Source organism: Notamacropus eugenii, chromosome 3 (assembly GCF_028372415.1).
Source record: "Notamacropus eugenii isolate mMacEug1 chromosome 3, mMacEug1.pri_v2, whole genome shotgun sequence".
NCBI classification, from domain to species: Eukaryota; Metazoa; Chordata; class Mammalia; order Diprotodontia; family Macropodidae; genus Notamacropus; species Notamacropus eugenii.
In genome coordinates this window covers 65,662,761-65,909,511 of record NC_092874.1, presented here as the reverse complement: position 1 = coordinate 65,909,511, position 246,751 = coordinate 65,662,761, and the positions used below count along the sequence as shown (strand labels likewise).

The following is a 246,751-nucleotide window of genomic DNA, read 5'->3' as shown; positions in this document are numbered from 1 at the left end:
TGGCTTTTTCTTTCATAATGATTATCTCTTGAAAAAAACTATTTCTATTTTAAGTTGTAACTCAGCATTTGTACCTATGAAAAGAGATAAGGAATTCAGACATTTTTTTTCTGGCTTAGCTGCTCACATTTTACGGCAATGGAAAAGGCTCCTCTGAAGGTCATTTAAATCTCAATGATTTAACATGATGTGGCCCCTATGGAGAATTCAGCTACAGAAGGACTTGATATGACCTCTAGCAATCCCAGGCACCCCAAATTCTATTTATTTCTTTATCAAGAGAAAATCTTAGATTGTCCCAGGAACTGTTTAGCATAAGAACAGTTAGATAGAGGGGATAGAGGTTTGGATATGGGGTAGGCAAGACCCAAGATCAACTCTTGCCTCAGACACTTACTGGCAGTGAGAGTTTTGTCAAATCACTTTATATCTAGGGTCTACCTCCAGGGTTGTTGTAAAGATCAAATGAAATAAAATAAAGCTCTTTGTAAACCTGAAAACACTACAGAAACCTTACTGTTTATTGTCATCACTGTCATCATTATTATTTAAATCTACACACTGCTAAATGAGATATTTGTAAAGTGCTCAGTACAGTGCCTGGAACATAGTAGGTGTTTAATAAATGCTTCGTCCCTATATTCCCTCCCTAAATTGGTCAGAATGGATATTACCATGATAAAGAAAAAAAAGCAACATCTGTAGTATATCCCTAGTTAAGAACATTGTAAACCAGATATCCCCTTAGCAGTTCCTGAATGCATGCCATTAAGAAAAGATAATGACTTGCTGTTGCGAGCTGGACACCCTCATTAGATTAATTCTACTATCCATCTGTCAGACTGCTGAATGTCATTTCATTCACTCTCTTTTGACAAGGTGTATTAAAAGAAGAAAAGTTTTTTGTTGGTTTTTTTTGGAGGGGGGTGGGGAGGAAGGGGAGTTAACGCCTTTCCTTCCTGCACTAGGGTTCACTATCTTACTGGTTTTCTGCTATGCTTTCCAGGCAACCTAACAAGATCTATCATAAATTTACCATGACTGTGCACCATATGTGCCTATTTTCAAATGATGACATATCTGCTAGATGACACAATGGCATTGTTTAACTCTATGGCTCTGAAGCTTTTCTGTGGTTTAGAGGCTTGGGCTGACCTCTCCAATTTCCCTAAAGGTAGCCCCCCAAGGTGTAATCAACAATTCCATGAACTTAAGACCAAGTTCCATTTCCTCTTGGGTCTTACAGATGTTAATTTCTAGTGTCAAAGACAAGGAAATGACAATTATATCTATGAAGCCACAAATAGAATGGAGGTATGTCACACTCATTGTTCAATTCAGCAAGAATTTATTAAGCCATTATTACTATGTTCTAGTCAAGGTACTGTGCTAAGGATACAAAGGGGAAAAAAATCCCTGGTCTCAAGGAGCTTCCATTCTCTTATTCATTTCCCTAGGATAGAGAATCAAGTTCTCCATAGTCCCTTAAATCCATTTTCCTTAAGATAGGAAACACTAATTTTGCCTCTTACTAGTTACTACCTGTGTGATCTGAGCATGTGGCTTACTGCGTCTGTGAGTGTTCCCTTATGAGAGGGTTGGACTAAGTGAACTGGGTCCTACAGCAACCCTGTATAGGTCAAATTAACCCAATATCGAACACACTTCCACTTCACTTGAGGCCATATAGATACAGCTATGACCTGAAGGCCTAGTTTTATTTGTCACTGATGTATTAGATACAGGAAAGACATTATGATACAAAACATACACTGCACCAAAAAACAGACTTGAAAAGATTTACCATTTCCAGTGTCCTATAAAGAGGATGGAGGTATTTTAGCTCTTTTCTAAATGTTTAAAAAAACAACAATAACTCTAACTAAATTTGGCTAATGGAGTATCTTGTGGCTAAGAGGCAACATGACACAATAGAAAGATCACTCTCCCTGAAGCCAAAGGACCTGGGTTCAAATCCTGCCTCTTCCACTTACTCTATCTATGACCCTGGACAACTTACTTCACTCTCCTGGGAGTCAGTTTCCCCATCTGTAAAATAAGAGGGTTGGACTACATGGCTAAAGGCCCCTTCCTACTCTACCTCTATGATCCTTTAACTTTGTATTCTTGTCTCTGGAAAATAAAGCAGCTAATTTAGTGAGCTTGTTCAATGAGTCCTTCTTAGTGAAAATAGTAGATAACGCTTTTTCTAGGTAGTTTCTCTGTCTTCTTCTACTATTTTGGTTATTAATTTGTTCACAAACTAAATGACTTCTTTGGCTGAATAGAAAGCCAGCCCCTGAGTTTCTCAGCGAGCAGTCTGCTGTTGCAGAGGCAAACATGAATAATTACCTGATTATGTTAAGTGTCCCACCCAGTTCTGTCAGGAGGATATTCCCCTTACAGTGATTAATTAGCCAATGGAAGAGGCAGCTTGGACCTTACCCTTTATTTTGGTTTGGTTATTCAGATTTAGCTCCCTAAGGGAAGGTCTAAATTTCCATACATTCCCTCTTCTACAAAACATGTTTCAAGGCCCACAGAATCACTTAGTGGGAAGATTAACCAGTCCTAGTTTGATGACAGATACCATTTTTCTAGTGCTGGAGCCCAAGTCAATATAACAGCTAAGGTCCATACAAGTATGGACCAATCCCATTATGACTCTATATGCTAGTAAGGCAGAATGAGCATCTCACAGAAATTTAGTTATTTCATCAAGGAGGTTGGATCCATACACAGGGAGGGAGCAGAAAACCAATGGTGGTAGCTTGGAAAATCATCCAATAAGTACCAGAGCTAAATAATTAAAATACAAAAATGCTTCACTTGCCCAGTACAATGGGAAGTAAGAATTTTTTTTTCCTGTGGTTGAGTTTTCCATGGAATCATGGAATTACAGAATGCTAAAATTGGAAGGGACCTTGGAGTTCAGCTGATCCTCTAGTGCTAAAACATTATTTTTATTTTGAGCATGATGAGGAAAAGTCTTTCTAAAAGACTTTGCTTTTTTACTTTGAGGTTATTTGATGTGTTTTTATTAAAGTAATTATTTGAACCCTCAGGCTTTGCGCAGTCATTGCATTAGACATAGACATCGCCCCATGATCAGAGCAAGAGCCTAGGTAGGAATCCTACAGAGGATGCTCCAAGAGCAAATGTGAATGTCACATGGCATCAACTGTACAAATTTTTGCAATGAATGGAGGCGTGAGCATCTTCAGGATGAAAGTTCACAAGAAATGATCCAGATCAGGAGAAGGTAACAGGACCTCACAAACTCAAGTTGAGTTCCCAAAATGGTACCTTCTGTTGAGGGAGTGGTAGAAGTTGAAACATGACCTTGGGCCATAAGAAGCCACTAGTTTGTAGTACCCAAGGACTACTACTGCTCCAGGACAATGAAAGCATCCCATGACGGTCTTATGTACTTGGATCAAGAGAGTACACAGATTCCAAGAGAGCAAAGGTACATTTAAAATATATGAGATCAGTGTGCTCAAATGCCTAGTATTACTTACTTGGAAAGCAAAAGTACTCAGAAAGTCTCTGGGATTAGTACATAGACTTATCTCAAGAAAAGGAGAGCAAGAATTTAAGTGGGGATAGACCCCTTCACTCAGGCCTGTCTAACCAAGAACCAGCAGGAAATTGAGGCCTACACAGGTTAATTTACCTGCACAAGTTCACATGGGCAGAGAGCATTAGAGGTTGCATTGGAACCCAGGTCTTCCAAGTCCAAATCCAACATTTTCCCCATAATACAACATAGGATCTCAGGGTCACAATAGTAAGAGCAAATGGCTCTACAAGTTATTCTCCTAAAACTTTTATCTTCTCATCTTCAAGGAGTTCCACAACCAGACCTTTCTAACTGCACAATGCTAAGAGTGCTGGATACCTAGACCCCGAGGCAGACAGCTCAGTGGAGTCAGCTTGAGCCTTCATAGCAGGGTTAGATGAGGGGCCCAGAATAGACGGAGAACAAAAGTTGTACTTTGCAGCCTCTGAATCTCTTAAAAGTTTCAATGACTGATTAGTCCAGGGACAGTACAATTTAAGATACTAGAGCAGTGTCATTGAAAGATGAAAGGACTGCCATACTTGACCATTGCCTAAAGCTGGGAGCAAAAAAAGTTGGGTGGTCTCAAGACCCATGTGGCTGCCCCTGCCACAGGGGCCAGGAAGCCCTAGCTTCTTGGAGAGGATATAAAGGCTGCCTTCTCCTTCCCCTAGCTTCACTTGCAGCACATATGATGACAGAATTACCAGAAAGTACCTTCCAAATCATCTAGTCCGATCCCTTCATTAAAGAAAAGGAAAACTGAAGTCTAGGAATTAAATAACATGTCCAAAATCACATCAGTAGTAATGGAGCCAGCATTTGAAAAGGAATCTTCTCAGTCCAAGTCAAGAACTGTTTTTACACCTTTCATTTTACTCTGTTCCTCCATGAGGTCCTAACTCTGGTTTCTGGGTTTGCCCCTTAAGTCTCCTGCAAGGGGCTTATTGATGTGTTCACTCCCAGACTACTTTCTTCTCTAAAATGGAATAATACTCTCACCTTCTCAGGGTGTCATTGGGAAGAAAGTGCTATACTAATTAATGCAAGTTATTATTTCATTCCATAATTAGATATGAAGTTTAAAATGCAAATGCCCTGGGAAAAGGGTCACATAGACTTAAATTTACACAAAGATTACTACTAGATTTTTTCCTGTGAACGGAATTGGATAGAAGATTAAAGGAGAGCAGTTGAGGGCATAGAGGCCTTAAGTAGAGAAAAGGTTGTCACAGAGGAGGAAGAGGGCACAGAATGCAGCCTAAAGACCATCCTTACCAATTTTATAATTTTGCCATGGATAACCTTTGCCTATAAGTCAAAGCAGAAAGCTTGCCTGTAAAACAAAATATAGACTCATCAAATCATATAAAGTTACAATTGGAAGAAATCTTAGAGATTATAGAATCCAAAGCCCGAATTTTACAAATGAGGAAGTTGAAATTCCCAAAAAATGAATCTTGATAAGGATTACATCCTTGTGACCTTGGTGACAGGGCCAAGACTAGAATCCCATTTTCTTAAATTCTAGTGCAACTCATCCCACTGCCTCCCTTATCCTCCTACATACCTAAAGCTGGAGAATTCTGAAAAACAATTCAAAACTTGGTTTAAAACGTTAATCTATGCACACATATAACCTATATCAAATTGCTTACCATCTCATGGAGAGGGAAAGGAAGGAGACAGGGGGAGAATTTGGCCTTCAAAATTAAAAAAAAAAAACAAAAGAATGCTAAAAGTTGTTTTTACATATAATTGGAAAAAATAAATTATTCAACAACCCTTCCTCTATATAAGTAAAATTATTAATCACGTAGTTAGAATTCTGTATCTCTCTCAGATAACTCAATGAAACCATTTTCCAAGACTTGCACTGGAGTCAAACTACTTACTACATGAGAGATCAGATTCCATAGGTTATTAAAGCATTTGCAGAAGCCTGGAATGCCCAGCATCCCAAACTAGAGAGTGACTACCTTGTCTCTAGATTTCTTTCAGGCTCTGCTTACTAGTTATGATACCTTAGAATGCCATGTAACCTCCAAGAGCCTCATTTTTCATCACTGTTTGATTAGGTACTACAAGTATGTGAAATCAGCTTACAACTTTAAACAAAATATAAATGTAAGCTATTATTATCATATTTAAAATTAATCTTTCTATAAGAAATTCAGAGCAGCACAGCTCAGTGGTTAGGGAGCTGGCCTCTAAGTCAGGAAGGCCTCTGGCACATATACTCACTCTGGTCACGTCACTTAATTTTTCAGTGCTCTAGCCAATATGCACTTCAGAGACAATGCTAACCTCTATTGATAGAGAAGCAGTTTCCTTTTCTAGGTGTTCCCAATACTAATGAAATCACAAATCTAGTCCCTACCCCAAAAAGAAATGCAGAGAATTCTGGTGCCTCAATTTCTCACTTGAACTCTTGTGCTTTAAAGAGGGTTAAGTTTTTTTAGTGTTTTGTTTTGGGGGAGAGAGGCAGTTAATCTTTCTTTGAGACTTGTTGGGGCACTTTCAGAACTTTTCAGAGGGATGCTACCTCAGTCATATCCTTTCCAAGAAAGACACTTAGATAATGAGTGAATAATAGGGAAGACCATGCACATTTTCACCCCAAATCTCTCATAACAGATTTACGTTCCATCAACCTGTTACTCCTCTGAATGTTTCTTTAATGGTGATGCAGTGACATCAAGAAGGCAGAGCCCAGACAGTCCGACGTGCGTGAGAAATGAGACCAGTTTATAGAACAAAGGCCCCAGATGGCATCATGTTCCACATGGCTGGCACTGAGATGGATTACCCCTCCAATGGTTCTGCTTGGAGGAGAATGACAATTTCTGGGCAGACACAAAAAGCACAGGCATCGCCTGGTTGAGGGGCCAAAGTATACTCTGGACAGAACACACCCAGGTTCCTAGAACCCAGAGCGCTGAAAAACTCTTCTGAGTTCCAGAACGTTAGGAGACATTTGTAAGAACACAGTCCACTTCCTTTTCCCAGTCCCCCTTAACATTAGTGCCTTCCCCGAGTTTATCTCCCATTTATCCTGTACATATCTTGTTTGTATTTAGTTGTTAGCATGTCCTCTTCTCCATTAGACCTTGAACTCTCTGAGAGTAGGAATTGTTGCCTTTCTTTGTATCCCCAGCACATGGTAGGTATTTAATAAATGCTTGTTGTTGATGATGTGGGCAATTATTATATTGTGGCAGTGCTGGGAGAGGAATAAATACAGTGCTTCCTTGATTGAAAGATGGTTTAGGTTTGGGACAAAGTGATGGGAAGAAGGGCCTATAGATGGAGCCCTGCTACTCTAAAGTATGTGACAAAGGCATTTTTGGCAACGGTGGAGTCATTGAAAAACTTAACTCAGAAACAGCATGTAAATTCATTGCCCGGCCTCTGGACTCTAAGAATTACTAATTTCTCTCTTCCTACCATCATATCTTTTAAATGAATTTCAGCAGCGTTCCAAAACAGAATTTCATAAGCATTAAATTCTTGACTTTTTACATAACATTATGTCCAATAAATCTTAATTGTCTTTGTAAATGAATATATACACATTTCACATGCATATTTTCAGTGGGGACACACCTTGCATTCTGCTTTTTTCACTTACACACACACACACACACACACACACACACACACACACACACACACTCCTCCATATACTGACATAATGATATATGGAGGCCATGGAAAGAAGTAAAGGTCAGTGGAAAGAAAACTGAATTTGGAGTCAGGGGACCTGACTCTGCTACTTGACCAAGCTGCCACACTTGTACAGGCCTTACGTTCTTCATCTGTTAAATAAGAATTTATAGATTTAGAGCGGAAAAAGATAATAAAAGTCATCAAGTCCTATCCCCTTGTTTTACAGATGCAGAAACAGAGAGAGAAATAAGATGATTTGGCCAAGATCATACAGCTAAAAGCTCTCTGAGGAGGTTTCAAACCATGGTGTTCCTGGCTCTCAATATGGTACCCTTGCCGCAATGCCAATTAAAGTCCCTTCCTAAATTTAAAATCAGAATTTAACTATCTCATATTCTTTGAGTATTCAAAGAATGTCATTTCAACAGCACTATGTTGTTCCATTTTGTTACTATACTACACCATACTATTGCTTGTTCTGCAGTTTTCCCGTCGTTGGGCATTCGGATTGCTTTGGATTGTTCCCATTATGAGCAACACTATCACGACCGTTTCGGTAACAAGCTACTCTCTTTTCCTTCGGGAATAATGTTGTAGGTGATGTGCCCACTCCTCCCACTCCTTCCTCCCACCACCCACTCTGAACAAAGTGGCAGGAGCAGAATGAAGGCTAACCACGTTTGGTGTCATCAGATTTCTCCCAGAGCCATGGCTAGGGCCACTAGCAATGTGTGATGTGCCTGCCTTTCCATTACACCACTGACAATGGGTTTTGTCATTGTTATCTATTTTTACTAGTTCAATCTGCATTTAATGCCACTCAGGATTGTCTTAATTTCCATTTTTATAGTTACCAAAGTTCTGTATTTTCCCCACCAAACCATCAATTATCTTATTTCTTCATATGCGAACTGCCCATATGTTTTGACTGCTTAACATAAGCTGGGTCCTGATTTTATAACATCTGTGTCCATTATTTATATATTTCAATGGGAGGCTTTTACCAGTTGCATTTGTCATATAGATATCTCCTGTCTTATTGCTTTCTTTTGAAAAATCTAATGACATTTTGATATGTAAACATATATGTTTGTATATATACATACATATTTAAACATACCCACCTTATCTCTAATAATGTCCAACATGTCTTCAATTGTCAGAAACATATATTCCCTCCGCAGGTAGCATAAGCATGGCTTCTTTTTTCCCCCTAAGGTTATTGTTTAACCCTTTGACCCATATGAAATTTGCTATTGTATGTGGTTTGGGGTGAGGTTACCTCTTCTCCATATTGATATCCAATAAATAGATGTTAAAAAAAAGCCAGAAAATAAAAATAAATCTATAACTTGAGTAGAAAAGAGTTATATGATGAACATGAAGGACAAATAACCCAGGCACCATGGGAAAATTAATACAGTGTCCTATGTAGATGCCTGCAAGAAAGACCTCAGTGTGAATCGTACCTCAGATACCTATCAGTTGTGTGACCCTGGGTGAGTCACTTAATTCTCAATTAAGCATCAGTTTTCTCATTTGCAAAACAAGAATCATAGTATCATTGACTTAAAGCTAGAAGGAACCATTAGAAGTGGGGTTTGACTCATTCATTTTATAAATGAGAAAATGGAACTTGAGAGAGGCAGAGTGAATTGCCCAGAGTATAGCTAGTCATAGCATCTGAGGTTGGATTTAACCTCAGATTATTCTGACTCCAAGCCCAATGATGGACTACACCATGCCACCCCATGATGCTGATCTCTAGTAGAAATTATTCCTGTGGACTGCATATTGACTTAGAAAACCACAATTAACATTATCTGTGTGTATTATATTTTTTCTTTCTTTTATTAAGCAGTTCCCAATGACATCATGCTGAAGCACTGCTGGAGTCTGACACTTCTGTACCAACATGCTGCCTATCAAAAGCCAATTGTCACAGTCACATTTATTAACTGGGTAGACAATATGGTATAGCACTCATAATGGTTGTGGAATTAGAGATTTATAGAATGAAAAGTTCAAATTCTGTTCTGCCATTTGCCACTTTACCATTCCTTTTACCTGAAGTTTCTTCCTCTGTAAGATGTAATGGAATGCAAGGCCTCTAAGGTCTTTCACAGCTCCAAATCCTTTGATTGATTTTCCCTCCACCATTGTCATACGTTAAGCTCTTGTAATGAGATTCCTATAGAGCATGAATGTATAATCTCTTCCTGGTAAACACATGTGTGACTCACCTTTTGGGTGCATCAGAGATGATGGCTGCTTCTAGCCATGTCATGATCTATCACTGGAAATTCTTGGCATTTTGGCATAGTGTAGCAAACTCTGAGTGGTCCTTTGGTCCTCTCCATCCCAGCTCCCATGACAGCAGCAGGTAGGGACATATCAGTGAAAAGAAGAGAGTTTCCAGCTCACTCTCTTGCTTTGATTCCATCATGTGGCAACTAGCACCCAGTCTCTAATCTCCCCCAAGAGAGAAGGAGGTGGACTATGTTCTTCCCCTACCCTGGAGCCTCTTCCAAGAAAAGAATGGATGCATTTAGGCAAGCTTGCACTTTCATTCCTAGTGGTCATTACTCTCTGTGAGTAAATGACTGCACATCATTCTCAAGGTAGACATATCCAGGACTGGAGGAGAATTTATAAGTGCAAGATGTCAAGAGGTCCTAGATCTGAGTAGAGCAAACCATCAGCAAAGGAAGTTTTTGCATCAGAGAGGTAAGCCACTGACAAGAGGAGAAATCCCAGCTCTTAGTCTGGCTTCAAGGGAAATACTGCAGAGCTAAGATGTAATGTGACACCTCATCACAGGTCTGCAAACTGCTACCCATTGACTGGCCAGGTAGAACAAGAGTTAGCACTGTTGATTTTTTAAATTTCAGTGTCATTGTCAGTGTATGTTTGTGAGTCTTTTGTGATTTAGAATTTCTTTTGGGTATAGGGAAAAATGACCATCACATGATCATAGTCTACATTGAGTACCTTTCTCTACCCTCTTTAGGGAAATCCTAAACATGACTGTAAGCATTAAACAATTTGTCACTAGGAGAGTAGGGTGAAGGCCTAAAGAGTCAAAGAGTGTGTGGAAAAGGAATCTGACTTGATCAATTATGACTTAGCTATTCTGACCAATGTAAGCCAAGACAATTCTAAAGGACTCATGCTATCCAGTTCCAGAGAGAGAAATGATAAACTCTGAGTGCAAATTTAAGTTTTTATATAAAGTTTATAAAGAAAGTTTTATATGTTTTTAAAATAAAGAATTTTTTTTCTTTTTCTTGCTTTTTTGCTGCATGGATAAAATGGAAATATGCTTTTCATGATTTCACATGTATAACTGGTATATTATTTGCTTTCTCAATGAGTATGGGAAGGGTTAGGAGGGATCAAAAAATTTTTAAAGAATGTTAAAAATAAAAAATACATTTTTTAAAACAAGTAAAAGAAAAGCTATTTCACCTTTCTCATTAGAGGACAGGCTCTCTCAGGATTAGACCCAGACTGGACTTATTCCTGGATCCAGAGAAGAGAGGTACCTTAGGGAGCCCCCTGGCTCCAGGAACAGCCTTTAATGGTACACTAATAGGAGCTGGACTTTGTTTTCCCATCTCTACTCCTGGTAGAGCCCTTTCCAATGTGCCTCCCTCCAAGAACAGCTGGACTAGCTGCTGTTTTTAACTATTATGCGATTCTCTACTTTGCTTCTCTGTCCTAAGAGTGGCCATGATCAAGGTGCGTGCTGTAACTAATACACTTCTCTGTACACAAGTCATCAACAATTAGTAACAGACTGAACCAGACCAGCTGTGTTACCAGCTGCCAGAAAGTCAGTTCCAGAGGCTCCATTAGCCCTCTAAGTATTTTAACAGAGTTCTCTCCCCTCCTTCACATCCCCCAGTCCTGTCTAGAGACAGTCTCCTGCTTTAGGAGAGAGACTAGTATATTCAGTAAGTACACAGTAAGAGCTGGGAAAAGGAGGAAAAAATGTTCTGCCTGAAAACCTGTTGACAGACTGACCTGAGATTTCTCAGACCAAGAATGTTTATAGGACACCCAAGGTTTTTCTCAAACATTCCAGATCAGTCCATAAAAAAAAAGTCTTTGTTTCTTCTTTAAAGGGCATCTTACGGTGGCCTTTACCATCGTGAGAGCCTCAGGGAAGAATAAAAAGAATCACTTATAAAAAAGATAATGGTCACATAAAGAACTGTGCTTCTTCGGAAGGTACACAAAATGATCATATATGGGGGTGATTTGCTAGGTGTCAAAAGTCCCTCTACCCATCCCACAACCAAAAACATAGCTCACACTGGACTATTATAATATCTGTACTATAATCTAGCATTAGAGATTAATTACTTTGGATTATAAAGTAACTTTTTAAAAAATATAAATAATCCTAGGAAAGTTAACACAAGACTCATCTGTTAGTCTTGAATGCCTCCATGTAAATGATTTAAATAATATCTTCAGAGGTGATATCCTTTTTATTGAAATAATAGATGTTTTAATAAGTACAAAATTAAAAAGTCAAAGCCTAGGGGCAAGAAGGTACTGAGGGGAAAACAAAAGTCAGTTTGGCTGTTAGAAGTCACTGAGCACCTTGGTGATTGGGGTAGGGGAAGAGATTTCAGAGTGCAAAAGAAAAGGGGAGAAGCAGAAAGATTAAAAAAAAAAAAGCTTCTTTTACTAAATGGTCCTCCCTCACTCATAGCTCTGATCACTTGCAGGGCTAGAAAAACAGGCTTTAATGATCTAGTCTCTTCTTCCTGAACACCAGATGTCTAGGCTTGGAAGATCATCTCCCAATCTACTCTGTACTACTTCCACCTTTTCTCTAACAATCCCTAAAAACATGCAGGTTGCCCAATAGACCAGGCAATGCCTAATTACCATATGGGATGGGCCACTTCTGCCTTGGAAAGATTTTACTATTTCCATTGTGGATACTGTCCCTAGTGCTTCCAGGGTCTATGGGTGCAGGAAGACACCTGGAGAGACAGAAGGAGCATTGGCTGGTACTACCACCAACACCACACCCCCATCACATGGGAAGCATGCATGAGAGTGGCATAAAAGCCACTCACCCAGGTGCGGTCTGAATGCTGTTAGGTGATTCTAGAGTTGAGTTTGTTGACCTCACCCAGTCATATGGGCAACTGCCAATCTACTGAGCAGGCAGACTTCAAACAAGGACTAATGGCCTTGGCCTCTGTGGAGCTTAGGGTTAAACCTCACATTTCTGTAGCCAGTGCATTTCCCATGAAGAACCATAGCCTTGGAAAATGAAGCTAGAGACAGGGAGCTAGAACCTTTCCAAATTACTATTCCCTAAATCACCCACAGATCACTTTGTGATGCTAACTTAACACAGGGGACTTAAAAGAACTTCTTCTTTAATGTAATAATAATAGCTTCTATCTGAAAGGCATTTTTATTGCACACAATGCTTTCCTATATGTCATATAATTTAATCCTCACAATTAACTTGTGAGGTAGGCAGGAGCAATGAAATAACCGTCCAAAAATCTGGATTTACATCACAGCTCTGTCACTTACTGTGTGAATTTGGGCAAGTCACTCAATACTGATAATAGTTCACGTTTGGATAATAACTTCACTGGGCCTCAGTTTCTTAATTTGTAAAATGAAGGAGTAGTACTAGGTGACATCCGAGATCCTCTCCAACTTTAAATCCATTAAAACCTACTTTAAAGTTTCATGTAGTAGATAAGGAAACTGAGACTCAGAGAGGTTAAGACTTGAACTATTAGAATTGGAAGTGACTTTACTGGTCATTAATCAACAAATCAGTCAACAAGCATTTATTAAGCATCTATTACATATCAGAAACTATGATAAAGTCTGAGCATACAACGATGCAAAAATGGTCTCTACTCTTAAAGTGCTCACCATCCCATGGGGAAGATAACATACAAATAACATGCACCAACAAGATGTATAGAGGAAAGTCTGGAGATGATCTCAGATAGAAAGTGTTAACATCAAAGAGACCTGGCAAAGACTTCTGGCAGAAAGTCGGATTTTAACCAAGACTTGAAGGAAGTCAGGGATAGAAGCAGGCAGAGAGAAAGAGGAAGAGTATTCCAGGGCTGGAGTACAGACAGTGAAAATGCCTGGAGTTGGCAGACGGAGAATCTTGTGTGAAGAACAGCAATTATGCCAATGTTACTGAGTCGTAGTTTTAGAAGACTAGAAAGGGAGGAAGTGGACAAATCAGAAAGGGCTTTAGAAGCCAAAAAGAGGATTTTATATTTTATCCTGGAGGCAACAGGGAGTCAAGGCTGTTTTGTTTTGTTTTGTTTTGTTTTCTGAGGAGGGGAGTGCCATGGTTAGACCTGCATTTTAGGAAGATCAGTTTGACAGCTGAGTGAAGGATGGACTGGAATGGAGAAAAGACTTGAGGAGGGAGACCAGCCATCAGGCTATCACAATACAAACATGAGGCAGTAAGGGCTTGCACCAGGGTGGAGTCGTATCAAAGAAGAGAACTGGACAAATACAAGAGATGTTATGAAGGTAGAAATGTCAAGAGTTGATGAGTGAATATGGGGAATAAGAATGAGGAGTCAAGGAAAACACCTGGTAGTGAGCCCAGTGGTGCACTCAATAGTAACAGGACGAATCAGGATGAGTGAAAGTGTTGGGGAAAAAGTAGGTAATGAATTCAGTTTCAGACATTTGAATTTAAAATGTCTACAGGAAATCCAATTCAAGATGTTCAATAGGCAGTTAGAGAGGCAAGACCAGAGGTCAAAGAAAGGTTAGGACTGCATAAATAGGTCTGAGAATCACCTGCACAGAGATAAAACATTGATTCCACAGGAACTGATGAGATCACCAAGTGAAATACTATAGAGGGAGAAGAGGGTTCAACACAGAGCTTTGGGGGACACCCCTGCTTACTGGCCATTATCTGGATGAAGATTCAGAAAAGGAACTCGAAAGGGTACAGTCAGACAGGAGAACCAGGAAGGAGCAGCAGCATTAAATAGAGAGGAGAGAGGATCAAGGAGATGAGGGTGATTGATAGGGTCAAATGCATTACAGAGCAGTGAGCTTTCTCAACAAGGTTAGTCTCAAAAGGGAGGAAAGATAGAGGAAAATAGCTGGGGCCGGGGGAGGGGCTGGTGGAGAGGTCAAGTGAGAATTTTTTGAGGATGAGACAGACATAGGCTTGTCTCTAATTTCATAGATAAGGACAATGAGGCCCAAGGAGGTTAGGTAACCTGCCAAAAATTACACAACTAGCCAGCGGTAGACTGAGGATCCAAGTCTTTCACTTCCAAATCTGGTGTTCTTTCCACTACATCACATTATAGTGCCTCCCCAATCTAGAAACTTAAGGATGAATGATATCATTTTTCCTTCCAGTTTCCTCTCCTGGCCCTGTTCCTGGCTTCTGTACTTTGAGATCCTGGAACTTTCCTCAGCACTTAGGGCCTCCTCTTCCTGAAACATCTAACCATCTCTGTCACCTCCTCAACCTGGAAAATCCCTCACTTAAAAACCCTTCTCCCAGGTGAGTTTCTTCTGGGGGCTGGCCTTCATTCCCACCCTCACCCCACCCAGTTCCTAACACCAGGATGTCCACACCATGCACCTCATACCAGGCACCTTCCTATGAATCCCATCCCTGTTTTCAGCTCCTTTTTATGGGATCTTCCCATTAGGATGCAGCACCTTGAGGGCAGAGGTTGGCTTTCTTTTTACTTATATTTGTATCCCCAGCCTTTAGCACAGTTATTCCTATTGAATAAGCATTCTATAAATGTTTGTTTCCTTCCTCCCCCTTTTTTTTCTTTTTTTCAAAAAAGCAGAAAACTTGGGGGCTGGGGGAGTGGCTACTTGCTTTTTTCTTGTTAGAATTATCACTAATGTTGTTTTGAAACTGTACAAAACATTAAAAAGAACACTGGATTGGAAGTCCAAAGGGCTTCACATCCAATCTTAGCCCTGCCACTTAACATTGGTATAATCTGGGGCAAGTCACTTAACCTCTATGTGCATCAGACTCCTCATCAGTAAAAGTGACCTCTATCATCCCTTCCAGCTCTTAAAACTATGCCATGATTTTGGACTCAGTTATGTTTCTAAATTGTTGCACGACACCAGAGCAGCTTACAAGATGACCACAGTAATGTAAAGGCAAACAACACTGAAAGACTTCAGAACTCTGATCAATGCCATGTCCAATTGTGACTTCAGAGATGGTGAAATATGCCTCCTGCCTATTGGCAGGGTGTAGAAAAAGGTACACCTTTTTAACTGTAGTGAAAATTAATTTGTTTTGCTCAAATGTATTTTTTGTGACAAGACAGTTCTCATGGTGAGGAGGAGGAGGTTAATAGGAAATGATGTTGACATTTTTAAAAAGAGGAGGAAAATGCCAATTGCTATAAATTAGATTTAATATTTGCCACATAGACTCGTGTGTGTGTGTGTGTGTGTGTGTGTGTGTGTGTGAGAGAGAGAGAGAGAGAGAGAGAGAGAGAGAGAGAGAGAGAGAGAGAGAGAGAGAGAGAGAGAGGGAGATTTCAGTTGATTGTGATTTGGCTTGCCTCAAACTTCTGATATCCTTTTCCTCCACTGGACAGCAAACCTCTGAGGATATAGGTTGCCCTTCTGCTGATGATCTATCTGATTGAGGAAACTAGAGCAGTCAGCCTGGACCAATTTCTAGTTGGGGGCGGATGGGACTCCCTGCTGGAAAACTTTGTATTATGAGAACAAAAACCAAAATTCCTCATCTGAGGCCTATTCCAGTCCAAGCAAATTACCGGGAGATGATCAAGTCCCTGGCACCCAGTCTGTTTGCACAATACATTTTTAGACTCTGAGTCACCATCTAGAGACTCTCCTCACTGGTATCCCTCCTGATTAACTCAGTTTACTATTACCTTGGCTGCCCCACCCTTCTAGATGAGCATTGTTGCCCTTTGTTGCCCAGGCCCTAAGCACTGGAAGTTTAAGCCTCAGGGAACACTAAAAAAAAAGAAATAGTTGCAAAAGAGTGAGAAGTTCACTCCTATAGGGAGACAGTTTCGAGCAGCTATTACCCTAGAATTCTCATAAATCCCCAGATGTGCTTAGACAGGGATGAGTCTAAGCAAAATAAAGAAGTAGGTCAAGTCTGTTTTGATGTCTCCAGTGTCTTTCTCCTTTTTCTTCTCTCTCCTGACCACCCCCCTCCTTTACCTTCTTGTTCTGCATCCTATAAAAATCTCCCAGATTGTTTGTTCACGTTCAGATATAAATGGCTGATGGATTCAGGAAGACCTGAGTGTTTGAGTCTCACCTCTAACACATACTGGCTGTGTGACCTTGGGCAAGTCATTAAACCTCTTGGGGCACTCAACAACTACAACAACAGAGATGCACAGGGGTTGTTGGTTGGCTTCCAAGTAGCCTTATTTAGAGTTCCCTAAAGTAATAGCATCACAGGTATAGACTTCTTTTCCACCAAGAAAAAAAATAATAGGACCTATTTTTTATTATAAAAAATAATACCAACAATCGTAGGATTATTGTGAGGATCAAATGAGAACAAAGACAAAGTATTTTGCAAATATATTATATATGTGTACATATACACATATGCACATATACATATGTGTGTATATATATGACATTTATGTTAGCCATTATTATGATTCTCCTCCATGACACCATCATTAAGGTACCATGGACTATACTCAAAAATAAGAGCCAGCAAGCATCTGAGTTTCTGTACTCTAGGGATGGTGTTGGGCTTCTCAAGGAGATTTGTGTTTTAATATAAGGATACATGAGTATAGGGAGAGTCTGGGAGGATGGAACTAAAGGCAGATGGAGTTTTGCTAGTCATCTGAAACCCTATTTCTGCTCCCTCTGCCTCTACGTAAGGCAGGGATAGTAATAACCCAGCTACAGGCCATGAGCTTAACAGCAAGAGCACTAAGTGGAGTGAAGTAATTTTTCACCCTCACTAGGTTATTAGCTTGCTATGTCATTTTGAATAATTTCACACCCTCTCAATCCTAGTTCCTCTATCTACAAAGTTAGGGGGTTAGATTGGAAGATAAAAATGGTGCCCTCCAACTCTGTTCATTTTTTTTCTTCTATTCCATGACACTAAATCCAGGTTTAGACCCTTTCAAGGTTTACACACACACACACAGAGCATACTACCCCATGGTACATGTGACAATCTGTCATTGTGTTTTCCTAAATTTAATAGCATCATTTCATCAATCAGTCAATAAGCATGAAGCTGCTATGTGCCCAACACCATATTAATTACTGGGGATACAATGCCCCCCCCCAAAAAAGCCAGTTCTTCCTTGACTTCAAGAAGTTTACATTCTATTGAGAGAAATAGCATGTACCCACATATAAGTAAGTGCAATGGGTTTACATGAAGGATTATGATGCTCTGGATAGAAATAAAGAGGTTTAGAAGAAGTTAGGGTTTTGGAAGGAAGATAATGAGTTCTGTTTTGGACATGTTGAGGTAGAACTGCCAAAGAATATCCAGCTCAAAATGATCAATAATTGGCTGTTGGTCACATAGTACTCCAGTGCTACATGAGGAGACAAACTCGGGCTGGTTATAGAGATCTGGGAGTCATTTGCACAGATGATAACTGAAGTCATTCTGTACAGTGATGGATTTTTTGGCCATAGCAGTTCTCAATGTCTGTTTGACAAATCACAAAGAGGCAGTGATCTGCATTCATTCATTTAATAAGCATTTCTTACGTACCTCCCAAATGTCAGGGGCTGTGATATGTGCTGGGGACACAAACAAAACTCCTTCTGACCTCCCAACATATACTATTGTGAGAAAATATAAATATACTAAGCAAATTCAAAATAACTGAGGCAGGGGTCAGGAGAATGCAAGCATCAAGGAAGAGAGTCTATTGACATCAGCAAAATCACAGAATCTGGAACTATCAAAGTAAGTGTTGTGTATGTGTGTGTGTATGTGTGTATATGTATGTGTGTAAGTGTATATGTGCATGTGTGTTGTATAGATGTGTGCCTATGTGTACACATGTGTGTATGTGTGCATGGATATGTGTACATGTGTGTGCATGTGTGCATGTGTGTGCACATGTGTTTGTGTGTATGTGTGTGTGTTTGTGTGTCCCTGGAGAAGTCTGGCATATTCAGCTGTGTTGTGAGTCTCTCAAGGTCTTGGATAAAGAACAGAGAAGAGCTGGGTAATTATGACCCTCTGTCACAAAGTCATTAATAGCTGTGGCCTTTGCATCATCTTCTGAACCCTTCTCTATTGTGTTGGGTTTGTCTTTATGAGAGGTGGCAGGACCCTGACACACTCCCAGCTGCCCTAATTGGCCACTTCTCTGGACTGGCAAACAAGCACTCAGGAGCCAGACAAGAAGAGGCATTATGACAGTTCATACCTTTGTCTTCATGTTCCTCTTTAGGATCAGTTTCACAACGTTGGACAGTAAATGGAGAAGCACACCATGCTCTCCTTGGAGAATAGCCTCTTGGCAGAAAGTTTGTTCACAGTGGATGACTAGGATTCCTGGAGGAGGTGTGCCTATTTAACTTTGGAAGACAGGTGTACTGTATTCACTGATGCAGACAGTTTCCAAGTACATTTACATAATGGTCACTCTGGATAACCTTATCAGTCCCAGGCGACTGTCTCATTAATGCTAGGCCCTGATGGCGCTTTCTGAGCCAAGAGAAGAAAGCATTATATCATGAGCATACAGCAATTATGACACCTGGGTACCTCAACTCAGACACCACAGGCACTAACCTCAATTAGAACACAGAGAGAATAATCCTTATGCCTCCTCAGTCACTTCCTGCTAGGAAGTCAGACATAAAGGGCAGTTCATTAACCTTTTTTTTCTTTTTTGTTATGAACATTCATTAATGAACACAAAGATTTCAATAAAGAACCAAAAAAGAAGACTGCATATGAAACTGACATTCTGTTACGTTTGTTTTTAATAAAAACACATTAAATTTAGCAGTGAGAACAAAATTACCTTATTTGTATCTGCTTCAGAATTTATTTGTATTTTCTTCTGAGTATTCTTGTCATGTTTCATTGTGGATATTTTCTTTTCTTTTCTTTTCTTTTTTATATCTATCCTTACCCACTAACTCATCGAAACCATCACCCCACCTTCCACAGAAATTCTTCCTTGTAACAAATATCAAACAAACCACATCAACATATTGGTCATGTTTGAAAATGTATATCTCTCTGGTGGCTCTAGTCCATCATCTGTGCCAAGAAGCAAGAGGCAGACATTATCATAATATTAATAAGTAAAATGGATACAGTACCAGACATGATACCAAGCGCTTTACAAGGATTGCCTCCTTTGATCCTCATAACAACCCTGGGACATAGGACCATGATTATTCCCAGTTTATAGGTAGAGAAACAGAGGCAGACTGTCACTTCAGTGACCTGCCTGGAGTCACACAGCTAACAAGTATAAGAGGTCACATTTGAATTCAGTCCCCAGTGCTGCCCATAACTTTATTATCAGTCTTCTGAAGCTCAGGTAGTTCATGAATTATTTCAGTCCCTTAAGTATAATATCTTTCAGAGTAAATCATGAATGCCCGAGGGAATTTGACTGCATACTCTGTTTCTAGTTCTTATCTACTCCAGATACAGAGTTTCCCACCCTCCTCATCCCCCTTCTCACTAGAAGCAATCTGATGCCAACTGGCTTTCTCAGGGTAAGACTTCCATAGCCAGCCCCCAGGGACCTGCAGATAAAAGACTAGAGCTTCTTCATTTGGTGACTAGGATTGCTATAAAGCAGATGAGCTGCAGCAGCAGTAGACATATGGGCCAGTGTTTGGAGATCTATTTATTCAATGATGCAAAATAAACCCTATAACATAAGAAAATTTGGAGTTTAGTTTGGAGTCAGGGGAAATGAGTTTTAATTCTGACTGTGCCATGCATTAACCATGTGACTCTGAGCAAATAATTTCAGCTCTCTTGGACCTCAGTTTCTTTGCAATCAAGTAAGAGAACTGGGTTGGATGACGTCTAAGACTCCAAATTTCCTTCCAACTACAAATCTACAACTCTACAAAAAATAAGTTTCTTAAACCACATAATGGCATTTGGATTCACTTGATTGGTCCAATGATTACTTAAGTCACTTTGGCCAACGTGAAATAGCTCTAGTTCGTACTAGAAAACTACTGTCAAATAACAGCTTATAAATCCAAACTACACAGAATAAATCCCCTTAATAAAAGATTTGTTCTGTAAAACTTGGACTCAGTCCAACAGCTGCACCCAAGAGACCACATGTGGCCTCAAGAAGGCAGGTTCCCCACCCTTGGCCTAGACCTTGAGGAAAGGAAAGAGAAAAATGAGAATCTTCAACATAGTCTACACAAAGGCTGCTAAAATAAACAGTGAACTTACTGTGCCATCCCCTGTACATGGCTACAGCCATGACATATCAGCCTGCCTTCACAAAGCGGCTATGTGCACTTCCAGGACCATCCTAGTATACTGACACATTCAAGCACTATGAAACCTCTACCACCAGAAAATAGAAAAAAAAAAAAAAAGATCTTCAGTGGATCCCTGCAGGACCCAAGGAAAAGCCATCCAAGATTAAAGGGTAGAGGCCCAAATGAGGTCACCTCCTTTTGTGAGCTGCAAAGCCAGCCATCTAGGAGGCTCCGCTAATGGCTCAGCAGTTGCCAGATGGTAATTGTCTTTTATAGTTAACTTTTGTTATTCCACTACGTGGTCTAGAATGCAGTATAAACCTAGCCAAGTGTTTTTTTAAAAATCCATTTCATTTTTGTACACCAGAGCGGTTGTGGCTTGTGAATTCCAATAAATTAACAAGTATTATAACCTTCCATTCAATTAAAAAGGTAACAGGGGCTTCTCACCAGGCCTTATCTGCTTTGCTGTCTGATACAAACTTGTACCTTTTACCTTTCAGCTTAAAGCAACACCCCATACACACCCCCCTACCTCCATCTTTTCTCTATTCTGAAAGGCAGCCCTCTCAGGTGACTTCCTACTGTTGTAGTGATAGCTAAAAAACCACCAGGTGTCACAAGGGGATGAAACACCAAAAAGTCCTTTAAACTAGGGCTCAAGGTTTCAAGGGGCAGCTCTAGGTCCAAGCCTAAGAAGAATGAAAGGATCGTGGATTTAGAGTTGGAAGGAATCTTAAGAGGTCATCTTGCCCAATCCCCTTATTATAGAGACGAGGATGCTGAGGCCCAGAACAGTATACGGATTTGCTAACAGTGGCACAGACAAGAAGTCAAATTAGAATCCAGGTCTTCTACCTTTCAACCTAGTGTTATTTCTAGTACATCAAGGTTTTGTTCATTTAAAAAAGGTTAGCAGACAAAGAAGAAAATAGGAGGGAAATGAATAAATATCACCTAGGATGACAATTACAAAGATGCAGTATTTATTATAGGAGAAGACCTCAAAGAGTAGTACATGGGAGTGCCCCGTTCATCTGAGGGATCCAAAGAGGATAATACTCCAAATAACTTAAGCTTATCTCTTCATGTGGCAAAACTTTGAATTCTGATTATTTTGAATGAAAATCTTCATAAAATATATGGATAAAGTATCATAAACCTAAGTGTCTTCTTGATGACAACATTTGTCTTCTGCTACAATGAAATTACATCCTCAAACCTATTGAGATGCTTAATAATCTCAATAGTTACCTGCCCATATGCTAAATAGCTCTTTACTGCTGTTCATTTTGAGTTATATCTACTTTTGATAAATTTTCTCTTTTCTCCCTCATTGTCACATTCCTTCTACTCCATTAATATATTATAGTTGAAAGGCGTTATACAGTCAAACAGGAGACTTTTATTCCTAGACCAATGTGTATAGATAGGGGAGGAGCGAAAATGCCATCCTGTTTTTTGCTATTAGTGTGTCTGCCTTGAACAAACACCCCCCATGACCAATCTTCTGTTTCTAATGGGATGGGAAATAAATAACCCATCTTGTTAAAATTGTGAGCAAAGTAAGAGTAAATAGGCTTTGGATGAGGGCCTCAGGGTATCTCCTAAGTGTATGAACTTTAGTATATGAATTTTGTGATCTCCATTTTTGCTATTTGATGGACTTTTTGGCTTACCTCCAGGTTCTCAGCTGGTTTAAGCTGCTGGATATTGTTGGTATTCAGTCGTATCTGACTCTTGGTGATCCCATCTAGGCTTTTCTTGGTAGAGATACAGGAGTGGTTTGCCATTTCCTTCTCCAGCTCATTTTATAGATGAAGAAACTCAGGCGAACAGGGTTAAGTGACTTGTCCAGGGTCACACAGCTAGTACATTTCTGAGGTCAGATTTGAACTTAGGAAGATGAGTCTTCTTGACTTCAGGCTGGGCAGTCTATTCACTTTGCCACTTAGTTGCCCAAATTGCTGGATAACTGTCTTTCAAATAAGTGACATTACTGTACTATAGGTGGGAATAAAGGAGTTAAGTTCTATAACATTGGTCATATTCCACTGTTTCCTGGCAGAAGATGTATAAACTGGAAAAGGAGAAGAAAAGCAGAACCAGAGGAAAAGCAGCAAAATGGAAAAAGCAAAAAGTGGAAAGGACAAATGGGAAGAATAATGAATTTGATGAGTGGTTTCCAGATTTTTTTTTTCCATGTTCCTCAAATCTAGCCACTTTCTCAAGCCCTCAGTGAATGGTAAGAATTCAGTAAGCAAGAAAATATTTCATCTTTTAACTTGTCCCCAAGAGTCTATATAATTCTTGTAAAAGAATTAATTTTTTTTTGCACAAGGATATTTAGGAAAGGATCATAGATTTAAAGGCACCTTAGAAGTCATTTAGCCAACCCCCTCATTTTACAGATGAAGAAACTGAGGCCAGTCACATTTTTTTCGTTGTTGGAGGAAAAGATTTTACTCAGGACAAAAATTCTTTCTTCCTTCCTTAGGAAGGAATATGGTAAAGATCTAGTTTCAGTGTTTGGACGGGACCGGAAGGGAAGTGTTGGAGATAATACCACATCTCAGAGACACAGTATATGTCACTTAATTTTCATTATCCCAGGGTTAGGCTCAGCAGTATCAAGAATAGATTTAAAAAAAAGAAGGAAATCGACAAGACAAGAAAAGTACTCCTGGGCCTCTTTCAGAAGGGAAGAACAAAGCCAGCGCCCAGCCATGAGATCAGTGGATCTGAAGACAGAAATCATCTGAGAGCACATCTGGCTCAACTCCTTCACTTTACAAATAAGGAAGAAGATGCAGAAGGTTAAATGATTTGCTACTCCTATATTTCTCCCCATTCAAGACATGAGGCATAACACATCAGACTAGTGGACAGTCCTGGGCCTAGAGTCAGGATGACCTGAATTCTAATCTGGCTTCAGACACTTAGCTAGCTGTATGACCCTGGGCAAGTCACTTAATCTCTGTTGTGAGGATCAAATGAGAAACTAGTTCTCAGCATCTGGTAAAGTGCTTGGCATACAGTAGGTGCTATATAAATGTTTATTCCTTTTCCTTTTCTTCCCTAATCCATCAGGGTAATTTTGCAGATATTGGCATGTTTTTTGGCCACAAGGCCAACAGCAACAAGAAGGCCTGCCACCCTCCTCCTCATAGCCCACTCCAGAGGCTCTAGGTTGTAGCAGAAATTATTCATTCACTCATTCATTCATTCATTCATTCATTCACTCATTCATTCATTCATTCATGCCTTTCCCTGACTTGTAGCAAACATCTGCTAATACTTGATTGACATATATGCTCAGCCAGGATACAACAGCAAAGTGGAAGATCGCCAGGCTGTCTTCTGATCATCCCCACACCCTGTGGTGCTCCCAGTATGTCTGTTTGCTTGTACAAAACTCCACTCCCAGTATTTAGTGTGAGTTACATGAATGTCTGCTTCTTGTCTGCTCCTCCCCCACCCTTTCTGAATCCCTGGGGATTTACCTGCTCCCCTGAACTTGGTTTCTTTGTCATTGGATTTGGTCTCCGATGCTAACCTGGGCCTTAAAAAAATTAATTCCCTATTTTTTCCATTCTGGATGCCACTTCAACTCAAAATGTGGCATCTTCCTCCTTATCCTCCCCCTCTCCATCTCCCTTCTAACTCATAATAGGAGGAAGGACATGGTCCCCCTTTGCTGCCATTAACATTGTTATGTTTTCTTTCTTAGAACATTGCCCTCCCTAGCTATACCCTTGCAACTATGGCTCTGAAGAGGTGCCTGTCCCTCCCTTCTGTTTAAGGTGTGACTGTTCCAGGACTGTGGTTTTATCTTTTAAAGTAATGTTGAGATGAGAACCCTCCACCCATTTAAAACAAAACAAAACAAAAAAAACCTTTGGCCTCAAACTCATGCTAATTCAATCCACCAAATATTGTTTATGAGTTTTGTTTCTTTGTTTTGGAAGAACCTGGATTTTTTTTTCTGTTTTCTTTTTAATTTTTTTCAGTTTATAAAAACTGATTTACACTCTTTCCCATCTTCCTCCCTCCACTGAGAAAAGGAAAAAAAAACCCTTTGTAACAAGAGTACATAGTCAAACAAAACACCCTAAAAATCATATCTCATTCTGCTCCCCGAGTTCATCTCTTCTCTGTCAGGAAGTGGGTAGCTGCATCATTCGTCTTCTGAAATCATGATTGGTCACTGAATTAATTAGAATTCTTAAATCTTTCAATCTTTTGTTTTTATATTGTATATAAATTGTTCTCAGGGTTCTGCTCACTTCATTCTGCACCAGTTCATGCAAGTTTTCCCAGCTTTTTCTAAAACCATTCTTTTCATCATTTCTCTCAGCACAATAGTATTCTATTACATCTACAAGTATAATTTGTTCAGCCACTCCCCAGCTGAAGGACTCCTCCTTAGTTTTCACCAAAAATCACTCAGTAGGCAGCTTGTAAGCCACAAGACATCATGAGCCATGTGGGATAATGGATTACGTATGGTCATGGGAGTAAAAAAAGATAGAGATTCAAGTCTTTCCTCTGGCAAATTCTGCCTTTGGCACCCTAGGAAAGTCACTTAACACCTTTGTGCCTCAGGCAACTCTGTAAGCCTACAAACTATGCATGGGTAAGTGGGTTCCTCATTCCCCACACTGGTGATATCACAGGTCTTAAAATGTGGCAGACAGTAGGGAGGCAAAGATAAAACCAAAATCAATCCCTGATCTCAAGAAGCATCAGTGATCTTTCTGGTCTTCACCTAGTGTTTGTTGGACATGTGTTGTCAGAAAAGGTCCCTCTAACTATTTATACTCTCAGTTCTGGCCCCTATTCTGCTAGGCCTAGAAACCTCCCTGGGCCCTGAACTGAGACCCTAACTGCCTCTCCACTTCTCACTGAATGTTTCCTACTTTTTAACCAGTTTCCCCACTCTCTCTCTTTCATCTACTCATCAGTTTAAAGGCCTCCATTTACTCTTTCAATATTTAGCCTTTCAATATTTCATCTGCCTTTGGATTGACTCACCATCAATACTGCTTATTGATATTTTTGACATCCCATGACCTTGGTGATTCCATGAACGTAAAGCCAACTGCCGAATTAGGAAACTTCCCTCAAAGAAAACCAAAGCTATTCTTTCTCTAGTACCACGGAGGAGGAGTCATAGCCAAGTCTTTAATGCTTGCCCAATGATGTACCTTCTTCAGTGTGTCATGAGTCACCATGGTGAAGAGCTGGGAAAGAAGAGAATTACTTCTCTTTGACCTTGAAAAGTGCTACAGAAGCTTGGAGCCCTAGATTACTGTCAGAATAAAGAAGCCATGGAGATCAAAAAACAAACAAACATGTATAATTAGTAACCCTTACTATAGGACATGGAAGAAATAGGAAGAAAAAAGCAAGATTTAGTAATATGACATATGTCATCCTTGATTTTTTTTGTAAGTAGTTCTTTTGAAGAACTATCTGAAACTGTGACTGTTTCCATAATTCACTTGTGCTGCTGCTCTTAGCTCAGAATAAGATGGTTGTAAGTGCCAAGAAATGCTCTTAGTTGGAAAGAATGAAAAGGCTGTCCTTAAAGACTAAGGGTCAAGGGTCAAGCTGAAGGACTGCCAAACATTCAAAGCTCCAATTTTGGGAAGGTTGTTCCTTCTTCTCTCTTCAGGACACTCCTTCCAAGAGCATTTCCTGACTTGTGAGCCCTTAAGATAGAGAATGGGTGGGGCAGTAGAGGAAGTGAAATTCAAGACCATCTACTTTACTTGCTCTGGAGTATCAACCAAAATAAAATCGTCACATAGGACTGTTTGTGCTTCAATTATCCACACTTTCCAGACACCCCCACCCCCATTCCCCTTGAATACTCAAAAACTGACTATCCCACAAGGACTGAAAGACAATGAGACCCTTCTCTGGGGATCTGACATGACCCTGGTTCCAAGAATGGTTTCATTGTGGAGGAATTCCAGAAGGAAGTAATTAGTATCCCCTGAACAAACTTGGAAAGGTGGTGTTCATCCTGGGTAAGATCTATAAAAATGATCAATTCTACTTCTCCAAGTTGTTTTTCCCTGAACCATGAGAATTTGGACAGATATCCCTTACCTGTCAGGAATGTTAGATCCAATCACACAAACACTGATACCAAGAGTATATTTTGTTTGGTGATGAGCACAAGGGATGTTGCACATGTTCTGGCCAAACTTCAAGAAAGCTGCCAGATGACCAACCCCCTTTCTTATGCCAATGTGAAATGCATTCCATCTGGTGCCCTTGTGTCAAGTGGTATGAGAAGAGGCTGTCACCTCACTATAACACCGCCCTTGGGCTCCATACCAAAGCACTGATTTTTAAGTGAAGAGGAACCTAATCATAAAATACTTCAGGGCACACTTGGTTGGAAACCAAGATAGACTCTCCTTCCGCCAACTTTTGTAACAAAGAGCATTAATGTTAGATTATACTGTGTTCTTAAGAATTATTAAGACATACTTTCGTTTAAGAGTCTATAACTGGGATTCAAGATGGTGAAAGAAAAATCAGAGCTTAATCTATGTATGAAATAAATGATTCATTTCTAAGAGATTCTAAGATTCTTTGTCTAATCATATAAATAGTTCATTTCTAATTCTAATTGATTCATTTCTGTGGAGATTTTGAAAGGTAAGAAATGATATAGAATTGCAGCTATCTACAAATGAGTGAAATTGTTATCATCTATTTCCATGATGATCTTCATTAAAATAAGAGAACAGAAGAGAGTTTAGAAGGAAAAACACACAAGAGGGACAGCATTAAGCTGACGTTGCATTTTTACTAAAGCAAGCTATATATGACATAAATTTGATATTTCACATTTGATACTCTTTCTATTCTACATTGCATATGGACTTTTTTGGTATTCATTAAATTTAAAATAAAATTTATTTTTAAAGTATGTATCATTATGTTCTTATGTCAACAAATTTGATCATCATGATAATTTCCTTGTATGTTTTTATCAAAGAGAAGCAGGGTGGAAAAATGTATAGAAAGCTGATCTCAGAGCCCATGAGACCTGAGTTCAAGTCTTCCTCTCATCTATACAGACTGAGTAACCACTGGCAAGTTATTTAACCTCTCTGTGCCCATAGCACTGTGAAAGAGCTGATCTGTATTGGTAGAGCGAATTTCATCATTTGGGAGTTCCCTCTACAAATGAAACAAGTGAAGTTCTAATTCCTATTTGTAAGGCGTAGCAAACTCTGTTCAATTCATGCCTATGTCCTCCCATAAATCCTCCATAAAAGATCTACCCATTATGCTGGAGACCTTCTTCAAGCCTTGTGAAATTCTGTAACTGCAAACAAAAAGGATATAGGAAAAAAGAACTGAAAATAATGAAGAATTTAGGGGATATGTTTAATCCACTGAGTCAATAGCTAAGCCAGTCCTGTCTCAACCTCTCTGCTGACCTCCAATCTTGTACCTCTAACCACCATTCAGACACCTTAAGCTGCATGTCCAGTAGACAACTTAAGCTCAATGTGTCCAAAACGGAACTTTCCCCCTAAAGCCTGCCCTTACCTTTCCTATCTTCCCTATTACTATAGAAGTGTAATGGTGATTTAAATGGGAAGATCTTTCCCATCCATTAATAGGCCCATGTGACCTGCCTGGGACACATGGGAGCCTGAGTCACATGGAACCTGTGGTGGGAGGAGTTTGCTGATCAGGTACAGCAGGAAGGGAGAGAGCAGTTAGAGCTGGGAGAGAGAGAGCAGGCAGCAACAAGCGTGAGTAAGAGAGCTTGTTTGTGATTTGTTTAAGGGAGCCAGTTTGTGGGAAGCCTAACAGAAGGAAAGCTTGGGGCTGGTGGTGCCCTCTGCAGATTTCTTTGTTGCTGTGATGGCTTTAGTTTTCTGGTGTTGGGGTTCAGCTTTCTGGTGTCTGAATAAATGTTTTGGTTCTGTCTTACATTCACAATCCTTCATAACCTATCTCCTTCCTACCTTCCCAGTATTTTTATACCTGACTTCCTGACATATACTCTTCAATACACTGACACTGGCCTTTTTTCTGTTCCATGAACAAGACACTCCATCTCTCAGCTCCTGGAACTGTCTCCCATGACTGAAATGCTCTCCCTCGCCATCTCCACCTACTGACTCCCCTGGCTTACTTTAAGTCCCAACTAAAAGCCCATCTTCTATAGAAGCCTTTCCCAACCCCTCTTAATTCTAGTGCCTTTCCTCCATTAATTGTTTCTTATTCACCCACTATAGAGTTTGTTTGTACATATGTGTCTGTTTGTTCTCTCCTCCTTGAGGGAAGGGATTGTCTTTTGGCTCTTTTTGTATCCCCATCACTTAGCAATGTCTATAAATATTTATTCAGGGCTTTGTTTTTTAAGTTAAAGCTTTATGAAAATCAAACTAAACTCTCTTTTACAATTATGGAATAATTTTCTTATCAAAGAATATCAGATTTGGAAGAGACCTGTAAGACCTTCTAGTCCAGGGTTTCTTAAATTTTTTTTTAATGACCTGGACCCCTTTAAGCAGCCTGGTGAAGCTTATTGACCCCTTCTCAGAATCATGTTTTTAAATGCAAAAATAAAATACATAGGGTTACAAAGGAAACATTATATCAAAATATGGCTATCACAATTTTTTTTAAAAAAAATCAAATTTACGGTCCTCAGATTAATAATTTCTGTTCTAGTCCAACTGTTGACTGACCAAGAATCCCTTCTACTATGTATAGGTCAAGTGGTCATCTGGCCTCTGCTTGAAGACTTCTAGAACTCACTGTCTCCCCAAGGCGGCTCATCCTATTTTCACATAGCTCTAAAAACATTCTTCCTTAGACAAACCTGAATTCATCTATCATTTCTATCCATTGCTACTAGTTCTAACCACTGGGGGGTAGGGGGAATGGTAGGGGGAAAGACACAAACAAAAGAAATCGAAAGCTTAAAGCTTAAAAGTTTTTAGAGCTTAAAAATGCTCTAAGACTTTTGGGATACCCTGTACTTGAAGACAGTTCTCATGTCCTTTCTAGGTCTTTCTTTTTTCTGGCTAAAGGTCACCAGTTCTCACCAACTGCTTCTCCTCTGGTGTCATTTGTAGGCCTTCTGACAATCTTGCTACTCAAGCCTTGGATGCTGTCCCATTGATCAATATCCTTCCTCAAATGTGACACCCAGAACTAAAAACAATACTCTAAATGTGGTCTGCTCTAAAAAGAGCAGAGTATAGTGGGACTATGAGCTCCCTAGTCCCTGAACTTTACCCTTCTTAATAGCCTACAGTAACATTAGCTTTTGGAACTGCCACTGTTCATTTGGATACCTACTGAGCTTGAAGTCTGCTCCAAGACCCAGATGTTTTTCGGTTAAAACTTGCTCTGGTCAGGACTTCCCCTCCTGTTCTTGGGAAGTTAAATTTTTTTATCACAAGCATAACCCTTTACATTTTTTCCTTCTTAAAAAGCATACTGTTGATTTATCCATATTCCATTACTGACAAATGCTTACATTTCTTTCCCACAAATGTCTGCTCAATTTTACCTAGTTGGCATTTCTACATAACAATCAGTATTCCTTTTCTGGAAAGTTACAATTTCTTATTTGTTGCCTTCATTCAACATTTTTAAACATTATTAAACATTATAAAAAAGGTTGTTTGTATGTGTATGTGTATGTGTGTGTGTTTTTATTCTCTTAAATGTTATATACATCTATATCATCAATTTTCCAATGAAGCTAACAAATACCTGGGGCTACAAAGGGAGAAAAGTGGAAACCCTTGGAGGTATGAGCAGAGACCAGGGTGTCTAGTGATCTAGGTTGTATCAGTCATGACTGTCACTACTGAAAACAAATGAATTTACTCATCTGTGCCTCACTCCTCAACTACAAAAAGGAGGGGGTGAGAATTGAACTAGATAATTCTAGAGCATTTCTCATCCTTAAAAAGCCACAATTTCAAGTCTGCAAGGGATGAGAAGTATGGTGAAGAAGCATTTCTTTAGATCATCTGAGCCCACTGAGCTATCTCTAATTTGAATGAAAAAGATATTCCCACCTCTGCTAAAAAAGAAAGAAAATGGTCTGAAGGTCAAACCACTTATAGTTACCGAAAACACAGAACATCACTCCCTAGCAATGACAATTTTTAAACAGTAATTATTATAGCATTTAGCAGTGTAAGAGCCTTTAGAAATCATCTTTAATTCAATCCTCCCATTTTACAGAAATGGAAAGAAAAGGTCATGGAGCAGAAATAATTTAGCCCAGACCACACAGTTAATAAGTAGCCTTTAAATTCATTTCAGTTTATCATAGATTTATAGCACTACTATGTGCTAGAAACTGAGGATACAAGACAAAAAATTAAATAGCCCCTACCCTCAAAGGAGTTTACTTTCTTATTGGAAACCAGTCAAAAAGCCCTACGTCTGTAAAACACAACTCTGTGGATCTATGAAGAATTGGGTTATTTCACCTTGAGAAGCTTTTAACAATGGTTAAAAATTCTGGGGCTGATCTTTAGAGTAATCACAAGTAGTCAGATAACAAGCAAATTAATGCCAGATAATTAAAGCATTTGCTAACCAAACTATGTTGGTGAGATTTATTTGAAAACCTTCAGCAGCAGGTAATGAATTTTTTAAAGTGCTCTACTAAAATGACTTTATAATGTATGACAGTGAAGAATTTCTGTGCATTGTACAGACATCTGCTGTGCAAACAGAAGGGATCAAGGTGGTCTCAATGACATTTGGCACACTCATTCAAGAAGTAACTCAAATGAGTTTTTCTGACAAGTATTTAATCTTTCTCTTCTCAAAGTCCAAGTAAACAACAAAGCTTTGTGAAAAGAACCCGGATTATACCCATGACAGGAAAAGTTGATACTGTAAGAGAGAAATTTCATTATGCCCCAATTACAAAACACATATGAAGCAAAAATTTGCTTTAAAAATACTTTATTGTTGCATTATGGATTTTCTCATAATTAGTTCCTGATTAAACCAGAGCCCTAACTGAGGCAGGGCAAATGAAGTTTTGGCACAGGACACCAATATCCAAGGAAACATTCATTTTCAAATTCAATTTAACATAGAGAATGCTGGACTTGGAATCAGAAGGTCTGGGTTCAAATTCTTCCTTAAATAATGATTGGCTATGTGATACCAGAAAAAAACTTCCCTGCACTCCAGTATCCTCATCTATAAAATGAGAGGGTTGGATTCAGTGTCTTCCAAGGTCCTTCCCATGACCCCATTTTTAAAGTCTATAAATAGGGTTACCAACCAGCATATATTTAACAAACATTTTACCACACAAACTGTTTCTTACCATTGAATCACATTAGGGCTATTTATTTGTTTAGTTCTGATTTTTATAACCCTAACTACTAGGGTTCCACAACCTCTTTCTATGGCCTGTTCCATTTTAGGACAAACATAATAACACCTTACATTTGTCTAGTACTTGGTATAATTTAAACAGTGCTGGGTTGGGAGCCAAAAGACATGGGTCTAAATACATGGTACAATGGAAGATGTACCAGCTTTAATGTCAGAAGACCTGGGTTCAAATCCTACATCTTATACCATCTGGGTGACCTTGATCAAAGTCATTGAATCTGCCCTCTGAAGGCCTTAGTTTCCTCATCTTTAAAATGAGGGGGTTAAATGAAATGACCTGTTACGTCACTTCTAGCTCCAGATCCATGATCTCCCTGCCCTAATGCTACAGGTCACTCTGTGACTTTGGTTAAGTCATTTAACCTTATAGATCTCATTCTTCTCATTTAGAACATGTTGAACTAGATAATCCTGAAGGTCACTGTCAGGTCTAAATCAATGACTCTATGATAGAGCTAGCTTACTGCATTTGAGCCCCACAATGTCCCTGCAGGTAGGAAATGCCTCCATTATCATCTCTCCTGTCTTTCCCCTCCTCCACTCACATGGCCATCACCCTAGTTCAGATCCCCTCATTTCTCATCTGAACTAGTGCAATAGCCTCCTAATTAGACTCTCAGCTTCCAGCCTCTTCTCTCTCCAAGTCCAATCCATTCTCCAAACAGCAGTCAAAATTACCTTCCTTAAGCATAAGGCCCCTATTTAAGAAGCTTCTGGGGGTCCCTATTGCTTCCAAGAAAAAAATACAAATTCCTGCCCTTCATATTTACCTTCCTTCTCAACGTGGCTATGGTGTACCTTTCCAGGTTTATTAGCCTCCTTTGTATACTCTAAATCCCAGCCAAACTAGCCTTCTTATGGGCCTCTAAGCTCAGCCTTCAATCACCTGACCCTATACCTTTGCACAGCCTGAGCATACACATACACGTGTGCATATACATACGTACATACATACATGTATATACACACATCTACATGTATATGTGTGTACCTACTGTAGTCTCTTTCCCAACAGAATACAGGCAGGGATTTGTTAATACTTACATTCCCTAAGGTCTTATACATAGCAGACAATAAACGTGGATTGGATTAGAAGCTAATGGAGGATTCCCCAAGGCTCTTCAATAGTCAGTGCCCTGGAATCTTTGTCTCCCCACCCAACCACTGAGGGCACCTTACTTCTCAAGTCGCAGAGGCCAACATGCCCAGGTGCAATTCCAACAGTTCAGAAGGGAAGGTTAATCCATGCTCAAATGGGCTTATCAAAGATAATCAAAAACCCAGACAGTCAAGACAGTCGAAAAGAACTATCTGCCACCAACAAAAATGAGGGAAGAGACGGAGGGATGAGCCAGAGATCCTAAGTCTGCAGAAGTACACTTTGGAAACACAGCTAAATAGCTAAAACCAGTAAAGCTGATGAAATCACTTATTCTCCACTCATACCATAAATCTAACCAATTAATTTCTCACTTTTGCCTTCCTTAAAATCTGATAATGGAGAAGAAAAATCCTAATTACTTCTATTACCAGTAGACATCATTTTAATCATGTGAACTGCTTCATATCTGGTAGACTGAATTCTCATCATCAAAGACAGAAGGGAATGGCTCTGAGTATGGCTCTAGACACTTTGCTTTGAGGCCTTGGCACTGCCTTTAGAGACCAGTTCAAGTGCCCCATCTGTAATGGATTTATAACTCTAGGCAATTCATTTAACCTTTCTGTTCCCTAGGCAACTTTCTAAGAAGGGGCCAACATGCATCCATAAAGAGAGTTTCTTCACCTGGGAGTTCTCCATCTCTAGCTTTCATCATACATGGATTCTCTATGATGTGCCACAATTAAATACTCTAAAATAATATTTTCCAACTGGAGTCTATGTACAGTTACTTTTTCGTAGGTTGATCTTTGATTCTCAGGTGATCTTTCATCTCAACAGGTGACTAGGTCATTCAGTAGAGAGAGCATTAGGTCGGTAATCAGGAAGACCTGAGGTCAAATCCATTTATTAGTTGTGTGACCCTTAGCAGGCAACTTCTACTTCGGTTTTGTTGTTCAGCCATTTTCAGTTGTGTCTAACTCTGTGACCCCATTTGGGGTTTTCTTGGCAAGGACACTAGGTGGTTTGCCATGTCCTTCTCCAGTTCATTTTACAAATGAGGAAACTGAGGCAAACAGGGTTTAGTGACTTGGCTAGGGTCACACAGCTAGTGAGTGTCTTAGACTGGATTTGAGTTCAAGTCTTTGTGACTTTAGGTCTGGTGCTCTATCTACTGTGCCACCTAGCTTCCCCCCTACTTTAGTTTATCCATCTGTAAAATGGGGAGCATAATAACCCTTACCTCCCAAAGTTGTGAAGATCAAAGGAGACAACTGAAGAGCACTTAGTGGAATGACTGGCATATATCAGGTGCTCAATAAATGTTTGCTTCTTTCTTTACTTCAACACATTCAGATGGAATGGTGCAGTAAACAGAACATCGAATTCAGATCAGCAAGACCTAGGTTCAAATTCTATCTCAGGTACTTTATAGCTGTGTGACTTGAAATAAATCATTTCATTTCTGCCTGCATTGACTAACCTATAAAATCAGGGGGCTGAAATTCATGTTCTTTCCAGCCCTAAATCTATGATCCTAATGATTCCATGTGGACACATTTTAGCCAGTGAATGTGTTTGCTGTTGACCTGAATTCAACTTTTATTTTCCTTCTTTCTAATGCTAGCATAATATTATTATACTCTACTTTTTTCAAGAGCTTAAAAGCAGGCCTGCATTTCTTCATAAAAGATTGGATCCTTAGAATATGATTGAAGAGAGGTGGGGAGAATAGAATTTTCATGAATCTTCTGTAAAAAGTTTAGTATCTCTTTGAAAATATGTCATTAGGCCTGTAATTTTTTTGGATTGAATTATACATCTCTGATGGATCTGGAACCTACACAAGATGTAGAACTTACCAGAAGTGGGGCATTTTTCTGGTAATGATCCACACTAAGTTGGCAGTTGTTTAAATATTATGTCAACCAATTACTACTTAAAATCACAAGCAATTAGGGAAACTGATCCAGAAACAAAAGAAAAATTGACATAATTCTGTCAACTCCTGCAACTTGACTTCAGCCTTGTGAAATTCAAATAAATATAAGCAATATTAAGTTTTGCTAAGAACTCCTTTTAATCAGACCACATAGCTCACATGCTATTCTTTCATACATTTTCTTTTGAATTAGAAAAAAGGGGCTATGCTAAAATTAGTTTAGTTTATGCTGAAGTTTACAAAATGTGTAAGTGTTCCTTCATTAAGCTCATGTTGGAAAATATCAAAGTTGGGAAATTTGATTCACTGGTAATTATTTGTTGAACCTCCACTGGGAACAAGTGTGTATACGCGCGCACGCACACACACACACACACACACACACACACACACACACACCCATTTTCCTTTTTTATTTTCCCCGGTGGGAAAGAGTAAGAAGAACAAGCTGTGCAGGCATGGATGGGTTATGACTATACAACTTTTCCTGCCCAATCATTTCTCCTCCAACCTTCTTTTTTTCTGTTAAGCATACCACTATCCTTTCAAATACCTATATTTGCAACCTATGGTTTCCACAGGTTTATCCTGGATTCCTCATTTTCCCTCACCTCATATCTAATCACTTGCCAAACCACATCCTTTCAACCTCTACAACATATCAGCCATCCCCTTCTTACTACTAAGACACTGACCACCCTTTGTGGTCAACATAAATAAGAACATCAACCTTGACCATTAATGTTACCTCCTTACCAGTTTCCCTATATCAAAGACTTTCCCTTCTCCAAACTATCCCCAATCCACCCCTCATATGACTGCCAAAGTTATTTTCCTAAAATGAAGGTCTGTCCATATTACTCCATTACTCAGTAAACTTCAGTGTCTCCCTATGGCCTATAGAATCAAATATTATTTCTTCTTTGTTTCATCTTTTTAACATCAATAATGACACACATAATCACTTGGGAATAAATATATATTGAATTTATAAATAAATATATACTAATGGGGATGAGGTCTTCACAGTCTTTTTAGTGAGAGGGATGGGAAATCAAAAAAAGTTTGGAAGTCACTGGTTTTGTCTAATGTACAGGATCTCAAACACAGTGAGTAAATAAGGGGAGTACAAAGATAGTCCATGTCATCAAAGTTATAGTCTAGAAGTGAAGATGATGCATACACAAATAATTATAATAAAAAGCAAAATGTATGTCTATTAGAGGTAAAAATTCATCAGAATTCAGAGGAAAGGACCAGTTCTAGATGGGAAAATCAAAGAAGGCTTCATGGAAGAAAATGTCATTTGAGTTAGTCTTAAAGAATGGACAAGATTTCAATAAGCAAAGATTTGAAGGGGAGGAGATAGGAGTATTTCAAGCATCAGGAAAGGCATAAAAAAAGGTAGAGAGGCAGGAACATGGATGTGGATTTGGACTTTTAGAGGTGGATAAGATCGTAGAGATCATCTTGTTTTTCAGATCTTTCAGGTGTGTTCAACTCTTTGTGAGCCCATTTGGGTTTTTTTGGCACATATACTGGAGTGGTTTGCCATTTCCTTCTCCAGCTCATTTTACAGATAAAGTAACTGAGGCAGAGTTAAATGATTTGCCCAGGGTCACAGAGCTAGTGAGCATCTGAGGCCAAATTTGAACTCAGGTCTTCCTTGCTCCAGACCTGGTGCCCTATCCATTGAGCCACCTAGCTGCCTAGAGGTCAGCTAAGACATGTCAAACTTTTCAAAGGAAATGGGACCCAGATAGGGTGATATATCCAAAGTCACACAACTGCTAAGCAGCACAAACAAGAACTGAACTCAGTTCTTATGACACCATTAGGGTTCTTTGTGCCACTCCATGCTTTCATTAACTGATGGTGGTGCCCTGGATAGAAATAAGTTTAGAAGAGTAGGGAGAAGATGATTTCTCTTTTCTGACATGTTGACTTCAGGTGTGTATGGAACATACAGCTCAAAATGTCCAACAGGCAGATCAGGGACTGAATCAAGGAAGAGAATGAAAGTAGATATTTAGATCTGGGAGTATTCTACAGAGAAATGACAATTAAACCCTTAGGAAATAATGAGGTCACCAAGGAAGAAAGTATGTAGAGAGAAGAGGATCTAAGACAAAGCCCTTGGGTATACCCTCAATTAAGAGGGTAGGATATAGATGATGATCCAGCAGAGGTAGCTGAGGAGGTGAGGTCAAATGAGTAGAAGAAAGAAGAGAACATGAAGAGAGAAGGAAAGGAAACAAGCATTTATGCAGTTCCTATAAATGTGCCAGAGGGCAGCTAGTGGATAGAGCTCTGGGCCTGGAATAAGAAAGACTTGAGTTCAAATTCAATGTTAGACACTTACTAGCTGTATGATCCTTAATCCTGTTTGCCTGCATTTCCTCATCTCTAAAATGAGCTAGAGAAGGAAATGGCAAACCATTCTAGTGCCTTTACCAAGAAAACCCCAAAAATGGTCATGGGGAGTCAAATAAGACTGAAAAATTACTGTCCAACAAATATGTGTGCCAGGCACTATGATAAGTGCTTTTTACAAATATCTTATTTGGAGGGGTGGAGCCAAGATGGCGGAGTAGAAGGATGGACCTGCTCTTAGCTCTACCCCCAAAGCCCATAAAATACCTGTAAAAATGACTCTAAACAAATTCTAGAGCAGCAGAAGCCACACAACGACAGAGTGAAAGAGATTTCCAGTCCAAGAAAACCTGGAAGCCCAACAGGAAAGGTCTATTGCACCAGGCTCAGAGTGGAGCACAGCCCAGGGAGCACAGCCCAGCCTTGGCCACGTGGTACAGCAGGGACAGGTCTGGAGCAGGAGCTTCAGGGCTTGGAATCACAAGGAGCAGCTGTTGTTCCGAGATCTCTCAACTTACAAATGCCAAATACAGCTTCAAAGGTCAGTGAGAAAGCTCTTTCACATGGGTGAGGAGGGAGCAGGGTCCTGCCCTGGCCTCAGGAGGCTGCAGCATCCATTTTTGGAGCCCTTGCCCTAAAGACCCTGGGGGAATTAAGCAGCTGATCTGAATCTCAGCACTTAGTGGTGGCCCTGGGGTGAGAAGGGGCACTGACGTGGTAGAGCTTGGAGGTGGTTGAGGAGAGGGAACCCTACTCGAAGATCCTAGGCAGAAAAGCTTGTGGTTGTTCCCAGATCAGAGCACAGGCCAAGAGAGGAGTAAACTCCTCTCCCTTGACTGTACCACCTTGGAGAACTGAGAACTTACAGGTCCCTAGAGTATACCCTCCTCTTGTCAAAAGACTCAAAAGTCAAGTAACTGGCAGGGAAAATGCCAAAAAAAAAAGTGGAAAAAAAGTAAGACTATAGAAGGTTACTTTCTTGGTAAATAGGTATTTTCCTCCTTCCTTTCAGATAAGGAAGAACAAAGCATACCATTAAAAGAGGACATCAAAGTCAAGGCTTCTTCGTCCAAAACCTCCAAAATAAATTTGCAGTGGTTTCAGGCCATAGAAGAGCTCAAAAAAGATTTTGAAAATCAAGTAAGAGAGGTGGAGGAAAAACTGGGAAGAGAAATGAAAGTGATGCAAGAAAATCATGAAAAACGAGTCAACAGCTTGCTAAAGGAGACCCAAAAAAATGCTGAAGAAAATAACACCTTTAAAAATACACTAACTCAAATGGCAAAGGACATCCAAAAAGTCAATGAGGAGAAAAGAGCCGTGAAATATCTCACTGGAAAAACAACTGACCTGGAAAATAGATCCAGGAGAGACAATTTAAAAATTATGGGGCTACCTGAAAGTCATGATGAAAAAAAGAGCCTAGACATCATCTTTAATGAAATTATCAAGGAAAATTGCTCTGCTATTCCAGAACCAGAGGGTAAAATAAATATTGAAAGAATTCACCAATCACCTCCTGAAAGAGATCCAAAAAGAAAAACTCCTAGGAATATTGTAACCATATTCCAGAGTTCCCAGGTCAAGGAGAAAATACTGCAAGCAGAAAGAAACAATTTGAGTATTATGGAAATACAATCAAGATAACACAAGATCTAGCACCTCTTACATTAAGGGATTGCTAGGCTTGGAATATGATATTTCAGAAGTCACAGGAACTAGGATTAAAACCAAGAATCACCTACCCAACGAAACTGAGTATAATACTTCAGGGGAAAAAAATGGTTATTCAATGAAATAGATGACTTTCAAGCATTCTTGATGAAAAGACCAGACCTGAATAGAAAATTTGACTTTCAAACACAAGAATCAAGAGAAGCATGAAAAGGTAAACAGGAAAGAGAAATCATAAAGGACTTACTAAAGTTAAACTGTCTACATTCCTACATGGAAAGATAATATTTGTAACTCTTGAGACTTTTCTCAGTATTTGAGTAGTTGGAGGGATTATATACATATAGACAGAGGGCACAGGGTGAGTTGAATAGGAAGGGATGATATCTAAAAAAATAAAATTAAGAGGTGAGAGAGGAATACATTGGGAAGAGAAAGGGAGAAATGGAATAGGGCAAATTATCTCTCATAAAAGAGGCAAGAAAAAGCTTTTCCAATGGAGGGGAAAACAGAGAGATGAGAGGGGAAAAGTGAAGCTTACTCTCATCACATTTGGCTTAAGGAGGGAATAACATGTACACTCAATTTAGTATGAAAAATCTATCCTACACTATAGGAAACTAGGGGAGAAGGGGATAAGTGGGGTGTAGGGGGGATGATAGAAGGGAGGGCAAGTAGAATGAAGGAGTAATTAGAAGTAAACACTTTTGGGGAGGGGCAAGATCAAAAGAGAACACAGAATAAATGGGGGACAGGATAGGATGGAGGGAAATATAGTTAGTCTTTCACAACAGGGCTCTTATGGAAGTCATTTGCATAACTATACAAGTATAGCCTACATTCAATTGCTTGCCTTCACAGTGGGGATGTGTGGGGAGGGAGGAAAGGAGAGAAGTTTTAGGAACAAATGTTGAGAATTGTTTTTACATGCAACTGGGAAACAAGAAATACAGGTAATGGAATATAGAAATCTATCTTGCCCTACAAGAAAAGAGAAGATGGGGATAAGGGAAGGAAGGGGTATGAAAGAAGGCAGGGCAGATTGGGGGAAGGGGTATTCAGAATGCACGGTGTCTTGGAGTGGGGGGAGGGGAGAGATTGGGAGAAAATTTTGAACTCAAAATTTTGTGGAAATGAATGTTGAAAGGTAAAATAAATAAATTTAAAAAGAAAAAACCCAAACATCTTATTTGATCCTCACAAGAACCCTGTGAGGTAAGTGCTATTATTATCCCCATTTTAACACTGAGGAAATTGAGGCAAAGGCTAAGTCACTTGCCAGGGATCACACAATTAGTAAGTGTCTGGGGTCAAATTGGGAAGACCTGATTTGAACTCAAGTCTTCCTAATTCTAAGCCCAGCATTCTGCCACTAACTGCAGAGACAATTATAACCAAGAGATAATTATGGATCCAAGAAGATATTATAGTCAACAGTATTGAATACGTTAGAGAGTTCAAGAAGGACAAGGATTGAGAAAAGACCATCCATTTTGAAAATTAAGATGTTATAGTAGTAATTTTTGTAGTACCAAAAGAAACAAAGTAGATATGCAATGATTAGGGAATGGTTTCACAAACATGCTACGGGAATGTAATGGATAGTGGTGTGCAGAATACAGAAAAGCATGAGAAGACTCTTATGAACTGATGCAAAGTGAAGTGTAAAGAACTAGGAAAACAATATAGACAGCTACAGCACTGGAAATGGAAATAGATAGAAAATGAAGGCAATGACATCATAATGATCTAGCTTGTCCCCAAAGAAGAGATATGAGGAGGCTCCTCCCTGACACTTCCCAGAGATGAGGGGGTGGGGTGGGGTGCCTATGGGCATTTTTCAGATTTCCTGTTTGTTGACCTATATGTAAGGAAAAAACCAAAAGGTGGCTGGGGGCTGTTTCACCCAGGCAAGCACATGTTCTAGCTGCTATGTGTTTATAAGGCAGAGTGGACATCTTCTCCTGACTCACTTGCCAATCATTTTTTAAACAACCCCCAAATCACAAGGACAGAAGTGGACCAATCAGGTTTTGCTGTATCATCCCAAAAATCCTCCAGCTAAGAACCACAGCATGTGTCCTATACAAAGGGCCCTAAGCACATGTCCAGGTTGATGAGTAGAGCCCCAGTCCAGCAAACCTGCTTATCAATCACCTTTGTAATATAAACTGGGCCAAAGATTAGAGAGTGGAAGGATTTCAAAGACAATATACTGAAGAAGGCAAGATGGGATGGAATCAAAGGTAGGGAAAGAAGGGTTGGCTTTGGTGATAAAAGCCCATGAGAGAGGATAGAACAAAGGATGATTAGCAGTATAGCAGTGTTGCAAGATGTACAGGAGGGGAAAAGAGGGAGATTATGCCAAATGGCCTCCATTTTCCTATAAGGTAGGTAGTGAAGTCTTACACTGGGAAGGTATAAGGAAGGAGTGATGGGGAAATTTGGAAGGGAGGTAAAAATAGGGTCATTTGCCCTTTTCTGATCCTACAGCACCCTATCATTTCCACAACCTTTGAAAAAGTAGCCCAATGATCACATATGCAAGTTGCTCTTTGTCTAAGAGGTACAGCAATAGCAGCATTCCTGCACAGCCATCCTGCACAGCCATCAGTCCTGCTTCTAGCCTACACTAAAGCCATCATTCACACAAGCAGTCTTTGTGGAGAACGGGCCTAACTACCCTGCCAGCACCAGCACTGATTGTCAATCAAGTGGTCAAAGGGCAGGTAAGGCTAAGAGTTCTGGAAATAGTAATGCTACCCCTACCCCAAGCCCTGCTTCTAGACTGACCCATGTATCCACCATCACTCAAGGAACACTTACAGAGCTGTAACTGGGCAAGTGGCTCTGTCAGTGCTACAACTCCCACCTCCTCACCAGCCACAGCTAAGACCCCCAAAAGAAAGTTATCACCAAAGTCCTTGTCACCATTAAATGGTTCAACTTCAGAATAGTTTTACTGATGGAAGTGACACTTAAATACTAGGTACTATACTTTAAGAACCATGACTTTTCCATCTGACTTGAGAGCAGGAACTCCCTAGCAATAAGAATAGTGCCCCTAATACATTTTCATTCATTCTTACAGTATCATGAGGTATGGTTTGTCTCAGTCTGATGATTTAAATTCTTTAGGAGCTACATCACCTAATCCCAAGCACCTCATTTTAAAGACAACAGAATTAAGGACCAGAAACATTTTGAGTTGCCTGAAATCATTACTGAATACATTCCAAAGCCAAACAAAAATGACTCATGGATTATCCACTGTATTAAATTATCCATACTGCTGCTTGCTCCTCTTCAATTGGCATAGATAATTTAGAGTTCACTATACACTCAGGGTTGTATTTATTTTCCAGATCAAATTCTATATATCTGTTTTTTAAGTTCAGTCTCCTCATTAAGATAGGAAATGGAGAGAAATTAAGTCTAAGCTAATTCTTTGTGTTTAGTTCAATGCCATGCCATATATGAAAGTTCTTTAAATTTTGATATATTTTTAATTATGAGCATTTATTATAGCTTTCTCATTGCCTCCACTGAAACACACACACACACACACACACACACACGAACAAACCCTCACAACAAATATGCTTTGTTCAGCAAAACAAATTCCCAGATTGGCTATGTCTAAAAGTATATGTTTCATTCTGCATTTTAAGTTCATCGAGCAAGAATTAAATGGCATGTTTCATCTTCAGTCCTTTGGACTCATAGTTTATCATTGCATTTGATAAGTTTTAAAAGCTTTTAAGGTTGTTTTTCTCTATATTGTTTTCCTTAAATAAAGTGTTCTCCTAGTTCTGCTTACTTTTCTTTGTAACAGTTCATAAAAATCTTTCCAGTTTCCTCTGAAATCATCCATTTCATCATTTTTGTGACACAATACTCTATTATGACTTGTTTAACCATTCCCAAAGAGGGAATTCCAGTTTGGGACTACTATGAAAAGAGTTACTATTTTTGCACATATAGATCTTTTTCCCTCTCTTTGATCTTTTTTGGGTATGGATCTACTACTGGTAACTGAGTCAAAGGACATGCACAGTTTAGTTATTTTTTGGGTAAAGTTCCAACTGCTTTCCAGAATGATGACAAGTTGTCTTATAAAATGGAGCAAAAGAGAAGAAGGAAAAGACATTTCAATTTTGTGACTTAGAAAAATTGCATTAACTTGCTCCTTTTTCAGAAACAAAAATCAAACCAAGATCTCATTTTGTTTACCATTACATAAAAAACAAAAACACATCTCGCTTGCAAATTTTGTCATAGGTGGTCACAATTCACGTGGAAATTGGAGGATGCAGCCAAACAATCCTTAACTTCTTTCCTTAAGTCATGAACAAAGTTATTTTGAAAGCATTTTACAGGACAGAAAGTCTTATAAAAAATACTACTTGCTAGCAATGGGAAAGATGCATGCTACAAATAAAACCAAAGGGAAATACGAATCCACATATTTATAAAAAGAGGAATTCATGATGTTTGTAAGGATGATACAACAGGCTACAAAAAAATCCAAGGATAGATAAAACACTGCTTCTTTATGTAAGTTGCACTGAAGAAATTCTATTTGTAGAAGTATAATTGTTACATACAACTCAACAGGAAATCCAAGTTAATTCCTTTTAGTCTTAAAATGTATTTATTGAGTAGAATGAACATTTATTGATATTAACATTTAAGAAGTCCAGGAAGAAATATTTTTTGTTGTTGTTTAGAAAAAAGTTTTGTTCTTATTCAAAATAACTCCTAGAAGCTTCTCTTTTATCAGAACACTTTCATCAACCAGGATACTTAAATATTCCTGTTAAAGAATGGCATTGCAGTGTTTGTTTCAAAACACACAGCAAAGTGTTAAATGTGCTAGTAGACAATTTCAACTGAACTCCTTTGCTTAAGCTGGAGAATTTTTCTATGAAAAGGAGAACACTCTAAGTCACCATTTTCTCTTCTATGAAATGATGAGAGTCACTACGGTCTCTCAGGCAACTCTCAGGTCCAGAGTTTTATGAATCTCTACACTGACTTGGAAAATATTTTAATTGTAAAAATTCCCCTAACATTTGCAAATAAAAATTATCTACCAATAATTCTGTACTTTATGGATCACTTGACCCCAAATAGAGTGTGAATTATGCCAAGCCTAAATTATAATGTAACTATAAGTTGTAGTATAACTAAGAAGGCCAGTTGTTAGAGAAGGAAAAAAAAACTGAGTTGGTTTACCATGGGGCATCTTACCAAACCAATTCCTTTGTTTGATTTAAAGCTTCAGAGCAACTGAGTTCAGCAAGTGCCAGGCACGGATACATATCTTTACTGTCTTTCTTGGCATCAGCTTTTCGAGGCAGAGGTGTTTATTTTCTTGTGGTTTGTTTTTGAAGCAGTCTATTTCAAACCAAGCTAGTTTTTAAAGCTACAGTTTTAAAAGATAGGATTTGGTACCCTCAATTTTGCATCTGTTTTCTAAAAATATTCATTTGTATAGGAAAATGACAAGAAATAAGATTCATTTAATAATAGTGGTCACGGTATTGTCATTGCCTTAGAAACTAACTACTTGGACAATTATTTACTACTTGGACAATCAAGAAGCCTGAGTTAGGATTAGCACCAAAAGGGGCTCATCTACTCCCTCATTTTACATGTGAACAAACTAAAGTTCACAATAGGTCTTGATTTGTTGAAATTAATTAGTAGCAAGGCTGAGATTTGAGCTCAGGTACTGCAACTTCAAATCTGGCACATTACAATGCCAAATATTTGGAAATAACTGATTTAAAGGATTTGGGGAACCTACCATGTCTTCCATCAATGACTGTACAGGAAGACTAACATTCTATTAAGTCTATCAGAGATTATATGCATAAAACATATTACTCCTCAGAACTGACATTGGATCAACTTTACTATGATTTATGTGCTAAAATTTATTTTCTTCAAAAAGTGTGATCTCTGAATGTAATGGAAAACTTGTATTGCTAGAAATGAGAAAAAGATGATTTTAAAGAAACATGGATACACAAATAAAGTCAAATTTAAATATTTGGGGAAATATTGTTCATGGGTGGGCTGAACCAATACAATAAAAATGACAATTATAACTAAATTAATCTACTCATTCAGTGTCATCCCAATTAAGTTAGCAACAATTATTTTATTGAGCTAGAAAAAAATAACAAAATTAATTTAGAGTAACAAAAAAGTCAAGAATATCAAAGGAATTAATGAAAAATGTAAAGGAAGGAGGTCTAACAGTGCCAGATCTTAAACTGTATTATATATCACAGCAATTATCAAAAATGTGGTACTGACCAAGATATAGGATGGTGGATCAGCAAAACAGATATACAATACACACTAGTAAATGATTATAATAAAACTGTGTTTGATAAATGTAAAAGCTTTAAGCTTTTGGGTTAAGTATTCACTGTTTGGTAAAAAAAAAAAAAAATTAGGAAAACTAGAAAGCAGCTTGGTACAAACTAGATATAGACCAATTATCTTATACCATTTACCAAGACAAAGTCAAAATGGACACATGACCCAACATAAAGATATTTATCATAAACAAATTAGAACATGAAACATATTACCTATCAGATTGAAGAGAAGAGCAAGAACATGAGATGTAAAATCAATAATTTTTATCAAATTTTAAAAGATTTTGCACAAATAAAACCAAAGTAACCAAGATTAGAAGGAAAGCAGAAAATTGGAGAAAAAATTTTATAGATAGTTTCTCAGACATAGGCCACATATCCTAAATGCATGGAGAGCTTTATCAAATTTATGAGAACATGAATCATTCCCCAATTGAAAAATGGTCAAAGGGTCTTAATAGGCCCTTTTTTTCTTGGAGGAAGAAATCAAAATTGTCTATAAACATAGGAAAAAATTCTCCAAATCATTATTGATTAGAAAAATGCAAATTAAAACAACTTTGAGATAACATCTCACACCTATCAAGACTGGCAAAAATGAAGGGGAAAATAAAGGGGAAATAACAAATGTAAGGAATGTGAAAAAAATTGGGACACTAATATACTATAGATGGAACTGTGGACTAATCAATCTATTTGAGAGAATAATCTGGAATTATGCCCAAAGAGTTATACCTTTCACCCAACAAAACTACTATTAGATCAAAAGGGGATCGGGGAAAAGGGAAAAGAAACAATATATTCTAAAATACTTATAGCAGCTCTCTTTGTAATGGCAAAGAATTGGAAATTGAGGGGATGCCCATTAATTGGGGAATGGCATGATTGTGATGGAACACTACTGTGCTATGAAAATGATGAGCAGGTTGATTCTAGAAAAACATGGAAAGATCTACATGAAATAATGAAGAGTGAAATGGGCAAAACCAAGAGAACGCTGTATGCAGCAACAACACTGTTCAAAGAGTAAACAGGAATGACTAAGCTATTCTGCATTATAGGAATATTCCAGTTAACTACAAGGGATCTATGAAGGAAGGTGCTATCCACCTCCAGAGAAAGAACCGACATATGGAACTATGTCTTGTACAGCTTCACATAGATATGCATCAAATGTTAGCCTTCTGGAGGCTAGGGATGAAAGGGAGGAAGGTAAAGGACTTGGAACTTAAACACAACAAAATAAAATAAAAATAAAGAGACACGGAAAGACCTGGGTGAACTAATGCAGAGTGAAGTGAGCAGACCAGGAGAACAATTTGTACCATAATATCATTATGATACAAGTGTGAAGTGAGCAGAACTACAACTAGAACACTATATAAACACCCAACTTTAAAAGTTGTAAGAACTCTAGTGTAATGATTATCCATGATTCCTGAGATCCAGTGATGGAAGAATGCTACCTACCTCCTGACAGGGAAGTGATTTCTGGGTGCAAAATGAGACATTTTTGGATCATGGACAATGAGGGAATTTGTTTAACTTGGCTATGCATATTGTTATAAGGAATTTGTTTCTTTCCACTACCCCCCACCCCACACGTCCCCTTTAACTTATATAACAGGATGAAGGTAGGTGATTAAAAAAAAGATTTCTATTAAAAAGTTAATTAAAAATAGATTTGACATAAGCATCTGTAGTGGTAAAATGTTCCCTAAAAGGTAATAAAACATATTACTAAAAGTATATTATTTACTTCAACACCCTATTATAATACCAGAATTAAATTAATGTTAAAAACCAATGTTATAAATCATTGTGAGGCAAAAGATCTAGAATCTATAAGAATTAGTCATGGTCAAATTGTGAAGCTAAAAATTATTTCTAAATATACATAAAGCTAAGGATGTTCTTTGCCTCAACAGAACATTTAAGGGGTTTAAGACTTTAGTCTATACTTACTGGATGCTTCCCTGCTGTCCACAAACACACTCAAGTCTTTTATGCTTTTAAAAAAATAACACCTCACTTGATCTGGTAATCCCCAGAGGATGCGCTTTTCCCACCTTTCTCCTCTCTCTTAGCTAAATTGCTTGAGAAAGCCACTGACAATGCCTTCATTTCCTTTCTACTCATTCTCTTCTCAACCCTCTGTAGTCTGCCTCCTACCCCATTATTCAACTAAATCCAATGGCCTTTTTCTCAGCCCTCATCCTTTACCTCTCTGAAGGTTTTGACACTATTGATCACTTTCTTTTCCTAGATACTCTCTCTTCTCAAATTTTTATGACACTGATGTCTTCTAGTTCCCCTCTTTCTCTGACTTTTGTATTGGATCCTCCCCCAGGTCAATCATTAAATAGGGGTGTCCCACAAAACTCCATCCTGGGGTCTCTTTTCTCTGTATATCGTCTACTTGCTCTCATAACCCCCAAGGGTTGTCTTTTTACCATTCTCACGTCTTTTTAACCAGCCCTAATCTCTTACTTGACTTCCAGTCTTACATCAACAGCACAAATCCAATGTCCAAAACATAACTCGTTATTTTTTCTTCCAAGCACTCTTGTTCACAAACTTCCCTGTTATTATTGAGGACACCACTATCTTTCCTCTCTCCAAGGCTTATAATCTCAGTGCCATCCTCAACTCCTCACTTACCTTCACCCCACACAGCCAATCTGTTGCTAAGTCTCACCATTTCTACCTTCACACTTATTTCCCTTTCTCCCCACACACATAGCCACTATCCTTTTACACTTTATGCCTGGACTTCTGGTTGGTTTCCCTGCCACAAGTCTCTCTCCACTCCAGATCATCTTCCACTCAGCTATCAAATAATCTTCACAAAGCATAGGTCTGACCATATCATTCCTCCACTCAATAAACTTTTGTGGTTTCCTTTTAACCTTCAGGAGCAAATATAAAATTATCTTGGCTTTCAAAGTTCTTCACAACCTGGTTTCTTCCTTTCATCTTTTCTATATACTCCTACAATCCAATGACATTAGCGTACTTTCTGTTCCTTACATGGAACATTCCATCTCCCGTCTACATAACTTCACTGCTGTCCTCCATGCCTGGAATGTTCTCCCTTTTCGCCTATGTATCCTGGCTTCCTTCAAGACAAAGTTCAGGACACATCTACAAGAATCTTTCCTGGTCCCTCCTACTGACTATGTTTCCTCTGAGATGACTTCCCATTTGCACTCTATCTTTCATGTACGTAGTTGTTTTTATGTTGTCTTCATTAGAATGTGAGCTCCTTGAGGGCAGGGATCTTGTTTCTGCCTTTGTAACCCCCAGCATTTACCTGGTTTAATAAATGTTTGACAAGTGTCCTTACTGGGCCAACAGTGGCATAACAAAACAAGTGGTGATGAGTTTCTAAGTCACTCTCAAGGTAGGAGAGAATGTAGAACACCTTCTTATTCCCAAATTGACCTATTTCAGGGTCAAATTCCACTCTGACACTCCATAGATCTGAATGACCAATAACAATACCAATTCAAGTGATAAGCTATCTTGAAGTAATATAATGAAACACCAGAAGTCAGGACTTTCTGGCTTCCTAGTTTCTTAGGTAACTCCATTCCCAAAAGAACATGCTTGATGCAATATAGCCCTTTACCCACATTCACCAAAGAGCTGGTAAATATGAATGCTGATCATTTTAAGAGAACTGAAAATTGCCTCATTTTTTTAAAGTTGTTTAAATTGGATAAAAATATTTATAATTGAATCCTTTGAAATGAAAGAGGATAACCCCCATATCTAAGAATTACATATACTTATAGGGGACAGAGGAACTGGTTTTATGAGTTCACTAGTATATGGAACTGCCAAATGAGGAAACATCCTCTTCCAGGACAGATTGTTACCTTCTCTGCAACTCTAATCTCAGAGTGTTGTCAAGAACACTGAGTGGTTAAGTGACTTCCTCAAGATCACACAGATAGGTGACAAAGGTGAGACTTGAACCCACATATTTCTGGTCCTCAGAATCATTCTCTATCCACTCTGCCATAATGCCTCTCTATCTCTATAAATGCAACACCGACAACACCTGAGAAAACGTCTTATTTTTATTATCTACAGTCGTATTTGCCCCAGAACTTGTTTTGATTGGCAATTAAAACAGCTAGGCAGATTTCTGCACTATTTAAAAATTGTAAAGAGGGTTAGACAATTACTTCACAAATGTAAGATGCTCCACTTCCAGGAAGATCACCTCAGTTAAAAGAACACTAGCAAGGAGGAGGATCAAGACAAAAGAGGGGTTGTGAATACTCAAGCCTCATTATTTTTGTTGGGGTTTTTCAGTCCTGAAGATGTCTTCCCTTTATCCTACTTCACTCTTGCTGTTCAAGTCCTGCCCATTCTTCAAGGCCCTTTGTTTTATAAATCACTTTGTCTGCTTCAGCTTGCACTGATCTTGAGGACCACAGATCTAGATTCTAGACTAGGGATAATGTGACCCTTTAAATGAATCCAAACTTCACAGAACAAATCCTTTTATTAAGGGTCAACTAATTAAGGGTTAATGAAAGGATTTGTTCTGTCAAGTTTGGATTCAAAGGGCCTCACTTGAGGACTCAGAAGGTCACAGTTCCCTACCTGAATAGACAAAGGTCACCTAGTCCAACCCCTTCACTTTAAAGCTGAGGAAACTGAGCCCAAAGGAGGTTAAGTGATTTGTCCAACGTCACAGGAGCCTTCACCTAATTTTACACTTGTGACATTTTTATAACATTCTCAATTCATTTAACTTTAACACCTTTAAAAATAAAATGGAAATTTCTCAATGGAATAAATTGTTTTATACTTTGTAGCTCTTATCCCCAACCTTCACTGAGTAAGACAAAGTCAGCAAGGTGGAATGGACTAGGATACAGAAAACCTGTTTTCCAGTCTTGGTTCCCTTATCTTGGACAAGTCAATTCATTGAACCCATTTCCTCAGCTGTAAAAATGGGGATTTATATCTGCCCTACCTACCTCCTATAGGCTTATAACAAACAAAATTGAAAACCTAAGTTTGAAAGGAGTGAAACACTGGGCAAGTGAAAGGCATCAGTGATAATTGCTAAACAAATTCATATTCAATTATTTTTCTCAATGACATTCTATATGGGGAAGAGTATTAGACATGGATTTAGAAGAGACCTGGGTTGAATCCTGCTTCTGACACTTGGTTTTTATGTGACCATGGACAAATCACTACTTTAACCTACTTTTCTCATCTACAAAAGGGAAAGAAAAAAAAAAACTTGTCGCCTTTACCTTAACAAAGTTGTCATAAAGTTCAAACAAGATAAGACAGGCCAAGTGGTTTTCAAATCACAAAATGTCATGTCAGTTGTTAAGTGCATCAGTATGAAAATTATTTATACCTTTGAGGCATTTAAAGTCATGATAACAAGAAAATTATAGATGAACCTTTTTCTTCAGTATAAATTTACCAAGATAAGCACCAGTCTATATTTTCACACAATTGTCTTAACTTCCAAATGTGTTTCTGCTCATTAATTTTTTTAAAAATCCCACACCATTATGAATTTGTAATGTATTTTTTCCACGTATAAAGGCTATCAGGAAAATGAACCTCATATTAGGAATGCCATCTTGTGGTTGGGACCAGTCTATTACACAAAATGAAAGGCAAATTTTCATTTAGAAAAATCCATTAATTCCATAATAATTCACAAATCCTATTACAAAAACTTCATGAACATCTGCATTTTATTTATACCACAAAAAATGTTGAAGGAAAAAAGGAACAGAAGATAAATTTTCAACAAGTTTATTGGGATATACAAAGTTTCTGGTTTCAAACAGTTTTTTTCTGAAACGGTAAAAAATTATACTGCTGTATCTATTCAAATATCATTAACTTTGAAAAACACTCTCCTACATTAAGATGAGAAATTTCACTTACTTATCCACTATTACCAAATGTAATTTTGTAATGCTCACCATTTATTAACACTAAATTACAACAAAAGAAATAATGCCTATAATAAACTTGGCTTTCAAGGTCTATCATCCCAAAAGATCCCAATGGATCTACACTGCTAAAGCAAGTTGGAGAGCTAAACAACCCTCTAATTAGACTGCCAATTCAGGTAATTCTAGCCAAGTATGATTCCTTCAAGACAAAAAATGCTGGCCTAATCCTGTTGGATGAGTTCATCATTCCCTGGGGTCAAGTTAGGCATTTTTTGAGGTGCATTAACTTTCTAGTCACTAGAATACCAATAAATGCTAACAGATGTGGCATTCAACAGCAGGACTTGAATATTCTAGTTGCCAAATCACTAATGGAAACCAGAAATCTTAGCTCAGTTAACAGGGGCAAAGAATCATCTTTCATAAGCATGGCTTTGATTTATGATGACTACCACAACTACAGCCTGGCAGTCTAAGCATTTGTATATTGTTTCCAGTCAGCTGTGTACTTAAGATCCTGAAGAGTATCTGCAGACACAATACTTAATTCTAGAAAATATGCATGAATTACTGAAAAAAGAAAACATGGCAATTCCACATGTAATAAAACTTTTGTAATAAAACATTTATTAGCTATAATGACAAATATTCAATATTTTTGCTTAGAAAACTTTCATGAAGTGATTTCGTATGAGTGTTTCTACATGATCCTTCAGGTTATTCACATCAGGGGCACAGACATGATATTTTGGCTCTCGTTGTTTTATACTCTCTAACAAGGCTTCATGTGGTGGAGGCAAAGCATTGTATGAACTCAGTAAACAAAGTTGACTTGATGAAGTCTGGTTTATATCTTGAATCTTTAAAGCCTGCATGATAGCAGGAGCAAACTTAGAATAATGAGCTGTGGAAGCCAGGATCACTGGGCAAGTTTTATCTTGTATTCTGTCTGCAACTACTTTAGCAACAGCAGTGTGAGGGTCTAAGATGTATCCTAATGTATGATATGTAGAATTAATAGCAGCCAGGCAGTTCTCTTCAGAACACCAATCAGCTATGAAATCCTGCTGAAGCTTTTCAACTAGGATCTTTTCTAACTGAAAGTGCTGCTGACTTTCTAACTGTTGAAATAATTTTGTCATCAATTTTCCATCTCTATCAGTCACAAAGTGTAAGTGTCGTTCCAGGTTGGAAGATTTCAGAATATCTATCGATGGAGAAAAAGTCTGTACCAGTTTCCTTTTCCTTAGATCATAGTGTCCTGTTTTTATAAAATCAGTCAAAACATGGTTTTGATTAGAAGCACAAATAAATTTTCGAATAGGGATTCCCATCATTTTGGCATATACTGCTGCTAATATGTTTCCAAAGTTTCCTGTGGGAATACAGACATCTACTGGGTTTCCAAAAGAAATAAATCCCTGATTAACAAGATCAAGATATGCAGAAGCATGATAAATTACCTGAGGAAGCAGTCGGCCCCAGTTTATAGAATTAGCTGAACTCAAGGTTGTTCCATATTCTATTGTAAGAAATCCAGTAAAATCAGAATCATTAAACATTTTTTTTATAGCTGTCTGGCAAAAATCAAAATCTGATCTGACACCTACTGCCCATCCATTTTCTCTCTGACTTCCAATTATTTGTTCTTTCTGAAAATCACTTAATCCATTTTCAGGAAAGAATGTGACTGCAGCTACTCTTTGCTTATCACTGCTAGTAAGACGACTAAAACCATTTAATACAGCACTCCCTGTGTCTCCCGAAGTAGCTACAAGGATCAAATAATTACAAGTTCGAGGGATACAGTGTGCAAACAGATGTGGCATTAGTTGTAATGATAAATCTTTAAATGATCCTGTTGGTCCATGAAATAATTCCAAAACAAACTGATTGCCTGAAAGGTGCCTTACGGGGGCAATTTTAGAACAGGTGAAGTTTTCTCCATAGGCAGTTTCAATCATTTCTCCCAACCTGAAAGCAGGTATATCAACAGGATGTATACATCTCTCCAATATCACCTGTGCTCTTTCTATGTAAGTTGCTCCTATTAAGCTTTTCCATTCTACACAGCTTAATTTTGGAAATTCCTTCTGAGGAACAAAGAGCCCACCATCAGAAGCTAATCCCTCAATAACCGCATCACTAAAGTATTTTGCGGAAATTTTTTCTCCAGGATGTTTGGATTTATATCTGGTTGAAACAAATGTTTCTGAATCTACATCTTGATACCTCTTAATTGCATCAAATACTTTATCAGCAATTACCTCTATAGATGCTCCATCTTCACAAAATATACGAACATCATACCATTTTTTATAGAATTTTCTCCTATATTGAAGTATTTCTTTTAGAGGCATTCCAGAGTTCTGGCCCACAATTCGATCGATCTTCATTAAATTCAGACGATCTAGGATATCTGTTACAGGTACATCCAGATACACAACTATTCCATTCTTCTTCAGATGGTGCATGGTAGCATCATGCATTGGATTTGACCCAGAAAGGGAAATTATAGTTCCAGATGTAGAAAAATTTAAAAGCACTTTTCCTTCCTCTTCTAAAAATCGCTCATTACCAACATCCTTCAATTTTTCTGCCACAGTCATATTCCACGTTGTTTCAAGAATATCATTGTCCACATCTATAACACTACAACCTAGTTTCTGACTTATGATTTTGCCCACTGTTGTTTTTCCAGCACCAGGAGGTCCCATCAATATAATATTTTTATCTCCAAGAAGAGAATGGGTTGAGAACAATGACTTCCTTAATTCTCTAAATGCAAAGGTCCTTGGAAGAATCAACTTTAGGTGTCTGTTTGCTTTACAATGTATAAGAGAAACAAAGGTCTTGGTTATTAGTTTCAAATGCTGACACCGTCTAATTTGAAGCATTCTCTTTGTACTTTTCTGTCCAGGCCAACCTGCAAATGGGCTTACACCCTTATCAAAAACAAAATTTTTTTAAAGAACCATTAGTTACTAATAGCAACAGGTACAAAATCACATCAGATAGAAGAAAATCATGAATGTAAATCAAACCAAAATATATAAGCCTTTCAAACTTAGGATTCCAAGTATTCCTAACAGGTTTAATGGTAAATGGTAAATCTTTATAAAATACATTTTACTTCCTACGATGCACAACTGAAAATATTTTATATACAATATTTCATAGTTCATGAACAGTTGTTAAAAATTATGCTAGCATAGGATTAGTATTTCTTTTGCTTCCTTACTTGCATATTCCTGAATTATCTGGAATTAGGACACATATAACACAAAATAGTGATAACATCCTAATTACTTACAAAACACAAAAACTGAAGTGTAATCTCTAAACCTACATACAAATATATTCCTTTTGTTACATTAGCTGCAAGCTAATTTTATTGTCAAAGCATAGCCAACACTCAATTTGCTCTGATCAAAGAAAAAGCAAGAGCCTACTGTACCAAAAGTATTTCTTTAAATTATTTCAGTGGTAAATTGAGTTTTTTAAAAGGAAAAAATACTGTAAACTTTTACTATCAGGTCCAAATAATTTAATAACTTTATTTTTTAATCAAGGTCTAATGCTTATTCCACTTTTTGCTCCATTTTTTCTTGAAGTCATGAGCAGGTATTATTTCTCCAACTAAATGGTGACAGATTTGACAGGAACTCTGCATTTCTATGTGTGAACAGAAATTTACTATGAAGAGAGAACAGTCACTCTAATTTGGAAACAGTGCTGATGTATAGGAAAATAATTAACATATTTCATAACATTCCTATCCTTGTTCTTAACAAATGTAGTAAGAAAGACCCAGATTCAAATACTGTTTCTCTAACTGTATGATCTTGGGCAAGTCAAGACCTCTTTAGACCTCAATTTTTTCACATGTAAAAAAGGGGGCTAAGTTAGATGATTTCTAACATTTCTTCCAATTCTAAGCCTATGATCAATTAAATATAAAAGCAAAAAAATAAATTCATCACACAAATTTTACTCAGAAATAAAATTCTTTTAGTACCTTATTTCTAGTAAAATAAAAAATAAGGCAAATATTTATTTTAAAATATCTCTTTCAAAGTATATAATAACAACATAAAAAAAATAATCAGGTGAAAATGTCTGTAATAATCTTATCTCTGCTGTGACCACCATCTTTTATTTAGGTTGCTCCAAATAATCATTGGAGGAAACATGGGACCAAGTCAAATCCCAAACTTTCTCCAAAGTGACTGCCAAAAATGTCTGAATGTAATTCTGATGACAGAGGGCAAAGTTTCCCAGGCAAAGGTTGTTCTGGGATCCAGATGGATCCCGTAATTCCCCATTCTTTTTAGAAGACTGATTACCTTTGGAAATAGTCCCATCAACAATGCAATAGTGTTCTGTCAGCGTTTCAGAAACTGTATTTCAACTTACAGCAGTAGTTAGAGGTACTTACGCTGTCAGGCAAAAGTAGCTTCACACAACTGTATGACTGCTTTTTTTCTTTATAACACAAACTAGAATTCAACTAAAGTATATTAAGATGCTACATTATAGTTTTAACATGTCCTAAAAACAACTTAAAAGTTTTCTCTTCTATTTCCCATTTACTAGATGTAGCCAAAATATTACTAAAGTAAGGACTTCAATAATACAACAATCCAAGATTTCACTGCTATGACTACTTATTCCACTAACTCACATCATGGCCCTTTACAATAGTCTTTAAGAATTGTGACCAAAAGATTCACCACCCTGCAGACAACCTGGTGATGAATTTCTTCAAACTTAGTGAGACTGGTCCCTAGATAACAAGTAGTCCATCACAGGGCTTTATTTGAAGCCCTTTCAAATTAGTGGGGGCAAATTCACACAAGCTCTGGCAAGTATGACCTTTAAGAACTCCCTCCATGCCACAATAATGTATCTTAACGACGAATTTAATAGAGGACTCATTAATTAACATAAATTAAAATAACTACAAGCTGACTTTTGATTTAACAAATTAGTTAAATAAGATAAGAAGGAATTCATTCCTCTTTGACTTTTCTTCAAGTAGTACATGTTTCATTTCCACCAAGCAATCTCTTTACATAAGAAGGCCAGGAATAGATCTTAAATGAACTGTGTATCTTTCAAAGTCAAGGCAATCTTTCTGATAAGCCTGAGTGTTTAAAACAGAAATATACATTAAAATTAATCAAAGTTAGCAGTATGTAGGGCTATAAAATTTTCAAGTTATTCTAGGGACATCTACTTTAAAATGTAAAAACTGAGACAAAAAATCCGTTGAATTTATCTGTTTCTATCTCTACTTAACTCTATCCTGTTAAAAATCAAGACATTATTTTCTATTATGTTCAAATGAATACAAAATATGTCATAATGTGATCCGGATTTGCCACATAAAAATGAGAATGGCACAAAATTGTTACTACATAGAAGAAATCTCTACTTCAATAAATGATGAAACTCAACACTATCAATATGAGATAAGAAATATGAGAACTCCCATGTGTACCAAAACATTTTAAAATTTGGCCTTTCCTGACTGATGGAGAAAGTAGTATAAAGTATTTGGTATTAATCTAAGGAACCCTGAGTAAACTGCATTTTATTTCTAGGCCTTAGTTTCCTTACTGGTGAAAAGTAATTTTACTACATGATGTCCATGGTCCCTTCCAAATTAAAGACCTGATGAAAATCTGATTCATACTTTTAAACTACCTCATCACAACTTCACGAAAGCAATCTACCACAGAGACAATCTAAATGAATATTTCAACAAACACACATATGTGTTTAGCCTAGGAATCGCCAAATATCTGGCTATTAAACTACTTTTATAAATTTCTGTGATTTTATGAATTCACATAAGATTTATAAATCTTACATGACTTCTAAATTCTAAAAGTTAATAAGAAAAAGATAAGAAACTTGCTTACGATTATGCTTGTTATTGGAACAATATATTAATTCTTTGGTATTACTTTACAAACCATTATAACAATATTATTATGAGCACCATTCATTTTGATAAGAAAATAAAATTGTCTCGCAAATTTTCCTTTGCTAACATTAGTTGTAAGCAGATTGTGTTGTCAATACAGTCTGTATTCAATTTGCTTTAATTGAGTCAAAAGCAAGAAGAGGGAACATCAAAAGTATTTTAAGCAGTTTTAATTATACACTAAGTTTCTATTTTAAAAGAAGAAATACTAAGATTACATTAAGTCTGAGAAATGTGATAACACCACTTACTAATCAGAGCCTAGTCTATGTCACTCTGCCTTTCTCTTGGTGTCATGATGGTCATGAACAAGTTATATTACTTCAGTTAATATATCTGACAACAGGAATCCCATAGTAGATGCTTAATAAGTGATAGATGAATGTCATATGAATGAAAAACATTTACTACGAAATGAATGTTACCTTTATTTAGAAACAGTACTAAAACTTAAGTTTAAAAAGTCTAGTTCTCCTCTATTTTTAATGTTCTTACACTATTCTTTTGCTTCTCCTGCCTGACATAAACAAATGAACCTGAGGATTAATTTTATCGCTACTTCTTACTATATGACCGTAGGCAAATCAACTACTTGTTTTTTCCACATATAAAATGAAGGGGTTAAATTACATGTCACCTCAAGATCCTTCTAATTTTATAGCTATATAGCCAACAAAATGAGTCCTTAGACATTTTATGCTCATCAATTTCTCCACGTTAATGGAACCATTTCCTCAGCGTGGGGCCCTCTTTACATAATATAAATCACCAAGTACGTCTTCTCGTCCTTTGAGATCCTCCTTCGTTCCCTCCCATAATTCCTCAAATACAACTCTTCAAGATGCTTGAAGTCTGCTTTTATCTTTCATCATTTTGTGGTTACAAGCACCATGCTCCATATGTTATCCTGCACTCAGTATGTGACCAGCCTCCTTCCTTTTCTGATTATATGTTTCCTACATAATTTTTATCCTACTTCTTGTATACAAGTCATCACTGGCAATATGAACATCCATCACATGCTTTCTTTGGAAATTATGACATCTTGTGATTCACAGTCATACAGACCACATGAAAAATATTGGTGTTCAAGAAATTCATGGTTTTCTACATAATGGTTTTTTGTTCTTTGTATACTGAAATGTTTTATTTTTGTTGATTATTAATTTTATAGTAAAAATGGAAATTCTGAAAAGAATATTGCTGTTTAAAAATGAATATCAACAAAAAATGATCCCTGAAAATAAAACATAATTTTCCAAATGTCATTTATCCTGTTCTCCTTTTCCTATTTCAACATCCAGTTCATAATTCATTTGCAACATCAATCCAACTAATCAAGAATTTTACCTACTACATTGTCAGGTGCCATGCTAAAAGGCAGGAATAACAAAAAAAACTGAAAACAGTCCTTACTCTAGGGAGGGGAAGGGAGGGGAGGAGAGAACAGGAATTTTGGGAGGAAAAGCAAACACTAAACAAGGTGAACCAAGAAATGCTTTGCATCAGTGATATCTGAGCAAACCCATCTTGAAGCCAAGAATCCTAAGCAGCAGCAGTGAGGAAGCACCTTCTCTGCAGCCAAGGCAAAGTCTCCTTTCTCCAAGACAGGAGATATGACATGGCATATGACCAGTATGGCTGGACTATATACAGAGTTTACGAAGGGTAGTAAAGTCCAAGGAGACTGCAAAGGTGGAAAGGAAGTAGGTTATGAAGAATTTTAAATGTCAAAGAGGAATTTACATTTGGTCCTATAGGTAAGTCAGTGGAGTTTATTGGTGTGATATGGTTAAGCTGTGCTTTGTAAAGACCACTTTGGCAGCCATGGGGAGGACAGTTAGAGTAGGGCAGGGGTGGGGAACCAGCAGCTTCGAGGGCACATTTCACAGAACAAATCCCTTTAATATTAGGATTTGTTCTGTCAAGTTTGGATTCAGTCAAAGGGCCACAGCTGAGGACCTAGAGGGCCACATGTGGCCTCAAGGCCACAGGTTCCCCACTCCTGGAATAGAGGAAGTCTTGAGGCAGAGAGACCAATTAGAGGCCATTGTAATAACCATACTTATGAACCAACTCAGTGGGCTGCCTTCTCATCCCAACTAAATGTCATAGCTTGGACAACGGATGTTCCATTTAGTTTTTCCTTTGTTAAATTGATCCTTTTGGACAGTTTTTGGATCTCCCCAGACACTCTGTATTATTAATGGACTGGACCATGCCATGTGGCAACAGGGGAACCTGGAAAATTTCACCATCTATAGGAAACTTCATCAAAAAAGTATTGAATAAGGTGACACCTGGGGTTGCAACTATGAAGTAATCTTACAAAACAGAGACACAGCTTTCAGGCTTACAAAGTAACTTATGTGCATTATTCAGTCTAAGACAACAACCCTGGGAGGTTGGTCCTATGAGTTAGGATTGACCTTATTTTAAGATGAGGGAAATAAATGACATACTTAGAGGTGCTCAGCTAGACAGTGGTAGAGGAGTCTCATTCAAATCTAAGTTTCTCCTCCATCCAAGTCCAGAACATCTACTAGATCATGTAAGTCTCATGGTGTATAAGCAAAATATATGCAAGAGACACATTTTCTGGTCAAGCTTTTAAGATTAGATTTTTGTCTCTTGGCATTTTTTTTTTAAATAATCAAGAAACAAAGGTCAATTCTGACTGTGAAGATGGGATCTGCCATAGAAAACTATTTGCAAAAGACTGTCCTTTCTCTTACTATGTTTTTATCAAGGGTAGGTCTCCCCTACAACAATTTCAATGGGTAAGAGCACGAGACAAGCATTACTAATGCCCTCACGACTGCATTCTTTGGATAAAAACAGCATTCTTATTTTTCTCAATCAGTGTCTTCTCTGCTTTATATATTTTAAAAATCAATCCTTCAACACTTTCAGCACCGTACCACCTCAAGCATGGTATAAAGGAAGGCATTAGGAGCTGAAGATGTGAATCCTGCTTCTGACGTCCTATGACCTCGAACGAGTCCCTTAATCTTTAATGCCTGACCAGAGTCCTTGGAAGGCTCAAATAAAGGACTACATGGAAAGCAGTTTGCAGATTCGAAGAGCTGCACCAGGTCAGTTCTTAGTTGCTTCCTCTAATCCTCCTGTTCTTCCTAACTTCACCTTCCTCAGTACCATGGTCACCAGCTTCAGATGGGGTGGTTTGGCTTTGCTGCAAGACCAGTCCTTGGGGCAGACCCTTATGCTGCCCATCTGAATTCAGCATGCATTGAGATCTAGAGGCAGTGCGGTACTGAGGAAAGAACCATGAGATTTAGAATTGATAGGAACCATAGACATTATCGAGTCCTTTCACTGAGTAGGCTGATGCTAGGAGTCAAGAGATGAGGGTATGAATCCTGATCCATTCAGATTTAATTTTTTACCACCTTTCCCCAAATTCAATCCTTTCATAACATCTGCCAAACCAAGAACAAGAGAAATTTTAATGCCCTTTCCCAGTTCATGTTCCCCAAGGCTCTCTCTTGGGTCCTCTTCTGTTCTCTATATTATCTCATTTGGTGATTTTACCATCTCCCAATGGTTCAATTATCATTTCGATGGAGTTGTTATCCAGACCTTTATATCCAGCCCTGAGCTCTTTCTTGAGACTGTTTCACAAGTGAGACAGAAATATAATGTCTCCTCCATACTTATCTGAGAAGATGATGAGGTCCATCAAGATCATTCTAGGTCACTACCAAAAGTCAGCAAACTGGAACGCTAAGGTTTACAGAAAAAAAAGTTGTAGGTCTACACTGAATGTGTACATGTATTTATGATGGCTGATGGCATAATTATCTACATGGTAGCTTGGTAGCTCTCAAGCTAAAATTAGACAAGGATCATAAAAAGACCCTTGAACACAAAGCCAAATCTCACAGAACAGGAAATGAAAAGAGGAAATATAAGGAAGAAACTAGTAAGAACATGTAAGAGATAGGTCCATTGTTATTAAGGATGCAAATAGATTTAGAAGATCTTTTCTATCTTTATCTGTTGTCCTACTTTCATCCATGAACAATCTCAGAATCAAAGGATCATATATTTAGAGTTGAAAGGAATCCTTGGAGGCCATCTACTCTAACTAATACGTCTTACAGATGAGGAAAATGAGACTGAGAGGTTGGATGATTTGTCCAGGATCACAGAAGTGGGGCTTGCCTCCAGGTATACTTTGTTTCAATTCCAGTACTCTATCCACCACACCACATTACCAGTATAACGTCCTCTTTTAGGGATACCGCCAAAACTTGAACTTAAACATCAGGTTCCTATATGCATCTCAAATTCAATATGTTCAAAACAGAACTGTTAACCATTTCTCCAAACTCCCACCCCCTTCTTCAGAACTTTTCCTATTGAGGGCTCCACATCATCCTTATTCATTCCATATATCCAAACTTGATTATGCGCTTTTTATCACATGATAATCTTATTTCTTGCCTTTTACTTTGCTATCACTTGTAACTGGAATGCTCTTCTTCCTGAACCCCACTTCCTGGCTTCCTTCCCAATTCTACCTCCTAGGACTTCTTTTCCTGTCTCCCTTTCTCAGCCCATACCTTGCCTCTCAGGTCACCCTCTGTTTAATAACTACTATCTAGTATTTATTCATATTGTTTATGTCCTGTATGTAGTTATTTTGTGTGATTCCATTAGAATGTGAGCTCCTTGAGGGCAGAGGCAGTATTCACATTCTTTATGTCCCTCTGCATTTTGTTTCATCCTCCAAAAGGGAAAAGGGAAAAGAGTGAGTTCCCAACATCTGAGTCTTTTCCTCCAGAGCTAGTTTTCTTCTCAACTTCACTCCACAACTCAATGACCAGATTTTAGCTGAGCTTTCTCTACAAATTTTCCACTCCACTATGGCATTATTCTCTGAAGTGATACTGCTTATAATTTTGCATTATCTACCTTTAGTCATAGATAAATAATTCATCATTCCATACCCAACCTACTGATGATAAATCTGACTCCTCTAAAAACTGAAAATATACTCGACTTATTTCATGTGATTTTTTCATTAATCTTTTCTTTAATTACAGCGTAATATTACAGAGCTCAAATTTATGTATATCCCACTTTAAGGACTGAGGAAAAAACACAAGACTGGAATAAGAGAAAATGTAAGCAAAGGGATATTAAAACTGATCTAGTCCAATTCTCTTATTTTACAGAAACACTGGCAGTCTGTGAGAAAAGCTGAGACTTCCTTAAGGGCACAAACTAATAGCAAAGTCAGGCTTAGAAAATGTCTCCCCACTTGCTGACCAGGGTCTTTTACAATTTATCTCAATAATAAAGTAGTAATCATAGTGAATAACAGATAACTCTGTATTATTTCCACATATGTACACAAATTCTATTAGACCTGCATGTTCTTGATATACAATATGAAACTATGTTTTATTTTACTAGAAAGCAATCAAAATCAAAGAACTCCAAACAAAAAAAATTCAAGCACAATATTAAAGTATCTATTAAGTTACATATTTATCTTCTTTCCTAGGCATATAAGCTTAAAGTTTATCAAAAAGCATATTAATTTCAATGATCATTACAAACTCTTCCCAAAAGGCATATATCAATCAAAAAATTATTTTAAATGGATTGGAATGAACTTTATCTATTATAATTAAATGAATTACCTAATTTTAAATATCTCAGGGATCCTTCACAATCCCTATTAGTCAAAATACTTTCAGATCTATCAATATAAAACCTCTGCTTCAAATAAAAGCATTCTTCTAAAACAGGGGTTCTTAAATCTTTTTCTGGTATGGACTCTTCTGGAAGTTCAGTGAAGCTTATGGACCTCTTCTCTGAAAAAAATGTTTTCTTTTAAAAAAATAAAAATATCAAAATTGAAGCAAATGCTAAATTTCACTTAAAGAAAAATAGAGATCTTTCCACATCCAAGTTCAGAGATCCCATGAAACCTATCCACAGACCTCTATACAGGCCCATGAACGTCAGGTTAATAACTTCTATTCTAAATCATTAACAAAAACCACTAGTCAGAACACTGACTTCAGGGACTTGTCACCACTAAAATCATTCTACAGTGAAAACTAGCTTCTCAATTTAGAAGCTTTTTTAAATGAAAGAGATGCCTACTTTTCATCTTAAGTACTCTCCTATGCTTTCCAGTGAGCAATTACAAAACAAAACATGAAGCTCCACTGCCACTGACTCTCCCAACCCGAGATCCCCTCTGCAAGCCCCATGGTTGTTCCTCAAGCCCAAGAGACGCAGCAGCTCCCAGACATGAAAGGATGAGCACAGAGGCAAAGAGTGCAGGCCATGGCTGCCGCTGCACCAGCACATGGGAATCTGAGATACCGGCAATATCCACAGCTTCTGCCACTTTCCTTCACTGGAGCATCAATAAGTGACTAAGGCTCCTCTGGTGCTCTTATTTGGGGGTCTCCTGTTAACAGTATTAACAATGAAATTGAAGAGATTTGGTGACAATGTTAATCAATTTTAAAGTTCCAGTTTTTTAGACAATACCACATCAGGCTACTATCATTACCTGAGGGAGGCCAGAGGGTAGTATATATGTCTGTGCCAGTGTAGGTATGTGTCAGCTGTATGGCTGGGGGGGATATGCATATGAGGTATGGGTATGCTGTGGGGAGCATGCAAGCAGAAGCTAAAAAAAAATTTCCTAACACCCAAAAAAAACTTGCCCAAAATATGTTCCAAGAGTAACTAAGGGGAAGGTTGGAAGGAAGGAAGGAAGGAAGGAAGGAAGGAAGGAAGGAAGGAAGGAAGGAAGGAAGGAAGGAAGGAAGGTAGGTTGGTTGGTTTTCTCAATCGCTATTTTTAGGGGTGGTACTTACTGTCACCCATCTTTGGCTCCTTAATCAGTTCTCTGCCTTTCCCTTCCGCACTCACAATACTACTAGCCTAATTCAGGCCCTTATAACCTCTTACCTGTATTATTTTAACAGCTCCCAAACTGTTCTCCTTTTTCCTCAAGTCTTTCCCCTTTCCAATTCTAACCTTCACACAACTGCCAAAACAAAGAACCCCCAAACTTTCCAGTGCACAGTAGGATCACATAATTCCCCCTACTCAAAAATAGTGACTCACACAGAACTAAACACAAACTTCATAGCCTAGACTTTTTAAGGATCTGCACAATCTAGATCCAACCAACCTGCCAAATTTTATTTCATAATGGCTCCTGCCCCTTTCAGGTCCACTATGTTCCAACAAAGTTGAACTTACTACTTACGTGACTATTGTTTATTTATTTCTCCTCTCTGCAACTGTTTCCTCATTTGTAAAATGAAGGAGGTGGCCTAGATGATTTATGAGCCTATCGACTCTGTTTCTCAATATCTCTAAGTCTTATCCTCTCCCACCTTAATACATTTTTGCAAACTGTCCCCTATCCCTTTCTTTCACACCTGCAACTGCAGGAATCCTTCTCATCCCTAAAGATCTGGTACTCCCTCCAAACTTCTCCCTAGTCATTAAGAAACTTGCTGGAAGGAATCTTTACCTCTTCAAGTTCTCCTAAAGAAACTTAGTAGCAGTCTAGAAATTCTCACATTCCAATGAAATACACACCACCTAATATAGCAAGATAGAAGAGAAAATGTTTTGAGCATGTCAAAAAATTTTTTTAATTTATTATCTGGTTTTACAGGCAATAACAGTTGTTTGGTGGGGTCAACACCACAACTCCCTCCAGCTGTACACGAGTGCTATCTTTCAAAGAGGATATCACTAATCTATAATTACTAGGACATGGACATTTCAATTGTCGTAAAAGTAGTGAGAGGTTCTTATGGAGCAACCTTTATTTAGTCATTCAACTCGCTTATGAGAAAGCATAGGACCTGATCACATGATGGAAAGGATTAAATGATTTTGTAACAATTCCACCCTCCTTGCAAAGGCTGTATTAAGCCTCATTATCACTTCAATATGGCATAAATTCTTGTTTCTTCCATTTGTACCTGTGTCCTCAAAATCTAATACAATGTTTTACCCATAGTTGCTTAAAAATGTTCAATCAATCCACAATCATTTATGAAGTGCCTAGTTTATAAATGGCACCTTGTTAAGTGCTAGGGGTACAAAGACAAAAACATTAAAGGCCCCACCTTTAAGGAGTTTACATTCTGACAGGGTGACATGTACATAATTTTTTTAAGTGTATTTTTTAGATGGTAGCTTTGAGAGGGAGGGATCAAAAAAGGCTATACACAGAAACAGTGACCCTGAAGCAGAGTTGATTCCAAAAGGCAGAGGTGAAAAGGAAGAGCATTCCAAGCATGGGAGACAATTGCTGCAAAAGTGGAGCATTATATGCAAGAAACAGAAAAAGGTCAGTATGGATAGCCTGAAGACCACTTGAGGGGAGTAATGTATATGACAACTGAAAAGCTAAAAAAGGAATAGGTTGTCAAGAGCTTTAAATGCCACACAGGGGAGTTTATAGGCACTCGTGTGGGGCATATATTGGAGCAGGAAGAGACTTCAGTCTAGGAAACCAATGAGGAAGCTAACTGCAACTGTGTAGATGAGAAGTCATTAAGGGCTTGAGCTAGTGCAGTGGCAGTGTGACAAGAAAGAGGAGGAACAAATACAACAGATGCTGGAGAGGCAGAAATGGCAAGACTTGACCACCAATGGGATACAGCCAGTTAAGTTTCATCTCCCATCCTTAGAAGGTTCTTTTTTCTCACATTTGACTTTTGGAATCAACTCTGCTTCTGGGTCACTTTTTCTATTTGAAGCCCTTTTTGATCTCTCCCTCTCAAAACTGCCCTTTTTAAAATACACTTTTTAAAAACTATGTCCAAGTCACCCTGTCAGAATGTAAGCTCCTTGAGGACAGAGAAAAAGAGAATAATGGAGATGCTGTGAACTTTGGTGAGTTAAAGGTGGTGCTGCCACTGACAGCAATAAGAGAGAACAGAAGGAGGGACGGGTGAGCATGGGGGAAGATAAAGCTTTCAGTCAGCCACGCTGAGTTTCAGATGCTCTTAAAAGAGAGGTGTCAAATGTAACTGGGAAAGCTCCCAAGTGCACTCTGAACAAGATTAAAATGTAGTTGGGAAATGTTTAACAAAACAAATAAAATGCCATCAAGTATCAGTAATATTAATTTGTGGTTTTCTAAGTCAGTATGAAGCCTATTTCCATTTGCATTTGACACCAAGGCCTTAGAAAGAACATTCAGTTCAAAAGGTCCAACATGGGGCAGCTATGGGATGCAGTGGACATGGCACTGGCCCTAGAGTCAGGAGAACCTGAGTTCAAATCCAACCTCAGAGACTTACTAGCTGTATGAGCCTAGGCAAGTCATTTAACCCCAACTGTCTCCCCGACCCTTCAAAAAAAAAAAAAAGGTCCAACAGATAGTTGCTAATGTGGGATTAGAGCACAGAGGACAAACTTCAACTGGCTAGTACAAATTACTGGGGGTAATTTGCCTAAAGATAGTAACTGAACCCACAGGGACTGATGAAGGAACCAAACAAAAACACTGAGAGAAAATCAGGTCCAGGATAGTACCCTGGGTCATAGCCACAGTTTGTGGGCATGTAAATGATAATCTAGTAAATGAGGATGAGGAGACATTGAACAGGTAGGAGAAATGGGAGAGAGCTGTATCAGGAAAACAGAGACAGTAGGAAATAGTAAGTAGTCGAAAGAGTCAACAGCTGCAGAAAAGTCGAGAAGTGAGAGAATTGAAAGAAGTTCATTAGCTTTAACAACCAGATCATAATTGCTGAACTTCTGTAACAGTGGTTCTCAATTATGGTCTGAAGACCACGGAGAGTAAAGAAGGGTCCTCAAAATAGTAAAATGTAATGTAACATGTAATTCCAAGCTATTAAGGAGAAAAAAATAAAAATAGTATTATTAGCCTGACTTTATAACTGTAAACCAACTAACTATAGCTATAAAGCTCTGAACAGAGTTACTAAAGTAACTGAAATAATGGTCAAGAGTCCAGAGCTTCTTAACCTTTTCTGTGTCATGACCTCTTCTGGGAAGTTTGGTGAAGCCTATGGGCATCTTTTCAGAATAATGCTTTCAAACACATAAAATAGACAGGAAACCAATGATAATGAAATACTTATAAAAGTATTTTTAAAAACAAGTTCATAGACCTCAGACACAAAAGAAAGCTTTTCTTACATTATCCTACAACCCTCATTCCTCTGCTGTGATATAAAATGTTGAATAACAGAGCCAACATCAAGAACTGTACACTAATATTAGACATTCACTGTATTGCTAGGTCGATCAAATCAATCATAAAGATACATATATGCAAATAGAATATATGGAAACTGAGAGGAAGAGGGGATGAAAACCTTAATTACCACAGATAATTATTCAGTGGACTCCACGTTTCTGGTCTCTCCCCTATCCAAACCACCCTTCACACATCTCTCAAACTAATATTCTAAAGCACCACCACCTCACTCTCCAGCAGAGGTATATCTAGTGGCTCTCAAAGGCTGACATTGAAAGCCCTTCCTAATCTGGCTCCAGATGATTTCACATTCCTCCCTGTTACAGATCACATTTCACTCCATCCAGTACACTGTCTCCCCTTTACAAGGTGCCTCTTTGCCTTTGCCCAGCATGTCCCCTTGTCCCTTCCATGCACTCCTCACCTGTGTCTGTAGAATCCCTTTGAGATCAAGCTAAGGTGTCATCTCCTTTCATTAATTAGTGCTCTCCAACTACTTGTACCACTGAAAATCACCTTGTATTTTTCTCAGGGGGGATACAAAGTTAAATCCTTGTTGAACAGAATTTCTAGTTTTTGCTTAAAATAATTTTCATTTAAAAGTCCACAGAAAGATGAACTTAAAGTGTTAAACAAAAGATACTGGCAAGGAATAGAGGTAATTGAAAGCCACTGGCATGATATAATCACAATCTTTTAAATTTTTTGTAAATAAAGACCATGTATTATATAAACTTGCTGATATCTTCAACACTTTAGCTGATCTTTGATAAAGATACTGAGTAACAATTTTTCCATAATCCTTACTGTAATAAATTTCAAGATAAAGTTATTAAAAATGTATATTTAATGCTTAGATTTTTAACACTAATGACTAGTAAACTGAAATATTAAACTGAAAGGAATTGCTTAAGCATTAGGACTATCAGAAATTAAATCAGGGCTGCAGTGTGGCTTCATGAATGGAGTCCTATCTTTGATACTTCCTGGCTGTGTGACCCCAAGCAAGTCACTTATCCTCTCCATGCACCAGACACTAAAACTAGATCTACAGTACAGTTGATAATCTGCTTAGAGGGACCTTCCTCACCAACAGTTTTCTACATCAATGAAATGAAAACTCCATGGCACTCCTTTCCCTTCAAAATTAATTCAATTAGTGACCCAATTAATTCAACCTGAATTATGAAATATAGAGAAAACATTTTCTTCATGAGGTCTAATTCATTCTAATTAAGAAATACTTGGCAATATTCTAAAAATCAGGAAAGTTCATTTACTGATTCTGTTCTATAACTAAATAATAGCTGACTTTCACCTATTACTTTAAACTACTTGATGCACATTATTTCATTTGTACCTCACAACAACCCAAGTACTACAGGTATGAATATTCCCATTTTACAGATGGAGAAACTCAGGAACTCAGTTCAGAGAGGTTATATGACTTGTCCATGTTCACACAACTATTAAGTATTAGGAGCAGGATTTGAACCCAGTTCTCTTTTGACTCCAAGTCCAGAAGTCTTTCCACTACACCATTCTGTATCTCAGGAGAGAAAAAAAAAATAATTGCTTAACACAATATAGTGTTCTTTATAACATTTAAAACACATGCTTATTTTCCTAAAATATTAGGTTTGCAGTTAGAAAAACATTCAAAATAATAATAGCAGCTAGCATTTACATAGGGCTTTAAGGTTTGCAAAGTGTTTTACAAATACTGTCCCATTTTATCTCATAACAACCCTGGGAGGCAGGTGCTATTCTTATCACCATTTTACAGATAAGGAAACTGAGACAAGTAGAAGTTAAGTGACCTGCCCAGGGTCACATAACTAGTAAATGTCTGAGATTAGACATTTGTTATTTTAAAGAGAACCTTCAAAACGTTTGTTTTGGGTTGATGATGATGCAATAGCAAAAACATATTCCCAAATACCCAAGGACAGTCTGTTAAGGTGAAACTATTTACTTCCCAAAGTATCTTCTTTGTAAATAAAGACAACATATCCACTATGTGCCTTCTAAAAGAAAATACACATTCATCTGAGTTATGAACACAGTGAGCATCACTCTTTAGGAAAAAAACAATAAAAACCCTTGAATACAAGAAAACTAAATTAAGTCCATCCTTGTCATCATCCTTACTCTCCAAATGAGATAGCAAATTTCTTAATCTTTTGATGCACCAAAGAAGTCTCCCCTGGGGGAAGGGAGGAATTTGGGAAAATACTGTTCCATTGCAACTTTCCATTACATTCTAGCCCCAAAAGAACCTAAGTCCCTTGAGGACAGGGGCTCACAATTCACATTTCGTCTTTAAGTTCTCTGGCACTCAAGAGTTCTTGTGGCATACAGGAGGCATTTTTAAAAGTCTGATTATCCCATTTACTCAAATCAGTACCATAAGTACTTAAATTCAGTTACTGTTTTTGTTTCTCCTTCATAATGCTCTTCTCCAGGATTAAAAAAATTAAATAAGACATAGAGACTAGAACTTCAAGTACTTCAAGTACTAGAACTTCAAGTCAAGAGTGACATCAGTTTAAAATATAAAAAGCTCACAGAGTAAGGTAAAAATAAAATTTAAAAAAACCCCACTACCTCCATTCCAATTTACAAATAAATTAAGTGACTTACCTAAGGTCAACTCCAAAGTCAGTAGTGAATAAAAAATAGAAACTGAGCCACAACTTCAGTCCACTGATGTAAGGAATTATTTCCCAGCTTCTTCCCGATGGTGACCAAACTGATTAAACTAGTGAAGAGATGTGAAAGTCAAGTCTAAGTTCATATACTATTTAAACATAATAAATCAACATCAGAGTTAGAAGTCTAGCAAGAAGTCAAATATTGAGACTGTAAAGAGTTGTGTCAATGATTCAAGTTGGAAAAAAGTTGACTAGCTTTATAGAAAATGATACTAAATAAAGTGGTTCTCCTCTTTTCCAAATCGTCCCTATTTACAAAGCCAGTAAAGGCTATCCACTTGAGCTAGTGGCAATTATAGTATGATTAAATCCCAAGAGCTTGGATTCCACTTTCTCAATTCCAATACTTAATAATCCTTTGCCACTCTCTACTAAGTTGAAAATCCGGTCCAGCGGGGGCTCATCTTTAGACCCTAAACTTAACTGTCAGCAGCACTAAACCAAACAAGGAAACGTCACGTGCCAGGAGTCTGATACTGTAGCACAACAGTCTGATACTGTAGCACAATAGTCCTAGCTTTCTTAGGGACACAGAACAATTTCCAAATAACGCGTCCTACCTGTAGCTGGGACCATCACTTGTGTCTCTCTCTCCAAGTGGTTTTTCAGTTACCTGGCATGAAATCTGCTCCAGGTCTGGGGCTGAATGACAAGCCGGATCAGTACTAGTCAGGGATTGACCAACTCTCCCCAGTCCAATTGGACAGGGCCCTGAATTCTGCAGCCCTGTCCACGCCCACCCACAAGGTTCCTTGTCCACGAAGCCATTTAAAAATGTATCCACATGGAGGGATTTCACAGATAACACTACGGAGCCAAACAGTCTTCTCTCCTACTCCCGTGGTACCTTACTCACCTTGGAGAAACCACCATAACACCGGCATGACTTACTTGGCGCCTTAAATTTATCTCATCTGACTATTCAAACGTTCAGCTTACCTCCAACATCTAGTTACCTGGGAGATTTTAAAGGGATGGCTGCTATGGGGGCGTCGCTCTACAAACGGGCGCTGCAGCACGGCGTTCCGCCGGGCTCGGCTTCCGCCTTATTATTAAAATGAGGACAGGTGAAACTGGACAAGGCCCCCCGCGATGGGAGGGCGGGTCGGACAAGGGGGGAGGGGGCTCCCGAGGCAGCCAAGGAGGGAGACCCTGCCAGGTAACCGCAGAGGGCTGCGGGGCTGTGCGTTTTCCGTCTGGCTTCCTCCTCAAATGACTCACCCAGAGCAGAATGGGGAAGGAAAGGGAAAAGGGAAAAGGGACATCCAGCGGTCCTTCCGACGCTCGAGGAACCACGACGCTTCTCTACGTGGCCACGAGCTCGGACCCAGCCCCCACGACCGCGGCGCGCGCCCGGGTAACGGCTCCGCCCCCTGCGCGCGGCGCACGCCCCCTTCGGCCCTAGCTCCGCCCCGCCCCACCCAGCCCTCAACGGTCTTGCGCTCCCGGATGCGGCCTACTGTGTTCCGGCCGCCCTGCGCGCCTGCGCAGAGTCGAAACCCCCGTGGGTGCACCTGCGCTCCTCTGCCAAGTTCACCCTTCCCCACAACCCTTAGAGTCTGGGCCCTTAGGCTCTTCCTGGGCAACGCCTCTCGCTCTCTCCCATCTGCCTCGCTTCCATCACCCCCCCACTCTACACTGCGCCTGCGCCAAGGAGTAATTAAGAAGCACTCGTTACGCCTGCGTGCAGGCTTCCCTTCTACGAATAGGTCTGACAGCTCCTACCTCCGAAGAGCCGGAAAGAAACAAATGTATCCGTATAATTTGGGAAAAGAGGGCTGCGGTTACGTTTTCCCCTCCAGAGCCCTGGAGGGCCTCGGCGCTCCGGCCGGAGAGCAGAGAACCCCCCGCTTTCTTCGCTCCCCCTTCCCCTCTGTGTTACCGGGTAACGGTTCCCATGGCAACCGCCGGGACAACAACATCGAGCCCTCCTGGAGAGGGTGGCCACCGCTAGAACCAGAGGACCGAGGCGAGGGAGGCAGCCGAGGCCGGGGGCGTCTGGAGGGGAGCAGGGTGCCGGAGAGGACCCGAGGGAAGGCGGAGGGGGCGCGGAGGGGGCGAGGAGCGGGACGGGGCAGAACCCGTCGGGCGTCCAGAGGCGTTCGGAAAGGAACGGGGGCAGCAGAGGGCAGGGGGTGAGGGGCCATCGGTGGCCATGGACTCCCTGTGCCCTCCCGAGAGCATTTACAACCTCATCCCCTCCGACGCCAAGAGCCCGCCCAAGCCCTCTAGGTACGTGGGTAAGCCGAGGTCCGCGGGGCACGGGAGAGGGGAGAGCCGCCGGATCGAGGCCCGGCCCTGAGCGGCCCTTGTACCTCAGAGAGGTGTATATAGTGTTTATATGTGTGTGTGTGTGTATATGGATACATGCGTATGTGCGTGAATATGTGTGGGTATCGTGTGTATATATGTTCATATATGTGCATATGTCCTTAAAATGAGAGGCCCTTGTACCTCAGAGAGGTGTATATAGTGTTTATATGTGTGTGTGTGTGTATATGGATACATATGTAAGTGCGTGAATATGTGTGGGTATCGTGTGTATATATGTTCATATATGTGCATATGTCCTTAAAATGAGAGGCCCTTGTACCTCAGAGAGGTGTGTATAGTGTTTATATGTGTGTGTGTGTATATGGATACATGCGTATGTGCGTGAATATGTGTGGGTATCGTGTATATATATGTACATATATGTACAAGTGTATATACCTATAGAGAGACTTGTCTCTGTGATACTATAGTCTGTGGAGGCTCACAGGTAGCAGCCCCTATACTACGGAAGAAAGTGTGTATGTGTATATATATATATATATACGCACACATACATATACATATATACACACATATACATACACACATACATATATACACACATTTGTGTGTATGTATGTGCACATATATACATATATACACATTCATACACACACATATATATTGTGTGCACCTGTATATATATATGTATACATGTAATATATACGTATGTATGTCTCAGTGATGTTACATTCGTTTGACAGGTAGCAGCATTTAGACCACTTAACATAGTGCGGTTTTACAGAGTAAACCGTTCCCAATGCTGAAATGCCCATTTTCAGGGGCATAAGCTTCAGCCTTCAAGTTAGTATGGTGGGGTAAGCTGCTTTTTTAACTTTATCATCATTAACTATGCTACATACATAGAATCATTTACATCCTTTTTGTAGGAGTATATTCAGGAAGAGGTTGAAAAATCAAATTTTGACTTTCCCTGGTAAAAAAGAAACTTGAAATTGAATTTCGGGACTCATTCGTCGGTGCATAACTGGCTCACTGTATAAGGGGATGATGAATAATGCTTGACTTTTTCCAAAAATATTGCAAAAGGGAAAGTTCTTCATCCGTAATTTGAGTTGAAATGCTTGAAGTAGATGATATGTAATCAGTAGCTGAGGTTTTTGCTAAACTTGAGTGCTTGTTCTTTGTAAATGGCAAAATAGATGTCTTCAGCTTCTCTTCTACTGTAGGGGCTGCCTAACAGTTATTCACTTCACTGGGAAGAGAAAAAAGATGGCAATCAGAGGAGTCTTTTGCTTTGTTCCAGTTTTTTCTGAAGTTTGGTCTTTTTCACCCTAAATGGGGGCCTTAAAGACTAAGCTGAATAACTAATCTTTAGTCATTGTGTAATTCTGGAAAGATTTAACTGAAATGTGTGTGGCTTTCCAGACTCCTTGTCTTTTTTAAAAAATAACTCTTAATCATGCCTTTTGTATGTACCTATCATTTCACACTCCCCTTCTTGATTGAAACTTCCCTTGTGACTAAGCAAAAATACACAATACAGGGACTACATCTAACTATGTATAATAACTGTGCTATATAAGCTTTAAGTCTCTCTGCCATTGAAGGGGAAGGGAGGAGAAGGCATATTTCATCCTGATAACTTTTTAAATTTTAATTTATTAAATTGAGCAGAACCAGAAAGTTGGACTACTATGCCCCAGCCTACAATATGGTCTATTGTAAGTTCTTTGTTGGTATCTTCTAGTAACTTCCATTCTAGGCTTCAAAGCCCTGGAGATAGTTTCAGTGGCAGCTCTAATTATGAATATCCTAAAAAGCATAATCACTATGACATAGCATCATTTCTTTGATGGCATGGTCTTCTTTGGCAATGAAGGACACACACATACACACACATACACACACACACACACACACACACACACACTTCTACAGAATGGTTGAGAAATGTAGAGTATTCTGGTTAGAATCGGATTTTTTTATCTGGTCATTTAGGTCACTTCCTCTCCCATTACAGATAAAGAAACTTAGACAAAGTCCATGAATTTTCCCAAGGTCATATAGTTAGTGGCAGAGCCAGGATTAGAACTCAAATCTCTTAATTCTAGTATTTTTACTATGTTACATTGCCAGAATAATGGATTACTAGAGGTTAGCATTACCATAAAAATAAGTTAATCTTTGACTCAGAAGAGACTTGAGTCTAGAATCTTAGTGTATTGTACATATGGGAGATTAAGATGAATGTGTTCTGGTTTCAAGACAGTCTAGAAATTGAGTTTTAAAAAAATAAGTCTCTCTGTATACAGCATTATTATTTTTCATAAAAAGAAAGCCTAGCAAATGAGTGCTTAGTTAACTTTTCAATATGTTTGAAGTCTGGATAAATTGAATTTTATAATACTTTAATTTTTTTTTTAATTCTCATTTTCTTTCTTCCAGTGGTCATCAAGTCATAGGATAAGATTAACCTCTTTAATTCAACTTAAGTACTTATTAGGCACCTACTACTTAATTAACTAATATAGAGTACTTATAATAAGGAAGATAATATACTGGATGCTATTCAGCACTTAAAGAAGTATAAATATGGTCATTGCCATCTATGACTTTAAAATCTATGTTAGAGGACATATGCATGAACACTATAGTATAAAATGACGTAGAGACCATAATTCCAATAATTGGGGAAGAAGAGGGTAGAAATTTTCCTGAGATGGGATGAACTAATATAAGGGCAGTTCCTGTGAGTGTCTCTCATGATATCCTTCCCTAGTTGAAAATGTGGGCTAAATAATAATACGGTTGTGTGGATTCAACAGAGAATGTTGAGTAATTAATTAAAACCAACGTGGAGGAAACTCTCTAGGGAGTTGAATGTTAATGGGTTCTGTTCTTAACCCTTCCCTGATGAATTTTCTTATCAGTTCCTTGGAAGAAGTCATGGATGACATTTATCATACCTCCATCCCTGATGTCAGAAATACATTTCAGAACTGGGAGTAAGAGCCAGTGCTGGCAGCCAGACTCTTTAAAAACCAGCATTCCATTTGCCATTCATGATTTAGGCACTTCTTTATTAACAGAGAATCATAGATTAAGAGCTGAAAGGGATCACATCTAATCCAACTTCATTTTATACTGGAAACTGAGGCCCAGAGAGGTCAGGTTACTTGCCTAAGGCCACAGAGATAGTAAGTGACAGAGCTACAATTTAATCTACTTGGTTTTTCACTAAGTACTATGCTTCCTGTGGTTAATTTTATAAGCTCTTGCTGCTAATGTGTCACTCCATATGATTTCTCATAATAGTGATTTATCCAGTCTCAGGTACCTAGTCTCACTCATTACCTTGGATTCAAGATGTTTTCCCTCTGCAACTCAGTTCCACATTGTCTTTGAGACACTTTGTTCTTTGGGACCTCAATTCAATTTTCAACAGACTTGCCCTATAGTCTTAGATTTTTCCTGCTTCTTGATCTTTAATGAAAAATGTATTTCCCATAAGGACACCCAAAACTGATATAAGTAAGATGTCAGGTACCAACTCATCATTCCTTTGGCACCCTGTGATATCACACCTCCCACTCTTCTCCACTGGTGGCTATTCCTATCACAAGGACAGAAGTAGGGATACTTGCTTCCCTCCTTCACTTCTAGTTCATCCCTCTGTCAATATCCCCCAATAACATTTCCTCATTCGAAATCCTTTTTTTCCCGTGTTTATTTCTATCATCTGTGGACTTGTTCTGGAATTTAGCACTTTTTGGTCACTGATTTGTGCTCCTCTGGGCTTCCCTTATAAAGATTATGAGAAGAGAGTCTACAGTTGATGCTGGGCCAAGAGAAGCTGTGACTCATGGGCATGGTGCTGAGCAGACCAGGTTTGGTAAGATGCTTCCACATGCCCCTTAGAGACAATATCCAAACTCTATGAACAATTGCCTTGACTTCTCTCTGAGAGAGGAAAGAAAGTGACCAGTTCTGTGCTGCAATATGCAATGTCCTGAACCACCTGTTTGCTCCCTTCTTCCCCACTTTTTCCCTTGATAACTATTGTGTAGTTGCTGCCTAGATACAGCTACTTCACTCATTGACCTAAGAGGAGGAAATAATAAACATCAGATATAGAGATGTGCCCACACCTGACATAGGTGCATGAGATAAAGTGGTCCTGCTTCACTTTCAACCTCTAAGAAGGAAAAACATGAAGAAATGGGTGGATTGAAAGTTTTGGATGCTCATTCAGTTCAGAGCAGCAGCTCCTCAGTCTGGTTCTTCCAGTTCCAGGACCAACTGGAAGCCTTATCATCATCACACAGTATGAATTCCTGAGTTGCCATGACTGGAAACTAGGTCTCCAAAGTTTCTATATGGCCACTTGGACTCAAAATAATTGGTGGAATATATATACAAGCTCACAGGACTCCTCCACCCCACCTCCCACCATTGGCCAGTTCACTGTATTACATAAAGTCTTTCTCGTGGGTACAAGAAAAAAATCACCTTCACGAATATAAGATTTGTGGCTGGCATAATAAGATAGCAGAAAAAGAACTGAGAGTTTTAGTGGACTAAAAGTTCACTATAACATTTAACATTGTGAGATGGCAGCAAAAAAATTAAAGCAACCTCAGTCTGTACTAAAAGGGGCATAACTTCCAGGCATAGGGAGGTGATAGTCCCACTGTAAGTTCTGCTCTCATCAGACCTCTTCTGAAGTATTGCGTCCAGTTCTGGGCATCATAGTCTAAAAAAGTCATGGATAAGCTGGAGAGTATGCAAAGAAAAGAAGACTTGGGGAGAACATGATAGCTGTCTTCAGGTATTTGAAGATGTCAACTTGTTGAGTTTGGCCTTAGAAAGCGGAGCACTGGGTGGAAATTGAAAAAAAAAAACCCAATTTGGACGTGATATTAGGAAAGTTTTCCCAACAATTAGAAATATCCAAAAGTAGAACGATCTGTCTGTGGAGGCGATGGGTTCCCCCTACTTGAGGGTTCTCAAGTGGAGGCCAGATAACCACTTGTCAGGTGCATTATCATGGGGATTCCTTTGGTATATGGGTCAGACCAGATAGCTACTGCATTCCTTTCCAGCTCTCCAATTCTGTGATTCCTACATGCATTGCTCTGGACGCTGCCTCTAACATTAACTTTTTAGGTTTCCCTATCACATTGTTGACTCACATCGAGCTTGAAGGCCACTGAAATCACCAGGTGTTTTCCAGGTGACCTTGATGTTGAACAAACTTGCCCTAAGTATAAGATTTTATAAACATTTATCCCTCTTATATTTCATCTTATTTAATTCAGCCCACCATGTGAGGTTCAAGGTCTTTTTGTATCAACATTTTATGTTTTTTTTTTCATGTTACTTGAGCCTCCTAGCCCTGTGTCACCTGCAAATTCAATAAGTAATCCATTTAATACCTTCATCCAAGTCTCATGAGAATGTCGAACAGCATAGGGCCAAAGATCTCTAGGTTGCTCCACCAGAAACCTGCTTTTTAAATTATTTCATTCTCCAGACTGTCAGTTTCACACCTTTTTGAAAGGTTTGAAGGGGCAAGTACTATGTGATGGTGAGCAAGTCACTTAACTCCTTGGAGTTTTGGTTTCTTTTGTGAGATGGAAGTATGACCCACTCAGAGCTGTTGTATAGAAAATTCTTTGTAAGATTTGAATTGACATTATTTTCTAACTCCCCAACTCTATACCCAGGCCCTACACTTAGAGCAGTTTACCCAGCTACTTATCTAAATAGAGCACCCACCCTGAATTCAGGAAGACTCATCTTCCTGAGTTCAAATCTGGCCTCAGACACTTACTAGCTCTGTGACCCTGGGCAAGTCACCTCACCCTATTTGCCTCAGTTTCCTCCTCTGTAAAACAAACTGGAGAAGGAAAATGGGAAACCACTAGAGTATTTTTGCCAAGAAAACCCCCAATGGGGTCATGAAGAGCTGAACATGACTGAAACAACTGGACAACAAGAAGTCCTCTTCCCTCATCCCTAACATTTCTCATTATAGTTATTTTTGAGTCATTCCTTCCTGTCTCAAAAGAAGAGATATTCTTACTCCTTGCTAGACCTAATCCCTACCTGTATCCTTAAGTATTTTCCCTTCTACTTCATCCAGGACCATGCTCAAGGAGTCATCTTTTCAGTCATTCATCTTTAGTCTTACCTACTTCACTGACTCCTTCCCAATTTCCTGAAAACCCACTCAGCATTCCTTACTAATAAAAAAACCTTGCTTTGGCTCTTCTACCCCCATCCAGTTGCCATCCTATCCCACAACACTCTAGGTGATGTAGTAGAGTGATTCCTACACCTGAAGTGAGGAAATTCTGAATTCAACCTCAAACACTCACTAGCTTTGGGCAAATCATTTAATTTCTGTCTACCTTGGTTTCCTTTATCTGTTTAAAGAAGCCCCATGTCTGCTCTAAATTCTCTTTCTCATGAACATCTCCTGTGATATCAACTGCCAGTTTTTATGCAGTGCACCACAGCAGCATCTAGGTGGCAGGGTGGATAGAGTGCTGAGAAGACCTGAGTTCAAATCCAACCTCAAACACTAGCTATGCTACTGGACAAATCACCTAACCTCTATTTGCTTCAGTTTTGTAGAACAGAGGTAATACTAGCACCCCTTGCTTCCAGAGCATATAATAGGTGCTGTATAAATATTGACTTATTATTTTTGTCACCAATCTAGATCTTTTCTCTAGGCTCTGGACCCATGTTTCCAGCTTCTTACATGTATGTCCATTTAGATATTTCTCTTTTTCCTATAACTCATCATGTCCAAACCAGATCCGTGATCTTCCCTGTAAATCTCCTCGTTCTGCTCTCTTTGGCATCATTATTCACCTGTTTCTCCCACATTTGTCATCATGGGGTGGTGTTTGATCCTTCTCTCTCCCTCATTTCCTTGGTCCAGTCAGTTAAATCCTATGTGTTCCACAGTCTGTCTACCATCCCATTGCCATTGTCACCATGCTAGTCTGAACCTTTGAAGGTTACTGCCCACACGGACACATGCAATAGACTCCTTTCAGATCTCCTTACCTCTGCCCTCTTCCCCTGATCATTTAGTCACTCGAGCTTTTTTTAAATCTTGCTATGTGCAGGGCACTATGCTAAGTGCTAGAGATACAAAGAAAGGCAAAACCAGCCCTGCCCTCCTAATAGGGGGGACGCCATGTAGAGAGAGTCAGAGGGGAGTTGTACTTAGAAACCGTGTAAATAAAAGACATGGAGTAGATGGAAGGCAATCTGAGGGCCACTGGTTACCAGAAAGGGCAAGAGAGGAAGGTGGACCTCTATGGAGTTTTGAAGCAAGTGAGAGACTGAGGTGAGAGGACAAAGCATTGCAGGTACAGACAGCCCAGAGAAGGGAGGAAGAAGAGTACATGTTGAACTGCAGGAGGTCAGCAGTGCTGAATCAGACTTAATAGGGGGAGTAGACCAGAAGGCTGGGAGGGTAGAAAGGGGCCAGAGTAGAAAGCTCTTTAATTGCTTAACAGAGGGTTAATATTTGATTCTAGAGGTAATAATAGGGATCTGAGAAGCAACATGGTCACATCCACACTTCAGAAAAACATCCTTGGCAGCCTAGTAGTAGGTGGAAGTAGGACGAAACTTGGGGCAGAACCACTAACCAGACTTGTCAGTGGCTAATAGGTATCTTTTTTTTTTTTTTTAACTATTTTACTATCTCCCTGTTTACCTTGAATTTTAACTCCTTATTAGTCGTGTTTGTCCTTTCAAGTCTAAAAATAATTCTCCTTGGCAGCAAAAAAAAAAAGAAAAAAAATTTTAAATTAAAAAAGCCTAGTAATTCTTCCTTTTCTCCGGTATCAGCATTATCCCAACACTAATCCCAAATAGCAGTCTCTTTTTCAAGCCTCTTCTTTTCCCCAAAATAGCTGTTTTAAAATTACCATGATTTTTGTAATTCTTAGCATTCTTTACTAGCTTTAGCTCATTCTAAGGCTTAGTACTCCTGGTGCTATCAGGATCATTCCAAACTTGGTCATTCATTCTTTTTACCTGTCCTCCCTTGCTTATGAGTCAAGAGAAGTATGTGTCTTTCTAAAGCAAAGGTGATCAATAAAATACTTGTACATTCACATTATTCCCTTTAGACAACTAGGCTTTTTTCCTTCTAGTAACATTATTTGTCTTTGTAACTTCAAAATGTCATTTCTGAGAGCCATCCATCTCTCCTAGATTGACTTTCCCTGTAGAATTTTAGGCTATGAAATCCTACCTCCCTTTTCCTTGCATCCTTTGAAGTTTACCTTCCAAAAATCTAGGACACAAGTTAGACTTGTCCCTGGCTTTCCTCTTTCGTCTTGTATTAATTCTCAGTGGAGTGGTAGTCATTTACCCCCAAGATTTCCATCATTTTTACTTCAGCAACAAGTGCTGGTGAGAATCAGAAAATGATCTTATCCTCCCATATTTTAAATTATATTTACAAAATATTACAAAATTATAATCACAAAAATTTATCAACAAAACACTCTGCAATTGAGCAAAAAGCAGAGAAATAGATCAATGGAATTGAGTCATAGACACAAGACATCTAACCAAATGTAAACAAAAGATTAATTTTTGACCAACCTATAAAAACAAAACCTGGGGAAAGAATTCGTTATCTGACAAATTTTGCCATAGATTTAGATCCACTTTTTACATGGTACGTGTTCCAACAAATTCCAGTTGTATAATAGACTTAAACACTTTTTTAAAACTATAAAAAAGATGGTATAATATTTAGCTCAGTTACAGATAAGAAATGACTTTTCCCTAGAAGAAATATTTAGAAGGAATTGTTAGGACCTAACTATATGAAAATATGTTCCAAAATAATGTAATTAAAAATAAAATAAGAGATTGGGGAAAATTATAACAAATTTTACAAAAACCTTATATCCAAAATATATAAGGAACTATTTAAAGTTTTAAAAGGAATCTCCCAAAATTTGTGATATATAAATGATCAAATGACATGAACGGTTTTCACAAGAGGCAACATATTGTCAATAATCACTTGAAAAAATATTCAACCTCAATAATCACAGAAATATAAATTTAAATTGTGTTCAGCCTCATTCTTATCAAATTGGCACACACAGAATATTTTAAAGAAAAGAAACTCAATATTGGTTTGTTGTAGAGAGCAATCTAACAGTATTCAGTAAAAATTACAAAATAATCGTACTCTCTGAGGAATTTGAAAATGTTTTGCCATAAAATATTTTTTTTATAAAGTCTGTCTTTTCAAATGTTTTCATAATAGCAATATTTGTAATTGCAGATAATTGGAAGCAACCTAAGTGTACAAAAATAAGGAGATGGTTAAATTGTGGTACATTAATGTAACAAAACTAATGCAATTAAGAACAGGCATCATGAATATTTAAAGATCTGTAAAGCCCTTTAGGAAATACTGCCAGGAGAAAAGAAATGAGAGAGCAGAGCCCATGCTTATTTCAACCGTAGGTGAGGGAAAGTAATAATGAATGAACAAAAAAAAATCTTAATAGAGATTTAAGAGTGACTAAAAGAGTTATGACATTTTATGCATTGGAATTAGTTACATGTAAATAATTACAGTTGAAATTAAGTTGTATTGATTCAATATTAAATTTATAATTTTTTTAAAATTGTCAGCTGCTCTTTTTTCATTAGGGATAACATTCCAATTATCTAGTTATCTAGATATCCAATTCCAGTGATCTAGATGTCTAGATAACTCAAGATCTCTCATCACTATTTTATCATTTTTCTCTTCCAGACTTGTAATCTGTTTCCAAAACACATCATTTATTTTGTCTTTCTGTCTGAGTGTTATGTAATAAACTCCAGGGGCGATATTGCTTCAGTTTCTGTATCTAAATCTTCACCCAAATGCCTGTTACCGTTCTTCCCCTGTCTGGCTCCTGAATTTCATCTCAGGAGTATATCTTCTTAGCAGTTTGCTGCTCTGTTTATTTATCTCCTCCACCCCTTCCATCTCCAACACACACACACACACACACACACACACACACACACATCTTTATTCCAGTGAAAGGTTGCAGTTTACTGAATCTCGATGAGATCTATGAAGTGAAATTTTCTTTCTTGAGTTAAATAACTTGTTAGCTTTGTTTTCAGTCATCTCATCACTTCTATGATGGCATGATCTTCTTCAGCGTGAAGGACAAACACAATCCTGTGAGTAGATGCAGCTGGCTGAATGGGGACCCAGCTAGCTGGGTAACTCAACTCCTCCTCTCCTGTCTGCCTCCCCCTCCCCTTCCTTCTCCTCTCCAAAGGAAGATAAATTTGGATGGCCAAAAGATACCCAGTTGACTTCGGTTTTACTGTCTCCCTTCCCTCTCCTGTCCTGTCCTCTGCCAAATCTGAAGGGCCCAAAGTCTCCCAGTGCATCCTGGGTCATCTCCAGTCATCCTGATGAATATCTGGTCACTGGATCCAGATGGCTGTGGAGGAGAAGTGAGGCTGGTGACCTGCACAGCCATCCCTCACTCAAAACAAAGTCAAGTGCAAGTCATGTCATCATTTCTCTGATGGCATGGTCTTCTTCGGCAGCAAAGGACAAAAACAACTCTAGTTAATCTAATTTGTTAGCAGTTGTGGGTAAGCCTCCAAAGCTGTGGATATCATCACTAGTTCCTTTCTTAGATGTCTCCTGAAAATTCTAGGTACCCTCTACTGCTTTTTTCCTACATTTTAGCTACTCTCTGTGGTATCTAGTTTAATGTGTGTGTGTGTGTGTGTGTGTGTGTGTGTGTGTGTGTGTGTGTAGGCAGTTATCTCTTTCAAGTCTTTCCCTTTCAGTTTAAAACACTTTTTATTAGATTTTCATCACTTAGAAGGATACATTTTTACTTACCTTTGTTGAGTTTAAGAGTTATAACACTCCTATATTATAAGCCATGGTCCAGGTCATCGCCGATTGGAAAAATCCGAGGAACCATCATAAAGAAAACGCCATATGAATATTTCCATAGCTACTTATTTGTCTGTCGTTGTTTTTTAATAATACACTTTGAATCATATGCTTCAGACCTGAGGTGACAAGACAGGCCATTTCTTGCGATTGTACTGTTTCTAACTTTTTATTCCCTGCTGAATCCACAAATTGTTTAGAATTTGAAATATTTTGTTTCTTTCCATGTTAAAAATTTGGTTATTTTATCAGAATAATTCATTTGAAAATATTTGACCATTTCAGTAATACTGTATATTTGTAAAGTTAATAATACTAAAATCCCATGAACATTGATGCACAGCATTTAAACCAAATATGAATAGCCAGATTTAAAAATCTTTTACAAAGACTAATTGTAGAAGGGCAAATGAGGCTTTTAAGATTTACAAAAAAATTGACCTCAGTATAACTTTCAGGAATAATACATATTGTAAATCCTAAGATATAGTTTTCAGGGCAGTAGTATAACTAGGAAAAGGAAATGTAGCCCAGTCCTAATGGAGGAGTAGAGTAGTGGTTCGATAGGAGTCTCTTTCCTGCTAAAGAGGTTCCCAAATTGCACTTTTGTAGAATAGTGTCCAGGTATCACTGTGTCCAAGGCATGGTTGTGTTAAAGTACCTTAATGCCTAGCTTATTAAGTTCACTAGTGTATATACCCAATTCTGACCTGAACTCTGACCTGAACTATTAGCAGATTTCTCTACCCTTGAAACAGGTGGCTGCCCTGGACACTAAAACCTCATTGTGTTTTGGTGATTGGGTAAAGTTTGATGGCAACTCCTTTACATAAACACAGAACATTTAATTTGCTGAAAATCAGTGCATTTTCACCGTTAGAAATTATTTAAATAAAGAATGCTGAATAATTAGACTTCTTTTTAATTCAAGGTACGTATCAATATTTAAGGAAACTGTGAAAAATGAGTTTCAAAAAGGTAAAGCTGCATGGAAAACTATGGGGCCAGCAAAAGTTGATGTGCCTACCCCAAAAGACTTTATGCAGAAACGTCTAAAGCCACCCAAGCCGCCACCACCACCACCACCACCACCACCACTCAGTAAGTATGACACCCTTTTCATGTATTAAATGTTAAAAGTGTAAAGCAAATATTGTTTAATATATTAAAATGTTGATGACTATTATGTATGTGTTAGATGTGTAAGAGGTTGACTTTTCACTTAAAAATTAAACATAAAATTGAAAACTTACTTTGGTAGGTGAAGGAAGATAGTAGGTAAAGGAGAATGTGTGATTAGCAGAAGAAACCACAGTAGATGTTATATGTGTGTTTTTTTCAGTATTACCTGTTTAATAGTCATTAATAAATACTTGTTTTAAACCACTTTATTGCTTAAAAAAAAAGACATGGGCAGAGAGATTGTTTCACAGGTCCTGGGGATTAGTGATGGGATTTGAACCCAGTACTCTCACTACTGACCCCTACTGCACCTAACAGTGCGCACTAATACATGTTTGTGAAATTAAATCACCTGGAGGCTAAGTTTATCAGGGCTGACTGCTAAAGGAAGTACCAAGTAAAAATAAGATATAAAACATGAGTAATGGAACTTTCAAGGAATGGCTCGAGAATTGGTGTGTGAAGGGATCAATCAGCCAGAAGGTGCTTGGGAAGGTCACTGAGATATACCAAATTACAACCTTGCAAATCTGCTTGGAGACAGCCTTTAGAATACGTATCAATTATATGGAAAGTATATGTTTATGTGTATGTGTGTTTATATGAGGACATTTTTAAAGAATATCTGTCATTTTAAAAATTAATAAAGTGGTTTGGGCTTATTAAAGGTTTAACAACAATTTAATTTATTTGTGGACTTTTATGACCCTTTACCTCTGACATAGCAAATATTAAATTAAAAAAAACCACATTCTATCCATAATCCTGAAAAAAATTTATTTTCTTAAGGAGCTTAAACAGGGGAATGTGAAGTTTTATATATCTCAGTTTATATAGCTAATGATTATATAGCACTTAAAAGTTTGCCTGCCACTTTGTATGTATCTCATTTGATCCTCGTAACATCCTTAAGTTAGGTGCTGTTATTATCCTCATCTTACAGATCAGGAAGCTAAGCCCAAGAGAGATTCAATGATATGTCCAAGATCACAAGGCTAATAAGTGTTTGAGGCAGCCTTCACATTTAAGTCTTTCTGAGTCCACTGCTCTCTCTACTAGAACTTAGTTACCAGTTATTAGACATATGACAAAAACCTTTTTTGCTTTATCTGAAGATAATACCGCATATGATTTATATTTAAATTTGATTCATGGATTTATTATGGTATATTTAATTTTATTATATATCATAAAAATTTTCATTTCTAGTTTGTTGCCCTTAAAATACTTGAAAATCTTTTTATTAATAGTTTTCTATCTGTAATACCGACAAGGAATTTTATGTTTAGGTGACAAAAAACCCGATAAGACTGGAGCAAAAAAGCCTCCTGTGCCACTGAGAACTGATCATCCAATTATGGGAATTCAGAGTGGAAAAAACTTTATAAACACAAATGCAGCCGATGTCATCATGGGGGTGGCCAAGAAGCCTAAACCCATTTATGTTGATACAAGGACTGGAGAGAGACATGGCCTGGAACTTTCAGGACTTGTTCCAAAATACATCAACAAAAAGGTAGTCTTGTGACAAATGGTGTTAAAGGCTTAAGACCCATGAACATTTTAAATTAGCGTTAATAATTATTTCGTGTATTAACACATATTATACTTTGAGGGTTATAGCAGAGAAAGAGCTGGACATGGGAGTTGGGAAAACATAGGTTCAGCTACTCCCTGACCCATACTGGCCTCAAGCAGTAGTCCCAAAGACAAGCGAGTAGCAGGATAGCTGCTGATTTTCATTGATTGAAGGAATTGATTCACTAAGATTTCTTTATAACAATGAAATCCCAATGCAAAAGAAAAAGTTCTATCAAAGGACCTTCTGCCTAGTCACTGCCTGCCTTCCATTGTAGCTGAATTTAGCCCAAATGTATGATGAATCGATTTATCATTGGGAACTATAATTGAATTTCCAGATTTACTTGAGTAAATGAAAGTCATAATTGTTTGGTATCTTTCCAATTATACGAATTATTAAATAGTTCTAATTAGCCTTCTCTTAGACTATGGCTATTATAAATATTCAAAGACAAACCTATGAGAAAAATTTTTTAAACTAATTTATTAATCATTTTGCAAGAATTTAGGAACAAAATAATGGAAATATGTGGTATGCAACTCTAGAACCACTTGACCTATAAGTGTGAAAGTCATGCAAGGGGGAATAAAGAATTAACATTATTTAATAGGACAATTTGTTTGTTTTTGCAGAGAAAGGGGACAAAAACTCTGAGAATATCTGATAAAATTTCTATTGTCTCTAGACACTGAAAAATAGTGTGCCTTTATCCCAAAAATAATTTTCATGACCGAGTTTTGTAAGAGAAGAATTAAAATGCATAGGTGGACAGATTTTAAGGTTATATGGCCTGCTTTCCTTAGGAAAAAAAAAAATTAAACCATCTGTGCTTTTGTCACTGGTCCCATCCATCTATACTTTCGAAATTCACAAGTAATTTTTCAAGTTTATGTTGTTAAATATAAGAACACACTACAGAAGTATAGTTTAGAGCATTGTAACAATAACATGCAAAATTAAAGTAGCAACGCAAGTAAACAGGAAGGCCAGAAGTTATTGTCAGAATTTATTTCTAACTCTCAAAGGTCTTTCTACCTAATGATTTTATCAGAAGTTTCTAGATAGTAACACAGAATGTATATTGAAGACTTTACTCTTAAAGTGCATACATGAATACATAAGGACATGCAAGTGATTATGGACCTTTTTACAAAGTCATAGTGTCCAAGAATAATAGTCCGAAAGCTCAAAGCTGTATTCTAAGGATACCAAATACTATGTTTATCTAAAGTTTGTACTTAAAAAGCAAACTGCATATTCTGCAGGTAGCCAAAATATACAAAATCATTAGCATGCATGTTGAAAGTTACCCCTTCAGTCTGATAACTTGACAAGATGGAGTCCAGTAATATACCAACAGAGTCAAGAACAACATGTCTTTGGGAGACAGAAAAAACAGAACGGAGCATCAAGATGGAATGCACCATAGACACCACAGTCAGTGTCTCGATGGGGAGGCAGGGAGGATCATCTATTATATTAAACATGAATTGACAAGGTTGACCTTTTGATAATTATAAAAAAGCATTTCGCTTAGTTCAGCAAAATGTTGCCCTAAAGGACTTTCTTTCAACAGGGTATTTTTATTAAGCTAAGATACCTTACAAAGTATAACTGTAGAAATAATTAACTTGGTTTGAAATAAAGTTAGTCATCTTTTTTATTGTTATGTGAGACATGAAATGGAGAAATATGGTTACTAAAAGTGCTTATCTTTTTAGTTGAGGAAATAATATAAAAATTCCAAATAGAAGAACAGTGCCATATACATATAAGTAGTGTATGTCTGTGTTTATAGTATGTGTGCACACATAGATACATATACAGATAAGTAGGTGAGTGACACAGTGTGTGTCTGTGTGTGGTATATGTGTGTATATATGTATACATATACAAGTAAGTAGGTAAGGGGCACAGTGTGTGTCTGCATGTAGTTTATGTGTGTATATATACAGATACAAGTAAGTAGGTAAGGGGCACTGTGTGTGTCTGTGTGTAGTGTATGTGTGTGTATATATATATACACACAGAGAGAAAAGAAAGAAGGAAAGGAAAGAACAAAGAAGAGAGGCAGCAAGGTAGCTGTAGCATCAATGTGATATGCATAGCAACGTCTGTGGATATACATGCATATTTCCAGAGTAAATTCTCAGAATAAAAACTTTCTCTCAAAAATGAAAATAAAACATTTATTCATATACTAGAAAGCCAATTCCACCATGCTGATAAGGAGGTTCGTACAAATTACCAGTAGATGGAGGACTACCATCCCCAAGCCTTCCCTCTGTTAGGCCTGCCCACAAACAAGCTCCCCTAGGCAAAATTCCACCCTCTCTCATTCAAGCTAGCTGCTCTACCTCAGCTCTGCCTGTCTTTCTCCCAACTCCGCCTCAGTCTCAGCTCCCCTTGTTCTACCTGTTCCAAAAGCTTCTCCCACCATGTGACTCTAGCTGTGGGCTGGGCCAAAGCTCAGAGCGGGTCACATGGGTCTATTAAAGCAGGAAGACCTTCAAATTCCCTTACCATTACAGTAGCACAGCAGCTAGACCACTAAGCCTAGGGTTGGGAAGACCTGAGTTCATATCTGGCCTTAAACATTTACTATCTGTGACCCTGGGCAAGTCACTTAATCTCTGACTCAGTTTTCTCAGCTGTCAAATGAAATAATAATAGCACCTATCTCCAAGAGTTATTATGAAGATCAAATGGGATAAATTTTCGTAAATAGCTTACTTGGCACATAGCACAGTAGGCACTTAATAAATGCTCATGTATATATATCAGGCTGACTAATTAATATCAACTGATAGTCATGGAAGACGCATACTGTTAGGGACTCACGAATTATAGCAGTAGAGAGATAGCCCAACGGTCCTCTGGGTCCCCTAGCATTCAGAGAGAAGTAGTAACAGCCTTCCCCCACTGCAGTGCAAGTTGAAGGGTGAGGTGGGAGAGTAGTTCCAGAGCATGTACTATATTTGATCAGCAAATGAGATTGGTCAGTCATGTAGCCAGAGCAAGATATAATAATAGATGGCGATTCTGAGGGCTGCTTTGATATCCACAGAATATTAAAATGCCTAGGAAAAGATATTAGATTATTATTATAGTATTACAGACTTTTGGGAAAGCATGGAGAAGAGCTGCACAGGATGAGAATTCATATATTGTTTGTAATCTGTACTATTGGACAAAGAGTGCCCACATGGGTGATATCAAGGGTAATTGGCATATTGATTTTTTGATCAAGTTCTAGGATTCATTCAGTCCATCAGCACTGAAACATTGTTAAATGCAAAACAACTTCATTTGGGTAGAACTTGTGTGAAGAAGCAGTCAGTTAATAAACTTTGATTAAGTGCCTTCTGTGCACCAGGCTGTGTGGGCTAAGTGCTAGGGATGGAAAGATAGGAAAAAGACAACTTTGTGCAAACTCTCATTAATAGGAAGTTTTTGCTTACATCAAGCCTAAGATTGTGTCTTTCTAACTTCCACCTATTACTCTTAAGGTTGCCTAATGAGGCCAAACAGAATAAATCTGATTCCTCTAAAAGATGACATCCTCTCAGATATTTGAGGATAGCTATCAGCCACCTCCAGTCAAGTCTTTTTGACTTGAAGCTAACGATCCCTGATTCCTTCTCAGTTTCCTATGCCTTTCAAATCAAAGATTCTGTCCTGGACCCTCTCTGAATGAGTAAGTTAATCAGTAAATAAATCCCTACTATGTGCCAGCACCGTGTTAAGCAGTGGGGATACAAAAAGGGACAAATGACAGTCTCTGCCCTCCCAGGACTTACAATCTCCTGGAGGGGAAAACACATAAGTCAATGTGTACAGATATAGCAGGGGGAGCTGTGGGAGTATACGTATAGCAGGATTGTCTAGAAGCAGAGAGGTCCCATCTTTGTTCAGCAGCACGTCTAGCAGGAGTGAAGACATAGAATGTGGGAGTGATCCAAGGCTGAAACTTGGCTGCGTATGATCAGTAACATAAGGGAGCTAAGGACAGTGTAGAGTTGAATTAGTTCACCAAGGAGTCAAGATGGGGAAAAGAGAAGAAAAGCAAGGGGTCAGAATATCAGAGGTATGGATGAAGGGTAGAGTTTTGTAAGGGAAGGGAAGGGGAGAGGTGAAAAAGTCAATAGGTTATGATGGGATAAGGGGATTTCAGAATTCTTGAACATAAAAGTGGTGCATTTGTGGGTGATGGCATGATCAAAAGAAAGCTCAGCCTATTAGGTAAGCTAAATGTCCATGCATAATCCAGGCCTTGGCCAATCAGGTAATAGTAAGGAAGAGCTGGGAACAGAGAATGATCAGAGTAGTCATTTCTGCACTTAAAGACTGGAATCCAAGGGTGCCAGGGAGGGGAAATGATTTCATCAAGAGAGAACATTTGAACAACAGCTCAAACCAGACGGGAACAATTAAGTCTTTAAGATATTCCATGGCAAACAAATTCAACAATGTCTTCATTTTCTTCTCAGTCATTTGTAGAGTCATAGGACTTAGAAATAGAACACCTTCCTTTTGCAGATGACAAGACCAAGGATCTTGATAGCGTACTGACAAAGGGGAAACAAACTGAAATATGCATATAGTGATCATCTCAAATATTTTTCTCAAAATCCTTTCAGGATTATGGCACTATTCCTGAATACATATGTAAGCGAAATGAGGAAGTTAAAAAAGTACAAGAAGAATATGATAACTATGTGAAGGCGAACCTGAGGAAAGCAGCCATGAAACGTCTCTCTGATGAGGAGAGGGATGCAGTCCTTCAAGTGAGTACTGGGAAGCACAGATTCATTCCACACTCCAAAAACATTCCTGAAACATTCTGGTCCTCCCAATTTCATTTTTGAAAGCAGGAAAATATGCATTGGAAACAGTGACAACTCTAGAAAACCCTTTTAGAGGAAGCCCCTCTAAACCCCTTTTTAGAGGGGATAAGAATAGATATTTGTTTATTGAGTCAAGTTCTCAGCTTCAATTTATTCCTTCTAGGTGTGTCCTGAAGAATTATAGTAAGCATATGTTGCCCTACAAATTTATCTTTTTGCTTTCACTCTTTTATTTTTGCAAAGGATACCATCCTAGGGTTTGCAATTTCTCACTAGATGGAGCTCTATAATAGATGTACAGTATCATGATAGCTGCACCTAAACAAAACTGTAATATGGAAATGAACTTCAAGCTTTTCAAACAACCTAATCCTTAGTTTCACATTATTCCTCTTGTCATGGAATCCCACAGATTTAAAGATTTATCTATAAGAGAACTTTTCAAAAGAAAGACTTATATGAGGCAAATTTAAGTTAAGCATTTGGACCTAGAATTATATAGCATCTTTAGAGAGCCTAATGGCATATTTTTTGTGTTTTTTTTTTAAACTTGTGGGTAGCCCCTTTATTTATTCCTAATTTATTTTACAAGTGCATTAAAATATACTGGTGTAAGCCTATACATGTATATCATGATCATACATCAACAATGATTTTTTTATTTGGATGCATATAATCTGTAGCACCTGGTCCTTTATACTGAGTATGTAAAGAGATACAATCCCTTTCTGCAGAGGCTATTAGATGGTAACAAGCCATATAAATAACAAGATTAATAATATCACAAAGTAACACATGCTCATCATAAATGAGTAATACAGTCAGTAGGTAGTACAGTGGTTCAATGGTGTGTATAAGCATGAGGGCTAGCATAGGGAAAGCCTTCATGGACCATGCGGGACTTAGTTGTTCCTTGAAACAAGGTAAGAGCTTAGATAAGAGGAAGAGGGTATTCTAAATGGATGGAATGGAATGAGGAAAAACAAAAACACAGGCCAGAATATCCCTGGCATATTCAGAGAACAGTAAATAGACCAATTTGGATGGAGGGGAATATCAGGGAAGCTCTGGGATGTAATGGGAAGGACTCAGTGGAATCAGTGGACCTGGCTTCAGTTTTCCGTTTTACCAGCTGTATGATATTTGGCAGGTTACTTCAGTCCAGCAAGTCTAGTTTCTTCATTGGTAAAATGGGGTTAATAATAATATATGACTTTGTCGAGGGGGATTTTGTGAGGACCAAGTGAGGTCATGCACATAAAGCATTTTGCAAATCTTAAAACAAAGCATGAGCATTGACTGTAGCCATATTGGAGACTGATGGAAGGTGAGGTTAATAGGGGCAAGCAACCCTGTGAAGGAGCTTGAATCCTGTTTGGAGTTTGTACTTGATTGACATAGGGCATAGACAATGACAGCCTCAGACGAATCCCCATAAAGCCTTATTTTAAGCAATAAATTGTTTAACAGGGAATGAAATGCAAGGAGGAGGTTTTAAAGTCCAGATAGACTTCACATTCTGATGGGGGAGAAGACACATATAGAAGGTTTCAGTTGTAAGTCAAATGGAGAAATCCCAAAGTCCTTAGTGTGCAGCAACAAAGTCATTTCCACTGATAAAGATGGTATCGGTTTCTGATGTTGAACCACTTGACAATGCCAAAGACTCTGGGGGTCACAACCTTCCTTTCTGGGTCTTTAGTACCAGTAACTGGAGTAGTAGCCAGGCTGCATCTGCACAGTTTCCTCCCCAGGATAATGGCTGAGGGCCCTGGGCTGGAAACAATGCTTCTCCCAAGGTTCTTGGACTCAGGATCCTGGGTTAAATCTGTCAGGGTCTGAGGGGGGAAATGGTAGTCATGGTGATAGTGGTGGTTTGACTTGTCTGAGCCATGCTGTCTCCTGTCTTTCTCTCAGAGTTCCTTGATACTCCAACTAGGCTAGCTTGGGGGAGGGAGGTTGATTGGCCATTCCTCCACAGGAGCTGCCTTCCTGAATGATGGGCTGGGCTGGAAGTAGAATCCATGGTTAAAGTGGTGGGGGAACAAGCCAAGGTTGCCAATCCCATGGCTCTTGTACCTACCTGTCTGATGGTGGTGGAACTTGTTTCTGGTGGTAATAAGAAAAGTGGGCCCACCTTCTACAGAAATTTCTCCCATCAATAACAACTGCGAGGGCTAGGCTGGAAATAGCTCTGGTGGTTTGTGGGGCACTGCTTTTCCCCAGGCTCTTAGTCTCAGGATTCTGGGCTGTCAGGGTCTGAGGAGAGATGATGGTCAAGGTGATGGTGTGTTTTGACTTGCTTGGCCCATAATGCCTCCTGTCTCTCTCTCAGGATTCCTTGCTGCTCCAGCAAGACTGGTGTGCCTACCCTGTGTGTGGCAGTTAATTACAAAACATGAATAATGCATACTTATAGGCCAATTGTCTAAGTGTTTTGCTTAGGATTAATTTTACCACGTTTTTCCTGTGGCATTTTATGTTATTACCAGTCATAACTTTTTAGATCTTTGTTCCAGTGTTGACAAGGTATCATTCAGTCAAAAACATTTTAAGTGCTTGCTCTGTGCCAGATGATGTAATAAGCAATGTAATATGCAAAGATGACATAATAACGCAAAAAAAGGAAAAAGCAGTCCTTACTCCCAAGGAGCAAAGATTCTAATGGAGGAGGCGATATGTAAATTTCTTGATATATATAAGGTACATATGCAAGTATGTAAAGGTAATATGAAACAGTCCTGGAGAGACTGGGAAAAGCCTCCTTTGAGCTGAGCCTTGAAGAAAGACAGAGGAAATAAGAGACTATGACAATGAGGGAAGGGCCAGGAGATGGGGGTGATGTCATGTTCTAGGAACCACAAGTAGGCCAAGGTAGCTGGATGATAGCGTATGTGGATGGGAATGAGGTATTAAAAAGGATAAGAAAGGATGGGAAGGGGCCAAGTGGTGAAGAGCATCAAAGACCAAACACAACAGTTTATGTTTGATCTTGAAAGTAACAGCCAATCACTGGAGCTCATTGAGCAGGGGTGACATGGACAGACCCATGCTTTAGAAAAGTCACCATGGCAGTTGATTGGAGGGTGGATTGAAGTGGGGGAAGAGGAGAACAATCAGAAAGTCACTTAGTGGTTCATGCTAGAGAGAGTGAGGGCCTGATCTAGTATCTTGGCTGTATGTATGAAAATAGATAGATAGATAGATAGATAGATAGATAGATAGATAGATAGATAGATAGATATAGATGTACTTGAGAAATGCTGCGAAGGTAGAAATAACACAATTTGATAATAGGTTAAATATTTTGGATTAGTGAGAATGAGAAGTTGGGGATGACACCAATGCTGTAGACCCAGGTATTCTGAGAATGGTGGTTCCCTTAACAATGATAGGAAAGTTCTGAAGAGACAAAGGTTTGGGGGAGATAGTGAGCTCTGGTTTGGATGTGTTGAGTTTGAGATGCCTTTGGGACGTCAGTTTGAGACATCCATGAATCATTTGGAGATGCTTTACTGTAGCTCAGCAGAGAGGGTAGTGCTACGTATACAGATCTGGGAGTCATCTGCATACAAATGATCATGGAAGCATGGAAACTAATGAGACCAGCAAGAGAAACAGTATAGAGCAAAAAGAGAAGTGGGTCCAGGACACAGCCTTGGAGAAGACCCACAGTTAGAAGGTGAAATGGACAAAGGACCAGCAAAGGAGACTGAGAAATGTTTGGACAGATAAGGGGAAAGCCAGGAGAGAACAATGTCGCTGAAATCTAGAGAGGAAGCAGGGGATCTATGTGACACATGCTGCAGAGGGGCCAAAAGGATCAGAATGAAGAAAAAAGCATTGGTAATTTTGGAGTGAGCAGTTTCAGTTGAATGGTGAGGTGGGAAGCCATGTGAGAGGCGGTGGAAGAGATTGAGAAGAGAGGAACACCAAATGCACATGACTTTTTCAAGGGGTTTCACTGGAAAAGTAGGGAGAGACAGAGGGAGATGGCCAGAGGACAAGGTAAGAGAAAGTGAAGTTTGGGGGGGTTTTATTTTTTTTTTAATTTCAAGTATGGGACATGAACAATAGGGAAAGATATGAGTAGGTGATAGTAGAATCACTGGATTCTAAGATGACCAGAGAATTTGGAACAGGATGGGATCAAGGACAAGTATAGTGGGTTGGCCTTGGTAAGCAGTTAGGACGTCTCATCATCTGGGACCAGACTGAAGGAGGAGATAGGCAAGGAGGAGTAGTGCAGGGGGAACGCTTGGTCAATAGTTTCAATTTCAGGGGATAAAGTGTGAGGCAAGGTCTTCAGCAGAAAGGGTAGAGGAAGGGTGCACCTTTGGTGGAGACGTGAGAAGGTTTGAAGCAGCCCCTGTGAAAAATGAGATATTGAATCCAGAAGGAATTGAATTTTTTCTTTGTGGCAGTGAGGGCCCAGTTGAGATTGGATAATATAAATTTGTAATGGTCTTAGTCAGCAACAGTTTCGTGATTTCCTCCAGCTGCTCTAGGAGCAAAAGAAGTAGATTAAATTATAATTATGACCAAAAAAAATTCTTTTGAGTGTGTTTTTCATATACAGAAATTTACTCTCTATAATGCTTAAGTCCCATCTGCACTAAATGGTAATAGAGGGAGGCTGATAATGTTACTGTAGTTTCCTAAAATGTAAATCCAAGAAATTACTTGGAAATTAGGGAATATGGTTCATTTTTAGCTATCTTCTGCATTTTTCTGGTGAGAGAATATTTCAGAGAGAATCTCTCTTTCTCCCTCCCTCCCTCCCTCCCTCTCTCTGTCTCTCTCTGTCTCTCTGTCTCTCTCTCTCTCTCTCACACACACACACACGCACACGCACACGCACACACACACACACACACACACAAACACACACACACACCCCCTCTGAATGCTCCACAATATGCTATTAGGTCTCTTTTGCAAGTGAATTATGGGTGCACAACCTGATGTGACTGCTGACAAAGGAGCTTTGTTACATCTGTTACATCTTGTAATTTCACCTGGGGAGTGTCCTGATGCCCATCCTAAGTAAAAGTGAAGGAGTCATCATAGCAGTATAGCCACTAACCTTGTAGGCTCCTAAAAACCCCTGAATTATTCTCCCTCTGGGGAGTATATAGTCCCTCAAATATATCATTTGATGCCTGACAGAGGTCTGCCCATTTATAGCATCTGTCTCTATGGCAAGATATGTCACTCACTGAAATATTTTTGTAAAAAAAAGCAGATAATGCCCTTATATAGTAAATTTATGTGTTTATGTGTGTGTAAACTTCATTTGAAAAAGCCCTCCAATATTTAGGTTAATTCCTATCCATCCTATGCAACTGTCATCATCTGGGTCCTCCCAAGGGTTTGCCACAGGTGATTCCACCCAGTATGCTGGAGGAACTTCTTGCCTTCTCTTGACCCTAAGCCTGTTCTCCCTAAAGGTACCAGTGGAGCGCTCTGGCCATGTGACTAGCCCATCTTCTCTTTTTGTCTTACAGTCGTTTGATCACATCCTTTACTCCTGTTCCTTGTAGCTTCTTATTGGTTATGTATTGCATCCTTCCCAACATCCAACATTCATCTTTCCATTGCCATCTTTGTGAAGCCCATTTTTACTTCTTCAGAGGCAGTAATGTTCTAGGTCTTGCTACCATACATCAATAAAAGTATGACAGAAGTTTGGGAGTCAGTAAAAATGCTTTGCATTCTCCCAGAAGTAAGCCTACTCGCCTTCCTCCTCCTTTTCAACTCTGGACCCAATTTCTTGTCCATCTATATTGTCTGTTCCAGATATAGCAACTTAATCTTTTTTTTGTTTCATGGGCCCCTTTGAAAATCTGGTGAGATATATGCACTCCTCATTAAAATGTTCTAAATGGATAAAATAGGATACAAAGAAAACCAATCATATTGAAATGCAATTATCAAGATATTCAAAATTGAAAGCTCATAGATCCCAGATTAAGAACTCCTTGCATTCAGATGCCTATTGAAATTTGAGGAATGAGGATTTTTTTCACTTATTTGGTCGACCTTTTGAAGATGGACAAGTCATACTCCTTAGAGAGATTACAGATTTCTTTCAGGAGGATCCGAAATGTTAGCATCTGATGAAATTAAACAGTGGTATCACCAAACTGCAACATCTTAAAGACCTCACCACCCACAAGGAAGCCTTCCTTAGCCTGTACCGTGTTCTAGATCTCCTTCATCAGAGGGGCAAATACTTTTGCAGAGTGTACATTTCCCTGTTTTCCTCCTTGCCTGATTTTTATTATCAGATTCATTCTGTCTGCTTTTCCTGTCTCTGTTCTTTTTAAAATAACGAATACAGGTAAGGAAAAAGAAAAATGCTTCCATCTGAGATAGGAAAAAAAAAACTTGTATGGAAGAGATTGAGAAAGTTTTTTCTGGTTTTTTTTTTTTTTCAAATGGCAATATTTAAACTTAGGGTCAAGGCCCTAATTTAATACTATGGACTTTCAGAGAAAAATTTTTTTGTTATAATTTAGTTGTATCTTCTGACTTTGATATCAAATTAAATTCAGCAAATTTTTATTAAGGCTCTATTAGGTGTGTTGTCTTGGGTACTGGGGATACAAAGATGAAATAAGCAGTAATCCCTGGTCTCAGAGTTTGCACTCTTTGTAGTGAAGACATATACACAAATAGCTTTAATGCAAACTAGAATATGAGTATTCACATAAGAAAAGTCCCAAAAGATTGGTATGAGAACTAGGAAAAAGGAAAGGTCACTTATAATGTAGGCATCAAACCAGGCTTCATGGAAAAATTGCTAGCTGAGCTAAATCTTGAAGAGAGATTTCGATAGCTGAGGGAAAGAGAATGGATTGATTGCTCCTGCCAGGTGTGAGTGAAAGAATTCACAATGGCAAGCTTGTAAGAGATTGGGAAGTGAGAAGTACCCAAGATGGATCAGAACAGGAGTCTGTGAAGGAAGGGCAACGTCAGATGGGTGGAAAGGGAGATGGAAACCAAGCTACAGAGGGCCTCACTGCCAGGATAACGAATGTGGATTTCAGTTTATGTTGGGGAGAGAGTGAGGAGCTCCTGGGCTCTCTTTCTGGTTCTGTCTTTCATTTGTTCATGCTATTTTTAAGCAGGGAGATGATATAATCCAATCTGTGTAGAAGGAAGTTTATTCTATGAATAGTGTCAGGGATGAAATGAAGACAGGAGAAACTGGAGGCAGGAAGAGCAGAGAAGCAACCTCAGAGAAGGTGAGAAAGGTCTGAAATAGGGTAGCAGCAGATAGACAGTGCTCGTGAAGAGGGGAGACGGAATGTGAGGGTTATTTAAGAAGTCACATGTACCAGAATGGAGGATGATGGCAAGAAAAGAGTCCGAGATGTTCTGATGTTCAAGTCTACATGACAGGGAAGATGGTGGTATCAGAAATAAAAAGAGGAGATAGGAAAGAGAGATTGTTGTTGAAGAAGTTTTTGAATTTGACATATTCATTGAATATCCAAGTGTAAGCAGAGAGCTAGAAAGGAGGGAAATGATTGAGGCTTGAAATATAGATGGAAATTATCACTGAAGCTTTGCTAGTACATGGGATATCCAAGTGGATACAGTGTAGAAGGTATGGAGGACAGGGACAGAATTTTGGGTGCTGCTCACATCTGGGAATGGAAAGAAGGGTAAGCTAGTAAAGGCTTCAGAGGAGGAACAGTTGAAGAGATGGGAGAACAGTATAGTTGAGGGTCATTCCTAAGTAAAGGGAGTCAGAAAGAGGTAGTGAGTATCAGTGTTATTGCCTGAGCAGTAACATGGGGAAGCCATAGGAAATGCTGTGGAGACACCTCATTTTATATTGAAAGGCAAATTAATACGACTTCCTTATTATTCAGATGAGGAAATGAAGACCCATAAAGGTTAAGTGAATTAATTTCCCATGATCACACAGGTAAGTAGAAGAGCTGAGATTGGAACCCAGGCCTTCTGACTTCAGATTCATTGCCCTTTCTGCCATCGCCTGCTGCTTCCCTCCATCCACAGATTCCTTCACAGACAGCTTGTTGAAACATACCTTGAATGTTGTTAGGCATGAGCTGTTTACATCATTCTTCTCACCTTAGAATTCTTCCCATTTTAGTTTAGTTCCCTCATACCCTCATCGATTTAATTGAACAAACTCCATTGTCTAAGGAATTATCAGTTCCATTCCTCTTTCCTTGACTAATCACAATCTTCTCCAGTCTTTTCTATCTTAATATTATATTAATTTAAGCTTGGAACTAAATCATTGAGATTTTATGGCATTCCTCAATCAGGTTGAAATTTATAATTCAAGAACCCATTTGGAAAGCTACTAAATCTGTTGAACCTTTTGATGCTATCTTAAAACTTTAATAAATCACCACTCCATTTTCCAAGCAATATTCAAAATGCTATGGTTCCTTATTTATTTATGCTTTTACACAAATAAATATATATATTGATCTATGGTGAACTGTAAAAGGTTTTATGCATTAAAATAAGTTCAGACAGTAGTTGGAAACCATTTTTTTAAAATAAGGAACCACTAATGTTCTGTAACAAAATTATATGTGTGAATGTATATATGTGTACATATTCACATACATGAACATCTACATGCTGTGTATTTGTTTTCACACACATACATACCCAGAAAGAAAAACAAGCTATAGCTCCCAAGAGATCCATAGCTTTGAAGTTATTGCTTTGTGAATGTAAAACATTAATTAGAATATTAAATTAGTATGTTTATTACCTTTAATAATATTTAAAGGGAATTTAAATCTCTTAGTATGGTAGAAGAGTCCTATCTTTGGTCAAAATATATTATATCCCAGAAAACTGAATTTTGACATTAGAAAATTTATTTTGTCAGATGGGTAAAAAAATAAGTGTTTTTTTTATGAACTAGTGAAAGTTTTTAAAGAAATGAAGCCCAATTTGGAAATATAGTATTTTCAATTCAGAGATCTATTTGCAGATATCAGTTATAAGTAGTTTGAAATGTTTTTGCTTTGTTTTAAAATAATAACCATAAGTTACATACTATTGTTCTGAACTCATTACTACTCTGTTTTATGCTATTTCTAACTTTAGATATATGCATTTGACTGGTAGGTTTTTTAAGTAGTTACATTAAAAAGATAGCAAATAAATATTCCCAGTGGGAGTTGAACACACATCCAAGGACAGAAATTGGCCCTCAAGCAGTATTTTTGTTACTGTTGCCAAGGACTTGATATAAAGCCTACAAAGTGGTTTCTTTTTAGTGTTCTTATCAGTTTCCTTTGCATTTCATAAATTTACAGGGCCTAAAAAAGAACTGGGAAGAGGTACATAAGGAATTCCAGTCCCTTTCTGTATTTATTGACTCCTTACCAAAGAAGATCCGCAAGGAAAGACTAGAAGCGGAGATGAAACAACTGGAACATGATATTGGTGTAATTGAAAAGCATAAAGTCATCTATATTGCTAATAAGTAATGAAGAATTAGTAGAATATATTCATTTAAAGTCAGAAAAATACAGGATGGAAAAATAAAATGAAATGGTAATATGCTTTCACGAAAGAAAAATCTTATCTAAGAGAACAAAGCAGTAGGCTTAAAATAATACATGCTTAAGTAATGTATAAAGAATAATGTGAATTGTTCACTTTTATGAGATTTTTTTTGCCAGTGTGAGGATTTCCAAGTATGAACAAATTAAATTTTGATGTTCTTTGTATCTGCTCTAGAGTTTTTCATCATTGATATTCCTCTATTTTAAGCAAGTTTCTTATGTATGTATTTGATTAGTAATTTCCTTATACTGAGAAAGTCTTAGCTCAGTACCTCAGTACCTTCATATAGATTTCATACCAAAGTTATTTTTAATAGACTTAATATGACTTTATTAATAGTGTTACATCTTCCTTTTTGCATATATTCTCCACCCTACCAAGATTGTGCAAGGAACACACCTATTTTAAAAATTAAGTGATTTGAGTTAAGAACAAAGATATATACTCTCTTACCCCTTTAAACCAATTTCCAATTTTAAATTCAAACAGTTGTCTGTGTCCCACTATCCACATGAAAAAGCAAATGGTGTAGTGGAAAGGCACTGGACTAAATAAATAGTAAAAGATTTGTTTCCTAAGCCTAACTCTATGACTGACTAGCCAGATAGCCGTCAGCAAATCAATTCACCACTCTTGATTCTCATTTTTTTCATAGAATAAAAATAATAATAATTACCTTACCCATGCCACAGGGTAGTTGTGGTTGTGAGGATAAAATAAGAAAATGTATTTTAAATGTCTGATACATCATTCACAAACTGCCTTTGTTATCTGTGACTTTTCTGACTCCTGAAGTAAATCTCCTTACTCTAGTGGACTGAAAATTCTTATATTTGAGAGTGGGGGGAGGAAAAGAAGTGAGAGAAGAGAATGGCTTTCCAAAGATCAGTTATTCAGTAAGTGTGTCATTGAGGAGACTGAAAAGGAATGCTGGGGGATCAAGGAGGAGCCTTAAATAAAGAAAATATCTGACTTCTCATTGTGCTTTGTAAAATATTGTGCTTTTTTTGGATTTTATTCTATTATTCACATTATGTATTCACATAGAAACTGAATGTTAATTTATTAGTCAATTTTCTGTCCCTCCATTTTCAAGCTATTAACAAATGGAAATTCATTTCCTGTCAGCTGACTAGAGCAGGTTCTTCAGGTCCAGTATGTTCAGAATTAGAAAGAACCTCAGCACCATCTTACTCTACCTGTACCTGAAACCAGAATCTTCTCTTGAAGAGCTGCAGTGGGAGCTGGAGGTGGGGGCAGTAAGACGAGAGGGAGGTTCTGTACCATCTGAAACAGGCCATTCCACTTTTGAATACCTAGTTATTAGGCTTCTTATTCCAAAGGTTTTTAATGGATTACATCCCTGTTAAAAGAGAAAAGGAGGTGGGGATACCAATTTTCCTAGCCAAAAGGAGAATGAACCCCTTTGGAGGGTTTTAACCATCAATGTACTGCTTGTTTCAATTTCAGTTATGAGAGTCCATCCTCTCAGTCCATCCTCAGACATAAACTTGGCCTCATTGCCTTTAGGATTTTCTTGGCTGTTAGTGAAAGGGGTCTTAAGTTTAAGGTATCATGTCCAGCTATTGGCGATCTAGTACACTTTTTTTATGCTCCCAAATAAAAGCCTTGTATCTGGTGAAGCAGAAAGGGAGAATTTCAGACAGCCAATGGCCTTATGATAGCTATAGTTACAAACTGAAAGACATTTATATGGAAAGGAGGTCAAACACAGGTTTATCTTTTAAACTACAACCACACACACATCAACACCATCTATAAGTACTGAGAATACTATCTGCATGGAGTAACTACAATGAAATCCCTTTTTTAAAACATACATACACACTCCAGAGTTCACCCTGCTGAATTAACTTTCTTTAAAGTAGTCACTTTGTCAGGCTCCTCATTCCAGTGATACTGTCATTGTTCAAAACATTTTTGGATTCTTTTCCTCTTTTGGAACTACATTCTTTGGAAAGTCCAATGCTTAGCACAGTGTCTGGCGAGTAAGAGGCGCTCGGTAAATGTTCATCGATTGACTGACTGGCTTCCATGAAGACCAATCATTGCCCACTGAGAGTGGATTTGATTTTTGTAGGCAGCCAGAAATCACCCAAAGTGAAATCACCATTCAATTAATATTTACTAACCTACTTTGTGTAAGACATTATGTTAAATGTTGGTGACATAAAGATAAAAATGAGGCCTGATGATCAAGCCAAGCAAAAAAGTCTTATCACATTCACTTGCTTGAATGGCTTGCAGAATGATATTGAAAGCAACTCTAGGAGAATTCATAATGTTTTGAGCAGTGTGTCATTGAAATGTGCACAGTCCCCTAAAGTGATCTTTGAAAAGGGATAGCATGGAAAATCTGAGGCACAAAGTTCTGGTTTGAAATGCTTGCTTTGAATCTTGTTCCCCGCATAGCAATTGGCAAATGGCTCAACCTAAATCCATCTAATTTATCTGCAAAATCAGGCACTCGGTAGTTTCTAAGTTCCCATTTAGCTCCAAATCCCATGATTTTACTGAGATCAGCTCTACAATTATGTGAATTTTAGTTGCCATGACAGGCTGATAGGAGAAGGTTGTCCAGATGTGTAAGTTCTGATGTGTTTTTTTAATCACATCTCTTCATAGTCACACCCTGTAGATGACCTTCTTTATATCCAAAGATGCTACTAATTAATGGTGGTTTCTCTGTGCGCGTAGTTTAAAAATGATTAAATAACAACTGACTTTCTGATATCAACGTTGAGAAAAACTACATTTCAATTTTCACAATCATATTGCATATATTCTTTTGATGACTACTTTGACTTTTATTTCTTCCTTTAATTTCATTTTTTCAGTTAATAAGAACTTAATTTCTCTCCTCTCATTCCTCTCCCTCATTGAAAAGAAAAAAAAAAGAGTTCTTAAGTCTTCCAAAGATGTTTGTCTTTATAATGGCACTGTTATCATATAAAATTGTTCTCCTGGCTTCATTCATTTCACATTACATCAGTTTGTACAAATCTTTCCAGTTTTTCTATGAAACCATCCATTTTTATCATTTCTTAAAACATAATAGTATTCTATTACATTCATGTAATTTGTTCAGTTATTCCCCAGTTGATGGATACTCCCTTAGTTCCCAGAAGAAGAGCTGCTATGAATGTATTTGTGCACATATAGGTCCTTTTCCACTTTCCTTAATCTCTTTGGGATATAGATCTAGTAGTGAGAGTTTGTGTTGAACACCATGCATAGGATAATAACTTTGAGGGCATAGTTCCAAATTGAGTTTCAGAATACCTATCCAAGGTTGGGAAACCTGCATCCTTGAGGTCACATGTTGTCCTCTAGGTCCTCAAGTGCAGCCCTTTGACTGAATCCAAACTTCACAGAACAAATCCCCTTGATCAAAGTTTGGATCCTTGACGTCTATCTGATATCTACATTGATCAAAGGAGGTTGTCTAAACAATTGCATATCTTAATCTTTTTCATCTGCTTGATATTTTTAGTGTGAATAGGCTAGGATTCTTTTAACTAATTAGAGAACTCATTCAAGATATTCCCAAAACATTTTGAGACTTGATAAAATAAACACAATGTCACCTGCATACACGAACATCTGGGGAACCTCACCAGTTATAGGAAATCCCTCTTCCATTTGGACTCTGAGTGGGATATTCTCTGTGACAGTGGAAAATGCCTTTCATAAACACACTTGTTTCATTCCTCGTTTAATGTCAATAAGCAGGCACCAATAAAAGTTCTCTCCACTATACCTCTTAAAGAAACTTAAATAATTCTGTTATTTCTATGCTCCTAAAGGATCACCATTTATAGGGATGATTAATCTTTGGGAGGGGGGGGTCATGTACTCCTTTGGCAGTAAAGCTGGTGAAGTCTATGTACCCCTTCCCAGAATAATGTTTTTAAATGCATAAAATTTTACTATATAGGATTACAAAGGAAATCATATGATAAAATTATATAATATATTCATTATATTGATAAAGATGTAATTTTTTTCTCATTTAAGTTCATGGACTTACTGAAATCTTTACATGGACCACATGGGTGAATAGCCTTTGTTTGAAGGGAACATTTTTCTCTACTCAATCAAATGCTTTTTTTTATAATTAGAAAAAAGCAAATACAGTGAAATTTTTGTATTCTCTACATCTTTTTCATTCAGTTGTGTGACTATACAGATGTAGTCTGCACCATTTGCAAAAGACTACCCATCCTGCTTTTATAACCTGATCAAGGATGCCCTTACTACATGTGTAGAATTATTCTCTTGAAGATTTTATAGAGATTGGAAAGTAGGTGTATATGGGTTGATAGTTATTGGTATCTTCTAGACTGCCTCTATTTCAGTAATACTGAGGTTTGTAGTCTTTTTTTCCAAGCATTTTATATCCTCCTCTGTTTCAGATAGAACTATCCTTTAGTGCCCTCAAAATTATTTTGCTTCCAGCATGCCCCTCCCCTATGATTGGACAAGCTTCTTTTCCTATCTTTGTTTTCTTTTGGGCCATCTCTACTTCTTCATACAATATATCTACGCTATCATTACTGAAGATCATTTTAGAAACGTTGATCTTTTCCAGTCTTTAGCCCTTTGTTGACCTTCCAGTTTCATCCTTCAATGCTCTCAAGATGATCTGGCTTAGTTGAGTCTTTTGATTAACTTTCTGTAAGCTTGATTTTCACTCCTATACTTGTTACTGTTTGAAGCAGCGATTCTCCTCCTTAAGGTTTTAAACAAGCTGACACTCTTAAAACAGTGTTGCCCTTGGCTGCCACATCTCTCTGTCTGGCAAAGCCACTGCTTGTGTTTGGGCTGATGCACTTTCTAGTCTTTTTTGGTTTCCTCATGCTAATTGATTTACATAAGTTAAACTTCCTTCAGAAATGATGCTGCCAATGTCTACTCTTTTACCCATTTCCCCATCTTTCATCATCAATATCTTGTTTAAATATATCTGTTTGGAGTTACCTCATTTGAGCACTTCTAATTTAAGTTATATAGCATATCATACATTTATTATATTATATCATATTCTAATTTATATTCTAATGTACTGTTAGTATCTGCCATAAAAAGCTAAGGGTATAACTGTACAGGCAGCTGATTTGGGAATGAGTTCCATATCATTTAACAGTTCCTCTGTATTTGGATGCAACCAGTTTCATTTTTGTGATTCTGTTTGAGTGCTCAGTATATTTAATAACTCTCCATTCTCTTTTTCAAAAATGTTTTCATCCTCTCATTCCTTACTCTTAAATCGCATTTTTCAACATGTTCTTCACCATTTTCCCCTATGCTTACCTTTTTTTCACTGAAGTTACTGAGTATTAAAGTATAAAAGTATGTATTGATTTAATTTGAAGAGTCTTATTGAGTTCTTTGTAGAATTTTTCTTCTTACTCTTCTGTAATAGATAGTGTAGCATAGGCTCAAATTATCTTCCCAGTAATTTTTTTGCAAATGCATATTTTGAGCATGGCAATCCTGAATCCAAATGTCTCACAAAATGACATTTCTTATTGTCTTTGGACATATCATAAACCAATTCAATGAATTCCATAATTCGCCTCTCCTAGGAGAACCTATGAACCAAACTTCTTTTGGAAGCAACGTTCTTTGCCTGCTAACATCTTCCTAGTGAGGTCAAGGTTAATTTGACTCAGTTCCTCCAAAAGTAATTCAACTTCTTGGTCATTGGTTATCAGTTATTTGGGTGTGTGTGTGTGTGTGTGTGTGTGTGTGTGTGTGTGTGTGTGTGTGTGTGTGTGTGTGTGTGTGTTTTGGATAAGACTTGTGATTTAATTGGTATTTTGAACCTCTAGTGAGGAAACATCTAATGCAGATTAGCACACATTCTAACACTTATTCTGGGAGACTGGAGGTTAAATGATTTGTCCAGGATTACACAGAAAATACATGTCTGAGGAAGAACTTGAATTGACATCGTCTTGGTTTTGAAGTCTGCTTTCTATCTACTGTGCAATGCTACCACTCAAGATTATAGTGACTAAAAAATCGGTAGCTCTAAATATCATCTGCTCTTTTTTCACAGTGCCACTGGCACTGCAGAAAAGGCGAGACAGGACTGAAGACTGGTTGACATTTTCATTTCATGGACTGCCACAACCAAAGAATTTATAACCAAGTGGCCAGCCCACTGGAGATGAGTATTTCAGTACTTACCTAGGCTAGCCCTCAGAAAGCAGACACAGTGTGTTGGCCAGAGAGTACTTGAAGCCTTTCCACCACAAGGGAAGCCGCCAAAGCTTTAATTCAGCTGGCATTCATCCATTGCACAAGGAGACATCAGAGTAAGACTTTGTAGAGGGTCTGACTGGTGCTACTCTGTAGTGGCTGGGCCACTCCTTTACCCAAAGGAATCTCTTAAAAAGCACCTAAAAGAGGAAAGGGAATTGTCTTACTTCGATCTATTTCCCTACTAAGGCACTAAGAGAGTGGTTATTTTCAGTCTTGTATAAGTTCCCCACCCCTAAGCAGCTCCATTATGGAGCAACTCAGAGTTTCTTTTTCTTGTCCTTTTTTTTAAAATTCTTCTGTTTTTGGCTTTAGAAGGCAGTTGACTTTTCTTCTGGACAAGTCTCTTGTTTTATTCAGCCAACAGGCACAAACTTTGGACCTCAACCTGAAAGGTCACATATGGTTTCAGCTGTACAGCCCCTGAAAAAACAAACACACTCTCTCCTTTCTCCCTCCCTTTCTTCCCCCTCTTTCTCCCTCTCTCCTTTCATTTCTTCTTCCTTTCCTCCCTCCTTTTCTCTCTCTCCCCCTCCCCTGATTTCCTTAACACCGATACAGTAGAAGGCAGCTGCAACCTACTGACATACTTCCTGGCACTAACATTAGTGTCATATAGGCATGGTTGGGTACAGACTGCAAAAGAGTAAATCTTGGCTCCATATTGTAACGATTGTAGAACTTGGATCATGAAACTAATTACATCATCCAACTACTTCAGCAATTGTGTAGTTCTGTAACACACCCAAAGTTAATGCATTACCCTAACATACCCATTGGGGGATCTAAATACAGTAGTGAATCCTGAGATATTTTCTTCATTTTAAGTATATTTGATGACATTTAGAAAATAATTATCATTTTAAAAATTTCCAGCATTAGAATTAGATTCTGACTTTTAAAAAATCTTTGATCTAGTATCAAAAAAAAAATAAGGTGCTGATGACCTACTTCATAGCCTTTTTCAAGGATGTGATGGAACTTTAAAGTGATCTAAAAATAAAAATACAAGCAAATTGACTTATAACTTTGATATATTTCTCTTATCAACATGTATAGGTATACATCATTTTATTGTGTTTCAGTTTATTGTACTTCACAGATATTGCATTTTTCACAAATTCGCAAATTGAAGATTTGTGGCAATCCTGTGTCGAGAAAGTCTATTGGTGCCATTTTTCCAACAGGACATGCTCATATCGTATCTCTGTGTCACATTTTGGTAATTTTTGCTATATTTCAAACTTTTTCACTATTGTTATATCCATTATGGTGATCTGTGATCAGTGATAATTCATGTTACAATTGTAATTGTTTTAGGGAGCAATAAACTTGACCCATAGAAGACAGAGAACTTAATTGATAAATGTTGTATGTGTTCTGACTGTTCCACCAACCTGCCATTCCCTGTCTCCCCCTTCTCAGGCCTCCCTGTTCCCCGAGACAAAACTATAGATATTAGGTCAGTCAATAACCCCTAAATGGCTGCTAAGTGTTCAAGTGAAGGGAAGAGTCAAAGTGACAAACTTCATTGTTATTTTACTTTAAGAAATTGCCACTACAGTCTTTAGCAACCACTAGGCAAGACCCTCCACCAGCAAAAAGAAAATGATTTATTGAAGGCTCACATGATGGTCAGTATTTTTAATTAAGGTATGTGCATTTTTTGGACACAATACTATTGTACATTTAATAGATGACATTATAATGTAAACATAACTTTTATATGCACTGGGAAACAAAAAAAAAATTACATGACTCTATTGCCAAATTCACTTTATTGCACTTGTCTACAACCAAACCCACAATATCTCTAAGGTAGGCCTGTACTATCCCACAGGGTCCAGGGATGGGGAACCGGTAGCCCTGAGGCCATATGTGGTTTTCTAGGTTCTTGGGTGCAGTCTTTTGTCTGAGTCCAAGTTTTACAGAACAAATCCTTTTATTAAGGGAATTTGTTTTGTGAAGTTTAGATTCAGTCAAAGGGCCACACTTGAGGACCTAGAGGGCCACATGTGGCTTCAAAGTCATAGGTTCCCCACCCTTGCTATAGACCTCTCTTGCAGCTTTGGTATTATTACTCAAACATATGAAATGGAAGCAAGAAAAAAAAATATTCCTAGTATTGATTCATTGTGTATGGCATTTCAATGTGTTTTTAAAGCTTCAGACAGACTTTCATAAAAATGAAATAATTCACAATTAATGAATAGGCTGATAAAGGGTATTTTGGTTATCACCATCTTATTTATACAAGTATGGGGACAGGATCAGGGGATGGATGCCATATTTACTTTGGGGAACTACATCCCTTCCTTCACCTTTGTGTAATTCAGCAGGTTTCAGTTTGAAGAGTTTAACAATAGCAATGAAAATTCTACTGTGAAAGATGAAAGTCAAGATCATAGCCACCTAGAAAAAGACCAGACAAGGAGCAAGCAGATGGATGCCGGGAATGGTGCAGGTGGAGACTAGGCAGGAACACAATCAGCTTGGAGAGAGGGAGAGAGCCAAATGCTGAGCTGGAGAGCAGGCAGACAGTCAAGCAGAGCCAGGAATACCAAGGCTGCCATGAGTGACTGATGCATCTTCCTCCTCTTGAGTCTAGGGGACTAAGGAATTGAGATAAAAGCTAGTGCTCCATGCAAAACATGTACAGGAAATAATGGAGAATTAATGCCTGAAGAAGTTAATACCTGATTTATTCTACATTTTTTCCATAAAAAAATAGTTATTCTGTTTCAGTGAATGTTTTTGCTTTGAAATTCAAGATTCTTTTAAAAAATTAATTTCTTCAGGAACCTATGTGCCATTGGTGTGATGAGAACTCAAACTACTGAAATGGCAACCTAACACATTGAATTACCATCTTAAAGTGACACCTGAGACTCAGAAAGGTGAAACGACTTACCATCTGGTCACATAGCAATAAGTGTCAGGTGCAGGACAGAACCAAGGCCTTTCTGAATCCAGCTTCTGTGCTCCATCTTGCTCTGCTGCCTCTCCTAAAATCCAGATCACAATTTGAAATGATTAGTGTTCTGGATAATAAAATCATCGTTATTCAAACCCATGATAATGCAATTAAGACTAGATGAGCTTTATTTGCAAAGTAACATTTTCCAGGGCATCCTCTGTATTTTAACAAAATGAAATTTGAATTTATCATTCTCTGTCCCCTACAAATAATTTACTAATTCTCTTGTTTGGACAATATTATCCCTTCCTCTGCCCTTTCTCCCTGCCCCCTACCACCACCACTATATGCGCGCACACACCCACACACACACTTTTCCTTCTCTTTGGCAATTCATCTTCTTTGTGGCTTTTAAAACCTGGCTCCAAATCCAGTTTACGGTGGAAGAGTTCCACTAACCCATCAGACTGTTAACACTTCAGTCCATAATCCCCTCAGTACAGATGTCCTGCCCTAGGGCCATTTCCAGTGTCAGGCCAAGGCCCCACCCCACACAGGTCATATCTCCATGCTTTCTTAGACCCTACCCTAGAGCTTTCACCAGTCTTTTAGAACCCAGGCAGCTTACCACCCACTTTTTGACTTTTGTGACCTCATAAAACTTCTCCATTGCTGGCCTGCCTTGAAATATGACCACTGCATCTTATGCCCACCCTCTCCCCCAAAAAAGAACCTTCTTTAGCAAACAAGGAATCAGCACATCCTAACCAGACTCCTGTACAACTCTGCTCCTGCCTGCTGTCCACTGTGAGGTGGCCTCCTGGGACCTCAGTGGACACATATATCACCCCTTGGTTGGACTTCATGAGAATATATCGAATAATCACATACCCAAAAGACCTTTCTCCAACCAGTGATACTCTCTGTCTGAACTCCCTTCCCAACTGTTAGCATACTTCTACCCCCTTATTCTCTCCTTACCCTAGTGATTCAGAACCTTCTACCCTATGTTAATGTACAAACTCCGTTCTGCATCCCTGGTTGCCCATTCTCTGTCATCCCTACCCTACTAATGCCTGCTTCCAGATCTCCCCATCCCTTCCACCAAGCCCTCTGGAATGCCTGCGCCATAATTAACTTTTCTATTCTCAGACCTCTTGTTTTATCACTATTTTCATCTTCTGGCAATTGCTGAGGCCTAGCTCCCTCCATCCTTTTCAGAACCAGGTACACTTTCTGTCATAGTGTGAAGTGCTTCAACATCTAGACGCTTCTTACCTTTCTTGGCTTTCATCTACTCAGTTTATGTCCTGAATGTATCTAGTTATTCATATACTATCTCCATCATTTGAATGTGAGCTCCTTAAGGAGAGGGGCTGTTTTTGCCTTCCTTTGAATTCACACCACTTAGTACAATATCCGGTACATAGTAAGTGAGCACTTAATAAATCCTTGTTAAACGGCTGATCTCCAGCTTATGTTACAGCTTATTAAATTTATTTTTTCTCAACCATATATTCCTAATATGGAAGAACCCTTCCTGACAGTGTCTGTTAGATTGTAAGAGCAAAGGCAAGGATGATGCCATCCTGAAAAATCAGATCCATGTGGTAAAGCAGTGGGTATTACCCTGCCTGTGCATCTTTTTAATTAATCATTCTGCGAAAATACCCTCCAGTTTTTGATACAGGGAGAATTTCCCCAAGTGAAATTTAAACTCTCTTTTTTATATTACATATATATGTCCCCAAATTGCTTATGATTTGAAGGAGTTCTGAGCATGGTGGGGAGAGGGAGTGCTAGCTTGAGACATGCACATGAGACAAAATGATGAGTCTACTGAAGCTAGTAGAACTTTCAAAAGAGAAATCTTTGAATTGAATAATTTAATTTAGTTTATATATTAAGTGTAAGGAATATGAACGACTATTTCCTCGATTGGTAGAACATGGGTGTACTTGTACACACATAGTGATCCATGTGACTAGTCAAAAAACAAGATCTAATGTCTTCATATTCCTTCCTCTCCTCTGCTATTATGGCTTCTCTAAATAATGAAATGAGTCCACTGGGAGTTTTAATGGAAAATTACTGCATTATAAATTATCGAAATAAAAATTAATTTAAAAAAATTCAACCAAGAACTTCAACCAAGGTTAATATAATAACAGCTTTCACAGCTGAAAAAGATATTTGACCATTCAGTTAACACATGTTTGCTGATACTACAGCCATTATTAGAATTTTATTTTCATCCAGGTCAAAACCAGTTAAGTAAATTGGGAAGATGAAGCTTATGGTATAGAGCATATTCTAAATGCAGATATCATCATGTCAGAATCTGGGGTGGTGATAGAGGCCTGGCCTTTAACCTTGAAAGGGGAGGTGAGTCTGGGAGAGGGCAACATGACCACAGGATATGACACATGGTGGCATGGCCTAGTGATGGACCCAAAGGCAGGGCTCAGGAATGGGACTTCCACAAAGAGTCTGTGCTCCTCTATTTCAGTGCTCTAGGGCAAAGCTCCATTGGCTCCATGCTAGGTACAACTCTGACTATCAGTAACAATTGTATGTCCTTATCCCTGTGTCACAAGCAATGTGTTTATGGTAGTTGGTGAGTGAAAGATTATGTAAGAAATAAAATGCAAAGTATAATAAATTCCTTTGAGAAATTTACAATTTTGTTAGAGAAACAAGACAAATAAAAAAGTGAGACAAATATATGACTGTAATAGGAATATTAGTGTTCCATGAGAAATTATAAATATGAAGAACTATAAATATAAAGAATTCAGAAACTTGTGGAAAGACATATGAATGAATGGAGAGTGAAGTAAGCAGAACCAGGAAAAAATACCAAAAAATACAATGTTCAACAGAATAAAAAAAAAAATCAAATGCTACATAATTATAACGACCAGGTTTGGCCCTAAAGAAGAATTGAATGCATATGTGTATATATACATATATATATATATATATGTATATATACACATATGCAGGCATACACTTCCTGCACAGCAGAAGTGATGGGCTATGGATGGGAAATATTAGATATACTCTCAGTTATAGACTATGTGTTAGTTTTGCTGAACTGCTTTTTTTCTCTTTATTGCAAGGGATGACTCATTAGGTTGGGCATGCTAAGGGATATATTCAGAAATGAATGTGATATAAAAGCAAAAGATATCAAAAAATAAGACAGGTTTTTTAAATAATTCCTTTAAATAAAAATCAGAGTGAGACTAGATTGTTTCTAAGGTTATTTCGATTCTGAGTCATTTACAAGAAAAGAAGAAAACATATCAGGAAGAGAAAAAAAAGAAGCCAAGATGCAAAGGTGGAAATGAACATGGATGGGATTTAACCTTACTGGTGTCAAGATAAGGTGGTACAGAAAAATTACCACACTTGGCATTGGCCAGTGGCACCACAATTTGAAGACAACCACTATTTCCAAGTCGCACCATAGACTTTCATTGTCCCAGGTAGAAATAAGGATTGAGAAACATGGTTTACAAGATTTATGAAGATGTTATAAAGGCCAAAGTGATAGATCTGTGATTAGTGAACTAATCAGTTTCCTACATGGCTATTTGCAAGTTTTCCAAATTTAAATAAAAGAGCTAGAGAACAGTGTGGCATGATAGACAAAAAAACTGATCATATCAAAAAGAATGGTGTTCAAGTGCCACCTCTGACACATTCTGGTTCTGTTAACCAGGGCAAATCAGTCAGTTCAGGGAGTATCATGGGTAACTCAACAATTCTCTAAGACTCTAAATTGTAAAGATAAAGCTGATCTTCATTGGAAGGGTATGTATTCTCAGCAGCAGCTACCTACACTGATCAAATCAAAGGCCTATTTTTTTAATCAACCTATTTCACAAATATTTATAAACATTTTCAAATAATGGAAAATACTACTTTATGAGATTATTTTATATAAAAGTTGTTTTTATATTCAAAGATCAATTCAATTCAACAGTCAGGTTGTTCTCTGACTAAAGTTCATTTGACCATGGTGGTGTCTGGCTTGTAGCTTCCATGTCTGTGTGGAAATTTATTTGCATTTAATAAAGAGGGATTGTTACTAAGGCAACTACTGTGTAACACTTCATAGTTGCTTTACTTATAAAATATGCCTTCCTTTCTTAAGGGAATATACAACTTTTTTTTTTTTTGTCATTTAACAAATGCTTACTTTTCCCCTTTCACCTGATTTACAAATGTCATAAAACTTTGTTTAGAGACAATTGCTAAGGAAAAGCTTCAGGAAATGAGGAATGTTAGTAAGGCTGGCCCTTCACAGCTGCCATGGGCTAGAAACAGAGGAACACTCAAATGACTTCTGGAAATATATGATCAATTCCCCTCTAGCAGCATTTCCCCAGATTCTACTTTTCCCCACCCTCTACCCCCATGCATCTTCATGTTTATCCTGTTTTCATGTTGCTATGCAAAGACACAGAGAAGGCTTGGCTTCTTGTTTTGTTTTAATGACTATTGTAGTCATCAAATGTACTCTTCTAATGGTACAAAAGTTCCAAAGAAGAATTCTAAAATCCTTTGGGGGAGACTATTCTAAGAATATCCAAAGCAAGAGATGTACGTTTAGAAACTGACTAAGCCTTCACTGGCACATTACCACATGTATCATCAGCTCAAGAGGTATATAGAAGACTCAATCTATATTTTGGAAGAATACTGTTAATTTTGCTTATGTGACCAAAAGTGTGTTATATTGGTTTTAATGTCTCTCACTCCCATGGATTGTCCCCCCTTCCCTTTTATTTGCTAAAATAAAGAGATATTAATGGGTAAAATAATCAAATGATCATACACCCTGAGGAAGTCATATAACCTTTCTGAACCTCAGATAAAGATAATAATAAGACTTGCCTCCTAGGGTTATTGGGAAGACCAAGTGAGATAATATATATAAAGTCCTTTACAAATAGTAAGCATTATATAAATTTCTTTTTATATTATTCTTCTTACCTGGGCTTCTGCTAGAAACAGTCCCAGAGAAAGTCACTATACTGCTATTATTTTATGTTATTATTTTCTATTATATAATCATATGTCTATTATGTAATATGTTATATATAATTATATATTATTCATTTCCTATTTAATGCATAAGGTTAAATACTTATCATTTAATAAATAAGTGCATTAAATTCACATGTACTTAATGACCTATTACATAGGTTAATTAAAATTAAAGCTTTTTGTAACTGAATAAAAATATTAGTATAGAAATACTACTAGATCTCCTGAAATTATATGATATATGAAATATATACAATATATATGAAATGAAATAGACACTCACTGAAAGCAACTTTGGTACAGACCTTCAGTAGCAGACAAGAAAAGAGTAATAATGTATCCTCCATCCCGTTCCCACAAGATTTTGATTTCTTCTGCTAGGTCTCTATAATTTTAAAAACTTTTGTTCCCACATAACTTGGTGGTTAAAACGGATTAGTTTTATGTCTGGGTAATTATAAGTCTAGTACAGTACATGGGTTAAGTTCAACAGGATATTTTGAGGTCTGTGTTTCTGGTACGATAATTTGTCTTTTGCCATGCCAAGTCAGGAAAGATTCTGATGTATAATTCAAGTCATAAGGTTATATTCCCTAGTTATTCTGTAGGTGCTAAATTTTTACAGCCGGAAGTCATGTATTTTACCATTTCCTTGTATCAATGGAGTGATCATTGTATGCTGGGTTCCTTAAGGATAATCCTTCTGCAATTTCTGGAGATAATAAATGACCTAGTCCTGAACTGTCATCAGAAACCCCTCCATTTTGACAAACAACACCACATGATCCAGTCATTTCTTCAATACCAATATTTTTTTTTCTTCTTTGGTAAACAGATTGTTGGCCAAGTCCATGTGTAGGGCACCCATGCCTTTTCATTCTACTCAAGGTTTAGCTATATCATAAGCTCCACCCGGAGGTACCTCCTTTAGGGGCTACATTTAGCAAATCCAAGGGTGTACACCTGTTATTAGACTTAACTCTGCACAGTGAAATGATTGCATGTTTCAAATATATTTCTATCAGCTTTTCCTTGTTTGTCATATGCTTTAAGAATGTCTATCATTCTTCCTCCTTCTTGGCAAATAAGTGTTCGTCTTTCTCTACCTGCCTTAGGGTAATGGGCCCTGCATTTGGTTAATATTGCAAGGATTTTTGTTCAGATACTTTCCAACTTATTATAGTACATTTTATGGTCCCAAAAGTGTATATTAAGACCGATATTGAATGGGTGTTAATTGCTTTAAATTCATTCCTCCCATTCAAGTTTGATCTCAGCATGCCAGTAAATCCCTTAATGTATTCAGTGACTGCCTTTGATATTTTTATGTTGGATGTGTCTTGCCTGGAGAAATCCATGCTATTTGTGGTTATTACCCCCATCTTATGGAGTCATGTGATCTCAAGAATCAAACTGAAAGTTTTCAACCTGTTTATTTTCTTGGCATGTGTTGGATTTTATACTTATTGAGTACAAATAACATTTTTATATCATTAGAGAAAGAATCCATGAGTCAAAGTTGTTGTTTAATATGTTTTTCAGTGGAACCATATAGCTTGGTGTCGTCCATATACATCAAGTGATTAATAAGATGTGTTGGTTCAATACCCTCTTTATTCTAGAGCCATACATACTTCTATTGAGGAGATATGATCATGGATTGACAGTTAGGTGGAACCACAGTAGGCTTAAATAGTCTTCCTGAAAAATGTCACGCTTCATATCAATTTTTCTTGACATTGTTATGTTGATGGCCTGTTTTAAATTAGAGAACAGCTCTCCACATGAACATTAAGTATTCTAGCATTCTCACTAACGTGGGTCTAATTTACACATTTGTAGTGTATGAACAAGCCATGATTAGAAAACTGAATCAAAAGCTTCACAGTAATCGACAAAGGCAGTATAAATGTTATAGCACTTTCAGGCAACTTGTTCCATTGTTACCAAGTCACTAATAAGTTAATCTTTACACCTCTGGAACTTTTTGGTAGACCCCTTTTGCTCCTCAACCAATTTACTGTTTTCTTATAAGTATTTTTATAGACTGTGAATACTTGGTATAAAATATTCAAATATGTAATTGGATTATTTTTGAAGGGTTTATTGGTACTCTCATATTATCATCATTACCATTACTATTGTTAACAAAGCAAAAAAGTCAATGTTTCTATAAGGGTCAGAATCATAATTTCCTTTTTACTTTATCCTTTTTAAATAGAGAAATTAAATTTTAATTAATTGCTTTTTATTAATTTTTGTTTGAGTTGGTGATTTTAGCAGTATGTGGGACTATGTGGTGTGGAAATTCCCACCACCCATGTAGACTGACAAATTATCTATAACTTAAAGTCTTTGTTGCACCTTAGAATGACTTGTCCATGGGGTCACAAAGTTAGTATATGTCAGAGGAAGAACTTGGACCCAGGTCTTCCTGACTACAATGTGGGCCTTCTATCCACTATGACAGGCAAGTGAAATTTTAGAAAGGTTTTAAAATAGAAGAGGTCTCACAGACTCACTCTCTCAGATGATGGTTTATTTTAATAGACCCATAGAAAAGGAATTAGAAAACATATTTTCAATATCTTATGTTTATAAAAAGGCTTATAGTTAAAACCTAAGCCAAACATAAAGCAGTTTGTGGTATTTTTGATTAGACGTTTTATATCTCACCTTAGCATTGCAATGTACAAACAACTTCCAGTATAAGTCTGCTAGTAAAATGGCCAGGCTGGTCATCTTGCCCTTGATAATTTTATCTGATGTAGAAGCCTCCCTTGCTGCTGGCCAGTATCACTCATTGGACCTCTGAACCTTTTAGACTCATATGGTAGCCCCCAACCCTGGAGAGATATGCATTCAACCTAGATCAAGAAAGGACAAATATGAAAAAGATAGTCCAATCCCAGGCTCAGACTTACTTCTACAGAGCTTATGCTGTAGATGCTGTGTGCTAATTAATGGCTTCATAACAGCTGGGGAGGGGAGAGGGAAGAGGGCCAACCAACTCATTTCGCCATTTTCTTCTCAAGACACAGCTCAAAACGTTCCAGCTATGATTCAAAGCCATAAAGGAAAAGGAAAAGGGAGATGAGGGTGAGGTCCTTCCCTTTTAAATATCCACCTAGTAAGTATTTCACATCTATTAGCTTTTCTGTCTCCATAGCAAATAAGGAGGCTCCCCATCATTTCAAAGTTTAGTTCCTTCAGGGATGAGTCAGTCACATCTGGCAGGAAGCAGGTCCCAAAGCTCTTTTGTGGTTTTCTGGAAGGAGGATTGGATACTAACCATGTATCATGGGTTAGCCATTGTTACATATAGATGAAGAAAATGAGTACTAGAGAAGCTAAGTAACTTATCCAAAGTCATACATGTATAATAAGTGGCAAAGCTGGGGTACAAACCTAAGTCCTTTGACTCTTTTCACTGGACTTTGTTGTCTCCTGGGGTGACATTATAGTTTATGGGGAGCCCCTTGGCAAAATATTCATAGGACCATAAATTTAGAGCTGCAAAGGAACTGAGAGGTCATCTAATTCACTGTCCTTCATTATATGATAAAGAAACCAAGGCCTAGAAATGAGATGAGCAGCTGAGGCAGGATATGAACCCAGATCTTCTTCCTCCAAATCCATCAATCTTCCCACTACATCACTTAGCCTAAATCTGAGGGTACCTAAATCTGCATCTATGTGAAGCAATCAATATATTTTAAAATGCATTTTATTTTTTCAAGTTTTACCCACACTACAGACATTCAACTAAATTGTGTGCTGTACCAGTTTTATATCAAGGACCAAAGCCTTTTTTTTTTCATTTTTGCTCCTGGCATCCTTTAAAGTTATGTCTCTAGAGGTTGGTACCAGCTGCATGTGATGAAAGAGTTTATAGAATATTTCAGGATGTTGAGAAATTCAGCAGCATAAACCAGTTCATTCATACATTATAGCCTTTCTAAGTATATTCAGAATGAGAAGAGAGGAGGAGAATTGTCGGGGGTGGGAGAAGGTGAAGGGAAAGGAAAGTCAAGAGTCCTACAGTAAAGAGGAAAAACAAAGAAAAACATGGAATCCTAATTTCTCATGATCATGGTGCCCTGCAATAAATACTCCTGGGGAGTGGAGAGAGACAGAGAGAGACATTTAACTCTCTCAAAAAGATAAACCAATATGCATTCAACAAGATGAGAAAAAGACATTTTCCCCCTCTAACGTAAACCACTGTACTGAAGATAAAACTTTCTGGAGTCAGAGGATAGATATGGGCACCAACATGAATGGAACAAAAACAGGGCAATTCTGCTTTTAAGCCCCAGTGGAACATCACTGAATATACTCTACACCACCCCAAATTTCCTACCTATCTTTTATTCAAACCACAATAACCATTCTACTCCTTCCTTATTTTCCATCCTGAAGCTTCTTTGTATCCATTCAGTTCTGCCCATTTTTCCCATTGCTTCCAACCAACTCCATCCTCCTCTGTCCAGAACAGCACTGAAAGTATTTACTACTAAGTGAATTTGATATTTAGGTAGGATGATAAAATCATAGACATAAAGCCAGAAGGAACCTCAAGGCCATTTAGGCCAAATCTCTCATTTTACAATGAGTAACTGAGCCCAGAGAAGTTGTGACTTGCCCACAGTCAGACAAGGAGTAAGTGGCAAAGCTGACATTTGAACCAAGGTTGAGTGTCTCCAAATACAGCCTTCCCTTCACTTAATACCAGAGAGATTTCTCAGCAAACTCACTTCACCAAGGACATTGCCCTAAAAAAGTAGATTATAGATGATCAAAAAAGGTTGATCATGTTCTTAAAATGTTGGCAGGATAGATAATAAACTGAATACAAGAGGTACAAAACCTTGCCCAAACAACAAACTCCCTGAAAGTTAGAGTGGACCAAATAGAAGTCAATGAATCCATGAGGCAACAGAAAATTTTAAAACAAAGTCAAAAGATTGAAAAAAAAATAGAAGAAAATGTAAGGAAGAGTGAAAGAATTGTAGGCATAGTTGTTGCTGTTTGCGCTTTGTTCTCAAAGAGGACCATAACATCAGGAAGGTGATGTCATAACTTGTAAGCAAATTGAATTTATGAGGAGGAAGGCTATGCAAAGTTACCAGCCTCACTTTCTCCTCTGGAGCCATCTGAGTCCAGTAACCAGGTATAGATCAGGATGATTAAAGATGGTCCTGGATGCAGTGGGAGACCTTGGCCTTTTTAAGTTAAGGTCATTTCTAGATGTCAGTTTGTCTGAGGCAATGTCCATTCAGTGGTTAAGACTAGGTAAGAAATGAGGCAAAGAACGACTTCTTTTATCTAGTTAAAAAAATCAACCTAGGAGGGGAAGACCATCAGGGTTTCTGGTCAAAACAGAAACAATTGCTATTTACATTCACTCTGAGCCATCAGAGCCCAAACAATGACCGCATAAGGCTCAGACTGGGACCTATTTTGGCCAATCAGTGAGAGCCATAGTGATTTTGTTTTAAGGCATGCTCTTTAAAAGAAATCTAGCCCATAAAGTCCAAGGTATTTTGCGAGGTTTCAGCTATCAAAATTAATATTTCTTTGAGCAGAGCACCCAAAGGTAGCATCCAAAGAGAGCCGATGAAAATGTCTAAAGTCAGGAGCTGGAGGACCTAGGAACAGCAAGGAAGCAAGTATAACTGGATCACAGAATACATAAGGGCAAGATGCAAGAAGACTGGAAAAGTGGGGGTAGGGCAGGTTAAGTTATGACGGGGTCTGAGTGCCAAATTGAGGACTTTTATTATTTGATCCCAGAGGTGACAGGAAATCACTGGAGTCTGCTGAGTGGGAGGAGTAATATGGCCAGATCCGCCTTTAGGAAGATCAGTTTGGCAGTTGAGGGGAAGACTGGAATGGAGAGTGATTTGAGGTAGGGAGACTAACCAGTAGGCTATTACAATAATGCAGGTGTGAAAGGATAAAGGCCTACACTTGGGTGACTGCAATGTTAGAGAGAGTAAGAGCAACAGAATTTGGCAACAGATTGGATATGGAGAAATGGGAGAGGAAGTTGAGGATGATAACCAAGGTTATTAACCCTCAACAGTAATAAGGAAGTTAGGAATAAGGGAGGGTTTGGGAAGAAAGATAATGAGTTCAGGCATGGATATGCTGGGTTTAAGGTAGAGTTATGGGACATCAAATTCAAGATGTCAGCTGGAGATGCAACCCTGGAAGTTAGAAGAGAGGTAAAGGCTAGATAGATTTGAGAATCACCAGCATAGAATGATAATTGAATACACGGAAACTGATTGCCAAGTTATAGTATATAGAGGGAAAAGAGACCTGGATAAGATCCATTGTACTCTAAGGAACTAGCACTAAAACAAGCTGAAAAAGCACCAACCTACTTTGGTAGAGTTTCCTCATCTGGGAATTCTCTATGCCAATGAAATCACAGGTCTCATCCCTATTCCCATCTATAAGGACAAGTCCTAGCATGACAAAACAAAATAACTCTTTCCCTCAGGTGGAAAAGGTGACTCCCTAAGAGACGGAAGCTGAAAGAGCCAGTCAAAAGGAATATATGACCCTAGGGGAGGGCAGGGATAGTAGAAATATTTTAAGCTTCCCAGAGAACATTGTTTACTGGTTATGTGGATTATACTTCTATATTTGTATCTTATGCCCCTAATAGATAGTAGAAAAACTCTCAAAGATCAGGAACCCTGCCTTAGCTAAACTTTTAAATCTTTCCAACACCCAACACACCTCTGCTACACAACAGAGGCTTAATAAATACTTGCTTAATGACTGAATGAATGAGAAGGTATTTCTTTCTTGTCCAGAAAGAAACTTGCCCCTCCCAGGGAAGGGATAAAGGGAAGGAATGTGAGGAACATAGCCTGAAAGGCCTACCCAGTGATCTCAACCTTGAGTTTATGGAACAACAGTGCCTCCATATGCCTCCTGAACAGTACCCTCTTTACAAAGTCAGTGGGAAATCATCTGCATCCTGCACAGTTATGGACTTTCCTTTCTTAAGCTCTTTCTATGATGAAAACCTTTGGGCACATTTTGATTTTGTCATGTAAATCTTAATGGAGCACAGATGTAAAATGAGCAGGTGACTGGAACGCCATTTTCCCATTTCTGTTAGTAGAGTGCTGAGGCTACAATTGGCTCCCATTCTTCTGCTTCTTGGGGAATATAGTTGACAGGCATTCTTTGTTCCTGGGTCAGCCTGTGTGGTTGGGTACATTCTTAGCAGGTTGGTCATGCAGGGATGCTTCGTGAGGTCATCATCTTAATATGAGTTCTGGCATAAAGATAATAGTGATTTCTTATTACTTTCCTCTAATTGTTATCTCTTCCTCTGACACAAAGTTCCCTTTTTCTGGAACCCAAATGTCGAAATCCAGTCTAAAACATTTATCCAAAGACACCAATCCTCAGGTCACCCAAAGGCCATCTTTTTATTTTGGCCTGGATATTTCGTTCTTTCCACACAAATTCTTTGGGAGGGTAGTTCAGCCAAATACATGTGTAATCTTCCAAGCTGTACCTCCCGTTCTAGACAGAGGCCTCAGCACAGCAGAAAGAGCATTAGATTTGGAGGTGGAAGGCTGGGTTGAATGGAGGCTCTGACATTTGCTAGTTCTGTGACCCTCCTGGGCCAGACACTTAACTTGTCTGGGCCTTCATTTCCTCATCACCTGTAAACTAGGATCAATGATTCTTGCCTGGCACAGCCTACCTTACAAGGTTATTTTGAAGATTAAAGGGGATGACTAATATAAAAAAAGAGTCAGCGAGTTAGTGTAGCAGATAGAGTGTGGGCCTGGAGTCAGAAAGACTTATCTTCCTGACTTCAAAGGCCCTCAGACACATACTAGCAGTGTGACCCTGGGTAAGTCATTTAACCCTGTTTGCCTCAGTTTCCTCATCGGTAAAATAAGCTGAATAAGAAAATGGCAAACTACTCCAGTATCTTTGCCAAGTAAACCCCAAATGGAGTCATGAGGAGCTGGACATGACTGAAACAACTGAACAACAACGTAAAAACCTTTGGAAACTGAAAAAGGCTACATAAACCTCCATGAATGATACTGGTAATAATAAGCATAAGTTGTAAAACAGTGAGGCTAATTACTTTGTGGCACGTAGAATGTATTTCATTATTTCACTATAAATCTCATACTTTCTATTCATAATCATGCAACCCTTTTTTTATAAGCAGATGACATACTGACTTATCATCAGTATGGCATAGGCTTATTCATACTATCTCATCTAGCACTTTCTCCCTGTTTCTTTCATGAGAGGAAACTGTAAGAGCATAAATTTGGAACTGGGAGAAATCTTAGAGGTCATCTATACCAACCCCCTCATTTTAATAATCAAGAAACTGAGACCCAAAGACGTTAGATGGCTTGCCTATAATCATACGACTAGTAGTTTATGAGGCAGGATTTGAACGTAGTTCCCTTGGCTCCAGATGCAATGCCCCATTGGCTAGATCATGCCACCTTTCTTAAGGGCAGAAACCATCTTATTTTTTTATCCCAATACACAGTTCCTAAAATATATTAGACACTTTAAGAAAAATCTGTTGGTTGTTTATTTTAACATAGAACAAATTTAATTGACCCATGAGGATGGAACTAAAGAAAAACCAACACAAAATCTTTAAGTGGTAGCATCCTTCCCTCTCACCCCAGGGCTAATTCCCCAGCTCCATCTTGAAATGTCTCCTTTCCTCCCCAAGGATAACCCTGGGGGCTGGTGTTTCTAATACTATAGCTCACAAACTTCTACCAATGTAATCCTCATTAATTATCAACTAGAGTTGATTAACTTTTTAAAAGTTTATTTATCAAGGATGGTTGTTGCAGAAATACCCACATTCACCACATAATCATCATACCCCACTTTTTCAGTCCAAATATTGGTTTATAACCTTTCATCAAGTCATTGTCATGTGGTATAATTCTGTTAATTGTGCTGCTTAAAAGTTAAACAGAGCAGCAATGTATTCACCAGTGGCATATGGAAGTGCATCTATCTCTTGAGCATTAAGAGCCCCAAGCCTAGAACTCCAGTGCAGGAGCATTGTCAGTATATTTCCTAAAGCTGACTTGCGTGGTTTGCTTAGAGCTTTGCAGTACTAATGGTATTGTCACTCAAACCAATGGTGCAAGAGGAATGGCAAGGCAGGTGAAACTACCATGAGTAAGTCCCATGTTATGGTAAGACTTGCATCTTCCCTCATTAGTTAAACCCAACTACCAACAATACAGTTTAGTAACAAATTACTTTTAAGTATTACTGGCACAATTTTTTAAAAAAGTTTCACATAATGGTTATACCCCAATTTTTGCAAAAAAGTTTGGCATAAAATCTGTGAAGATTATGCAGTGAAATACAGTAGCTCCCCAAACCAGAGGTACATTCTACCCTTGCACACATAAAATCCCAGAGGAAAGTGGACTCATAGTTAATAGTGTACATGTAGCCAACTGGTCGACTTACAACTCTTAGTTCTTGGACTCCTCTTATCCATTCGTGGAAGGCACATGTAATTACCCTTATGTGGAGCTCTGTGCTGGGTTCACACACACCTCTAGGACTAGGTATAGTATAGTAAGCTAATGTACAATTGCAAATTCCAGGGGCAGACCAATTGAGTAATGGTCATATTCAGAAGTGAAGGACTCCAGAGAAGGAACTGCCCTTGGGGGTATGGAGGGGAACATTTGGTTTCTTTCTTACCTCCCTCTAAGCACCACTGCCCTCCAGCCCTTGCAGAGATGATGACTGTCTTCAGTTCCCATTGGCATTTTTAGCAGTGTTAGCATCAATGTTAGCACACTGCCTGGCACCTAATCGATGCTTAATAAAGGTGTGTCAAGTGACTAAAATGTAGGATTTCAATAAACTGGGAGCCATTTGGCTCAGAGTGCATTTCATGGAGTATTGAAAAAAGCATAAAAGGAGGAAAATGTAGGACATAAATAAGATATGAAAGCATTTTTGATTGCTGTGGAGATTGCTATATCCCTGTGGAGGGAACAGTACAAAACAAAGCCAGAAGGTAGAGTGATAAAAGGTAATGGAGAGTCTTGAAAGCCAAAGTGAGTTCTGTCTGTATTAAAGAGCCTGAACATTAAAAACAAGGACAAAACATTCCCAGAGTATAGGACACTGTTTCTTGACTAAATTTTTCTGGTCTCCATGTCTTTTGGACTACTTTCGGTTACTATGCACAATCTTCTCTGGCTCATGATATGAGCTCTTGATATTTGGATACCTTTGGTATCCCTTATCTTTGACAGAATCTGCTATATACCTACAGACAAACTCAAAAATACGTATGGCCAAGAAAGAGAAATTGTTCATGACAATAGCCTGGACTTCAGGTTGAGAAGGCTTAGCCCTGTGACACTTAGAAATTGTAGAACCAACCCAACGGGAATACTCAGACAAGGACAATTTAATGGCCCAGTTAGTTTACAGGAAGAGAGAATGAGAGAAGGACTTGCATTTGTAATAGCCCCATTGCAATCTATAGGCACCTGCAGCTATCTATGGGGCAAATCAAACATTACATACCATGAATCACTGTCATGTAGAGGGACACTCCTTTCTAATTCTCTCTACAGAGACCTGAGAAAAGAAATAGCATGTTAAATGACTTCTCTGTGGATATGCTTTTACTCCATCCTCCACAAAGTTAAATAATAAATACTAAAGACTAAGAGATAAGCATTTTATATTTGCATTGTGCTGTCACTTTGTTATGAATAAACCGAATGCTTTAGAAAAGTTGCATTTTACAGTGATGCAAATGAAAATCCTTTGTCCTCTCAACGTACAATTGTAACGTATGAGTTTTGTTTTTATTTAAGGAGACTAAGGAATTGCTGTGCAGTTGTTTCAGTAATGTCCAGCTCTTCCTAAGCCCATCTGGGTTTGTTTTTTTTTGGCAAAGATACCCCTCCAATACTTGCCATTTCCTTCTCCAATTCATCTGATAGATGAGGAAACAGTGTTAAGTGACTTGCCCAAGGTCACACAGCTAGTGAGGGTCTGAGGCCAGATCTGAACTCATGAATATGAGTCTTCCTGACTCTGGGTCCATTGTACCACCTAGGTATCCCCAACATAAGGGAATTTGATAAGAAACAGGAAGATATCATTAATTCAATCTCTATTAGTAAACTGTACTTCTGGAAATCAGCAAGTGAGTTAGAGTTAAAATTTACCTTTGATCAACCTAGGAAGAAAAGGTTTGCCAAGAAACAAAACTTCAGGGGAGTGTTTTGCTACTTAAATGAACAAAGTGTTTTCAAAATTTTAGAAGCCTCCATTTACATGGAAATAATGTGCTAATTTAGTTATAAAATGTCTATTTGTCAAAGCTTGATTCCAAATGACCTGGACTTCTGGGAAATCCTTTATTCATCTAGATATTGTTACATGTACTTGAGTGTAATAAAACTACATTTTTTTTTTAAAAAACAAAAGCAATCTCTGTTTTAGCCTTTTTAAAACTTCACACTGAATTTTCTTTCCCTTTTTGTACAAGACCACCTACAATAACGCAAGTGTGGTTCACTGAGTAAAATGTGGAAACACAATTATCCTAGACCTCTAGCTCCCCAAACCCAGCAGCAGACACTGTGAAATTGAGGGGCACAAATTGTCCATGGGTGCTAACACTCAGAAATCCCTGCCTTTGATCCTGATCTCTGTCTAAAAGCTCATTATAGACCTGTTATTCTGGCCGGCCTGAGTTAAATCATAGGATTTAAAATAACAGCCACAAAAAATTGAGGTCATCTCAATGTAGGATCGTAGGAGTCCATCTAATCCAAAGCCCTGGATTTATATCTGAGGAAACTGAGGCCCAGAGAAATGAAAGGAAGTCCCTTAAATGACTTCAAGTACCTCAGCTTGCTGAGGCAGATTTCTAAACCACATCTTTTGATGCTAAATCCAGCCCTCCTTCCAGACAATAACCCTGCTTCTTAAACTCTCTCCTCTGCTAGTTTGTTATCTTTGATCCAGCATTCTTTATTTTCTGCTTGACCTATTGCTTTGTATAATACCAACAATTCTTAACCTGGAGTTCATAAACTTGCTTTCTTAAATATTTTGATTAGGTGCATTTCAATATAATTGGTTTTCGTTGTAATCCTATGTATTTTATTCATTCAAAAACATTATTCTGAGAAAGGGTCCGCAGGCTTCACCAGACTGCCAAAGGGGTCCAGGACACACAAAAAAAGATTAAGAACCCCTGATCTATCTCCCCCACCCATACTCTCATACTGGCTGTTGAAATACAATAGAATTTGCTGCCATAGTTGGCACAGAGCCTGGCACACAGTAGATATTTAATAAATGTCTGCTGATTGACCCATGGATAACTGATTGATTCTCTTAGGCCCTTCTATACATTGTGCTAGCAGTAGGGACAGGGGAAGAGGAACATGGCTAAAGCCACCATACTCAAGGGCGCCAGGTACTCTACCTACACCTGAATCAGAGAAGAGAAAATATTTCAGCAAGTTCATTGTTGTAATCAATGCCAGTATATGATTGTAAGGGTTGTCTCTTTCTTTGGGAAATGATTATTCTAATATATGCAAGACTATGAAAATGAAAGTCAAATTGGCATTGGCTGCTATACTTTCAAGGAAAAGAGGTTTGTGCTGTGATCCATCACCTTTTTAAAAGATTTTAATAACTATATTCTAATAGAATTGGTTTCCTTGGTAATCCTCTATATTTTATTTTATGCATTTAAAAACATTTTTTCTGAGTTTTTAGACTGCCCAAGAAGCCAACCCATGAAGAGGTATATTAGTTACTTCCAACCTAGAGAGCTGATTGCTACATTTTGAGTAAGCTTTTATGACTCTGAAATTTATACCTCTGAAATCTCCAAGCAATGCAAATGAAGGTTTTGTTAATTATCTAGATTTATGAAAGTGATGAAGAAAAGGTTAATGATGCAAACTGAACTTTAAAAGTATGTCTTGCAAAGAGCCAGTTGTTAAACATTTATTCACACAACTCTGGACCCATGACATACATCAAAAAAGGTTACAAATCTCTGGTCAAAGTGAAGTATGTTAGCAGTCAATTCTGGTACTGCTTAGGGGGTGGGAAATAGAGTTAAAGAGAAAAAAACAAAGAGATTTGAATAAAAATGATCTTACTGCCAATTCAGCCTGGAGCATAGCTGATTCCCCATGACTCAGTTCAATTCTGTCCTCTCAAAACAGTGTCCAGGAATAAGCATTAAAACAACATGTTTACTTTTAAATACAGGAAACTGAGGCTCAGTGAGGAAAAATAACTCAGCTATGGTCATCCATGTTTTACATGGCAGATTCTGGATTCAAATTCAGCTCCTCTGATTCTAAATTCAGGGTTCGTTTTACAGTACCACACTGCCCTCCTTTGACTGTCTTAGAAAGTCTTTGACTCCAGCCCTTGAGAATTGTTAAGACATGCATGTCTCTACCCCTTCCAAGGATGAATAATAATGTATAATATGAAACGACATGACATAATATATATGACATGTAATGTAATGATTAATATAATACGATATGATGTAATATACAATATGACATGTAATATGATGTAATATAATGAATAATATAATGTAATATGATATAATACACAAGCCAAGAAATGAACAGAGTGCTCTTTGGGGTCCAAAGATTAAAAATCATCATAAAAATGCTTCACATTTATATAACAATATGAGCTTTGAAAACTGTTTTCTTCACAACCGTGAGCGAGGTATTACAATTATTGTTAGCTCTGTTTTACAGATGAGTAAACTAAAGCTCAGATGGGTTAAATGACCTGCTGATAGTCACAGAGATATGATTTAGAACTAAATCTAATATGCTTTTCATCTCACAATGTTACTGTCATAAAGAGACCAAATTTGCTTCCCTGCAGCCTATGTTGATGCAAACAAGAGAGGGGAAAGCAGCTTATAGTATTGTGGAAACCCTGCTTATCTTGGAGTCAGGGAAACTTGAATTTGGATCCTGTTTCTGAGGTTTACTAGTTGTGTAACCCTATGCAAGTATTTTTTAACCCCTCTTTGCCTCAATGATTGATCAGTCATGTTGCACTCCATATGGGGTTTTCTTGGCAGAGATACCGAAGTGGTTTGCTATTTCCTTCTCCAACTCATTTTACAGATGAAGAAGCTGAGGCAAACAGGGTTAAATGACTAGTCCAGGACCACCCAGCTGGTGTCTGAAGCTACATTTGAACTCAGGTCTTCCTGACTCCAGACCTAGTGCTCTATCCACTGAGCAACCAAGCTGCCGCCTAATTACCTAGTACCTATATATTAAAGTTATTGTGAAACTCAAGTGAGATAAATTATGAACAATGCTTTCTTTAAAATGTCTTTAAATCTCTTTAAATTTAAAATTTTAATTTAATTTAAATTTCAAATTAAAAAGAAATTTAAAATCTTTAAAATGCTCTTTGAATGTCAGTTTTTAGTAGATGATTTCCACTACTAAGTACTGGCCCAGAAGACATAATATAATCAATTTCCTTGAGTGTAAATCTCACAGTCATTAACGCATTTGCTGTCTGAGCTGGAAAGAATGTAGGTGGAGGCTCAGCCAGACAGCTTGGCAGTTCATTGTACCTAGGAGCTTGACGCTTTCTGTTGCTAATGTTTGGCTCATACAGGCACTTTCTCTTACTCATTAGGACCCCTATACTGTATGTGGTGATCCCTGTACAGTGACATATGTATAAAAAAGGAATTTCTCATAGAGAGGTGAATATCCCAGTAAATACTTCTTCCATCCCCCAGCCCCTAAAGGTGTCTTTGATTTGTCTCCATTTTGGGAAAACAAGGAAACCTCATAGATGGGGTTTGCTCTGGCCTGGAGATGAGATCAGTTGTTGAGTTAGTAGAGAAGATAAGGGGCATATCTAGAGAGGTCTCTGACATTCAAAACCAATCCAAAGCAGACTCTCACCCTAAAATGGAATGTGCGACTACCAAAGACCTGTTTGGAAATGATTTGGACCCAAGTTGAAGGGGCCAGAAAGCTTCAATGCCTTTTTTTAATTCCCCCTGTCTCTTCCTTTATTAGTGGGACTACAGATTAGTAAAACATTTTCTCCCTATTTCAGACCTGTAACCAAGGAACTGAGCCAAATATGGATCTGCTTCCACAGCATTCTGCGGTTTGTCAGTCTCTGGGATGTCACTAGAGAGTAATGTACTTCGAGTCTGATCTGGAGAGACTCCATCTGCTGCTGAGAGAATAGCTCAATCCCCAAGCCATTTAATTCTTGCAATCTCTACTACTTCAGTCAATGGTGCTGTCAATTAAGGAGGCCTTTTTGGGAAGGGAACATCTTTCCATTAGGAGCATAACACTGGCTGATACATCAATTAATTTTGCATAAGCCGCTATATCACCATTAGATGCTAATCTGTTCGTTCATAACCCCAAGGTATTGTGCTAGGGTCATGCACATGATTTCTGCATCCCGCCCTGAGGATTTATTTAGTACTCAGACCCCTCGATCTTACAGCTGTGTCCTCTCAATGACTGCTTTATGGTGGCCAAGAGAGTTGAGCTCTGCTGCCAGACGAGGGGATCTGGAAGAACACATGGACAGATTGCTCTTGTATGCTAAAGCTGTCCAATTCCTGTTCCGGTCAGATGGGGAAACAGTGGAAGGATATCTCTTAAGCAATCCAGTTCTCGTTGTTACTGATATTACTAATATTTGATATTTTTGTAGGACGGCAGACAGAGATAGGTGTAGGTTGTGTAGTGGGAGGATAAAAACTAAAGAATAGATATTCATTTAAGATTTAATCCTGATTGAAATTTATTGGTATTCTAACACCAGGAACTCACTGCATGATACAGCAGAGGCATTATTTTCTTCTCTTTGTATGCTATGCCAGGAAGAGAGAGTTACTATGTCAGTTGCATACTAATGAAAGCTTTGACTTCGGATTTTATATTTAGAACTGGAAGAGAGTTTAGCAGTCAGCTAGCCTAACCTTCTTGTTTTTATCAATGAGGAAACTGAGGCCAGAGAGGTAATAAATGGCAGGGGCCAGAATTTGAATCCTGGTCGTCTGACTCCAAAATCAACACTCTACCAAATCACATGCCTATTTTTCTTTTTTTGTTGTTTTTATTTTTATTATAGAATTGACAAATATTAAACATAAACATTTCCTTATACAAAGAATAGAGAAAGAAAGCATCTGTTGTAAATTTTTGTTATAATTATATACAATTTCCAAGCATCTACTAATGTCACAAAAATTTAAACTGGCTATATCTTAACTAAGAGTTACTGATGCAGAAGCCATTTCTAAACCAGCTGTCTGTGCACTCAGTTAATTTGTTAGAACAATGATAGAAAAGATCAAATTAATATCAAATTAAAAGAAAGAAGAAAAATGAGAAAAATATATGATGAACAATTAAAAGAGTTCCAATCTGATATTAAAAGGCCATTGATTTTTTTTAAAGAAGGAAATAGATAAAGGAATAGACATAAAGCAATTGTTATAATACAACTGCCACAACTAGAAAGTCATGAAGTTAGAAAACATCAGGTCATTAAATAGACACATGTTCTTCTTGCCAGGTGAAGAAATATGTCAATAAAAGACAGCTTTGTGATACAAATTCATTTTTTAAAAAAAGAACAAGACGATTCTGGCAATGTTGCCTCATACAACAGAGATGGGGTGGATCACCTGAAGGAACTAGAGATATTTATTTATCCTGGAGAATAGAAGGCTTAAGGGGGACATGACAGCTATCTTCGAGTATTTGAAGGTCTGTCAAGGGAAAGAGGAATTAGCTTTGTTTTAGTTGAGCCCAGAGGGCACCTCTACAAGAAACTGAATGAAGGTTTCAAAAGGGCAAATCTCGACTTGATATCGTGAATTTTTATTACCTAACAATAGAGCCATATAAAAATGAAATGTCTTGAAATGGCTTCCCCTGATTGGAAGTCTTCAAGTAAATGGCCACTTGCCAGATATTTTGTAAAGGGAGCTATTTTTCAGATCTGATTGAACTAGAAGTGGCTGGCATCCCTTCTACATTTGAAATTCTGAAAGTACACAATGCTATGTGTGTGGACAAATTACTAGTGAGAATGTGGGCTGAGAAAATAACAACTACTTACCTACCTACCTAACTTCTCAACTCTAGAAAATTTATATATTTATTGAGAATTTGAATAGAGAACAGGCAGATGCAACCAAATTTGACAACTAAACATATCTTGGCCATTACACAACTGAGAAGTGCAGAGAACACAACATCTCACTTGACTTGTTTTTTTTTTTTTTTTTTTTTTTTTTTTTTTTTTTTTTTTTTTTTAATTTTTTTATTTTTTTTAATGTTTAACAATCACTGCCATACAATTGCGATTTTATCCCTCCCCACCCACCCCCCGCTACCTCCCTCCCTCCCCACGACTGCATACAATTCTGTATAGATTCTACATATACTTTCCTATTGAGTATATTTTCACTATCGTCATGCTATGTAGTCAGACTAAGATAAATGAAAGAATCCGTATAACAAATCAGAACATGATACACAAACAGATACACATACACAAACATGATCTGCTACATTATGTGAGTGACTTCCATATTTCTCTCTCTGAGTGTGGAAGGCTTTTTGCCTTGAGGTCCACCATTGGGATTTTTTTTTTTTTTTTTTTTTTTTTCAGAAATTCTTGTGTTATTACAAAAATCTAAGTCTACCAGAAAAAACTCTCACACACTGTGGTTGTTGCTGTGCATAAAGTTCTCCTGGTTCTGCTCCTTTCACTCAGCATCAGGTCATATAAGTCCTTCCAGGCCTCTCTGAAGTCTTCTTGTTCATCATTTCTTATGGCACAATAGTACTCCATTACATTCATATACCATAATTTATTCAGCCATTCCCCAATTGATGGACATCCCCTTGACTTCCAGTTTTTGGCAACTACATAGAGTGCTGCTATAAATATTTTTGTACATGTGGGACCCTTTCCCATTTTTATGATCTCTTGGGGATATAGTCCTAGTAGCGATATTGCTGGGTCAAAGGGTATGCACATTTTTGTAGCCCTTTGGGCATTTGACTTGTTGTTTGTTGACTATTTTTTAAAAGCATTTGATTACATAGAACAAAAGGATTCCTTAAAGACTTTCCATGTTAAAATCATAAAAACCTTTGATAGAGAAATAAGTGACTCTATGATAGCAAATGAAATAAATCAAATCATAAAACAGGAAGACATACACTTGTCAAAGATGTCTGCCACTATCATGTGAATGTTCAACATGGAATCCAAAAAGCAATTCCCTATCGATGGAGAGGTCTTCCCAATTCTTGCTGTTTGAATATAGCATTTAGATAATTGCATCAAGTTCTGGAACGCTGCAAAGCCTCCTAAATGAAATCTGTATTCACTCAAAAGAGGTTACTCTAGGAATCAGGGAATCTGAGTTCAAATATGATATTTACTATCTGAGGAACCTTGGATGAATCACTTAAACTGCCTGGGTCTCACTTTTCTCCTCTATAAAATGAGAAGGTTGGCCTCTGACATCCTTTTCAGTGTTCAGTCTGTGATCTTAAGAACTATCTACTCACAAAATACCAAGTGGATGAAGTGGGTAAAAAACTCCTTTTGTCCAGACTGTGCTATTGTAGGTCCTGATCCTGCCATTTTGTCACCTGCTAGGACCCCTATTTTGACCCACTTCTGCTTGAAATGTCCAGTGGACAAGAATAAAGTGTCAGCATGTCCTGATTTATACCAAGGTTCTGAGAATCTGCATAACTGCAATATCCTGGGTTAAATGGACAAGCAAGTGTGGATTAAGATCTCCCCCAGATTACTAGAAACTGATACCTCATCCCCACTCCTCTCCATCCCCCTCAAACCCTACATAAACACTGCCCCCTGCCTGTTACCAAACCCAAGCAGGAGAGTCACCCTCACTAGCAAAATCAATAAACCTTGTATTGGTTTAAATTTTCTCATCTAGCTATTTGTTGATTACATTTCCCTTTGCTATGCAGTTACATGTATAGTCCTTAGAACTAGTCCATCAGTACAAATATCTACGACACTGCAGATAGACAACAAAAAGACCTTGAATTGGACAAGAGGTGAATGGGCTGAATTGCATTTGAGATATTGTACGGTACTTTTGACAATTCAAAGCTTGTCCCTGAAACAAAAACCTATCTTTGTAAAAATCAAAAATCTTCCTCTGATGACAAATCATGACACAACACAGTTTCTGAAGAATTCAAGTTGCAAGTTACCCAAAAGGCAATAAAGGAAAAAGCACAAGGATTGTAAAAAAGGTTGTAGCATATTCGTTTCTTTTAAAATATGAATTAAAAGCAGCATAAACAATATTGCCAGAGAGGTATGTTCCCAGAAAAGGAAATAGACTGGTTGTATGTTGACAAACCTTGTGCTGCATTGCTACCCCTCTCCTGCTCCTCCCATGATTTCGGAAAGGCCTCCATCATGTTGAATGTGGAAGATTTTCAGGAAGAAGTAAAAAGGACTCCTGGTTCTGCAGGAGAACGCACAGATGGATTCAAATTTACATTCTGGGAAGGAGTACCAACAGCTCTGAGAACATAATTCCAGCAGGCAAAGAAGATGCCACCGATTTTTTTCCATCCCTATGTGGAAAAGGAAACCAGCTTCCTCAAATGGAATAAGATCCTTAACCTAAATTACAATTTTTATGTTTTTGTTCACCTAACATTAATATGGTGTTTTCTGTCCTGAACTACAGGAAAGCAAAATATCATCATCATTTTTACTGGCTTTTGGCCACAATGGATTTCATCCAGACTCTAACCAGTGACTCAGTGACTAACCATCTGAGTCACCAGGTTCCATATGTTTGTGTGTTTCAGAGTGGTTTCCAGGCTGAACATTTTATATTTATTTTCATGTGTCAGTGCTTATGAACAATTAGCTATCATTCTGAACTTAGCGTGTATGCTGACACCAAGTGACTGTCTCAAATCTCAGGAGAGAAAAGTATTCCATGTTCTGCATAAAAAATTTACTCAATAACAGACTTCAACTAGCAAAATATTTGCAGGTTTAAATTTCATACCTTTCATAAATTTGGTGGAGGGCCACCCAACTGCTGAGAGTAATCATATGATCTGGAGAAGGAAGAGACCTTAGAATGGACAATACCTATCTCATCACCTACTTTAGCCTCCTCATTTTACAGAGGAAGCAAGTGGCATGAAGCAACTTTGCCATTTTCACACAGGTAGGAGGTGACAGCCAGATTTCAAGCTGAAGTCCCATGATTTGAGTCTACTTCCCATTACCACCAGACAATGGTGAGAAGCATTCCAACAGCCGAGCCTGAGAGGGGAATTCTGGAGAGTTCAAATGTGGAGTAGCATGCCTATCACTAGATTTGAAATCAGAAGTAGTAGTTTAATCATTTTAGCAATGGCTGACTCTTGATTTTCTTGATAAACATACTGAAATGGTTTGCCATTTCCTTCTCCAGCTCATTTTACAGATGAAGAAACTAAGGCAAATAGGGTTAAGTGACTTACCCAAGGCTGTACAGTTAGTAAGTATCTGAGGCTGGATTTGAATTCAGGTTTTCCTGACTCCAGACCTGGCACTGGAATCAGAGGACGTAGGTTTAAATGCTGATTCTACCTATTTACTAACTGTTTGACTATGGACAAATTCCCTTTCTGGGCTTTAGTTTCCTCACTTATAAAATGAGGGTATTGGCCTGGGCAATCTTCAAGGTCCTTAAATCCTGTGATCTTTAATAGCATCTGTGTATCTTCATGGTTTTCGCTATGGTAGGAACCATCTGATTATAGAAGAGGTATTATAAATGATGGTACATGACTATCTTATTGTTCTCATTTGTTAATAAAATTATGCATTCAGAAATTTTAATTCTGTCGTACTTGTATGTTCATTAATTATACAGATAAATAAGAACAATTACTATTGAGGAAGGACAGTTCTTTATTTCATTAAATAAATAATAATGAATTAGAGTGGGGAATTGAACTAATGACTTAATGAAAGACATCACAAGCTGACTAATGAGAAACAAATTATTCTATCGATAAAATTAAATATATAACAAGGAGTCAAATAGCAGGCCCAAGATGGGTGACCTACAAGTGCCTGTGGTCAGACCCCAGATCCCAAACTCCACTGAACCTGCTGCTTGTGGGGTTCATGTCTTTCTCTCTTTGGACTTGCTACCTAAAGGTAAGGAAAAATAGGAAAAAGCTCAATGCATTTCCCTTGCCTTGGGTTTTCAGAGCTGTGAATCTCACTCTTTTTACATCTAAACAGAACTAAATTCACTATCTGCTTATGCTCCTAATTCTAAATTTTCTGATTTTTCTGTATCCAGCATGTTTTCTTATGCCAGCCCTAACTTGTCTCTGGGCAGTAATTTCAGGCTACCCTTTACTTGTGTTTCACCATATAAAAGACAGTTCTCTTTTCTTTGCTAACATTATCTCATTAATTCTCACCACATCCCAGACTAATAACACCTTACATTTTGGCAATATTTTTCCAAGGGCCTTTCACATATATTATCTTATTTAACACACACATTATGTAATCTTAGAGGATAAGACAGGTCTTTATCCTCCCCGTTTTACAATTAGAACAGCTGAGGCACTGGGATGATAAGTGACTTGACCATGTGATATGAATTATCATGGATAGTTAAATGGCAGAAGTAGGACAAGAACAAAAAACTTCTGACTTCTAGTCAAAAAATCTTCATAGGAGATCAGTGAGGCATACCCAGCACACTTTCCCCCAGACTATACAATATGCCAATGTCAAGTTAAGGGATAGAGCCTAGATACCTGAGTTAATGTTATTCCTTGAAAAATAAACTTTGCACTATCTAATAAATATTCTATAAGGGTTTCCTTGCACCAGTTTCCAACCCTTGATAATGAATTTTATCCTTTTAAGATAATACATCAAAACTATCTTATAAAGAAACACCTGAAGTCAGAGGAGACAGATAGCAAAATTAATCAAGTCTACTCTTTTTTTCCTTATTTCTCATGCTCAGCAAGCACTTCTTGCTTTGGATGAATAGGCAAATGGATATTTCCAATGCTGTGGTTATATGGTTTCCATTCCCTCAATTGACAACCTGCAATTTTTCAGAGTGTAGCTATGGGGTTGCATGTAAAAATTATTTTTAATTCTTACTATAAAAAGAGATACTATAGATCCTTGTGATTTTCAACATTTGCTAGTTCTGTTATCTTGCAGTTTCATACAATTTCCACAACTAGATCATAAGTTATCTAATGGCAGGGGTCTGTTTTCTATTTCCTGTCATAGGATCCAGGTTGGCAATCAAACCCTGAACACTACACAGATTCCATAGTGAAATTCATAAAAATGCAAAAGACATCGATCTAACCATTTGCCCTGGAAAAACTAAATGAAAATTCATATTGCTTTATAACATTATAGCATGTAGGTACGTAGGCAACTGACAAGTTAGTTCACAAACATAAATATATGAGATAAGTGCTGCACATGGATAATGATTTGAGACTGGAATTAAACTGATATCAAGTTAGAATGTCATCAGGAAATTGTGAAGTGCTTTCACTGCTCCCTAAACAAAAAAATAAATTGAAAGGAAGACTTCTAGTTCATTGAACACTCCCTTTATGGAAATTTTATGGTGAAACAGGGACAAGAATAGTATAGGATGGAGTATAAGAGGATTTCAGTCTTTTTCATTGGAGTTAGTATTCACAGAGATGGAATAATTTTTCAACTATTAAGTGAAGATAAAGCATCTGATAACTCACTATATATTGCTTGATGGCTTTTACAAAGTATTTATAAGATCATAGATTTAGAGCTGTAAGGGATCTCAGAAATCACCTTGTCTAATCCCCTAATTTTATATAGAAAGAAACTAAGGCCCCCACAGGGTCAACTACTCGCCCAAGGTCATATGGGTATAGATGGCAAGTTCAGAATTAAAACTGGGGTCCTCTGACTTCAAATCCATCATCATTTTCCCTGTGCCGCTGCTGTCTCTATATAGTAACTGCTAAAGTGCTTTAAGGTTTAAAAAGCATGACATACATATATGTGCACATATGTGTATACCATACATATATGTAATCGAATGTGATCCCTACAATGACTCTGTTCAATAGGTGTTATTCTTATCCTCATTTTATATATGAGGAAACTGAAACTCAGAGAGGTTAAGGACCGTTCAGGGTCACGCAACTAGTTAGCGTCTGAGGAAGAACTCAAATTCAGGTCTTCCAGATTCCAAGCTGAACACTTGTTACTCTCAGCCAAATGCCTACATACGTTAATTAACTGATCTATAACCATATATATATGTGTGTGTGTGTGTGTGTGTGTGTGTGTGTGTATACATATATGTATAGAAGTGAGCTGGTGACCTGCACAGCCCTCCCTCACTCAAAACAAAGTCAAGTGCAAGTCATGTCATCATTTCTCTGATGACATGGTTTTCTTCAGTAACAAAGGACAAACACGATATATATATATGTGGAGTAATGGATAGAGAATGAGGAAATTGGGTTCACATCTTTCCTGCCTCTGACACATAGATTGTGGGACTCTTAGTAACTCATTTGGAAGTGCCCTCTCCCAATACTCTAAGACTACTAGTCACAGAACAATTGTCTCTATATTTCCTCCCCCAGATTTTTACATAGTAGAAAGCATAATTTGCCTAATGGTGCCAGTTTGGTCAATGAGTATATTCATCCCTCATAAAAGGTTGCAATAGCATTGTTAAAGTTACAAATTATGAGATTTTCAGAGAAATGGGAAGACCAGTATAAATTGATGAAGAATGAGGTGAGCCAAATGACTAAAATAGTGTAAATGAAACAACTGATGGAGAAGTGGGTGAAATATGGATATGAACGTTGCATACTTTGGTATATAAGTGACTGGGTCAATTATATTTGCTTGTATTTTTCTTTGCAACAAGACAAGGTTCAGAGAGGAGAGGGATTTTCTCAAGAAATTACTATGGTGGAAAAACCAAAGGCATCGATAAGACTTGTAAAAAAGTTGTTGTTAAGGGAAATGGGGGAAAAAAACACAGAGCAGACAAAAGGTAAATGCTGCAAAATTACAAAATAAAACAAACAAACAAATGAACAATATGGCCCTAAAGATGAAAATGGGAAGATACCTCCAGCCTATTCCTTTGAAGATGTGAGAGGTTCATGGCTATGGTACATTGCATGTTTTCCTACTTTTTCAATGTATTAATTGGTTTTTTGCTGTCTCTCTTTTTTCTTTAAAAATATTGTTTGCTATATGGGATAACTTTTTGGAAAGGACAGAAGAAGGGATACTGAGAGACATATGCTGGTGGTGTAAAAACCAAAGAAATCAATAAAATTTATTTTAAGTCATGGTTAATGAATTATAACCCAAACCTAGTATAAAGTCACTAAATTCTAGCTGCCCATGTATACATGGTTCTTATGTAATAAACTTCCCATAAAGCATCATTTTACCTTCTTTGATTCAATACAATTCAACAAACATGAAGTACCTACTATGTGATAGGAACTAGGCTCTGATGATTCAAAGACAAAAATGAAAGTACCTTCCTTTGAGGTGTTTACATTCTAGGGAAGGCTACAACATGAAGGCAGATAAGTAAATGAATATAATGGAATCTGAAGTGATGGTACATCACCAAGGAGGGTGGAAGGATCTGAGAAGGTGCACTTTTTGCTTTTGTGAAATCAATGAAAAATGTTCATTGGAGGCAGCTCTGGACCCATTTTCACTATTTTGGTGTGATTATGCTTACCTGAGCACCCTTCTTATCCTCATGTGTTCACTGATATTTTCCATTTTAGGTAAAATGACTCTCATACATGAGTTTAAGCACCAAAATTAACTAAGTTGCATTATTCTGCCCTGTTGATTTGGAAACCACCACATTTCATAGACACTTAGAATCTTTTTAAACATGCTCTTCATGTTCAGGAGACTGTGTTCATGCAGCTGATATGTTTTCCCACCCTGTAGGTGTTCAATAAAAATTAGTTGATGACTATCCTCTCCTCCCATCCCTTAAGCTTGGCAAAGGTCATATTCCTTTTCCTGGCTTCTACACAAATCTGAAGAATAAAACAGTAATCCTTGGAAAGAATTCTGAGTCAGGCCCTTGGTGGAGTACTATGTCCAGTTCTGGGCTCCATAATTTGAGGGGGTGTGGAAAACTTGGAAAGAATTCAAAGATGGGGGTCATGGATTTATAGAAAGTGGAAAACACACACATCATAGATTCTCATATGTCTGGGGATGGTTTAAGAATGTTTTAGCAAGCCAGAAGTTATACTGAATCTTTTCCCAAGTCCCTTTTAGGTCTCAATTGGGTTATTCTAAAATGTACCAAGCTGATTCAGATTTCATAGTGTCAGTTCAAATATCATAGAATCCAAAGTCCCAGTGCTAGAAGGGACCTGAATGGATCTATTTTCAGAGGACCACAGAACTTCAGAGTTGGAAGGGACCTCGGCAGCCTAATACAGTTCATATTTGAGAAAGACCCTCCACCTTAAGTTCTCCAACTCACACCCTTAGGGGAATACTGTGTCCAGTTCTGGGCTCCACAACTTGAGGGGATGTGGAAAACTTGGAGAGAGTTCAGAGACCATGATCATTAATAAAAATGGGAAAAACACATATCACAAGTACTCATGTGTCTAGGATATGACCTTAGAGGCGCCTGATTTCTTTGAGGAACAGAGTTGAGAATCTGGCAGGATAAAAGCAAATGGAAATCCCCTGCTGCCCCTTCATTCTCTTAGAAATCTATATTGGTCAATATGTGGCTTTATTTTTCTTGACTAAACATAGTTGTTACAAGAGAGAGATTCTATGGAGAGGAAGGTCCTGTGGTAAGTAGCAATAGATAACAGAAAGGGGGAGAAAAAGAGGATCCATAAGACGTCTTAAAATTCACAGAAGAAATAAAAAAGAATTCCAGAATGGAGATACAAAAAGAGCAATTTTTTTTTACTACCAGGATAATTGTAATTTGTCCAGCTTTCTATAAAAAAAACAAACTATGCATGGCAGTTCTGTGTGTTTATACAATCCTCCTTTTTTTCTAAACAACTGGAATTTTTTGTTTTTGTTTTTGTGTTTCCTAAAGATTAAATTCAGGTTTTAAAAGAAAATGTTTGGGAGGGGGGAGAACTGAAACAGTCGACACTGCTTTTTTCATTTTTCTGAATAGTTCAGGACTTTCAAAGACCTCAGGGACGCGAGCACCCCGGGGCACCCACCTCAGCAGCTGGGGGAACATACACCGGGCATAGGAGGGGCTGCCAAGTAGCCCCGGCCAGCGCGGAGGCTCCCAGAGCTGGCAGCAGGTCTTCAGGTATCGTATTAGGGCATCCTCCCGAAGCTCAGCGCCGAGGAGGAAAAAAGCAGAAGGAGGAGTTGGCGTCCGGCCAATGAGAGCCCGGGGCAGCAGAGCCATCCTTTCCCGCCAGCTGGCTGGGGGCAGGGGCGGAGCTGTCCCCCAGAGGCCGGTGCCCGGCGCCGCATCCCCTCCCCTCCCTGCCCCCGCCCCTCTTGCCCATTCACCCCCTCCCTGGAGCTCCGGGCTCCCTTTCTTTCCTTACTTCCTGCTTTCCTCCGGGAGAAACATGGCTGGGAAGAGAGAGGAGGCGCGAGACGAAAGGCGAGGGGTCGTGGTAAATGGAAACTCCTGATTTCCGGGCAGTAGTGAGCGCCCACACCCTCCGTATCTCCTTCATCCCTCCCTCCAGGCTGCTACCCTTGGCCATCTCTTTGCAGACTGGAATTCTCCCTCTTAGAGGAGGAGGAAAACCCTCGGGCGGCGCTCAGTGTCTCCCAGGGATACTTTGTTTCCATCTTCTAACAAAGACCCTCCATCCTTAGCCCTAGAAAAATCCAACCCAGCAAATAGCTTTTTCTTTTTTTTCTCTTTCTCAATCTTTTCCACACTCCAACCTTCTCTTCTCTTCCACTCACAAAAGCCCCAGCCGCCCTACCAGCACCCTGGCCTTTGACCTTGCCTTTTGTTCTTGCTCTAACCTTGCAAACTCCAGGCCTAGCTTTTAGAAATGGGAGTGAAGGGTTAGAGATGGGGAGGATGCAGGTAAGAGAGGCAGGTGGGTCTGCGCTTTGTAACCTTCCCTTTGGTTTTTCTTACCTTCCTTTCCGCCTACCTCCACTGCCTTGAGACTACCGTAAGATTAAAAGAAAAATTCGACCGAATCAGTGTGGGATTATGAGAGTTAGGCAGCTGACCTCTGAACCTCTGTCCTTACCTGGAGAACCAGCCCCTCTAGGGTGTGAGACCCCTGGTGCTTAAAGGTGTTTGCTCTGATCTTTTATATAATCGCCTTCCACTCTTCCATCTCTGGCTGTGATCCAGCATCAACTCAGGTTAAAGGTGGAAGCTGTTTTCCCCATGCTAAGCAAAGCCCCGAAAATATCTTTTACAGGGTGTTACATGGCCTATAGAATTCCATTCAGTGTTAATGATATTGGAAATACTGGCCTTGGTATCCCCCCAAAATCTTATTGTTTTGGGGCTAGGTCAGTTCAGTTCAATACATTTTTGTGGAATTGAATGGGATCTGTAAGTTAACCCGGAAATAATATTTACTTGCATAAATGGAGTGAGGAGAAGAAGAAAATAAAAATGGACAGAGGCAGGTAGGGACTAAGGGTCCTTCATTTTCGAACTTGTTGTTCAAGCTTTCATTTAACAAGGGGGATTGTGAAAGTGGCATGGTTTTAGTGGAAATCCATTGATTTGGAGTCAGAAGACCTCAGTTGAAATCCTGGTCTCTGTACTCTACTACCTGTGTATTCAGTTACTCCTTGGGTAAGTTACTTCTCTGGGTCTCAGTTTCTTGGATAATATGATCTCTAAGGATGCGTTTCATCACCAATTCAACGTAAACAATATCCCCAAAGTCTCAAGCTTTAGTAGCTTAAACCTGCACCAAGACTTATATCGAACCTGGTTTTTATGACCCTCCATATTAATAGTAATGTTGCTTTACTTTTAGCTCCAGTGCTTTAAGGTTTACAAAATGCTTTACATTTATTATCCCCCTTGAGGAGGTTCATGGGTCTTGGCATTAAAATATGCTGTGGTACGCATTTTCGTGCTCACTTGGATGTGTTTTCGGAAAAGAGCAAACACTTTCAAAATTGGGTAGTTATGAGAACAATCGCTCGGAATGTTTTGGCTTCTGCCTCAAGCAATTAAATTTTCAGTCACTGAACTGAAGCTTTCCCTTCCAGTAAAGAATCCACCAAGAAATTTCTCTCAAAATTAATTTCCTTGACCAAAAAACAGCCCAAAGAAAACAACCCTAAAAGAAGTTAAGATTATAGCTTACTGTTGTTTCCCCATTTCCACTATCACAAAATTAAACCAGTATAAAGAGGGGAGGTCAGAGAGGTAAAATTTCTCACAGCTTAGAACCAGCTGGCTATAATGGTTCTGTGTTCTGAGTTCGGATAATATTTAAAACAGCTTATTTAAGTGCCTCCCTCACAAAGATCCTGTAAGGAATATGCTACATAGGGTCTCCAATTTAGACTTCAAAAAGATCTTAGAAATTGTGTAGTGTGACTCACTCATTTTACATTTGAGGAAACTGAGGCCTATAGAAACTAAGGTGACTTTCTCAATGTTATACAAGTGGTAGTGGTGGAGTCTGGATTAAAAGAGAAAACTGGGGTACAGAAAATTATGTGATTAAACTACCTAGAGTAGGGCGGGATTCTAACCCTCACTGATCCTGGATGTAGTCCAGCATTATTTATACTTAGATATTTACGGGGCTACCTTTTGCGACCCTGGACAAATCCCCCTGGGTTTCACTTTATTAATAAAATGTGAGAGTGTGTGACCTTGATCCTCTCTGAGATCTCATTGAACTCTGCCTTTTGGAAAGGAACCATGTAATGTGTATGTTTTATGGTTTCTGATGAGGAAATACTCTTATGCCCAGGTCAGCACTTTCTCTACAGTTTAGTCTTAGAGAGTTCCTGGGGTGCTTACAGGTTAAGTGACTTGTTATTAAGAGCAAGAATTCATATTTTTTTGACCTCAGGGTTGGCTTACTACCCACTATTACTTGGAGCTAGGTGGCACAGTAGTGTATCCAGGGCTGAGCCTGGAGCTAGAAAGTTGTTCATTTCAGTTTAAGGTTTTCTTGGCACATTCCCTTCTCTAGCTCATTTTGTAGATGAGGAAACAAGTTTAAGTGACTTGCCCAGGGCCACACAGCTAGTAAATATCTGATGCCAGATTTGAATTCAGGAAAATGAGTTTTCCTAATGCCAGACTTGGTACTCTATCCACTGCGTCACTAGGCTGCCCAGGAAGTCAGGAAGACCTAGGTGTAAATCCAGCCTCAGACTGACTATGCGACTTTGAGTAAGTCATTTTACCTCTCTTTGCCTCAGTTTCCTCTTCTGTATTATCTGGGGATAGAAATAGATCTCACCTCCCCTTGTTGTCATGAGGATCAAATGAGATATTTGTAAAGCACTTAGCTTAGTGTGCACACTTAATTAATGCTAGATATTTTTCCATACTACCTTAATGCCATATGACTACTAAAATGACTGTTCCAAAGAAGATAGAAAATAAAGTGTGAGTAATTTGTATTCAAGATAGAAAATAAGTGAGTAATAAGTAGTGTTGCTAAAATGTCATGCTAAAAATGTACATCTTTTATTCAGATACTGTAACTTTTGAAGTACTTGGCTCTTTGAGTACTCCCATAAAGCAGCAAATCATGTGTAAAGTATGTGAAAAGGATTCTGAAAGGTAGATCAATCAACCAGTCAATGATTATTTATTAAACACTTACTGTGTGCCAGAGCTGGGGTGTTTATACAAGTAGAAAGAAAGATAACCCCTACCCTCAAGGAACTTACATTTTAGTGGGAAAAGACCACACATAAGAGAAAGCTGAAGAGGTCAGGAAAGAGACTAGGGTGCCTTATGTTGTGCTGGGCATGGTAAAGGAAATCCTGAGTCATCGTCGGCCTAGACACCCTCCCTAAGTGAGGTTTCTAGGTGGAGCTGTCCGATCAGAGTGATGCCACAGGATGAGTCCAATATATGAATTTCAGGGATGCAAGAGGCTTCAGGTTGATGGAGGAAATCCAGTGGAGAGCCCCATAGGCTCTGTATCCTTGGGTGATTTGAGACAAGTGTTTTTAACCTGAGGTCTGTGAACTTTTAAAAAGTATTTTGATAACCATTTCAATATAACTGGTTTCCTTTGTAACTTACATATTTTATTTTATGCATTTAAAACACTTTTCTGAGAGTTTACAGGCTTACCAAAGTATCAAAGGAATTAATGACACAAGAGTTAAGCACCCCTGATTTAAGGGAATATATAGCATGGGGGAGAAGACATTGAGATCAGGAAACAGTTGACTGCAATATAGAGTCTGGGAAAGGCAGTAATGTGGAAAAAAATCTGGAAAGATAGGTTGGGGCTACATTTTGGAGGCTGAGAAGTCTGTATTATATCCTAGAGGCAATGGGAAAGCCAGTGGAAAAGTCATAGTGTTTTTCCCTCCTGTGTATGTAATTAAAAGGAAAATAAAAAACTGAAAACCCTTAATCTGAGCACCTGCTCCTTAACACTTAGAAACTGATTAGAATTTTCCCTTGGTTATTCCCAGGCTTAAAAAAGGAATTAAAAATTCACTGCAGAAAATCCCCATGCAGATGATCCAAAATCATTTGTATTTGCAAAATAAAGTCTGCTTTAAAACTGGTCCAATTGTAACATTAGGCAAAGAATTTTTTTTTGTTGTTGGCAGTTTTTATAAGTATAGGAACTTGAGGAGATCTAAGGATTTTAAATTCAAATGTATTTCATATTTTAGATGAAACCAGAATCTGGTTGATTACTATTGTAAGAAGTTTTCATTCCTCTTTCTGAATTAATCATGTTATGGGGTTCAGAGACAGCAAGAATTATTATATTGAAGGCCAGGCTCAAGCCCAGCCTATTACACAGAGATTCTGTGACCCTGGACAAGTTACTTAACTTCTCAGCCCCCTAGGTAGCTCTCAAAGACTATAAATCACTGATGACTTGCTAATGTACATCAGAAAAGGGAATTTCCACACCTGTAGTCTCTCACATTAATAAAATCTCAAGTCTGAACCTAAAGTCAGCCAAGTAGTATGATGGACAGAGTGCTGGACCTGGAAGACTTGGATTCAAATTTGGCATCACTCTTATTATTTGACCCTGAGCAAATTACTTAACTTTTCTGCCTCTATTTCCTCATCTGTAAAATGGGAATGGTAATAGTCATGAGTTAAAAAGAACATTGACAAGCTTGTCCAAAGGAGGGCAAATGAAGATGGTGAAAGGCCTTAATCCCATGTCATATGAGGATAAGCTAAAGGAACTTGGGATGTGTAGGTTGGAGAAAAAAAAGATGTAAGGAGGATAGTACATGTAAATGATAGTTGTATGTGTTTGACAGATATAGAGGCAGACTTAATGCCATCTGCCTATTTAAGTTAAGAGGACTTGAATATCACTGAACAGTGAACATAAGGAGGTTTACTTTGCCTAATGCTGCAAGGATACAGTGGCATTTAGTTTCCTTGAATGTTGCCTTATATCCATATGTAAATGTGTCTGGTCAACAAGGCAGGGTATAGTGACTTAGTTGGTAGTCAAAAATCCAAGTCAGGGGCCCTGATTCCATTCAGCAGGACTTTTCATACCCTTAGATGACCAGCAAGTTGAGTCAAAGACAGAGACTTGGTCAATCAAATCCCTGAGACAACTTTGTTACTTTTTAGGGGGAAATAACCCCTATTATGAAGGGAGAACCTAGTCCTTCACAGCAATGTGTGGGGGAGAGATTATACTTACTGTGTTTGGCATCAGAGGGCTGGATTAGGTACAAAGGGATAAAGTCACAAAGTGACAAATTTAGTTTTGAAGTCAGGAGAAACTTCCTTACAAATATAGTTATTGAAAAGTTGAAGAAGTTGTAGAATCCTCCTCCTCACAGATTGTCAAGGAGAAGGCTGGATGAGCACCTGTTGGGAAGGTTACGTCAGGGACGCCTTTTTGGTATGGACTGGACTAGAAGACCTCTGATGTCCCTTCTAGCGTTCCAGTTTTGTTATTCTGTGATTCTATGAATTCTTGTCTTGCATTTTGGAGTGCTACATTTTGTCACGAAAGTCATTCCTTCAACTCTCTGTGCAAGGTTCCCCCTCCCCCCAAAATACCTAAGTTGAATAAGTTTTGTCCATCTGTAAAAATATATTCTCAAAAAATGTTGTTTCTATGTAAGAAATAGGACTAAGGGTCAAAATGCTTTTATAACGTTAGAGAAAGCTCTTAATAATTGCCTTAATTTAGTTTTCATTGGTATACATTCACTCTTTTCATTTTTTGAAATTGGCAATTTGGGTTTCTGGGCTTTTTTTAAATCAAGTTAACCAGTAGGTTATCTGCTGTATTGGTTATTTCATAAAACTACTTCCTAGTTTTATTTATTAGTTCCATAATTTGGTTGTTTGTTTTTTTGCAAGGGTAAGTGACTTGCCCAGGATCACACAGCTAGTGCCTGTCAAGTGTCTGAGGCCAGATTTGAACTTAGGTCCTCCTGACTCCAGGACTGGTGTTCTATCCACTTTACATTTCTATGGTTTTCTTATTTTCAATTTTATTAATCTCTCCTTTGTTTTCAAAATTTTCTTTTTTTGGTATTTAATTGGGGATTTAAAATTTGTTCTTTTTCTAGTTTGGTTTTTTGTTGTTGTTGTTGTTACTATTGCATACCCAATTCATTGAACTGCTCTTTCATCAATGTAACCATTTGGAGATATAAATTTTCCATAAGTTCTGCTTTGGCTGCATCCCACAAATTTTAGTATGTTGTCTTGTCATTCTATTTTCTGAAATTATTTATTGTTTCTATGATTTGTCCTTGACCCACTCATCCTTAAAGATTAGAATATTTAGTTTCCAATTAATTTGAATCTATTTTTTATTATCCTTTATTGAATATATTTTTTATTGCATTGTGGTCTGAAAAGGGTGCATTTAGTATACCTGCTTTTCTACATTTGTTTGTGAAGTTTTGGTGCCCTAATATATGGTCAATTTTTGTCAACGTACCATATATAATCAGACAAAAAAGATATATTCCTTTCTATTCTTATTTAATTTCCCACAGAATTCTCTCATATCTAACTTTTCCAAAATTCTGTTCATCTGCTTAACTTGTTTCTTATTTGTGTTATGGTTATATTTATCAAGTTCTGGGAGAGGCAAATTGAGGTCCCCCACTATAGTACAGTTTTATTGTCTATTTACTGTCTATTTTACTGTCTGGAATTCATTTAACTTTTCCTTTTAGAATTTGGATGCTATGCTATTTGGTGCATATATGTTTCATATTATATTATTTCATTGCCTATCATACTTTTAAGCAAAATGTATTTTCCATGATTATCACTTTTAATTAGGAATATTTTTGTTTTGCTGTGTCTGAGATTATGATTGCTACCCTTGCCTTTTTGGCTTTGGCTGAAATGGATTCTGCTCTAGCTCTTATTTTAACCCTTTGTATATCTTTGTATTTTAAGTATGTTACTTGTAAGCAAAATATTGTTGGAGTCTGGTTTCTAATCCATTCTGCTCTCTGTTTCCATTTTAGGAGTGAGCTCATCCCAGTCACATTCACAGTTATGATGACTAGCTATGTATTTCCATCCATCCTATTATCTTCTGTTTATCCTTCTCTCTCTTTTCTTTATCCTGCCCCTCCTCAAAGTCTGTTTTGCTTCCTATCACTGCTTCCCTTAATTTGCCCCTCTTATCATCCCCCCTTTCTCTTAGCCACTTCTCCTCCTAATATGGATTTCTATACCCAATTTTGTGTGTATACATATTCTTCCCTCTTTGAACCAGTTCAGACGAAAGTAAAAATTCAAGCTTTGCCACCTCTCTCCCACTTCCCCTCCATTATAAAAACTTCCTTGAGTGCCTCTTTTATGAGATAATTTTCCTCCAATTCTTTCCCTTTCTTCTCCCTTCTCCAGTACTTCCCTCTTTCTCAGTCTTCCATTTTTCTTTCAAGATCACCCCAATATAATAGACTCATACCCATGTTCTCCATCTTAGTAGTCTCCTAACTGTCCTAATGATTATAAAGTTCTTGGGAGTTACATGTATCATCTTCCCATTTGGGAATGTAAACAGTTTAACCTTATTAAGTCCCTCATGATTTCTCCTTCATGTTTGCCTTTTTATGCCTCTCTTGAGTCTTCTGTGCCAGATTTTCTGTTCACAAGTTTAAGTGATTTGGTAGTTACAACTAGAAGAAAGGAGATTAGTTAAAATAAACATCTTTGTTTTCAAACCTCTGTTGTTTATGTGTGTGTGTATGCATATGCATGCACATACACGTGCTGTTTAATATTATTTTAAATTTTAATTTAATTTTAAATTTGATTCCTTTTAAAATTATCTGAAAACAAAAAGAAATCTAAGTCATAAGTTATTTTAAATGACTCAAAATAGAGATTACAGAGTTCTCTCCATTTAAGAGAAAAATAGATTCAGATTACTCTTGGTCCTGTTGTATGACTCATTTGACACGTTTATTACTTTTCAAACCATACTATTTGAAAGAGCACCTCCATCAGTGAGATCATAGGTCCATCAAAATAGTTCTAAAGTTTGCTTTCTATAAAAAGGTGAAGTGTACCTTTAGCAGTAATGTTCATATCAGTTTTCTAAGCAAAGATGAGGGAAAATCCCAAAAATCCCTAGCATACTTTCCCTTCAAATGATCATGAGCTCTGAACTAGTGTAACCTAAATTAATATGAAAAAAAATGTTTATTAAGAACATGCAGATTCAGCAGGATGTGCAGAAGTAGCAGAAGTCACTATGCCTTTGAAGCCTCTTGGAACTTAGGGTCTAATAGAGGAGACATGTAATAATAATCACTACCCAATAACAGGCAATATGTAGGATGTAAGTAGTGTCTAACGTAGTGCTTAAAAGATACTTATTGGATTACATACACATGAACATGCGCACACACATGCACATGTACACATATACTACTGAGTAGCAGCATGGCATGGTGGATAAATGGCCAGCCTGACAGCAGAAAGATCTGGCTTTGAGTCCTACATCTGACACACCCTAGTTTTGAAACTAGGAGCAAGTCTTTTAACCTCCTCTGGCTGTCCACTGCCCTCTAGGACTAGAAGTTATAGATAAGTGGCCATCTTTATCAGTGCAGGGAGTTTCCAAACTAGAGAATTCCCCCAGACTGATGTAATCTTAGGTCCAGACCAAAAACAAACACACAAAAAATCCAAATGGTTAAATAGTATTTAGGGTTGGAAAGTTAGTTTAGCACAGCGAATGGAAAGCCAGCCTTGAACTCAAGAAAATCTGAGTTCAAGGTCAACTTCTGAAATAGACTGACTATGTGAACTTTGTCAAGTCACAACCTCTTGGTACCCAAGCAGCTTTCTAAGGCCATAAACTGTAGAATAGTTCTACTTGGGGAAAGTGGAGGGGTTTTTCCCCAGTAGTAATTCCCTACATCAATGAAATCATCAATCTGTTGTCCCTTTCCTTCTCCTCCCCCACCAGTATAGTGCTATAGAAATTCCAAGTCCCAAGTCAGTAAGACCTAGAGTAACTGGGGATATCTCCATGGAAGAGGCAAAACTCAGACTGGGCCTGAGAGATGGATCAGACTTGGATGGGTGAAGTAGAGAAGGGAAGGAAACAGATGCACAGAGAGGATATGAAGTTTGACATTCATGAGATGTAAGACCTGTCTTGCTCTAGAATAGTGTAATTTATTCAGGGCCAGTTTCTCTATCAGTGTTCTCTATCAATTGTTCAGTTTTTCAGTTGTGTCTGACTCTTCATGACCCCATAGACCATAGCACCTCAGGATCCAACCTGTGGGGTTTTCTTGGCAAAGATACTGGAGTGGTTTGCCATTTCCTTCTTCAAGGGATCACCTTTTGTCAGAACTCTCGACTGTGACCTGTCTGTCTAGAGTAATCCTGCACAGCATAGCTCATAGTTTCATTGAGCTACACAGTCTCTCCACCATGACAAGGCAGTGATCCAGGAGGGGGTTACTTAACATCCACAAATGGCAGGAATTTTAAGAGATTCTTAGAGGATATAAGAAGGATCTTTATTGCCATAACCTTTGTAGACAGTAATAGATCATATTCTTGGTGGTTGTTTGCTAGTTCTGTAGGTACGTTTTTAAATATACTATGTAATTAAAGATAATTTCAACCCAAGTAATTTTATTTTCAGATTTCCGATGGTTGGCCAGGATACAACTTGGATTTATTCACATACCCACAACACTATTATGGAGATCTGAACCATGTGCTTATACCTCATGGTGTCATTATGGACAGGTAGGTAAGTTTTCTTCTTAGATGCTTAGTTCAATTTGAGAGGCTAAAAGCAGACCTTAAAGCATGATCTGAAAGGATGTATGATACCATAAAAAAAAAAAAAAACGGAGTCAGAGGCCTCATCCCGACCCTTCCTCTGTGATAGAACTGATTGATTACCTTGCTACCTATGCCTGAGCAAGACACTGTCTGAGCTGTGATTTCTTTTTCTGTAAAATAAGGGGGTTGAACATTTAAGGTCCCTTCAACTTCAAGTTTTTGGTGCATTTTTCTATACCTCAGGACCTCCCATTGCCTTCCTTATTTCTTGATATCCCCAAATAGGCAATCAATGAACCGGTTCCTTTTTTTTTGACATGACAAAAGAAAATTCTTAAGGGTTTCATTGCTATCTTCCTCAATTTTTACTTTTTAAAAGGCATCATGACATTTTGGACAGTCCATTGGCCTCAGAATTAGGAGAACCTAGAGTCAAGTGGTGATTCTAACACATACTAATGGTGTGACCCTGGGCAAAGCACATGATCTGTCTCTCAGAGGGGTGCTACTAAAGGTTTAACAACTAAATTGGGGAGGGGAGTAATGAATCAATCATTCAGTTTAAGCTTAATCTGCATTACTAACTCTTTTTTAAGTCTAGCTGTTAAAAAATACTAAGTCAAGTCTAACTTTATAGCAACTGCTGATTTCTGAGGTCTCAATGCTGGCAGTGAAAATTGAACAATTCGGCTGTGTGGAGTTGACTCCAGCATCTCTACTCTTGGCAACTCTCTAGAAGATTAAGTTTCAGAGGAATTGCCCACCTGCTTGGTTAAAGAAAGGTTCCTTACCTGATCTAGTTTCTATCTCTCCCGTTCTGCTCACACCAAATAAGCCCACACATGCCAATCACTGACTTGAATTTACATTTTACAACTGATAATGAGGGCATTGGCTACCCCTGGGATATTTGCAATTTAAAAGATGACAGAATAATGAAATGTCTCATGTAGTATGGTTCAGGATTAATAAAACTGAACAATAACTAGCAAATTTACTTTTAAAAAAAGGATAGAGGAAACTCAGATTACCAAAATCCAACAGAGAAAAAAGATCACAATGAACTCAAAGTAAATTCACAAAATTATCATTGGTTACCATACCCTGATTGGTACTAACTAATTGAGGAACTTAAAAGAAATGGATGAATATCTGCAAAAATATTTTTTAAAAACAAAGAGGAAACAAAGGAAATAGACAACCTAAAGAGAGTGTTAGAAGGGGAATCAAAAGTCTGAGGTGTCACATATCTATCAAATTGGCAAAATTAATTTTAAAAGGCTGTGGGATGCTATTGCCTTGTTTCAGGCCTTGGAGACAGGAAAACTTATGCCAAATTCCTTCCTCTGTGAAAAAAGCAAGTCACTTTATCTTTCTGAGCCTTGTTTACTCTTCTGAGTATGGAAAGAGGGCCTTTCTTCTTGCCAAGGCAGACTTTTTCCATGCAAAGTGATCCCATACCATCCTGTCTTCCATAGCAGTCAGTCCCATCTATCATCTCCACTCTCTCATTAATCTTCAATTTCTTACTCTATACTGGCTGTTTCTCTACTGCTTAAAAACATGCCAGTACTTCCTCCATCCTCAAAAAACCTTCCCTTGATTCATCTGTTCCCACTACCTGTCATCCTGTGTCACTCCTCCCCTTAGTGGCTAGACTAAGAGAAGGCCATTTATAAGAGGTGCCTGTACTTCTCTCCCTCCCATTCTGCAGTCTTCCTTCCATCCTCATCATTCAACTGAAATTAGTCTTTCCAAAGTTATCCATCTCTTGCTCACCATCTTAAGCTCAAGATGTACAAAACTGAATTCATCTTTCCCTCACAATTCTCTCTATCTTTCTAACTTTCCTGTTATATGTTGAGGGCACCATGATCCTCCCAGTGCTCGTCTTATCTTTGACTTCCAGTCCCTCTCACCCCACTGCATCCCATCCGTTGCCAAGTCCTGTCTATTATACCTTTGTAGCATTTCTTGTATATGACCCTTTCTCCCCTGACTCTTCTGCCATTCTGGCGCAGGCCTTATACACCTCACACCAGGACTTACTGTAAAAATCTTCTGGTCAGTCTTCCTCCCTCAAGTCTCTCCCTACTCTAATCCATCCATCTCTCAGCTACCAATGCAATCTTTCTTAAGGTACATGTCTGACCATGTCATTCCCCCTCCACCACATTCAATAAACTCGAGTCATTCTGTATAACCCTCAGTTTCAAATATAAAATCTTCTATTTAGCTTTCAAACCCTTCATGGTCTGGCACCTACTACCTTTCTGAGTTTCTTACGCTTTATTCCCCTCTATAATTCAATGACACTGGCTTCCTTACTGCTCTTAGCACAGGGCAACATTGTTTCTCTACTCTGTTTTCACTGGCCTGCTATCCTCCTTCAAGTCACTTACAATCGACCTTTTGTAAGAAGCTTTTCCTGGTCCCTTTACATGCCAGTGTCTTCCCTCTGAGATATCTCCAATTCACCCTATATAAGTCTTATTTGTATATAGTTGTTCCATATTGTCTTTTCCTTTATTGTATGAGCAGGGATTGGTTTTGCTTTGTGTCCTCGGCACTTAGCACAGAACCAGAGTTTGTTGATTTGACTCATCGGTAAAATAATACTGCTGGTGTATGAAGCACCTACACTGAGGGGTTTGGGCGCAAACGAGCTCATGCATGTAAAGCTAAAGATTTAAAAGCATTATGCACACGTCACTTGTTGCTACTGCTCATTTCCCACTCACCAAAAACCAACCATAGTGATGTTTATGAACCTTTTCATTTTAATATTTATGACCTTTTAATTTTAGAAATCACATAGTTTTACTAGTTTGGAGCTCCTTTGTGCAACTAAATACTTTTCCCTCAAAGTGCAATCTAATGCTGGATATTGTGCTTTGCGCAGTTGTAGCTGGAACACTGTGACCCCAACAAATGTATTTTTTTGTCCTTTTATTTCCTTTCCAGGACCGAGAAGTTAGCAAAGGATATCATGAATGACATTGGATGCTGTGACATCATGGTTCTGTGCATGCTTAAAGGGAGTTATAAGTTCTGCGTTGATCTTGTGGAGAATCTAAAGAATATCAGTCGAAATTCAGATACATTTGTCTCTATGAAGGTTGACTTCATCAGACCAAAGAGTTACAAGGTAAGGCAGCAGATTCTCCATTTCAATTGCATTTCAATTACAAAAGCCTGGAACCAAATAAAAATGTTCAGAGAAATCAAATTTCTGAAAATAAAAATTCTGAAAAAAAGAAGTGGCTTGGTAGATGGGACTATTTTAGGGGGAAAAGCTTGTTTTACTTAATTTTTTAAAAATTATTATAGTATAACACAATTACTTTTATTTTCCCCCAAAACTGTTTTTGTTGTATTGACATAAAAATATTCAACTAAAGTAAAAGTTCCACATGATAACTTTCCAAGGCTTTACCTTGACATATCAAGTGGGAGAGGATTGGGGTGGTCTAGGGTTTCTGTCCCTATACAGATATATAACAGATATCTTTGCTTTGGTCTCCAAGCATGACCAGAAACTGAAGAAGGGGAGCCATTTGCAGGTACCCTGTCTCCTAATATGACTTAAGCAGGCCCAGGGCAATGCCAAACAAAGGTTCCCCCAAACTAACAGAACTTTTGAAAAGAGAAGAGGACTTTCTCTTCCAAAGACTTTAGGACCTTAATCCTTTTTTTACTTCTCTCTTGTATCTTCTCACCCACCTTGTCAAGATGTGTTCTATGTATCTACTAAGTCAACTACTTACAATGCCATGTGTGAGAAAATCTCAATCTCTCTCATATATATGTATATATGCATATATGTATGATGTATGTATATGCACATATGTATATATACATATATGAGAAATTTTCTCTTACATATATACACACATACAGAAAGAGAATATGTATGTATATATGTCATTAGTTTGGTTATTTATGAATGCAGTTTTATTACTTAAATGAACTAGTTACAGAGCCTACTGTATGTTACCAGATTCAACTGTGAAGTGTTTTTTTCTCACACCCAATTCCTCCCCAGGGTATGGTCCATGAAAGGCTATAATGAAGTTTAGTTTGGGAAGTAGAGTTGTGTGTGGTGAGGTGAGCAAGGAGAAGAGAGTACATTTGGGAAATTCTATTTAAAATAAAGGGCCCAACCAGGGTAGTAACTAATAAGAAGTGAATGGAGTTTTGCTCGAGTGTCAGCATCATTTGGGAGGTGAATCTCTTCCCAATAGGATGCAAACATCCAAATGGGCATGATTCCTCCCATAGCCAATGATAGTCCTGTAATTCATCTTGCCTGAGCTGTCATTTGGTACCATCATCCCCAGGGCCACTGTGCTCCCAGCGTCCTCTTGCTGTGATGCCCCTGTCAGTGGACTATCTTCCCTTAAGAAGGAAGAACCAACTGTGATTTGTACCATGCTCTCTTCCTGTCCCAGATGAAAATATTTCTAGTCTTAGCTCTGATCAGAATCGTGAAGCAGAGCCAGAAAATTGGCAGATGAGTTAGGAATGACTTCAGAGATTTAAACCAGGAATCTCCTCAGAGGGTCCAAGAAAAGCACGTGAGAAATAAGGCATAGCTTCAAGCTATAATAGTTTGAGATTGGACAACTAGAAGAGTGTTAAGACAGGCAAAGTTTTAATTCTGTTAGCTTCACTAGATTGTTTGATGGGTCTTGGTGTTTGAGGGCCAGCTTTTTGTGGCCAGACCCACTCTTCAATTTCTTGCAAAGTCCCTTCACCTGGAAATCTACCAATACCACTGTCCTCAATTTGCTCCATAACAGAGAAGTTCACTTGCCCTTAAACACATGGGCCATTTCACATGAATCAGTTTCAGGCCCAAGTTGAAAAGCACTCTCTTTTAGTCTCAATCTTTGATTTTTTCAGTCTTTCTTGATGACCCTTTAACTCCAAAACAAAATTACTCTATCTCTAATTATCTGTGTTTTTAATTAACATGGTAAATAAATCTGAACTTGGAGTAAGGACGACCAGAATTTGATTTTCTGCCTTGAATTTTAGATACATTACTTAAGCCCTCACAGTTTGTTTCCTCAACCATAAAATGAAGGTGCAGAGTTGTTGTGAGGTTCAAATGAAAATATGTTATAGCACTTGGTAAACCTGAAAGCACTATACAAATGTTAGTTGTTATTTTTATAATTATTATAAAGCTAGGATTGATTGATATTTGCTCAATTAAACCAACCCACTCCATTTAAAATAAGTAGTAAGATGAACAATCAATTTAACAATCATAGATTAAACATGAAAAGTCTTGGAAAGTTATTTGATGAAGTGAAATGATTCCGGACTAGAAGTCTGAGCTAATTGATTGGAGATTTCATTTGGTCTTTTATAAAAATATAGAATAGGATTGGAGAATTCCAGAAATTAGAATAAAAATGACTTTTTATCATGCCCCTGAATAAGGAATGAATTGGGGCAGGGAAGGAGGAGAGGCTTCGGCCCGGTTTGCCTCCTTTGCTTTAGCTCTAGGAGGACCTTGTAAGGCTTGAAATGTCTGGGAAGACTTTAGACTTCCCATCTTCTCATTGGCATCCCAACATTCTTCCCCTCTCTAGGAGAGCAACTGTTGTCAAGTGTCTGCATTAGCAGCCAAGAATAGATTGGATGCAGATTTTCCTTGCTTAAGGGAAATTTCTTGAGCACCCCTCTAGAAGAATATGTACTCTCTAACCTTGAACCCCCTTTCCCTTGGATCATGTATGTATTTGTAGGAGTGTGTGTCAGACTTTTGGGGTGATATTTTATTCTAATTATTCTTTTTCTACTACCTTAGTATTCTACTATTTTAGTATTCTTAGTCTACTCCTTTCTGCAAGCTACTTTAAGGCCAGCTGTCTGTAATGATTCACAACTAACAATTTTAGGATGAAGCATACTTGTGGGAGGTCAAGCTCATGGTAGTAGAAATCATGTCCAACTTCTCAGGGGTGCCTCTAAGAACTTGGAAGGCAAGATATAGCCTTGCTGTGGGACCCAGCTTATCTGTGAGTTTGGGAGTTGGGATAAAGATCTTCAGAACATAGATGTACCATATCATCATCATCATCATTACCATCATTACTATTAACTGAATATAATTTAGTGGTTGTCCAAATAACCACTTTCACTGTACCCCAGTTCAGAAGAAACACTTGCATTTCTAAAGCTCAGCAGGGGCATTCTCAAGCTTCTGACTCATAGTTATTCACAATCCCAAGGCTGGTAAATAAGAAGAGCTAATGATGACATCCTTCTTCTTGCTACCAAATGCAAGAAAAGGAAAGTAACTGGGTGAGACAGATCAACTCCTGGGACAGTGTCTGAGAACTCCAAAAGAACTCCTGTAAAGGAACAGCTACTCAAGGCATGCTTGACCTCTAATTAAATATCCTTAGAAGTGGGTGGAAGAAGCTGGTCCAGGCTAGGATGTGATGAGCAAAGACTTGTGGAAAAGTCATGGATACTATTCAAAAGGAAGAGAGTCTGCATCAGATCAGGCTCTCACCTCTCCCCTCCAGGGCACAGGCTAATTAAAGAAAGTATACTAAATAAACACAGCCAAATAAGGGTAACCAAACCAGCTTATTCCCCTAGGGTGTTTGGGGCTTCTGCGTGCCTCTCAAACAGAGTCATTGGGAGCAGCCTTTTTAAAAATGGCATGCCTGGAGCCAAGAACAATTCTAGAAGTCTGTTACCCAGGAGGTTGGAGTGATGCAAGGGCTGTTGTCCAAGTATCATATAGCCCTAGTCAGATAATCCAACTATTTCTTCCTAGAAATTTAAAAAGAAATATATAATTTTAAAAGCTAACCGTCTGAAGTGTTCTTCCAACTCCTTATCATGGTGTAGCCTGGCTACTTGAAGGCTACCCCAGTGGAGCCCAATCTGTGTCAGGTCCTGCCCCACTAGAAAAGCTTTGAACATAACCCAGGAGTGAACTGGATATCTGGAGGAGGATCAGACTAGCTAAGTTCAGAGAAGTTTATCATCAGAAGGTGGCCAGCAGGTAAGGAATCTTTACAATCACAAACTTTAGAGCTGAAAGGGACCTTAGGGTTGCTTCCAGATGGGGAAAAAGAGACTTATAGAAATTAACTGCCTTGACCAAAGTCATACAGATAGTAAGGGTGAGAGTCAGGATTTGAACACAGGTTTCCTAACTCTAGGACTGGCAGATGCCTTCCTTCCTTCCTTCCTTCCTTCCTTCCTTCCTTCCTTCCTTCCTTCCTTCCTTCCTTCCTTCCTTCCTTCCTTCTTCCCTCCTTCCTTTCTCTCTCTCCCCTCTTTCTTTCAGAAGAGATATTTACTGTGAAGATACAGCAAAAACAAATTAAAAATATTTCCCCCCAACACCTGGGGGCACCCTCTCTCCTCTATTACCTCAGTACCTGTCCAGAGTGGGCTCAGACTTAACACAGCTCCTATATAGCATCACTCCACCAATTTCATTTCCATGTGGATGAATAGATGAATCTCAGCTACTGCAGTTCTGAGTCCATCAGGTCAAACTTCAGGTGTGGCTGGCTATAAAACCCAGCGTGGTCTCCAGCTCCTGTTGCGTTTTCCTGACCTTTTGAAGATCATAAGGCCATAAGCATCTCCAGTGTCCTTCACTTAAAACTGGAAAGAAAAGTTGCAAAAAGGCAAAAAAAAAATGGAGGTCTGTATTCCCAGCATCATTTGCAACCTCAAATCGGGGGGGGGGGGGAGGGTCCCACATTGTGTCCTTTAACATCATTGTTTTTCTCTCTCAGGAACAGCAGCTTCTCAGGAAAGAGGTCCAGGGATCTTTCTGCTATACCACACTTCCTCTATTGCCCCCCACAGCAATTCATAAATATTGTCTATTTAGAAATAGGAGGATTATGTTTTTGGATTTTTTGCCACAACTGTGGGTTCAAGAAGAGGTAAAGGAATGTTGGCCTGAAGGTAAAAAGAGATAATTTAATTAAAATACATTTACCCTTTAAGAAACAAATGATGTCCTTGGACTATATTACTTCTAATATCCCTTCAACTTTAAATTTATGATCTTATGATTCTATGATTAGTCTAACTGCAGTTTAATTAGTTTAATTGAGGCGAACTCAATTACAGCTCTAGTAGAATACCTTTCATTCTTCAAAGTATAGTTCAGGTGGAACCTCCTACAGGAGTCCTTTCCAGTTATTGCTTTCCCAGACTTCCTTTCTTCTAAGTTACTTTTCATTTCCTCTGTATGTATTTTCTAAGTATTTACGTGTGTACATGCTATTTTATCCCAGTAGTATATAAACTTCTTGAGGACAAAGTCTATTTCATTTTTTGTGTTTGTCTCTCAGTTACTTATCAGAGTGTCAGAGACATAGGAGGCACTCAATAAATGCTTGTTAAATTAAAATGAAAATCATTTTAAAATTCTAATTTTTTGTAAAATCAATTATCTGTGAAACATAGGACTCCACTGTTACTCATAATATCCAATAATACTGAACATTCCATTCTTTGACTATATAATAGAGTTTAAATCAGTTTTATTTTTAAGGTGGTTTTACTGTTGCTTTCACATCCTCCAACATTGTAGATCACACATCACATATCCATGGCTGTCCATATTGTAAGACTGTTGTCCACATATTTCTGAAAATCTGCCCCAGGGAGCCCACCTAATAGACTGAACTTTTCTTCACATCTCTTGAGACTGCATGGATACCAATGGAGTGTATAGACTATCCATTGGTTATCCTGTGCTCTCACTCTGTGGCCACGTTGTTTCCCTTATTTGTACATTTCTCTGAAAACATCCTTACATTACTTCACTGTCACTTACTTCTACTGTTTTTCCGCTTGTTCACACTCATCCATTGAGATTTGGGTAATCTTCAAAACTCAATTCTTTGGAAACTGGGTTATTTTATGACTGGTAACCATAAATATCACCAGAAAAAACAACATTAGTGTTAAAAAAAAAAAGATGGACCTTTGTTTCAGAGGAAAGCTTGGGGCCATTCAAAGAACTGTGTCAATTCTCCCAGAGGAAATTTAGCCAAGTGTCTTCCAATCCTGAGACCAGGTCATTTTTCATTTTCAGGATCCACTTAAGATATATGTACTCTTGGTTGTCTTTCCAACTGCAAAACATAGCTTGAAAATTATTCCTCATTCAGTTGATTCTTCTTCTGTGGTATGGCTAAACTCTTGAGTCATTATATTTTTAATATAGGAAACTCCTCAGCATTCTGGAGCTTGATATACAGAGTAGAATGTCATCTGCAGACAGGAACATCTGAAGTACCTCATTGTCTATAGAGAATCCCTCTTCCATATTGGATATCCTCCATGATGATCCTCCAAATAGCTTTATTTTATCCCTGCCTAAATAGCTAAGTGATCTATAGCAGTTATTTCTGTTATCCCATCTTTCAATGAATCTTGTTTGATTTGGCCTATACATTGGAGACATTTTTAAGGTGACAATTGTTCTAACAAATCAAACGCCTTTTTAGAAATAATCAACAAATACTAAGCACTATGGGAATCAGTTAACAAGCATTTATTAAGCACCTACTATGTATTAGGTGCTGTGCTAGGCACTATGGACGCAAAGAATAAAATAATCCTAATGGAGGCAATAGTGTGTGTGTGTATATAAAATTGTATACATAATGTATATATAAATATATTCTCTTATATATTAAGAGAATAATTACGAAGTAGTTTGGGAGAGGAGAGTCCTGGGATGGGATGGGCATCAGAAAAAAGGTGTCTAAGCTGCATTTTGAAAGAAAAGAACTATTCCATAGGACAGAAGTAAAGAGGGAGTGCATTAGGGACATGGGGCCATCAATGCAAATGCATACTGTTGTGAGTTGCAGTGTCATATGTGAAGGATGGAAAGAGAAGACCCTGTTTGGTTAGATTGCTATCAAATAGGCTGGGACCAGGTTGTGAAGAGCTTTAAAAGCCAAACAAAGCTAAAGAAGAGTTTATGTTTTATTCTAGGAACAATAGGAAATTTCTGGAGTTGATTGAGGAGGGAAGTAACATGATCAGATCTGTGTTTAGGGAAAACTTTGGCCACAGGTTGTAGGATGGGCTTGAGTAGGGAGAGAGCTGAGGCCAGAAGACAGATTGCAAAAATAAAGACTTGAGTAAGAGAACAGAAAGTGAGGTAGTTAATATAGATAGCTTTGTCTGAGAGTTTCATGGAGAAAGTAGGGAGAGGATGATAGTTTGAAAGGATGGAGTCTAATAAAATTTTTTTAAAGATTGAACAGAATTGGAGTAGTTTGAATGTAATAGGAAAGGAACTAAAAACTTGGGAAACCTTGAAGATTTGGGAAGGAGAGAAGATAATTGAAGGTACAAGCTTCCAGGGAAAACATTAAGAGATGAGATCAAGCACACAGGAAAAGATTCCCTCTATGTCAAAGACTAAGGGAAATGAGGAGAGGGAGACTTGAACAGAGAGGAGAAATACGATGGGGGTGGTGAGAATGAGGCAAGAAATGAATTAGGATGGGAAAGAATGAAAGGACTGCCTTGCTGCAGTGAGGGCCTCATTGAAGGCAGATCATGTGAGTTTATAATCTGCCCAATGGTTATGAAATTTCACTTCAGTTCACTTCAGCAGCCTCCAAATAGAAATAGAAGAGGCTGGTGGAAGTAATCCAGGGGTAAGTATGACAGGAAATGAGTAATGATAGGACAAGGAGGTGAGAGTTTTGAGAACAGAGGAAAGTATGAAGTTGAAATAGCTAACTACAAGATTAAGATTGGAGAGGAAGGAAAAGTAGAGTCAGAGCAGGGCCAATGGCCTTGGGGAAGTAAAGAGAGAGGAAGGGTTGAAGATCGCTGTTTAGAGCAAAGACTAGGTTGAAGAAGGATGAGGCATAGGAAGAATGCAATGATAGGAGATTACTGTCAGATAAAGGAATGTCAGGGTTCCTTATTAAGGAAGTGGAACGCTTGTGGGCAGTGACGAGATTCAGTGTGTGACCATCTCTATGTATCGCTGAGGTGAAGTGAAGGAGTAGGTCCTGGGATTTAAAGAGACTGAGGAATTGCTGTTCACTTGTTTCAGTTGTTTGTAACTCTGTGACCCCTTTTTTTCTGCATTTTTGTGGCAAAGATATTGGAATGGTTCATTTTAGTTCATTTTACAGTTGACGAACTGAGGCAAACAGGATTTAGTGACTTGCCTAGCTAGTACGTGTCTGAGACTGGGTTTGAATTCATGAAGATGAGCCTTTCCGAATCCAAGTCCAGTGCTCTACCCACTGCTCCATCTAGCTGCCTTGAGGAATTAGGAGATTAGGGAATTTGAGGGATACTGTCATTCCCTAGCATAAAGACAAAAGGTGGGGGAAAAAGGCAGACTAAGCCAGGTATGGAATCTTTATATTTTTTTGGTTAGTTCTGTGACTGAAAAGATGTATTGTGCTGTAGATTATTGCTTTCAAAAACTGGTTTGTTCCCATCTCATTCCTTCATCAGTAGTTCCCACAATTTGTGTGTAAATTAGTTATAAACATTTTTATAGAGCTAAGGAAATACATAGCACCATAGTTATTAATATGATTTGAATTTTGGAGCAATAATAAGGTTTGGGATTTTTTTCCCCCATGTTTTTAATTGTCTTCCTCTCATTCAGATATCTAAAGATTAATAAATAACCTAAAATTTTGTCATGTCTAGCATGGAACTCCTCCCTATGACTCTCCTAGAATAGCTGCTCTTCCCATCTTTGTTTCCTTCCAAGCCTTTTTCACTTCTTCAAGGAGCAGGTTTACAACTGTAATGTTAGATTTCAGATGAGGAAGCTTGGCTCTTTTGGTGACTCTACTGAACAGAGTTTGTTATTAAAAAGAAATCCTTTTCAGATGTTTCCAACTTTTGTCCATTATCCTTCCTATTTCATCCCCAAGTGCCTTTGGATTAATTTGCATAATCTCTGACCGAGCTCTGTAATTTATGGATGAATTGTGGTAACTATGATGTATAGTTTTTAAGTAGTTATTCTTTGGTAGTGGCTAGAGCATTCAACTCAATGAGCTGATCTTGCATTCAAGTTTATTGAGGTATCTGCTTTGGGGATCTATTCTTTTAAGTACCCAAACCCTAGATATTTAGGGAACTCGTCATTGATGGCACCTAATCCATTTATCTACAGCTTGATTGTCTTCTCAACTCTTTTTACTTTGCATATAGAATCTCTCAGGAATTTAAATGCTTTAAACCTCTTCTAGTCTTGTCAAAGATTGAAACAGGAATTCCCCTGAAAATGGGTAGTATAATTTCCTATGGGGTTGCAAGACTGGGTTGCATTTGATTCAATAGCTTGAAAAGATGCCTTAATGGCTCTCTTCTAACTATATCTCTCCTGTGTCAAAATTATAGAAGATTCCTCAAAAGCTTTTATAACAGAGATAATCCTATTTGACCCTCCGATATTAATATTGATCAAAGCATAAAACACAGAAACATATAGCTGCTGAAGGAGTTCACTACTATCATGGTGGAAATCCAGCAGAGTTCAAGTGGAAGGATTCCATAGAGACAGTGAAGTTCTCTAGATGTTCCTGTTTCGGATGATATACTGATTGTGTGAAGCTCCAGAAAATGGGAAAGTCTTCTAAATGAAGTTTTGACTTAACCAACCACATAAAAAAGTCCTAGTGAATGAAGAATGCTTTTTGTCCAGATTATGATATGCAATTGAATGAACAACCTACAAGACTCATCCATTAGTACATATCTCTTAGATAGATATCCTCTTGAATAGGAGGATTATGAGCTACATGGTCATTGGGAAATTGCATGGTTTGTTTAATGACCTCTGGCTTCTCTCTAAAACAAAGGTGCATCTTTATGATCATTATTCTCCTGGTATTGTATGGTTCAACATGGAATGCTATCATCTCCAAAGAGTCAAAGTTTAGGATGAACATGTTGTAACACATTATAAAGAAGCAATTACTCAGAAGTAGTATAAGGATATCACCAATGAAATGTATGACAAGAAAAGATAATGGGCTGCTCATATACTGAGAGTGTCAGGAAAATGAAGATGGACAACTCCCTCCTCCCAAAAGAATGCAAAGAAAGTTCCTGGCTTGTTGTGAGAACCCCCTATAGTGAATTTATGGACAATATGAATGAAAATTACACATAATGGACAAGTATAGATGAGTTGCCATCTGCATCATTGGAATGAAGGCATACTTTGATGAAATCATGAGGTCAGCATAGTTTTTTTATTCTTACTAGTTACATAAAAGGAGGTCAAGGGGGAAGAGAAATTACTTCCTTGCCTTTCTTCAGACAAGAACTTTACACTGTAACTTCATTATTTTGTTAAAAGTGAATTTCTTATAGTCAGAAAATTTATATTCAAATATGTTTTATATGTATATATATGTACACACATATATGTATTATATACACACACACATATACAAACACATAAACATATACATTCCAAAGCCAAATACATGTTATTTGAATTATCCACTATTTCATATCATTCAAATTCATATATTCCAATAGGAATATGATGAACAAAAAATTAACTTACATATCACATATACACACATACACACAATATTCAAAGGTCATCTCACTGTAGGTTGATGGTAAATCATTCTTTTCTTTTCTTCAGAGGCAAGCAAGGTAGGAATTAATGAAAGAAATGGAGGAGAGAATCAGGCCCATTGAGTCTGCTGCAGATCTAATAATGAGGGTCTTAAACTTTTATGTTCGTTTTGGACCCTAGCATTTGATGTATATTTACAATATACACATGTTCTATGATATTGTATGTGTATGTTGACCGGTTTGTAAAGTGCAGTTATCTACTTTTTTATTAGGATCGGCGATAAAGAATAATACATGATAAAAAAAACTATGGAAACAGGGGCAGAGAGAATATAATTGCAGTAATTATCACTTGCCAACATATTGTGTTTTGTATCTTCATGAAATGATCTAGGATCTTTACTTTGAAAGTAGGATGGTAGTTCTAAGTGATGACAGAACTGTGCCTAGAACTGTGGCTCATATATCATTTGGTCAGGAAGGGAATTTTTAAAAAAGAAGCCACATCCCCTCTTCCCACAGTTATTTTTTGAGGCGTTCACTCACTCAAGTTGTACGAGCACTACCACCACTGGCAGGAGTCTCTTTCTCTTGGTTGCGGTTAGAGGATTGGCAATATTTTTTAAAAGAACATTACCTACTTATTTTATGGCATGGTTTATAAAATTTATATGAATAAAATAAGAAATACCTTCCAAGAAACTGGCCAAATACCGACACTTCTTTTCTTCTATAAATCAGAAGAAATTGGGATATCCTTCTTGGCCTTCTGCCCTTACACCATGCAAACTCTCCTCCAGATCTGTACGAATATAGCATCCTTCACTCCACTAGAAACAATGCTGCAGTGCTACTAGGAAGCAATGTTTGGCAGAATTGCAAAAGACGGCTGGACTCTAATCCCCTTACCAACTGGTTAGAGAATCCAAACTTGGTACAAAAGAGAAGCTAACAGCCTTTGCTTTGTGACCCCATGGGCTGGAACACCTTAATAAGTGTTTGAGAAGGAAGGGAGAAGCATTTTTTTTAAGGATCTAAAGGATTTAGAAGTGGAAGAAGATGGAGGCAACAGTAAAGCAAAGATTGTTGGGAGCTGCCAAGCTTGGAAATGAATTTCTGGTCTTTTAAAAAATAAATTTCATCAATATCTTTTATACCACTTATTCCCCGACAGCCCCTAGAACAAAAAATAAAAATGTGTGTGTGTTTGTGTGTGTGTGTGTGTGTGTGTGTGTGTGTGTGTGTATGGGGGAGAAATCAGCAAAACTAACCATTATATCAAAAAAAAATTTAAATCTCATTTAATATGCCCTGTTACAGACTTATAGCTTTTCAACTCTGCAAAGAAAATGGAGAAATGCCTTCTAAACTCTGTTCTCTGGGGTCAAACAGTCAAGATAATTTGCTCAGAATTCCATTTCAGTTGTCTTGTTGTTCTGCCATTTTTACAGTCATCACTGAATGTTGTTTTTCTGGTTCTGTTTATTTTATGCTGATATTAGTTCAGGTAAATCTTTCCATGTTTCTCTATATTCTTCATGTCTACATTTCTTAGAGTGCAGAAATATTCCAATATATTCACATATCACAATTTGTTGAGTAATCCCTCAACTGATGGCCATCTGGTTGTTTCCTAGTTTTTCTACTACAAAAAAGGGCTACTCTAAATAACTGATGCATATGAGACCTTTCCTTTTATCATTGACTTAGTGTAGCAGCAGAATCTCTGGGTCAAAGAGTATAGACACTTTAGTCACTTTCTGCATAGTTCATATTACTTTCCAGAATAGTTGGACTGATTCACAGCTCCACCAACAGTGCATTAGCATGCCCATCTTTCCACCACCCCTGATGCATTGTCTGGGTCTGTCTTGTCATTTCTGCCAATTGCTGATTGCAGAGTGTAATCTGCAAACTGCAGAGTTGTTTGGATGTGCATTTATCTCGTTAATAGTGATTTGGAGCATTCTCTCATACTCTTGGTAATAGTTTGCGATTCTTCCTTTGCGAACTGTTTGTTCATATGTCAATTAGTTTTTCAAGCCCAGTCCCTAGATGGGGATGTCTAATTTGCCAAATTTTTAAAGCTAAAATGTTGACCCAGTTCTTGGAATTAATTCACTTTTCATGCAAACAAGCCTAAGGATATAAAATTCAGTTAAGATCACACATCTGTTTTCCATGAGGTTAGTTTAAGATAATATATGAGGAAAGTAAAATTAGAGAGATGACTTAAAACAAATCCAACAGACCATATTTGCCCATAAGTATCTGTCCATACAGTTTGAAAGCAGGCTACGTTTCTGTATTAATTAACTGTTCCTGCATATTGGCAGAGCTATGAGAGATTTCGAATGCCAAAAAAATACGAAAGCACGACCTTGGCAGGAAAGAAATACTTGCCATGCAGGAGATGTGAGCCCAGCAGAGAGGTTGGCAGCCTTATTAAAGAGGCTAGTCAGAGCTAAGTATAGGCAATGTACTTACTCTCAAGGGAGATGAGGGAAACTATTGGCCCATATGGTGACCTTAAATGACCTTTGTGCAGTCTCCCTTTAAAATCTCATTGCCTTAATCATAGAGAAAAGATAATTCTAGCACTGTTCTTGTATATCCATGGTTTTTTGGAAGGGGGATAAACTGAATTCCCCACAATATCCCCAGGCTTTATTTTAACCAATAATTCTAGTTATTCCCTTGTAAAATCTTGTATTACATTTAGCAAGTAGCAAAGTTTAATGAGGGGATTTTTTCACTACTTTTTCAACCCCAAACGTTGCTATCTCCTTACTTCTTAATCATTTTCAAGGGGCTAAGCGAAGTCTGGATACAAGTGGTAGGCCTAACGCAAGAAAAAAATGGTAAGGTAGAAGAAAGTGGGAGAGTAAAGATGCAGTAGACAGAGTGCTGGACCTGGAGTCAGGAAGACCCACATTTAAATCTGGTCTCAATACAGGACCCTGGAAGGAAATTAGATGATACTTGTAAAGCATTTTGCAAATATTAAAAAAAACTAAAACGTATTAATTATCATTACTGTCATTATCATGAATATACATACAGAAGCCATACACACAGGTAGATGAATATAATAACAAAAGGAGTTTTTTTATAGGTCATATTGAAGATGCTTTAAATACATACCATGTATCATTTAGAAAATTTTTCTCTAATATGGTATTAGCATTTAGTATCTGATAGTCTGAAGGTCTGAATATGCATGAACAGTTAATTTGGAAATGTCTCTCACCTCAGTAACCATCTGGCTCTTGTTTTTCAAGATGCGATCAATTTGATTTTTTGTGATATTATTTGGAGCTTTTCATATCCAGTGCTTCCAAAGTCTTTTTTTGAAGAAAACATTCATGATATGTAGGTTTAAAGCTTCTTTTGTACAGACCATCAAAGCTTTAACTTCTTCAATTTCTTGACATGGGGTCAAATTGCATAACTTTTCTTTTTTTTTAACCATCGACCTATGTCTTCATCTTTGCTTTTAAGTGATTGTTGTTGAATTATAGGGAGAGTCTCATGGAATTCTTTATAGGATTTCTTTCCTTTCCTCATCCTCTGCAGAAGGCACCACATAAGTAAGCTACAATTACGTTGTTGTTGATGTTTGGGGTTTTCTTGGCAAAGATACTGGAGAGGTTTGCCATTTCCTTCTCCAGCTCATTTTATAGATGAGGAAACTGAGGCAAACAGGGTTAAGTGACTTGTCCAGGATTACACAATTAGTAAGTGTCAGAGGTTACTTTTGAACTAAGGAAGGTGAGTCCTTCTCACTCCAGACCCTGAACTCTATCCACTGTGCCACACAGCTGCTCTATAGTTATCTTAGCAGAGTTCTTTTTACTTAGGCTTGTCATGAGCACTGCATTGAAATCATCAAGTGTCTCATCATATGGTATTTCTTGTTGCCTTTGGACACATAATACAACTAACTCCATTGCCTCTTTTATTTACTTTTCCAAGCAAAATTTGGGAATCATCCTACCACTTTAACTGCAACTTCCTTGTATCTTCTGATTTCATTACTAGGGAGGATATCAATAGTTATGTTATTAATTTCACCTGCTGGTATTGTAAATTGTTGGTCACTGGACTAACATTTAGAGTAGGAATAGTTAAGTCAAAGTTTATAGACATTCTAAAATTGCTTAATCATTGATACTCTGTCCCCTTTTCTACTCCTCCACCATCATCACTGCAGAAGTAGAGACCTTAAAGAACCAAGGACCATTTTGCATTTCTTCTTATTTCATGAGTTTCTATTCATGGCCAAAGAATTGTCATTGCCAAGTGACTAGCCTGCTAGTGTAGCATGTATCCATAGTTAGCTAGGTTAGTCCTCATAAATTATACATAGTTTGTGACCACGATGCAGGGGAATAACTAGATAATTTTTCATATACAGCAAAAGCTATTGAATGGGCAGTTTGAGAGTGGGGTGGGGTAAAATGCAGAAGATGGTCTGGCTATGGGTAGAGTTACACTTGAAGAGGGGGTAGACTAGCCCTTGCCTTTTAGGGCTGGGGTTCTTAACCTGTGATCCACGAACTTTTTTAATGTTTTTGATAACTATTTCATTATGATTGCTTTCTTTATTTTATGCATTTAAAAACATAATTCTAATCAGGAGTCTATGACACCTTTCCTCTAAAGCATTTGGAAGGAATTGCAGAATACACAGTATAGTGATTGATGAAGGAGAGTGAAGTGAGGTACAAGGGTAGGTGTTGCTGTAGACAAAGACAACGTTCCCACATAGGTTGATATCCAGAGGGAAACCGTGTTTTCCACATGCTAGTTATAGCTTTTCTAAGACCAGTAGGATCAAATTTTGATTGCTTAATCATAGCTAGAGGGGACCCTGGGATCTTGCAAGCTCTGCTAATGTAGCATATCTTGTAGCACATTCCACCATGCTAGAAAGTCTTTGCATACAATCTTGATTTCTTAATACATGTCAGAGCTAGCAATAGTTACAAAAAATCCCAAGACTTTTATTTTCTTGCATTCACAGTCAGATACTCTTATTTTGCCAGCAGACATTATTGACATGATAACATTATATGTTATATGGCAGTCCTCTGGTACTAGAAACCTTTTTCCCTAGCTGCTTTATCAAAAACATTCTCAACATCCCTCAACTACTAATGCATACTTCAAAGGGAGTTATTTACTAAAGATCAAATCATGTATAGGATTAGGCACCTCGAGCTAATCCACAAAATCCTTTGAAATAAATCAAATCTATTTGTGACAACCAGAATATAATCCACTTTTTAAAATGCAACATCTGGATAGAAACATGGGAACATCTCTGCTGAATTCCTGTGTTCACTCAAACAAAAGGTGCTGACATTCTTTGTTGTTCCTTTGACCTTTGGTTTTGAAATATATTTATAACCAGTGCTGTGGATGGATTAGGATGCTTGGCACATAGTAAATCTTTAGAGTGGGGAAAAGGGAAATGGCCTAGATTTGTTCTAAGCTTGTTTATTTTGAGATTTATAGTTCCAAGTCAGGGGAAAAAATTGTCCAAAGTGATTGTGAAGTCAAAAGCCTAGTTTTCTAATCTTTGCATCATTTAATCTCAGTGTCTACATTTTTACAGTATTTAAAAAATGTTGTTGTTATGTAACATTGTCCATGAGATCCAGAATATATTGAAGCAATCTCTTTTTCCAGTTATATATCCTAAGATCTTTTAATTTTGTGTACACTATAAAACATTTTATTCAGATTATTTTTTGTCTTCCAAGTTTACAGATTTCCACATCTTCTGTAAATATTATTATTGTTGGCAAGTACACATCATTTGCTTTGTGGAAAAAAAATATTGAGAAGAGATAAGAAATTATAAAACCTCAGGCCTTGATGCTAATGTGAGAGTGATTCCTAAATTACAAAGACAGCCATGTTGAAAAGCATTGTTGGGTTCTATCTAACAGCAATGTAGCAGATGCCTCAGGGTATCAATTATCTTTCATACTCATACTATTCCCTTGGAGCTTCAGAGTCCTCTATGTACATAGTCCATATTTTATTAATTATACTTAAATAACTTCTAATTTTATGTGTTATCTTATTTAAAGGGCTTCAGGCAGCAAATTTTTCCCATCATTTTGTGATGGTTTGTAGTTTTTAAAATTATCCTTGACTTATCTTGTATTTAACATGTTTATTAAATGTTTATTAAATTTATGTAAATTACATAAATTGTAATGTAAATTATATAAAGCTTATTTTAAAATTATCTTTATTAAAATGTTTATGGGGCCAGATATGGAAAGGAGCTTAGAAGCTATTTTGTCTAATCCTTTCACTTTGCAGGTAGTGAAACTAAGGCCAAGAAAGGTTTATTGACATGTCCAAAGTCATACAAAGGTAGTACTAATAATAATAGCTAGTATTTATATGGCACATTTTATAAATATTATCTCAGGGTATCAGAACCCTAGGAGGTAGATTACTAACTATTACCCCCATTTTTAAGAAATTTGTTCTGTTTTTATGAGGCAGGCAGTGGTTAAATGACATACTCGCGGTCACATAGCTAGTGTCTGAAGCCAGATTTGCATGGTCTTCCTGACCCAGACCCAGGGCTCTCTCTAGTCACAGAGTTTATCTCTGCCCTCCCAATATCAGAGGTGTAATGTGAACCCAGGTCCTCTGCCTCCAGACCCAGCATGCTTCCCACTACTTAGCCCCTTGAGGACAGCACTTGTATTCATTTGGAGCCCCAACACCTTGCACATTGCAGACACTTAATGAACGTTTATGGAATTGTTTATTTTGTTTTTGAATATACATGGTAAAATATGACATGTTCCTCCAGATACAGGATAGGGATTTTTTAACTAAAAAAATCCTCATGATTATGATAAATCCAAATTTTATAACTTATTTTCCCCCCTAGAGTTTCTCTATAAGAAAAACATGCTGAAACATACAAATTTTCTATACATAGGCAGCTTTTCAAATATAGACCAAGAATGTAAGTAACAACGGATGTTTCCATAGTGACTTAAGGTTTACAGGGTGTTTTCTGTTTATAATTAAATTTAATCCTGTCCATCAATAAACATTTATTAACTGCCTACTGTGTGCCAAGTCACTATGTGCTAAGTGCAAGGGAAAACAAGGCAACAGACAGTCAAGGAACTCATACAACAAATAGCCTGTGAAACTACAGGTGTTCCCCTTTTTCCAGATAAGAAGACTTAAGATGCAGAGAAGTTAAGGGACGTTTGATGGTCACCCAGCTCTTAACTTCAGAGGCTAGATCTGAACCCACATCTCTGCCAACTCCAAGCCCTGGCACTTTTTCCTCCACCAAACTTTTTCTTTCTAAAGGAACAGTAGTCTGCAGAATGGAAAAAGGCTTTAAAATTATTAGTAGTCCCACTCCTGACATGGTTATTTTCATCAAAATCCATTTTAAATTCCATGTAGATATGGCATTATGCAAAATAAGCCAACCTCTTGGTATCCACCATCACGGTACTAAATAAAATAAAATAAAACAAACCCCCTGGCATGCACATGTCTAAGACACACAGACACAGCGAACAGTCTAAACATGAAACACAACATAAGAAGAAACATTGTATACTTCCCCGGTGGGAAGTCATTGTTGGTCCATAAGGAGGCTGAAATAGAAAGATAAGGAAGTCAGACAAAATTAAGTATCTGTTAAGAGGTGGGGAATCGCTGGTTGGTGCAGTGGAGAGAGCCCCCCCCTTTTTTTTTACTCTCAGAACTTTATTATGTGGCATTTGGACTAAAAAAAGAAATGAAACTTCTGAAACAGTCAGTTGGACGGTAGAATTGGACAGTAGAAACAAAGCCAGTGTTCCTCTTGGTTTGGAGGGAGCTTGTTTTCTTTTGGGAGGGTGGAGGAGTACTTGGCCCTACTTTGTGGGCATGGGCCAGGTATGGGGGTAGGGACAGAGCCAGTTTCAGAAACTACTGTGAGCTGAGGCCTTGATGGTAAAATAAAAAGAAAAAAAGTTCTTGGAGGGTGGAGCCTCCAATTAGGAATTAGGAATAGGAATACTCTTCCTGAGTTCAAATCCAACCTCAAAAACTTACTAGCTGTGTGACCCTGGGAAAGTCATTTAAACCTGTTTGCCTCAGTGTCCTCATCTGTAAAATGAGCTGGAGAAGGAAATCTAGTATCTTTGCCAAGAAAGGCACAAGTAGGATCATAAACTGTCAGAAACAACTGAAAAACAACAAAAAAGGGTGAGGAGAGTGTAGCGTACTGGGGCAGGGGAAATCAGAGAAAAAGAGATGCCCCCAGTGTAGATGAGAAATGGCAAATGGCTAAGCTCAATCAACGGCCACAGAGGGGGACAGTTAGGTTAAGTCAGTGAAGGGAGAGAAAAACCTATTAGCTCTCTGTGGTTTTATGAAGTGAAAGAGAATGGAAATTGAAAATTACTCTAAATTATTTACATGAGCAGTATATGATATATTTACTTTGTTGGGCTGTGATACTGGGTGGTTTCTGCCCCTCCCACCATGTTCTGCAGGAGGTCTTTTTAAAAAAAAATTAGTATTTAATGTTTTCTAATTACATGTAAAGACAATTTTTAACATTCATTTTTTAAATAAAATTTTGAGTTCCAAATTTTCTCTCTCCTTTCCCTCTTCCTAAAAGTTAGCCATTTAATATGGGTTAGATATGTGCAATCATGTAAAACATATTTCCATGTTAGCCATGTGGTGAAAGAAGAGTTTGCACAAAAAAATTACAGTTTGCAAAAGGAAAAAAACACGAAAAAAATAAAGTATCCTTCAATATGCATTCAGACTCTATCAGTTCTTTCTCTGGATGTGGATAGAATTTTCCATCATGAGTCTTTTAGGATTGTCTTGGATTGTTGTATTCCTAACAAGAGCTAGGTCAGTCATAGTTGATCATCGCACGGTGTTGTTGTTACTGTGTACAGTGTTCCAGGAGGCCTTTCTTGGCTCTCTCTGCCCCCAAACTAGAGTTTTTTTCCTCTTAGGTAGCTTTCCTTCTACTCTTTATAATTTTGTATCTATCTACTATATATATGTTGTCTTGGCCATTAGGATGGACAAGACAAGCTTCTTGAGGAGGGAAATTCTTTTTGCCTTCCTTTGTATCCTGGGCAATTAGCACAGGGCTTGACTCATAGAAGGCACTTGATAAAAGCTTGCCGTTTGATTATTCGTATTACTGGGCTGGTTCATGATAGAGACTGTAGTTATACAAATTACATCCTTATTACCATGAATTGCTAACTAAAAGCTTGCGTTTTCCCCAATTATTTATAAACATTGTTGTAAGAAGGGTTCCATAGTCTTTCCTAGGTTGCTAGAGAGACCCTTCAAACAAAAAAAAAATCGTCTAGCCCCTGCACAAGCAGCTAAGAAGGTTTGAGGAGGGCAGAGCAGGGAGAGGCAGAGAGGGACCAGGAAAGGCCTCCTGCAGAATATGAAGTCAGGCGCACAGTCTGAGAAATAGTATTTAGTTCCCCAGAATCCTCATCGGGCATAGAGTTCTCTAATCTCATCATGTCCCATGGCAACTGTCATGGCCAGAGAAGTTTGCTTATGGGTTGAGATTAGTTGGATGCTTTAAAGGATCCATAATTTCAACACTGTGGGTTCTCAGTCACAGTCCCTCCATACCTTCTCAGCCATTGTAATTCTTGGCCCGCTTTCCCCATAAATCCTCCATGCAAGGACTTGCTAAAGTCCTCTTAACCTTTTGAGTATGGGGAAAGATTGTGAAGACAAACAAGCCCCTCTGCCATAGCCGTTTAAATTTTAAGGACTGTAGTGTTCTTTCTGACACTGATTTGTTTACAAATGTCTTTTAAAGAGAGATAGGTGGACTGTTTCCATGACTCAACGGGGAATAGTTCTGGTCATGGCTGAGGCAGAAGCCTACAAAGTGATCTACTGGCATCAGTCTCTGCAGATCAGGATATCTGTAGGCTGAAACTCCTTTAGAGGCCACTTAGTATAACTAAACCACAGAAAGGCCAAAGTTACCTGGCATCAGCCTAGGGTTCTGATTTCCTGTGAGTATTCTAGAGAAAGTTCTGCTTGCTTTTATTAATCCTTGCCATTGAAAATAGATTATAGCTTGTATAATTCTCCACTCAGGCCACACCCCAGGAATACACAAGGTGGCACAGAACACCTCTGCATTTCTCCTTAGTACTAAATGACCTTAAGATTGCTTGGCTTTTGGTGTTTTTATTTTCACCATAATGTATTTTTAATTTACGACACTGTGTACACAGTGGGTGTTGGTTTCACTCACTGGCTTCCAAAGTGCATGGGGATCACAGAGGTATGAGGAATGATTTTGTAGAGGTTCATTGTGACTTTCTATCTATTTTCACAGCAGTCAAAGCCAATTTGGAATATTTCTGCTGAAAATGTTTACATTCCTTTCCTTTGAATGAGATACTTAGAAATCTAATAAATAGGTGCTGTGTTTTAATAAGGTGCTCATTTGCAACTACAATTTAAAATATTTTGTTATTAAAATATATACTTTGGGGTTCCAGGAATAGGGTTTGTTTTTTTTTTCTTCTAGAAAACTCAGCTTTGGAATTTTGAGGTAAGAAAAAACTTACCCCAAGAGATACGTAGTACAGTACTAGTTTTGGATTTTACTTTCAGAATTATAGTTCATCGTTATTAAAGTTATCAAAATAAAAATGTCTAGCAAAAAAGATCTTCCCATAAGTTGATTTCCCCAAAGGCCAAAATAGAATCAATCCCATCAACCCACCAAATTCAAATGTCTCCTATTTATGGAAGCCTATTCAGTAGTAACTATGGAAATCTTACTCATTTACATTTGAATCTGAAGATCTGTTCAAGTAGCCAGAATTGACAGGTGTTTTGTTGGCTTTCTAACCTCCATGTCTATGCTTTAGAATGTCTACTTGAAGGGTGAGAAAACAGCAGAACATAGGAATAGATAACTAGCCCTAGAGTCTGGAAGACTAGAATCACTTCTTGCCTTCATACTGTACCACATGCTAGCTAGTATGACTAATCATTGGTAACTTATCCCATCTCTTAATAATCCAAGCAACTTTCTAAAACCATCATGGTATGGTAGAAAGAAGCACAGATTTGGAACCGGAGGACTTGGGTTCAATCATGACACTTGTCTGATCTTGGAAAAATCATGCTAACTTCTCTGGGCCTCAGTTTCCCTCAACTGAAAAAAAGAGAAGGTTGGAGTAAATGACCTCTAAGCTCCCATCCAGCCCTACACACATGATGTTACAGTACTGCAAGTTACAGAAGAGTTGCCTGATCTTCGTCATGTATCTTCATCTATACACCAGTGAAATCCCAAGTCTGAAAAAAAAAATAAAGATAGTCCTCTAAAAACAACTTAAAGTAGTGGGATTTGAGGGGAGGAAATTACTCAGAATGCTTATTTCCAGGTCAACTGATGTAGTCGCAGTATGTCAGATCACAGAGGTAAGGAAATGTCAATATGTGCTTATACCCTGTTGTCCCTTTATGAAATAAGAAGATAGTTCCCTGATTTAATTAAAATGGGAGCTTGGCATTGGCTGGACAAAAAAGCTGACTTGCCAAGTCCTCATGAGACTCACAGAAAATTCACAGAATTCAAGGAGAGGAGGGCCCAAGTAATCACATAGAGCTGGGAAAATGGAAGCAGGAGCAGGGTAGCTGCCCTGAGAAGTGGGAAGCAGGAATCTTAAAGTGCAGTTTTGTGGGCTACGCAGACACAAGGTATGTCAGGATGGATGCTATGTAACGAAAGCCCTTGCCTACTCTCCTCCTCTTAGACGCCCAACTATAGACACCCAGGGGGTCCTTTATTATTCCTTTGGGCTACCTTAAGGGAATCTGGAAGATTTTCCTTTGAGTGCAGAGGAAGGTTCTATTTCTTCAAAGTTTATTTATCTTTCTTTGTTTTAAATATTTACTTTGTCTTGTAAGCCAACAATTTCACTGAATGGTATTAAACACCACAGGCATAAGGTGTACTTATTAGGAATGTAATTGTGAGGAGATTGTTTCAAGAGAGTAAAAAAGATTGAAAAGTGCCATGTTTTGACAGAGTATTGTCTCTGGTTGAGGGCTCAGAGCAAGGAGAGAGGAAGGAGGGAGTGAGGGAGGAAATGAGGGAGGGTGGGGGAGAGAGAGAGAGAGAGAGAGAGAGAGAGAGAGAGAGAGAGAGAGAGAGAGAGAGAGAGAGAGAACAATATGATTTTTTTTTTTTTGACAACTTCCCAGATCAGAGTGTTGACCTTGGGAAACCCATCTATGCAATGAGTCAATAGTAAAGCTAGAGAAAATAAGACAATCCTGGACAATTCTTACCACACCACTCTACTACATTGGAATCATTGTCACAAGCCACTGATACAAGAGTGGACAATCAGACTCCACCCCCCAAGATGTGGAAAGGTAGCATGAAAAATTCTTTAGTTCAAAGTAGCCACTTCTATCAGGGTAGAATATCTGGATTCACAGGTTGGCTTTATTAAGGATAAGGCTGATTTCTTCTTAACCTTCCTCTCTATTATTATTTAGTCACTGTTACAAGATTCCTCAACCTAAAAATCTTCTGGGTCCAAAGTTCTTTTTTAAAGAAAATCGGCCTGGGCATTTGGGGGATTGAAATTTTGTTAGGCTTCTCAGTTTGAGGATGGTAGTAGCAGCAAATCAGGATCATAGTTCTAGAGTTTAAAGGAACTCATCCAGTTCGCTAGTTTTCAGAGGATGGTCCAGGGATCCCAGGGGTCCCCAAGATATTTTCAGGTGGTCTATGAAGTCTAAACTATTTTCATAACAATACAAAGACATTTTCATTTCTAATATGGTAAATATCAATAGATATAACCCATATAAACAAAGGTTCTTTGGCATCCTCAATAATTTTTAAGAGTTTAAAGATTTCTTGAGGCCAAAATTTGCTGATCTAGTCCAAGTCTAGAGAGGTTAAGTGACGTCTACAATGCAGCAAGTAGCAAGAATGGAGTTTTCACTTGAATCCCATAACCACAAGTTGAGGGACCCATTGCTGAGAAGGAATTTCTGGCATTTTTCTTGACAGACTTCCCAGGGGGCCCCTCAGTCCTGACCCTGGCTTGTGGTGGGAGGAGGAGGGCTGCTCTCTGGACTTGGGCCAGCTGCATGTGAAGTAGAAAGTGCCACTTCTCCCAAGTCATCTCTGTCTTCTGCACCACTGAGTCCTAAAGGGTTCTGAGAGATATTGAACTAGATGTCTTCTTAAACTAGATTTGCCCAGGGCACCAACAATGTCCATGAGATGCACTGCCTCCCTCTGGCTCATGGAGTATGCCACAAACAGTGACAGCTAAGTCATTTATTGGATAGAAGGCTGGATTTGGAGTTAACAAGACCTGAGTTCAAATCCAGCCTCAGCCATTTATTAGCTGGGTGAAGGGGTTAGGGTATCACAACCTTTCTCAGCCTTAGTTTCCTCACCTATAAAATGGGGATAATAGCACCAATCTCCCAGAATTATTATAAGGATAAAAACAGATAATATATATAAAGTGCTTTTCAATCCTTAGAGCACTATGTCAGTGCACATTACTAATAATTTATTTTAATAACAGTAAACATTTATTAAGTGTCTACTATAGGTCAGGCACTGGGCTAAGCATTAAGGTTACAAAAAGAGGCAAAAGACAGCCCCTGTCCTCAAGAAGCTAATCATCATTGTCATAACAACGATATTTCTCTCTCTGACTTCTGAAGCTAACAGAAAGCTGTGCTATTTTCAGTAAGAGATTGAGATGCGGGAGGTAAGGTGAAATGTGATGATTTTCAGTGAGAGAGGGGAAAACCTGGAACCAGAAATTTAGACCTTCCAATTCAATGCCAAGCCAAGATTTTAAATGTTCATCTTTATAACAAAAGTGGGCTTTCCGTTTATTTGGATTATAAAGATGAAAAAAGAGGTATGTCCAGAACTCACTCGAAGTGAAAAGGGATGTCTTCCTGGCATGATGTCAGGTTTTGGTTTCTTTGTTTTTTAATGACTCGAATTCACGCCACCACTTTTCTGCAGAGCCAAGCCACACGAGGCTAATTCCATTGAAATCCCCAGATGGGATTTTCACAGTTGAGCTGCTGACCTCCTCCTTTTCTCACACCTCTAGATCAGGTTTGTTTCTGTTCTCAGCTAAGTGGCTAAAACCAGGGGGCTAATTGAAGTGCTAACCCGAACTATCCTTCTCATTTCCACCCACCCTGTCCCAACTACCAGGTCATGAAATGGTGGTAAAGATGTAGTCAGGAAATAAAGGAACTCATCCCATTCCAGCCATAGAAATGTCACTTGAACTCTGAACAATATCTTTAACATAAGAAGGGTGATCTAGATGAGGGATCCTGAACCTTTTCTGAGGTAATGGATGCCTCCAGCCTCCCAGTGATGTCTGGAGAGGCTTCTCGGACATGATACCTTCTCAAAATAATATTGTAATGCATAAAATAAATAAAATGACAAAGAAAACCAACAATTATATAGTTACAAAGATAGACACACATAAATATACATATATATTTATATATATACATATACATACATATATATATATATTAAACAAGCTGAGGGATCCCAAATTAAGAACCTTGCTCTGGATTAGATAATCTTTGAGGTCCTACCCATCACCCTATCTCTAAAATCCTATGATCATGTATGTATACATATGTTTATATATGCATATACACATATGCATATATATTTACACATGTGCATATATACATATATACACATTTCATATATGTGTGTGTACACACACACGTGCACACTTACACATATAAAATACAGATAGTCTAGACCTATGTTCCTTTGGAACTTCCTTGCCCAAGAGCTCTTTAACCAGAAGAAATCACAGGTCTAACTAAGAAATTACGTGATTGCCCATGGTCACACAGCCAGTCTGTGTCAGGGACAGGACTTGAGCCTAAATTGTTCTGATTCAAAGGCTAGCTCTATCCACTAGGCAGCACTGTCTTTCTATGATACTTTGATGCCTCCCCCAACCTTTTTAGCCTACCTTAGTCACTAAGTATATCTAATAGATGTTTAAAATATGCTGTAACCAAAATTCCTTTTCCTTCATTTGAGATGGCAAGAAAAATTACAAATAACTAAAGAAAGTTTAAGTATTATCCAGGTTACATGAAATAAAATGTGTCCATTTTGAGAGTTCTCAGTCCTGTTTGAGATAGAGGATATAGCGTGGGTGTAGTCATACAGAGTGGAACTTTATCATAACAAGCCCCATTCACCATTCATTTTTAAAGGATTGGACCAAGTCCCAGAAATCAGTGTTGCCCTCGTGTAAAATGTTCCCATATCTGATGTCGGAAACACTTGGTCCCTTAGAAAACACTATAAAGAAATTGCACTGAAAATCATAAACTCTCAGAGCAAAGGTCATGGAATTCTGTCACAATTGCTCTAGAATGGAATTTTCTTTTATTAGATTGTTTTCTGTTTATAGTAGTTAGAAAACTTTTAGTTGAAATGTTTTTATTTGCCTTTTCTAGTCCAAAAGAGCTAACAATAAGGCCATTATATTCTCTGAGTTCTAGATGCCATGTTTGTAGCAATGTGACACAAGGCACAGTTTCATCAGCCATTTCAGCAACCAGTGAAGGAAAAAGAAAATTTTCTAACCAGCTCAACAGAATATGAAACTCTCTGAAGTGAACGGTGTATGCTTTCATGTTGACCGAAATATCAGATCTTCCGATTGCTTAAGAATTATATGGTACAAGGAAAGAGGCACTAAGGTGGGAGTCAAGTCTGGAATTCTCTTCCTGGCTCCACTACTGGCTATCTGTTAACAACTCAGTTTCCATATCTGTAAAATGAGAATGATGCTTACTGTGTCAGCCTCACAGTGGTATGTAAATATCAGATGAGATCATCTTATGTGAAAGTAGTTTTAAATCCATAAAGCTCCATGCACATGCAAGACATTAATTTTATTATATTAATCAATTAAGGATTAATTATAATGAAAGTAAACTATAATTCTATGATAATTTTGTAGTTCAAAATCCAGGACTATGCTCACATCCTATGTAATAGATAACCCTAACCATCCTTTATTGCATTCATTTCATTATAATTTAAAAGTTTATCTTCACTGCTTGCACTGAAACATCAAGTAATATCTACACCCCTACCTCCATGTAACTAACTATATAATAATGCTCTATGTATATATATATTTTTTCATCTGAAATTTCATTCATGTAGGACGCTCCTAGTAAGGAAACTCTTCACCTTACCAATGCAACTTGGCATCTGCTCTGTAAGTTATAAAGATTTTCCTAGAGCACTAAGGTGGTTAAGGGGTTAGCCTGGGATCACACAGCTAGTATTTATCAGCAGAAGAACTTGAACTCAGGTCTTCCTTGCTTTGTGGCCAACTCTCCATCTGTTATGCCATAGCTACCTCTCTATAGGTGGAATTACCATCCTGATCAGGCGGAATTATTCAGTGTGATAGGGAATCTTAGGCTAGAACAGAATTTACCACTAGGGGAACTAGATTCTAGTTCATTCCCCTATTTTTACTCAGAAAATTGAGTCAAAGAGGAAGTGACTTATCCAGCGTCTCCAAGATAGTAAGAGGGAGAGCCAAGGGCTAAAGCCAGTTCTTATTACTCCATAACCAGTATTCATTTCTTTTTATCATCCTACACCTAAAAATGCAATATAGTGTGTACTGCAATCAGTAAATTCTCTAAATAAATTTATATTGTATTTTAGTTTTTAAACGTCTCCAACCTAGTTAATTAATCAGTAGGAAAAACAAAATCTGCAATCTAAAGATATATTTAAATGTGAGTGAAAAATGTTGCGATGAAATAAGTACTAACTTTGAAGTGAATACCTAAAAAACAAATGTTTTTACCTGTGTATGATTGGAAGGCATAGAATGGATAACAGCCATTCCTTTGAAAATGAGGTCAGTAGAAATCTTGATTTCCTTTTTCTATGAAACCGATTTCACTGGCTGACTTTCTAGCAGATATCAAGGAATGTCTGAAAATTCACTTTCATGTGGTCTTTTGGGTCATAGTTATTTGGCAAAGTCAACAGGTACATTACTGTTATTTCTCTTTTTCTGTTTTATCACTCGTTTGAAAGTAGAAGAAAGAAAAAAGATGGCATTAAGAGTACTCCAGTTGTTTACCGCATATAAACATTCCATCTGAGCATTCCATATGTGCTCTGCAATGAGGGCCAGTTCTTGTAATGAATAGAAAGTTGGACACCCAGGCCAGAAATTTGGGTTCTGACCCTGGTTCACTTAATGAATGATATTTTACCTCTATTTATATCAGTTCACGACTGGAAAATGGAAGAAATGTCTGCTTTTCTTCTAGGTATATTGTGGAAATGACCATGATAGAGTAACATTTAGGGATCTTGCTCACAGGCACCAATTCGACCTGAAAGTTATTCTTTATAGTTAAAGCTGGAATGAAACATATGGAGCCCAGAAGGTGGCACGAAACCTATCACACACCAATACACAATTAATCAAAGGGAGTTTCTGAATGAATAGTTGTAGTCTTTACAGGTTCAGGTCCAGCATTAGGCTGATCCTTGTATAGAGGACTTCTGTAAGATTGGATTAAGTCTGAATAGGTTCCAAGTTGAACTGTGGCTATGAATTCTGAGATCCAAGGGGTAAGGGAAGGCATCAAAACCCCAAAGATAATCCGCTAAAATGGGGTACTGTTCTGATTTTCCTCATTTGTTGGATGTGAGGGTCAGATTATATGACCACTTTCACCTTTATGATTGCGATGACATTGTTTAGTAAAGATCATGAATATAAAGCAGGAAAGGAGGAACAGACAGGAATAAGCATTTATATAGCACTTACTGTGCTCCAGGCGCAATGCTAGGCACTTTACAAATATCTCATTTGATCCTCACAGCAACCCAGAGAGGTAGGTGCTATTATTATCCTCATTTAATAGTTAAAGAAACTGAGGTAGACAGAGGTTAAATGACTTGCCCAGGGTCACACAGTAAGAGTCTGAGGCCAGATTTTAACTCGGATCTTCTTGACTCCAGCCCAGAACTCTATCTACTGTCCCAGCAACCTGCCCCAAGGGACACTGGAGCTCAGCTGTCCTGGCCCCCTCATTTTGAAAATGAACAAACTGAGCCTCAAGGAAATTGAATGATTATTTCCAAGGTCATTCAAGCAGTGGCAGAGTTAGAATTAGAACCCAGGTCCTCATAGAATCCCAGAGGGAACCTCGGTGGCTTCATGTACCCAACAGGAGGTCTTTGCTTGAAAAGCTCCCCAGTTAGAGAGAATCCACAAGTTCCTGCGTCAGCCTGTCCCTCTGTCGGGCAGTTGTAATTGTTAGTAGCTTTTTGCTGTTATTTAACCTAAACTTGCCTCTTTACAAGGCCCGTGATGTTCCGGGGCCTGCCCCTTATTTCCACATCTAGGATGTAGCCTATTATCATGGAGGAGATCAAGGTTGACTGGGCCATAAAAGGAAGAGGTTGTGATCTTAAAACTGACACTGACACTATACTTTAACCAACTCAGCTAAGTGGTCACAGGCTGATGCTCAAGTAGAAGATAAGCTGCAGCGTTCAGAAAAGAAGCCGTGCAAAGACTGGGGGGCTCTTTGTGCCCTGAGAAAAACTGACATTCTATCATCATGCCAAGATACCAGCACTAGTGAATGACTGGGGATGAATGATGAATGTCTCTACCGGTGACAGCCAGTCCTTATCCATCCCATATCATCCTGTGCCTCTCACTTGTCACTGCTCCTCCCTTTCCTAAAGAACAGTTGAACATCATCCCTAAGGGGAGGAAGCATAGATGAACAAAGGTTGTTAACCACACACATACCACCCCTTCTCCCTTCTCCCACTGTGATCAACTCTGTTCAATACTCAACTCCTTCTGAACACTCACCCACCCTACCGCCAAATGGCAGCAGGAATAGGAGAGAGGAGGGTGATTCCAACTCCCTGAGGGAGTACGTACCCAGCAAGCCACCGCACCCTCCTCATGGCTCAGCTTTGGAGCTGAGCATTGATTGATGTTCAGGAAGAGACGATGAATGTAAATGCAAAATGAGTGGGTGTAGCAATGAGACATACTATGTATGACGTGAGTATTATAATGTCGAGAGATCTGAAATAAAACTACTCTCATCTTGCTGCCAGGAAGCAGTTATTTGTCAGCTGCACTACACCCTCACCATTTCTCCTAAAAAAAGTAATTTTTATCTAGTGTTCTTTTTTTATATTTAAATATAGATATATTTTATGATTACCCCTGGTTATTCTATTTACCTCCACTCTGATGCCAAGAAAGAGACTCCCTCTGATTGTCTGACTTATTTATTTTTTTATTAGTATCATAGGGTTACAGATTCAGAGCTGGAAGGAAACTTAGAAGTTACCCAATCTAACCCTTTCATCTTATAGCTATATTACAAGGTATTAGAACCATAGAAGCTATGTGATTTGCTCAGGGTAGTATATGATCAGGCAGTTAGATGGCACAGTGAAAAAGAGCACTGGACTTGGAATCAGGAAGACTCATCTTCATGAGTTCAAATCTGGCCTCAGACACTTACTAGCTGAGTGACTCTGTGCAAGTTAATTAGTCCTGTTTGCCTCAATTCCTCATCTGTAAAACGACCTGGAGAAGGAAATGGCAAACCACTCCAGTATTTTGGTCAAGAAAACCCCCAAATGGTGTCAAGTTTCATGACTACCAGCATTTAATCAGTGGTGGAATTTAAGCTCTGATTCTCTAACAACAAAGCTCTCTCCACACTGTCTCTGTGATCAGGCAGCAGAGTGTGGTGATTTAGAGTCAGAAGGCATGGATTCAAATCCTGGCCTGTCTGGGCCTCAGATACCCCATCTCTAAAGAAACATGAGCTAGCTTTAATTGTTTCCTTACTCCTCTTTGACGAATTTGAGTCTTACTCTACCAATATTGAGAGAAGTGTGTCAATGAGTCACTTAATAACAGAGGGATTTTAGTCATGGGCTTGCCATGAATAGCAAATTCCCAGGGGTGAGGATAGGAACTAGATCTGTGATGTCATTGGTATAATGGTATAATATTATATTGGTATAATTGGTATAATATACCAATACAGGTAGGCACCTTCTTAGAAACTCAGAGCTGCTTAGAGCAATGAGAGGTCAAGTAACCCAAGGTTATACAGTCAGTATGTGCCCGTCGGGAATTGAAGTTGAAACCTTGTTTTGTACAGAGCTTTGTAGGGATTCCTGGGACATGTGACTTAGAAAGAGTCCCAGAGACTGGACACATTTTCAGTATTCAGTGGTGACTTCAGAGTCAGTTGTGGTATGCATATTTCATCATTCAAGGGTAAGCTTTGAGACTATCTTTTTGAAACTCCAAGTCCATATTCTTTCAAGCTACTATTTATGACATGTATTCAAGAAATAATATCATTTCTTAGAGACAAGCACAGGAAAAAGTCTCTTCCTGTTTAAATATGGTCTTTAAGTGAGCCCCCACATATAAAATATTCATCCCCAATCTTTGTAAACAACCTCTGTTCCACCTGTTTGTTTTTCTTTTAGCTTCTAAAAATAAGCATCTAGAAAAATCAGCCACCAAGTATAAATTAACTGGTCTGGCAAGACTGTCTTAGGGATTTGCTTTCTCCATGGCTTTTCATTTACTAGATTAATATCCAGGATTGTCAGAGGATAGGAAAGCACTTTGAAGATTAAAGTGCTATTCAAATGTCAGGTATTATCATGGCCAGTCACCAGGTTACGCTTTCAGACTCTTAAATAGCCTTCATAATTAGGATGCTTTTATCTCTCCTCTTTCTTAACTGGAGATTCTAAGAAATGCCTGAGGTATTAACTTTCTGTGGGCTTGCCAGAGCAAGAGAGACCTCATACCTGTGGAACAGTAGCAAAAGTTGATGGGGGAAATCCAGTCACAAAGAAGCTGAGCAACTAATCTGAGGTTACATAAGGGCTCAGCAACTGTGCCAAGATTTGGATCCGGAGTTCCTGGCATTGAAGTCTCCTGCTTAGTCTGCTAGTCTCACCATGTAAAGTAAGCATGGAGCCACACACCCAAGTACAAAAGGAAATTGGGCAGCAAGGTCAAGACTGATGTAAAATATTGTCCATCTCCTCATTTCTCATTTTGATTTTCCTTGGGATATATATTTATTGGGGACCTCCCAAGAAGCAAATGCTTATGTTCCCTTAATTTACTGATAGAGAAATGGGGTTTTTTTGTTGTTTATTTGTTTTTCATGGTGGAGGCTCCACAGAGGAGCTGACATCAATCAATATAAATAGAGCTATGGGAATTGAGTTCATTGATGATTAGGGAAGGTGTAAAAGCATTTTTGGTTTTTGTTGGGTTTTTTTAGTAAATTTGCAAGCTCGTACTAGTCAATTTTCATCTACAAAATGGACTTAATATTAGTTTATTGTACTTAACCTCACGGGGTCATTGCCTGGGTCAAATGAGATAAGGTATATATAGCATTTTGGAAAACTTAAAGTACTGTACAAATTTTTCTCATAGTATCTGATCATAATATTTTGACCTCTGCTGTGAGATTCAGATGATCTTAGGTTTTGCAGAGGTACTTTTCATTTACATTTCATATCATTCTTTTCTCAAAAGAGTCTAAAATGATAGTGTGAGGAAAGAGTGTTTGCTTTTGAGTTAAAGGACCTGAATTTAAATCCATGATTTGCCATCTTCATGACCTTGGGCAAACCATATCACCTCTTTAGGAATCCATTTCCTAAAATAAGGGGATTGGATTAGATGACCTCCCAAAAACCCTGCCAAATCTGAATCCGTGGACTATGAATCCTCCCTACAGCTTTTAATTATTTGAATAAACAATGATTTTCTCTTTCTTCTGTCGTGGTTCCAAATAGAGTATACTGCTTCATCTTTTTTCTCCATCTCCATTAGTAGCTATCAGAAATTAGTATCACATCATCAACATTCATGTTGTGTACTTTGGGACCCTGATGAAGACTCTCCAAAAATAGAAGTGTTGGCTCCCATAATTGAGTTTATTGAAGTATTCTTGCAACATGATGTATTGCAAAGAAAATTGGTCTCATTGTCAGGAGTTCCAGGTTCACAAATTCTAGTCCCATGGACTTTGCTTTAGTCTCATCTGGAGTACTGTGTTTGGATCTAGGCTGATAAGCTGGTGAATGTCTAGAGAATTGCAACCAGAATAAGGAAGGGCTTGGAGGATGAGTTGCAGGAATTGGTCATGTTTAGTCTGGCAATCTGGCAGCTAGGTGGCACAGTGGATAGAGTGCCAAGTTTGAAGTCAGGAAGACTCATCTTCCTGAGTTGAAATCTGGACTTACTAGCTGTGTGACTCTGGGCAAGTCATTTGACCTAGTTTGCTAGAGTTTTCTCATCCATAAAAATGAGCTAGAGAAGGAAATGGCAAACTAGTACGCCAAGAAAACTCCAAATGGGGTCATGAAGAGTCGGACACGATTGAAAATGACTGAACAGCAAGTCAGATGAGATGCAGTGGAGGACATGACTTCAAATATTTCAAGTCCTGTGATTCTCTCATATTCCTCTTTATCTCATCATTTTGCTATAGCTATATCTAATGATTCTTTTCTTAAAATATATCCAACTTTCTTGTCTTCTTGCCTTTCCTCCCCCACCTCACCACTATTCCCTCCCCTTCTTCCTCAATCTGTCATGAGCCCTTTTTATCCAGTAAGGCCCAGCTAAAATATTACCCAGTCTATCAAACCTTCTCTGATTTCTCTGATTCAGAAGTGATCTCCCACAGAACTTATCACATTAGGCCTCACAGCATAATTATTTTTGTACATATCTGTCTTACTTGAGGACATGGGCCATATCTTACTATCTTAGCAATGAACACAGGACCTTCATGCAGTTGGTACACTATACATGTTTACTGCATGCATAAGAAACCAATGAAGTACAGATTACAAAGCATCCTAGTCCCTGGTTCCTTTCTCTTACTTCAACTCCAGGAAAGTTCCATTCAAAATCCCCTTTTCACAAACTTTTCCACATTGGAATCTGTGGCCTTTCCTATGGGAGCAAAGCTGCCACCAGCAAAGCCAAGCTCTCCATATTGAATTGTCACTCCTCTTTGATGCCTCAGAGAAGATGATGTTCTTTTGATGACCAGATAATAGAAGGATTAGTGATATCTCTAAATCTATAGATCTGATTGTGTGTCTGTCTAGCCAAAGGGTTGAGCTCATTGAAAAAAATGGTTTTTGTAGTTTGGGTACTTTCCTTGTGAACTGTTTTAAAAGTTCATGTAATGTTTCTTTTCTAAATATAAAACTACTGTGGAAAATGGGCAGGCTGTGCCTGTCTTTAACTCTCATTGAACAAAGGTGGATTCCATATAATCAGTGGTTTGGTAGCATCCCTGGATTTTAGTAAAATTGAGTAGGTTCCCTCCTCTACTTCCAAAATCCAAAGATGATTAGGAAACATTATGCCATCTGAGTCACCTAGCCTCATTGTACCGTTGCTAGTGTTAGCCCAAACTGACCCAAGTGAGTGGGCTCCAGAAATAACAGTTCCATGTAATCTGAAATTTCAGTGTTGTTCTAAGGAATGCTTTTTACATCTGCACATACTCCAGGAAGATGTGTATGCATCTGCAGTGTGAGTGCCAGGGAATTAATCAGAATTAAGGATCTATTATTAAATCTTCCAAAGTCATATTACAAAGACCTGAGAGGCATGTGTGTGCTGAACCGCTGCTACAGCATCTAATTGGCTACAGGGAATAAATATTTGTAAACATTTATCCTAAAGATAAATGGGGTCCAAGATTTGTTTTGATGGTTATGGGGGGGAAGTGACAACACACGACCCACTGGGGCAAAAGAGAAGCAAAAATGAACATGTAGGAGAACCATGTAGTATTGAATGAAAAAGGGAGGCCAGAGGTTTCTGTAAGAAGATATTTAATCAAAGCATTGGTGAATGGAGTTGGAAATGAATATCATATCTGACGGATGTTTGAGACTTATTGTAAAAATATGTTGTTCTCTGCTTACCACAATGTAAAGATAAAGGAAAAATATATAGGACTGAATGCTGTGTAATTACAGTGATGAAACTTAGCCCCAGAGAAGACATGAGAAAATGCACCTTCCTCTTGTTTTTGGAGATGAGGACTTTGGAGGAACATTGCATACCCAGGCAGGCTTGGGGCATGTATTGATGAGTTTCACTGAGATACTTTTTCTTCATTTTTATCCTTTCATACAAGGGATGGCTCTCTAGGGAGGATAGGAAGAGGGAATTATTTGGAATTGAGGGTGATATAATAGCAAAAAAAAAAAAATCAATATTTTTAAGCTATTGTGAAAAATATCTTGGTTTCAATGGTGAAAGTACTAGAGAACATGAAGTATTGAGGTTCCTTGTCCTTTTAGGTCCCAGTAGGGAATGAATCACAGTAAGGATGCAAATTGACTTCTCAACAGGACATGGGAAAGAATTATAGGATTTAGAGTTTGAAATAGAGACCATCTAATCATAGTGTCATAGATGCAGAACTGGAAGATACTTCAGAACCTAATCCCATCATTTTACAGATTAGGAAACTGAGACCCAATAATGTTAAATAAGTTTCCCAAAGTCATAAAGTTAGTATATATTAGAGACAGTATTTGAACCCAATTCCTCTGACTCCAGAGTCAGTGTTTTTTCCACTCTTCCATGCTTCCTCTAATTCATGAAGAGAAGACTGAGCCCCCAAGAGAAAGTGATTTGTCCAAGGTCACACAATTAGGCAAGATCATATATTTCAATCTGGAAAGAAACTTGGAGGTCATTCAACCTAATCCACTCATTTTGTAGATGATGAAACCAAAGCCCAGAGATGTGGTGTCACTTGACCAAAGATTCAGACTCAGGTTTTCTGACTCCAAATCCAGTAGTCTTCCTGGAAGACCATATTGCCTCTTTGTAGCAAGTGTGAGATTTGAACCCAGATCCTCCTGACTCAAGGTCTGGTGTTCTATCCACTGTGCCATCTAGTTGCCACAGTGTTAAATGTAACTAGGACTAAATGAGGATCCAAAAGCTTGGGACGTCTTAAACTCAAAAGGTTGCCTCTTAGAAAAGTATATCCATCTCAGGATAGCTGTTAGGTTACCTGCGTTTAGAAAATAAAACAGAAGAAATCAGTGTCTAAAGCCCATACTTGTCTAAGCCCCATGTGTGCTTTAGCTTGCTTGTGCTCACAGCTTGTCATTTCTTCAAGGGAAGGGGTAAAGGCATAAGTCCTTTCCCCTCCAATGAGAAGCTCAAATAGTTTGGGCATGTCCCATAGAAAGGAGAAAAGACTGAAGACAGGTTCCTCCGTTTTTAAAATCTGATATGTCAGTGGCTCTTCCTGTTGGAATTGGTCATGAAGGGACTTCTTCATTATTCCAAATTGTCCTTCAGCACTGGGCTATTATCTCAGAAGTGACTTGTAAAAGAGGCCCAGCTCTGTTTTTGAAAGATAATGAAGAGAATAGTTTCCATCGTGTGATTTATTGACTGCTTCTTATCTCAGAATGTCTCAGCAATGTTTGAACATATTTTGATTCCATTTTATTTTTAAAAATTAAGTCTATGGTATAAAATATTTTCAGGGTGGAAGGGAGTCATGAACTCTTCTCCATGAATACCTGAGTTTTAAGTTCTTACAAATGTAAATGAGCTTAATAAGAATATTGATTCACTAAATTAAAAATATGACAGAGACAGAATTTTTGAAGTTGAAAGAGACCATTGCAAAGTTGGGGAAGCTAGGGGAACTAAGTGGTGCAATGGATAGAGTTCTGGGCTTGAAGTCAAAAGATGTATCTTCCGGAGTTCATATTTGGCCTCAGACACTTGCTAACCATGTGACCCTGGCCAAGTCACTTAACCCTGTTTGCCTAAGTTTCCTCATCTGTCAAATGAGCTGGAAAAGGAAATGGAAAACCAATATTGTTGCCAAGAACAACCCAAATGGGGTCATGAACAGATGAACTTGACTGAAAATAACTGAACAGCAAAGGGAAGTTAACCAGATAGAGTACAAAACTAATCAGCTACATACCTAATGTTTCCAAATTCATTTCCTTTGAAGCTACCTTAGTGTGTGGGCAATATGGATGTCCTTTAAGTCCAAAGATCCCAAACAGTGTGATTTGTGATTTCAGTTGGAAATCTCAGTATCGATTCATTCCCCTGAATACCTAAAGATAATCTATTTAGATTCATACAGAAAGACAATGATGAGGGACAATATTCAAGAGATCTTCAAGGGTAATGGGGACTCCTATGTCACAGTAAGAGTCAATAAATTCCAGTAGGTTTCCATTTAAACATGGGCTCCTTGAGTGGCAGGGACAGTCCTCCTTTTGTTTGTATTGCCACCACTTAGCAGAGTACAGGAGATTATAAATGCTTTTTCATTCATTCATTTGTTGCCCCTGGGGTCAAATGCAAACTCCTTTGCTTAGTTTTTCAAGTCTGTCACAACCTGGCTCCAACCTACCTGTCTAGTCTTATCATAAACTATTGTTCTTCACATACTGTTAGTGACCTTCTTTCTGGTTCTCACACACCACACACCATCTCCAGACTCCATGCCTTAGCACAGGCTGTCCCTAATGCCTGGAATACACATACTTTTCACCCTTGCCTCATAGCATCCCTAGTTTCCTTCAAAACTCAGTTCAAACATCATCTTCTAAATGAAGTCTTTACTGATTCCCCAAGCTGCCTCCTCCCAATCTTGTATTTATGCATTTCTTAGATGGATGGATGGATAGGTAGACAGATAGAAAGATAGATAGATGATAGATAGACAGAAAGATAGATAGATAGATAGATGATTGATAGATAGATACTATGTACTTATAAATGTGCATGTTATCTTCTCTGTTAAAAAAAAAAAGCTCCATGAATGCAGGGACCATTTCTTTTTCTTTGATGTTGCTTGTTTTTGTATTCTCAGTGCTTATCATCATGTTTAGCGCATAGTAAGAACTTAATCAATGCTTGTGGAAAGATTGATTGATTACTCATATCCTTGCTTGCTAAGTCAGTGCGAAGTCTCCATATAAAAGGTTCTTAACTAGACTCTCATTTTGAATACTAAGATACTTGTGGTTGTTTAGCTTCACCTACACAATGCCTGGCATTTAGGAGGCACTTAATAAATGTTTGTTAACTTGACTTTTTAAAGAAGGAATTATAAATCAGGTCTAATGCTGGTTTACTTTCAGTGGCTGATTATTATTAATTGAGTGAGTGAGTGTAGTGGATAGAGAGCTCTGGCTTTAGAGTCAAAGGACCTGAGTTCCAAATCCCAGCTATATGACTTTATGACTGTGAGCAAGTCTTTGCCTCTCTGTGCCTCAGTTTTCTTCTCTATAAAATGAGAAGTTTGAGCTAGATGACCTCTAAGATCCCTTTCGGCTTTAGAGCTGTGAACCATTTATCTCTCTCCTCTTCTGCCCCTGTCCTGTCTATCTCAGGCTCCGGTATCTCATTTCCTCTAGGATCCCTGAGCTTCCTTTGTGCTACAATTAAAGAATCATTTATTAAAGAATAATAGGCACACTAATGGAGACCAGATTCTGTTTGTATAATATTTAGAAGACAGATGTGCATTGTTTTGTGCTACTTTTAGATGAGCAATATTATTTACAAGAAATTTTCCTGAGACCACCCAACTCATTTCACATGGAGTTTCCAGCTACTTCCAAGCTCTGGTCTCCAGAGAAGAGAAGATTTAATAGGTCATTGTCCCACCCAGTTCTGAAGACATGACTTAATCTTGAAAGAATTGTAATCTTCTCCTGCCAATCAACATTCCTACATGGAAAAATAAAGGTGACTTGGGAGCCAAGATGGCGGAATACAGTCAGCAACCCTGCTGAACTCTCACAATATTCCCCAACAAACAACTTTAACTCCTCAAATCATATTTTGGAGCAGCAGAACCAGCAACAGGTCAGAGTGAGATATTTTTCTAGCTTAAGATGGTTTAAAAGATCTGCAAGAAAGGTCTATGACACTGGGGTGGGGAACTGCCCCAGAGTATCCAGAGAACCAGTGGTGATCGTTGAAGGAAGCAGCAGCATCTTTGGAAGCTGTTAGCCCAGAGATATTCTGAGTCAAAGTTCTAGGGCAGAGAAGAGAAGAGAACTTCTCAGCAGTCAAAAGGGAGCAGGGGCCTCCATAACAGTTGCAAGGCCAAGAGGAGCACTAATACGTGTGACTACAGAGGAGGAGGGGCCCTGCCTGAGTAAAGGAGAGCAGTGAGCATGCTTCTACTTGGATTATATCACCCTGGAAGCACCAAAAACTGGCAGATCCCCAGAATTAGCTCTGGCAACAGTTACTTAAAAACTCTGAAGTTTGGGACAATGCCTCCCCACCCCAAAATCATCAGACCCCTACTTTAACATGAAGTTCAAACTCAAGAAATAGGCTGGGGAAATGAGGAAACAACACAAAAAACAGAGCCGAAAAAACAACCATGGTGGCATGGAAGACCAAGTCATAAATTAAGAAGAAGACAATGTGAAAACAGCTATTAAGCACAGCCTTAATGAAAAAATGCTAATTGAAATGAGAATTCCTGGAAGAGTTAAAGAAAGAGAAGAATGATAAAGGAAAAATTTGGAGGAAAATGAGAATGATGAAGAAAATTATGAAAAGAATTAACAGCTTGGTAAAAGAGGCACAAAAAATACTGAAGAAAATAATATCTTAAAAAAAAGAGAATAAGCCAGATGAAAAAGGAGGTACAAAAATTCACTAAAGAAAAGAACTTCTTAAAAAGTAGAATTGACCAAACTTGAAAAAAAAAAAAAGATACAAATACTCAAGAAAAGAATTCCTTAAAAAATTAAGATATGGCAAGTGGAAGCTAACAACTCCATGAAACATCAAGAAACAATAAAACCAAGTCAAAAAAATGGGAAAAAAGATAAAAGAAAATTGGAAATATCCAAAAAAAACTGTCTCTGAAAATAGATCCATTGACAGATAATTTAAGAATTATTGAAATACCTGAAAGCCATAATAAAAAAAAACCTAGTCATAGTATTACAAAAATTTATAAAGGAAAACTGTCCCCGACATCTTAGATCAAGAGGTATAATAAAAATTGAGTCTACTATTCACCTCCAAAAAGAGATCCCAAAATAAAACCCCCCAGAAATATTGTAGTCAAATTCCAGAAACAGGACATAAGAAAGAAGGAAAAATAAACAGAAGAAAAAAAGTATGGAGGGAAATACACAGTCCATTATCATAACTATGAATGGGGATGGGATGAACTCACCCACAAAACAGTAACAGCAGAATGGGTTACAAACCAGAATCCAACAGTGTTGTTTACAGGAGACACATCTGAAGAATAAACATACACAGAATTAAAATAAAGGACTAAAACAGGATTTTCTTTGCTTCAGATGAAGTAAAAAAAAGGCAGGGGTAAAAATCATGATCTCAGACAAAGCTAAAACAGAAATAAACTTGATTAAAAGAGACAACCAGGGAAACTACATTTTGCTAAAAGGTACCATAGACAATGAAGCAATATAAAAAAATTTTACAGCAAATTTCTCTGGTAGGGGCCTCATTTCTTAAATATATAGGGAACTGAGTCAAATTTATATTTAAAAAAGCCATTCCTCAATTGATAAATGGTCCAAGCATATGAACCAACAGTTTTCAGAAGAAAAAAATCAAAGCTATTTATAGTCATATGAAAAAATGCTCTAAAGGACTATTGATTAGAGAGGCATATTAAAGCAGCTCTGAGATTCTACCACATACCTGTCAGAAAAGACAAATGCTGAAAGAGATGAGGGGAAATAGGCACACTAATAAACTATTGGTAGAGTTGTGAAGTGGGCCAAACATTCTGGAAAACAATTTGGAACTGCGCCCAAAGGGCTATAAATTGTAATAGCACTATTAAATCTGTACCCCAAAGAGACTAAAGAAAAATGAAAAGGATCTATATGTACAAAAATATTTATGGCAGCTTTTTTATGGTAAAGGATTGAAAACTGAGGGGATGTTCATCTCAAGTTCAAAGCTGAACAAGCTATGACATGATTGTAATGGAATACTATTGACCTATAAGAGAAGATGAAGGGAGTGGTTTCAGAAAAACATGACAAGACCTATATGAACTGATGCAAAGTGAAGTGAACAGAACAAGGAGATCATGGCTAATATAGGAATATGTTTTGCACTATTTAACATGTATAATTGATATTATTTATTTGTCTTCTCAGAGGAGCGGAGGGGGATGGAGAGAGAGAGAGAGTTTGGAACTCAAATTTTTAAAAGAAAAAATATTTAAAATAAATAATGATTTTTTTAAAGAAACATAAAGGTGATTTTATAATCATTCTAATTTCTGTCCTCTTTGAATATTACTCATAATCTAGTGAATCTACTGAGGGCTTTTAGGTAAAACCTAAAAAGGTTTTTAAAAAAAAAAGGTATAAACCTGAAAATCAATACAGCAGGTGAAATACACAGTAGAGAATTTTTACTTCTCCATGTTTTTTTTTCCTTTTTTCTTCCTGGCTTTTCATATGAATGATCCCTTTTCTTCTCAGCTCTGTGTTATGTAGAAGAAATCTGATTAATAATGCCAAGAATTAGGATAATTAAACTAGAGCTAGAAGAGACCTCAGAGATAATACAATCCAATCTTTCCCTACCTCATTTTACAGATGAGGAAATTGAGGAAATTTTTTTTTGCTTGTTTACTTTTTTGTTGTTCTTGTCACTTTGTTCATTAATTCATTCATCACTTTCTTTTAATTATTATTATTTTTAATTGTGTTGCATCATCTGTCTTTATATCATCTTTATTTATTTATCCTTCCCCCTTCCCTACCAGTGAGCCATCCTTTAGAAAAAGAATACCAAAAAAGGAGGTTGGGGTTGGGAAAGCAGTCGACAGAGCTAAGCAACACCTTGATGGAGTTGGAAAGTGTATACAGTGTTCCACACTTATAGTTACCCACCTCTGGAAAGAAAAGAGGGAGGTTCATTATATCATCTCTTCTTTTGGGTCAAGGATATTCTTTATGATTGCACAGTATTCAATTTCATGTTTTTGCTCTTAGCATTTACACTCTTGTAGTTGTCATGTATATTATTTTCCTAGTTCTGCTTACTGCAAACTATATCAGTTCATACAATTTTTCCCATTCTTATCCAAATTCTTCACATTCATCATTTTTGACAGCTCAATAATATTCCTTATATCCATTTGCCAGAATTTGTTTAACTTGTGTGTGTTACCCAACACCCTGAGTGCCACCTAACCAGATTAATATGTAATTGTGAAATATTTAACAAAATATTGCAATAAAAAATAGATGAGGATCAATTGTGGTTTTTATATGCCTTGTGCAGGGATCCTTATGTATGGTTAGTGCCCAGTTTCTATTTGAGTTTGAAACTACTGATGTTGTTGATGTGTAGTTACCTTGTTTCCAGTTCTTTGCTACTACAATTAACCATTTTGTGTATATGGAACTCATACTTTTGTCGTTTACCTTTTGGGAATCCGTGCACCAAAGGGAAATCTCTGGGTCAAAAGCTATAGATGTTCTGTTGACTTTCTTAGTTTAATTTTAAAGTGATTTCCAAAACGGTCATACAGCACTGGGATGTGGTAGGTGGAGAGCCCGGGTATCTAGAGGACCTGACTTTGTCACTTGCTACCTATGTGATCCTGGATGAATTAACTTAACTCATATCTCTGGGTTACTCTTTCAGCTCTAAATTTTGTGATTCTGATTCCCTTAATAAGAGAAAGTGCTGATTATGTTTGATATAATAAAAGGTAGGTTATTGCTACAGACTCAGACTCAAAGAACGCTTGCATTGGCTGGGAATTTGGCAGTCCTCTGCACCAACCCCTTCATGTTCCACATGAGGGAACTGAGACCCTGAAAGGTGAAAGAGCCCATTCAGACTCACACAAATAGGAAGTGGCTGAGGTCCAGAGAGGATGTGATTTGACCAGGTCATACAGCTAAACAGAACAACCCAACTAAACGCAAGAGTGGCCAGAATGTTTCATTGATTCATTGTGGTACAATTAAGTAAAGCAAAATGGTGGATTTTATTCCAGTAACAAAATATTTGGCAGATATCTGTACTCCATTTATTTCTTAGGGTCTTGGCAAATATTAACTAGTTTTTAAAACAATAATAACTCCCTTATCTATATCATCTTAAGATATACAAAGCACTTTTCTCACAACATTTTCAGTTAAACAGTGCAAATATTTTCCAAGTATTTTTACAGGTGAGGAAACTGTGTCTTGGTGAAGTTAAGTAACTTGTGCCACATAATACAACTATAGGAATCCCACAGAGCTCAGTTTTGAAACTAGGTCCTCTGACTTCAGGTTTTTCCACTATTCCTATACTCAGCTACATAGAAACTTCTGTTATACATAACAGAAGGTATAGGTGCCTTATGTCTTACATTAGTTCTTAGTTATTCATGAAAGTCTTACTTTTAAAATTCTTATTACATAACTAATTAAAGACCTGAAGTTGTACATTGACACAATTCATTATCTTTTATTTTTATTCCACATTACCCAAGAGGCAGTCTTTTAAATTTAAAATAGTTAATTATTTTTACCCTTCTCCTGACCCTACAACTCAGGAAAAGTAGAGCAGTATTTTGCATTGCTCTGAGGTGATGCTGGCCCCTTTTAATATGGAATGGGAGACAAGCAAGCATTCTGGGCAAACAGGAAGCTGGATAACATTTCCAATTCCTCCTTAGCCAGGTTTGTCATGGTTTTATTGGTATACTTTAAGGTTTTATGAATTTCCAGAATGTTAAGCACAGTTATAAGTACAAAGATGTGTTTTTAAGACAAAGTGAAATGGCTCTAGATTAATAATCCTCATTTCTGTAGTGCTTAAAAGCTTATAAAATACTTTCCATACAAACATCCTTTGAGATTAATAATGTAAGTATTTTTCCTCCATTTTAAAATGAGGCTCAAAGGAATTGGTTAAGCATCTTGCCCAAGGTCACACAAGGAGTTGAATTACTTGGGATTGACTATCAATATGCTTCATTTTGTGACAGCATTGTTCATGAGTATATGTCTTTACTGACACTTGGCTAACTCAGAGCAAGTGTTTGTTGAGTGTCTAAATGATTGTGTCCAGATGAAGCCAGATTGAGGTGGTTTTAGTTAGCTCTGTATCAGCTGACTACTTGATTTTATGTTACATACACACTTCTCAATACTTTCTTTTTGTTAATGTATTTTATTCCGAGGAAATATGTAAAAACTGGAGCTTTTAAAGAGAATACTATTAGACCTAGTGCAGAGGCTATCAGTATGGGGAATTCACATATTTTGAGGATATTCAAGCCCATAATGAAACAATCGATCATTCCAAATCCAAAAAAAAAGTGTGGCTGAAATTTTAAAACTGACAAACTATTGCTGGGAAAGGCTAATTAATCCTCAGGAAACCAGCAAAGATTCTCAGAGAGGCCTGCAGCTGGAGGAGTTATTGACTCCTCTATAGTGTGGCATGTGCACCAGGAATTTAGAATAGAAAGAAAGAAAGAAAAGGAAGAAAGAAAGAAAGAAAGAAAGAAAGAAAGAAAGAAAGAAAGAAAGAAAGAAAGAAAGAAAGAAAGAAAGAAAGAAAGAAAGAAAGAAAGAAAGGGAGAGAGAGAGAAAGAAAGAAAGAAAGAAAGAGAAAAAGAAAAAAAGAAAAAGAAAAAGAAAGAAGGAAGGAAGGAGAAAAAGAAAACAGGAGAAAGAAAGAAAAAAGGAAGGAAGGAGGTAAGGAAGGAAAGAAAGAAAAAGAAAGAAGGTAGAAAAGAAAGAAGTTAACCATTTCAATGAAGAAAAAAAATTTTTGTCACAGGCAAGACAATAAAAAGACAAGTACTAAAGACTCAGGATAGGGGAGAGCAGTGGAGTATTCTTTACTGATGAAACGTATTTTTATTCAAAACTATACCAAAGTTATTATCAGAAATAGTCCAGGTGAACCTGTAAGATCTGATAATCTTCATTTGTCCTATAAAACAACCACTCCAAGAAAAACCTTTTTGTTTTGTTTTGTTTTTTACTTCAAATGGGTCTGGGAGTCTTACCCATATTGAGGGAATGATGATGTCTGATAAATATATTGATATATTGAGAAATAGAATTGTTCCAGAAATTTAAAAATTCTCAAATAAAGATGAAATATTACAATATGACTTTTTATCTTATCACAAATCATGATAGATAATAAATATATTCAAGGGATAAAGATAAACATGTTTATGAGTGGCTTGAAGCCTTACCTGATTTAAACCTTAATGAAAATTTATGGGCTATAATTAAGGCTAGATTTGAAAAAAATGATCTGTTTGTCAAAAGTATGCTTAATAACCAATGTGATGCAAACAAAACCAATGCAACCAAGATTAGAAAGGAAGAAGAAAGCTGAGAAATAATTTTTATAGCCAGCGTCTCTGATAAAGGCCTTATTAGTAAAATATATAGAGAACTGAGTCAAATTTGTAAGAATACAAGTCATTCCCCAATTGATAAATGGTCAAAGAATATGAACAGACAGTTTTCAAATGAAGAAATTAACATTATCTATAGTCATGTGAAAAAATGCTCTAAATCACCATTGATTTAGAGAGATGCCAATTAAAACAACTCTGAGGTACCACATCACACATATTAAATTGGCTAACATGACAAAACAGGAAAATGATAAATGTTGATGTGGAAAAATTGGAAAACTAATGCATTTTTGGTGGAGTTGCAAACTGATCCAACCATTCAGGAGAGCAATTTAGAACTATGCCCAAAAGGTTATAAAACTATGCATACCCTTTGATCCAACAATAGCACTACTAGGTCTGTATCCCAAAGATATCATGAAAAATGTTTATGTACAAAAATGTTTATAGCAGCTCTTTTTGTGGTGGCAAAGAACTGGAAACTGAGGGGATGCCCATCAGTTGGGGAATGGCTGAACAAGTTGTGGTATATGAAAGTAATGGAATACTATTTTTCCATAAGAAATGGTGAGCAAGCAGATTTCAGAAAAATCTGGAAAGATTTGGATGAACTGATGCTGAGTGACATAAGCAGAGGAGAACATTGTACACAGTTACAGTAACATTGTGTGATGACAAAGCATACTATTTTCTCTTTTTCATTGTGTTTTTTTTCTTTCTCATGGTTTTCCCTTTTCATTCTGATTCTTCTTTCACAACATGATTGATGTGGAAATATGTTTAATATGATAGTATATGTATCAGATTGCATGCCGTCTTAGGGAAGGGGGAAATTTAGAACTGAAAACTAAATGTAAATAAGATTTTTTTTATATATTAAATTTATTTATTTAACTTTTAACATTCATTTTCACAAAATTTTGGGTTACAAATTTTCTCCCCTTTTATCCCCTCCCCCCCCAAACACCAAGCATTCTAATTGCCCCTATGACCAATCTGCTCTCTCTTCTATCATCCCTCTCTGCCCTTGTCTCCGTCTTCTCTTTTGTCCTGTAGGGCCAGACAGCTTTCTATACCCCTTTACCTGTATTTCTTATTTCCTAGTGGCAAGAACATTACTCGACAGTTGATCCTAACACTTTGAGTTCCAACTTCTTTACCTCCCTCCCTCTTTACCCCTTCCCTTTGGAAGGCAAGCAATTCAATATAGGCCAAATCTGTGTAGTTTTGCAGATGACTTCCATAATAGTTGTGTTGTATAAGACTAACTATATTTCCCTCCATCCTATCCTGTCCCCCTTTACTTCTATTCTCTTTTGATCCTATCCCTCCCCATGAGTGTCGACCTCAAATTGCACCCTCCTCCCCATGCCCTCCCTTCTATCATCCCCCCCACCCTGCTTATCCCCTTATCCCCCACTTTCCTGTATTGTAAGATAGGTTTTCATACCAAAATGAGTGTGCATTTTATTCTTTCCTTTAGTGGAATGTGATGAGAGTAGACTTCATGTTTTTCTCTCACCTCCCCTTTTTATCCCTCCACTAATGAGTTTTTTGCTTGCCTCTTTTATGAGAGATAATTTGCCCCATTCAATTTCTCCCTTTCTCCTCCCAATATATTTCTCTCTCACTGCTTGATTTCATTTTTTTTTAAGATATGATCCCATCCTCTTCAATTCACTCTGTGCACTCTGTCTCTGTGTGTGTGTGCGTGTGTGCATGTGTGTGTGTGTAATCCGACCCAGTACCCAGATACTGAAAAGTTTCAAGAGTTACAAATATTGTCTTTCCATGTAGGAATGTAAACAGTTCAACTTTACTAAGTCCCTTATGACTTCTCTTTGCTGTTCACCTTTTCATGGTTCTCTTCATTCTTGTGTTTGAAAGTCAAATTTTCTTTTCAGCTCCGGTCTTTTCATCAAGAATGCTTGAAAATCCTCCATTTCATTGAAAGACCAATTTTTCCCCTGAAGTATTATAGTCAGTTTTGCTGGGTAGGTGATTCTTGGTTTTAGTCCTAGTTCCTTTGACTTCTGGAATATCCTATTCCATGCCCTTTGATCCCTTAATGTAGAGGGTGCTAGATCTTGTGTTATCCTGATTGTATTTCCACAATACTTGAATTGTTTCTTTCTAGCTCCTTGCAATATTTTCTCCTTGACCTGGGAACTCTGGAATTTGGCCACAATGTTCCTAGGAGTTTCTCTTTTTGGATCTCTTTCAGGCGGTGTTCTGTGGATTCCTTGAATATTTATTTTGCCCTCTGGTTCTAGAATCTCAGGGCAGTTTTCCTTGATAATTTCATGAAAGATGATGTCTAGGCTCTTTTTTTGATCATGGCTTTCAGGTAGTCCCATAATTTTTAAATTGTCTCCCCTGGATCTATTTTCCAGGTCAGTTGTTTTTCCAATGAGATATTTCACATTATCTTCCATTTTTCCATTCTTTTGGTTTTGTATTGTGATATCTTGCTTTCTCACAAAGTCATTACCCTCCATCTGTGCCATTCTAATTTTGAAAGAACTATTTTCTTCAGTGAGCTTTTGAATCTCCTTTTCCATCTGGCTAATTCTGCTTTTGAAAGCATTCTTCTCCTCATTGGCTTCTTGAACCTCTTTTGCCAATTGAGTTAGCCTATTTTTCAAGGTGTTATTTTCTTCAACATTTTTTTGGGTCTCCTTTAGCAGGGAGCTGACCTGCTGTTCATGCTTTGACTTCATGTCTCTCATTTCTCTTCCCAGCTTTTCCTCCACCTCTCTAACTTGATTTTCAAAATTCTTTTTGAGCTCTTCCATGGCCTGAGCCCATTGGGTGGGCTGGGACACAGAAGCCTTGCCTTCTGTGTCTTTGCCTGATGGTAAGCATTGTTCTTCCTCATCAGAAAGGCAGGGAGGAAATGCCTGTTCACCTAGAAAGTAACCTTCTATAGTCTTATTTCTTTTCCCTTTTCTGGGCATTTTCCCAGCCAGTGACTTGACTTCTGAATATTCTCCTCACACCCACCTCGCCTCCTGATCCTCCCAGCCAGCATTTGGGGTCTGAGATTCAAATGCTGCTTCCAGCCTCAGGGCTTTGGGCAGGGGCAGGGCTGCTATTCAGTGTGAGATTAAGTTCAGGTGGTCAGGTCAGGGCAGGGCCGCCTCTCAGGCTCAGTTCCCTCAGGGGGTTTATGCACAGACCTTCAACAACGGATCCAGGCTCCTGCCCGCTTGGGGAGCCCCGGTCTGCCACCACCCCTCAGCTTCTGCCTCCCGAGGGGGCCTGAGACATGGGGGCACCCCACTCCCCTCTTGACCCGCCAAAGAGACTCTCTCACCAACTCCCATCACCTGTGGGTGGAGGGACTTGTGCGGCCGCTGGAGATGCTGTCCCTGAAGCCTGCTCGGGTCTCTTCCTCTTGGTGCTGCAGCCGCAGCAGGTCTGGGCTGGGCTGGGCTCCGCGTCTGCAGCGCGACGGACCTTTTGCGAGAGGTTTGCAGGTCCCTCTGGAACAGAAATCTCCTTCGCTCCACTGTTCTGTGGCCTCACTGCTCCAGAATTCGCCGTGAGTTACTTTATACTGATGTTGTATGGGTTGTGGGTTCGGAGCTATGTGTATTTGCGTCTTTCTATTCCGCCATCTTGGCTCTGCCCCGTAAATAAGATTTTTTAAAAATAGACAATGTCATGAGTAGTTTCATGAAAAATGAAAGAAAATGTATTAATCTTGTGAATTCAGTTTCAAATCATGTAAAGCAAGTGAATGAAGTCAAAGGACAAATTGCATGTGAAAAAAGTTTTTTAAGCTCTTGAGTTTATTGCATGTGAATAAATTTAATTATCTTATTTTGTCCCAGTTAATTTGCATACAGCTGAGAGGAGTATCAGACCTAGGATATGAATCCAAGTTCTTTCCACTATCTTATGACTAGCTCTCAATATTTTATTGCTCTTCTCTATAATTACAGATAACAAATAGTTGTCTATGAGATTTTAGCACTATCTATCTGTCATATACCCCTACCTAACTCAAGAGCTGGAAAGACCCATCTAGCCCAATGCCCTTATTTTAACCTAATTTCAGCTGAGCCCCTGAGGGGTTAAATGATTGTCCCCAAACCACATAAATAGTAAATAACAAAACAGACATTCCAGCTCGGGTTCTATGACTCCAATTTCGGTGCTCTTTCCATTGTAGCATGGTGCTAATCTTAGTTACAGTTATTGCCATTCTTTTTTTTAAGTTAACAATTAGGTAGAGAGGATCACAGCAAGTAAAATGGATAATTTGATTATATGAAACTAGAATTTTTTTGCACAATTGAAGCCAATGCAACCAAAATTAGAAGGAAAGCAGAAAACTGGGAAATGAGAGTAGAATCTTATAGTGAATTTCTCTGATAAAGGCTTCATTTTTCAAATATATAGGGAACTGATTCAAAATTCATAAAATTTAGAGCCATTCTTCAAATGATAAATTGTCAAAGGATATGAATGAGTAGTTTTCAGAAGAAGACATCAAAGCCATCTATAGTCATGCGAAAAAATGCTTCAAAACACTATTGATTAGAGAAATGCAAATTAAAACAACTCTGAGGTACCACCTCATCTTATTAGATTATCTAACATGAGAGAAAGACAAAATTATAAATGCTGGAGTGAATTTGGGAAGAAGGGGGCCACTAATGTACAATTGGTAGAGTTGTGAATATTTTGGAACTATGCCTGAAGGGTTATAAAATTGTGCATACTCTTTGACCCAGTGATACCACTGCTAGATTTCTATCTTAAAGAAATCAACAAAAAAGAAGGTCTTATATAGAGAAAAATATTAGTAGTAGCTCTTCTGGTGGTAGCAAAGAATTGAAATGGATGGAATGCTCATCCATTGGGGAATGACTGAACAGGTTGTGGTATATGATTGTGACTGAATACTGTTGTGCTATAAGAAATGCTGAAGGTGATGGTTTCAGAAAAACCTGGGAAGACTTATATGAACTGATACAAAATGAAATGAGCAGAACCAGGAGAATATTGTATGCAGTAACAACAGTATTCTAAAGATGATCAACTGTGAAAGACTTAGCTAATCAATACAATGATTTAAGACAATTTGAAAGGACTCACAGAGAAAAATGTTCTCTGTACTCTAGAGAGAGAAATCATGAACTCAATACAGACTGAAGCATACTTTTTTCACTTCATTTTTGCTTTTTTTTTTTTTTTTTACACCATGGCTAATGTGGAAATGTGTTTTGCATGACTTTATATTAATAATTGATATCATATTTGTTTGCCTTCTTGATGGGTGGGAGAAGAACTAGAGGAAGCGAGAGAATTTGGAGCTCAAAATTTTTAAAAAATTATTGTTAAAGTATAATTTTTTCAAGTTAACAAGGGGAAAAATGTTCCAGGAAATTATATGGGGCCTCATTCACACTAAGATGTAGAAGATTGTTTTACTGGGAACTTTTCAGGTCAATCACACATATGCATGGAAAGGATCCAACTTGTTTGCACTTTTCAAACATAACCTAAACCAAAATAATAACCCCATCCCAAGGTCTGAACAGAAGGATATCCTGCTACAAGATTCCAAACAAAGTTCAAGTAAAAAGCAAACTCTCTTTATTTGTTTTTCAGCTGAGTTTCCTTTTTCATTGTGTCTTTAATTGCACCAACAGACCTGTGTGCTGCAGAGTGCGTCTTTTCATTTCTCTATGTCCCTTCATTTTTGCTGTTTGCCTACAACTGTACCCAGTCCCTTGGCATCCCTGGTCTCTTTGCCTAACCTTATTCTCCTGCATTTCTCATGGGGAAAAGAAAGTTTCATATTGGGTAGCAGCTATCATTCTTAGTCACCCAGAGCCTGGGTGGGGTAGTACCCTGATCACAATGGTTTAATATATCACTGTCATAAAGAAAGAGCCATTTTATCTTACAGAAAAGTTGAGTCAAGAGTTAAACAGCTAGATACACCAAAGACAGGAAATACCCAATGTATGTGACTACAAACAAACTCACCCTTCCTATTTACTATGTTAACATTTATTTTCCAGCTAAAAATATTTTCCAGTTTGGCTATGAAACATTATTCTTTTGTGAACTCTAACAAACATAACAAACTCTAACAAACATTAAACCTGTGAAAGTCTGGACCTTGGCACTTCATATTTGTGTTCTTACATTTAAATTGTAGGTAGCAGCCATATATTTTTGCATGTAAACTTTAAAGATCAGGAGAAAATGGTTCCTTTTTTAATTTAAAGAAATTTTAGATGAAAAAAATTATAATAAATAGCCTTTCCCTTTAACCTCCATATAAAAATGTGCTTTGTACCTCTGTAATGCGTATGTATACATAGTTTATGTACATATATAGTATATACATGATGTATGTATATATGTATAAACACATACACACACTACATTATACATATGCCCGTTACAGAGGGAGGAAGTGTATGCACTGCGTGTGTACGTGTATATATACACACACACTCACACTCATATATATCTATTATAGAGGTACAAAGCAAAATTTCATATATGTGTAGTATATATACTATGTCTACACACGTATGTATGTATGTGTGTGTGTGTAAATATATTATTGTAGATGATGGTTATCTGCGTTTGCATATTTGTGTGTATGTGATTGAGTAAGGAACTCCCTAAACAGAGACTTCCTTTATTGATACTGATAAGCCATTCATCTGTATCTCAGAGTTATCTGGGGCACTGTGTGGTTAAGAGATCTGCCCATGTTCACAAAGCTTACTATGAGTCACAGTCAGAACTTGAAACCAGTGCTTCCTGACTCCAAGACAGGGTCCTTATCCCATATAATAGCTAGCTCTATGTAACACTTTAAGTTTTGTAAAGTATTTTACGTATTTCATCTCATTTGATCCTCCAAACAACCCTGGATGGAGGCAACATTATTATGCCAGTTTCACAGATGAGGACATTGAGTCTGAGAGAGTTTGAATGCCTTGCCTGAGAGGACATAGCTAGCAAGTGTTCCAGGCAGGATTTGAACTTAGGTCTTCCTGACTCCAATACCAGTACAATAAACTGTGCTGCCTTTCAGTCGTGTCTCATCTACCCCATACAGTGATTGTGGACTCTAAGAACTCAGAACTTTGTTGCATTCAAGGTCAATGAGAGAGAAAATATACTAGCAATAAGAACTGTCCAAAAGTAGAATGAGCTGATTCAGGAAGTAGTGAGTTCTCTTCCCTTCCTCCCCATAACATCCTCTGCATTGCCATTTGTCTAGTACACCTTGTTTGGGTATCGATTCACTGAACTGAAGACCTCTGAGAAGCCTTTTGACTCTTAGATTCTATAATCCATGACACTGTCAAATGAGTGGAGATTCCTTAAAAATTGTACAGAATGGAGGTCCTCCATTGTTCATCAGATCTGGTTGTATCCTTGCTTCATCTTAACTTTCAAACTCTAGAGAAAGGCATTCGAGATCATTTGCAATCTGAAACCATTCTACCTTTCTAGTCTTAACTCAGACTGCTCTTACCCATGTAATCTATACTCCAGCCCCAACAGGACCATACTTTTTTGCTCATGATGTTTCCTATACCTGTAATGATCCTCTTTCTGACTCTTTTCTATCTATTAAGTAGGAACTGTCTTTTGCCTTTCTTGGTATCCCCAATACTTAGCATGCAGTGCTTGACACGTAGTAGGTCCTTAATAAATGTTTATTTACTGGCTGACTACTAAAATCCTACCTGTCCTTCAGAGTTGAGTTCAAATACCAACTCCTCCATTAAGTCTTCTCTGATCATCTGGCCAGTGATGGTTTTCCCTTCTTCACTTGAGACCTCTGGTATATTTATCACATATAAGAATCTTTTATATATCTGTCTTATTATCCTAGTACACTATAAACCCATTAAGTTCAAATACCTTGTCTTATCTAAGTCCTGTGTCTATCTCCTAAGCACAGTGCCCTCTGTGCATTTGTGGTTCAATCATTTTCAATCCTATCCAACTCTTCGTCACCCCATTTGAGGTTTTCTTGGCAAAGATATTGTAATGGTGTACTATTTCCTTCTCTAGTTAGTTTTACAGAGGAAACTGAGGCAAACAGGGTTAAAGAATTGCCCAGGGTCACATAGCTGTGTCTAGAAGGTAATTTATAAAGGTTTATTTAGCTGTATTGAACTCATCCTTCCCATCTGCCCAGTTATTATTCAGCTCTCTATTTATTTCTATGCATGTTAAGTTAGTCCTGTCTATGTCTTCCTTTGTCATCTGTGTTTATTTTTTATAATCTCTTTGTCCTGAGTTTCTCCATCAGAATGTCAGTTCCCTGAGAACTGCAGGCTGCAGAAAAAGATGGTTTGGACCACAAGACAACAAGAGTTGCTTGGGGGATACTCAGTACATAAATAACAGAAGGACCATTAAAGAGGAAATCAATACATATATTCTAATAGCAGCTGAGTACAAGCTAGAACAGATTTATCAGAAGCCTTAAAAATGGCCTGGGGTCAGAGAAAAACATTCAAGCAATTATGTTTTTAAAAAATAGAGATTAAAGCAGTTAAGTTAGTGACAGGATATTTAATTACACTTAGGAATGTTTTTTCTTTTTGATCTTTGCCGAAATTGGGTTATTTCAGAGGTTGTAAGTATCAGAGAACCATAAAATCTTAGAGGGATCTCAGAAACCATTTGGCCCAACCTCTACTTAAGGAAGCAAATTATTTCTACAACATCCTTCATATTTGATCACTGAACACCTTCCTACCTGAAAACCTTCGATGATAAAGAATTCATCACCTTCCAAAGTAGTTAATTTCAATTGGTGACAATTCTTAACTATTTAGGAAATTTTCCTTATGCACAGTCTAAGTGCAGTTTTAACCCTGTATCAAACAGTAGTCTAATATCATTTAACTTCTGCTCATTGATTCTAGCTCTTTCCTCTGGATCTAGCTATAAAACCAGTCCAATCCTTCTTCCAAATTCAATCCTTGAAAGATCTCAAGACATTGACCAACCCCCATTTCCCCCCAAAACCAAGTTTTCCTTTTACTGGGCTAAAAATTCTCATTTCATTTATCTGATCTTCCTGTGGAATTACTGATATCCTTCACCATCATGGTAACCCCACTTGGACACATTTCAACTTACAAAGTAGCACTTAAATCTAAACACAATACTTTATATGTTCTGTGACCAAGTAATAGAATGGGAAGTTGGAGGAGAGCGGATGTTTACTTTACCCATTCATGGTACTAGTCTTTTATTAATGCATCATATTTTGGCATTAGCATTTTGAGCAGTCGTATCTGTTGACTCATATTAAGCTAAAAATGCACTGCCTTTTAAGTTTCCCCCACATCCAATCACAAACTACTTTTCCCAAGAACTATAGTTATTCTATACTGTGCTTACCCAGTTTTTTTAAAAAAAACTGAAATGTAGGACTTTATTTTTAATTCAATATGATATTGATAGATTTGGCCTATTGTTCCAATAAGGCTAGATCTTTGTGAATTCTGATTGTGTCATTTAAGGAATTAGCTCTGCCTCCTAGCTTCATGTCATCGAAAATATGCTAAGCAGGCTATCTCTGTCTCCATGCAGTTCACTGTTAAAAAAAATGAACTGTACTGTGGCAAGGAAAAAGCCCCATGATATTCCATGAAGACCTCCCTCTGGGTCACTACCTACCTGTCTTTTGAGTCTCATCAGTCTACTGGTTTGGATGTTTATGTAGCTGTTCCATCTTTCAGTCCTCAAGGATACTGGGAGAGGCTTGTTCAAATGCCTTCCTATATGACCTTTTCCTCATCTATTAGTCTAGTGTCTTTCAAAAAAAGAAAATGGGATTAATTTAATATGACTTTTTTAAAAATATGCTTTATTGATGACTTTTGTCTTTATGTTACAATCATTTCTACACCCTGTCACACTTGATGTGTCTTAAAGAAAAACAGTTAAGCAAAAGCATCTAATTCAGGAACAAAGTGCCTAAATCTGATCATGTATACAATATTCTTCCCTGGTCAGGTTCCCAACCTTTTTTTCCATTATCTGGTCTCTGGGACATTTACTGAATTTCTTGTTGTTATTATTCAGTCATCTTCAGTCTTCTCTAACTCTTTATAACCCCATTTGGGGTTTTCTTGGTAAAGACTCTAGAGCGCTTTGCCATTTCCTTCTCCTGCTCATTTTACAAGTGAGGAAACTGAGGCAAACAAGGTTAATTGACTTGCACAGAGTCACTCAGCTAGTGAGTGTCTGAGGCCAGATGTCTTCTTGACTCAAGGCTCAATATTATCTACTGTGCCACCTAGCTGTACACATATACATATATACAAACACATATACATACATGCAAATACACATACATGCACACATACCTACACATACACATACATGCATACATATACACACATGCTATATATATATATATATATATACATATATACACATATCTCATGTGCTCCTCATATTGACCCTATGAGGTGTGAACTATTATTGTACTTGTTTTACAGATAAGGAAACTGAAGGTAAGAGATGAAGTGACTTACCCAGTCATATAGCTTGTAAGTGTCTTAGGCAGGATTTGAATTCCGGTCTTCTTGACTCCAACACGATTCACTCTAGTGAACTACTCTGCTCAGGTATCAGGTGTGATGTAGATGGGCTGCCTTGTTCTTCTGAGGCTGGGACAGGTATATTGTTATAAGCAGCATGGATGTCTGGGACCAATCTCAGCATGGCTTCCACATGGCAAAGACATAGGCAGATGTTGATAAGGCCCAATAGCAAACAAGGAAGAGCATATGTCAAGATCCCATGTGTATGTTCATCCTTCGTTGTCAAAGAAGACCATGCCTTCAGAGAAAGGGTGACCTGACTTGCACTTGACTTTGGTTTTTTTTTTGAGTGAGGGAGGGCTGTGCAGGTCACCAGCCTCACTTCTCCTCCAGAGCCATCTGAATCCAGTGACTAGATATTCATCAGGATAACTGGAGATGAGCCAGGATGAGGCAATTGGGGTTAAGTGACTTGCCCAAGGTCACACAGCTAGTGAGTGTCAAGTGTCTGAGGGGAGATTTAAACTCAGGTCCTCCTGACTTCTGCACTGATGCTGTATCCACTGCACCATCTAGCTGCCCCTGCCAAGATCCCATAGTGAACTTTGAACTCTGTTTTCTCACATACCAGACTGTATTTAATGACTTACCTAATTATTTCTCTTCCTGTCTCTCTGTTGGTATTTGATTTTGCCTTTCTTCTTGGATTTTCCTTAATATCCTTGTTTCTTTTTACCTCTACCTTCTCTGAGTTTGAATTATTGGTGAGCTGACCTTACAGCTGCCTGTAGGCCTTGTCAGTAGCTGTAAAGTCTTCTCTTTCTTACATACCCTGAAGGAGCCCCTCTAATAATCCATCTCAGTATTCTTTTCCCCAGGAATCAATGTAAGACTCATTGGCCTCTAGTTAGACAATCTTTGTTTTTCCCTTTTTGAAAACTCCATGCTCCCGTGTTTCCAGTCCTATGTGGGTCTTGTGTTCTCTATAATTTCTCAGGTTACTGACAATGGTCCAGCAATCACTTCAACAAGTTCTTTTAGTCCCTTGGGATGGAATTCTTCTGGGCCCACTGACTTGAATTCATTGAGACACTCTTTTGCCTTTTCACCTTATTTGTACTGGGCTACAGTTCACTCTTAGTCATTTTTGGTTTATCCTCCCAGATCTAAAGATCAGTCTCCTTGGTGATGAAAACAGAAGAAAAATAAGCATTGAATCACTGTCTTCTCTGTGTCATACATTATCACCTTACCACACACACCCCCATCTCCAGCAGCAATTCTGTCCCTTTCTTTTTCCTCCTTTTTTGCCCCAAACCATAGTGGTCCTTTGGGTTTCCTTTGCATTATAACAAATTTTAACTCATATTGGATGTTAGCCTTCCCAACACTTAAGGACTATGCTATTTGTTTTTAAAATTAATATTCATTTAGTTGTTCCTAATTCAATTCCTTTACCTTCCCTTTTAAAATCTAAGCTTGTCAGCATGCCCCTGGGGCTGTCACTTAGGTCTCTTTAATATACTTACTTTTTTCCTTCCACACTACAATCATTTGTGACTGGGTTGTCAAAATTTTTTCCCCCTGGGATCTTCCTTATCACTTGAGCTGACTTTCCCTTTTGAGACTCAGACTGTGAGATCCTGCATATCTTTAATGTGAATTTTAAAAAAAATCAAATCCCTTTAATTATGTTAAATGTCAGACTTTGTTTGAAACCCCTTTCCCCGCCCCCTTTATTTATTATGAATTCTAAGTTAATATACTCGTTCGTTCCTGACTTTAGTCATTTTTATTTGGGCAACTGGTTCTTTCTGATTTGATACTTTTCTTCTGTTTCCTGAAATGATCAGTAAAAGTAACTCAAGACACTCTAGCTTTGGCGGAGGAAAATCTCCAAGAGATAGCTGAACTAGCTGGAACCTTCCAGTCATAACAATATTCTGACTAGTTCGAGTCCTCCATCTGACTAGGTGGTCTCTAGCATTTATCACTTCTAATTTTCTATTCTTTCATCTTTATACAAATGTTATCCACTATGGTTTTTCTTCTCTGTTTTGTGAGTTTTTACACAGCTTCTGGATGGATGTATATATGTATGTGTGTATATTTATGTAAATATGTGTGTGTGTGTGTATGTGAATGTATGAAATGCACCTCCCCTGATTCTTTTTATCTGATCCATTCCTTTTAAACAAGTTAAATCTTTCCATTATCATTTGAATTGCACTACATAAAGTTTCACTGATAACCTAGAAAGCATTGTGGTGTCTTCAAATGAGTTCTGAGTTTGTAGACAGAAAATGTGAATTGAACCCCAGATCTTCCACACCGCCCAGATCAAGCTATTTTGTCCCTCTGGGCCTCAGGTGGCTCATCTGGAAAATTAGGGAATTGGATAAGATGACCTCTCAGATCCCTTCTGGACCTAAAACTATGGTACTATGTGCTACTTCAGGCTTTGACCCTATGATAGAGTTTCTGAAATATTCCTCTTTTTCCCCTTAAGACTGGCTTAACTTTCTTTTTTGTTAGTGGAGGGAGGATGGAAGAAGGAGAAAAGGAAGGGACTCTATGAGATCTGGGTTTCAAGCAGTGACAGATAATGCTTGCATGAATGAAAAGAAAACCAGGGCTGGTGGCATCATTTCACAGATGCTAAGAGAATTATTAACAAATGCTAAAGATAGAGAGGGCAGAGGAGGGCTCAATTAGCTGGTACGTTTTGATTAGGAGTCCATCAGTTTGTCCATTAAAGTACCACATAACAAAGTTATTAGCTCCTCTTTAAAAAAAAATAAAAAATATTTGACAGTATGATCATGGTGAGAGAATTACTGTAGGGAAAGCCTCGAATGGAGTGGGGAAGAAACAGCAAGTTTAGCTTCATTGGAAGCTGAGACCTTGAGAACCTGCTGCTGTGTTTGGATTTGAAGCAAGCCCCTCTCACTTGGGAAGTGAGTTATGATTTAGAGGGTCTTGCTTCTGTTTGCTTTTTCCTTTCTAGACCCTTAAAGGGACAGGATATTTACTTTGTCTTGGTCCTGTTTTTCTAAAGCCTTTATCTAAGAGAACAGTCCAGTATGTGAAAAATGACCCTTCCTAGTGGCTCATTAGTATATGATTTGTGTAGGTTTTGTTCAGTTCCTAGAGATATCACCTTTCGAGATCAGTGATTTCCAAACTGTCTTCTGAAGATATCTTCCGACGTATGACTAAATTTCTGTGACTTCCTTGAACATTTCACTAAATCTACATACTTTACTTGGGTTTGTTATGCCTATATGTGGTTTTCCCCTAAGATTCTTTTGCTGTGCCCCTGCCCTGCCTCCAGCTAGAGCATAGAGCTAGACCTAGAGATTATCTTTATTATTTGTTTACATTGATATGTATAAAATACTTATATTTATAAAATATATCTATTTATATTATTTATTTATTAACTTCAGAGATTATCCAGTCTCAAGTTAGGTGACTTGTCTGAGGTCGCACAGTCAGTAAGCAGAAAAGCTGGGATTTCAGGTCATATGACTCCAAATCTAGGGATCTTTCCTTCGGAATATAATCTTCATCCCTAGCTCAAGTCCCAACTCCCATCAGCCATCAGAGCACACAGTAACAAGTTTTAAGGGTGACTTTTGTTGCTGTGGTTTAGTTGTTTACTCATGTCTGACGCTTCCTGATCCCAGATCCATGAGGTTTTCCTGGCAAAAATACTGGAGTGATTTGCCATTTCCTTCTGAAGTATATTCCCATTTTATAGATGAAGAACTGAGGTAAATAGGGGTTAAGTGCCTTGCCCGAGGTCACATAGCTACTAAGTATCTGAGGAGAGATTTGAACACAGATCTTCCTGATTCTGGGCATGGTGCTCTATCCTCTGAACCACCTAACTGCCTCAGGATGAGCTAACTAACTCTTCCACATTCCCTCCTGACCAAGGAAAAAATCAATCACTCCCTCTCTGAGGTTACCTTCCTTTATTTTATGTATTTTGTATGCCCCTATTTATTTACATGTTATCTCCTCCCCCCCAGAGTATAAACTCCTTGAGGACAGAGACTCTTCTTAGATGTTTATTTTGTATCCCCAGAACTTAGCACAGTGTCAGGCATATGATAATTGCTCAAGAAATGCTTGTTGATTGATTATATAAGAACAAGAGGGCTCTAAAGTAGACTTAGGATACCTCCACAGTCCTTTCTCTCCAAACTTAGTCTATGTCTCTTCCTGTCTTCACTTTCCCCTACACACTGCCTCCTTTCACAGACTCAAAAGCAAGGTTTCTTAACCTTTATTGGGTTATGAACTCCTTTGGCAGTCTAGTGAAGCGTATAAACACTTTCTCAAAATCATGTTTTAAAGGTATAAAATCAAATACATAGAATTACAAAAGAAACCAATTATATTGAAATATTCTTATCAATTTTTTTTAAATTCAGATACCCCAAATATATACCTGGAGCCCTTCGGGAGCTTGGGGAATCCAGATTAAAAATCTAAGCTTTGTAGGATACTTATCACATTCACTGCAGGAAAAGGAAGAGTCTTATGTCTATAAAAGATGCTATTATTTCAATTCAAAAAATATTTATTAAAAGCTTTCTACGTTCCAGGCACTGTGCTATAAAGTTAGAGACACAAGAAAAAGATAGTCCCTGCCCTCACAGACTTTACAATCTTATGGAGGAAGATAATGCACAAAAGAAAGCTGAAAAGAGAGGATCACCAAAGGGCATCTGAGTAGGGGGCACAATAATGTCTGTGGAGTCAAAACCAAGCACACCCACTGGTAGAAAATGAAGAGTTACCTGGAAAGTTCCAAAGGCTTTGGGAAGATTTCATTACTCCTCCCTCCAGCCTTCCCATCAGAGGGGAGAGGCTACTGAAGGAAATGGACAATGTGTCAGAAATGGAACCTGTCTATACAGTGATGAGATTTCAGGGGATGAGATTTTCTTGGAGGAGGTATGATGTTCATGGAGTCAGGCAGAGCGCTTTCTTCTACCTCTTTAGAACTATGGAACATTGTGGATCAACTATTCCTAGTCTTTGATGACTCATTATTAACTGACAAACCCCCAAAATGGTGTTTTGAAGTTGTTGGGTTTTTTATTCATTTGAATATTTCTTTTCTTTTCTTTTTTAAAGAATGACCAATCCTTGGATGATATGCAGATAAGTGGAGGGGATGACTTTTCTGAACTAGCTGGCAAGGTATGTCCGTTCAATTTGTTTCTCTGAATACTGATATTATAGAAAAGATATTAATACTTACTGTACTTAATTTCACACATCTTTCCCAGTTTTTTAAAAAATCCATTTCAGGTAAATTAGAGATGTGAATGCTTGTAAGAGTATTTCTTTTATAATGCGCTTATTTTAGAATTCTTTGAGGACAAGATGCAGACCTTTGACTATCTGAGCTTTTTTCCTATCTCCATTCAAAACTAGGAATGTTCTTTGTTCATGGCATTATAATTTAGAGCTTCAGGGACTTTTCAGATCTTTTAGTCCAAAACCTCTAATTGACAGATGAAGAAACTGATGCCCGGAGAAATAAAAGATTTGCCCAAGGTCATTCTGTTACAGAAACAGGACTTGAACCTAGGTTCCTTTGATTCCAGTACTCAATCACATCCCTGGTTAAGCATGTGAAAGTGAGCCATTTCCCTTTAATCTCCTCACTGTCTGTGTGTCAGCACCTAGGGATTTTGATGACAGTTACCATAAGAATGTTTCAGATTGTTATTGTTAATAAATTGTTTCAGTCATGACCCTCTTTGGGGTTTTCTTGGCAAGGATACTGTAATGGTTCGCTATTTCCTTCTCCAGTTCATTTTACAGATGAGGAAATGAGGCAAACAGGGTTGAGTGACTTGCCCAGGGTCACACAGTTAGTAAGTGTCTGAGACTGAATTTGAACTCAGGAAGAGGAGTCTTCCGGATTCCAAGCCCAGTGCTCTATCCACTGTGCCACTTAGCTGCCCAACATTTCAGCTTCATCAAAAGAAAAGCCCTTGAAGGATTTAATACTTTTGTTCCTTAGTACAAAATTCAATTCTACATAGGATTGTGATGGAATAGGAAAAGTTCCTAGCTCTTTGTTCTCTGCCTTGTCAGCTGGGGGAGGGAGAGTCTCGTCAACCACTTCTCCTTCTCCTCTTCCCTTAAAAAAAAAAGCCAAACAGATGTGTGTGAGGTAGGGTGGGCTATGCCAACCATGAGGTCATGGGAGAACCACCCCCAGTCTGGAAATGGAGTCCCAAACCTGATAGCTTTGATTTCATATGCTTAGCAATAAGTGAAAAAGCTGTTTTGATTCCAGCAAAAATATACAAACAGGAAGGAAGAATTGTTCCATAAAGCAGATGGTCTCTGAGGAATGTGACCCGTAAGGCTAGCTTGCTGTGAATGAAAGCAGTGCAGTCTTTGTTTGTTTTAGACTGGGCTCACTTATACCTTGTAGTCATTATCCCTGAGCAACTTCAGCTTTTTAAGCAAAATGGAGCAGGCTAATACACAAGGTTTAATCTTCCATTTTTGTGGTTTTTCTTCTTGCGTAACCAGTGCTTTGATGGAGAAATGAAGGAGCAGCCACATTTAATATTTTGAAAATGCATAGTAACATTAGAGTAACAGCAGAGAATCAAGGGTTTTGATTGAAAACAGCTTAGCCTTTCTTCCTTGATCCCCCAAATGAATGAACTAATCAGCATAGTATGCGGGACAGAGGACAGAATTTGGAGTCAGAGAACATAGGTTCAAGGTCAAGCTCCTCACTAGCTCAATGACCTTGGGCAAATCACTTGTACTGAGCCTCGTTTTCCTCTGCTGAACAATGAAAGCCTTGGAAAAGAGCATCTCCAAAGCCCCTCCCATTTCTAAAGCTAGGAACCAAATAGAATGAGGACCAAATGCTGGAATTATTTCCCTGTCATACATCAGTCTTGATTAGAAAATGCATTTCTCAGTCAGTCAATCAACAAGTACTTATTAAGCCTCCACCATATTCTGGTCAGCACACTAGGAACTGGGGAATCAAAAAATATGAGTGAAATAATCCCTAGCCTCAAAGAACCTCCCTCGTTACTACTAAGAACCTATAAGATCATCCAGTCAACCACCTTCATTTTGCAGGTGGTGGAACTGAAGTCAACAACTTTTTGCAGGAGTCGCTGTTGTTCAATGATTTATTTATGTCCGATTCTTCACGATCCCATGCCCACCGTGCCCTTCTATCCTCCACTATCTCCAGAAATCTGTGCAAACTTATGTTCATTGCTTTCATGACTCTACCTATCCATCTCATCCTCTGCCATCCCGTTTTTCTTTTGTTTTCAATCTTTCACAACTTTAGAGTCAGTCTTTTCCAATGAGTCTCATCTTTGTTATGTGGACAAAGTATTTAAGCTTCAGCTTCAGTATTTAATCTTCCAGTGAATAGTCTGAATTAATTTGCTGTAGTAGGTTGAGACTTTTTTTTCACTTGGCCACTGATGGAATTTGTTTTGTTTGTCTATACATATTTGAATGGATATCCTATAAGGTGAATGGTAGGAGATGGAAAAGAGAGATTGTGGACCTTAAAATAAAACAAAATTGAATTTTTAAAAAAATTATTGTATCAGTATACTGATACCCTATTAATAATCGCTAACATTAACATAGTACTTCAAAGTTTGCAAAATAATTTACAAACACTATCTCATTTTATCCTCACAACAACCCTGGGGTATAGGTGCTATTATTATCCCTACTTTAGAGATGAGGAAACTGAAGCAGAGGGAGGTTAGGTGATTTGTACAGGGTCACACCATAGGCAGTGTCTGGGGTCATATTTGAACTCAGGTCTTCCACTATTCTATCCACTGTGCCCCCCAGCTGCCTCATTATTAAGTTCAAAACCAGTTTTGTGATCCTGGACAAGTTTTTAACCCCTCAGTTTCCTATCCACAAAGTGGGGATAATAATACCTCCCAGGGTGGCTCTGAGGATCCAGTGAGATAACGTGAAATACTCTTTGTCAACCTTAAAATGATATATAAATACTAATTAGTTTACTCTATTTATCTCTGTCGGTGCCATATCTCCCAATAAAGTTTAAGTTCACTGAGGGCAAGGACTATTTCATTTGTCTTTGTATCCCTAGCACCTAGCATAAAACCTTGCAAAAAGCAAGCAATTAAGAAAATACTTGTTGAATTGACCCGAATGCCTTGATGTTCAAGTCATTTTCCCTCCCTAGGTTTCATTTTCCTCATCTGAAAAATGAGATGATTAGAGTAGGTGATTCCCAAAGGCTCTTTCCAGATTTAAAATGTTACAATCCCATAAAGCTATTGTTTCCCTCTCATTTCTACCAGGATGATGTCACATTTTCCTAAAATAGTTTTCCTCATCAAAACAAAACAACAAAACAAATTCCTTTTTGAAAACATAGGAGGACCTGGTCACAGTGCAATCATTTAATATTAACTAAAGCCTTCTGTCTCTATCTTGTCCCCTGCCACTGCCTCTGCAGTCATGGTTGCCCAGGTCATTGGCACATGTTGGCACATGCCCCAGCCATTGGCATATGTAGGCCAGTCTAGAACTAGAGTGGAAAGGACCAGAGGTGAAAAGTTTATACTACTGCCTAGAGGCACAGACATATCTGTCTACGCAGCACCTCCATAAGTCAAACATAAGCCAACGTAGAGATCATCTCACTACTAAGAGGTCAAATCAAGCTATTGTTAAGAAATATGATATGAGACGAGCATGTGCTAACCCTGCCATACAGTCAATCACCCTCAGTCCCAGGGAGTCAAGTCAAATCCAGTCAACCAGCATTTATTAAGTATTTACTATGTTCCAGGTCCATCCCAGGCCTTAAAGACACAAATAAAAGCAAAAAACAGACAGACAAAAAAAATAGTCCCAGCCCTCAGGGAGCTCAAATTATAACTATGGAGACAGTATTCAAAGAACTATGCCCAAATGATATATACAGGGTAAATTGGAGGTAATCTCAGAGGAAGGGTATTGAGGGAAACTGGGAAAGGCATCTTCCAGAAGATGGGATTTCAGCTGAAACTCAAAGGACCTCAAGGTCAAGACTAGAAAGGAGAGTCAGGCATGAGGGCCAACCAGGGAAAAGTGACAGATCCACAGTGACCTCGGTGTCATCAGAGCGTTCACCAACTTAGAGATGATTCACAGAACTCCAGTGACACTGGCCGCATAGATGTTCCATGAACAAAACACTCCATCTCTCATTTTCGAGTTCTCTCTGGCTGTCCCCTGTGTCCTCCCTCCGCTCTGACTGCTGACTTCCTTGGCTTCCTCTAAGTGCCAACTAAAATCTCACCTTCCGTAGGAAGCCTTCCTTGACCTCTCTTAATTCGAGTGCTAATTATGTTCGATTTATCCTGCTTTGTATATATTTGTTGCATGTTGTCTCTCCCCCCCTTGTATTGTAAATTTCTTGAGGGTAGGGACTATCTTTTGCCTCTTTTTGTAACCTTAGCACTTAACACGTAGAAGGCACTTGATAAATCTTGATTAAGGCTGATCTATCTAAATCTTGACTTCATTTTCACACCTTTTTTGAAGATCCATTTCCTTGGTGCTATTTTTTTTTTTTTTGCATCAACTCCATATGTGCAAGTCATCTTTAGTAGAATGCCCAACCCTATTTATACGAGCACCATCAGTCCCTCTGAAACTCTTTGGATATCTTTCTGTTTTGTTTTTTGTGAGATTGCATTGCATGATTCGAAGCTATGTAGCATCACCAGGAAAATGTTATTGTTAAAAAGATAGACTTTGATCAGATTGAGATCAGCTTGAGGTCCCTGAAGGAGCTATGTAGTTTCCCAAATTCAGTACAACCTATTATAATAATATATAATAATGATGAAGAAAGGGACATTGAAAGCTTTTCAAAGGAAAAATCAATAGAATTGGGTTGTTCTTTGATTTTGGAAGAGGCTAGGCAGAAGATAATCAAATATTTTTATTTAATTGGGATAAAAAAAAAAAAGAAAATAACTCACAAGAATCATTTTTCCATCCATGGAATGAGGACTCCATCTGATGAGAAACCCATGATGATGGTAGAAAGTGACATTTTGCTCAGGTGTGGCATGAGCATAGGCCACATGGTCTAAAGAAACTAAGGGGCCCATAGGTGAACTTAGGTTCATAGGATGGAGAAGCCAACTTCACAAGTAAGAAGAGTTGGCCTGTGTAAGCCACCATATGTGGCTAGAAGAATCACTTCAACTGAGAGAACCAGCCAAGAGTAGGAAAAGACATCTTCCCCTAACCCCACTAAAAAAAAAAAGAGGGGAATAACTTCAAGTTTCCTGAAGTCTGAAATTCAAGAAGAAAAAAATGGGAAATTTAAAAAGAAGAGAATCTTCCTTTTCCAGGTAAAGAAGACAAGTCCATGGCCAGGGACCCTTGGGATCCCTCCCAACTCTGAAATGCCATGATGATAAATCTCACACTCACTATATGAAAGCACTAATATAAGTCCTTCTTCTAATAAAATAGAGTATTTAATGAGAAGAAAGCCCTGTACAGTGCAGGGCTCTTTTTTTCTTACAATATGGAAAAAGATACTCACATGGAAGTCCGTCTGAGTCATAGGTTTAAATAGGTCAGTGCTGTTGAAGAAATGGAACCTTTAACAATTCAGATAAATGGCCTCTTTAGCTCACATTGGTAAAAGCAGTTTTCTGTAGGTGTTCACGCTGTCTGCACATTGTGCTCCTGCAAATCATTTTTATGTTTTTAGGGGTTAGTTTAATTCTGGCACAGTGCAAAACCAGTGTATCTGTTGGAGCAAGAAAATCATGTCCGTATCTGAGGGGGGTGGGGGAACCTCTGAAAATCAAGGATAAACTGAACGCATGCAAACAATGCCCAGATCTGGCTGCCTGAGAGCACAGATGTGTGGGTTAAGAGCAAAATGCCGGGGTTGGGTTTGGGTGTTTTAATTAATCCAAGCAAGTTTATAATCCAGTGCCAGAATGAAGCCTCTGAACCTGCCAAATTTTTTTGGCCGTAGTTGTGTTAGTAACTATTTCAATCATTCCTTCTCATTGTTTCTCTTACTCGGCTGAGAATTTCCTCAGCAGTAGGAACACCCCACACTCTCAGGGATGTCTCACCCCATTAGACTTCTTGCTCTTCAAGAGCCAGGATTGTCTTTTGCCTCTATTGTATCCCCAGCCCTTAGCACACTGCCTGGCACACAGTGGGTGCTTAATAAATGCTTATTGACAAGAATATTACAACTCTTAGGATGATCAGAGAAATGAGACGGTGATCTGCATTTTCCATAATACACAAATGTATAGCATAACATATATGATCTATACATACATATTTAAAGTCATCCATCATATTTGCAGGTAATATGGCTGGTAGTTACTCTTTCTGTTTGCGTGTAAATAATAACTGCTAGAGTTTTCTCACCATATGCAAGATGGTTACAGACAGGGGCAAGCTCACGCCGGCTCTGGAGCACTGGTTGTTCAATTTTCAGTGTGAGCATTTACAGCTTGGAAATTCCAAATATTGTAAATCAGGGCTTGATTTTTCTTTTATTATCATTATTATTGCATGTATTTGTTTTCAGTTTTCTACAATCACTTCCATAAGTCTTAGATTTTTCTCCCCCTCCCTCCCCAAGACGGCAGCAACCTTACATGAGTTCTACACATACATTCTTATTAAACACATTTCACATTAGTCGTGTTGCATGGAAGAATTAAAATGAATGGGAGAAATCATGAGAAAAACCCAAACAAAACAAAACATAACACAAGAGAAAATACTCTGCTTCATTCTGTGAACCAGTTCCATAGTTCTTTCTCTGGGTGTGGATGGCATTTTACCTCAGGAGTCCTTTGGGAATGCTTTAGGTCCTTGCATTGCTGTGAAGGGCTAAGTCTACCAGAAAAATTCCTCGCACACTGTGGTTGTTGCTGTGTACAAAGTTCTCCTGGTTTTGCTCCTTTCACTCAGTATCAGTTCATATAAGCCCTTCCAGGCCTCTCTGAAGTCTTCCTGTTCATCATTTCTTACAGCACAATAGTATTCCATTACATTCATGTACCACAACTTGTTCAGCCATTCCCCAATTGATAGCTGGGCTTGATTTATTGTACTGTTGACCATCTAGACTTCAGAATATGATGGAAGAAATGTTAATATTGCACATTAAACTTAAAAAGTGTGTTTGTATCCAGTCTCAGACACCCACTAACTGTGTGACCCTGGGCAAGTAACTTAACCCCATAACTTCAAAAAAAAAAAGACTGGGGCAGAAGGTTTGGGTTTGGGGCAGGTTATAAAAGGCTTTAAAAGGTGAGGGGCAGCTAGGTGGTGAAGTCCATAGAGCGCTGGCCCTGAAATCAGGAGAACCTGAGTTCAAATGTGACCTCAGACACTTACTAGCTATGTGACCCTGGGCAAATCACTTAACCCTAATTGCCTCCCCACCCCAAAAAAGTGGGTTTATGCCCTGACTATAAACATTTTTGTTCTAAACCAGCTGAGTGACATGCCACAATGGTAGACTAAATTAAGAAAATCAAATATCAGAAATTTTTTAGTGTCTTCAAAGATTTTTGAATAACCTATTTTTAGGAAATAGTTGTGATTTGCATATACCTATTTTGTAGTACAAGTTTGAGCCTAGATCCTGAAATAGCAAGGAAAGAAAAAGATTCAGAGAAAAAATATTTTTGGTTCCCCAGAAAACTTTGCCTTCACGCCAATAGGCTGGAGATTTTACTAGGCTTTCTGTGAGGAAATGAGCTAGGTGTGATGAGATTATTCAGTTACTGGCAAACAGCTGAGATACAGTAAGCATAATATGAGATTGGAAGTGTTGGAGAAGGTACAGTAAGTTTTGAACAGAATTTCAAAAGGTTGCCCACTCAAAATTGAAAACACTTAGGAGCCTTGGAAGTGAACTTCAAAAAGTAACTGAAAATAGATATAGTTCAGTCTGGGGAGGGGAAAAATGTTAAAGACAAGCAAAAATATGAAAGGAATTACTAGCATTATTCACTGAGAGAAATGAATAAAAATGAGGACAAATCACTTGCTAAATTGTGATTTAATCTCCCTGAGGCCCCCTTGGCATCTGAGGGCTAATAATAGCTTCCATTTTTATAACATTTAACAATTTGCATTCATTTTATCATCTGATTTTCACAACTCTACAGGAGAAGTATGGTGTTATGTTACTGCCCCCATTTTGTAGATGAGACTCACAAAGGTTAAGTCACTTGTCCACATTCCCATACCAACTAAGTGGTAGATCCAAAACAAGAACCCATCTGTTCTGGTTTCTGATCCAATGTTCTTGCACTTAATTCATTGCTGGCTTTCCTTTTGATTTAGCCAGAAATCTGGAGGCAGACAGGGGTAGGGAGGTTGGAATCCACCATATCTGGAGCTGTCAGACCCTCGTAATTAACTGCAGTGGTATATCATAATTCAATTTAATTTGATGCAGTGAACATATTTAACATGCAGTAACTACTAAGAAATTAAAGACTTGGAGGAAAGATAAAAGATAATAGCTTTTTCCCCCACTTCCAGCAAGGCTATTCATTTATCTCCTGATCATCCACACTTTCCCAATTAAATTCCCTTGTTCTCTAAATATCTGCAGGATATTCTTCTCTAAGATGTTGGATCAAAGGTGCTAAAATTGAATCCTGCACAATCTCAGTATCTCTTGAGAGTTGGGGATTTTATACCTGAATCCCTGATAAAGCCAGAGGCACTGTCTACATTACTGAGATTCATCTTGGCTTCTTATCTAGATGACAGTCTTAGTAGTCTTTTATACTCCAGATGAACTCCAAATGTTGTTGGTCTGTGATCTTTGAAAACTCAGAAAGAATGGAAAATATACAGTCACTTAACAGAAAGAGGCAAAACCGAAAACCCAAGTGGTCAAAGGATACGAAAAAAAAACCTTTCTCAGAAGAAGAATCGAAAACTTTTAGCAACCATATGAAAGAATGCTCTGAATCAGTAATATTAGAAATGCAAATCAAGACTTCTAGATGAGCAAATTGGTAAAGATAGCAAAAGATGAAAACAGTCAATGTTGGAGAGATTTGGACAGATAGGCACATTAGTGTACTGTTGGTAGAGCTGTGAATTTGTCCAACCATTCTGGTACCTACTGACCAGGAAATGGCTAAACAAATTATGATACATAAAGGCAGTAGAATATTACCATGCTTGTAAGAAACAAGTATGATGAATATGGACAACTTTGGGGAGACCCAAATAAACTAATGCCAATTGAAATAAGACCAGGAAACAATATGGGGTGCCCCAAAAGTCTTAATGCAGTTTTAAGCTTTAATTTCAGAAGTATAAATGCCATAAATTCACAAAACCATTCAGTTATTTTAATTTTAAAATATTGATATGTTTTTATTAAAATTCAACATAACCATGAACTTGTGCTATACACTGCTCATTTCAAACTTTGTGAAAACTTTCATTAACTGCTGCTTAGTGATTGAAAAGATTCCATTGGTAGTCCCAGCCTTAAGAGTATCCAAAGAATGAAGTTTTGATGCATGCATTACCATTTTAATATGACCTAATTTTAATAATAAGAAAAAGTCTAATGGATATAGATCAGATGACCAAGGTGGCCAAGCAAGAGGAACACCTCTACTGATCCATTGGTTAGAGAAAATGTCATCCAGTAAGTGTCACAGGCCATTCATAATAAGAGGGTGCCCCATCTTGTTGAAAGAAAAATGATGTTATTTAACAGTTTTCAAGAACTGCTAAGTGAGATTCGCCGTTGGCTGCATATTCTTCAAAAAATAATGGCTCACCAAACCTGCTAATAAGGCTTTCCTGTAATCTTAATGTGCCAGTTGTGAGGGTTAAATTTGCTACTTAGGTAGAAAGTTGCTTCATCAGTCAACTTGTCAAGATCATCATTGGAATTTTCTATTTTTTCATCAGCTAACAGAATTCTAATTTTGCATAGTAAGCCTCTCTTTGTAGCATCTTGAACAATTGTAACCTTGTAAATATGTTTTTGGAGTTTTACTATTAGAATTCTATGCACTATGGTTTTGGGAATATACAATTCAGTCAACACAGAACACTCTAATTTTAAGGAGATTCTTCTGTTCAAATGTCTTCTCAATTTCAGCCACAGTCTCTTCACTTGCTTGGCATCTCCTGGATCTAGTCTTGTTGTGAATTGAACCATTTTCTTACTTTTTTTTTACCCAATTATTAATTAAACCTCTATAGCAATCCTCCATCTTATATTGGGAGGCAAATTTTCTTCTTACTGTTCTTGTGGACTTGAGTTCAGCTAAACAGAGAGTGCTGTTGACTTTTTGCTTCCATGTTTGCCATATTCAATCTGAGAATCTTAAGACAAAAATTTTAATTTTGTTATTCCAAATTCGCTAGTATAAAAAAACCTACTCAAACTTTCAAATGATATTTTTGTAAGTTCATGTTATTTATATATTTAGACATATTTATATTTAATATATATTTATATGTTAAAGCTTAATACTGCACCATGACTTTTGGTATACAGTATATATATATATGTATATATATATATATATATATATACACATACATACATATATGTATATATATACATACATATATATATACATACATACATATATATATATATATATAATTGCAATAATGTCAAAGGAAAGAACAACAGGAAAACAATTGAATTCTATAAAATTATATTGACCAAATTTGGTCCCGTAGAAGAGCTAGAGGAAGTCCCTTCCCCCTGCTTCTTTGCAGAGGTGGGGAACTATGACTATGGAGCACTGCATACATCAGACATTTTCAGTGTGTTATTTAATTTTTATCTTTCTTTATTCTTTTAATATTTCATAAGAGGTAACTATCTTATGGAAAATATAGGAGATATAAAAACAAAAGATCCTTTTTTTTTCTTAAAGAAGTCAGATTGGGAGAGGTGCCACAAAATTGAATATAGTCAAATATCATCCATTTTTTTTTTATAAAAAAGGAAAAATGTGGATTCTTCAATCTATAGTCTTTGAACTTAACTTTGATTCCTGGCAAAATCTCTAGAACAAGGGTTCCCAACTGGGGTCTATGAAATTGTTTTTCTTAAAAAAAATTTAAATAATTACATTTCAATATAATCAGTTTCCTTCATAATTTTCTGTATTTTATTTTATGCATTTAACAACATGATTCTGAGAAGGGCCTCATAAGTTTTACCAGATTTCCAGAGGGGTCCATGACACCACACAAAAAAGGTTAAGAACCCCTGCTTTCAAGTACATTATTAAAGAAATGGTTTGTGAGATTTCGAAAAGGAAAGTGGTGGCCAGTAAGAGTTAGCATGGCTTCATCAAATAGCTGCTTAACTAAATATGTTTGTTGAATTGTCATGCCAGCCTAACCTCATTTCCTTTTTTGACAAAGTTATTAGGTTGGTAGAGAAGGGGGATGCCATAGGCAAAGCAAAACTGAATTTTGCGAGATATTTGATCAACTTCTTGTTGAAGTTGTGAGCTAACTGTAAAGATGTGGGCTAAATGATAACTCTGAGATTATATGAATCTGTTTAGTATGCAGAGTATATAGTGACAAGTAAACACTAGTGTTAGAAGTTACTATTATTAATAATCTATAGTTCCTATAATGTGCGAGGTACCATTTGATCCTCAAAACCCTGGAGGTAGGTGTTATTATTACTGCCATTTTACAGTTGAGGAAACTGAGGCAAACAGGCTAAGTGATTTTCCCACACGGTAAGTATCTGAGGCTGCATGTGAATTCAGGTCTTCCTGACTCCAGGTCTAATGCCTTATCTACTAGCTATAGGGATTTGGCATTTTTGACCAAACCCAAAGAGTAGTCAATGTGTTGGTGTCATCTTGGAGGGCGGGTTCTAGTGGAGCATCGTTATGTCCTTGGCCCTATGCTAGTTTCATCAACAACTTGGGTAAAGATATAGCCCACATGTTTATGAAAGCTTAGCTAGATGGTTAACTTATTGGCTACAGACAAGATCCCAAAACACTCTTGGTAGGCTAGAATACTAGGTCTAATCTAACAGGGATAGATACAAAGTCTTTCATTCGGGATTTAAAAAAAAAAAAGCTCTACAAGTATTTGATACAACTTAGGCAGGAATTTTTTTTAATTACGAAAAAATCTAAGGATTTTAGTGGATTGTAAACTCAATATGAGCCAACAGTATGTTCTAGCAGTCAAAAAGCAAACTTATTGCTAGGTTATATTAAGAGAACCAATAAGGTGATAGTTCCCCTGTACTCTACTTAGTTTGACAATATCTGGAGCATCATACTTGGTTCTGTATGCTAAATTTTAAGAAAATTCATACAAGCTGGGTAAGAATAGATACCATGGCCTGTGAAGATTAATTGAAGAAACTGGAGATTTTCTACCTGGAGAAGAGAAAGTTCAGAGGGGGAACAAGGTAGATAATTTTCAGTTTTTCTAAGGCTGTTGAGTAGAAAGAGATTAGACTCTTTATATTTGGTCCCATAGGACAGCACTGATGGACATTATATTAAGGCAGATAGGTTCAACATAAGAAAAAACTTCCTGCCAATTCAAGATGTCCAAAAGTAGCATGAGCTGTGCCTGGGGTAGTGGATTCCTTTTTACTATAGGATGGATGGCAGCTGGTTATCCTGTTCAGGTGCAAATTAGATGAGGTGACTAACTCATCTCTGAGGACCCTTCTAACTCTGAGATTATATGAATCTGTTTAGTATCCAGAGTATATGGTGACAAGTCAAGTCCAATTAAGTCAACAAGTATGTATTAAGTACTTAGGTACCAGGGACAGTTCTAAGCACTAGTGTAAGAAGGAATATTGTTTTTGTCCTCATTTTGATTCCACAAATGTTCTTCAAAAATAGTAAAACTCCTAGGATGATGGGAGCTTGTGATAAGATAAGCTTGCGTAACCTGTTCTGCAGGGATGATAGTCAAGCACATCTTGGCCTCTGGGAGGAAGCTCTACAAAAGGGGAGCTCAGACCCTAGCCTCATTACCACACCTATGTTATCTGCATAAGGAAGGAATGTAAGGAAATCAAGTGAGGAATTTGAGAAATCTGACTAACCCTAACTCCACCTGGAAGGACAGAACTGTATAACCTCACTCCAAAGATGTGGGTGTTCCCAGCGAGCACCACAGACTTTTTTGGGAGAAGTGTAAAAATAAACATCTTTCTCTGCCCACTCTGTCTCTTAATTCTTTCAGTGAGAATGGGTCTATCACATGGGTCTTCCAGAGGGCACTCTGAAAAGGGAAGCAATGGGCAGTGGCACCTCATCCTGGGCTAACTCCCTGTCCTTGCCTGGGAAGCCCTGTGATCCCCACAGCTGTGATAAGGGGCATATCATGTGAATTCTCCTAAAGCCATGCTACCTGGGAAGCAATGGACAGTGGAAGCTAATCTAGGCTAACTCTCTGACCCTGGCTGGGAAGTGCTACGATCCCTACAACCATGTTTCTCACACTGGGGATAAAAGAAGGTTAAAAAAGACAAAAAAAACAGTTTCTGCTAAGGACCTGGGGAAATCCTACTCCTATTCCAGCTGCATTGATTTGGGTTGGCACACATCCATGAAACACCCAGAATGGCCCTTGCTGTGTCTGGAGTAACTGGGTCATAGACCCATACACTTAACAGGGTTTTCGGCTGTAGAGACAGAACTGGAGCAAATTGTTGGGTTTAAAATGGAACCAAAAAGGCTAGATAGCTCTTCAAATTGTGTTCTGAATAACTGTGTTTTATTTGTCTTTTTCAGAATGTACTCATTGTGGAGGTAAGCTAACTTGTCCCCATCCAGTTTTTGATAGTTGGCAGATTGTTACGGTGAGTTTTTAACTTAGCACTGTGTCCCCAATCTCCAAGTGGCTATTGGATTCCCATTGTATACTAGCTGTTACTTGGATTCTATAGAACAAGATGGTACAGATCTAATTGCTGTCCTTAAATAGCTCAGAATTTCTCATGGTTGCTTGGGAACAAGAAGACTTGTATTCTAATCAATTGATTTATTGATAGACTGTCCTAATTCCATAGCTTCCAAAGTTACCTTTACAAATCACTTAATCCTAATCATGCTCAGTTTTCTCATCAATTAACTGAGGTAATGATATCCATCCACCTTACTTGCCTAATAGCATTTCTGTTAGCATCAAATGGGGTAGTGAATGTGAAAATGCATTACAAATGATCAACTGTCATACAAATGTAAGTTTCCATTATCAGGAAACTGATTAAATGTCTAGTATGTGCTGCTACCAACCTCTTGTTTGAGATGTGATAGACTCAGATACAGACTGAGACCTTTTTGGACATTTTCAACTAGGAATTTGTTTTGTTTGACTGTACATGTTTGTAACTGAAGTGTGGTTTTCTTGTCTCCTCAGTGAAGGGGAAGAATGAGAAGGAAAATATGTAGATCCAAAAATTAAGTAAAATTTAATTTAAAAGAAAAAATTTCTACTATGTACAAGACAGGTTTGTTGGGTTTGTTTTTTTTTTTTTTCAAAAAGAATACTTTGCTTTTGGATCATGGAATTTAGAGTTGGATAGTACATTAGAGACCATCTCTTCCAAGTCCCTCGTTTTATAAATGAGAAAACTGAGAGCTAAAGGAGTTAAGTGACATGCTTAAGGTCATACAGGCAGCAAATGAGCCACCTTATCCTTTCTCTAAGTGCTTTTGCTTCTATTGACTCATTTGATCTTTACAACAACTATGCAAGTTGTTGCTCAGTTGTTTTCAGACTCTTTGTGATCACGTTTGGGGTTTTCTTGTCAAGGATACTGGAGTTGTTTGCTATTTCCTTCTGCCGCTCATTTTACAGATGAGAAAACTGAGGCAAACAGAGTTAAGTGACTTGTCCAGGATCACACAGCTAGTAAGTGTCTGAAGCCAGATTTGAATTCGAGTGTTCCTGACTCCAGGCTTTGCATTCTGTTCACTGCTGTACTTAGCTGCCCCAATGTGATATATGCAAGAGCATTTCTATTTTACAGCTGAAGAAGTCCCTATGCAATCTCACATCTAGTTAGTAATAGGGAAGGAGCCATCTCCAGTCGTGATCTGTGTCTTATCACTGGACTGTGATGACTCTGGAGGAGAGAGTGAGGCTGGTGACTTTGCACAGCTGTGCTTCACTTAAATCTAATTCACTTACAAGTCAACACACCACCTTCTTAATGTCATTGATCCTCTTCAAGAATGAAAGACAAGCAACAGCAGTCTAATGACAGGGCTGAGGGAGCCCAAGTTTTCTTATTTTAAGCTTGTGCTCTCTGTCCTATATCCTCTCCCCTCTAAGACTCAGCTTCCAGAGTTCTGGGAGAGGCTATTCATCCATTGGCCAGCTGAGAGGGAAATTGTGACACACTTGTCCAAAAAGGAAAAAAATACTACTGTCTAGAGCAAGGGTTATTAACCTGAGATTTGCGAATTTTTTTGGTCTGTTTGTTTGGTTTTGGTTTTGTAAAAAGATTTTATCCTATGAATTTTATTTTATGCATTTCAAAACACAGGCTTTACCACACTGATGGTCAAAAGGGGTCCATGACACCAAAAACAAAACAAAACAAAACGTAAGAACCCTTGGTCTGTTAGAGTAACCATAGGCAGATATTTTCAATGAACCACATATAGTTCTGAAATCAACTTTGTTGAGAAAGTATTCTAAGGGATTGCCCCACGATTGCCTATGTATGTCACACACACACACACACACACACACACACACACACATATATAATTTTTTTTCCCACTATTTTTCAACAAAATTTATGAAGTGTCCTCCATTCCAAAAAGCTGCTCAACACAGGCTGCTGGGATACAAATCTTTTGTTTCACCAATCAGTAATTGACAGCTTACTTCTGCCTTTTTTTTAAGTTTCTGTGGGCTCTTTTGCTTTAATTGTGCCTCAGGTCATCATCAGTGATGATCCCCAGCCAAGTGCAGTTGTGCCCACCCACCCCCACCTCCCAGTTCACTCCCAGTCACCAGCTGCTTTCCAGACCTCTAGCTTCTGTAGTCACAGAATCCTTCCCTAAATGAGACTGAGGAGGTGGGGGAGGTGTTTATATTTTGAGGGTATTCAAATGTAAAGAGTATGTCCATGAAAATTCATGTGCATTGTATTGTCCCCTGTAACCTCCAGGCCAAATTTAGCCCCTGAAAATGCACCCACAGCTCCCATCCTAATCGGAGGGAAACCACACATGCATATCCAAAGATTGCATTTAGCCCTTCACGATAACAGCCTAAGGCTTCAAAGAGTAGCTTTTTTCGACCCTTAGCTCACAGGGAGAAGTAAAAGCCTTCAAATATATCAGCAAGCCAACTCCCCACCCTCTCACTCTCTTGATAATATTCTTAATCATAGCACATCATTATAAGGGAAAAATGATGTTGAATGTACCTATGTCCTTTTCATAAAGGATATTGTTGGAAGTGGGAGGACCATGAAGTCTCTGCTTGGCAAAATAGAAAAATACAAGCCCAACATGATTAAGGTGGCAAGGTAAGTCTGAAATTCACAGTCAAAGTCTATTCTTTCCTGTTTTTAAAAGTAAGCCAAGGTGCCCTGGCTTAATGTGGATGTCTTACCCATGATCCTTTGTCCCAAGGAAGTCTGTGATTGGCCATAACATTAAAAAAAAAATAGTCCCCTTAACTCCTAGGCTAATGATGAGGGAAGGGATGGGAAAACATTATTCTGTACCTTCTGGATCCCTTCTCTACCTACCACCCACTCTTTGGCCCTTTCTAGAAGTAGCTTAGGTAATCCTAGAGATAGTACCCTACTTCCTTCCTTCAGTGGAGAAATCATGCTCATGATACAAGAAGAAGCAATAATAAGAATAGAAAAGAAAGGAAAAGATTCTTATGACTCCTAGATGACCATGATAATTCTGTAGGTCCTAGGTGTGGGGTGGCATGAAATGCAAATTAAAGATTGCAAATAGTACTGCCATCCAAAGACATGTTATTTCAGCTACTCATAACATGTTACCTCTTTTTAATGGTAGTTTGTTGGTGAAGAGATCTCCTGGAAGTGATGGCTTTCAACCTGACTGTAAGTACTCTTCTGGAGAATCTTTGGACTATCAGTCAATGCTATTCTATGCTCATGTTCTAGCAGAAGGTGTGTAGGTCCAGCAGAACCACTATGTCCCTCTGATGGCTCCAGCTGCCTCTCAGGGAGGATGGGCCCACAACATGATGATGGGGGATCCTTTCAGTGGCAGATTCCCAGTCTGCACATTTCTATCTTTGTAGGGGCTGTTGAACTTGTTCATTTATCACTATTCTTGGGTTTATATCATAACTTTGTTCCAAAGAGGTAGTGTGATAATAACTCAAGTGATGACAATGGCACGCTCCTTCTAAGATCTTCCTTGGGTGGGTTGCTACCTGTGTGAACAGGACAGACTAGAGCCCCACCTCTTCAGTTATTATCTCCATTGATCATCCATAGGGAAAAAAGTATAAATGTGGTAAGGTTTACTCAAATGGCAATTTAGAAACTATTACAAAACAAAAATAATATAGTAGTAAAGTATTTTTTGACTGTCTTTTGATAAAATCTGGAAGGAAAATTCCTCCCAGATTGGCCCTTTGGCCAATTTTTTAAAATTGCATAAAATCAGGAAAAGGGAAAAATAACTCTAAAAAGTATCCTCATAGGCCTTGGCTCTCAGAACATGCTATCCAGGAGATGAACTTTCTCTTCATAGAATGCAACTCTCTAATTCTTCCACAAGTTATAGGCAGGTCAGAAGCCTGAAAAAAATAAATTTGCAATCCAATGATTCATTATAACATCTGTAAAAATGACCCTATTTTCCCTCAGTCAAATGGTATCTGGGATGTCATATAATGTAGAATGGCCATGACTTGATTTTTACAAGTTATGTTTGCTGTGAAGTCCCTGACATAATTTGGCCGAGGTTTTGGTCAGCAAGCTGAATAAACATTAGAGCAGGGGAAGTACGGTATGGATGGGGAACATGCCAGTGACATCAAATGACTCCCTTTAAACCAAAAACAATTTTTTTCAAGACTAAAACATTTTCTTATTTACATTCTAGTAAAAATAACTAGGGTTTCTGAAAAGTATGATCACATAGCATTTGAGTTCAGTAAACATTAATAAATAGCACACTAAGCCTCATGTCAAGTGTCCAGCACTGGCATACAGGTGATGCTCAATAAATGCTTATTGGTTGGTTGATTGATACAAACATCAATAAGACCTGTAACTTACCATCAGGAGTTTTAGAAAATAATAGACGACATAAGATGTTTAGTACAAAATAGACTATAATGGGTACATAAGAAAATGCAAACAATTGCATCTGAATGATCTGAATATGTCCAAATGGGTGCAGGGGAGGTGGTGGATCAATGAAGGTTTCCTGGAAGAGGTGAATTTAAGCTGGGCCTTGAAGGATGGCTGGGATTTCATCAGGTTGAGATGGAGAATGAGGGAACTCCATGTGGCTGGAATAGTGTGACCAAAAGCTTGAAGGTGGGAGAGCTCAGAATGTTTGTGGAGTGATGAAGAGCCATGTTTGGCTGAAGTATGGGATGCATGACGAAAAATGACATGATGAAAAGCTGTGATTGGTAGATTGATAGATTAGTACCTTAAGATGGATGGCCTTCAGTGTTGAGCTAAGAATCTGACCTTTTTTTTTGGTAGAGCATTTAATCACTAGCATTTATATTGCACTTTAGGTGCTACTATTATAACTATTTTATACATGAAGAAACTGAGACTGAGAAATAAAATTACTCTCCCAGGGTCACACAGCTATTATATATCTGAGCCAGGATTTGAACTCAGGTCTTTCTGACTCCAAGTGCAATACCCTGTTCACTATACTCCCTAACCAGCTCATGCAGCCAATGTAGAGCCATTGGAGGTTTTCAGACAGTGTTCTGACATGATCAGATCTGTGCATTAGGAAGATTGTTAATGTTTATCCTCATGTGCTCCTCCTCCTAGGTTGCAATGCAGAGCTGCATGCTTACTTAGGGTCAGTAGGAATGGAAGAGACCTTGAGAATTCATTTCGTTTCAGGCAAGACCATGGACATGTGACCTTCACAGAAGGAGATTCCACAACTCAGACTGGAGTGACCCAACCTGGTGTCTAATAATCTTCCCTGTCAGGAAGTTCTTCCTATTCTTAACCTAAATCTCTCATGCTGCAGTTGAAGCTAGTTTCCTCCAGTCTTGCCCTTTTTGAGAGATAATGTACTAACTGCTTTTGTGCTTATTAACCCCTTGCCTCCTTGCAGACCTTAGGAATCCCATGCTCAGTCCACTTCTTCAGGCTGGATCCTCCCATTTCCTTTGACCTTGCTCCACCAGATTTGTTTTCCAACTCTTTTCCCCACCTGGGTGGCTCTGCCCTGAATTTGACCAAGTACAATGGTGGGACTACCTCACAGTTCCTGCATTCCAGCCTCTTCTTGATGCATGCAGCATTCCAAGAATAATGGCTGCCATTTGTAGAGCCCATCAGAGCTTTATTTAAGTTGATGCTTGCTTTTTTCACAGCATTATGTGAGAAAACTCATATTTGGCTTATTCTTCACTGAGGTGCTTGGCTCTTTCTCTACTCTGTTCAGAGAAATTCTTCAATATGATTTTGCTCGCAAAGTGTACCATGTCACCTAAGCTGCTATTGAGCTGCATCCAAGCCTGTGTATTCCTTATGACTTCACTAGCTTGCTTCTGGCAAATGAATATATGAACACAGAATGAGTTTGTAAAGTCCTTTTACAGCATAGATTTTTACTTCTCTTGTCTTCTTTTCCTATTAAGATATTGGATTTGAGATTCCAGATTTATTTGTGGTGGGCTATGCCTTACACTACAATGAATACTTCCAAGATCTCAATGTAAGTCTTTTGTTGCTCATAGCTTATTTCCTAACATACTGAGAATGTTTAGATTCCATTCCTTTTATCAGAGATATTTTGAAAAGTATCACAGAAATGAAAGGTACCATGCATGGAATGAGGGGTAAAGAGGCTGGCCTTAGAGTCAGGGAGATGTGGGTTCTAATGTTATTTTGCCACATATTAACTTTGTAACTATGGATGAATCATTTGGATAAGCCCCTAGGAAACAACCACAACAAGAACAATTTAACAAGTATTCATTAAGCATCTGCTCTGTGTACCAGGCACAGGAGATACAAAAACAAAAATGAAACTAGGGCAATGACAATGATGATACAGCAGTTTACATACATAATTTCATGTGATCTTTACAACATTTCTTGGGAGGGAGATGCTATTATTTTCACTATTTTGTAGTTGAGAAAACTGAGGCTTAAAATCTAAGTGACTAGCCCATAGACATTCCAGTAGTAAGTATTGGAGGCAGGCATTGAACCCAAGTTTTTCCAACTCTGAATTCACCACATTGTTCATATCACCATACTGTCTCCTAGACTATAAGTTGCAGAGGAATTGCTAAAATGTATCAGTAAACATAATTTCCACGTTGGAAATTCCCCCATTCCGATGAAATCTCAGGTCCAGATTTTCTAAAAATTATTTTAAATGTAATAAATATATTTTTGTCATCATATCCCCCTTGCCTAACAGTATGCCAGACATAAAACAGGCATTTAATAAATATTAATTGATTTATTCCTTTTTTTCCCCTAATAAACTTTAAAAGCTTGCCAAATATTTTGTTTAGTTAATGAAAAGACAGCATGGTACCATAGATAGAAAACTGATGTGAGGCCGAAAGACCTATATATTAGCTGGGCAACCCTGAGCAAGTCACAGCCTCTCAGTGCCCCAGATAACTCCAAACCTATATGTTTCAGAGAGGATGTTGATCCATATTGGTAGAGGGAGTTCCCTCCCTTGGCATTCCCTATAGTAATTTTATTCTATCATGTAATATTATTCTTATAATAATAAAAATTATAAGTCTAGAAAAAAATACCAGAAATGCAGGTGAACAGAAGTCATTATTACTTTGTTTGACAGCTGAACAAATAGGTGCCCTGAGGTAAACTAGGGATTGGTGTATTATCTCTCAATCCTTCTAGTCATATACTCTGCCCTCTGGTATATCCTAATAACCAAGTTTTAGAACTCATGTCAATGATGGGAATAACATGACATTTCCCTCCTGCCCTTAAGGGACATGCCACCTACCTGAAAAGTGTTGGACAAGAGTCTGTGCTCTGTTCAGCATCATTATTTCCTATCAGGTGGGGCTGCAGGAAGAGTAGATGTCAATTTCACAAAATGAGACCTTGCACCTCCACCAGGGCCCTTCTGGATTCCGTTGTCAGAGCCCAGGACTGCCTAGAAATCAGAGTGTAGAACATGAATGATCTGGCAATCAAATGACTCACATATGCAGATTTTGCATATATTTTTAAAAATAATTATTGATTATAAGGTTGCTGCTTCTGTTATTTATGGAAGATGTTTACCTGTGCTTCTCTATTTACTGTGTGCCTAATTTATCTTAAAATACTGTTGTTTCAGCATATATGTGTGATCAGTGAACAAGGCAAAGTGAAATATCGAGTCTAAAGAAGTAATGTTCTCACCACCTGAAAATTCGTGAATTTCCTCAGCTCCCTAATTATCCTATGCCTTTGACTACAATCAAGAAGTTAGAATATGTATGTGTGTGTGTGTGTGTGTGTGTGTGTGTGTGTGTGAAATTTGACTCTGCAGGCATTTTCATGTATTAGGATATTAAAAAGTGATTTCATCTGAAAGCATTCTTTTCAGGGATCATAACATGTCAACTAGCATGTCTTTATCATGAAATATAAGGCATGTCTTTTGCTTGGTTTGTTCCAAGTCAAACACTCCACCTTGTGACTCACAACTTCTGTCTGCCTTTATGCTCCCACCTTTTACGGCCTGGATAATCCTTTGGGCTCACTGCTTTTCCCTGAAATGCCCCACCCCCATCTTCTAGTTGCTCAATTTATTTTATTTTATTTTTCACTTACAGTATCCTGGCTTTTTTTTTCTTTCTGGTCCCAAACTGAAAGATGAATCATATTCCTTGAGATCTGAGCCCATAAGGCTGGGATGCACACATACTCCTGTACCCAAAAGGAAGGGGGGGAGGGGAAAGGCAGTTTAATATATATTTATGTGTTTGCACATTTCTGACAGGCCATTATCATCTGCTTTGTCAAAACCTTTCAGAACCTCAGGGGTAGGCTGAATCTTAATGACACTATGAAATGAGCCTTTACATGGCACTCTCAATTTGAACTTCCAAGATGTGACAGAGGCATGTTGAGTATGCACAGACGTGCTCAACTGTGTTTAATACACTGAATTTTAATTAGAAAAAAACACAATGCCAGTGAGGCTTTCATTTCTAAGCTCTGTTCCTTGATTTGAGTGATCCATGAGCAAATGACCAGACCTGGAGTAGAGAAGACAGCTCCATTCACATGTATATTTCCACGCTTGGAGCTAATCAAGTAGAAGTCTGCTTATGTTGAAATTATTCCAATGCTAGTTTCAATTTTTCTCTCTTTTATATCCAAGGATGAGCTTCCCTGGACACACACACATGCACACACACACGCACGCACACGCGCACACACACATTGTCATAAATGGGAATGCAAGAGCTCAGTTTCAATAAAAGAAATTTTGTTATGAGTAACAAGCAAGTGATCCCAAAAAGCAAGCCGACTTCACAACTTCTTCTGCCTTTTTACAAGATCTTTTCCCTAATTTACAAGGGAGTTTAATGGAAAATCAGCTTTCGAGTGCCAATACACTGTTCTCCTTCACTTCCTGAAAGAAGCTGTCTCAGCATAAATAACTAAGTAGCCTTTGCTTTGTTCAGAACCCTATGAGGCACATTATTGTTAAGCTCTGACTTCTTTTAAACTAATAAAGAATAAGAAAATTTGTTATACTTCTTAACTGTTTATCATTTTTCCCATTCCCGTGTTGTTGCTTTCATATGTAATATATACAGACCTATATATACACATATATCTATATATATAGTGTTACATGTAAATCTATTATATAATATATAACATATATAAACCTATTATATATAATACATTCTATATTATATACAAACCTAGTGAATATTATATAAATCTATTATATACTTCATATTATATTTCTATCTGTAGTTCATGTCATGTTTTATAGTTCCATATAAATATATATTATACATTGTGAATATATTGTATATGTATATATATGTGTACATAAACACATCTAACCTTTTAAAAAGTGTGTATTTGGGCCAGTGGCCTGAATATATTTCAGTATATACCTACTCTAAGGCATTATTTTCATTTTTTCTTCAACCTGGATAAGCTCCAATGTATGCAATCCCTAAGCAAAGGCTTACTATAGAATGTATTCTCCTCCTTGCTGGCCTTCCCTGCTGCTTCAGTTTGTTTATAAGAACATGGAATTTAGGTTGTAAAAGAAGATTTTTTCCTGTGTATCCCTGTTCCAGTCACAGAAGAAAACAAACCACACCCAACCATCCCAGGGGGAGAACCCAGCAATGAGAATTCCTCTCAGTCCTGTGCTCTAGAAGTCCTGTGCGTCTCAGCTAGGGCTTGATGGTGACTGAACTCATTTGGCCAATTTCATAGAATATCAGTAGGAGATGTAAAGTGGGACAGCTGTGTCCAAAGAAATAGAATAAGTGTCATTATCTATAATGATGCCTCTTCATCAGCTGCCACAGGAGGACATAGAAGCACATTTTCTTTTCACTGTTGCATTTATTCATGGACACATCCATAAAGTATGCATTACAAAGACCTTGTTTTATGAAGTACTTTATATGAACCAATATTAATAAAAATCAATGGGTTTAATTAGAATTTAAAAGTTTTAATCAATTTTACAAAATTAATATGCTGAGTATTTTGGCTTGTAGTGAACGTGGGCAGAGAGTAAAGGATGTATATTTTGTTTATACATATATGAAAATACATGTTACACATATATGTGTGGACATATACACCCATGCATATATGTGTACCTACATATATGTGTATATAATCATACCAATTTCAGGCCTTTCTGGCATTTTTTTCCATCTCCATCAATAGTCTGACAAAGTCCTGAGAAGCAACTAGGTGGCACAGAACATAGAATGCTGGAATCAGGAAAATCTGAATTTTAATCCTGACTCAAACACTGGTTGTGTGACCCTGAGAAAGTCACTTAACTTCTGTTTTGATTCAGTTTCTTCATCTGCAAAATAGGGACAATAAGAACACTTCCCCTGAAGAATTGTGGTAAGCATCAAACCTGCACTTAGTAGGTACTATATACATGCTTATTCCCTTCCCTAGCGTGTAATGAACCAGAACTAAATTGAGGAAGATCTGAATTCCAGGCCTGTCTGTGACAAGTACAGGATAAATCAGGGCACCTAGGAGTCACAGGAAGATTCATCTTCCTGAATTCAAATCTGGCCTCGGACATTTACTGGCTATGTAACCCTGGGCAAGTCACCTAACCCTGTTTGCCCCAGTTTCCTCATCTGTAATATAAGCAGGAGAAGGAAATGGCAAACTGGTGTCTTTGCCAAGAAAACTCCAAATGCAGTTACGAACCATCAGACACAACTGAATTGATTCAACAGCAACAAAACTGGGTAAATCATTCGTCTCTCGTCAACCTCCGAAAACCAGCAGGGACATAGATCTGCTGAAGAGTCTGCAGATGCCTTCAACAAGATTTAATTATGTGCCTGTACTGGGCTCTTGCCTTTGCCATGTGGTACCTTGCTTCTAACATCATTTTTCTATACCTAAGTAAACACAGCTAGTCCCTCCCATTGGAACTTAGGCTCTGATAGGTGAGTTTCCACCTTACCTTCCCCAGATCCAGGCCTTCGTGCTACTTCCTGGCAATGTCTAAACCTCCACAGAGGTAGCTTCACCCCTTTCTAACTCTTTTCAAGCTCTTTAGGGCAGGAATTGGCTATCTCTATCATATTTTTGTCCCCAGGACTTAGCACATACTGTGTCCAACTCTTTATGACCCTATATGGAATTTTCCTGGCAAAGATACAGAAATGGTTTACCATTTCCTTCTCTAGTGTATTAAGGCAGACAGAAGTTAAGTGACTTGCCCAGGGTCACACAGGTAGTGAATGTCTGAGGTTACATTTGAATTCAGGTCTTCCTGAACTCTAGGCCTAGGCTCCACTGAGCTACCTAGCTATCCCTAGCACATAGTAAATGCTCAATAAATATTTTTTATTTCTTTCATTAATTTCTTTCCTTAATTCACAGATCCAGACCTCCCTCCAAAACAAAAAACTAAGATTTGTTAGAATAAAGTCCCTTTTAAACCAAGTATGCTAAATATTAACTATTATTAGATATTAATATTGCTGGTGTTGAATTCATTCACCAAAAAAATTGGAGATGGAAAATGGACCTATGATTTCATTGATAGAAAAAATTCATTGAGGAAACAGAACTAGAGTTAACGTTACATTAACTATCAATGCAGGTCAGCACCTTCTCTGCAATTTATAGTCTTAGAAAGTGATTGCGGGCAGAAGCATCAAACACTCCTGACCCAACCAGATTAAAATGGAATTGGGAAATATTTAACAAACTAAATACAAATATGTTAAAACATCTGTTGTTGCTTAGGCATGGCTGCCTCTTCATGAACCCATTTGAGGTTTTCTTGGCAAAGATACTAGAGTAGCTTGCCATTTCCTTCACCAGTGTGTTCCAATTTTACAGATGAGGAAACTGAGGCCAACAGGATTAAGCAATTTGCCCAGGATCCCGTAGCTGGTAAGTGTCTGAAGTTGGATCTGAACTCATGAAGATGAGTCTTCCTGACTCCAGGCCCAGCACTCGGCTCCTTGAGCCACCTACATGCCCATGATAAAGCATAGATAATATTATGTGGTTTTCTAAGTCAATATGCTGCCCCTAGGGATTTTCATGTATGGTGTAGTGCTTACCATTTCTGTTTGAGTTTAACACCACTTGTCTTGAATACTGAGAGTTTCAGTGACATTCCTGGGGTCATATAGCCATTGCGGATCACAAGCAGAACACCACCCCAGGTCTTTGGCACTAAGGCCAGCTCTCCATCCTCTGTGCCACAAGTGCCACCAAAAAAAATCAGAAAAGGCTAAATAGCTTGATTCACAGAACAATTTTTCAATTCACTTTGGCAAAATTAATATTGATAACAATTATGACAATGGCAATGGAAATGTCTAACGTTTGTATTCAATTTGGGGATTATCAAAATTCAGTGAACCCTATTAATGAGATGGCATATTCTTTCATTGGGCAGCTTGGTAGCACAGGAGGCAGCTAGGTGGTGCAGCGGAGAGAGGACTAGCCATGGAGCCAAAAGAACCGGAGTTCCAATGCAATCTCAGACACTTAGCTGTGTGACCCTGAGCAAGTCACCTCAGTTTCTTCACCTGTAAAATGAACTGGAGAAGAAAATGACTCTACTATTTTTGCCAGAAGATTTCCAAATGAGGCGATGAAGAGTTGGATGCGATTGAAATGATGAAACAACTAATATTCTTCTTCTGGCAATGTAGTGTGGTAGGAAAAGCACACTACATTTCGAGTCACATGGCTTGAAATAGAATTCTGGATCTGCTAGTTATGGCTTATGTGACCTTGGGTGAGTAATTGTATATCTCTTATCCTCAGCTTTCCTCATCTATAAACTGAGAGGATTAGGTCTATTACCTTTCAAGTGCTCTTCTAGGAGATTTATCTAAGCTATCAACCATTGATTTAAATTGTATCATAGGAACAGATCACATGTTGTCCCTTGACAGAATTACGTACCATCAAAGCCTGACTGATGTAATATGGTCTGTCCATAAGGCAAGAATTAGTTTTGTTGGAGACTGTTTCTAAAATACTGAAAATGTGTTCTTCAGAGGTGGATTCACCCAGAAATCAACCAGGTACTTAGCCACTTACTTGTGAGATAGCTTGTACCTTTCCAGGCAGACAGGACAGAGTTGCTCCCCATCTGCAAGAAAGCTTACATGGGACTTCCTGGAAAATATTCCTGTCCTACTTTCTAAAAATAGCCCAATTAGGTAGCCAGTCGCAGAACTTCAAACTCAAAACTGCACTCTCCCCTCAGTTATCTGGGTAATGTTGGCAAAAATAGGATGTGTTTTTCATCTTAATTACCTGAATCTCACAGAGTGCTTTTGAGCCCTGGGGTCATAGAGAATAGTGTGTGGTTTGTGTATAATCATCCATTTTATAATAAGTTTCTTCACGTCTCATTAATGAGCTGATTATGAAGTATGATAATATACAAAGTATGCACATACCTGTTTAACTACGTATATATTATTGTGCTCAAGTGGTTAAGCAAGCTTGTGTGTGCAGAGCACTCTACTGATGTGAATTCTAATAGAAAAGGCAAATGTAAGCCTTTTTTTTTGAAGGGAGAAATTGAAGTGTTAAATTGGGTTGTCCAAAGCTAAGAAGCTAATAAGAGTGGGGTTCCTTTTTTTTTTTTAAGGGAAAGAATGACACCTTGGATCTTGGAGTAAGAATCTTAGATAGGACTTGATCAGTTATTTAGTCTGGCTAAAACTGAGTAAGAATCCTTGACAAGTATTCATCCAGCCTTTGCTTGAAGAACTCTAGTGAGGACCAGCTCATTATCTCCTGGGGCAAGACATTTCACTGTTGAATATTTACATCAAGCAAATATCTTTCTAACTTCCTCCATCTGATTCTATTTCTGTCCTATGGGAACAGGCAGAATAATGTGAACCCTTCTTTCATATGATAACCCTTCAAATACATGAAGACCATGTCCCCAGTAACTCTTTTCCAAGCTAAGCATGACCAGTTCATTCACCTAATACAAGTGTGGTGCTATGGCTTTGAGTTCCCTCATCATTCTGGTTGGCTTACCATAGAGGCATTCCAGTTTAATAATATCTTTCCTAAAATATGGCACCTAGAACTGAGCACAGTACTCTAGCTATAATCTGAGGAGAGAAATAACCTCCATTTTTCTGTTTCTATTAATCCAGTTTTCATCTGCAAATTTGGCAAGCAATCCTCCTTCCAAATCATGAAAAAAAAAAATTTTGGCAACAGGACCAAGGACAGAGCCCTATAGCACTCCCTCAGAGACATCGTTTCAGCTTTCCATATAGCTTCAACCTATCTCTAAATCCATCAACCCTACTATTCTGCACAATCTCAACATACCCCTGCTTTCCTGCCTCCATGTCCTTGTTCATATTGAACGTCTACATACACACATACACACACACACACACAAACACACACAACCTTGGAATGATATCTCTACACATCTCTGAATCTTTACTCATCAAAATTGTAACCATCTTTGAGAACTTACTTATCATTATGATAACTAGCATTTACATAGCTTTTTAAAGTTGCAAAGCACTTAAGCTACATTGTCTCATCTGATCCTCATAATGACTCTGGGGAGGTGGTGCTAAATTTTATGCTCATTTTATAGATGAAGAAACTGAGGCAGACAGAGTTGAAGTGACTTGCCAAGATTCACAAATCTAGTAAGTATCTAACTTACTAGTTTTCATGACTCCAAATGAGGCACTCTATCCATTGTACCACCTACCTGCCTGTATTCACTATAGCCTCTACAGTAGTCACTCAGTAACTGTGTTCACCTAAATAAGCCAATCATCCTGATTTCCACCTAATATTGAAGCGTAGTAGGACCTAGAACTTAGAGTCCCCCCCAACACCCCAGGAAAACTCTAAAAATACACCAGAAGAGACAATAATGAAGAAAGTCTAAGAAACTGTAAGCTTCTCTATCAAGCCAAGAATTACATAAAAAGATGGCCAGATATCTACAGGGTAAGGCACAGCAACCTAGAATCATAATGGGAGATAGGACCAGCCCAGGGCATAGGTGATTCAAAGTCCCAGCAGGACTAGAGCAGCACCCAAACAGCCTATGCCTAACCTAGCACCCAGAAAGCCTACATTCAAGGCACAGAAGAAAACAGTGATAGCAGCCCATATTCATTCTACAGCAGGAAAAAAGACCAATGTAGTACATGGGCAGGGGGAGGGGAAGAAAGCACCTGGATCTTTCAGGAGACTTGTACAATTGATAATATGTGATTGGCATCTGTCAGGGTCACAGTAAGGGATGGAGTCAATTCCAGGCTCATTTCTGGTCAAGAAAAAGGTGATACAGAGGGGACCAAGGCCAAAGTCTAAGTTGAGTCACCAAGAGTTTGATCTAAAACCCAGAAATTCCTATAGAGGGTGGACCTAAACTTTACTACCCCTTCCAAGAAAAAACTAGGCCAGCCCACTCCAACTAGCAATACAGGAGGGAATAGAATTGACCTCAAATAAAAGTCCCAATCTAGAAACTGATGATGGAGATGTATGTAAAGCACAAGGAAGCACTGAACACAATGAAGAAATACTATGGATAGAGAGAAGCCTAGGAGGTAAACTCAGAAGAAAATAATTCCACAAGAAGTCCAAACAGAGTCTCAGAGAAAAGGATGACTTTGCCACTACTATAAGAGAACCTACAAGAAATTAAGCAAGACACAAAAATGTAATGTTAAATGCCATTGAAGGAAAGGAAAAAACAATGAAATGCTTGCAACAGATCTTCAAACTTTTCCAAGAAATAAACTCTCTGAAGATTAGAATAGCCCAGACAGAGAGTAATGACTTCATGAGACAACAAAATGTATTAAAACAAGATCAAAAGACTGAAAAAATAGAAGAAAATGTAAGATACCGAGTATCAAAAACAATGGAAACTAGGTGAAGGAGGACAGTGACTGAGCCTCTGACTTATCAGCATAGCTAAGTCAGAAGTAAGTGAGACACCTTTGACCTTTGCCTCCACCATGAATCAGCACTGGGCAGGGCTAGGTGATATACGCACCTGCCCTAAAAGACCAGTGATTTGCGAAGATAGGTTGAATCAATCCGTTCCCTCTAGCTTGATTTTTTGATCTCATATGTACCTCCTTGACTTAAATTTCCACTGTTCCCCAGGGTTTCTTGTTGATCTTAATCCCTTGAATTTTGGCTTTCCAGATAACCTGAGTTTCCAGATTTAGCAAGGCCTTTGGTTTGATTCTTCCTTAGGTCTCCATTCAGACAATACTCCTCTTTTCCCAGCGGAGATTATTCACCTCCCCGTATCAGCCCTGATGACTGTACTAGTGACATAGGTATGTGTCAACTCCATGAGAATACAACAGGCTAGGAATGTGATGAATGGCAGTTTGAAATTTTATATTCTGGTCTCTGCATTACTTAAGGTTTTATGAATGATTAGTTAGTAATTTAGAATTATGCTGAGAAGGTTATTAAAATGCCCTTACCCTTTGATTCAGAGAACGCCCTGCTGAACACCTATCTATATATACATGTGTGTGTGGTAATAATAACAAAACCCTTGAAACAAATTCAGTGCCCATCAGTTGGTGTGGATAAGTTCTTTGAGGTACAATATGAGGAAACATATGAACTGATGCAAAATTAAATAAGTAGAATCAAGAAAACAATAGAAAGAGAGAGGGGGAAAGAGATAGGAAAAGGGAGAGAAAGAGAGAGACAGATAACAATATGCCTGATGACCACAACAATGTAAGTGGAAAGAACAAAAGATAAGCATCTGAATTGCTTGCTATGAAATTATAGTCAAGCTTGCCCCCCCAAAAGCTATAAGAATGTACTCTTCCCCTCCTTTATTCTTTGCAGAAATGGGGAGCTATGAGTGTGAAATGCTTTATATAACATCAGACCTTTCAATGTGTTACTTAGCTTTACTGGACTTTTTTTTTCCTCTTTTTTATTTTTTTCTTATAAAAGATGAACCTCTAGGAAGGGGAAGGGGAGGAATACATTGGAAAATGTAGATAATATAAAAATGAAAGTTATCA

General features: G+C 38.1%; 3 protein-coding genes and 2 long non-coding RNA genes across 21 annotated transcripts; 2 read left to right on the top strand and 3 right to left on the bottom strand.

The window, feature by feature from the left end:
• Positions 1-51,421: 51,421 nt before the first annotated feature.
• THNSL1 (threonine synthase like 1) lies at positions 51,422-72,356 on the bottom strand. Of its 13 annotated transcripts, none has more exons than XM_072651746.1 (4): positions 72,267-72,356; positions 71,102-71,183; positions 70,471-70,588; positions 51,422-54,528 (listed from the first exon to the last, which is right to left on the bottom strand). In XM_072651746.1, the coding sequence occupies exon 4, from the start codon at positions 54,478-54,480 to the stop codon at positions 52,246-52,248; it is 2,235 nt and encodes a 744-aa protein (XP_072507847.1). In that variant the 5' UTR covers positions 54,481-54,528; positions 70,471-70,588; positions 71,102-71,183; positions 72,267-72,356; the 3' UTR covers positions 51,422-52,245. The 13 variants fall into 13 exon arrangements, with proteins under 13 accessions (XP_072507847.1, XP_072507844.1, XP_072507846.1 ...); XM_072651743.1 differs by lacking the exon at positions 72,267-72,356 and adding an exon at positions 71,763-71,857; XM_072651745.1 differs by lacking the exon at positions 72,267-72,356 and adding an exon at positions 65,113-65,183 and having other exon boundaries at positions 51,422-64,029; positions 71,102-71,651.
• A 300-nt stretch (positions 72,357-72,656) lies between these two features.
• ENKUR (enkurin, TRPC channel interacting protein) lies at positions 72,657-101,144 on the top strand. Its single transcript, XM_072651752.1, has 5 exons — positions 72,657-72,773; positions 84,728-84,897; positions 86,268-86,494; positions 91,201-91,347; positions 100,728-101,144. Exons 1-5 carry the CDS (start codon positions 72,697-72,699, stop codon positions 100,899-100,901), a joined length of 795 nt encoding a protein of 264 aa, XP_072507853.1. The 5' UTR covers positions 72,657-72,696; the 3' UTR covers positions 100,902-101,144.
• On the bottom strand, positions 87,554-94,618 carry LOC140532818 (uncharacterized). The gene is made up of 2 exons (XR_011976677.1): positions 93,491-94,618; positions 87,554-93,416 (listed from the first exon to the last, which is right to left on the bottom strand). It is a non-coding gene; the product is annotated as an uncharacterized lncRNA (long non-coding RNA).
• A 5,574-nt stretch (positions 101,145-106,718) lies between the features above and the next one.
• Positions 106,719-143,551, bottom strand: LOC140532817 (uncharacterized). The gene is made up of 3 exons (XR_011976676.1): positions 142,003-143,551; positions 110,180-110,273; positions 106,719-107,408 (listed from the first exon to the last, which is right to left on the bottom strand). It is a non-coding gene; the product is annotated as an uncharacterized lncRNA (long non-coding RNA).
• On the top strand, positions 141,946-238,726 carry PRTFDC1 (phosphoribosyl transferase domain containing 1). 5 transcript variants are annotated; one of them, XR_011976675.1, is made up of 10 exons: positions 141,946-142,074; positions 151,741-151,847; positions 154,851-155,034; positions 215,843-215,908; positions 229,549-229,566; positions 232,222-232,304; positions 232,813-232,859; positions 234,795-234,825; positions 235,619-235,695; positions 237,316-238,726. XR_011976675.1 is itself a non-coding variant. In XM_072651756.1 (9 exons), exons 1-9 carry the CDS (start codon positions 142,027-142,029, stop codon positions 237,361-237,363), a joined length of 678 nt encoding a protein of 225 aa, XP_072507857.1. In that variant the 5' UTR covers positions 141,946-142,026; the 3' UTR covers positions 237,364-238,726. The 5 variants fall into 5 exon arrangements, 3 of the variants coding, with proteins under 3 accessions (XP_072507857.1, XP_072507854.1, XP_072507855.1); XR_011976674.1 differs by lacking the exon at positions 237,316-238,726 and having other exon boundaries at positions 234,795-234,956; positions 235,619-235,699; XM_072651756.1 differs by lacking the exon at positions 234,795-234,825.
• The last annotated feature ends 8,025 nt before the right edge of the window (positions 238,727-246,751 follow it).

Excerpts from the sequence above, each read along its gene's own strand:
- PRTFDC1 (XM_072651756.1), top strand. The coding sequence starts at position 142,027 with ATGGCTGGGAAGAGAGAGGAGGCGCGAGACGAAAGGCGAGGGGTCGTG. Across the intron at positions 155,035-215,842 it reads TCAGACCAAAGAGTTACAAG|AATGACCAATCCTTGGATGA; the intron begins GTAAGGCAGCAG and ends TCTTTTTTAAAG. Across the intron at positions 232,305-232,812 it reads AACATGATTAAGGTGGCAAG|TTTGTTGGTGAAGAGATCTC; the intron begins GTAAGTCTGAAA and ends TTTTAATGGTAG.
- THNSL1 (XM_072651746.1), bottom strand. The coding sequence starts at position 54,480 with ATGCTTCAAATTAGACGGTGTCAGCATTTGAAACTAATAACCAAGACC.
- ENKUR (XM_072651752.1), top strand. The coding sequence starts at position 72,697 with ATGGACTCCCTGTGCCCTCCCGAGAGCATTTACAACCTCATCCCCTCC. Across the intron at positions 72,774-84,727 it reads AGCCCGCCCAAGCCCTCTAG|GTACGTATCAATATTTAAGG; the intron begins GTACGTGGGTAA and ends TTTTAATTCAAG. Across the intron at positions 91,348-100,727 it reads AGAGGGATGCAGTCCTTCAA|GGCCTAAAAAAGAACTGGGA; the intron begins GTGAGTACTGGG and ends ATAAATTTACAG.